This window comes from Rattus norvegicus, chromosome 4 (assembly GCF_021556685.1).
Source record: "Rattus norvegicus strain SHRSP/BbbUtx chromosome 4, alternate assembly SHRSP_T2T, whole genome shotgun sequence".
Classification (NCBI taxonomy): domain Eukaryota; kingdom Metazoa; phylum Chordata; class Mammalia; order Rodentia; family Muridae; genus Rattus; species Rattus norvegicus.
Window position 1 is genome coordinate 131,616,410 of NC_141537.1, and position 288,358 is coordinate 131,904,767.

Consider the following 288,358-nt stretch of genomic DNA (forward strand, 5'->3'; position numbering starts at 1 on the left):
CGAAGCTGCACCGGCATGCAATGTTAGGACAATCTCATTTGAACTCCCAGCCAACTGAGAAATTGAAAGCAGACGGTGGTGAGCTGTTTGGTTACTTGGTGCCTTTTAAAATTAACTGAATCTTTCAAGTGCTGCTTTAGATTAGAGGTGACTAATTGGATAAAAGGAAAGAAGCCTTTCAACGGATGAAGAGTATTCTGGGAGCCCAGAAGGAGTTCCAGAAAAGGAAGGCACAAGAACAACTCCTCCAATAACGCTTTCATTATAAAAGTGAAGTTTCCAACACTCTGTTCCAATTGAGGACAAAATGATGTGTCGCTGCAGCCCAGAAGAGCTCGGGGGCGAATAGAAAGCACTTTTATTTTTAAAATGGGCTTTAACTCTGACCGAAACTTTCTAGCGTCAAAACCCCTTAGTGTTTTATTTTTTTGAATGAACGCTCCGAGTGTCTTCGCAGATATCTAAACCAGGAGGGACAGTAGAAGCCCAGACTGAGTCCGTTCTTATTAATATTAAACAGCCAGGTCTGTATCCTTGAGGCAAACGGGAGAGACACGGAGAGGAGCTGCTGACATTGACAAGGAATCCAAACAGGACTTGCACTATCGGTGTACACCACGTTGCCTCTCCCCGGTTTGGCCTTCTGGGAATTGTAGTTTTGCGGAAGCTGATATCCTGGAGAGCTGGTATGCTGGGCCTGGGCAGAACCACAAATCCCAGAGCGCACCGGGCCCGGCCCCTCCCGCCCTGGTGTGAGAGTAAACTCACCGCGCCGGGGCGGGCAGCGGGCTAGCGGGCTGAGTGGGGCACTGAGCGGGGCGCGCGTCTTGGGGTACCCGAGGCCCTCCCCATCTTTGTCAGGTGCCCGGGTTCTGGTCCAAGTCCCAAGCAGTGGAAGGCGGGCAAGCAGGAGTCATGCAGTCTGAATCGGGAATCGTGGCGGATTTCGAAGTCGGGGAGGAGTTTCACGAAGAACCCAAAACCTATTACGAACTCAAAAGTCAACCTCTGAAGAGCAGGTGAGTGGTGACAGCTGGAGGGAGGCGCGGCAGGAGGCCCAAGGGCCCGGCGCCTGCTACCCTGGGAGGAGAACAGCCAGTCTGGATAGCTCTGGGACAAGGACCCCGTGCCCTTGCTTGGGGTACAGGGCGACCTAGCCCCTGGCATTTAGGGTCCTGCTCACAGATGACTTGCTCGCATCCCAGGTTATCTGACAGTGGCACTCTTGGGACACCGTGAGTCTCTTGGGATGGCTCATCCAGGCTTGGGGACCCTTGACTGCAGATGCCAGCTGCTGAGCTGGATGGGGGCTGGGGCGGTACCCGGCGCGAGGTGGGGTAGGAGGAGCACCGGACAGGGACGGTGATCTGGTGCTACCAGGAGTAATTTTTCTGAAGATCCTAAGCAGGCTGATGGGCTCCGAGAGGGAGAGCCTGGGGTGGATGGAGATCTGATGCTTCAGGGTAGCAATGAACTGGCCTTCCCTTGTAGTCTAGCCCCCCTGGGACATACTACTTAGAGAGACCTCTAAGTGAAGTTCACCTGGCTTTTACCTTCCACCTCCCACAGAACAGCACCCGCGCCCTGGGCGGGAGGTAGTGTGTGTGGGGTGGATGGGGGGTGGGGGGGAGGTTGCGGGTGGGCGTGTCTCCCCATTCTTCCTTGCAAATGCTAAAGGAAGGGAGGGAGCAATTAAGCTATCTTAGAGGCCTGTGGTGGTTGGGAATGATCTCCTTGGCAGCTACACACATTTAATTCTCCAGGTGCTTCAAGAACTTTGGGCTTGGAGTGAAGATGCTCTCTAGTCTGGTGCCTCCTAACAGTCAGTACCTCTGCAGAATTGTTATCCCTCACACCACCCTTCATTGCTACTTGTCTGGCAGAATTGGTTATAACTCTCCTTGGTCACTCTGGACCCTTGAAGCCCTTTTTATTTGTAATGTTTATGGAGGGAGGGGGTAGTCACTGGAATCTGTGACTTTGTTTCTACCCTTTCGGTTGTGAGATGAAGTAAGGCTAACCCAGGAAGCATCATCACCTCGACTGTCTAGGGTCTGGATGAGTGAGGTCTCCACTTCCTACCTGGCAAAGGGGCGGAGGGCCTCCCTTTCAGGAGCCAGGGAGGCAGAAGTGAGGGGCAGAATCCTTGCTTTGGGAGAGAAGGAAGCTGAGTCTTAACTGCTGGAGAGTGGAGCCAGGTTCCTTTCCTTCGGGGCTGGGGCAGGACCTTGAATCCAGTAATGGGAACAAACTCTGGGAAGAGTTTGCTCTTGCTCGAGCAGGCTTTTTGTACATGCTTGTGGCAGAGTGGAAGGAAATGTGTTAGGCATCAAGATGCATAAACTCAGCCTTTCACTAGTGGCTTCTTTTCATAAAGGCTATTTGTATGTGACCGTAGATGGGGTGTATTGGGTGCTCTGAGTGACACTGTGTAAGGCGTATTGTTGGTTATGCTCACTAGAGCTTTATCTGCATGTGGCTGAAGGGACCAGTGTTTTACTGAGCAGTCCCTGCTTTTGCTTCTATAAGCAAATGCTTACAAGGCCAGAATGAGGGGGAGTGTGTGTGTGTGTGTGTGTGTGTGTGTGTGTGTGTGTGTTGCTGAAAGAAATGAATTAACTGTGCTGTTCGAATCATTTGGATGGTGGCTGTTACATTAAATGAGTCTGAGGGAGTGAGGAAAGTACCTTTGGGGAAAACCAACGAGTGCCCTGACACTCACGTAGAAGGATTTGGTTCTATTCTTTCTCACAGTCAGCAAGAATGGCACACAAGAGCACGTGTCCTCTGGAGCTAGCTAGCTAGCACAGAAGGAAAAATGTGGGGATGTGGGCATAAACAGCTTCACACGTTAGTACGAGCAGCAGGTGCCAGGTATGCTCTTTGAAATTGACCCATTAAATAAAATCTGTGAATAATTTTCTGGAGAGGGTGACATATTGTTTTTGACCGTTGTCCTAATGATATTACCATTGACATTTGTTGTGTGACTTTAAATGCAGTTCAGGGCCTTCTCATTGCTTGCAATTGAAGTCTACTGGGGAACCCTTAAAGTCCTGGTTGGAAAAAGGTTGTAATGAAAACTTGCAGATTCTCAAAACAAGGACATCCCACTGTATTGTCTCCATCAGCAATTCTCAACCTGCGGGTCGTGACCCCTGTGGGGGCTGTTGTATGACCCTTTCACAGGGGTCGAATATCAGCTATCCTGCATAATCAGATATTTACATTTATGACTCAAGGCAGTAGCAAAATTACAGTTATGAAGTAGCAACAAAAGTAATTTTATGGTTGGGGGTCACCAGAACATGAGGAACTGTATTAAAGGGTTGCAACATTAGGAAGGTCGAGAACCACTGGTCTAGATTGTTTCAGGATTCACCCATTTCTTGCCTATTTCTCTGCTCTGACTTTGACCAAGTCAGTGTCAGTTTTTGCCTGAGTTATTGCAGCAATCTCTTAGCTCTCTCAACGTTGGCCCGTTTTAGTACCTTTTAAATTTAGCGCCCAGCGTTCTTATTAAACTGATTTTTTTCTTTTTTAAGGCTGAGACCTGACTCAGTAACTTGTGTGCTTGCCACACGACTGTGAGGACCTGAGTTCTTTTCCAGGAGCCCACATGAAGAAGGCAGGCATGGTGCTTGGCAGTTGTAACCCCAGACCTGGGGAGGCGGAGATAAGCTTACTGGCAAGCCACCTATCTGAATTAAAAAGTCACAGATACAAGTGAGAGACCGTGTCAAATTACCAAATGAGGAGTGACTGAGGGAGACACCCGAGGTTGATCTCTAGTCTTCTCATGCATGCACATACACACAGACACACACCCCAGTACACAGTCTACCTGTGCATACATCCGAACATGTATACACACATACATGTACACAAACCCCAAATCAGAGACTCTCAGCCATCACTGTGGGAGGGAGTTGTGGGTAACTGTTAGCAGGTAGATCCCAGGGATGTGCTAGCTTCTTTACATTGCACAGGGCAGCTTCCACAGCAAAGAATCATCTGGCCCTGTGCTAAAACTCAAGTTAGATCATGCTGTCCTCTCCAGTCAAAGCCCTCCACAGCTCTTCTTTATATTTTCAGTCCTTCAAATGGCACAAGGCAGTATAAGTGTCAGGCTGCCCTTCAGCTCTGACCTTATCTCTCGCCACTTATCATTCTCAGAAGAGCCAGGCTTTTCCACCTTTGGACATTCATTCATTGCTCCTGCCTCTGCTTGGACCTTTCTTTGCCCAGACAGCCACAGCTGTAGTACTCACTACTCCATCAACTCCTAACTTTCCTTTTCAATGTGCCCTTAATCGTACAGATAGTGTGGCCTTCTGGGACCATGTGTTATAATTACTCTCCCTCCAAGCTCTCAGTCTTCCTTATCCGGCTGTGTTTCTTTCATAGTGTTAATATTGGAATTTACAGTGTAATTTGTGTGTGTGTGTGTGTGTGTGTGTGTGTGTGTGTGTATGTGGATATATAAATGTGGATATATATGTGGATATGTATGTGGATATATATATACACACACACACACACACACACACACACACACACACACACACACACATATATATATATATATATATATATATATATATATATACATACATAGGCGCATATATATACTTCTGGGCTCCAAGGTGGAAAGGATTTCTCTATGTGTTTTGTTAACTACAGAGTCACCAGAGTCTAGAACACTCAGTCACAGGGCTCTTGTTGTTTGGAGATGGAGGCTTCTTTACTGTAAAGAGCTGTTCACTATATAGGATAATGTTTGGTAGTACTTATTTGTTGGACACACGCTGCTCTCTCCTTCAGTCTGTCACGCTTGCTTTATGTCTTCATAGTCACTATTGTGTTCCTTTGGAGATAAATTCCCAGCAGGGTTTCTTCAAGGATGAATTTCCATATTCTTCCCTGGGGCTCAACCCAGATATTCACGTATTTGGAATATGTTGCTGAACTTAGATTCCTTGAACCTCCTCTTGGGCAGACTGACCAGGTTAAGTGTTGTAGGATGAGACCCAGGAGAACAGGTCCTCATGATGAATGGTGTTTTCCTGGGAATGGTTTCTCCACAGTGGGTCACCGAAGAAACAATCGCAGCAGACCCAGATCCACACACTGTCAAGTCAAGTCACAGGAGGGAAATGCAGGGCTGCTCTTGAGCTCCGGGGCAAGCGGGCTATAACTCTTTTGGACACAGTGGTGTGGCCTGCGGTCTTGATACTTTGTTCTGCAGAAGCCCAAGGCTTTGTAGTTGCTGAAGCCCTTTTCCTGGGCAGACTTAGGAACTGGCTTCATTGGGCCCTGGTTTCCTCCTACAAATTTTACTGCTGTTTCGGACAGTATTAAATTTCCTGCAGATTAGAAATGGGAATGTGAGCGAGTGCTGAGTTAATCACGGCAAGATGGGTTGCTACAGCGGTGCCAAGTGTGGATTCAAAGAGAGATGTGTGGAGTTTGCATAAGCCTGTGGGTTAAACAGAAAGAGAGACTGCTCTGTCCCACACACACCACAAGCACACTGGCTTTCCCAGTAGAGAGTTCCCCTTCAGGTTTTACACTAAAAAGGTCCTTTAATTTGATAAAATAATAATCTGTGCTTAGCAAAACAAAACTGTCAAGTTGATCTCAGTCTCTCCCTCTCCTCTCTTTTCTCTCCCTCCCTCCCTCCCTCCCTCCCTCCCTCCCTCCCTCCCTCCCTCCCTCCCTCCCTCCTTTCATCCCTCCCTCCTGTATCCCTCCATTCCTCTCCTTCTCCTTCCCAACTTTTGTTTGTTTGTGGATATTTTCTGTTTTGTTTTGTTTGTTTGTTTCTGATTTTTCTCTTCTGATCTGTCAGGGCACCGTTGGCTTGAAGACTGAAAGCCTCACTCTGTCATTGCGTTTTCCCCTAACTAGCTGGGTGACCTTGGACAGGCCTGGTGATCTCTAAACTTGGTAGCCTTCTCCCTAGAGAGAGTAAGAAAATTAACAGCAGCATGAGCTTTGGGGTCGTTGCTGTCACACGGTCATCCTTCAGCAAGTGTGCGTAGATAGGACTCTTCTTCCTTCGTGGGCTCTGACACTCTGGAATGTGCGTGTCTTTAGTGCATTGCGGCTCACTTCTCCAAGGCCAGTGCTGTTATGTAATAAAACTTCCTCAATCTTACAAGTTCTGTTTTGCTTTCCTTCTCACAAAGTGTTCAGAAATTTGTTTTTACATTTTACATTTTTGATCCATCTGATAACAGTTTATAGGTGAAAGACTGGCAGAAGGGGCATCAGCACACAGATAAAAATCCCTAATCGGCATGTGTTTCCAAGTCTGAGCATACCCAGGTTAACAGCAGTAATGATGGCTAACAGAGACTTAGTATGTGCCGTGTGCCAGTCTCTGTTCAGAGGGTTTTTACATGAATGAGATATACTTAATCTCAGGCTTCTGAGATGGCTCAGGCTAAGGCTCACAACCAAAAAGATAAGATAGGCTTAATCTTCCCAAAGAGGTGCTTACAACTAAGAACAATGGTGGTACTAATTATGGTGTTAAAATTATCTAGTCCTGACTGTATGCCAGGGCCTCTTCTGAACATAACTTGTGTGGACTCAGTTAATTCTCACGTTAGCCTGAGGCATCTGTATTTTTATTTTCCACCTTTTTTTTTACAGAGGGAAACTGAGGCATACCAAGCAGTAGATAAGGCTCCTATTTAAACAGGGTGGGGGGGTCTAGTTGACCTCCCAGGCTCTTATGAATTAGTGTGCACTGTCCTGTACAAGGGAGTGTGTGTGTGTGTGTGTGTGTGTGTGTGTGTGTGTGTGTGTGATTGTGCAGAATCCAAACCTGCAGCCAGAATGTCCAGTGGGGTGAGGGTTAGAGCACACGTCCCATTCAGTGACCATACAAGGCAGACTGTGACCTGCTGTGGGTATCAGCAATGGGGATTTATTAGAGGAACCTGCGTTGGTGTGGTGTGGGCCAGTGGTTCTGTGAGTGAATGAGGGAATTTGAGTTTGACCTTCAAAGTGAAGCAATACTCAAACAGCTGAGAAGGCGTGAGATGGCATGAAGGGGCTTGCTCCTCAATGCTAGCAAACGGTGGGTGCAGGTGGGCAGGTCTAGGGGATCATGGTAAGCGTTTGGATCGTGGCTTGGCCATTTAGCTAGAGCATCTGGCTTCAAGATACATCATCTCGTGGAATTGCCATTAACCTGGCTTCAAGATGGGACCAGTAGACCATATCTTCTTGAAATTGGTGTAAGTTTTAAAACAGGCAAAGTCTAGCCCGGAGTATAGCCCATAGTATAGCCTTTGATAAATGATAGCAGCTCTTTCTTTCCTGGGAAAATTAGTGTGTAGCATTGTCTCCTCCTCTCACCAATAAGTCAGCTCTTATAGAATCATAAGCAGAATAAACCAGACTGAGGTGCCTCAACCTGGCAGATGTTCCAGCCTCATTATGCAGATGAGGCTTGTGTATGATTAGACAGAACACTTGATTAAAGTGGGATTCTAAGTGTTGGTTTTGCCTGTTACTGGAGATTTCCTCTTCCCCGAGTGCTCCTATTTATAGAGTTTCTTTAAGTGTGTGTACATTTAATTCCCTTTGAGTTCTGCAGTGCAGTTTGCACAAGCTGATGCCTAGCTCTGCTCCAGTTGTGCAAGAAGTGGAAAATATCCTTTTTTAGAACAGGTCACATGTGCTTTACTGTCAGGGATAGGACCTCAGTGTAAAAAAATGTATCTTGGGACAAATCAAAGTTACTAAATTTCTCTCTCCAACTGCTTTGTTTCAGAACTTGTAGTATTAGGATAAATAACAGGACAAAAAAAAATCCTTGGTTACTATTCTTTCTTTGGTCAGCTGTCAAGGACAACAAGAAAGAGTCCCACTTGTTTTTGTGTGTGTGCTTATGTGCGTAGCAAGCATAAAATGTGCTGTACTGTTAGGTTCGTCTAATTGAGGTAAATCATAAAAACATGTTTAGCCACTCTCCAAATGTGGATTATTTGGAGGAAATTGTCAAGAAGGCAAGTCAGAGACAGTTACTGGTAATCACAAGCTTTCAGTATTAGAAGACAGTGAGTGTATGGTTTATTTAGAGAGTTTTCTGAGTCTTAATACTGTGTGGCCTGGGGAGCAAAGTTACACCAAGACACGAAGTCTGCCCTTTCTGTGGCGGTAGGGCCAGATTCTCTGCTATAATTTCCTTTCTTTGCTTCTGGTGTCAGCATTTCCCAAGGCTCACTTTGGCTTCTTACCATCAGTAAGCCCATTTCTCCAGGTTGCTTCATAAACACAGGTCTCTTGTTTCTCTGTTTAGTGTTTTCCTCTGTGTTGGGTCAAGCATGCTGTGGAGGATGAAGGGGTTATCCCTTGCGGTGTTCACATGAGGCCCTTGTCCTGAGATTCCAGTGACTCCTTTCCTTATGACTGCTGGGTACTTTTCAAGTGCTAGATGCTGTGGTCCAGGCACACAGACACGACAGATATGGCATTGTTGGTGCTTTTCTATTAGAGCTGGAAGTTGGGTCCGGGTGGGCTGAACAGCAGGGCTCTGGGGGAGGGGAATAAGGGTACTTGGTAAGAAAAGAGTCACAGGGCTGAATGTCCTACCTCAACTTCATGAGGGCCCTCTCATGGCTCCCTAAGTCCCTGCGCGTCAGTCACTCAGTCACGTTAAGCAGGAGCACAGCTCTGGAGCCAGAAGGAGCTGGTTGTGTTTGTTTCCCTTCTTACGCCCCCATTCCTTTCTCCCCTTTTCATCAGTCATTTATTAAGCATTTCTACTATGTTGGGGCGCTTGCTGGCTGCAGGGAATGAGATGCAAATTAGATAGCCATGGTTTCTCCTAGCACCGTGCTTCTCTCTTGGAGGTAAGGACCTCTAAGTTAATAATGAACCAAAGACTCCAACAAGGTAATTTTTGCGGTGAAAATTAAGTGGAGTGTGTTATTGGTGGAATGTAACTGAGAAAGAAGCAACCATTGTGGGGTCCCACGGGTGGGGAAAGCACCGTGAAAGAAGTGCTTTTGAAGTAAGACCTGACATAATGGAGAATGCCTGACACAAAGGTGCTACCTCTCTGTGACTTTGTCCAAGTTACTCAACCTCTCTGAACTTCAGGTTCTACTCCCTTGAGTAGAACAACTACTTTGCAACGTTTCTACAAAACTAAAAGGTTTTGAAATGTTTAAGAAGTAGCTAACATCAGGCTGGTGGTAAGTAGAATTCCCCCTATACCTACTTAGGACTGATTGAAGGTTAAGACAGAAAAGCAGAGAAGCAATAGAAATGAATCTTCGTAATGAATCTTTGTTGTGAGTATTTATAGCTTGTTTTTGAGTTTTTTTTCTTAGTATTGGATGAGTCAGGTTTCATGCTTATCTTTGTAAAATTAACCCCCGACTATGAGTGGAGATGGGTCTTGCTTTTTATTATTTTTTTATTTCCTTCAGAATGGTCTGGCTCTGTGTGGTTGTCCCCCTGTGTCTGCACTGAAGTCACATTTGACCCTGCCTAGCCTAGGAATGGGCTTCTGGCTTGACCTGGGGTTACATTTTTGGGTGTAAAGGTAAGGTCTGAGAAAATGAGGATTCAACAGCAAATCTCATAAAACCTGCCCATCTTCCTGACTCCCAGCTGGGAGTCTCAGCACTGGATCGTGCCTTCAGACATGAAGCGTTAGTGCTGGTGCAGAAGTGAAAAAAGAAGCTGACTTCCTACGCTCCTCCCAGCTCTTGTTCGCTGACATCCGCAGACGGCAGCTTTTTAAAGCGGCCTCTTTAAAAACAGTCCTTTTTGAAAAATCATTTGGACTTCGATAGCTGTGTTCTTTCATTCACACACACTCGGAATGACAGCTTTTAAAAGGAAAGATCCTACATCGTTAGAAGGCAAATATTTTCAATCTAAATCGGTGAGTTCAGGTCTAGGGGAAGGCAGCGATGGAGTCTGGTTCTTCTATAAGAAGCTGTGTCTCATTGAGCAACTTCAGGAAGATGTGTGTGGGCTTTGCCTTCCCCTACCCTGCCCCTTCCCCAATGTGAGTCACTTGCTGAATCACCCACACAAATTCCCTCACTTTCCATCTGATCAAGGACATCATTGGAAAAAGTGGCTTCCTGCCCTATTGGAAACACGCACAGCTTATATTTGAGGCTGTATACTTTCGTCAGGAAAAGTGTGGCTCGTCTGAAGGAAACTAGAAGGCAGAGAAGATCTATTTGGTGTAATGGCTGGGGTTATCTATGAACTTACAAAATGACAGTCAGACTCACTTCACTTCCTTTTTACACGCGAATCACACACGAGAATCACAAACATGACCTTCTTATTTAACTGAGGCACCGGAACCATCCAGGTAAAGTCTGACAGAGGACCTAGACGTCATGTGGCCTTCACTGTTCTTCAGGCATGACGAAGGACTCTCCCAAACTAGCAGAGATGGCACTCTACAGTTAAGTTGGTGAAGCCACACATGGTTATGTCCGTGGTCAAGTCTAGGCTACCTTTATCTTTCCGTTTTCAGCAGAAGTAGAGTAAGTCACTCCAGGAGCAGCTTTCCCCTGTTGTATTTCTGAGCCTGCAGATTGGCACTGTACAGATTCAGTACATTGGTCAGTAGAGCCCTTTGCAGCCAACCAATCTATACTGCAGTTGGCTGAGAATAACCGAGAATAATTATGATAGTATGACCAGTTAGTTAAGAGCCCTTTACTTGCAAAGGAATGGGGTGACTTCAGCGGTGCCCTCTTGAAGAGTCAGTTGTTAAAGTAAGCATTCACAAGAGCTTAGGTGGACCATGGCCACCAACCATGAGCGGCTGGTGCAGTTCCTTGTGACATGCGTGTCTGCCCATTTGCTGCAAGGAGATACACGTGGAGAGTTAATTCGAGAGGCTGGCCCCTGACGGCAGTGTCCCAGGCAGCCAGACTGCAGACTTTTTGGAACCACACCTTGCATCATTCATCATAGCATGGTAATTTCCCCTTGTCATTCCACTAATAATATTTTGTCTAGGTAAATGCCGGGTGAGCAAACATCGAGTGACAGGAGCTTGGAATGCAGTCCCAGGGATGCAGATTACAGGTAGAAGCTTTGCATTGAGTTGGAAGTGAATGAGAGAGCTGACTGGGTTTGCTTGGACATCACAGCAAAGTCACTGAAATGCACAATTTAACAGGAGCTGAGTGACAAAGTCAGTTAAGGGAGGATTTTTTGCAGCGGGGTGGCAAGGGGAGGTTCAGTGATATTCTGTGGTACTCCATTGACTTTGGAGTCTTTCCCTTGTAACCCCTCTTTGTCTCTCTTGACCACACACACCTGGCATCATTCCAGTTAGTTCTCCTTGGCAGCCAGCCTCCCTTCCCTTACATATTTCTCCTACTGGACAATCTCTTTTCACCTATGAGTTTCTCCTTTTCCCAAGTTCAGTTCCTCTCACATGGTCAGTCAGCCCTTAGAGTTGAATTTCATGATCAATGCCTGGTCGCATGCCCTTAGTTTCTTTCAGGGATGTGCTGAATAGTGAACCCTAAGTGGACCCCAGGATTTCCTTGGGTACTGCATATCACTCATGTAGCTCTGGTAAAGAACTTTCTAGAGAGAACTACCCTTCTTCCTGAAACAAACAAACAGGTGATGGTTTTTTATCAGTGATCATTGATTATCTTGGATCTGACAATACAAAGAACACTCCATAATTTTTCCTGAAGGCATTCTGTATCAGGGAACTTTTCATTTGGAAACAGCAATCCAAGAATAATTTAACGTAGAGGTATGGGATTTATGGGAATGTACGTGAACAGTGATCTTTAGTAAGTGTGTATCATTCAAGTGCATACCACACTCTGGATGGGGGACACCTGGGGTGTCCCATCCCACTTCTGATCTAGTAGCCTAGGATAGGGTCGGAAAAGTCACATTTCTAAACAGGTTGGTAACTGTTGCTCTGGTGAGGGCTTGGGCTGGAGGTCACACTTTGAAAACCATGAATAGGTGGTAGAGGGTAACTTTTCTCAATGAACTTGAAATAGAAAACTTGCAAAGACTTTGGTTATAAATAATGTATAATGACAGGTTCTGTCAGGTGACAGAACATTCAAATTAATTATGTTTAAGTAGAAAAGGAAAATGTTGGTTCCATGACACAAAAGTCCAGGGGTATGGACGACAGGTCTACCTAAGAGTGTGGCTTGAAGTTCATCTATCTTTACTCCCCTAAGGACTGGTTCACATCTCAAAGTGGGGGGAGTTTCTTCCCAGCTCTGCGAGGGTGGAGCTGGAAGCAGTCTGCAGTCACTTGACTGAGAGATTGGGTTGAGAAACAGGGTGATGGTGGTTTGGGGCACGTCCACATGACCGAATTGTTTTCCACAAAACTTCTGCTGAATAAAACGTGAAATACGACTTTCGGCCTGTTTTCCCATCTCTAATGAATTCCAGACAGTTTGTAGAGTGTGGGAGTTTCCAAAACAGAGCGGTGGAGTGACTGGGCCCAGCCAGTGTCCTTTCCATGGCACACAGGCAGCCCCGGCATAGAAGCCGCTTCCTCTTTGTTCTAAACCTCAGCACACTGCTCCTTCCTCTGATTGGGGGGTCGGTGGGGGGTGGGTGGGTCTGTGAAGAAGGAAGGACAGGGCCAATGTTGGGTCAGACAAATTAAGTTCCTAAGAAAGTTCCAGACTCTGGATTTACCAGAAATACAACCTGCGCCTGTGTTTAATCTACTTAGACCCAAATGTTTTGGATTATGTGTTTTTGCTGTTGTTGCCCAATGAACTTCTCCAGAGAAAGAACCATCATCTGCTCTTACCATAAACTGGTTAAGAGTTTTCACCACTAGTTCAGGAAGTCTAAATTTAGGAGAACGTGGACTTGAACTTAAATCTCACTTTTGCCACCCATTAGCTGAGTATCCTGAGCATGGTATCCTGGGTATGGGGGCGGGGGGCTCCAGCATCAGTGCAGGACTGAGAGGAGCTAACAAGCGGGTAACACCATGAAGTTATAGGGTAAATGAGTAAATTAGCAGACTTGAAGGGGCGGGTGACATAGGTCAACCAGTAAATGCTTGCTGCTTGAGCGTGAGGATGAGTTTGGTCCCCAGACCCCTTGTAAGAAATGGGGGCGTGGTGGTGTGCGTTTGTAACTAAGCCTTAGGAGATAGAGAGAGATGGATCTAAGGGATTTGCATGCTAGAGGGCTCAGTCTACTTAGTAAGCTGCAGGCCAGTGAGACCCCACCCACCCACCCCAGAATAAGTGGATAGCACCCGAGGAACCATAGTCTGGCCTCCATTTGCACCTGTACACATGAGCTTACACACGCGCCCCCCCCCACATATGTATCAGTACATACATGAACTTTCTCACATACACATACAGAAATGTGAAGAAACATGTGAGTGAAGCGGTCTACCTGAATCCTGTCAGTCCCTCCTGGTTTCCTTCACTCATATCATCAATTAGGTTTTTACCTTGAAATGAATTTTCAGTTTTGACACCATAATAAGGAAGGGATAACCAAAGGCAGTCAAGAAGAGAACTAAGTCCATAGAAAAGGACTAAACCGAGAGTCGTGTAATCAGCATTGGGATCTCTGAGAGTTGAGCCAGGTCAAATAGTGGGGAATGGTGGGATGCCTCAGAGGGAGATATTTAAGGCTGGCACGAGCTATTTACATACAAGGCGTTGTTACCCCTTTGTCGCCAGTGCAGTCTTTGTCTTTATCAACATGTTTCCTTTCATCATAATTATAGAGCATGGCTGGGTGGAGAACGCACAAGAAGAGGCACTAATTGGAGTTGTGCAATATCATGGAAGCTGACTGCACTGCTGTTGTCTGTACAGCCTCCTGTGATTGCTAACTGTCCCTATCCAGTCTTGTTCATGATGACTTCCTGCTCTCCGGCCACACATGTTAAAACCATCATCTTTTTTACATAGTCATATGTATCCAGTATCAGTCAGAAGACCTCATATGCCCAAACTTTGGGATCCTTTTATCTTCCTGTGTGCCTTGGGAGATTAGACACTGAGTTTTAAATGTCATTGCTCTACACCCGTATGCTTGTGTTTCTTGACCCTCACAATTGTTCTCTCCTGAAAGCGGTGGTTAACCTAGTCTTTAGAGAATAGAAAGGAGTTAACCTTAGTAGTAACTATCTTTCTTAGGTTTCATCACATCCTAGGTATATGTAAAGGCCTTCATCGGTTAGTGACCAGTCATGTTCCTGGGTACCAGGATGCTCATCTCCTTGACTTTGTGAAGTAATGACATGACAAGTAGAGAGAGATTACAGCAGATTCAGGTGTGGCGATGCACACCTACGATCCCAGAACTCCAGAGGTTGAAGCAGGAAAATCTTGAATTCTAGTCTGCATGAGCGACGTAGCAAGACTCTTATTTCAGTTAACCAAACCAAATCAAGCAAAAGCAGAAGAAAGGACTGCGTTGTGTGCCAGATGTAACTGCTGCTCTTACTCTGTGCTGGTTATGGGCCATCCGTGCCCACTACAGCTGTCTGCACTGCCTGTGCTTCCACTGATGTCTTTGCAATGGGAATGGAAGAGCTGGAAAATCATAGAAATGTCCATCTGCAGGAGCTGTTGATAAGTACCAAAGTCCCAACCGGATCTTCTGTGGCTGAAACACACAGACCGTATGGCTGCTCTCCAAATGTGTATGGGCATATGCAGCAGAATTTTGAGCCCATCGTAAGCCTGAATGAATTGAAGAGTCTTTCACACCTCTTCCCTCAACTATCTGCTGTTATTATGTAGGGATGGGAACAGATTTACCAACCATTTAATGTGTGTATGTGTGTAAATAGTGTATGTATGTATGTGTATACATGCATACACGCGCGCACGCACACACACACACACACACACACACACACACACACACACACACACACACAGTTTCTACCTGAACCCTGCTCTACATCCTTAGGACCAGTATTCTTCAGGGTAGTTGCAGCCTTGCTATGGGATTCCAACCAGTGCAGTTTTGTTTCTTAGGGAAGTAATCCCAATCCCAAGTATTCTAAGGATATAAGCAGTGTGAGCTTTCTTTCTTTTCATGCTGTTGAAGCAGAGGTACACAGAGCCAGAGCCAGGCTCTTTGGGGTCAGGTCAATGTGTTTGGAGAAGTCTTTGGCACAGGAGAGGATGGGGCCTGACAAAGGCTGCTTCAACCCACCACGTCTGAACCTGGACCTTCAGCGAGAAGAGTGGGTGACTACGTGGAGAGTTAGGGACACAGTGAGAAGGGAGAAGCAGGCAGCAGTGATGAGAAAGTCGTTCTGGAGATTGTCAGGGTAGACTTCTTTCTTTCTTTGGCATCTGGCTGGGTGGATGTTGAGAGGTATGTCTCCTGCTCCAATTGCTCCGAGTCTTGGCTCGGGAGTTCTTTGTAGCACCCTCGGTGTATTTATTTTGCTCTTCTAGGTGAGGGCGTATCTCCCAACTACTGAACACCCAGCGCATGAGGAAAGGATGGGTGAGCCAGCATGAAAACGGCTGTGCTTGGCCAACGGATGGGTGGCTTGCAGAGGTCTTTCTAGAAGAAATGAGCCTGCTTGGTGGTTACACCACCTACTCTAGAAGTAAAATCACTTTAAATGGTATTCACTGAGGGCATCCTTCTTGTACTGAGGGCAAGCAGTTGTACACAAAAGTCTTATTTTAAAAATTATCAAGCTCCTTACAGTAATACATAGGCCAGTGGTAACATTTTCTTTCCCCCTTTCTCTGTCTGTCTCCGTCTCTCTGTCTCTGTCTCTGTCTCTCTCTGTCTCTCTCTGTCTCTCTCTGTCTCTCTCTCTCTCTCTCTCTCTCTCTCTCTCTCTCTCTCTCTGTGTGTGTGTGTGTGTGTTTATGACTGAGTCCCCAGGAGAACAGAGCATTTGTTTTTGGCCATGTCAAATGCCCAGGACACTGAGTGGTCACCAGATCTTTTTTGAATAAAGAATAACCAAAGTGTGTTGGGAGGATATAGCTTACTTGCTAGAGTGTGTGCGTAATGTGTATCATACACAATGCAGGGTTCAAGTTCCAGCACCAGCTAAAACCAGCGGTGGAGCATACATCTTCAATCCCAATTCTTCAGAGGTGGAGGCTTGAAAGTCAAGGTCATCCTTGGTATAACTTGGAATACATAAGAATCGGTTTCCAAAACTAAAGCTACAAGAAAAGCTGGAATGGGAATTGGATAAAGTCTTTTTGGTGGATTCAAAGCTCTTCTGGGAAATGGGAGGAAATGGTTTCAGACGTTACCCTTACTAGCTATCCTCCTTGTTAGATATTTCTGAGTCGAAGTTTTCTCTCCTGTATAATAAGAATAACAATAGAATTTCCTTCTTGGGCCAGCAATGATAACATGGTATCTTTGGTCCTCAGAGCGGTGAATGAGTAGACAGAGAATTGCTGTTGCTGTTGGTGCTAAGAGGGGCAGTACATTGCAGCCAGCACTCCTTAGTTTTGGTGGTCATGTTCTGTAAAATCACTAAAAAACATCAAATTTGTAAATATTGAATTACTCCTAAAATGAAGTAGTTTCCTGAGAGCACCTGGTCCCAAATTTTTTGTTAACCAGTCAAGGCATAATATGTGTTGAAGACACTGTATTTTATGGATGTTATTGACTTATTAACAATGAACTGACAACAACACTGTACCTCATATCTGAGCTTATTTTGCTACCTGTATTCTTTCCCCACCTGGCAGCTCCTTAGCATGTAACAGCACAGGGAAGGCAGTGGCCCAGCCTTGGCACCCTGCCTGGAGCTGTTTAAGTAGTGGGGTCACCATCCATCACAGAAGCACAGACGCACTGACAGTCTGAGAAAGGATGCTTGTCTACAGAGGGCTATGATGAGCATGGAAAGAGGGAAGCAGGTCCTAACCTCATTGACCTCAGTGGGGAATGTGTACATTGGGCTGCTGGGATTTTTTTGCTATTCTACATTGTCAATAACTAACCACAAGAAAGCTGTAGATGTTGATATTTGTGATTATAGATATTAATCACTGACTGAATTTGAAAACGGGAAACCCATGGATAATGAAAATTGACTTTGCTCGAAATGCTCTTCTTGCTGCTATATTCCTACAGCTCAGATGAAGGAACTCAGTCTTCCATCTTGCCTGTTTGTCTGCTCTAAACATGATCGTCATGATTGCCAAATTGTTCATATTTTCTGTTCGTGTATGGTACTTTTGACTTTGGCACAGTTCCCTTTGCTCTTGGTTTAGGAGGGTGGGATATGAGAGTCAAGTCCTGTGTGTCGAGGGAAGGCAGAGAAGCTACGAGGTCTTTACTGAAGAGTCCAGGAGAAAACAGGTGGAGCCTTCCAAATGCTGGCGAGGACAGGGCCGAGGTGCCCGGGGCCGGCTGGCTCAGGGCTGGAACTTACAGGTGGTGATTTTGAGGGCTGGGGATTTAGCTCAGTGGTAGAGCGCTTACCTAGGAAGCGCAAGGCCCTGGGTTCGGTCCCCATCTCCGAAAAAAAAAAAAAAGATTAGTGCCACAGGTGGTGATTTTGATTTCCTCAAGCGTATTATAGTTATCAGCTGTCACTGTTGTAAATGTCAGCTTGAGTACCTGTTAGTAGCGCTGGGGACTCTTCTAGAAGGAGGCAGAGAGGAACTGGTTTCAGACGTACACTTTACAAACAAGAAAATACAAAAAGCCACCAGTAATAGCAACAGCAGCCTCTTCTAGTATTTGTAAAGCCCCTTTTTATTGCTGGAGTCTTGGGTTGTAGTTTGGCTTGTCTTTTCTTGTGTGTTTGGGTACTATAGTACTATACAAAGTGTGTGTGTGTGTGTGTGTGTGTGTGTGTGTGTGTGTGTGTGTGTTTGTGTGCGTGTGCGCGCGCACACCTTAGTCCTGGAGTGAGAAAGATTGCCTGTGTTATTTTCTTCTACACTATACTGTGTTAGAAACTGAACTATCAGGAGCAAACAATTTGTACCTAGGTGAATTTTGAATGCATCAAGCCATCTGCTCTCCACCAGGTATGGCATTAGATGTGTAAGACACTTCGTATAGTATAATTCTGCCACGAGATTGGCAAGCTCCCATTTTAGAGATGAAGACGTGGAGGCTCGCCTATCTTCTTTTCCTTAGCTATGTTAGGAAAGATGACATCCAGATGTAAGCCTAGGACTGTCTCAACGTGGGTACCCACCTCTTTCTCCATCATGCTTCGGAATGAGTGCTGGAGATGTTGTGGTTTAGAGGGAGTGGCAGGTGTGATCAGGGGTGACAACTCATTGTTTTTGGAATGGAAAGAGGACTAGGTTTCTGATGAAGTAAAGACCAAGGACTCAGGGTGTGGCCGAACATCTGAATCCAAGGTAAATAGATCTATGTATTAAAGGTGCTCTCAGCATTTCAGGATAAAAAGTCCTTTGTTTTCCAAGCTGCTTCTGCAGAAGGAAGGGGAGATAGGGTATGATGGCTCCCAGAAAGGTAGCAGAAGACAGGATGTTGGCTGCTTAATCACTCTCAAGGGCATTGTGGCCAAGTTGTTGGTTTTCCCTATTACTTCTTAAAGCTGTTCTTTGAGTCTTGCTTCCTGATGCCTTCAAAAGCCTTGTAGACACACCCCAGCATCATATCCACCACTGGTCATGTATTCCCTAACATCTTGGTGTTTTTCACTGATTTCTTTCTTCTCCTCACCCCTACCAAACTTGTTAATTGCTTTTCTTGTGTGCCTTCATAAAGTTGTAGCCAGTGTGTTCCCTTTTGGACTGTTTATCTTCGACATGCCAGAGTTCTTGAAACATCGTAATGTTGTGTAATGAGCCTAACTTCTGCCTTGACATGTGGGTGTTAAGCGCATTAGTCATTGCAAAGCATTGAGTTAAATATTTTCAATAAAAGGTTGTAATGATCTAACAGAGAGGAAGAAGCTGTAAACTGGCCGGTTGATGGCTTTAATGGGGAGCCATGTACTTAGTGGGTTCCCCAAGCAAGTCAGGATCCATAGCACAGATACACAAGCCTTCCTCTGTGTAGTGGGAGAGGAGAGAGATGGACAGTTCAAAGGGACTTTATTGTCACACGTGAAGAAAAGCACCAACTGTCCAAGTTTCCAGAGCTCTTGCTCCTGAGTCCTTATCTGTCACGTATCTTTAACTCCCACAGGAAATGTTAGAGCCTTCTGGGAGACATTATCGATAGGGACTCTTGGGCTGTGTCTTAAGCCTCATTAAAGGCCCTTAGCCTTGTAATAATGATCAGTCAGTATTGGAGAGCCGTGAGGGAGTTCTCCACAGCACTGTGGAAAGCCAGAGCTGAATGAAAAAACGCCTGCACCTATCGAGTTGGTTTTATGAAGAGTTTTGGGCAGCATTACTCACTATGAAACTATGTTCCTGTTACCCTGGTTTATCTCCACAGACGTCTCTCCATGGCAGAAGGTTGACTTCTTGTCTCTCCGTGTCTCTGGGCATCTGAAGATGGTTGAGGTACATTGCTTTGGTCCTTTCTGGGGAGTGTATCACAGCCACCGACCTTTCCGAAATATTGTCTAGAGGAGTGTGTCAGTAATTGCTTTGTTAGGATGGTGGGTCTTGTTCCTGGAGTTGGAGGTTTAAATGAGATCGTGGGCTACTACTCCTTTTCCTTGCCAGAGATCTTTAGTTGTTTTGTTAAAACAAAAACAAAACACCCCTCAGATCTGTGTACCTTTTCCTTCCTAGAGAGTTTGCAAACAAGGCGGGCTGTTTTCATGTCTAAGCAGTGTCTGTCCGTGGCTGCTGTTGGCATAGCTCAGCACTGGATGTTTTCAAAGCACATCTGAGTAGAATCATTTCACTTCTGGGAATCCTTTTCTTCTGTACGGTGGCATCTTGTACGTATTGATCACTGTTTTCATGATCTAATAGGCAATTGATGATACTTTTGGAATGGAAGGGTTTGTGGAGCGGAGATCTATTCTCACCTTTGTGTCTTTTCCTTCCGAGTATGAATGATCTCTTGTCCTCCTGTGTAACACACGTCACATTTATTTGTCTTCCCCATCCCCTGAGTCTATAGATGAGGGCACACTTTTGAATGGGAGCCCAGTAACCTGTTGATGTAAAGTACCTTTTACCTTTTAAGATTACCATCGTTAGCACCTCCCTCCGTCCTGGCTGGGCTCCCTGTCATTTTAAGCAGGCAGCAATTACAGGTTTGCTAAAGAAGCTGGCTTCTGCTGCCAAGGCTCCTATTAATTATCACTCTATCTCTAATTTAGCCTTCCCTTGTTGAGAGAAGGCACATGTGAGCCTTCTGCTGAAGGGCTGCATTGAAAATCTCCATAATAACCTTCTTTCTGAGGCGGTTGTGTGGACTCTATGTTCAGCCAAAGGGCCAGGGTGGCCCTGGTGAGTGTTTTCGTCTTTCTTCCATAGGTTGTTTGGTTGTTCATGTTTAGCATGGTTGGTTTTATCCTTCTGATTCTGGCCTGAGTAAGAATCAAATAAGCCTTTACCTTGGGATCTCAGACCTATTTCCCGTCTGTTGTTGAATCTAAGATGAAGGCAACTTGAAAACATATAAGCGATTTTCCCACCAGCTGATTCCTCTGTGGGTGAAGAGTAGAGGACGATGGAATTGACCCTATGCCTCTCTTCCAGAAGGTAATGTACAGATGTTACCCAGAGCATGATAGCACATATGGTGACCAGGGAGTGTATCCTAGTTACTGCTTCTGGTTGCAAGTGTGTGTGTGTGTGTGTGTGTGTGTGTGTGTGTGTGTGTGATATGTCATTCTTTATTTAATATTGGACTTTTTCTCTCACTGCTCAGAAGTGTCTGGATTGCTTTTGTTTGTGTTCAGAAACATTGAGTTCACTTGTCTCAGTGAACACTCTTTTAGAAGTTTCTAGGGCTTATTTGATCAGGTCTGGAGTGCTTACGCTTCCTTTCCCACTTTTTCTCATGTTATTTTTGGCACTGCTGGTGTTGGAAGCTGGGGAAGTGATTCACTGCAAAGTGAATTAATTTTCCACGTTTTTGTGATGCGCTCCCCAGTCGCCCCCTGGTTTCTGTCCCTGCTGAGATGACTCTGCACTTACACTGCTGTCATCCTTGTTGGCTCAGACAGAAGTGCTGATGTCACTTGGATTTCTTAAATTACAGCTGCTAGGAATTAACAGAAATTGTAAAAGTAGACCACTTCCTCATTTTGCTTCTTTCTGGACTAATTATTGTCCTTCTAAGTCCATGGGGAGGTTAGGGACTTGGAAGCAAATTCTGTCTTAGAGTTCAAAAGGCAACTTTCAGGTTTCTTTCTCTATTACTCCAAAGACAGTGTAGCCCTTAGGAAGGAGCTCTGGCCTGCCCTTCAGTAACCCCAGCCTGGCTCTTCAGAATCTTCCAGGTTGGACCATTGGACTTGTCTTTTCTCCTGGGTGAAGAGTTTCTGACAACTTCCCTTAAGTAAGTTTCCTTATATAGAATGTTTTTACTCAAAGTCTTTTGCCAGCTCCAGACTGTTTTTGGTATGAGGTGAAAGTTCTAATTTGTTTGCTGATGTTTTTGGAGCCTTTGCTCCTTGAGTGTTCTCATCTGACCCCTTCACTCTCTCCTTTACTTTACCACCAGCACACATTTGTTCTCTGGTCTCTCCACTCCCACCTCTAATATCTGGTTGCTAGGCTTCGGGCTCTCTTCCCTCTTGTCTGGTGGCTTGAGGGATGGATGGCTCTAAGAACCTGTAGGGGAATTCCCCAGGGTTTGGATGGGGGCTGTGCGGCTGCCACCTGGAGTGAGCATTCAGGATGGCCATGCCCTGTTTGGCTCTATTGATTGAACTGAGCCCCGTGGAAGCAGAAATAGAAGGGTTCAGCATTCGCACTTTCCTGTGTTAAGGTTTTTGCTTATTTTGTGTATTTAGAAAAAGCATCCATTTGCAAACTGCTGACTTACTATTTTCTCTGGAATGGAAACTATTTGGATTATTTCAATGACTTTTAGCTAAGACTTGTTTGTCTACAGAATTAGTTTTGTTTTCTGGTATCCTGTTTAAATTAAGACCAGAATATGTCTTTTTTTTTAATTTATGGAAATAAATGTTTCTTGGTGCTTGAGAATTACCCAAACCAATGTGCATTTGAAATACCGTGTTTACTCCACAGAATCAAAATAGAAACCCTAAAGTGGAAATTACAGATATGTAAATATTTCTATCTTGGGACATTTGCTTTCTTTGAAATTTTTTCTCTTGATTAAAACATCTTCAGATTTTAGAGTACTCCCTTTCACAGTTCATTTTCTCACTAACCCATTTCTCTCTCTTTCTTTAGAGGGGTGGGGTGGGGTGGGAAGTAAGGTTCAATGGCAGACCTGTGGGTGGAAGTCATATGTGTTCTTTGAGTGTTTGCCATGAGCTGGTGATGGGAGCTTTGCTGTTGGCTTTCACTGAATCGCTTTAGTTTAATTTTAAGAGATTTAGTTTAGGACTGTGAAATAGTAGTTGATTATTTAAAGAACTGTTGCGCATCAGTTCAAGATTCTTAAGATGAGGTATCTTTGTTGAGCCTCTGGATGCCTTTTTGCTTTGAGATCTGTATATAGTTAGGTAACATTTCCTCTGATAGTGGCAGTGATGTTTGAACTGAGATTGTGTATGTCAGAAGAGGAGCTATAGATTAAGCATCAAGTGAATTGTTCATTCCACTAGAGTAGTGACCTTGCATACTTTATTTTATCCCCACAAATAGCACCATGGCTTACCTAGTAATTCACAAATCAATGTTGAATGCATGCATGCCTTGGGAAGCCTGGTTGTAGGATTGGCTGTTCAGTAACTAACTGTGGGACCCTGGGCTACTGTTTATGAGAAGTCAGTCTCTTGTCCAGTGAAAGGGAAGGGATGGGATGATTGGGCAAGGCACATGCTGTTCCTTGGTAGGAAACGGGAAACTTTTCTCACCTGCCTGGGGTCCTTTGTGGCTTCCAGCTTCTGCCACTCTACTTCTTGGTGAGATGAAGCCAGGCGCTCTCTCAGAAACCTTCTTTCTGAGGTTTCTTATGCTGGTTCTTTGACTTTGAGGCTTTCTTTGTGTGTTACCAAGTCAGCAACATTCTCTGACACTCATGGGCTAGCAGGTGTTGACTTAAACAACAGCAAGGGCAGCAGCAGGCACCATTGGCCTCTCCTTCAGATTGTTTAGATATATCAGCATGTATATGTACAAGTTAATCAGTAGGCTCAGTCAGTATTTCTCTAGAGTTGATGAGATCCACAGTCTCTCCCTTTTCCTTTGAATCCGTTCTATACATGGAACATGTGATCATCGACACCTGCTGCATTCTGGACTCTCTAGTCCAGGACTAGAATGTCTGCCAGAAGACACGGGATCTGTCTTCTTGTAACTCACCATGGCATACATATGAATCTATAATTGTTGCTTTGGGTCTAAAAGATGGAAAGGCCAGTTCTTCCAGGGGACCATGGCATGTAAAGAAAAGTCCCCTAGCAGGAGTGAGCCTGACTTTATCACTGAAAGGGCATTGCCCCATCGTCTTAGCTAGGGTTCTATTGCTGTGAACAGACACCATGATCAATGCAAGTTAAAAAAGGACAACATTTAATTGGGGCTGGCTTGCAGGTTCAGAGGTTCAGTCCATTATCATCAGGGTGGGAGCATGGCAGCATCCAGGCAAGAATTGTGCAGGAGGAGCTGAGAGTTCTACATCTTCAGTCGAAGGAAGCCTGGAACAGATCGAGCATCCTCAGGCAGCTAGGAGGAGGGTCTCCAAGCCCACCCCACAGTGACACACCCACTCCAACAAGGTCATATCTCGCCACTCCCTGGGCCAAACCTATGCAAACCATCACACCCATGATGGGAGAAAAACATTCCAGGTGGAAGCCTGGCAGTGTGACCAGAGCTTCAGTGAGCGTGCCTGGAGCTTGTAGGTAAGGGACAACACTGGACTTTCTACTTGGAGGGTGATCTGGAGCTACGCATCTCCTGTCATGGTTAGGAGGGTTCTAGACCAGTGGTTCTCAAGCTTCCTACTGCTGCAACCCTTTAATTCAGTTCCTCATGTTGTGGTGACCCCCCAACCATCAAGTTGTTTCATTACTACTTCACAACTGTAATTTTGCTACTGTTATGAATTGTAGTGTAAATATCTGATATGTAGGATATCTGATAAGATATGTGACCCTGTAAAGGGCTCCCTTGACCTCCAAAGGGGTTGTGATCCACAGGTTGAGGACCGCTGTTCTAGATGAACCTTCTGTGTGAGAAATGAGAAGATATGTGCGGTGTGCCACTGTAAAGATGGGTAATGACTGCAGGAGGGTGAGAGCTTCTGTAAAGATGGGTAATGACTGCAGGAGGGTGAGAACTTCTGTAAAGATGGGTAATGACTGCAGGAGGGTGAGAACTTCTGTAAAGATGGGTAATGACTGCAGGAGGGTGAGAACTTCTGTAAAGATGGGTAATGACTGCAGGAGGGTGAGAACTTCTATTACAGATTTGGAGGGCCGTGAGGACACAAGGAAGGCTGGCGTACTGTTTACTGCTGACAGTTAAGCGACCACTCATTCTTTCATCTATTGACTTCTTCATCGCATAGTCAGGAGCCTCTTCTGTACCCAGCATGGGGAATAGCCTGTGAGTAAAGCAGACATGGGTCCTGCTCTCCAGAAGCCTCCGTTCCAAAAGTCATTGAACTCCTGACAGGGTAAATGATCAACATTCTACTTGTCCAGCTTGTCCCACACTCATGTCTTTCCTCCAGATAATTTATAGGCTGGTGACCTGCTTCTATGACAATAGTTGGAAGGTGACATTAGGTAAGCAGATAAGGCCCCTGCCTGGCATTGCATAGGCTTACATGCATGCAGGGCTGCCTACAATAAAGCATTTGGGAATTCCATAGGCAGATCTGCTCCAGGAGGAGTTCTAGATATTTCCCCATACTCTGTATGAAGTGACTCTGGCTTTTCAGTCTTCAGTCTAAGAAGCAAAGTCTCATCTTGTGGACCTTGAAGGAGACTTTGGTGGCTGCTTTTCTGTCTGTGTTCCTTGTTGTTACCATTGCTTGGCATTTGCATTGAGGAGTAAGAACCGGCCTTGAGGCAGTAAGACTGGTAAGCAATCAGAGAAGTGGTGTACTGTAAGAGATGTTTTGGTACAGAAATGGCATTCAGTTTCTCCACAAAATAGAAATATCCCCCAGGTCCCTATCCAGACCAGCATGGTCTATGATACAAAGTCCAGATCCAGCTGACTGAATGCTATGGATTCCTAGCAAGATAAAGAATCATTACAGCTAGAGATCACAGATTTGTCCAGGGAGCCTGCCTCTCCCATTTCACATGATTGGTAAAGGCAAAAGGCAGTGGCCTGTTGCTGTAAGAGGTGTGGAATCAGCTTACTCGAGGTTTGAATCTCAGCTGCACTGGTTAGTGGCTTGGTGAGTCTAGGGGGATGATTAGGGCCCTCTCTTCCTTCACCTGTCAAATGAGGTGGTGGTTAAGCACGTAAGCCCTCTTGTTCAACTTGCCTGCGTTTGTATGCCTGCTCTACTGCCGTGTGACAATGGGCAGTGTGTTCCCTTTGTGTCTTAACTGTCTTATCTGTAGAAGGATAACAATGAAGATGATAATAGTGGATGGGATTATATGCATAGAGGGTTTTTAACACAATACCTGGCACTTAATTCGCTCTCAGTATCCCTTACTCAGCCATCTTCCTTAACCTCATTGTGTTGGGCTTTCTAGAATATCCTGTACTGAATGCTGCCTGACTGGTATTTTTGTTTATCTGAAAATTAGTGTTTTATAAGATACACTTGCTGCTATGTGGTTTTCCCGTGTGTGTGTGTGTGTGTGTGTGTGTGTGTGTGTGTGTGTGTGTGTGTGTTAGGATCTTGTTATATAGCTCTAGCTAGACTATAACTCAGTATGTTGACGGTCCAGCCTTGACCTTTGACAACTTTTGTCTTCACATCTTGAATATATGGGGTTATGCTGTGATCTGTCATGCCTGGCTTTTTTTTTTTTAACTTAAGACAATAGTAGAATTTCTGGGTGAGGGATATGTTTGCTATTCTACATAGTGAATGTCCAATTACATTTTAATTTTTAATAGAGAACCTTTTTCAGTTATGTGCTAAGTATTACAGCATACTTAGATTTTAAAATTGCTTATTTAAATTTAAATGGATACATAACCTGTATTTTTATTCGATAAATCCGAAAACCTACTATGAAACTAAAACTTAACTCTATACTTTCATTTGTGCTGTGTACATATATATATACATATACATATATATGTGTATATATATATCTTACTCTATATGTATATATGGAAATAATATCTGTCACAATAACATTTATTATGAAAAGAGGATGATGATTTAATAATATATATAATACTATCTATACCATATTGCATGAAATTCCGAAATGTCCTAGCATAATTATAACCTAAAGGGGACTGGTAATGCCCTACCATGTAGATGCACATTCCAGAGAATCCTGAAGACCTCATCACCTTTGAAGGAAATTACCTCATTATTCAGAGTCACCTAGCTGGGGAACAGTACCATTCCTTAGGGTTGGCTCAGTTTTCCAAGCAGAAGAATAAACACATCCAGTGGTTAGGTTAATATCTTGGAATGATTTCATTCTGTTTACACCCGAAGCTAATTTTTTGAGTGGCTTTGGCCTTGAAGCTATTAGACTAGTTGGCGACTCTCAGAGAAGTTGCATCCAAGACTGAGATCCTTTGAGTTCAGTGTTCCCGGAGCGTACTGTGCACACTGGAGAGATGAATGTTCCTGCCTTCAAATCCTTTCATGTTTGATGGCTCTAGAGCAAGAAGTGATACTAATAAGAGGCAGAATAAATAAGGTCATGTTCTGTGTCAGCTCAAACCGGGTCCCAGGGGATTGAATGTATACAGTACCTAATTGTGGAAGCCAAGTGGATTAGAAATGGATTAAATTAGAAGTGGCTTCTTGGAGGATACTATTGAGAGCTTAAGAAGAACTTAAGAAGAAACGAGAGTAATTTTATTTCAGAAATGGAATGTTCTAGGTATGAGGTTAGCATTAACAAATACTTGGAAGTGTCCACAGTTTGAGGTAAACATGTTACTTAAATGTTACAAAAATAGATACATATGTCTCAACCTCCCTTTTATGTGTGATTGCTGATGATGTAGGATACCCACACTTGACCTGAGATTCATGGAACTCAATATATTCCATGTTTGGTCCCTAAGTATTTATTGTGCACTAGCTCCTCTCGGCTAGAGAGACACTTACCTGGTCACTTCATTCAACTAAAATGCGTTCAGTGTGATGCCTAGGCTTCTGGATTAATCTGCACAGGAGGATGGGACAAGAGGCCTCTTGTAAGGCATCCTTGACTTTGATTATTTGTCTAAATAACTTTGAAAGCTAGCTTACCTCATTTCCTGTTCGGATGGCAATTGTTTAGCAGACGTGGTCTAAGTCACAGTTAATAGGTTTAATGGTTCTGAGTGGTACCAAGTCACTCTCCATCAGGGTGCCATTTGTAACCAGAAAGGATTCTCCAAATGGAGTACAGCACACAAAGAGCTGGTTGAGAGGGGCTGTCACCAGCTCAGTCTTCACTGCAGAAATCAAGGACCCTGAAAGCAAGAATTAAAGGTGCAGTCAGTGCTAAAACATAGCTAACAACTCTTTTGCTATGTAAAACAACAGCCACACCAAGAACAACAAAGCAAACCATCCCATGTGAAGTTAGTGTCCTTTAAAAGTGGCCTGTCTTTAGAACTTATTGAGAGCAATTCTGTTCCTCTGGCAAAAGAATTAAATAACACGTGGCAGGGTACCTTGGTGGTTAGATGTGTGGAGAACTGGTTAGGTAGCCTGCTCTCTGCGTCAGCGGGGCTTCTGGGATGGCTGGGGAGCAGGCATGGAGAACTGTGCCATTTTCCAAGTTATGTGTGTTTGGTTAGGAAGCTGTACGCTAGAATGGAAATTAGCGAGGCATTTGGAGGTTCAGGTATTTTTTTTTTGTCAATTGGGATTGGCGTGTGTCTCAAGTCCAGGCAGGTTGTTTGTGGTGGATGTCTTGGCTGTGTCAGGTCCTGGTTTGATGAGATGGAGCCTGGATTCAAACCTTTATTGGCTTCTTAAACATGAAAGAACATACCTGCTTATGTAAGTTTGGGTCTGGCTGAATGTTATTATTTTTCCCCCTGGATGGCCAGGCCAAATATTAGGTAGTTTAAATATCTACTCTTGGTTCTTACTGCTTTATTTTTTTGGCCATGCTTAATATCTTCCTTCTAATATCTGTCATTAGGTTGTAATTGAAGCTTCATGTTTTCTATTTACACTGATGCATGGAAGTTGAACTATGCCAGCTATTCAGACTTAATGGCAAATGGTGGCTTGTGCCAGGAAGTTTTTGAAACCTGTTCTCTTTTTCAAGGATGTCCAGCTCAGTCCGGTCTAAGCAGTCCACCTCTCCTCCTTCCCCGTTCAGGCTGTGACTGCACAGGGAAGTTTCTATGTCTGTACCTGGAAGAACATCTCACTTGTGATAACAGTACCTCAGCTCGCTAGCTTCCTCTCCCAGTAGCTTGCTTGACAAGTCTCCTTGTCACTCCACTCCTTAGCTCACTGACTGTCATGCGGGGTTTCACTGACCGTCAGTTTAGGAGTAGCTGTATAATGATAATAGGTGACACCCATGCCACAAGCTGTGTCCCAAAGGCTGTCAGGCACTATCAGACAATTTATAGCACTTGAATTCTCTGGATTTGGGCCAAGTTTTAACTTTATCCATCAATCCGTGGAGCCAGCTGTTGGAGTCTTACATCGAGTCATTTATTTTGGTGTCAAGAATACAACAGGATACCAATGGTGGGATGTCTGAACCAATGAAGCTTTCCTCTGTGTGTGTGTATGTGTGTGTGTGTGTGTGTATGTGTTGGCATGTTAAAGTAAATACACATATAGAAACAAATTTTATATATATATATATGTAAGTGGTCATAAATATCTGGGAGAGAGGGGGCATGGGTAGGTTTACAGTGATTTATCATTTAAAACTGAGTGGACATGGAAAGACTTGATAAGAAAAAGGAAACTGAAGAAAGGCCTCAAGAAGATCAGAATGGTTCATGGAGGCATTGAGTGGGAAAAGTCCAGCAGACAGCAAGGGTAAGAATGTGGTCCCTGAACAGATGTGACTGATTCAGGAGGAACATTGTGACCATGAGACAGATAGTCTGAGCAGAGTGAAAAGGGTTGGGAGGGCAGAAGATGGGCAGCGATGGTTAGAGGAGAAATGTGATATGGCCAGAGGCTGACCCATAGCATCTGCTAAGTCTTAGCATTTTACTTACTGTAAATGGAAAGCTAATGTAAACAGGAAAGCCAGCAGGGCTGTTAGTATAGACAGTGGTCTGTTGTGCTAGGACACAGTGGTATAAGAATTTGGAGATCAGGGCCAACAAGATGGCTCACTGGGTAGTGGTACTTGCCACCACGTTTGTCCACCCTAGAGTGATCTACAGGACCAATGAAAAGTGAGCACCAACTCCCTCAGTTGTCCTCATATGCACACGTACACTGGGACAGGCTCCCTCACCCCCCCCCCCCCCCCCCCGCCAAGAATTTGGAGATCAGCTACGCTCTCCCAGTAGAGGCAATTGTATTCAGCATTCTGAGCTTTGACTTTTCCTTTCTTGCAACCCGGTGCTCATTTTTAACGACCTTCCAGCTATGCTGGATCAGCATCCTCATCCCAGTTTCAGGTTGCTGAATGTTTTACATACATGGCTGATTGCATTTTTACTTTAAGCATGCAGAGCTGGGCGCTAATGTGTAAATTGCACCTTCTTTTTAATTTTTGACAAATATTTCTATAAACATCTTATATCAAAAAACCTTGCAAATTATGAAGAAGCTTGCTTGCAGATGAAATTTGTGGGGAATCACAGATCTTAACCATTATCTTTAACTTAAGGGTGCTTTGTGGGACACAGAGGATAGATTTAAAGTTTTTTGTTTTACCCCGAGCACAGTAATAAAGAAGCAAAGGTTCTCAGGAGTTGAGTAGTAGTAGGAGATTGTCTGGGTTAAGACAGAACCCTATTCGTATCAGGAGAGAGGGAAAGAAGGGCTGGCCAGTTGGAGGCCTGTGAGGTCCTTATTATAGCTGATATTCAGGTACATCTTTCCCCTGGTGTTCATTAATTTGTTTGCAACATCCACTGAGCCACAGTGCCACACAGGGCAAGAGGTGCCAGGACCTGGCTGACTCCCTTCTGTAGCCCTGAGCAGTTTGGCTCCTCCCCAAGCTGGCATCATGCTGTTTAGCACACCAAGGGCCTGTAATTAACCCTCTCTAGAAGGAGTGTAGGGGCCACCTTTTATTACTCTAGAATATCCTTGGGGAATCTTGCTCCTCTCCCTTCTCTCAGAACATCTCTTCTGCTTTCTTTGTTGTTCTACTGTCCCTTCTACATGGTGCCCAGCTGGCATCATGGCTGATCAGTTCATTAGTGCCATGTGGAGAAGTCCTTCCTTCTCTTTGCCATGTCTTCAGGCCTCAGTGTGACCTGTTGGGGGTGGGGAGGCTGTGCAGTCCAGTCATGCCATAGAAGCCTACACTCAACCCATTCCTCCTCTTCTGTGAATCAACTGTTTTCTTGGGAAGCCTAGAATTTCTACAGTTTCTAGGTCAAGGGTTCTGGAACAGATTTCTAAGAGATACGAGAAATGCTCTCCCAGACCGGCCTTTTGGCTGGGTCCTGGTTGATACTGAGGAGTGAGGTGTGGATGAGAAGAGAGATCATGGCAACAGGGCTGCGACTCTCAAAAGGATGAGGCCGGGTCTCTGCCTGGGAGCTGCCCCTGTGGTAGTGCTTAGCAGGCACCTACTTCTGTTTGTCAGCACTGTCACAAGTGGGTGGGAAACCTAGGGCAGGGAAGTGAGGGGCCTTCTGAGCTAGTTGGAAGACACGCAGGAGTCCTTGCCTGCTACCACAAGGCTTCGTTTTATTTCCCCTTTAAACTTCAGGCCTTGACATTCCTCGTCCTGCCATCTCCAACACCTGCCCATCACTCTTCGGTTTACTTCCTGTATCACCCTCAGTGTAAAGGTTGCTTCTTCACTTCCTGGATCCGTCATCCGACTTGGGCTGCCATAATCCTCCTTGATGGATCCTGGAGTTTTTATTTCTCTCTATGTTCCTCTGTATATTCAGGGTCTGGTTTCTACCTCCACGAGGCCAGAACTCATAGCTATTGCATTCGCCACTGTATTTCCAGAGGTTAGACCAGGTGTGAGCACAGATAAGCTTTGTAGAAATCCTTGTGGGCTAAATCAATCATTCTAAAGACAGGGAATCAGGTGATGGAAAGGCAAACTTTATGTTTCTCTTACTTATTTACATGAAATGTCTGTGTCTAGCTAGCTTAGACTAACAACTGTTTCCAGTTTGGGATATTATCCAAGGATATGGGTGATGTGATTTCTGTCCCTTGTATGACTTAGCCTGTGGCTTTGAGGCATTTTTATTAAGATTGTCTCGGCACAAACCAGAACTTAGTGAATCATACAAATCAGCGTTCTTTTATTGGTGTGGGCTTGACATGCAAGGCTATGATTTATCAATTTATTTAACTATAGCTGTGTTTCTGCTCTTTACTTCTGTTTCCAAAAGTGATTTTTTAATGCTGTTTGGGTTGCCATTCTACTTAAACTAAAAAGGAGTAGAGAAAATACCGTTTGTCCTTAATGGGCTTTATAGAGGGCCCCTTTGGCTGGGGGCATGGTTTGTTTTGACTTGTTGATTGAAACATTTAAGAGGGTGGAGATAGAAAACTAAGTGGGTATTTCTCCAGAGTAGGAATAAAACAAACAAAAACAGGGATTTTGACGGTATAAAAAAATAACAGCAGTGGACTTCATTTCTGAAACTTAAGCCGTACATATTGATGGAAACAAGATGGCTTTCCCCTAGCTGAATTGGTGTGGCTGAGGCATAGAGGAAGCTTACATTATTTTACAGTGCATTGAGGTATACTGGATCCCAGAAGATCAGCTCAAAGGGATATACGAATAGTCAGAGCCTAAAGTATATAAACTGAATATGTTTAAAGAACTGGAAAATCTGATGTCTACTGTTTCCTAGACATTCATGCTTTGGGGAAAAAAAAAACCAAAAAAACAAAAAAACGAGGAAGCAAGGGGTCAGAGTGAAACCCAGGTGTTTGCTATTTTATATTTACTTGTGTGACATTTGTTAGCTGGGTGACCCTAGGTCACTCAGTTCACTTCTTTGAGCTGCAGAACTCTCATCCATAAAATGGAATGGAGATAAAAACACCAGCTGACTTCAGAGTTACGATGATGATTCCATGAGTTAACAACTGTGAACAGCACATCCCCTCTCGTTGCTACTATTCTGTGGGGGGATGGTACACTGGATAAGATAGTGGGCGGTTGAGTAATAGACTTTAGAGGGCCTCTGTGGCTTATTGGCTTGGCCACCTTTTGTTAACACTGCCTGTACCATGTAGAACAGTAAGAACATAGCTACATATGCTTTTCCTGCAGATCAATTGAGTTAGAAATTGTCAAGTGGCCACAGCAGCTCCTAGTTCATGCCACATGCTGTGCAAACATTTTCGTTATGACTGAGAGGCCAGAGCATGGCTCCATCACCACACTTTAGCCATGAAGAAGTGGCTTAGCATCTGTGAGTTTCCTTTTAGAATATGGGGTGATTGTGAAAAGCTGCGTGAGAAATCAGTGATACGAGGTGTGTGCTGGGTGTTTAGCCAAGGGTTTGAACATGGAATACTCTGTGTATTTACTCCTCTTCCCCTGTCATGAGAGAGCTGACAAAGAAAGGAGGAGGGTATTTGTGTTCTCAGTTTGTGGGGGTCCAGGTCATCATGGAAAGGAAGCTATGGAAGCAGGAGCCTGAGCATCTGTGGTGAGGAAGCAGAGGGAGATGGATGCTGGTGGTTCACTTGTTCCTGCTTTTATTCGTTCTGGGACCCCAGCATACAGGATAGTGCTGCCCACTTTCAGGGTGGGTCTTTGCTCCTCTGGTAAACCTCTCTGGAATTGCCCTTGCAGACAAGTCAGAGATTTATCTCTTAGATGACTGAATCCCATCAAGTTGACAATGAAGATTCAGTAAGTCATGAGTGGGTCTAAGACTTTTCTTATAATTGTTTCTATTGTTGCTATTTAGTTTCCAGTGTTTTCATTGCTACCACTACCATGTTATGTACAGCATTGCATTTCAAGGTAGAGCTCACCCAAGGTCAAAAGGTCAATGTCAGGTATAGAGCTATCTGTTCATGGAAAATGATATAGGAAACAGTGGGAAGTAAAATCCCCAAGAGGAGCGATACAAAGTGACCTTGTACTGCTCAAGTCAAGTCTGTATCTACTTCCTATGCTCACTGGGGCTCAACTCACAAGGACTAACTCTAATTTCCAATGTTAAATCCCATCTGTGGCTCATAACTGCGCTTCTTCGGAAGTGGGTAACCAGTAATCCCAGTCTTGTTAGAATTTTCCATTCTCGTCATCGCCACTACCATAACCATATCAGACCTTTACATTGTTTTACAATATGTCTTTAAGTTCAACTTCCCCCTTTATTTTTAGAAAGAAGGGGAGAGGGAGAGCAAATAGAATATAGAGTGATGAATTACGACTGAGAAATTTATAGTTTTGACTGTTGCAGTGGTGCTCAACTTGTGGGTCACAACCCCTTTGGGGGTCAAATGACTCTTTCACAGAGATCACCTAATACATATCTGCATGTAAGATATTTATATTACAGTTTATAACAGTAGCAAAACTATGAAGCAGTGATGGAAATAATTTTGTGGTTGGGGGTTACCACGGCATGGTGAACTTAAGGAGTTGCAGCATTAGGAAGGTTGAGAACCACTGGACTAGTGTTTGACTGGGAGCCTCCTCTGCTTTAGTGAAAGGTGGAAGACTTGCATCCAGCCATTGAGTGTGCAAAGGAATGCAAGAGTATGAAGCTCTGCTCACTGATCCTCTAGCTGCAAGGGCCAGTGAAGTTCCTAAATTATGTGATCTTGGGGGACAAGGACATCCACAAATACATAGGAGGGCTGGAGAGACAGCTCAGCGGTTAAGAGCACTGACTGCTCTTCCAGAGGACTAAGGTTCAATTCCCAGCACCACATGGTGCAGCTAACAACTGTCTGTGTAACTCTAGTGCCAGGGGATCCAATACCTTCTTCTGACTCCATGGGCAACAGGCACACATGTAATACACTTATATACATTTGGTCAAAACAAAAACCCATATACATCAAATAAAACAATCATATCCCCCTTTTATTTTAATGAGAGAACTTCCTTTAGGCATATGAAGATATCTTTAGAGACTGACATTGTTTGAAGACTAGAATTTGGAGGAAAGATAAAACAGGTTTATTGGGATTGGAGCCCTAAATTGGAGTACATTAAAGTTGTGGTAGGAGCAATGGGCTTTGTTCCAATGGTAAGAGGGAAACACAGGAAACCTTTAAGTAGGGAAGATGGAGTCCTTCATGTTTCTGAAAAGTCCCTGTGATAGTACCCAGGAGACCAATTGCAGATAGTAGTGACAGAACTAGTCAGGGGCAAGGCAGGCAGGGAACCCCCAGTGGCTGGGGAGATGGAGAACAGTAGGCGTAAGGGGCAGAGGTACCAGGGAGACAGGGTCACAGCTAGGATGATTGGCTGTATGTGCAATGGTAAGACAGGGGGGAAGAAAGGAGGCAGTTAGGTTTCTCACCTGGGCAAGTGGGTGGAACAATGGCACTGTTCATGGTGATGGGTGTTGGGAGAGGCTGGTTGAGGAGGGTGGACATTCTTTGAACATGGAGGTGATGGAACAGTTGTTACGGAGGCAGCCATAAGAGAAGACCTGCCTGGGGCAGATTTTGTATATTAATCTGGTTTTCATCTTTACCTGTGACATGTAATAACAAACTAACAACTGTGTATGCAAAAAAAGGAGCTCAGTTTTCTGTGTTCAAGAAGCCCAGGGCTCCATGATCACTGCAATTTGGTGGCTCTATCATAGCAGAACCAGCACTGATTTTTTTTTTCTTGGATTTTAGCTAATATTTGTCAACTGGTGATGGGAATGTGGCATCCCATCCGCCTTAAAAGGAGGAAAAATATAAGCGACAGCAGTAGCCTAGAAAACCAACTTTTCCAAAACCACCTTCAGAAGACAGATATGTTTGTCAGGGCTCCTACCTCCAAGGTCATCTTGGTATCTTGGGCAAACTCTGTTCTTTAGTAGTGTAGAGCAAGAGAAATGGGGCTGGTGCGTGCAATTAGTAGATTTTTGCCACAGCCAGGTTTTGGTCAAGAGATGGAGGGATGTGTGCAACTTTTGAGAATTTAGAAGAATTTAGTCATCCGGGTGAGCAGTTTCAGTGAACACATTTGTTCTCAACTCTGCTGTACATCCAAGTTACAGCTTTCCCTTCGTATGTAAGTGAAGAAGTTTGTATAAAGTTTGACTGGGCTTTCCTTAGAGCCCTTCAAACATATGCAACTCAGAACTGTCTTTACAAACATTAAATACAGCTTCTTCTCATTCTGATAATAATCTTGACCTACAAAAGACAACTCCTTTTCCTTAAATATATTCTCAAACCTTCCGTATTCTTCAACCTTTGGCAGACCTAAGTCAAGAGCAAATGTGGAAAATTCCACTGTGTGTTCACCAAGCTCTATGCAAGTCAAAGCAGGGGATGCATGATGGGAAATGTCACACCCTTGACTTTTGTCCCTATGAAGAATACAATTATTCTGTGCTTAAAAGTAGAGAAAGTACGTGTTTATTTGTTCTGGACGTAGTATTATTTAATATTATATCAGTATTATAAAATATTTGTTCTCTACTCCACTCTAATTCAAGACAGTCTCATCAGCTAATAGAGCCAGAATTCTGAAAGTGCCTATTTTAGGTAACTGTGGTTCTGAAGATAAATAATGTCCAGTTCCAGCAGAATAGCAGAAAGAGCGGAGGGTTAGAAAGATCCTACCATTTATACTGGGTGACCTTGGAGATGTTCTGCAACATCTCAGATCAGCTCGCTCGCTTTCCCGCACCTTGGCTGAGATAAAGATGGCTGTACAGTAGGCACACCAACGTCACTTCTGTATCCAGCAGCACCTTGGAGACAGGATGTGTGGGATACACTCAGAGTGTAAGTTAAATGAGGGCTGGTTAATGCATGCTGTGAGATGTTGTTGGGGAGGTGATGAAAACTGCCTGTTGTATGCTGGAGGGGAATTCCAGGGCAACTGGAGACACCCCCAGTATGCAGGCGCACAGTGGGTACAGTGTGTGAAGGCTTCAAGGATTTGTTTTCAATAAGGCTTTAATTAGGAAAAGCTTGACAGGATGTCTGTCTGAGTGAGTCAGGACCTTGTTCTCTTGGTGGTGAGGAAAAACTGAGGGCTTTAAGAAGGTTCATATAAATTTAATTTTGAAGAAAAATGGAATTCGTGAGTCTGAGATTGCAGACATTTAACAACTCCATAGATACTTTGGGATAACTAGATTTATGTGCAGTTGCAAGAAATTCTGGAGTGGGGTGTGGTGGCACATACTTTAAACTCCAGTACTCAGGAGGCAGAGACAGGCAGCTTTCTGTGAGTTCAAGGCTATACTGGTCTAAATAGCAAGTTCTAGGTCAGCAAAACCTGTGTCCTACTTAGGGTTATTGTTGCTATGATAAAATTCCATGACCAAAAGCAAGTTGAGGAGGAAAGGATTTATTTTGTCTACACTTCTATAATAGTCTGTTGTCTCTCAACCTTCCTAATGTTGTGACCCTTTAATACAGTTTCTTGTTTGACCACAAATCACCAGATCTACAACTATAAAATTATTTCATTGCTATGTCACTATGTCATAACTGTAATTATGCTACTGTTATTGTAATGTAAATATCTTATATGAAGGATATCTGATATTTGATCACTGTGGGGGTCATGACCCACAGGTTGAGAACCACTGTCATAGTCAGAAGGAAGTCAAGACAGGAATGCAAACAAGGCTGGAACCTGGAGATGAGAAGAGCTGATGCAGAGACCATGGAGGAGTGCTGCTAACAGGCTTGCATTCCACAGCCTGCTCAGCCTGCTTTCTTACAGACCCAGGACTACCATTCCAGGAATGGCACCGTCCACCGTCCACACTGGGCTGGGCTCTTTCCCATCAATCACTAATTAAGAAAATAACTCAGGGCAAGATCTTACGGAGACATTTTCTCAATTGAGGTTCTCTTCTTTTGGGTGACTCTAACTCATGTCAAGTTGACATAAAATGAACCAGCACACCCTGTCTCAAAAATAAAAATGTTGGGACACCCACATGCCCTCCCATGGTAACACTGAGTGTATCACAACCTGGAAACGAGCTGATGACTGTTGAGGGAAGTCTGTGCTCTGTCAGTGTCTGTGCTGATGGCTGTTCTGGGAGCGGAGCCTGGGATGGGATGGAAGCCATAGGATAGCATGGAGGCGGGGATATCCTTCTGAGGCTGCTGCAGTGGTCCAAGATGGGCAGAGAGAGGGGTGGTGGCAGTGTTCGTGGGAGCAGCCACATGACCTTCCAGAACCCTCCACATGCTGAAAGCAGCTGGTTGCCTGTCTCATTGAAGGTTTTCTAAGTTCACGTGGAAACTATCACGGTTTATGTGTGCATCAGCATCCCTAGACGGTGGTTGGTTACCGTATCCAGGTTAACGTAGCACAGGACTCTGGAGGCATGTCAGAGAATGGCGGCCCCTGCCATGTTCAGGGAATAACGTGAGTAGCTGTTCATGAAGGCCCAGACCTGGAAGGTTATCAGTCAGCTGTAATAATCTACAGAAGTGTTTATGGACCTGATTTTTTTTTAAAAAAGAACACACACGAGCCATTCTTAATTACTTCTTTGAGGCCTAGCCTGTAGCATCGACAGCTCTTAATGTTTTAACGTGTTAGTTAATCAGTAGATGCCAAGGCCAAATTACATTCACACCCACACACTTGACCCTTGAACTAGAATAATGGCGGCTGACTTTTATTGAGTGCTTATTATGCCAGGCACCCTGTGTGCATTATCTAGTTTTATCTCCACAACAGCTCCATTAGTGACTGTTATTCTTCCACCAAACATGTGAGAGCACTGAGGTTAACAGGGGCTGTGTACTCAGTGACAAACTATGACTTGAACCCAGGACTTCCTGATTTCTAAGTCTGAGCACACACCGTGAAGTTTTTGGGTATGTTGGCACATCAGAGTATTCACTGTGCAAAGTTTATTTTCTTGTAGGCCAGCCATTCCTTGTTTCTATGTCATTCCTCTATTAAGTTCTCTCAGCCTGCTTATATTTCTCTGACCTTTGACCCTTTGCCAAGGACCCGGGTCCTTTCATGTAGGCTTTGCTTCCTTTCCTTTATTGCCACCAGCCTGAGTGAATGAGGGGATATTTAATTGGAATTACTTAGAATGCTAAACTCTTAGGAAGATTCCATTCTCAGAGGATTTTTCAGGTTCTTAGGAGAACATGGACGTTAACTCATTGCCTCCACACAGAGCCAAACATCACCTGTCTGATACATGCTTTGGGGGAGAGGGAAGAGACTATGGGCCCTTCTTTCCTGAATAACAATGAGACTTTTCCTGACCCATTGGAGTGAAGTCCACTTAAATTCACGAGTGCCTTCCCAGGTGCAAGAAGAATGCTGGCTTGGAAGCAGAGACCCAGCTTCTCATGCATCGTAGGGAAAGTTCAGACACAGAAGGAAGCTGGGGTGTTTTTTTGTCTTTCTTACCTATCCTTCAGTATTTCCCACAGTGTGAAAGAAACAGTGTGCTGATAACCTTGTTACTATTGGCTGGTGGATTTTGTTAGGTGGGTAGAGAACAAAGTAAGGTTCTTTGTTTGGTCTCTTCAGTTGCTTAGTCAAAGATGAACACACACACACACACACACACACACACACAAGACGCATATATCTATATGTATGTACATATCCATATATACATGGGTAATGTGTATATATCCCAACATGCCTATAGGTATGTGTATATGTATTATATATAGATGTACATATACCCGTGTGCATGTGGATATGTGTCACTGTCCTTTATTAAATATGAAGTCCATTTTTACTGTTTTCAGTACCACAAAGAACGGCTGAGGTTCCATCCACTCTACTTGCCTAAGGAATACGAGACGCTTTGTTTTTACTTATAATTTATATAGTTAGTTTTTTGAGACAGGGTGGGTCTCTTGTAGCTTAGGCTAGACCCAAACTTGCCTGGTAGCTGAGGAAGGCCTTGAACTTCTGATCCTCCTGCCTTCAATTCCCAAAATGCCGAGATTGCAGGCCTGTACCCCCATGCCTGTAGGACTACAGGATGCTTTATTACCTTTAGTTACAGAGTTCCAATTTTAACTGACCCATGGAATTCATTTTGTAGATCCAAACGCAGTGTTGTCCAAAGTGTAGTTTGAGGGCCACGTATGTCAAAGCAGCCTGTGGTGTAGAGACTGTTCTGGGGTCCTGGGTGGAGACTCTAGCTCTCCTGACCTGAAGTCTGCAGGAAGCTGCCGTCTCCAGTTTTTCTGTGCCTCTTCTCCAGAGTTAGAGAGCATAGTTTGCTGCACCAGAGTGAGCATTCACATTTGTCTGCTTTTTCCCTTTCTCCCTCCTGGTTTTGCTCGGCTGCCTTCCTTCCTTCTCCCCTCCTTCTCACACACCAGAGAAAATGATGGCGAGGATTTATCCAGAGGCTTCTGTTTGTTGGAGTTGATGAAAGGCTTTTGTTAATTTACTAGAATCACATTTCAATTCCGTCCTTTCCTTTGTGGTCTGTACAAAAGGAGCCATTGGGCAGAAGTTTGTCTCCCCCACCGCCTTTCTCTTCCTCCTCTTTATTCACACCCACTCTTCTTCTTCTCAGATCTGTGGGAAGGAACAACGTGCTGTTTGTCTTTCAGGATGAACCCTGCCTTTCTTGGCTTGTGGGTATTGTCTCTAAGGCCTGGCAGCTTGCTAGTTCTCTCTGCTCTCAGTCAGAGAATTCACTGCAAACATTTCTCTGTCTACAGAGGGAACTTTCAGTCAGGGGCATCAGAGCTCTTTACGAAGTGTTTTGATTCTTTAGTGCCCCAGAGTCACAAAGTGAGACCCCAGAGTTTCTTTCTTTTTTTTTTTTGGTTCTTTTTTTTTTTTTTTTTTTTCCGGAGCTGGGGACCGAACCCAGGGCCTTGCAGGGCCTTGCGCTTCCTAGGCAAGTGCTCTACCACTGAGCTAAATCCCCAACCGCGACCCCAGAGTTTCTAATCCCCAGGTTCTGAGCTGAAAGTGTTCTGGAGAAGAAGTGTGGCACTAACTCAGAGACAGTCCTTGATTCAGGGGACTGCACTAGAAGCTGATCCCCATCTTTCTCCATGGGACTTACTAGTTTGATTCTTAGAGATGAGGGGCTCTAGGTGATTTGGGATTCTAAAGGCATGTGGATCCAGACCAGACTGCGGAGATAGTCTCTTTGTTTTCGGGAAGCCTGCTGTCTGTCTGGGCTGGGCTTGAAGGCTTCTTTACTAGCACAGAGCATGTGTCTTCCTGTCTTGCCTCTTCTGTGAGAGCTTCATGTTGGCTGAGAACCCTGGCTGTGGAGCTGCTAGTAGAGTATATTTCAGGTTGTTTAGCAGCGAAGGCCCGGAACATTCCTCAGGAGGGCTGACCAGGGCAGGCTGAGTGGAGCTGTGAGTCACAGCGTGCTGGGGCAGTCGTGTTCCTGGAATAATAACAGTGACAGCGGCAGTGGCAGCAGCCACAGAAGCCCTTATTGGCAGCAGCCAGCATTTATGGAAGCTTCCAGTGTGCCAGGCCCTGTGCTAACTGCCTCCCCTACATTATCTTATTTGAATCGGGACAGCTCCGTAGACCTGGAGCATCTTTTATGTCAGCCTTGTAGATGAGAATCTCTAAGTCATGTGACTATTAGGAAGAAGGACTGGGGCATGAACTCTGATCTCTAGGATGTTAGAATTCATGCATTTAGCAATAGTATCACATTCTGTTTACCAAAAAGGGTGTGGTAGGGACAGGCCAGCAAGATGGCTCAGTAGGATAGATATGCTTGCCACTAAGCCTGCTAATCTGAGTTCAGTCCCCAAAGACCCACATAGTGGATATAGAGAACTCATTCCCACAAGCTGCCCTCTGACCTCCACACATGTATGTGGCATGTATGCACACCCTCCTATAAATGTAATAAAAGTTATGTTAAAACAGAGATACTTTCTGCTATTGACTTTTTCTTTTTTTCTTAAATTACATCAAAAACAGTTTCTACTTTGTAATTTAAGCTCTAGTGACAGGAAAAACGTTCTCCCCCTACTCTTTATGAGTTAAGGGTTGTAAGTCATAGGGAAAATACATTATGGGAAACCCAGACTTGGGAACTAGACTAAACCTTTGGCTCGATACCATGTCCATCATGACACATGGTCAAAATGGAGACCATCTTTGTTAAGTGAGGCACCAAAGAGATGGCTAGTCAATAAAGTGCTTTCTGACCAAGCATAGAGACCTGAGTTTGACCCATGGTACCCATGTGAAAATGGTAGGCGTGGTGATGTGTATACCCCATAACAACATGGGGGAGGCAAAGATCCTTGCAGGCCCTGGTGACCTTCAAGATCCCCGTGAGAGACCAGTTTCAGTAAAGCAAGTGGACAGACCCTGGAAAACCGCACTCAAGATCGACTGCTACCTTCCTCATGCCTGTGAAACCTGACACTTCACACCAGAAAATGAATTCTGGTTGGGCAAGGGGGAAGAAAAGCGACAGGTCCTCTACTTTCATAAATGAGATAGAGTGTCGAAATACGGGTCAGCGTTCCACTCCATAGTGATTAGTACCATGGAGGTTTGATGAGAACTGAAGTTCTCTAATCACGCAAGTGTGGGAAGCTGAGACCAAGTGTGTACACACCATAGCACCCGGCCCTGTCTGAATGGCTCTTGCGTCTACTTGAAGTGTTTGTATTTACTAACTGGATGAAGTCAGTGTTGTCTCCATTCCCAAGGTTGCATGCCACTGTGGGTGAGCTGGGATGCTAACCAAGGCTGGGATGCTTTGGTTTGCTTTTGTTTTTCAAGATAAGGTTTTGTGTAGCCCTTGGCTGTCCTGGGACTCACTCTGTATAGACCAAGCTGGCTTCTAACTCAGATATTTGCCTGCTCTGCATCCCAAGTGCTGGGATTTAAGACGTGTACTACCACTGCCTAGCCAAAACTGGAATGTTAACCAAAGCTGGGAGGCTAACCAAGGCTGGGAGGCTAACCAAGGCTGGGAGGCTAACCAAGGCTGGGAGGCTAACCAAGGCTGGGAGGTTAACTAAGGCTGTGATGCTAACCATAGTTAACCATGGCATTGGTAGTCCAGAGTCTGGACTCCTTAGCCTACACACACACACACACACACACATACACACACACACACACACACACACACACACACACGCCCTTAACTTGTGTTGGTAGCTTCTCATCCAGCCTTCTATACAATTACAATGTAAAGTTCTGAAATGTCAATGACTAACAAATTTGGGTATCTTTGTGTCTCTGATTTGTATTTGAGTATTGACTCTCAGTGTTTTCCAAAGCGGGAAGAGACTTGATGGAGGAGATCAACTAGTGCACTCTGGGAAATGTGGATAAAAAGGACCGTCTTCTTCTGATGTTGCTCCTTACCAGACATAGGTTTAGAACATGAGTAATTTATTTTCCGAAAAGAAAACAATGGAATAAGGAGGCTCTAGGAACCTGGCTTTGTCAGCATTTGACCATTGTCTGCTGATCTTGGTCAGTGCTTTGTGAGCTGTTGACATTAAGGAGCATAAAGCTCTTTGTGCTCCTTATAAGAAATAAGTTTCTAAAGTCTAAGGTTTTTCTTGTGTCTCATAAAGTGTCTAGAACCCTTCCATAAGTGGTTATGTGTCAAAGTAGGACAGATGGAGATTTAGCTCACACAGGGACGGGGGAGAAACGCTTCTAGGTGCTCCCAGGAGCAAAGTCTTAAATTTCTAGTAAGAGATATTTCTACTACCACAAACTCACTTTGAATGATATTGTTTCTCACATGTATGATCTTATCCTTTTGAAATTCATAATTTGGGGGATAATGGACTCAAGGGCACACATCTGGTACCCCATCTGGAGAAGTATGTGTTATTTACAAGTTTCATTTTAGAGTGGAACTTTGTTCAAAAGCAATCCTGTTCTAAGGGGCATTGCTAGCCTGAAAGAGCACAGCAGGTGTGCTAGCTCACGTATGTGCTAGCTCACGTATGTGCTAGCTCACGTATGTGCTAGCTCACGTATGTGCTTACTCCATCCAGCCCTGGGACCTGATTTTCCACCCACTTTTTGCTGTTGACTTTGCTTCATGTCAAGATGTCTACTAAACACTTTTAGGACTGCTTATTTCTTCAGAGGACTAAAGGAGAGGGAGGGATAGAGAGAACATAGAGAGAGGGAGGGTGATGGAGGCACACACACACACACACACACACACAGACGCAGAGAGAGAGAGAGAGAGAGAGAGAGAGAGAGAGAGAGAGAGAGAGAGAGAGAGAGAGAGAGAGAAGACATATCAGAACAGCAAAGGGGAAGAATGCCAAAGTTCTTAGCAGTCGGATATGTTTTGTTCCCAGTTGTCAGCTGCTTTCTCTGGTGGAAGAAGAGACTTGCGCCTTGGAGTACAGGCCAGGCAGATCCTCTGGTGGAGTGAGCATCATCAAAAGAGGAGGATGTTAGAAGACAGCAGGGTGTTTGTAAAATCAGCAGACGTGTGTGTACAGTTCTACACAGTTAAGGTCAGGGAATGGGTCACCCGATAGGTTTCCCTCATGGCAGTAGTTATTTATGAGTTTGGTCTTTGATGAACAAAAGCCCAGATCAAGATTTGCAGGCTGACAGGTCTGACTGGCTGAAGCATTCTGTTCTCTTCATGTTTGCTTCGTGTAAAGTCGCCACAGTTTGATCTTTGAACTTGTACAGTACTATACTGGGTGTGCGTCTGACCAGTGGCTCTCCCCTCCACGTGCTTTCTGTGCCAGTGAATGCAAGCTTTCATGGAGGCTGCGTAAATTGCTCTAAGTAGCCTCCTTTTGTCTTTCTGAGCTCATGAATGCTTCTGCTACCTGGCATTGGCCTTCCTGACATTACATTTTATTCTTTCAAAATTGCATTACTGATAAAATTGAAGTCCTTACTACTGAAAGACACCAGTAATGGGATGGTGGCCCAAGTTCCCAGCTGCTGACTGTGCTCTAGGCAAGCACTGTACTCAGTGCTCCAGGTAAGTGCTGTGCTCAGTACTCTATATAAGTGCTGTGCTCAGTGCTCCAGGTAAGTGCTGTGCTCAGTGCCCTGGGCAAGCACTGTGCTTATTCCTCCATATAGGAGGAATCACATCACATCTGCCCTTTGAAGACTTGGAGAGTGGGGGATGCAATTGTTTCTATTTAGAAATGAGAAAGCTAATGTTAAACAAGGTGTACAGGCTGTATGCATAGAAACTGGGAGAGCCAAATCTTAAACACAACTTTTGTTATTAAAAAAATACTTGCTTATATATTAACAACAATGATATGTTTATGTGTATGATAAGGATGGGGTACACATAAGTCCCAACAATATGGAAGTCAGAGGATAACTCTGGGGTGCTAGTTCTTTCCTTCCACCCACATGGGGTTCAAGTGACCAAATTCAAGTCTTTAGGCTTGTGGCAAGCTCTTTTAAGCACTGAGCCCTGAATCAAACTTTGTTTGACTCTAGAATCTGCGCCCTTAACCTCAGTTCCCTCACCTTGCAAAGGCGAGACGCTCTGAGTGTCTTCGCCTAACTCTGAGTCAGGAAGAACTCTGTGCTCTGCTGGTGAATTCTGATGTCTTACCTCTTCATTCTAGTTATGTGGAGGATGGAAAGAGGACAGTTACCAGCTTGGACCTGGAGAAACCCTACCCTGAGATAGCATAACCTAAAACTTTATTTTACACAAGACACAAAACACATTTGAGAAATGAAGCACAAAGTCAGAGGCACACACACCTAAGCACATTATAGACCTCAGTTAATCAAAGTTGTGTGGAGCCGATGTAAAGACATAAGCGGACCAAAGACTCTGAAGTGAGAGGTCAGGAGTAAAGTGCTCCTTCACATCAGTGCCCAGAACACTCAGTAAAGAGAGGACCTCTTATTTAGTAAGCAGGGATGGGGAAATGGGTATTCACAAATGGAAAATCCTTACCTTACATCACACACAAGTTATAAGGCCCAGGATGGCAAGACATGAAGAAGATAAAAATTAAGAAGAGCCCCAAATGATGTTGGGGTTGCCAGTGACTTCCTGGAAAATGTATTCCTAAAGGACTCAGTTTACCAAAGGCAAAGGGACCACAGAAAATGACAGAAAAATTATACAAATTATGTACTCGATAAAGAGCTAAGATCAAGACTCTACAAAGAGCCATAGAGGCTGGGAAGACAGCTCACTAGACAGTGTTTGCTGGGTAAGCATGGTAGCCATCCGCAATAGCAGTTCCTTAGAAGCAGACACAGAGGGTCCTAGCATCAAGCTGGCTACTAAGCCTAGCAAAAGTAGTGAGCTCTAGGCTCCAGTGAGAGACCCTGCCTCACTCCAAGATGGAAACCAATTAAGGAAGCAATTAACACCAACCTCCGGGCTCCACAGATGTGTATATACATGAATGCATATCAACATGCATTCACATGTACAAAAAAAAAGGAGAAAAAACACACATAACACATACAACTTGACAACAATACAAGGGAACAAAATAATACTACCGAAATCAGACAAAGGGCTAGATCATCCAGACGTGCTCTAGAAACGGCCACAAGCCAGTAGAGCAATTGAATACCATTAGTCCTTAGAGAGATGCAAGTCAAAGCCATGGTGATATGCCGTCCTGTGTCTGTCAGGATAATGACCATGTTTGCAGAAAGGAGAAGGCCCTGGTGGGGCTTTGGAGAAGTTGGGACCCTGTGCACCGCTAATGGATCATTCGCTGGAGCCACTGCTATAGAAAACAGTATCAGGCTCCCTCAAAGACTAAAACTAGAGCTGCCACATGATCCAGCAACACCAGTTCTAGGCACAAATCCAAGCAAATGGAAGCTGGCAAGTCAGAGAGATTTGACACCCATTTTCCTGATCACAATAGCCAGCAGGCAGAAGCAAGCAACAGATGAGGAAACTATGTTATACCCATTGTGGGCTATTAGTCAGTCTTTAAAAAGATTGGAAAGCCTGATATGTACTTACGGTGTGGATGAATCTCGAGGCCATTAGGCTGGTGAAATAAGCCAGTCCTGAAAGGCAGACACGGTGTGATTCCATTTATTGTTCTGTCTACTGAAGTTGATGATGAGTGGATGCCATTTAATTTTGCAAGACGGAAAGGTTCTAGATCCACTATTGTATTGTGGATCTATTTAATGTTGGTGAGCTGTAGTCTTAAAATGGCCAAGAGTGGGGAAGGCCAGAGATGGCTCATTGGTTAAAAGTACTTGCTTTGAAAGCATGAGGATCTGAGTTCAAATCCACCTCACCACATAAAAAGTCCAACATGGCTATGTGTGCTTGTGACTTCAGTACCATGCTGGATAGGGATAGGAGCCAGCTTTCTGGCCTCTCTCTAGGCTTAGTGAGAAACCCGTCTCAAGAGAATAATGTGGAGGATTAGAGCAGGATGTCTTACTTTCTTTGGCCTTTGTATACTCATGAGTTTATGCACCTGTGTATACACTTGCGTATAGACTGTACACATCACACCCACACCCACACCCACACAGCAAAACAAAGCCAAACATGGCTATGATAGTAAATTTTCCTGTTGCCTGCTTTCTTTAAAATCTCACTTTTAGATAATTCTCTTTGTTTCCCGGTACTAACCTAAGTGTGTTAGTTAGAAATCGGGATATCTTTGGAGTTGTATACCCTGAACCCACATACTGGACATGGTTCACATGTGCCTTCCAGTCTGCTGAACATATGACTGTATGTAGCTTTAAAAGGGGGGGGGGTGGTAAGCAACTCAGCCCCGTTCTTCCAGGCTAGCTTCTTGTCTTAGAATCAATCCTCATGTGCTAGCCTCAGTAAGTTTTAAAATTAATTTTTTTTGTTGACCTACAAAATGAAGGGTCTTGTTATAACATTGGTATATTACTGTGCTTTCCTCATGCTTTGAGTGCCACCCTCCTCCTCCTCCATACCCCCGTTGTTCTTCTTGCTTCCACCCAAACGATACTCCTCCATCGGGGTTTTATGTCATATGCTTATGACACATACATGTTTGAGGAAGCAGCTGGTATTCTTTTATCCCTTCATTCTTGCCTTTTTGTTTCTTCTTGGCCTCAGTATCAAGCTCTTTCATTCCTAATGCCCCCGCTCCCCCGGTTGGTTGGTCCTCTCTCTGCAAGCTCTGCACTGGCCACTGTTTCGAGTGACCCTGTAGAGCCTCTCAAGTGTTCTGTCTTAGGTCTGACTATGTTGTGACCACAGGTCTCTATAGGAACACAACCCGACACTCCCTGTTCCCTTTGCCGTCTGGCAGGCAACAAATTCTGTCCTGTGAGTCACACTCTAAATGTAGACACTTTAACTTTTAGATGTGAATGTTTTTTGGTGGGTCTCAAGCCAGCAGGAATGAAGGGGAAAGGCTGTGATTGGCACCTGCCCTAGCAGTCCCAGGAGAGGACTGTGAAATCCACTTCCACAATAATCATTCAACTTTAGTGTGAAAGAAGGTTCCAGAGCCACGAAAGGGCTCCCCAAGCTGTTCATCTTCTCATAGGGTTGTGGGTGGAGTTCTTTGAGGTTGTAATTCAGGAAAGATAAATATATCATCCTAATTTCTTTCACTGGCACTGGATTAGTAGTATGCTGATATATCGTTATTTTGTAAGCAAGAAAAATATTCGTGCTTGTCAGCCTTTCATGTGCAAACCATCTAAACATATTTCTATACAGTAGAACACCCAGGGACCCAAGGGTGACCTCTTCAGGGAAAGCTGAGAATGGTTATGGAGCAAACTATAAAGTCTTGGCTAGGGAATGGGAAAAGGGTTTAGTACATCCTTCTCAAGCTGTGGGACATGACCCCTTTCACAGGGATCCTGTATCAGAAATTTGCATTATGATTTATAACAGTAGCAAAATTACAGTTGTGAAGTAGCAACAAAATAATTCTATGGTTGGGGTGATCACCACAAGAGAAATTGTATTAAAGTCTTGGGCATCTGAAGACTTGGTCCCTGGTTGGTGGCACTGTTGGGTGAGGTATGAAGCTGTAGCCTTGTTGGAAGAAGCGTGTTTCTTACTTCGAGAGCATAAGGCCTCGACCTACTCCCAGCTTGTTCTCTCTGCTTTGTGCTTGCTGTTTGAGATGTGAGCACTCTTAATCTTGCTCCACCCGCCATACTGGCCTGATGCCCCATCATTATAGACTCTAGCCCTCTGGAACCATAATCCCAAATAAATACTTCACTCCAAAAGTTGTCTTTGTCATGGTGCTTTATCACAGCAACAGTAAAGTAAGTAACGCGTGAGTCAGAACACTTGTTTTGCTGGCCTGAGGACCTGAGTTAAAATCCTCTGTACCAACCTAAATCCCTGACCCACAGTATAACCCGGTGCTAGGAGTGCAGATGGGAGGACCAGCATGGCTTGCTGGCTGCCAGTCTAGTTCCGTATTCAAAGGGAGACCCTTTCTCAAAGAAATAAGTCAGACCATGATAGAACAGAGCACTTGGCATCCTCCTTTGGCCTCCACATGTATGGGTATATAAGCATGTGCACCTCCACACACACACACACACACACACACACACACACACACACAGAGAGAGAGAGAGAGAGAGAGAGAGAGAGAGAGAGAGAGAGAGAAGTGTGCCTTGACTGTTTGAAAGTTCAAGGTGGCCCAAATTCTCAGCCCTTTAATCTTGTGAACCTTAGTGCTCTATTATCCTAAGGTAGGCTTCCTGTCTCCAGAGTATGTAGGAAACATAGCAACTGTGCATTAATCACAGCTCCACCTACCACAGCGTCTATGCATGTGTGCAACTGTGTGTGCATTATCAGACATGCTTGTGTGTTGCATGCTGAGTCTTCATTTGTGCCTTAGGACCTGGGAAGTATGGCCTAATGCTTTGAGCAACAGTCAGCAGACCTGGGGGAGGCCTTCATTTCGTGGGATCAGGGAACAGAGAGAACGTTCTGGAAATGAGCTTTGGCTAAGGAGGACCTTGTGTGCTGAGGGTTGATCTTCAAGAGGAGACAGATGTGGGCTGCGCAGAGTAGACTTTCCATTCAGAGCAGGCAGTGCTTCTGTGTTGGTGTGGCTGTCCTCGATCCCAGCACTGTTCAATGAGCAGTGGAAGGAAATGAACGGCAGCGAGGCCAAAGCAGGCCTGCCCAGCCGTGCTGTTTTGTTGCAGGGCCTGACCACGAGCTGCCGCGCCGGCCAGATGTTTGCAGCGCTGTTTCTGGTTTTATTTCCCTGCTTTCCGGCACTAACTTGACCAACAGCAGCACTGGCTGGTGAAAACAGGAACAACAGAATGCTTTCCTGCACAGCCTCATGCGCTGCCTTCTTCTCTTTCCTGTGACCTCTCTCCCTTTCCTAAGCCCGAGTTTACTCTCTAGAGCCTGTAGAAGTGAGTTATCTTCCTTCCTTCCTTCCTTCCTTCCTTCCTCCCTCCCTCCCTCCCTCTCTCCCTCCCTCCCTCCGTCCCACCCTTCCTTCCTCCCTTCGTTCTCTTCTCAGATCCTGTTCTTTTAAAGAAATCAGCATTGACAGTTTGCTTTGTACCAGCAGCTCCTCCCCATGTGAACACGATGGCCCTAGAGAAGCTCGTGCGTCTCAGCTTCTAGGGGAGTGTGCTCAGGCTTACACAGTGATCTCCGTAGCTTGGAGCCGGCTCCCTGGAGACTTCTCAGTTCTCCGGCTCTTACGAATTTTTCACCCTTTCTTCCATGATATTCCCTTAGGTATAAACATAGGAATAGAAAACAAAGTGGTCAGCCATCAAGTGATATGCACATAAGCAACACAAAATGGAGTCAGTAGGTTGTAGTTATGTTTATACATGTGTGTATATGTATATGTATATGTATATATAATGTATATGTATTAATAATAATTCATATGCCATGCACAGAGATGCTCAGGGCAGCAAGGTAGCCAATGCCCAATGGCAGTGAGTAAAGAGATTAGTGTGTGCGTGTGTGCATGCGTGTGTGTATGTGTATGTGTGTGTGTGTATGTATGTGTGTGTGTGTGTAAAACAAATAAAGTCTTCAATCTGAGAGGGAGTGAGGGGGGCATGGGAGAGGTTGGAGGGAGGAAAGAAAAGGGCAGACATGATGTAATTATGTTTTAATTAATTTTTTTAAAAAAAATCACCATTTTTACTGGCTGCAGCATGTTTCACAGTGTGATTTGATTACAGTTTATTCCTTGAGTTGCCACGATAGACTCAGATGGTTCCATTTTTCCAGTCAGTGAAGTAAATAGCGCTGTATAGTTTAACTCCATTTAAAAGAGTACTAAAAGATTTTCTACGTGTTATTTGCTTTTGTTCTAGTTTCGTTCCCCTCCCCATGCTCACACAAGTCTTGGACATTTCTAAGTTGCTGATGGACCTTCTGCAATCCGTGCATCTTGCCCATCTGTGTTGTCATGTGCGATTTCTTGATCTCAAAACTTCCATCCTTCTCCTTAGGTGCTTCTTTATTGATGATGGCTGTCCTGTGTGTTAGAGGGCACCACAGAACATTCCTGTCTAGTGTGTATCTAAGCTATATGACATTGGGGTAGTCTAGGGTATCTCTCTAGATATGCCAACATAGTCCTTGGGGTTGGCGATGGCCCTGGTTGAGAAGTAACATCATCTGGTGTGATGTGTATCAAGTGTGCTTTACAACAAGACCCAATACACAGCAGAAGTTGCTTTTCCTATACATCCATCTATCTATACATGATATGTGAGCTTCATACCACATAGCACAGCTACATGGCACACAAAGACACTTTGGTCAGTAATGGGCCACGCACATGACAGTGGCCCTGTAAGATTGTATCACTTGGTAACACTGGAGCCATCTTAATTCCAGTGGGTGTAGCAACCAAGCACAGTATTTCTTGCAACGTATTTCTCAAAACAGTTTCCTATCATTAAAAACAAAAACAAAAACAAAAACAAAACCCACTGGAAATACATCTCAGTATTGTGTTCAGAATAATGACCTTCAGTTAGTTTCTCTGTACAGTTGACACTGAAAATATTTACTTTATATTTTGTGTTTAGGTACAGTGTTTTTGTTTATAAAGCTCTCCGTGTCATTATCTGGAACTTTCGAGCATGTAGTTGAGTAACCTATTCAGTTAGCCACAGAAATGGCACAGGAATTTCATCATTTTATCCACAGTGCTTGTACCCAAATGGGGATTCAGGCCATTGACACTGTCCTACCCAGGGCATTGTGGATACAATGGTGGCATGTAGGATGCAGTGACAGCAGACGGCCGTCACCTCTGCTCAAGTGGCTATTTAGGTGATTTGTTTAATTAAAAGAGGGTGTGTGTTATTATATCTAACAAATCTGGCATCAGGCCTATAATTAAAAGTGTGACCTCTTATTAAGGCTTTGTTTGTTTTTACAGTAGGCCAGGTGGCCGGGTGACTTACTGCCTTTGCCAGATAACCTGCTATAAAGAGTACCTGGTGCTCTGTGACTAGTAGGCTTGCCTTTGCGGTGAGAGAAGATGGTGAGGGCTACGAACCATGTCTTCAGCTAGTGTTACAGTTTTGCTAGTTCAGTTCTCAAGGTAACAAACAAACTAGATGCATTCACATATGAAGAAATAGCAAAGTCATGGCCCCGATCAACAGCAACAAGGGTTCCATCACGATAGGCGACTCCATTGTACGCTTCTCAGTCAGGAAGAAGCTGCAGGCTGCCCTCTGTCACTGGGATGTATTTATACCATGTTTTGAACTCCATGGTATTTGTTCTTTGCTCAATGGCTTCCTTGATGTAGCAGAGAGTATGTGAGATTTGTTTGTGCTGCAGTATGTACCAGTTGATTATGACCCCTCTCTCTCTCTCTCTCTCTCTCTCTCTCTCTCTCTCTCTCTCTCTCAAGACAGGGTTTCTCTGTCTAACCCTGACTCTCCTGAAACTCACTCTATAACCCAGGCTGGCCTTGAACTCAGAGATCCATACCTCTGCTTCCTGGGATTAAAGGCATGCACCACCACCGCTCATTTAGATTGTGATTTCTGTTGCTAGGGGTTGCAATGTGGTACACGGGTATGGGCATACCACATTGTACTTAATCTCTTTACTCACTGCCTCGGTATCAGCTTCCTTACCGTTGATCATCTGTGTGCATGGTGTTCATGGAGCATAGGAACTTCTTTTGGGGGAACTGCCCTGGAGATGTCTATTTGGCTCATCTCTTGTTTCCAATTATTTTTAGTGTCTTCAGGCTCTTGGTAGTAGATTTAGCATCTATTAAAATATGCACCTCTTTAAACCAAGCATAATGTAGAACATTCTGATTATTAAAGAAAATAGTATTGTGGTTCTTCATTCTCCGTGTTACAAAAGGCCTCATTTATTTTCCCATATATGGCTAATATTGCAAATCAGCCTTATTTCAAAAGAGGATTTAAAAATATAAATATACAAATATACATTTGAATTTTGAATTTAAAATTTATTTTTATGCATATGGCTGTTTTGCCTGCTTGTTTATCTGTACACCATGTGCCTGCCCGGTTCCTGCAGAGGCTAGAAAAGGCCATCAGATCCCCTGGAGCTGGAGTTACAGATGGTTGTGAGCCACCATGGATGCTGGGACTGGAACCCAGGTCCTCTGCAAGAGCAGCCTGTTCCCCCAGCACTGGGACATCTCTCTAGGCCCACATACCTTTAGAATATCTGTATTTTCCAGTAGTTTTGTTCATGCACATACCGTACCCATTTATTCAGAACAGGAATCGCTTACATTATAAATAAAATGCTTCGTTATGGGAAAAAAAGTCTAAACTTTTGTGTTTGAAGGTTGGCTTTTATTACAGCTCATTTGAGGCTATGGTTTATGGCCTATAGTTCTTGGTCTAAAAGTAGAACCTAATCTGAAGGTCTTATTGCTGCTGCTGTCTATTTGTTTGCTTTTAGTAGGAGTTTCTTGAGATGGCTTTGGTGTTAAAGCCTCTGGCCCACCTGGATACACTGTAGGTTCAAGGCTCCCCACGTCTCTTCAGATCTCTTTTGTTCCTCCGAAACAAAACGCAGAGAGGACTGACTTTTTCTTAGGTCACATCTGTTCCCTAACAGTAAGCTCAGCATCCCACCTCCTCTAGTTGCCCCCGCAAGTGATGTCTAGGAACTGCCCAGTTAAAGTGGAGGGAGGGAGGGAGGGAGGGAGGGAGGGAGGGAGGGACTGGAGCTCTGAGACAGAGGCTGAAGGGGCCACTGGAGAACTCACTTCCTTCCGCTCGATTTCTAATACATGAGATCTGCAGTGGCCGAGAGAGAGCCTTCTGTCTGTGTAAGTTGATGACATTTCTAATAACAGTATGCTGGAATTTGTAGGGTATTTTCATTCGAACAAAGCATACCTAATTGTATCGCTTTCTTCAAGCCAATTTCATGGCACATCTAAGCGTGAAGCTGTACAGTTCACTGTCACTGCAGTATGGGCCCACAGGGAGATCTCCAGTAACAGTCATTTTGTCCAAGTAGTTTTGTCACTGTTTGGTTTTTAAACTTGTACACACTGCATGTTCTTAGAAAAGTTTTTGTTTGTTTGTTTTGCTTGGAAGGCAATATCCACCAACCATACATGATGGTTTATCGAAGCATCTGCCGTTATACTAAAGATACTTCATCAGTCATTTCTGGGGAGCGATTAGATTGCAGGAAAAGAGCAGTCCTTTTGGCCTAACAGAAAAACCTTTCCTCCTTTGGTAGCTTCAGTGGAAAAAGTAAGAAGCCTTTGAGTTTTGTTGCTGCGTGGAGGTTTTGAAGAGGAGGGTCATGGTGGTGCAACTGGGAATTCACGAGTGTAGTTCGCTCACTCCTGTTTCTGCGCATTCTCCCTGTGCTGTTTGTTTGTTTATACTGTTACTTATTTTTATGGTGCTGGGCACTGAACCCCAAGCCTTGCACATGCTAGGAGAGTGCTCTACTCCTGGCTCACATCCCCAGTCCTGTATCCTTGATCTTAGGACAGACCTCTTTGGTTGAAAATAGCATTTGTTTTCAGGTGCTGATGTTTTCCGCTTACATCGTGGGAGCATTTCTGACTCGGTGTGGTCACTTAAGTTGCCATTTCTTCTGCCCATTTTGGTAGAAGCTGTCTGCACTTCTTTCTTGTAGGCGAGGTTATCTGTATCTTTATGAGCTGTCAGTGTGAGGTGACATGGAACGATATTCATCGGGAGCTCCCAGCACTGTGGGGCAGAGATTAGAACGACGATTGCAGAAGCAGCATCAGTTTTGCATTGTTGTTGGTTTTTTTTTTTTCTGAACGCGTCACCCGGACCACAGATAGAATGGTTCTTAATTAATAACATCCGAACTGATGAGGAAGAAACACCTTACAGCTCTGATTCCAGGCCTGTGACTTTCCAAGCCTGGAACTTTTATGTTTATGCTTGCCGTTGGCTTGACTCTGCCTCAGTTTCCCCAGCTGTAAAGAGGAGCTTCATATCACCTCTCTTGAGAAGACTTCAAAACATAGTGGATATAAACATGTCTCACACAGTTCCTGACTCCACACAGCGACTGTTCTTGTTCTTGGTGTGGGCAGGAGACTGCAGCAGAACTAGGGAGATAGATAAGTGAGGGTTATCTAGAGGAATAAACTATATATATATATATATATATATATATATATATATGTATGTATACATATATATACACATACATACACACACATATATATATTTGTATACATATACTTAGTATATATATAAACTTGTAAGCTATATATACATATATACACATATTTGCATATGTATACATATATATATATATATAAATAAATATAAGAGAGAGAGAGACTTCAAACAATTAAAGAAAAAACCCTCACAGGTATACCCAGCCTCTTGAGTTTTAGTTAATTCTAGAGGTAGTCATGTTGTCAATGGAGAATACCCCTCACAACAGGGCATGGAGAGTTTATTTAGCCCCTGCTGTGAAGGAGCTGGGTGACTTAATCTCCTGTGAGTCTCAGTTTCCTACATGGAAAATGAAGACCACACACATGCACACCCGAGGCCGTTGTGAGAAATAGTATCGTATGTGGAAACAGCGCTGTTCCTGGCACCTAATAACCTGTCATTGAATAACTATGCTGACATAGTTATGGTGCTGGTCACTCTGTCATTTTCCTGGTTTGACTGCTTCTCCACGTGTTCATTTTTTCATTCCCAGAGGCCAGCTACTATCCCTCTGGATAACTGAGGCCACCTTCTAACTCCTGGGCCTACATTGCTGAAAGATGCTGGCCACCCACCAGGCCTTACCCTGCTCTCCCCATCCCTGGTGTTGTCTCCTCTCAGCTTTCTCTATTCTTTTGCACAATGTTCTTCATTTGCTCCTTCAAATACACCACGTTCCTTTCCTGCACCCAGCTTTTCATGTCCTGCCTGTTGTTAGTTTGGTTTTGGTTTTGGTTTTGGTTTTGGTTTTGGTGATGTCCTGGTTTTTAAACACTATTTTCCTCAGTAGAGCGGTCCTGACTTCTTCCCATTCACTCTCTAACTTCCCCTCTTTTAGGTTCTTGTGGATCCTTATACTTTACCTTGAATGTGCCTTGTACTGAATCTGTCCATGTGATATTTCATGTCCATTGGTATGACTATCTGATGAGTTCTGGGTGTGATCCTAGCCAGTAGGTTGTCTTAGAGCAAAGATCTCAGATTTGGATTGCCACAGTATCCTCAGCGACTGTCTATCACCCTTTTGATGAGGAGATAAGAGAATCAAAGAATGATCAGTTGTATGGGGAATAGCACCCATCTGGACAACACTGGAGAACAGTGGGCCTGTGGGTGGGTGTGAAGCTTGTCCTGGAGAGCATGTACTTAGAGAAAGCAGATGTGTGCTCTGTTTGGGGCTCATGGGAACCCAGTGGTGTGTTTCTGTAGGAGGTATAGAAGCGAAGGCCTGGAGGCCCGGAAAAGGGAAGATGAGCAGGAGTCGGGGAGTGTTGAAAATAGGAGATGACTGAGAAGTGACTCTGGTCTGAGTCTGTCACTGGGGAGCGCTTGCTTGTTTATGACCCTGCTACACTGTGCTTTCTTCACCCAGGGAAGGCAGAATCCATTTTACTATTGTATTACCATTCCCCGAGGCCTTTCTTTTCCTGGGATGAGTTCTTTCTTCTTTGGTTCGGCTATCTTGTTACTTATTCTATCATAAACCTACTAGATCTTTCTTGTGGTTCTTTGTTCTTCAAGTTGCTTACTCTCCTTGGGTCAGTGGTCTCTCGAGTGGGGTTTCCCTGGTGAGTTTCTCACCTCCTATCCCCTGGCACCTAAGGCAGCAGGAGGATGGTTTTCATAGAAGAAACCTGTGCTGTCTGGAGCTCACTGAGCAAAGAGCCACCTGATGTCTTTGCTGAGTGGTTTCCTGTTTGGTTATTACTATTTTCTCATCCTTTCCTTCCCTCCCTCTCTCCCTCCCTTGCTCTTTCTCCTCCCTTCCCTTTCTCCTCCTAGTTCCCCTTCCCTTTCCTCTTTACATCCCCTCCACCAGGGTCTCATTTAACCAAAGCTGGCCTTGAACTCTTGATCCTCCTGCCATTACATCCCAGATGCTAGGAAGAGAGACATGCACCCCACACCTAAGTTTAGCATCCTTTTATACCAAGATACAATTCACATAACATCAATTTATCATTGTAAGGTGGGTGTCTCTAACATGTCTGCCAAACCATCACCACTGTCTAACTCTAGAAGAACCCCACCCTGGGAAGCAAGTCCTGTCACTCTTCGTATTAGACCTGTTTCCCTCCCTTGTACTTCCTACTTTCTGTGCTCGTGTTCTTGCCTAGTGGATATTCCAGGTAGCTGAAATAATACAATCTACAATCTTACGTGCTTGGTGTCTTTCATGTATCATGTTTCCCATGCTGCGCACTGTGCATATTTCTTGTAGTATTTGCTTTCTCCTTTCCTGGGCAAGTTGTAGCCCCCTTGCTGGGGCAGGGTACACTGGTTATAGTCCTCAGATGACATGTTTAATGCTTCTCTTATTTCAGCTAGCATGCACAGTGCTGCTAGGATAGAAATTCTTACCCAAGTTTTGGTGTGAACCTTTGTACCTGGGTGAAATTGTTTGTTCATATGGTAACTGGCTGTTCATCTCTCTGAGAAGCTTTCCTAAAAGCTGTATCTCTTTCACCCTATAATGACATCTTAGAATTCCAGGTTTTCTATAGCCTTGTCAACACTTGTTATTGTCTGTTTTTTTTTAAATTAATGTATATTTAGTTACTTTTTCAAAACCATTCTAGGGTGTGTGAAATGATCCATATGTCTTTTTTTTTTTATTAACTTGAGTATTTCTTATATACATTTCGAGTGTTATTCCCTTTCCCGGTTTCCGGGCAAACATCCCCCTCCCTCCTCCCCTTCTTTATGGGCGTTCCCCTCCCCATCCTCCCCCCCTTGCCGCCCTCCCCCCAACAATCTAGTTCACTGGGGGTTCAGTCTTAGCAGGACCCAGGGCTTCCCCTTCCACTGGTGCTCTTACTAGGATATTTATTGCTACCTATGAGGTCAGAGTCCAGGGTCAGTCCATGTTTAGTCTTTAGGTAGTGGCTTAGTCCCTGGAAGCTCTGGTTGCTTGGCATTGTTGTACATATGGGGTCTCGAGCCCCCTCAAGCTCTTCCAGTTCTTTCTCTGATTCCTTCAAGGGGGGTCCTATTCTCAGTTCAGTGGTTTGCTGCTGGCATTCGCCTCTGTGTTTGCTGTATTCTGGCTGTGTCTCTCAGGAGCGATCTACATCCGGCTCCTGTCGGTCTGCACTTCTTTGCTTCATCCATCTTGTCTAATTGGATGGCTGTATATGCATGGGCCACATGTGGGGCAGGCTCTGAATGGGTGTTCCTTCTGTGTCTGTTTTAATCTTTGCCTCTCTATTCCCTGCCAAGGGTATTCTTGTTTCCCTTTTAAAGAAGGAGTGAAGCATTCACATTTTGATCATCCGTCTTGAGTTTCATTTGTTCTAGGCATCTAGGGTAGTTCAAGCATTTGGGCTAATAGCCACTTATCAATGAGTGCATACCATGTATGTCTTTCTGTGATTGGGTTACCTCACTCAGGATGATATTTTCCAGTTCCAACCATTTGTCTATGAATTTCATAAAGTCGTTGTTTTTGATAGCTGAGTAATATTCCATTGTGTAGATGTACCACATTTTCTGTATCCATTCCTCTGTTGAAGGGCATCTGGGTTCTTTCCAGCTTCTGGCTATTATAAATAAGGCTGCGATGAACATAGTGGAGCACGTGTCTTTTTTATATGTTGGGGCATCTTTTGGGTATATGCCCAAGAGAGGTATAGCTGGATCCTCAGGCAGTTCAATGTCCAATTTTCTGAGGAACCTCCAGACTGATTTCCAGAATGGTTGTACCAGTCTGCAACCCCACCAACAATGGAGGAGTGTTCCTCTTTCTCCGCATCCTCGCCAGCATCTGCTGTCACCTGAGTTTTTGATCTTAGCCATTCTCACTGGTGTCTTATTTTTTAATGGTGGTTTTAGGTAGCTTTAATTAGTTCCATTCCTCTTTGATTTAAAATTTGCATGATGTTTTGCCATTTTCATTGGAACTGTTTATTGGAAGGGGCCTTCTCAGTATGGCAGCACACACCTGTGCTTCTAGCCTTAAAAATGACAAGGTTGAAGGACCTCAAATTTGAGGCCAGCTTGAGCTGTCAAAGGATACCCAGTTTCAAACAAAAATGGTAAAAAACAACCACAAAGCAAAGAACCAAAATTCTTTAGCATCCTGATTTATTATTGGAAACCAACATCTTCAGAGAAACTAAAGGAACAAGAAAATGGCAGGTATGTCCTAGAAGTCGGGAGGCTACCAAGGGAGGCCTCAGTGTACAGGTGCCTATCGTTGTAGGATAAAGAAACCTACATCATATAAATGTGTAAACCTACATCATATAAAAGCCATATCCCCGTGGCTTTGTCTTTTTCCACACGAAACTGAGTGACTTGTTTTTCTTACCTTGACATGCACATTCCATATACACTGTGCTTGCTACAAGGAGTGTCTGCATTTGGACCAGCCTTGTGAGGTCCTCGGAACCCTGTGGTAACCTCAGCCAGCCTATTCTGTATGTTTGTTTTGAGTGTATGAAGCACCATGGTGGCCAAGGAACCCACATTAAAAAGCTTAAAATACGGGCAGACCTTCTTTCTTTTTAATTCATTAGGTATAAGTTGATATTTAAAAAAGAGCACCTCAATGGCAATTCTGTATTAAGTCCTTTAACGATCAACAGCAAGGTCTTTCTGTTGCATCCTAAGGCTACAATCCTGAGAATAGCTCGGAAGGGGCCTATCACTCATGCTTCTGGTTTCTAGTAACGTATTGCTAAGTGCTGAGGCCACTGAAGTCACTGGGTATCTTGGGATGGGAGCTGTTCTTAGCAGAGCTGGCAGGAGGAAGTCCTTAGAAGACTGAAAAGAAACAGATAGGATGTATTTCAAAGAAGGATTTTAAGAGATCTTTCTAGATTTCGTGTCGCCTAGAAAAGCAGACTAAACTGATCATTCTGAGAGCAGAGCCAGGTGAACAATGTGGGAAGGTTAGGATTATCTGTCGCGGTCTCCTCAGTCACGCACTGTGCTGCCGGTTGATTATGGATAGGGTATATGGTAAATAGGAAGCAAGGGCCTTGAAGTCTTTCAGGTCGAATCTTGGCCATGGCAGTTGGCACTTGCATGATCTTGTGACAGTAGGAGCACCAAACAGTCCCCGTAATTGCGAGGTTGGTGGAAATCAACTTAACTATTCATCTGCCTGGTACATGAATGAGATCGTAGTAAATATTAGGTTTATTGTTGTTAGGATTATAATTTTATAATTTTATCAATACAGCTATTAATTGATGAAAGTGGTCTTACAGGCACTTCTCATACAAAGAGATGAGGCGTACACAGTCAAAGAGAGTTGAGCAGAGTGGTGCATCTCACCTAGGTTTAACTTGAAAGAAAGTCGGCAATATCTGAAGGGATTTAGGTTGTAACAGTGGATGCAGGATGCTGTGGGCATATAGTAAACAGTGGCTAGGATGCTTCTGAACATTGCACAGTGTGTAACATGACCTTCCACAAGAGAGAGTTTCTACATTGAGATGTATTTATCTCTGAGGTTGAGAAACCCTGCCCTAGGGTCACGGGCCCCTGGGGACAACAGTAGGATCAGAACCACCTTTTCTCATTGATATGCTTAGACTCACGGAACCTGCTGCATTTCTTCATGAGACCTCAAGGAGTAAAATAAAGTAAGTTTTTGACTAGTCTCTCCACCGATGTGTCATGACTCACCGTCTATGAAGAGACGCTGTCAGAAAGAGAGTGACAAGCCAAGCAGAGGAAACAGGAGACAACCAAGGAACAGATCATGCACAATCACAGTCACTAACCACCTGTTTTTCTACAGCTTCATTACTGATCAGCTCTGACACTTACTTAAGGAACACTGTTCCACATGGCAGATGTCCCATGTGGTGGATCTCCCACACTAGCCTAGGTTCACTTACCACTTCCGCTTTATCAGCCAAGTGCTCAAGGAACTGTACTGGCCTCTTCCTGTGAGGGTCAGTGTTGGCCTTGATAGTGGTTCCTCTTGTGTGCAGTTGTAGTTCTGTGATTCCCATTGCAGAACTGGAGCTTGCACGGTCTGTTCCTCAGGAGACCAAGGTTGAGGTTTAGGGAAGGAAGAACCTTTGGTGGGCTCTGTCTCAGGTTGATTTTCCAGACGTTCTCTTGGTATGAAATGGTTCGTGGTGCTTGTAGGAAGTATAACATATCAATTTCTCTTCAAACATGGCATAAACTTACCAAGAGATTGGATTTAATAAAATATCTTTAAATGATTTAAAATCATAAAATGATTTAAAAAAATTTAAGGTGCCTATTTTAATAGAAGTTGCCTCAATGACAGAAAGTCAGCCCAGGTGGCTCACACACATCCATACCTCTTAGAATGGTGATTTGAAGGTGTTGCCTTTCAAAAATTTTTCTTTTAAACTATAAAAAAAAAACAAGCTTGGCATCTACAGTTCCTATTTTTTATGAACTCTGTTGAGTTCATAAAATAACTCATCATTTCATTAACCAGAAAATTTCCCACAGTGAGGAAGAGATGAACTGTTTCCTAGGTTACGGGAAGTCCCTGTCTTAGCAGTACACATTCATCATGGATAAGCCACACTGGTGCTTGCACTTTTATTTCTGTTCTTGTCTGAAGAAAAGGCAGCCTGTGAGGCAGATCTTCCTCATGTCCTTTGTGGGCAGGGAAGAACTGACATTCTTCTGGACCACAAACCACTGTTTCTGCAGCCACTCTTGTGTCCTCTGACGAGTTCTAATAATTCAAATGCAATACCTTGGCAGTTAGATTGTTCCACTCATAGGACAGCCAACATCTGGAACTCTGTGGAAACAAGCATGCATTTGTTATGAGGTGCTGTACTGTCTCATGTTGCTCCCTTCCACCTGATAATTCTTCCATGACTGACACATAGTGCATCCTTATGGCTACTTCTCTTTAGAGCAGGCACCAGTATTTGCTACCACTCTTAGATTTGATGTTTGCACCTAGCATTGAGAAGTGCATGTGCAGAGTGCATTGCCATTCATGGTCTGAAGATGAGCAAGACTTCTTCCTTGATCCTAATATCCTAGTTCAGTTCCTGTTTTCCATGGGATTCTACAGACTCTCAAGAGAGGCCTAGAGGGCCAGAGATTGTCCTCCATGGAAGTTCTAGACCAAGGACCTTGTAGACACTGCGATTTGCTGGGTAGAGGGTCGGTATGTTGCAGGCTAGACTCTGCCGAGCCACACCATGTCCCTTGAATTTGCAAAGCTGTGAAGTGTATGCTTTGCTCCTGAAAGCCACAGAAGCAGGCTATTGCAGAGGTAGAGAACTCATCCTTGCCACACAGGGGTGGGCTGCTCCTTCCGAGCCTACGCTCTTAGCACAGGTTGCCACTGGCTGGCTCTTCAGTGGAGACAGAAGATACTCCATTAATAACTCTGTATTCATCCTGTTTAGACTACTGAGAAAAATTGAGTCAATGCTATGACATAACTTTGCCCTGTAACTTTTTAATGGGCATACAATTTACTTTTGCTCTCTTAGCTAAGCAGTTTGAATCAGAAAACAAAATTGTCTATTGCCACATTTTTAAATATTTTCTCCCAGTCTTTCCTATTTCTTTCTTTTTTTTCTTTTTTCTTTTTTCTTTTTTTTTCATTTTGGTTCTTTCTTACATGGTAACTAAAACCTCAAAATAACTAAAATCTTGATCATTCATGATTTTTTTTTTTTTTTTTGGTTCTTTTTTTCGGAGCTGGGGACCGAACCCAGGGCCTTGCGCTTCCTAGGTAAGCGCTCTACCACTGAGCTAAATCCCCAGCCCCGATCATTCATGATTTTAACAAAAATTTTAGTACTAGTTTGATAGCTTCAGCTCATTCCTTATGGTCCCCTCTGATTTGGATTGTTTAAAGATTTGTTTTGGACCAAAAATTGTGACCCGTGTCCTGACTCTCTGAGGTGTTGCCCTGTCGCAGATACCTGCTGGCTCCTCTCCTTTGGCAGTAATTAAGAACATTGTGTGAGCATGTATTTTGATCATCGTTTTCTAGTCACTTATTGTCATTTCTCCTCGTATGCCATCATGGCAGGGAGAACAGTCACATCGTTCACAGCCTTTCACCACTAAAGCGTGAAAGATAATAGTCAGAAAATACTTGGAAAATGAAAGACATGCTTACATGACCAAGTAGAGAGTTCCAGTTTATTCTCCCCATCGTAGACTCATTCCAAGGAGTCCTCGTTTGAAAATTTCACATATCTATATCTGAGTAGCACTAAGCTTAGAGCAAACTATTTTCTCATTCTTTTAATAGCATTTTTCTTTTCAAAAAATATAAATATTTTTGAATGTGTGTATATTTGTGTGGAACTATGTATGTGTGTGTATAGCTGTGAGAATATATGTGTATGTGTGTGTTTATGTGTGTCTGTATGAGAGTATGCCACATGTGTTCAGGTGCCCACAAGGCCAGAAAAGGGTGCTAGATGGAGCTAAAGTTATAGGCAGTTAGGAGCCATCCGATGTGAGTGCTAGTCTCTGGTCTTCTGGAAGAGCAATAAGCACCCTCAGCCATCTCTCCAGTTCCAAGGTTTTATTTGTTTGTTTACTTTCGTTCTTTTTTCTTTCCAGTCAGGACTTTTCTAATGTCTTACCCTCGCCTGTACTAGTCATTGAATCCAGGGCCTCAAACACACCAGTCAACACTCTGCCATGTGGATTCCTCCCACACCAGCCCAAGAATCTAGCTGATGACAAGAAAAAAAAAAAACTTTGAAAATCAGTGCTCCATTTATAATTCGAAGGTTCTTTTTTTCCCCAGAAGCACACATTTAATCCTTTCCAAGTTTGTATATTTGGTTACAGTTTCCCAGGCCTTTATAGGTGGATCCTCAAAGCCATATGCACAAAACCTAGATGCACACACACCCCAGCTACTTTATGGGTCAGATTTGCAGCAGTTGATGATGGGGATGAGTCTTGTCAAAGGCGTGAGACAAAAGCATCAGAGAAGGTCAAGGAAGGCTATCTTGCTCGATGAGGCCTTTCATTCTTGCCTTTATTCTCTAAGAGGCTTTTCTGCAAATTACATGATTTCTAATGGTTTAAAAATGTGGCTCTTTTCCGGGAAACTTCATGAACCTGTGAACTCGAAATCAGAATGGTGACTATTGCTAGTCTGATTCCTTTTATAATAAAGACAGCAAAAATACAAGCCGGTAAAATGAATAACACAGGAAATTCTGATACCCAGCTTCCTTTTGAAGATGGATACACTCATTCTTTCCTGTCTGGTTCTTTGTTGGAGATTCTTATCATGCTGTGGAGATTGCTGTCAGGATTCAACCCCGAGGACAAGTTAAGTGGTCTGCTTCTCTTGGGGAAGTCCTGGGGAGATATTTCTGACTGGGCCAGCTTTTCCTCTAACTGACATGGCTTTAATTGATTGGTGGTAACATTACCTGCCTTCTCTTTGACTGCATTCCCGATATATCACGTGACTCTGAAGCCATGGGAGGGATGAAATGACATGCTTCCTTGTCCTGGTTTCTTAAACACTTTTCACTCAGAACCTTGTTTTACTGAGTGTGTGTATGTGTGTGTGTGTGTGTGTGTGTGTGTGTGTGTGTGTGTGTGTGTTTATTTTATGTGCAATGGTGTGAGGGTGTCAGATCTCTTGGAACTGGAGTTACAGACAGTTGGGAGCTGCCACGTGGGTGCTGGGTATTGAACCTGGGTCCTTTGGAAAAACAGATGGTGCTCTCAACTGTTGAGCCATCTCTCTAGCCATTGACTGATAAAATTTTAACAGACTATTTATGGCATGTAGGCATGACCCATTGTATATGAGCATAGAGCAAAGGCATACAAATCAAATATTTAATCACAATAACCCAACGAAGGACATATTTAACACACATCTAATTTTTTTTACAATTTATTAAAAAAGAAAGCAAATTTGCAAAATAATGCGATGGATGTGCTTGTTTATTTTTTTGTAAAGAATCGAGGGTCTGCAGAGTATTTGGCACCGTGGGACATCTTCAACATTTTGTCAGAATTGATCTGCATTTTGACTTCATAATCGTCAATGCTAATAATGTTGTTTTGCTTCAGTGTGTGAAATAAAATAGCAGAGATTTCTTTAGAGCCATTTCAGAGTTCTTGCTCTCTGAAACCCAAGCAAGGACTCTGCATGGTTCCTGTTTTTATTTTCTGTTGTTGTTGTTTTAAACTCAAGTCATCGACTTGAATAGCAGTTTTAAAAATCAGGCATTCAAACACAATATAATCCAAAAGTGATACTAATTTGATACCGCTGGGGAACCATGGTAGGAAAATATTCCAAGTCTTTGTTTTCTAAATTTGAATCATTGTGTTTCTTGCGTCTCCAAAGAGCAGAACTTTGTCCGTTCAAACAGTTTAAACCATAAAACACTATCCCCTCAACTCTGGTTTTGCAGGCCATGTTTGTTGGTGCGGCCTGTGGCAATGGCAGATGTAAAGTGCACACACTGTTTCAGAAGCAAGGTTGCTGTGCAGTTGCATGATGTAACACTAGAAAGCTCTGCCAGAAACGCCATGGATTCAGAATGAATTTCACTTAGAATTATGTTTTCCCATGGGGCATTCAGAACTCTTTTACTGTTGGCTAATTTTTTGTGAATGCCCTGAACTCTGTAATGTGGCCCAGAGTGGCTTCGGGAACTACTATTTATGAATGCAAGCTGAGGATATTATTGTTCTGGTCTTTGGCAACTTGGGAATCTCTTTTTCGGTCTGATTAATTGGGGATTCATATGTATCATTAAAGAAGAATTCACATGACCTGTTACAGCTTTGATAGAATTGACGATCAAATACTGGCGAATTCCGAAAGAAGATAATTTCATGACCTTTGTTTAATTTTACCCTTCCTTTCTCCAGGACAGTTGGTAAGCAAAGACTTTCTATGTTGATTAAAGTCTATTAATAAATGAAAATCTAATTTCCTTTATTCTACCACCATGGCTCAATTGGATGAAGCTGGCTTGTCTTCAGTGTGCATATGGCGATACCTTCATTTACTAAGTGCAGTAATTAAGGGAGAACACTCCATGCCGAACTTTTGTGGTGGATAAACCACATTGATTCCTTTATTTGGGTCAATGTTCTTTCTACAGCCTTTGAGGCACTGACCTCATCAAAGCAGTTAATCTTTTGGTGACCCACTTTGTAGTGTTATGGGTACCATGTTGCTTCTCTGGAGTCTAACATAATGCTTATTTAGTAGCCAACCCCAGTGGTTCTGTCACCAAATATACTCACAGGAGTTGAGGGAATTGTGCTGGTGCTCTCTGTTGAGTGATCTGGTACATTGGAAAGCAGCCTAGTGTATCTCTTGTTTTTTATTCATACAACAATACATGGTGAACATTAGGGTGGACTAGCCTGGACATGTATCTCAGTTAATAGAGGTCTTACCTAGTGTGCATGAAGGCCTGGATCTTACCTTTAGCACTGTGTGACTCAGATATGGTGGTACTCCCTTGTAGTTCCATAAGGAAGGAAGGAGGGTCAAAAGTTCAAGGACACCTTTGGTTACAAATCAAGTCCTTGACCAACCTGGGTTAAGACCCTGTCTTGAATAAGATTAAAGTATACTTTCCTAAGATATTTATCCTCATTAATAACTCCACCATTACTTTGTAACTACTTGACATAGTGATTGGGCTATGACCCTAGACATGTAATGATGAAATATATCTAAATAATATGTATATTTTAGACCAGTTTGGCATCTCTGTGAGTCAGATGTCCTTACTTTGGGGCATCAGCTACAGGCAGATTTTGTTCCAGGGAAAGTGGTAGGAATAGTCAGTTCTGCTTCAAATGGACAGAGTTTTGTTTTGTGAAGTTGTCAGTCCAGGAAGGGGTCAGAGATATGAACTCAGCAATGGATATTAGCCATCAATAGCATTAAATCCATTACGGGTCATGTAATAAAAGGATTTGGGCTGGTCATGGTCTAACAAAGATCTTCCTAAGAATCAAGAGATTTTATCGTAAGAACAATTAGGGAAAGAGTATTTCAGAAAGAAAGAGCAAGTATAAAGAATAAGTTTTTGGCTGGAAGGGGAAAATGTTTAAAGATCGGCAAGGAGACCAGCGCAACTCAAGCAGGGGGTCCTTGTGGAGCACGCTGTGAGAGGAGGCTAGGAACCAGCAAGAGTCCACACTGCAGGGGTTTGATCGTCCAGGTGGAGATCTAGAGTTTCTCCTTACCTGCTGTGGAGCGTCCTTCCAGAAGTGATGGAGTAACAGGGATTAGGAGGATGTGACTCACACGCCTGCTATGTGACAAGTTCACTTGGACTACAGTCCAGAGGAGAGCTGAGCAGAGACGTGTGAAGTGAAGCAGGGACCGTGACAAACATCTGGGAAGAGTGGGTAAGTGGCTCTGTGAGTCTGACTGAGGGGCTCTGATGACTTTGAGAATACTGAAACCAGGGAGCCACGGGAAGTGGAGAGTTTGAGATGCACTTAGCAGCCGTGCTACCCGGGGTTTGGGAAGTAAAAGTAATAAGGAATGAAAGTGGTGGGGGAATTCTTCAGTGCCCACCACTAATGGCGTAACAGTCCAGTGTGTCCAGTCAGCCTCTTTTGTAAGTGAATTGGAAGCACTGAGCAGAAGTCACAGAACTCTAGGGACTTTGGAGTGAGTCCCCAAGTGACTGAGAAGGTTTCTGAGAAGTCTACATCTCAGAACATAGAAAATTGATCAATTCTCAGGTAGGTGCTCCCCGGATACCATGTACTGTATATCGTGTGGCAGTGTATTTCTGTGACATGTCTGCTGAGGAGAGCCGCAGGTGTTTAAAGTTGTATGGTGGAGCTAGTTCTGCTGTGCCACTGACCTCTTACCTGATCTCTCCTACATTAGTCCATTGGGCAATGTGGCCAAGGTGTCATTTAGGATGCCAGAGCAACAATTTTCTAAACAATAATAGCTTGGTGCATTCGGGACGTAGGGTTGCAACTTCCAGCGGCTTCATCTGTGAACAGGTATATCTTAGACCCTGGGCTAACTAGTTTATCACATGATCCTTTTACAAGGCTGTTGCTTGTATTAAAGTGTGATGTAGTGAGCTAATGCATTGAAAATGAAGCCCCCGACCATCACGTGAGCATATATAAACACCGCCAAAGCAAGCGGCCTTTTTTAAAAACATGGTGCTGTGTGAAGACTTTTGCTGTGGCCCACAGTGGAGCGCCAGGCTAACAGTGGTGTCTGGATACAGTCGTTTGCTCTACTTTGTTCAAGGGCTTGATCCATTCGTTCTACTTCCTTGTTTGTATGGCCTTTTAGCAATAGCTGAACAGGCCTCTCTCAAGCCTCCTGAAGTCTTAGCTCAGCTATAGCCCAAGGAAGTGAAATTCCTATTGACAAGAAAGTTCCACATATTCTTTACAATTAAAACTTAGCTTTGGGGGCTGGAGAAATGGCTCAGTGGTTAAGAGCACTGACTGCTCTTCCAGAGGTCCTGAGTTCAATTCCCAGCAACCACATGGTGGCTCACAACCATCTGTAATGGGATCTGATGCCCTCTTCTGGTGTGCATGAAGACAATTTATAGTGTACTCCTAAAATAAATAAACAAATCTTAAAAAAAAAAAAACAACTTAGCTTTGGTATTCTGAGATTCTTAAGATGATATTTTTCAACATTCTTCCAAAGACACTTACTTTGATTAAATAAGCAGGTACTCTTTGATGGGTTTCTTTTAATTTCTTTTGCTTAGCTCTTGGTTGCTCCAAAAGATGATAGTTCTACCCTAACAACAGACAGAGTTCACTTTCCATTGCTGGCTGTTTTTAATTGAATGGTACTGGGCATGTTAAGAACTATTTCTAGGGGGCTGGGGATTTAGCTCAGTGGTAAAGTGCTTACCTAGGAAGCGCAAGGCCCTGGGTTCGGTCCCCCGCTCCGGGAAAAAAAAAAAAAAAGAACTATTTCTAATGTTCACTGTCTCCCTGCTGCTTTTTTCTTTCATGTGTATTGAGTATTTATTGTAAGTAAGTTTGTCTGCTTTGGGACCTCCATCCTGAATTTAGAACTGACCAGCAAGAAGTAGTAGGTATCATTTTCTAGAGTCTTGTACGGATTTTGAAAATTACCTTGTGGCATGATTTGATATCGAGACTGACATGTCCATGCTCAGGAATAGCTTAGGTGGCAGTGACTTCTGCTGGCCAGCTCATTCCTTTACTAAGTACCAACTTACACTTTATACTAAGTATCGCTAAGTTTCTCCACTCAGTTCTTGACACATTTACATGGAATTACATATGTGACTTACATTCAGACTCTTTACCTTAAGTCGAATCATTTTACCATCGCCTAGGATAAGCTTGGGTAGCCTAAAGATTTATATGACAGCTTGATGCTCAACTTTGACAGTTCAACAACAAAGCTTGTATTAAGAATAGGGTTTTTTTTTTTTGCCTACCAATTTTGATCTCTGGTCAAAAGATGAATCTTCTTTACAAACTCTAGAAAGACATGATTTCAACACTATTTCTAATCAGTCAAGGACACATGTTGCTCTAAGTGTTTTAGCGTCTTTCTTAGCTTAAAAATCCTCATTGGTAGCTGGCCATAATGGCACATGCCTACAAAACCAACTTCTGGAAGCTGAAGCAGAAGGATCAAGAGTTTAAGGCTAGTGCAGACTACAGAGTCAGGAGCATTCTGCTGGAGCAGTAGGGCCAGGCGTTCCCAGAGCCTTTACACAGAAGCTATGTGTGGTGCGGTTCCACATGTGCACAGAGTGAGCAAGAGTCAAAGAGTGCGGGTCTGGAGAATGACTCAGCACCTAACAGCACATGTTGTTCCTGTGGAGGACCTAAGTTCTGTTCCTAGCACCCATGTCCAGTGACTCACAACTGCTTGCAACTCCAGCTCCAGGGGATCTGATGCCTTGACCTCTGTGAGAGGCTGCACTCACGTACAGATATATATGCACATGCATTTAAAAAACTGTCTTTAAAATCCCATGCTTCTGTATATAGATATCTATGTACATATACATAGATATCATATACATATATATTATATATAAGCATATGTGGAATAGGTATTGATATCAAGGTTGATTTCAAGGTTCTATTAGTGTCTACACATTAAAATGAACAAGAGAGCTTTGAAAATACTGCTTATAGGCAGGGGATGAAGCCCAGTCAATAAAGCACAAGGACCTGAATTTAGATTCTCCAGAATGCACACAAAAAGCCAGTCATGATGACCTGTGTCTGTAATCAAAACATTGGAGATGAAGGTCTATCCCTGGAGTTCACTGGCCTTCAGGTCTGGTTTAATTGGTGAGTTCCAGGCTGAGTAAGAGACTACCTATGCACATAAACACAGACACGTGCAGTACACACACAAAAAACAACCAAACCAACCAAACAAAAAGCACCAAACCCCAACGTTACAGTCTGAAATCTGGATTTGAATGGGGTTAAGGTAGGGCACTGATAATCCTATTGAGCAGCTGGCAGTGAGACTTCATGATCTAAAGGTAGGGTGTTCATGAGTGTTTACATAGTGGAGTTGATGGTAGAGTTAGCATGAATGTATCAAGGTAGCATGATACACAAGGAGAGCTATAGCAGCGAAGAAGCTTGATGGTCTGTTTCAAGATGAAATCTTTGGTTCTGAAGCCCTGTGTATAGGGACTGTGGGCCCAAGAGCTGCACCACTTACGTGCCATCTTCTTCAAGTTATCATGTAGTGCCAGTCCTCTCTGCCATGAAACAAGGGCCTTGGTTAAATGTAGTGAGGGTGCCTATATGGTGGTAGCAGTCTTCTGTTTTCTAGAATGTTGATTCAATGGCCCGGCAAATGGGCTATTTGTCATCAGAATGGTTTCTTGCCTTGTAGTCTCGTTGCCACCCTTCCCCCCACAGATAATCAAATTAGTGGTCACTTGTCCGAGCTTGCTGTATCATTGGCTAGTCAATGCAGAAGAACTCATTGCGAGGGAGAATGACAAGATGCATATCTTCATAATCTGTGAAGCAGAGAACTAAGAGGAAGGGCTGCGAGACCTTGATTATCACCTTGGACCCTGTATGAGCCACAAAGAATGTTTATACAGATACGGTACAGTAGCCGTGCAAAGCAAGATGCAGAGTTTATCGTGCTTCAGCTAGATGGCCATGGGGTTCGATGTTGGTGAATATGCCTCTGCCTCTGACCTAATCTCAGTGCTAACCCCCAGGGATGCAGCCATATTCTCTCCTGCCGCTGAACTACTGTGAGATTTCCTGCTGTTTCCTGGCTACTTCTCCTTCCTCACATTCCCCTCAGTGGGTTTCTGTTCCTTGGTAACCTCAGCTGCTTTGAGTAGAACATTAGGTCAAAAGACACTTTTCAGTAACCAATAGGGCAATACTAAAAATAGAAACGGGGCAGGAACAATAAGCTAAATCGTGCAATGTTGTGGAAAGAATGAGGGTAGTAAATTATAGTCTTAGCCTTGTCTCAAAATAGCGTTGTGACCTTATCCAAGGTGCTCGACACTACCAGGGTTGTCTACAATGGGAATGGTGTAATCTCAGAGGGATAGTACCATGAGAAAAATAGACCATGATTGTAGAAATGCTTTGGGAAGGCAAAAGGGCACACTGGAGCAGGGTTCTCCTTGTTAGCAGATGTTTGGAGAATGCTGACTTTTAGATGTTGGTTTGCAGCCAGGTGGAATATATTTGGGAGACCACCTTGATTAAGTGCTCAATGCCTTCTCAGCTGAGATTCCTTTGGTCCTGTCTGCTTTTGATATTCGCAGTCTGATTTTTCTCCCAATGGCTAGTATTCATACTTAGAGTTTCCGATTGTTTAATGCCTAGATTGGCTCCAAGTTTTCAAATATATCTATATTCTGATCTATCAGAATTCTCCTATTTTTACACAATGTACTTGTGAAAATAGAGGGGCTATCTCTGTGTGCCAAGTCATTAGCATTCTTTGGCTTAATTCTTCGAAGATCAATAACCAGGTTGTGCATGGAAATACCTCGGCCAGTTGTTTTTCTTTGCCTCAGATGACACATGTAAAATCACTGTGATGCCTCCCATGCAGTGAGTTGAGGACAATGGGAGAACTAGGTGTCAAATGTTCAGGACGGAAGAACGTTTTCCCTGACCCATCATGTTTAGTATTTCCAGAGAGGAAGCTACAGTTAGACATGGCTGCCTTATTCAGAGATGTTACTGTGGCCCACTAGCAACACAGTGAGGTAGCTAAGGAAAGATGAGGCCAAATAAAAGGGGGTACCCATCGGTACAGTGTGCATGGACTCTGTCCAATCCCTTTCTTCCTTTATGCATTTGCACCAAGTGGAGTGTCCGTCTCCTCCCTTGAAGTGCTGCTGTGTCTGAGTACATTAGGACATGAAAGCAATCCTCTTTCTCATCACCATGTACAAATTAAGCTTTATACAAGGATTTTCAATGATTTCTCCTTAGGGAAGACCCAGGCCAACATTCTTTGTAGCCCAGCTTGCTGTAGTGGGAAAAGTAAGTTCTCTAGTCTTCTACTAGAGTTCACCTGGACCCTTAGCAGCTTTCTGGTTCTCCTCAGATCCAAGACATTTGAGTTTCCTTTAGAAGTAGACTTTATTTCTCTCATGGACATAGGAATGGAGACTATAATAGTGTTTTTGGTAGAGATTGACTGACAGGCAGTTGGAGTTCATAATGTCAGGTTGGGTGGGGCAGTGAGGTTTAGAGCACCTTTCCCCCCCTTTTGGATGGGTGTCATGAAGGAAAAATGAGGAGATGCCAGGGCATTGGCTAATTCATTCTCTTCTGTGTGTCCACTGAGAACCGCAAGCACTGGTGTCTCAATTGGCTGCACAAAGGAACTGTGGTCTACCTTTGTTCCATCCGACCTCATCCATGAAGGAAATGGCAGAAAGTTCAGCTCATGGCAACTAGAAAGAGTGCCATGTCATCAGTCAGACTGCTATGTGTCTGGAGTGCTTCTTGCTTTCCTTGCAGACTTTGGTTGTTTTCCAAATACAGGGAGTTGACAGTGCCTTATGGTGTTAGCTTTGTTGTATACTAAAGAATTGGTTGCTTGGTTCACTTAGCAAGTCTTTTTTAATTGGATATTTAAAAATGTTTTTTTACATTTAATTAAGAGAGCAGGTGCATGTTTGAGTGTGTTGTTCATTTATGTATATGCACAGAGGTCAGAGGATAACCTTTAGGAGTCAGCTCTTCCACCATGTGATCTCAGGGGGTTGAACTCAAGTCACTAGGCTCAGTGTCAGGCACCTTTACCTTCTGAGCCATCTCACCAACCCTCATTCCATATTTTAAACCATTATTTCCGTTTTTGTATAATCTAAATGTTGCTATTATAAGAGATGCACCCGATAGTATTCTAATGCTGTGTGGAACATGGAGCAAGGTTCCAGGCATCCTCTCTCCATCGAGTCACATGGGGGTTACGCAGTTCCCTCAACACCTGTATGTGGTAAGACATGTTAAATGTGGCCAACAAGCAAAGCTCTTCAGAGCTTGATGTCCAGGGCTTTTATTAGAGTTCAAGTAGAATCTCTGTGAGTCGAGTTGTATTAAGTACTCAGATTCTGGAACATCCCGTCAAAGAAGCATTTATTATAAATCATGCTATTAGCATACTGGTTTTGTTAAACTTGTGTAGTACAAGGTTCCACAGTTAAAAAATAGGTATTCACTATAAGTAACATGAAACCAAAACCTCAGGCATATAGAAACACAGAGCAAGCAGCAGATAGAATAGAATAGAATAGAATAGAATAGAATAGAATAGAATAGAATAGAATAGAATAGAATAGAATAGAATAGAATAGAATAGAATAGAATAGAATTAGAGTAGACTAGAAGCCTCTCCTGGCATTCTCTAGGGTTTGATCAACTCTGTCCCTCTGAGCTGATTTCTTTTTTTCATTCTCTTGTATCTTGTAATCTGTCACTGGAAGCTAGTCATTGACAATGCTGACCCTGTTGATTCTGAATTTTTCTCCCCCTTTAAGAAGTGTGGATTTTCTTCCAGTGATTTTCTTCCATTTGCTTGTTGGGTCAGTTTGGTTATTTTCAGGTTTAAATTTAAACATTGAGAATAGATCTAGGGTAGTCTTTATATGCCTAGTTTAACCTTCTCTCCCTCTTATTATCTTCTTTCTTCTTCCTCTCTGCTGCCTGTCTGTCTGTCTGTCTGTCTGTCTGTCTCTGTCTCTCTCTGTGTGTGTTTGTGTGTGAGTGTGTGTGTGCGCGTGCGTGTGTTTGTGCAGGTAGCTGTGTGTGCAGACACATGTAGAAGCCAGAGGACAATTTGGTTTTGTCCTCCGGCTCTCATCCTACCTTGTTTTTTTGAGACAAGATCTCTCACAGGCCTGGAGCTTGTCAAGGAGGAAAGGATGTCTGGGCTGCAAGCCCCAGGCATCTGTATGTCTGCTTCTCAGTAGAGGGATTACAGTGTGTGTCACCACACCAGGCTTCTGGGGGCAGAACTCTTGGGCCTTTGTGCATACAAGGTGAACCCAGCTCTACTTTTCCCTTCGGGAGTCTTACCAACTATTTCAACGTTGATAAGGTCTCTCCTGTGTGGCAGGTTGCAAGCTGAACATCCCCCCTCGTCCCTCTGTGAACTCTGAGAGAGCCTTCCTATTTAGTTGCCCGATCTTCCTCTAACAGGCCTTTGTCCAGCCCTAGAAAGCCTACCTGCTTGCTGTCTAGCTAAAGGCTACAGGGGAGCTCGGGGAAGCTTTCCAGATCTTTTATTGTTACGTTAGTGAGAGTCCATGATTATCTCTACATTACTTCCCTAAAACACAAAGTAGGCAAGGAATTTCTATCTGCCAAGTGAACACAAGTCTGGGTTTTGAGTTACAATTTTCTGTGTTCTGCTTGGAACACACTAGATTTAAGTAAAACTTATGTGGATATGTTAATAACTACTTGATAATTGTTTTTTGGGGGGGTCAAAGATCTATTTTTAAATTAAGGAAGGGGAATAGGTATATCTCAGTGGTAAAATGCTTGCCTAAGAGTGTGTGAAATCCTGGGTTCCCTCTTCAATAGTCAATAAATACTTAAATAATTAGGAGAAAGTGTTTGCTGTTAAGGGAAGTGATATCATTGACATCATTCCATATCAATAGTTATTTAATTTACTAAACTATTTGAAACATGGCAGCAGTAGGCTGGGGAGATGATTAAGTGCTCACTGAGAGGGCACGAGGACCTGAGTTCAGATATCCAGCACCTACTGAAAAGCTAGGCTGGGTGGCTATAATCTCCTTACCCTCAAGGTAGATACAGAAGGATCCCTGAGACTCACTGGTCAGCCAGCCTAGCTGAGTTGGTGTGTTCCTGGTTTAGCGAGAGACCCTGCCTCAAAAAACCAGACAGACCGTGAAAAGGATGACATCACCCAACGCTGGCCTTCACATCTAAATATACGTATGCACATGTCCATGAACACAGAGTATACATGTACACATAAAACAATGCACACAAATACAAAATATGACTGCAAGTTTATATATTTATGAAGAAGTTCAAAGATTGACTTTTTAAAGTAAAAAGCAGTAATTGCTTACCTCTTCTCAATTCTGTTTAGTGGATTAAAATTTCAGTATGGTTTACGTTTGAGAAAAATGAAATATGTGCTTATGGGTATTGACACTATGGTACTCATTAAGGCAACTGCGCTTACTGAGTTGAAGGTCAGACGGTTAAAGCAACTTTTAAAAGTTGCCTATAAAGGACAGAGCCTCCTCAGTATTAGCCGTGCTTCCTTTAACCTTCCTCAAAGGCCCATCCTAAACAAGGCTTGGCCTTGCTTTCTCCTCTCTACAAAGATGCTATATCAAAAGACACACTAATTTAAGCCCTGCTACTGTCCAGATGTAGCAGCTGGAGAGAACCAGGTTCAGAAGGTCACCATTTGGAACTGCTTAAGCCAGGACAAACTTCCTGCTGTGGTTGCATGTCTGCTGGAGAAACTGGTAGTTCTTTTGGGCCAGGCTTGTTCCATTACAACAGATGGAGCTGCAGTGTGGCTGGTCAGAGAGAAGCCAGAGTGTGAGCTCGTCTAAGGAGTAAGACAACACCCAAAATAGCTGCTTCTCTTGACAATAACCATGCCCTTGCAACCAGAACTGTTTGTGTTGGAAGAGAGAAATCCTAAGCCTTACATTGTCTGCTATGGTAGCAGGTGACCACTGAGTCCTTGAAATACAGCTAGCCCTAGTTAGGCCTGTAAGAGTAAGATCCACAGCAGATTCCCTAGGTTTATACTTTTAAAATATGAAGTATTTTGTTAATTTGTCATATTTTCATTCTTTTGACAACTTCACACCTGTATATAGTGTACCTTGATTATACCAGCCACTTGTTAATCTTTATGCTATGGCTCCATGTTGAAGTAGTGTTTGGGGCATGTTGGGTTAAATATATTAATAACAATGATTTTTACCCAGATTTTTTCTTTCTTTTTAATGTATCTGCTGGGAAGTGTTTGTTTCACTTCTCTTTCTGCTGAGTAGAGTGCCTCCCTGTAGGGCCATCCTTACTAGGGATGCGCTCAGACATTGTTCCAAACTACATTTTGATTTTGAGGGTTGATTTTTGGAATCCATCATCAAGTATGGAATTAAGTCCTTGGGCTTTGAAGCTAGTTTCTCAGTAACCCATAGCTCATATGCAATAATGACAGCGAGAATGAAAGTTTTTTTTTTTCCAGTTAGAAAAGCAATTTCTAGAAACCATGAGCTTTGCAGAGCTAAAAATTCGTTCTCATTGTTTTATTTTTAAGCTCTATTTTAAGCTTCTTCCAGGACGAAAATGTTCAGTCCCTTCTGGATTCTGATGTCCTGGTAAATCTTCTTTGTGAACCTGGGGGATGTGATAGAACTGGCACAGGAGAAAATTAATTTGGTTGGGATCCATGAATGGAGCAGGGGTAGTGTCCGAGCCTTGCGGAGGCTGTTGTAATCCATCACTGTACAAGCTTTGCTAGGTTGCTGAACTGTGCGGCACTTTCTGCTCTGGGCAGCATCATGCCAAGATTCAGTCCTGTAGAACCCGCTCCTCTGTACTAGGAGAAAGCATAGTAGAGTGTGACTATAGGACATGTATATTCTCAGTCAATAAAAATGCTTCTATCTGTTCTTCTGTATGTATGGTGTGTGTATCTACTGTGTGCTCCAAAATAAAATTAAATGGGCTTTACCACAATTTTTTTCTTTCATCCTAGGATATTTTTGTATCCTTTATTTTCTACTAACCTGAGTTCCAAACTCACTGTCTCAGGGTATGGTCTTGTTAAAGGTGAAGTGAACAATAGGAGACTCGGTTTATCAATCACATGACACTGGACTTGGTGATATATTAAGAACAAGATGCCCCTTCCCCCGCCTCCCGCCTTCCCACTGTTTCGCTTCTTTCTCGTTGTTGAAGCCCAGAATTCAAAACTGGTTTGGAGGCTCTGTGCAGAAGTGCATTCCAGAGCACGCCACTAAATGGGATATAAATAGCATCTGCCCTGACAGAGCTGGGATTTTCTCAGCTCTGGAGACATTGAAGCCTTTGTTTTGCGGGTTGCTGTCCCCTCCCCCTCAAGCTTGAGTCATGAAGCCCGAAAAACTAATGAGGTTGCTGAAATGTAAAATCTAATTGGTAAGATGTATGGGAAACCATGAGAGTAGAACCCTAAGCCTCAATTCCAGCGACTTCCCTATCTGGCCCCTCCACTTGCATACTTTGTGGTTTGTTGTCCCAAACCCTTCAGTTAGGTTGTTTCTTCCAGTAGGATCAAAGTTGGCTTAGATGGGGATGAGGATATATAACCATGTAGGTTAATAGAATGATCCTGAACTCTCCATTTAGAATAGAGGAAAAGTTCTTGAAAGGAAGAGTATGTTGTATTTTTAAATTTTTTAATTTATGTGTATGTGTATTTAAAATATACATATACTTGATTATTTAAATACAGACATAAACTTAATTATATATTTATACACATATATAAACTTGATTGTATATGTATCCATATATAATTGTATGTATATGTATATAAATATATAGATATGTATATGTGAACATATATTCTAATCATACTATATATAGCACATGTATATACCTATCTAACCTTATTTTATATAGAATATAGTATATTTATATTAAATATTTATATGTGATCAAATATTTTCTATTATATTCTAAATGTATATATAATAGCTTATTTAACCTATATCTGGCTTGGGATAACCCTGAAATAAGAATGGCTTTTATACTTAGCATTTTCCCCAGTCTCGTGAAATTGAAGAATCAAGAAACAAGAACATGTAATGAAGAAAGGCTCACCAAGTCTGAACTGTATTCCTGGTCAGTGGGTTCCTAGCCTTGTATCCAGAAAGCTGCTTGCTGCTTCCTATCGGATATGCTTGCTATTAGATTCATCAACAAACACAGTTCCCCAACAGTCTTTCTTTTTCTGTCCCTGGTTCCATATAGATACAGGGCAAGTAAAGCTTACAAAGTGACATTTCTGCCTTCACAGACCTTTCATTCCTATGGAGGACAAGACCAGACCTACCAAGTGCACAGAAATGAGAAGCTGAGAAACAGCCACAGGGACCAAAGCAGCCTATGAGGCAGTGACAGTCACCGAGGGAGGCCTGTGTAGCCCAGCCTCTGCTTCCCTCTTGGCTGTGTACTATGGAATCATGACTAATGGATTTTCCAGATTTTGAGTTCACCCACTCCCACCCCCACACAGACCACTCGCTTGCTTTTCCTGGTGACTTCCTCATTTTCTGTTTTCCTTCTTCCCCAAAGTCTCCTCCTATCCCCCGTAAAGCCCATCGTCCCCTCACCGACTGAGCGCCATCAGTTGGTGTCTCCGAGGTATACCTGTCAGCATCTTTTTTTCCATTTGTTTTTCTGTGACTTCAAGTTTACTGCTATGTTCAGCATGGAGCTGAGCTTCTAGCCTTGATTTTGTAATGGTGAGCCCAGGCTACCTTGACAAGTACCCCAAGCCAGGTGGAATACATAACAGTTATTTATTTTCCCTGATTATGATGTATGAAGTTCAAGGTCAAGGCGCTGGCAGACCTAGTTCCCAGTGAGAATGTGTTCCTTTTACTGTTATCTACCTTCTGGCTGTGTCCTCACATTGCCTCTCCTGAGTGCAGGCAGACCTGTGTCTTCCAGAGTAGGTACAGGTCCCATCTGAGCCTCAACTCTTGGCCCCATATAAACCAGATAACTCCAAAGCCCCCTTTGCCAAATACTTTAGCATTGTTTAGTTGTATGTGTGACCGGGATCCCATGTGTGAATTTTGGGACCCTGTAAACATCTCATAACAGTTGTTTATGAGTATTTCTTTATTCTGTAAACATGAGTTTTAGTTTTCAAAATTCCTTTTGGCACCAGGGTCTTCCCAGATGTGTGTTTTCTAGAAAGCTTTGCTTGCACGCATTGGACTTGAACATAAATGTTTGACCCTGGCCTTTATTTTGGATCCTTCCTGCTGTTGGAACCCTTTGTAATAGTACGGGATCGCAGATGCTGCTTTCCTAAGCACTCACAGACACTGATTTGTTTTGTGGTTCAGAATATGCCCTCTGGCCTGTGTTTTGGCTAGCGGGATGACCATAGCATAGACAGAAGGCCACGGCTGACACATCCTCAACACAGGCAGGCCTCAAACTGTCCTCTTTCATAACAGTTACAAGAGCCACATAAATGGCTAAGTAAGGGTCAAATATGAGCACATTATTTATGGCTCAGCTAGAGACTTGATACCCGAAGTCTGTCAGCATTTGTCAGAAGACTGGCCCTGCCAGTGACTGTGGCAGCCTGGAAGGCATTGCAGCCAATGGCTATTGGGATGAACTCAGAGCCTGGTAGGAGACCGTGGGGATGGACCCCGGAGCACAGAAGCTCCACACTTACTCCAGTGGTTGCCATATTCTGGCCTGTTTGCATCTCTACAGCTCTCCTCCCTCTGGATGAGTGTCATCACCAGTAATGAGGGCGGCTCTCGAAAGAACATGTAAATGTCTGTGGCATGCATACGTATCTGCGGTGTGATGGGCTCTTAGACTTGAAGGTAACCACCTTGATGCAGGGTATGTACTAGTCTTTTCCCTCTGAGATCCAAGTGGAGGGTTTAGGGAGATGGCCTGTTGGTAGGATGCCCGCATGAGTTTAGTTTTCAAGCATCCATGCAAATGTCCACATGTGGTGGTGTTTCAAACAACTCCAGAGCAGAGGTAATACAGGCAGGCGAATCCCTGGAGCTTTCTGAGAAGCCAACTGAGCCAGTCTGTGAGCTCCAGTTTCAGGGGGAGACCCTACCTCAAAAAACAAAGAAGAAAACAAAAACAACAAACCAAGCCGGTATGGAAAGTGAGTGCAGAAAGCACCTGACTTTGATTTTGACCACTGCTTTCTACATGGGTTAGATATATGCCTGTATACCACTCACATACCACATATACAAACGAATATACCATACGCATACAAAAATGGGAAAAACACAGAAGACCCAAATTCATCCTTGACTGTCTGAGCTATGAAAATAGGTGCAGATCCTTTAGATAGTACAATGTTCAGCTATGTCAGGTAGACCTAGACACATTAGATGGCACGGTGTTCAGTCAGTCCAGGAATGCTGGAGAGACATTGCAGGAGGAAGATGGTCTCCTTCTATCTGGGTGCATGCTCACTTGACGTCTGTGGCATTCCTAGCTTCTCCATGGTTTGTCTCTGGAAGCATGGGAAAGATTGCCAGTGCTTGTCTCCTGTACTGAATGTGACTTTATCCTAGTTCTCACAGTGTGGGAGGCTTTTGTCATCAGAGTTCTCCTGCTGTGCACACTGCCCAAGGTTGTACCTAGTATTAGCAGCTTCCCTTGACAACACTCCTTGGATTGTAATGTATCAGAGTCCCTTGTTTGGGACAAGTTCCCATGACCACCTTTTCCTGACAGCTTAGAGGATGGATTCTAGTAAGATCCACAGAGGACACATCACCTCAGGGATGAGGTTTACAGCTAAGAAGAGAAGGCCTTCTGCACAAATCGTACCTTAGAGCCAGGTAACGGCTGCTCCTTGTGTCTGCCTTTCCTGTAGTCTATACAGCTCTCTTAGCCTCTTCCCAGCAGATCTCTTCTTGTAAACAACATCTTTTGTAAGCCTTTCTATTTCAAACTACTGTGTGCTTCCTCCCTGTGGCTTGAACTTTCATATCATGTCCCATTAGACTTAAGTTCTGTTCTTACACGTGTGTCAGTCAGCTTTTCCCTGCTGAAATGTGCACCTACAATAAATCAGTTATAGAAAGACAAAGTTTACTTTGGCTCTTCATTTCGGAGGCCCAGATCTGTGAGGGATTGGCCCCTTGGCTTGGGCTTCTGCTGGCACGGTAAATCAGAATGTTCACCTTCATGGCTAGGAAGAAAAGAGAGAAAGAAGAAACTGGGCTCCCAAACTCTCCTTAAAAACCATGTGACTGATGACCTGCCACCTTCTAGGAGACCTTAACTCTTACAGTTTCCATCACTTTCTATTGGCACCGCTCTGGGCAACAAGGCTTTAAAGACATGGCCCTTTAGGAGACATTTGAGAAGTAAACCGTGGTATAAGAACAAGTGTATGGGGGATGGCTCTAGTGGATCGGTGCAAAAGAGTCTGTGTGTCATGGTGTATGTGTGTACTATGATATCTGCCGGTATAAATAGAGCATAGGAAAGTCTCTGTCAGTGCAGGAGAGAATGGTGCTTTAAGTCATCCTGAGGAAAAACACAACAAATGGACCATCTTTTCTGTGTTGGGAACTTTTGGGAGCTGTGGACCAGGCTGCTAAGGGGCCCAGTTGGTTTCTGGGGACTGTGAGCATGGCTCTTTATCTACACTGATCATCCTGAGTGGTTAAATGGACAGTCAAGGGTGGACTGCTTCTTCCCTTGCATCCTGAGATAGGGGTAGAGGCAGGCCTCCCTCTGTTCCTCTTTCTGTAGCAGTGCGATAGAACAATGGCCACGCTCAGGAAAATAAAGAAACAGAGATGGCACTAGAATGGGGTTCTTTCAGAGCCATATGGTTTGATGCCTAAATGTTTGAGGTTGAAAGATGATCACAGGTTTGATGGGTGTTTCACCCTCATGAGTATGAACCCCCTGAGAAAGCTCCCCTCAGACTAATCTATTAGTACGTTTTCCTCATCCTCTTATAAGTACATCCTTCCTTCTTGTGTATGCTTTGGTAGCAACTCCTCTCTGTTCTCTCCCCTCCCATCTTCTCTTTCCCTTCCTCCTTATCTTCTTCTTGACATTTACATTACTTGTAGTGCCAAACCAGTAATCGGACAATATATCAAATGTGCAGAAAGCCAAATTTGTAAGCTAGTGTCCCAGGCCCCCAAAGAACTTCTGTTTGTCATTAAATTATGTCTGAGCATCTGTGATGTGACACACAAGGAACGCACAGCATGGAGGTGCTAGGAAGCTTCAAGGTGTTGGTCTTAGATTCTGCTTCTAGGAAATGCATGTGCGAATTCTAATTAAGACCATCTTTGCCTCTATGCGCAGCTGGCCCCAAGCTATGACTCCAAGTAGGCCCCAGCACCAGCTTAATGGGAGCCGATGCCAAATGCAGCTTGCTCCCCTCTGGAATGCACATTGCTTGGTCTTTGGGAAAATCATTAACTCTCCTTGGCTTAAGGAGCTTTGACGAGAGATTGCAGGATTATGTGTGTATAGTTTCAAAGGTTATATTTTAAGATGAATAATTTAAGAAGATTAGGCAGCATCCTTCATTAATCTGCAGCTATTTTAATGATAAAAGGACAGCCCAGAAGAGTACTGCGACAGCTTTGCCTATAGGTTCTGGCTAATTAAAGCTCAGTTGTGGAGGTAGCTCTGAGTAGATGGTGCTAACTCACCTGGAATGGATGCAGGGACGCATCTGACTGAGGTGTACATAAGCTCGGCACTGTCTATAAATTTACCATTCCAGTTTACATAGTAAGTTTGCTGCTGTAGCTCTTCCAACATAAGTGTAGACTAGTCATAAGGAGGCCATATCCCAAATAGATGGATGTAAACATTACTGTGCAGAAGATGAATCTGGTGATAATTATCAATATAAAATGTGGTATGAAATGAACAATAATCTGACTTGATTTCTGTGTCTGCAACCTTTTTGATTTTAATCAGAAGCCTAATCAGATGTTAACTTACCTTTAGAGTCTGACAACACAAGCATCACAGACCCACTAATTCTGTTCCTTGCTGGGTCACAGAAGTGGAGGTTAGGAATTAGGAGGAGGCAGAAAGCTAATGGTTTCATTACTAGCTGGAGAACAAAACGTGGGTAGTGGGTTAAAGGATGGACTCAAGGGGTGTGTGTGTGTGTGTGTGTGTGTGTGTGTGTGTGTCTGTGTGTTCTAAGAGTGTGTTCTCAAAGTAGCACCCACAGACTGGACTGGACTGGTTTATAAACCAGTTCTACAGTAGGAGAAACCAGGAGTTGTCATCAGCATGTAGAGCAAACGAAGAATCGCTTGGGTCTCTTCAGTCTAGAGACATGCATTCAGGGCTGTACTGATTTGATCTATTCTGCTTTCTGTCTCATGCTTCTGAGAATTCACTTTTATTATAATGGACAAATGTATCAATCTGTGATTGCAAATCGGTAAACCATTGCTAGAGATAACTTAGGAAGTCTCTCTCTCTCTCTCTCTCTCTCTCTCTCTCTCTCTCTCTCTCTCTCTCCGTGTGTGTGTGTGTGTGTGTGTGTGTGTGTGTGTGTGTGTGTGTAGTCAGTATTACTGTAACAGGAATGTGGTGTAAGTTTTAAAGCCACACGGAGATGGATTATAAATGCAAAATAGTGTGGCTCACCTGCCAGTAGTGCTTCAAAGTACCTGTCCCTTTATTTTTAGCACAGTTATTCTGTTCACAGTGGTATTTAGATCCACTTATGCCCTAGACAAGGACTTCTCAAGTTTCTTCTAAGTACAATTCCCTTTTTCATGAAAAATTTTTACTTGACTCTGGTATACAGGCATATAAAATATATATGAGAACCAAACATTTACTGATAGTGAATCATAAAGAAGTTTATTTAAAATGATTTTTGGTATACATATAATTCCACTCTCCTTAAAGACTTAAAGAATTCACACACTAGTCAGTAGATCTGGTTGTATATTGTTATATAAAGAATTAAAATGACTAATCCTGGGCACTAGAGATCACAGAGCATCTTCAGCCATTTGTAGAGTTAGTATATACTTTGATTTTATGAGCATTTATGTAGGGAACATAGGTAGTATAAAATGGCAGAACCATTTAAGAAACTGTTGAAAATTCTGTTGTTGTCCCAAGCCAACATTCACTGAATGACTTAAAAAAGAAAAAAGAAAAACAGAAAGAGACTCAAGCCATTGACTCAAGCAACACACTTTAAGAATCAAATATTCTAACATAATACAATTCAAAGGTAATATTAATTGATACCTGCTGACGAAGATCAGTGAAATATATTACAAGTCTTTGTTTTCAATAATTAAACCATATGCTTCTAAAATAGCAGAACATTTTGTATGTACGGGAAAAACCTCACAATTCATAAAGGCAGGAGTCTCAAACATGAGCAGCATTCCTTGGCATCACGTGGCACGACGGCACGTGTAGTGCAAACCGCACTGACTGTGTGCCCAGAACAGAGGCTGCCATGAAGTTCCATGCTCACTGTGGGCGAGCACTGCCAGGAACACCTCTGGCTCTTTATGCATTTGATCCTCAATTCAACTTTGTTATTGTGCATTCAGTAACCTTTTACCGTTGGCAACTTTTTCATGTCCCAAACATTTGTCATGTGACCCTGTTTGGGTGATGATGACCCGCCATCTAAGAATCTGGGTTGTAGACTAATTTCCAAAAGGCACTTTGGATTTTTTTTCACCCATTCGACAACTATTGGTTGAGCATTTAGTTTGTGGTAGAAACTGTGTTGTGCACTGAGACTTTAGTAGTAACAGAATAAACAAATAATTTTATCTAAAATGAAATAAATCCAAGTGTGTAAATATGTATAGACACATGGACATACCCACATAGAACTACAAACTGGTGGGTTCCCTTCCCGGGTTGCTGGATCATGTCCATTTTGTCTGCTATTGCATGCATTCATCTTTACTGGGGGTTTTAAGAATCTTCCCGACACAATCTTGTATCTAAGCACTGTGACAGATGACATATGTCTCAGCTCATAACTGTGGGGTCAGCCCTTAGAGCATCAGTCCTCAAAGATGACCTCCTGGCTTTGATGAGAACATTGAAACAAGGGCTTCCTCAGACACTGGGGAAGCCCCGCCATTCCCCAGGCCACCTTACTGTCCTCACACCGCACAGGGATAGGTAAAGTAAAGGTGTTCTTTGGTGCAGTGGGGACTGTGCTCATCTGCAGGATCAAGTTCTAGCTCTGTCCAGGCGGAATGTCCGGGAGGTGTTAACCTCTAACCCAAAGTGGTATTGGGGAATGTAGTGTTCAGAATGGGGGCCCTTTTGATTGCACCAGATTCTGCAAGCGGTTCTGCCAAAGCTGGAGACTCATGGGTGTACAGTGGCTTAAAGAGCCGTCTACAGTTTGACCCGTTATCCACCCTGGAATGACTTCTTTATTTTTTTCACTCATATGCCTGTGCTGTAGCTGGACTGAACTCCCCACCGCTCAAGCAGTAATGCATCCCATCCAGATAGTCTCTGCTTAGAAGACCTGACTTCTAACCATACCCTGAGCTTATTTGCTTTCTGCCCTTACACCTTTGCTCCATAATTACTCTCCGGGGCTACACTCCCATCCCTTCATCCCTTAGTTGCCTCAGTTTGACCTTGCTGTTGTTCTGAGCCCTTGCTACCCTTACCTTCACGGAGTCTATTATCGGGTTTATTTATATTCTTCTCCCAATCCTATCACTTCATAGCGGTGGAGACCTTACCCTCTCTGTTCATTTCAGTACATTGAGCAGCACAAGAGCTGTGCGGTGCAGCAGATGCTTAGCTTTGTGTGAGCAATGGAAAGTACGACTCTTACCTGTTAGAACATATAACCCGGAACTTAACTAAACGCGCCTCCTTAGCTGGGGTTCCTTACATTTCTCTAAAGCAGGGGTTTCCAGCCTGTGGGCTGCAACCCCTTTAGCAAACCTCTCTCTCTCCAAAAAAAATTTTTTTAGATTAATTCATAACAGTAGCAAAATCACCATTATGAGTAGCAACTCACCATAATACAAGGAGCTGAATTAAAGGGTTGCTACATTAGGAAGGTTGAGAACTACTGCCCTAAAAGGACTTCCATCCCACTGTCTGTGACTCTCTGGTTTTACGTTGCCATAATCTTTGCTGTATCTGTTTCCCTTTATCCTCCCAGCTTTAGCTAGCCCCCTGTGGCATTTCCAACCTGGTATTTTTAACTCTACTTGGTCTTACCTTATCCTAGGACTCAGAAGGAATTGGAGGAGACATGTTAGCTGTCCCCTCTCTGTCTCTCCTCTCTTCTGGACAGTGGGATAGTGCTGCTGAGCTCTGCAGAATTGCTAGAGGGTGAAATGAGGTGATGCGTATGCCATGGCCAGCACAGTGCTTGCTGTAAATATTGACCGGTGATGCGCATGGAGTCACCTAAGGTACAGGTCGGCATGATGCCTGGCAGGAGGTAGGCGAGGGTAAGTGGCAGCTGTCAGCACTTGCATACCCCCACCCCTTATTACCTTGACCAATGAATGATATGCCTGCTCTCAGAGAGTCAGCACAAAGGAGGACACTCGCAGACAATTTCAAAGACACCCAAGAGTTGGCTTGGTTTTTCTTTTCTTGTCTTTCTCTTCCTTGTTTCTTCTCTTTTCCATGCTACATGTGACTAGTTTTTCTTTCCTCGTCATACACAGGAAGGTCTATTAGATCCAAAACCTACCTGTGGCTGTGTGCTATGACACTGGTCGTGAGGGCAGACATTGTAATCCAGTCTTTTTTTTTTTTTTTTGTGAGTGTCTCTCATTAAGTAACTCACCCAGATCCTCAAGATGTATTTGCACGCGTACTCCTTGATGACCTGGGTTTCTAGCTATGATTTCATTTTTATGAGGTGTTTCAGGGAGCTACCCTGCACATTTGGGGATGTCTGAGTTATTTGCCTGCCCTCTTTGCCCCTCTATGCTAGGTTAGTAAAGCTTTCTCAACTTGAACCTGCCAATTACTCAGTCAGCAAATGTTTATTAAGTTTGTCCATGGAGGAATGGCAGAATGACAGAGTAAAAGGCAAGCTTTAGAAAGGTTAATCTTGGGTTGTGGGTGTAACTGGAGGGGGCTTTGCAAAGGCAGCAGGGAGTGGTGAATACAGATGACACTCAGCCAGAGGCAGAGCAAATCAAGGCTCACAGGGTGGTGTCTGCGTGTGTGTGTGTGTGTGTGTGTGTGTGTGTGTGTGTGAATGTCTTTTTATGTATATGTATGTATGAATGAATGTATGAATGTTTTATGTGTGTTTATATGAATGTATATATACATATGTGTATAAATGAATGTATGTATGTATGTATGTATGCGCATGTATGTATGAATGTCCTGACTATATGTATATAGGTATGAATGTCCTGTCTGTATGTATATATGTATGAATGAATGAATGTATGCATGTATGAATGTGTATGTATGTATGTATGTATGTATGTGTGTATATATGTTTGTGTATATGTGTATATGCCCTTAGTCCCAGGGTCCAGCCAGTCCCTCAGAGCAAGTGTCTTAATTTACATTTCATCAGCAGCAATGACCTGGGGTTTTGCTTGGTCCTCGATCTTGCCAATACTTGGTTTTAATTGCTTCAAGATCTAAGCAAGTAAATACAGTATCCATACCCTGACCCCACCCTGTTCTTTCCTAACTCCTGTGGAGCTGGGCTGGGCAGTCCCTGGTTCAGTCTCTTCTGAGGTCATAAACAGATGGTAGTGGCCAGGCGTTCATTGGTGCTGGGTTTGCGTCCCTGCTTATTACATTTTTCCATCTCCAGGTTAGGGCTGGGATGGGGCAAGGCAAAGAATCCTCTTATTCAGGGTCATGCAATTTGGTCCTGCAAAGGAGTGGGCAACTCTTTATCAAGTGGCTAGTGACTAGGTTAAGACGTGCTCCATTTTTATGGGCTGTTTCATTTTCTGTAATCTGGTCTTTCCTTTAGCGTTCATTCTTGGACAGGCTTGTCCTTCGCCCTCCTGTCTTCCAGTGCACTCTATCCTTATTTCCTGTGTCACACCCTGCAGCCCCTTCACAGCCCTTTCCCTGTTCACACCGTGTTCAGTTTTTGGCTGATTCGCTTCTTGTATAGACACCATCCCCAGCCTCTGACACTTAAGCAAAGGTCTGTGATAACCAACCACTCGGGCATCTCTGCTGCTCTGTGGAACACCCAGTAGGAGAGCTCTTGATATCAGTAAAATCTGTGTTATAGACTAAATACCACTTTAGTATAAACATAACCTGAAAGTGGGACTTTAAGCAAAGTGTATTTCAAATCTGGGACAAGCTTATAGTGAGAGTTGCTTATGATTTTTCTGAACCTCAGATTGGACTGGACATATGATAGTATCCTTTGTTAGACCAGCCAGACCCATGAACTTGTATTTGGCTGAGGGTGTCGCAGATCACAGATGCTCAGGGCGTGTCTGAATGAGCAAAGAATGACCACCTCAAAGAATGTATTTCTTTATTCTGAGCAGCTATTTCATAGCTATGAGAGGCGCAGCTAATGCAGTATGTGTGTCCTTGGGCCTGGAGTCAGTTAATGTAACTGGGGAATTGGAGGTTGCAGTCTTTGACTTTCAGGTCATGATCAGATCTCTGCACTATATCACTCTGCCTCACTTCATTAAAAGAACTTTCCTTCTCTGGCCATCAGATTTCCTGGCTATATTTTAAGCTGGACTCTCCCAGTAAGCCCAAAGAGAGTTTAAAGGACTCCCAGAAGCCCTGGAGCCCTGTGAAGCCCAAGAGTAAGGTAGCGATGTGCAGTAAGGAGCAAGGCAGTAGCACGGCACTCCTGGGCCCATGGGGATAATGGATGTTGTCCGTGGACACACAGACTGGCACATACGTTATTGATATCCTTCTAATGCTGCCACACAGCAAAGCCCCGCTGCCAAAGCTTCCCAGCTACACTCTTGTCTTCCCCTACCAGTGAACATGCCACACTGCTGGTTCTAGCTTTCCTGAGTGACCAAGCTTAAGGCCCCTACATGCAGGGCAGTGAGAGGATGGAGACCTCTGACTTCCAATGCCAAAGCTATCTCTGATTCCTTGTAAACTCATGAAAAGAGAGTTTTGTTTTTGTTTTTCTCCTAGGAAATGCCTTAAAGGTGCTGAGGAGACTAAATGAAAACATGTGTCCACATGGCACCAACATAAAATTACTACAGTAGCACCATGCCTTGTAATGTTTTCTTGGACAAACCATTGTTTTTTTAACACTAGAGAGTTATATGTGTATTTGTGTGTGCATATGTGCATACATGTGTGCGCATGCATGCATGTGTATGCATGCATGTATGCATGTGTATGTGTGTGTGTGTGTGTGTGTGTGTGTGTGTGTGTGTTTGCATATGGCCAAGCTGGTACACAAAGGATGTGTTTGATACATTCATGAGTAAAGCTTTTTAGCACTCTGCATGGTGAGGTACAATAGTGGCTTTAATTCTGTCTGAATTGTGGTCAAAATTTCCCTTTATGAATGTATATGATGAAACAGCTGAAGAATTCAAAACTTAGTTCACTAACCGAGTAAAAGTATAGGTCAGACATCCCTATTCACAGTTCTGAAATCAGAAGGTCCCCTAGAATGTTGAAGGATGTTGATTTTTTTTCTGATATGTTTTTTGGCCTAGCCTAAGTTGACAGAAGGTCATTTATAAGCTTTATTATCACACTTAGTTTAATATTCATGTTTTCTAGAAGAAATATTAGTGTGCTTGATTACAGATATTGCTTTGATCTCAATGAAAATATGCTATTGTTTGTGACCCCTGTTACCCTCATAACATCTGGAATATTGTTATGTTCAATACTTGTCAGTCTACAGGGTTTTAGTGCTTTTAAAGAATGTGACTTTGTTTGTCTATGCATTTGTGTGTGTGTGTGTGTGTGTGTGTGTGTGTGTGTGTGTACCTCCAGGAGATATATACATAGAAAATTCTAGAAGGATAGACTACTCAGGTTTTAATGCAAAGATCAAGTGGAGAGACTATGAAAAATTGATCTAAGCCTCAGATTCAGTATTTCTAATAACTATTGTAATCAAACAATATTGACATTTTTAATGCAAGGAGAGAGAAGAGGGTTGAATAGCTATTTAATACGACTTAGGAAAATGGCAGGCATATAAACTTTCAAATCAAAGTTGATTTGTCTGCCAAGCCATGCCTTCATATATTAGTTCAATATTTCTGCCTGCTGACAGAGAGCCAGAAAAAAATTATACACAAAACGGGCAGCTTCCTTCCTCTCGGACAAGGACAGGGAATTGACATCAGCAAAACACCAGTAATTTCACTAAAGAAAATACATAAAAGCACATAAAAATTCAGTGAGTAAATGAAACTGCCCTTCCTAGTGATGGGTTTGGCATCTTTTATGAAGTCGCCGCGATTACTCATCCACCATACATTTGCAGAAGTTCTTTTTCAAAAGCCAGATACACAGGCTGTCATAGGGGTTAGTAGGTGGATGGGAAGATTAAGCCCAGTGAGGTTACATATCTTGTCAACAGGCTGTGCTTCTGTGTCAGCCTATGGGATGGCTTCCCACGGTAAGTCTGATTTTGCTTTCTCTTATGGATAAGTGGCAGAGAACATCTGGGCAGTCGCCTTTTGCATGGGTTGTGTACGTCACTGATTTCTTTAGTGAGAAGGGCGTTTAACGGACCCCAGCATATTCTGGGGTTCCTGTTTCCTTGCTCCATCCTGTTGATTTTTAGAGTCTGGTGCTTGAGTGTTGAAAAGCAAGGGACTCTGCAAGATCGCATGTAAACATGGAGCTGGTGTGGGGAGTGGTAGGGTTGAGCTGCAGAGCCTCGTGTCCCCTACCAGGCATTTTCTTGTTAGTGTGGCACACTGCTTGAGCTTGTTTTTTTAAAAAATGAGTTTAGCCATGGTTTGTTTTCCTGAGTGGTGACCACTGGTGCTTTGTGACACAGAGCAATGGTTCCAACTTTTCTTTCATACTGGAAACATTTCATATGCCTGTCAATGTGAAGTCAGTTTGTTTATTTCTTTTTTGAACTTATAATAATTTTAAGCATGACCTTAAGTCCCTTGGTTCTGACTTCAGAGGACGTTGGCTTTTGGGGTCAGACAAAGTGAGGGTTGGCCACGCCGTTACAAATGAGCTTTGTAGTAATTACTGCTGAGATCATAAAATGCTGCTTTCCCACTGGATGTCAATGCTCCTTTTCATTATATAGTGCTAGGAACAAAATCATGTGATTTTTTTTTAAAGCTGAACTATAACCATGTTTGAAAGGCAGTTTTCATTTTGTGGCTTTTTTTTTCCTTCCCCCTTTCCGGTGTCTAGTACAGCCAAGGATTTTCTCTTCTTGTCTCTTTTTTGACACTCTACTGAGTAATCAATTCTGAGTTACTTCTCAATAGAAGAGCCTGCTTACCTTCTTATCCATGATGGATGTTCTCCTTCCCCACTTCCTCTCCAGCAATGGACCCAAGCCCTGACTTTACCCAATGGCTTATCCAAAAGGCAATGGTAGCTGAATGGAGGCTCAGCAGGGAGGTCAACCTTGATTCTGGTGACTGATATCCAGTATCTCAAAAGAGAACTCAGGTCTGTAAATATAGAACTGTTTCTACAGAGACAGGTTCAAAAGTGTCAGAGAATTTCAGTTGATCGTTTAACAAGTGAAGACATTTCCATGAGGACCTTTACAAAGTAAAATACTGAACTTCTAGTACTGAGTCTCACATAAAATTAGTTGCTTCCTTTGGGCCCTGTGACCCTGTGCCAAGAGTGGTGGGAAGTTGTGTGGCTGGACTCTCTGGAGTATCAGTAGCTCTTAGATGTTTACAGTGACACAAATGTATCTAATTCAGCTGGTCGGTAGTTGAGGAGCTTTCTCAGGCATGGGATGGAAACTGTAAAGAGATTTTTACTAGGCTCAGGGTGACTTCAGAATACCCTGGGTCATGGCCATTACCTGTCCTTGAGAAGAGGGTTCTGTTTTCCCTGTCCTTAGGTGGAAGGTGAGCTTTGGAACAAATTTCTCGAACACAGCCACTCTAGGAAAGTTGTTGTAGGCACAAGGGGGGGAGTGTCCTGTAACATTTTCAAAAGTTACTGACTGGATTCAGCTAAGCAATGCATCCATTCTGTCATATACGGAGATGCTTTGAAAGGGCAGGAATCTTGACAGAAGGCCATACTCACATCCAGATGCTGTTGGGATAAGGAGACATTGTCTTCACTGAGAGAAGCTATAGCATCAAATATGGAGGCAACACTTGAAGGCATAGAATGTAACACTGTAATTTCCTAGAGTTCTTCCTTCACCATTCTTAGACAGTAACAGTGACTGACTGAGCAGCGTTTCTTAAATGAGAGAGAAATCAAGTACAGTTTCAGAGCTGGCAAATACATGAATGGGTTGCCACTCTATTTTAATCCTAATTTTTGTGACAGGCTTTCCTGTAGCCCAGGGTGACTTCAGCTTTACTACCTAAATGAGGGTGATCTTGAACCTCTGACTTCTGAGTCTCCCGCCTCTGCCTCTTGAAGGCTAGAGTTGCAGTCTTGCACTACCACATATAGTTTATAGATGCTGGAATCAAACTTAGGGCTCTGTGCATGCAAGGCCAGCATTCTGGCAGTTGTGCTGTATCCCCAGCCCTTCAGCCTTTTTTGACATCATCTTGCAGTCTTTATTTCTATTTAATTCTTAGTGTCTCGTCTAGAAGCAATATGGGGGGAACCCCACACAGTTTTTCATGCTGAGATGTGTGTGTTATCTATAGAACATATAACTTATTCAGAAGAAGGATATTTAGGCTAAATAAAACATTCCCATATTATATGTAATATATACAAATGCATATATATTAATATAGGTATATATTTCCATAGCTATGTATGTATTGTATGTCTTTCCACACAATTTACTACAGCCTTTAGTCTCTCTCTCTCTCTCTCTCTCTCTCTCTCTCTCTCTCAAAATAACCATACTGAAAGATGAAAAAAGGAAGGAAAATAGTGGTTAGTCAACCTGATGTTTTTAATGTGTGTATTTACTACTTAAAAATATTCAGATGCAGCTGTATTTTATGTAGTTAATTTTGGTGGTACAGTGTTTTCGATGATGGCAGACAGAAGGCCAGGAGGCAATTGTTGAAGCTGTAATTTGCAGAAACTTAACAATACAAGTCCATTTTCTTTTCTGAATGTGCTATTTATATAATTTATATTTTTAACAAATCTTAGAGCTAGAATGAAAATAGTAATTAATCTTAAGAGTAAAAAAAAAGTTACAGCTAGAACAAATTTGGAAACTAAGAAATTCTCTTGGTTAGGCCTACTCCGTGGAACACTCTTGTTTCTCTCACAGAGCCTGAAGCTGAGCAGATATCACATGCTCAGCCAATAATGAGAGGCTGGTCAGGTGGGTGATATAACATGCCTCTTTCCTCTCAGGAAAGCCTACTGCTCTTAGGAGTAGCATTTTGGGTGTAGAGCTGAGTTAAGAGAAACAGGTTAAGTATTTTAAGCCATCATCAAAGAGCAGTGAAGACACATTGTCCATAGCAGGTCACAGAAAAGGGCCAGAGGGAGGGTTGAGAAGATCACATGGGGATGCTGAGTAAGGCAGACTTGGTTCGTATTTCGCTCACTTTTAGTTCCTCTAGTGAGCAAACACACAGTCTGGAGGATGACACTTTTGTGGTACAGAGCACACTTACTTAAAAGCTTATTTAACATGTTCTCTCTAACAGAGTTCATGAGTTCACACACTTGAACTGGTGCCCATTTGTATCTAACAGCTTTTGGTTGAGTTTGCATTCTAGCAAAATTCACATTAAAACATTTTACATAATTTTCTAGTTCCTTCAGTTATGCTCTAGTGCAACACATTTTTAAAAATTAGTTTTGCTCCTCTGTGTTTGCGTGTGTGTGTGCATGCATGTGTGTGTATGCGTGTGTTTGTGCCTTTGTGAGTTTATGTGTACTACATGTATGCAGGTAAGCATGGAGGCTGGAGGGTGTTGGTTCTGGAGTTATTGGCAACCATAATCCTCCTGATGTGAGTTCTGGGAACCAAACCTGACTTCTTTTTTGGTAAGAGCAGTATGGGCCCCTGAGTGATAAGACACCATAACTCTGTAGCCCGATACAGTTTTTTAAAGTCACCATCTGTGCAAAATGATGCAATTGCATAGATGCACATAGATGTTTTTCTATCAAACTAGAAGTACAATATTTAAAATCTTTTCTTTTAAATGAGAAGACAGGAGCCTAATAAGAGTAGTTGCTCTGTTTATGGTTGTTCGTGGGTTAAACAGTGCACCAAACACAATAAACTTGGTACCTGGCCTTGCCTATGACTGAGGGGTTGCCTACTACTGTGGTCCCATTTGAGTTGTTACAGAGCCATACAAGGCAGCTTATCTGAAGTTGGATGTAGTGGGTATAGCACCACCTGTGGTAAACTGAGGCAGCCAGTGTGTGTTTTCAGTGTGCTTTTGTGCTTTCTGTACTGCCGGATGGGTGTACTTTTCTGTGGTCACCACGTGGTTCTGTGGGCAAACCCACACTTGCTGTGGTTCTCCTGCTGTTCTCAGACACTTGTGTGGGGCAGCGCATTTCCCAAACCACACTGTGGCAGAACGGACTGCCTGTGCGTGAGATGAAGCTTAGCTGTGCTTGTTCTAGTTGTGACAAGAGCCCAGTTTGGAAACAGCCTCCCCATCATTACTCATTGCTTCAAGCCTTGCAGGAAGCATCGCTGTGTGGTACTAAACTCCACCATGCTTTAGTTCATGACCTGGAACAGACGCGGAACAACATGACTTTTGTGGAGACCTTCAGCCCTGCCCGTGTATTCTCCCTTGGCATGTAACTGGAGACCTGCCAAGCTCTTCTGCTCCTACATCCAGTTCCCTTACCAGATGGGCTCTCCAGTCAAGCAAGTGGCCTTGGACTTGAAGTGTCATGAAATAACGCACTCCAGGTCCCTGTCTGGAAGTCCAACCTTGGTCTTAGTGCAACTCAATTCTTCTAAACGCTGCCAGGAAAACCTGAAGTTCACATAGTCTCAAAGAAAGAGGTCCCTTGTTCCTCCTGAACACCTTACCACAGATAGGGAGCAAGAGCGTGGCATTTGAAATGTTTAAGGGAAGCTTGGGAGTTTTATATCAAAAAGTAATCACTTAAGGGAAATACACTGCAGAGTCTGTGTCTAAGCCCTCCAGATGAGCAGAGGTTTTGATCATGAGATATGCCTGAGATATCTTCCTACCTGCCCACCACTTACATAGTGTAAACTAAATTACATTTTGCACTATCCCCCACTGTCATTGGAGATCATCACAACGTAGGGATTTATAATGCTGATTTGTGTGGTGCCTGCCTTGTGGGTTTTACGAAGTCCTCTTTATGACTGTTGGGAGAAGTGTCTCTGGCTTCAATACCACAAATGACTGTGTTCCTGCACAGCTTTGGCCTTCTGCTTTATGGGGATAGTTAGTCATGTAACCGATCCTATCTCCTTCCTCTTTATGGTCACAGACATGTTTGCTTTGACCCACACATTGAGTTGGGGGGGGGACTCAAAAGAAAAATCACTTGCCAACACGGGAACATGGGAATGAAATTTCCTACCAGTATATTTAATTGACCAGAATTTATTCAAACACCAGGTCTGCCCACATTGAACTCTTATATTCACGGTGACTCTTGGGTTCAGTCAGGAAGTAGTGCCCTTTCCCTAAAAATAGAGAAGGCTGTCTTCAGTCGCCTTAGCTAACTTCCCCTGCCTTGTCCTGCAAGATGCTGGACTCATAGGTCCTCTGGCTTAGAAAGCAACTTGGGATTCACCTCAGGAAGCCATGCAGGCTCCTCTTGAGATCGTCCCTTTCTTCTCCTGAATTACCTTCCATTCATCCAGTCCTATTACTGTCTGCCCTTGTTCTTTTATCTTGGGACACTACATGTTCTTTCTACAACAAGCATTTAAATCTTTTGAGAAGAGATAAATAAGAGAATAGATAAGCAAAAATAGGAAAGCAACTTTCTTTATGAAGCCATTTTATTTTTACTTTTGCCTGGTAAGTTTGGAAGCATTTCAGTGTTTTTCCTGTGACCTCTTTTTTTAGCATACTTGATTCTAGTACTATTCAAGAGTTGGCAATTTTTTGTGTATGTGTGTTTACTTTTTCAAGTTTTCTCAATTGCAATTGCATGGTTTCCTTCCTTCCTACCATCCCTGCTCCCTTCTGTTCCTTCCCTCCCTCCTTCACCCCTTCTTCCCTTTCTTACTTTTTCTCTAGTCCTTATGGAGACTGATTAAACTTGAGTTTGTTTTCGTCGCATCTACCCTGACATACTACTTTGGTTTTAGGGCTAGAACAGTGAATAAAATGGACAAGAATATATACAGTATCAGAGATCACATACTGTCAGGAATGGGGTTGGAAAGAAACAAAAAAAAAAAGAGGGGGTTTCTGTTTAATTTGAGGTTAATGGGTTAAGCTTCAACACTAGAGTTTCTTCTGAGCAGGGTTTTGAATTAACAATAGAGTGAACTGTGCAGACACTTAGGGAGGGACACCATGGCCCAGAGGGATAGCAGCAAGGGTAAAGCACTCCCCTTTGAGGAGAGAGCATCCTGAGTCTGGCCCGAGGTGTCTCTTTTATTCTGGATGTTGCCTCCATCAAGACTGTCAGGAGAGAGGCCTCTGGTGTCACTATCACACATAATCATGCTTCTACACAGCCTTGGCTTTTTGACCTGGTAGGATGGGCTTGTACCCTCTGGACCATGTCTGTAAACTTATTTCACCCCTTGAAGGCCACACCTTTCCTGCTGCTTTGTATTCTGGGCCAACTCTGGTCACTGGTCCTCGGTAAGAGTTTAGTAAATATTTGTGCAATTAATGACTGGACATCAATAGTTTTAGAAGAATAGCAAGCCTCTCCATAGAGACCACTAAGCTATGTTCTTACAGGTGTGGTAAAGCCTTGTCTTTGATCTATAGTCGGGGCCCTTATCTATTGTGCCACTGGCCTACTCACATGTCCTTGTGGTGATTACAGTTTTTACACTTAGCAAGGCACATCTACAAATAATCTTGGTGATTTGTCATCTAAGAAAGGACCTGAGGGTCTCTGCTTGTCACTAGTGTAATGGATTAGGAGTTCATCCTCCAGGATTAACCACTTATTGGTCATTGTGAGAGCTAGACTGAGGCTGACCATGTCTTTGTTTTCTCTGTTGTTTGTCATTTGCGTATCTCAACTTATAGCAGAGAACTTGTGAGCTGTGGGTAGGAACCTAACACATATCAAAGAATAACTAGTGTTCAAGCATGCTCACATCTTCGTGCTCTTATAGAGCAACATTGTATCCACCTTGGAAAAAAATATACATTCTGTGATAGTCTTCCAAAGATACCACAGAAGGAGGGAATACTGGAAGGTTAAATGAGCATAGAGGCCAGGCCTTTATGACACATATAGCACACCTCCCTTGCCCTAACTCCTTACGGTTTTTTTTTGTTTGTTTGATTGTTTGTTTTTTGTTTTCTGTTTTTCCCCTCTCCATGCAGAGGGAAGCGGGTCAGGGCTGGTAAGGACAGAACATTGTTTAATGGTAACCATTTTGTTCATAAATTGTGGTTACATCAACAGGAGTGTGAAAAGAATTCTCCAGATAAATGGACTCTTGGTGGGGTTAGCAGCCTCCTTTCCTGTCACATGCACGTGTGACTGGTGTCAGAGGGATAGTCAGGCCTGCTTCAGAAAGCAAGCGTCTTTGGTTTGTCTGAATGCACCTTAAGGATTGCTTTGGCACCATGTCTTGAGACCTCACCTGGTTCTCTAAAAACCACGTGGGAATCCCTTCCTCAGAGGGATCCCTGCTTGGCTGTGGTAAGACATTGGCATTTTACAATTATGCCATTGCCATCTCCATGTGGTATGTAGCTCATTCCCTCGCACTCTCGGTCAGGGATGCTAGAAATTTTTATCCCATGGCCACTCCTTCCCTCAGTCCCTATGTCGGGAACAGATTCCTCTTCCTGCCCTAGAAAATTGGATTTTCTGCATTTTTTTTTCTGGTAGATGAAATCAAACTCCTTTGTTTCCCTGATTTTGCAGGAACACAGATCTGAAGAGGGAGGAAGGGAGGTGACTAAATAACAGTAACTTGGTTAGAGGGCGCTGTGGAATCCTTACACTTCCTTCCATGGGTGCTTTGAAGCAAGGAGGCATGGTGACTTTGCAGATCAGGTCCAGGTAGATGAGAGACAGAAGTAGATAGATAGCCTACTACCTTTCTTGGGAAGACGAAATGGCTATGTCTTCACATTACTTCATTTTTCCTCAACTCACTCTGTGACAGTATTACTCTGGCAGACATTGGCTGGCCATGGAACATTTGAAAGAGCAAAGGTCTCATGAATGGTCTATGTGTCACCATGGCTGTAGAGTCAAAACAAATCGTCCTTCATGTGTTCCCTGAAGCACTCCAGAATGGATTCCAGCTTTGGCGTCAGCCCCTTTGATCACATTGTTAACTGAAAACAAACTATTACTGAAAACATAGTGGTAAGGAAACATTGAACAGACATTTGTGTCACTCTGTTTTCTCCGTTCCCGTGGTATCCTCAGATGGTAACACACATTGATAACTGAGTGTGGAAAGTCTTCTAAAAAATTTATCTTCTTGAGTCTTCTTATGAACATGATGTTACTGACATAATCAATGCCGTCTCATTAGCTTTTAATAGTGAAATCCATTCTCACTGAAGAGTGGATCCTGGTGTTAATAAAGAACCTGTCACGGATACCCCAAAGACTCGTAATTCCCCTTTTATGTATCATTCACCTCATGCTTCGGTGCTGATGAGAGTAAGCCATGGGGTGAGTTTACTAGGAGAGTATTTGAGAGTCTCCATTTACCTGGAAACATTCTGGCAAACGATCCTGGTGAAGTGCTCTGAATGTAGAAGGGTGGAGCTAGTTTTGGTGAAGCCATGCCAGCCTCAGTCTCCAGTGATGCGGCTGACGATGGTGATGGTGTTTTTAATGGAGAAGGCTACAGTGTATCGGATTCTTAGGTTCGAATGTTCGTCCCAAGTACATGTGAGACACTGTTCCCTGCGCCATGGCACAGCCTGTGGATGGGACTGTTCTTCTTTCCATTTTGTATATGAGGAAACAGAGGGGTTGAATAGGCTCCCTTTGGGGGCACAGCTCATGAGAGGGGAGGAGCTTGGCCATGAAGTTCCTTTTATCTACTCCTCACCACATCCTTTCCACAGGTCAGAAACTCACGCCTCAGATATGTCTGTGGCCTGAACCAATCCCCGCTCCACTCCGCCTCCTCCCTGGTATCTTTTGCCTGGAGCTTGCTTGCTGGAATGCTCGTCAGAGGTCCAGGCTCCTTCCAGCTTAGCCTCAGTGCATAGCTCAGTTTTCAAAACTTCGCTCCCTTTTGAATTCCTGGCAGTACACTGTCACTATTCAAGTAATGTGGGGAACACTAATGACCACGGCAAATATTCAGTGAGCTCTCCCTGATTATGCATGCATGCGTTTTCTCTGCAAGTGTGGTTTTTCTGTGAGTCTCTGAAAAGCGTTTGATCTAAGAGTTAAAGATACTGTTGCTGATAATTCTCTCACGAATGAGTACCCAGAGGCAAGCAACATGTCTTCTTAGTTCTTTCTGTGGGTGGCTTTAACAATACTGTATTTTCTGAGTGTCTGGAGAGATGGATATATTTACTTGTAGACTGTGATTTAAGGAACAGAGGATGTGGATTCAACTGTGCCTTGGGTTGAAAACTGTTTCATGAGTAATCTCTCAAAACGACATTGTCTTCATTGAGAGAAGGACATCATAATGGTATGAAAGTTAAGGTGTAAACGGAGATTAAAATAAAGCATGCTATGTGTGGTGATCCATCGCGAACCTTCCATAAGCAACTAAGCTCCCTACTGCTGCTTCTGATTAAGTGTCTTTGACAAGGCGGGAAGGAAGAGCTTCTCACAAATTTCCTTTGGATTGTTACAGACTTACTGAAGGTTTCAGAGCATAAAACGTTTTCCTGTCACTCTTGAGTCTTAAAGGCTTTGAGTTACTGTTGATACAGTGGTGAGTACAGGGAGGTATGACCCTGAAATGTCATTCTCTTTTCCTGTGGCTGTGACCCTGGCCCTACCATGGCCCAGGCTTGACAGAAGGACACCCAAAGCACCATCTCCTAGAAACGTTGTGATCTGGGCACTCTGCCCCCGAGGATTCAGACATATGCTTTTTATGTTTAAATCAACAGAAAAAAGTGCAGCTGTAGTCACTGCTCTGCATAATTGTTGAAGCAGCCCTTTTTGTAGGATGCTCACAGGGTCCCCAAGTGTCAGATAGTCCTTCCGGCGTGTCACAGGTGTGTGTATTAGGGCAGATAAAAGTCAGCAGCCACTGGGCAGTGTCATTTGCTGACAAAGGAGTGGTGAATACTCTACATAAACCAGGGCATAAGATTGTGGTAGTTTGGCCACAAGGATCATGTCTGGCAAGAGGGAGCCACGTGAACGCTGCCTCAGTGGATGCTTCTGAACTCTACCCCCGTGATGAGCCACACCCACTCAACATAGAAAATGTCACTGATAGTCTCTCAACAGAATACCTTACAAGCCAAACGTTATTGATCCTGGGTCAGGTGTGCCTTTCCTGTAGTTTCTTTGTCATTACTGTCACTTGCAAACACTCCTACCCCTCTACCCCGCCACCAGTATTCAAGTACCTTTACTATGGCTCCAGACTAGAAACCATCCCGAATGTGCATTCCCTGGTAAATGATCAACCAGTTACAGTTCCAGGGAAATCTAATTAGCAATTAAAAGCAATAGACTCTGGATATCTGCACCCTTGTGGGGAACTCTCAAATCGTTTGTCAAGGCAAGAAAGCCAATTCCAGAGGCTATATATGTTCTGGCTGGAGATGTTGGTAGAGCGCTTGTACAGCAAAGCCCCGGGTTTGATCCCCAGCACCACATAAACCAAGTGTGGGGGCTCACACCTCTAAGTCCACAGCTTAGGAACTGGAGGCATCCTCAGTTCTGTAATGAATGGTTTCTGGGAGATAGTGCTCAGGGGAGACCTGACTACCTCTAGGCAAGCACAAAGGAGTGGCTGTCCTAAACCTTGACTGTGGGGATGATGGTTATTGGACTATACATTTCTACTTTATAGAACCACACACCAAGAAAGGGCAAATGTGAATGACTAGAGATGACAACTGAATAGTACTAATGGCATGATGCTAGCTACTAAAGAAGGTGTTCCGAAAGAAATGCTTTAGAAGTGTAATGCATGTAATTTAAATTCTGTAAATGGTATGTTAGTGCCATAAGATACTTGCTGCCTAGTCACAGTAACGTTTTGCTCCTGGGAACCTTAGAGGAAATCCTCAACTCAGGAACTGCATGGTGTCTCATTGTCCTTTAACAAATAAGCCCAAGATGAAAGGTAACTTCAGGTCGTAATTCTCTGATGAGCATTGGCTATTGGGTGAATACAGAGTAGTTAATACTAGGGAGTTATTGTTGAGAAAGTGAGAAAGGTTTGTCCACCAATAATCTTAAAGAAACATAAAGAAGAAAGAGATCAATTAATATTTGGTTCAGGAAATGAGGAAGGTTTGCCAAGGAATGAAGTTGAGGAATAGATTAATTTTAAAGTATTTTAAGAGGATTTTTGTTGAACTTTTACATTCGATTAAAACATTTTTCAAAGTTTAAATTTTATGGGTATATAAGTGTTTTCTTGCATGTATGCCTATGTATGACACATGAGCCCCTGGAGGCCAGAAGAGGGTATAGGTCCTCTGGAACTGGCATCACAGACAGTTGTAAGCTGCCATGTGGGTTCTGGGAATTTAACTTGTGTCTTCTGAGAGAGCAGCAATTGACCTTGATTACTGAGCCTGATCCTCTATCCTGAACCATAGTATCTTACAAAGTAGTCAAATCTTGTATTCACTTCTTGATACATTTTCAGCGCGTTAGCAGTGCCCAGTGTGAGACCGAGTGGATCAGCACCCTTTTGGAACCCTTCAGTACTCCTTACTCTAAATAACGACACTCTCCTCCCCATTTCTTGTGTTTACATGTTCGTATGGATGGGTATACATACATGTGCAGGTGTATGTGCATGTGAATAGTTGTGGATGGAGACTGGAGGGCAATGCCAGGTGTCTTCCTTAATTGATTCCTGCCTTATTCTTGAGACAGAATCTCTCAGTAAACCTGGAGCTCATTGGTTTGACTTGACTGCCTGGGCAGTGGGCTCCCAGTGTCTGTTTTTGTCTGCCCTGTGCCTCCCATGTGCTATAGTTGAAGGTGCATATTGCCGGTGCCCAGCTTATATGCGTGTGGTAGAGATCTGAACTCCATGTGCTGACTTCTAACAGCACAGATTAATGCTTGTGTGAGTTTTATTTAACTATGTAAATCAAATCATACAGACTGTACTGTCATATCTGAATGATTTTGTTCATCTGTATGTGTGTGAATTCACCTCTTGACACGCCAACTAGAGCAATCTGAAAAGAGGGAATTAAGATTGAGAAAATGCCTCCATAAGATCTAGCTGTAAAGCAGTTATTAGTTAGTGAACAATGGGGGAACATGGGCTCAGCCCATGGTTTGTGCTACTATCTCTGGTTCTGGGTTCTAAAGTAAATCAGGCTGGGCAAGCCAGGGGAGCAAGCCAATATGTAGCTCCCCTCCATGGCCCTTGCATCGGTTCCTGTCTCCAGGTAACTGTCCTGTTTGAGGTTCTGTCCTGACTTCCTTCAGTGATGAACAGCAATGTGGAAGTGTAAGCCAAAGAAACCCTTTCCTGCCCACCTTGCTTTCTGGTCATGGAGTTTCACTGTAGCAACAGAAACCCAAGCTAAGACATGATGGTCATAGTAACCCATGGTATGGCATTGCCATGTGTGGATGCCAGTATCAATGGGTTCTGTACTGTGCTGCGGGACTGGACACCTCTGCTCTTGTCCAGCTTGGGTAGATAACAGGAACCATTTGAAAAAGGCTTTGGATACATTTAGACACTCAACTGGATGGTCCTGCTGCTCTGTTCCCCACTCATACAGGTTAGCACATCTGTCTTACTTTGCTGGACATTGGGACAGAAACAGAGTGTGAGTACATAAAGGGGGTTCCTAGCAATAGAGTGACCTCAGTGAGCATGCACAGCTAGACTTAGAGCATGATGTACAGCCCATGTCGACTGGAGTCAGTAAGTCTAGGGAGGTAGGTTGGCTCTTGATTGGCCGGCAAAACAAAACATTTGAAATTCTTTCACTATTTATTGGTGAGCCATTAATTGCCTGAGTACAGCCATCCCCCACCTAGGAAAGGATCTGTAGGCACAGGCAGGGTAGTGCAGCGGTCCAGGTTAGAGCTGGATCATGTCAGAATAACTGAGGAACCGATGAAACACAAGTTTTGGTTACTGTCAGATAGGTATGATACATGCTGCTCCCTGGGAGATGAGGTGCATTTGACATGTGGCATTTTAGGTAGCTATATGATGTCACTATTGCCCCTTTTAATGTCTTTAGTGACTCTTTATATCTCATTTTCTCCCTATCCTTACTCCCCTTTCTGGATTAAATATATTTTCTCCCTCCCTCTTTTCCTCCCTCCCTCCCTTCGTCCCTCCCTTCTTCCCTTTTCTCACACTGTAGTCCAAGCTGGCCTGGAATTCAGTATGTAATTCTGGAGTTCACTTGTTGGCTGTGAACTCATGGCAATCCTCCTGCTTCAGCCTCTGGACAGATGTGAGCCACCACACCTGTCTTATTATTAAATATATCTTACATGTAGAAAAGCATCCAAAGCCCATTCATTTACTGAAGAATAATGAAATGACTACTTGTGCACATGCCACACTTCTTAATGTAGAACACACTCCCCACAGAGTTAACTCCCTGCTGAGTATTGTCCTGCTCACTCCTTCGCTTCTTATTATAGTCTAAGTCATTGGATCCAATCCTAAACCATGGCTTCATCTTTCAGCTCCGGGAATCACATGACAGTGCTCTATGATTTCTTTTTCTCATTCAGTGTTTGTTTGGACTATACAGAGGACATTCGAGCTGTGGCTCACTAGTGTGTCACTGGTCCACCGTATGGATAATTCTCAGTTTATTGACCCTATCTCTCCTCACCTTTAGTTGCTGACACGCTGACCCACATATTGTGGCATGTGTGATAGACTCGTCCATTCATGCTCTGTGTCCCATAAACCGAAAAGGCTATCCATAAACTCATTCAAACTTTTGGTTAATAATTTAACGTTTACAAAGACTTAAAAGGACTTTGTGTTCTGCATGGCAGACACCTCCATTTCCTCCTCCTCCTTTGCATCCTCCTTTGCTTATGTCTGTGTATGGTATGCATCGTGCGTATGAGCGCTCATATTGTACAGGCACACATGTTATGTGTATGTCTGAGTGCACATGTGTGCATGCACACATCTGCAAGCCTTAGCCTGCTCCTGGGGAGTCTTTCTTGATCACCCTCTGCTTTGTTCATTTAGGCAGCTTCTCACCGAGCTCAGGGCTCACCTTGTCAGCTAGTCTAGAGAACCTGCTTTAGGGACTCCCTATCCTTGCCTCTGGATATCTATATGGGTTTGGATGGTGCAAATCCTGGAGTCATCTCAGCCCTGCCATGTTTTCACGTGTGTTTTCTTTATAGTGGAGTCATCTGTGAGACTGTTTCTGCATTGCAGCACAGCCAGCAGCATCTCTGGCCTGCTCCATTGGTTGGTCCAATTGCACCCCTTCTCCATTTGAAAAACAAAAAAGTGTTGCAAGGCCTTTGTCCCCAGCATCTGTACCTTCTGTACAGGGAGTTTTGAGCTTGTGTCCCTGCTTCATCCCAGCCCCAGGCGGTGACTATGAGCAAGGATATTTCCTTCTGTCTTTGGCAGTGCATTTTTCCTGTCCTGGTGATGGATGGTTACAAGTGCCTGTTGCTATGTTCTCGTGGATCATAGGCCTTCCTTTTTCTGAATAACTTCGATCCTGGTTCACTTTGTGGTTCTGGTGAGACCACATACTCATGTTCATATTTAGAGTGAACAAATATATATTTCTTGGACTGGTCAGTTTAAATGGCAATAATAAATACATGGTAGTAAAATATGTTAAAATGCCCACGTGATGTCCATGTCTGAAATGCACATTTAAAACCTTTACTTTTATGTGTATGGGATTTTACCTGCATGTATATCTGTGCAGCATGTGTGTTGCCAGTGCCTGAAGAGGCCAGAAAAGACATTAGGTTCCCGAGTCTGGACATGTAGACCATTGCGAATCTTATGTAGGTGCTGAGAATCGAATGTAGGTCCTCTGGAGCAGTAGGCAGTGCTCTTACCGACAGAGCCATCTCTATAGCCCCTGAAGCATACATCTTATAGCACTGATTCTTTGCCATCTGTTTGGGTCGCGTTCCAGCATTGTGGCATGTCCATGGTTCACAGGCTACCTGCAGCTAAGGATCACTATGGATTGTAGCCCAACGCAAAACCCCAAAACTTATTTTCAAGATTTTATTTTTTAAGTTATGTGCATATGTATATGTGTGGGCATATGCACATAAATACAGGACTCTGTGGTGCCCAGAGAGACCTTTGGAGTACCTGGAGTTTGAGGAAGCTGTGAACTGCTCTGCATGGGGAGTGGTCTGTGGGGGTCCTAACCAAAGGAGTTTTCTGTAAGAGCAGAATATGTTCTTAATTGCTAAGGTATCTCTCAAGCCTCCAATCATAAACTACTTTTAAAATATTCTGTGGATTTTTAAAAAACTCAATTGTGTGGTTCTTGAGTACAGAATTTGTGCATAACAATATTATATTTCAGAGTTGAAGGCTGCATAAGATATTTTTACCTGAAAAATAGGATGAAACATGTAAATTAAAATGTGTTTAAATATTACCTTGCTTTTCTAAACTCTGTGTGTGAATTCCCCTTACCCTCACCCGCTCAGGTACAACAGGAAGCCTGTCCATGAACCCCAAAGTATTGTAAAATTAGCTCCATGTATTGTATCACTAGCGGGAGGAATCATTTCAGAGGATGCCTTTTAATAATTCATCATGAAATTACAAGGATTTGAACCAAACCCAAACCCAACCATTAACTAAATGCATATCTCAGAAGGAAACATAGACAGTGTCACCAGAGAGATCTTCAAAGACTAAACCATGCTCCCTTGCCTCAGCTAATAGTGTGTCCTCACAAGCTTGGGGTCTTCTCCTCAGGGCAGAGGTCCTGTTGCAGGCTCTGTCAGCGCCACTGCGTGTCACTTCCATTGTGAAACTCTCAGTCCTCCTTGGCAGGACCCCACACTTCTGGCATGGAATTCTATCTTCAAGTCCCTCTCATTTTCCACAGTGAGTGAGAGATTAGGGCTAAGCCCGTCTGCGACCACGTCAGAACCCTGCATGTCTCTCTTTTATCACACTGAAATTCTTCATAGCTGTTGGTGTCCCACTACTGTGCAGAAGGCCACTATTTCTGGGCTGTGTTTAATCTTGCCCCCCCTCCCCCGAAAGATTCTGGCACATTCTTCATTTCTCTGAATTGTTTCTCAGACTCCAGCTATTCCCCTGCTAAGTTCCTTGCTTTTGCTTCTAGAAAAAGTGTAACACTTCAAATACTGAACATAATTTGAGGGAGTGTTATATAGTGGTTAGACACAAGCACAAGTCCATGTAAAGCAAATATAATGAAATTGAAGAAAGTGTTCAGATAAGGTATGTGGTCTGGGACACCCAGAGGCCCGAGCTTTGTGCTTAACAATGGGCAAGTGTTGAGAGGCTGAAACACATTAGCATCGGAAATGTTGCCCGAGATGAAAGAATTCTCAAAGGCCCCTTTCAGTGTGTGACTCCAAGGTTACTTAGTGTGGAGTCAGTGTGTCCGGATTTGAGACTACGTTGAACTGCTCACTTAGGAGCCCTCCCTCAGGACTGACTTTGCAGGGGGAATCTGTTAAGCTTCAAAGACCATGCTTTTCTTCGGAACCCACCTACAATCATTCATTTTCTCACACTTTTCCCCATTAACATGTGTAAACTGTCTCTTAGGTACAAGGACTTCTTTTATTTACATTTAAAACTTATTTATTTCTGCATGTGTTTGTGGCACAGCATGCATGTGGGGGTCAGGAGACAACTTGCAGGAATCTGTTGTCTTTTTTTATTTTTTAACCACATGGGTCCCAGGACTGGATTTTGGTGCTTGAAAGAAGGCTCCTTTACCTACCAAGCAGTCCAGCTCTGCTTTATAAAACACATCATTGCAATTTCACATTTCCCCAGGCCCCCTTTAAAGCAGGTGATTTAAGGGCATCAGTGTTTCCTAGTTCCCTTCTAATAACTACCATTACTTTAACTCTTGGTCACTGTGAATATTCAGGAAAGGCTGCCAAACTCTTCTGTGTTGTTTTACAAAGTCAGATCCTGGCCACGGGTAGCTGAGAAAGCAGCATGCTAATGAATTAATCATTTAACCCACTGCCCAGTGGCTGCTGAGTATCTCCCTGGTGGAACTGGAGTCCATGGGTAGAGAGTGGAGGGGTAAACTGAACAGATATGGTCCATGCCTTCACGGAATGCAGAAATCCAGTCGGGCCTGGGTTAGGGTCAGGAATGAAGGGACTCCAGCCCCAGGTTCTAATTTTAGGACTGCTTCCCTCTTTTGATCCTTGAGTGGCTTTCGTAAACATGAGACAGAGGGCTGTGGGCTGTGGAGCGGCAGAGCCCAGCTCTGTGCTCCATTCATGTGTTCATATTTGGAAAGTCTCCTTATTTCCTGCTTCCTCGCCGCCTTTGTTTAAGTAAAGAGATTGCATCGCCATGAGATATAATCTGCAAATTTGAGGTACAGTATGGCAGTTCCACATCTGTCTCTCCTTCTGCTCAACTTTCAGATAAGCCAAAGATATGATCTTACTTACTGCCCACCCGTCCCCCACTCCCCAGTTTTTCCAATTCCCTAATAACACAGCAAGAAATGATGACTGGACCCAGTATTAGGAAGATGATCTCTTTATTAATAGCAATATCATTGTGAGTAGTGACAATTATAGACTATGCAATTCCCAAGCTATCTCTTTAAACCAGTAAGTGATTAGTGTTAACATTAAACATTGCTGCTAAGACTCTCTGTCTGTGGCACAATTCTGACATATGTCAGGCATGTCACCTAGAACCTGAGCTGTAGCAGGTGCTCAATTATTTGTTGAGCCTATGACCCTATGAGTTTTAATAAGAGTATTTTAATTTTTCTACCTTTTATTCATAATTTTGTTATTATTTAAACACAAATCATCATTTTAGCATTGGAGGCCAGAAAAACTTAGATTAATATAATTATTAGTTCTATATCTTCAGCCTGGTCTGCAGTATCTGTACATTATGAGTATTAAATAACTATTCACAGGAGAGACAAGCAGCCTTGCTGGGCACTAGATAAAGAGCCTGAAGTTTAACATTTATAACGAAGATGTATTTTTTCCTTTCTGACTTTTCACGGCAGTACTGTTTAAAATTATACAGACTGTTAATTTAAAATATTGGTTATTTTAACTTTTACTATCAACATAAATGTATGGCTTGATTATAGCAGGACTCCCTAGAGTGTGAATCAGGTACAGAGAGCTAATATGTATCCAGTTTATTATGAATGATTGGATTTAATCAACAGACAGGAAGGATTTCTGTGCAAATATTATTTTCCCCAATTTAAATCCTGTTTGCTCAGCATAACTGCAGCAGATGTCATCAGTACAGGAATGAGAGTATTTGAGCTGCTTCAAGTAGTTGGGCAATTTGACTACGAACACAGATTTGGGGTAAGGTGATCTACCGAATGCAGACAGTCCAGAGAGGTGTTTTGACCAGTTTTGAATCATACTAGTTTGCTATTTAAGACAAGATTTCCCACTTGACTTCCAGTTTTATGTTTATATAATAAAAATATAAATTATAAGCATAGCTGACACACAGAGCCAGAGAAGAAGGCTTCTGCCAGAATTTAGTCTGCAGCTGAGCCAGCCATGACATACTTAAATGGTAGCAGCAGTTACAGAGGGCTACCACTGTTGTGGGTCTTACTTATCCACTAGGATTATTACATCACACTTCCACTGCGTCCCTTCTTCAGTTCTATTCTACTTTTATGTGTATAAGGGTTTTGCATCCACGTGTGTATTTGCTCTAAATTGTCCTTGGCACCCATGGGACCTGGAAGAGGGCACTGAATCTGCAAAAGCTGAGTTAGGATGATTGTGAGCTTCTGTGTGGTGGTGAGAACCTCACAGTGGTTCCTTTGCAAGAGCATGGGGTGCTTCTCACTACTCAGCTATCTCTCTGGTCTCACTGGCCCTGTCTTGAACTTCCATATATTTTGGCTACATGGAGTCACTTCAAACATCAGGTTTAGCAAACGTCAGAACTTTTGTCTCTGAATAATGATTTTTCTTTGCTCTAGAGTGCAAAGTTCTTACTCAGTGTAACACCAGCTTTGCATTCTGAAATAGAGTTTCTATTCCTTGGGCTACACCGAGTGGATGCTGTTTTCCAGGCACTCTGCTCAGTACTTTTCCTGCCACATCTCCTTTCAGTATGACATTTATCTCTAGGAATTAAATGACTTGCCCAGGGAAGGCCATCCTGGGGGCAGGCATGCTTCTGGGTCCACATTGAGTAAGTTTATAGTGTACTCTTAGTTGGCAAAATGATGCTGAACTTGAGTCCAGCTGAGAGACAGCTACTAATGTTTATGAAACAGCGGGCTGCTAAGAGATTTGTTGCTTATGGTTGAAACCACTGCCTTAGTTCCTGACCACACATCTTGTAGCAACTGGTGCTTTTGCAACGTAGTGGCTTCCAATCATCATCGACTGTAACATCAATATCTGTGAGACTCAGTCCCTCTCTACTGGCCGCTCGGCTCTTGGCACATGGATGTGGACTTGTACAGTGAACAGTGGTGGTTGCATCATTGCCAGAACAGTGTTGGTGATATTTTATAATTTGGATGGCATGGGCCTGGCATTTCACATGGCCTTCTGATTCATTAAGATACCACCAATGTGAGTCTGATGAGGCTGCGGCTAAAATTTCATGGCCCTCTCTCTGCCTTACAGCAAGTGGAAAGAAACACCTAAATCAGGAATAAACTCATCTATGGTACTCCCGTTGGTGTGCGTCAGGCAGTGTGCTTCTATACATCTTACAAGGCTGGTTGGAGATCAGTTTACACACAGCATCACCACAGACCCTGAGGGATGCATTTTACCCTGATGTTTGATGTCCCTGCTGCTGCTCCACCCTGGCCTTACTACACCACCTTCCATATATTGAAGCTTTAGCCAATGGAAAGGCCATTATTTGGCACAGACCAGAAAACCCAGCTGGCCAGGTTACCATCCTTCTTTCTGTCCATCTCTTTCCAGCGCCTCTAGTGGATTATATAGGATCTAGGAGCATTTCTGCTGCTGCTGTCCTGGCATGTCACTGAGAGAAGGGGACAGAGGAAGGTGTGTTCATTCTCTTCAGCAACCAAGACCGCAGCCAAGACAGCTTGTGAAGCCACCTTTGATAGCTGAACATTAGGGTACTTAAAAGTCCGCATGCAGTATTGTGCTCTTGCTGGGAAGGAACGGCTTGCTGTGCTCCATGGTACTGATGGAGGGGCACTTCCCATTTTAGTCCTGCTGCCCTTGAAAGGCAGGCAGAGGGATTCTGTGTTCTTTTTTCTCTCTTTGTTTCCTCTCTTTTCATCGAACCCCACCCCCCACGCCCCCACACGCACACACTTCATCCCTTTCCTCAGTCTCTTCACTGCCTCAAACTCATGATCTCCCTGCCTCAGCCTCCAGTGCTGGGATTATAGGCAGACGTTTTTTTCTTTTAATCATTTTTTTTAAAGCTGCTAAGAGAAGCCCATGGTTAAGAGTTAAGAGTCAGAGGGAAGAACAGGTTCACCAGTAGAAAACTGTACCATAAAGTTACACACTGAATCACCAACCCCTCCACAACAGCTTCCTGCTTCTACTTACCCCATAAGGAAAGCAAATGGCATTTTACCAAACTTCTCAGATAATCAAAGTAGCATAATTACCATGTCAGGTCCCCCAACTTTCTCTTGTGTCACCCTCTTGGCTTACATAGGTTGTGATGTGCTAGTTACAAATACCAATGGCCAACTGTTAATAGCAGATAGCTGGTCGCTGCCTTTGATGCCTGGACAGGTACTTCTTTTGAATTTCTCTAACAGAGATAATGAGATCATTGGAGCTAGGGGATTAATCTGATGTTTTGATTACTAAAGAGCCAAATTAATATTTTAAATATGTATTCCTTCTTTACCTCCTTAAAAACTCCCCACAGATAGATTGTAAGACCCCAGTCTGTTCATTGCCTTTTTTATTCTCAGGACAGAACCTGTTTTAAACATTAAGTTTTTTTTTTCCCTCTAGCTGCTTGCATCCTCTACCCAATTTCCTAAGAATGTTGGGATATCCGTACATCAGATTTACCTGCAGTAACCTGATTCTCCTCTGATCATCTTTTCAGCCTTGAAGGGCTTCTCTGGGTGCCAGGGACAGAGAGCTGTCTTCCAGAGGAGTTGTTATATCATTGAGGTAGCAGCAAGGTCTGCTTGTGGAAGGAGAAAGAAATAGAAACAAGATAGGCAGAGATAAACGTGATGGAGTGCTACTGAGGAGTTATTTCTGCAGAGAGGTAGTCATCAAAAATTTCTTCTAGTCATGCTGTGACACTTTCAATAGAACTGCAGTTCTAGCTCCTGAAACACTGTACTCAAGTCTTTCATCTACAAAAAGAAGCTGTGCTTTGCCCTTTTAAAGTGTCTACATAGCATATACGATTGTGTGTCCTGTTTTTGGCATTGAGTTCCTTTGTAACTAATTAAATGCCTTCATCAGATCATACGCAATGCATCTCTGCTTACTGACTTTCATTTGTGTCAGTCATTTGTCCAGCCTTCGATCCATCTAGAAAATATTTATCCAGCACTTGTTATTTGCCAGGTACTGAGAATAAACATGTGTAAATACATATGAATAAAATAAACATAAAGGGTTCTGCCTGCTAAAACGATTACAAGGTTGACTAAGTATTGTCAGAGGAAGTCAGCACCATTTGCCGATAGAATTCAACCCAGAAGCGGATGTTTCTCCTTAGGAAGAACAGTCAGTGAAGACTTGCCAGAGGGAGGGAGACAGACCTACCAAAACTTTAATCCCAGGGCTCTGGAGGCACAAGTGGGTCGATCTCTGTAAATTCCAGGATAACCAGGGCTATGTAGAGAGACCCGGTCTCAACAAAGAAAACAAGAACAGATTTCATATCCAAGGGAGGAGGAACCAACCTGGGTGGAGTTCTAAGAAGGGGGTGGGAAGTGTAGAGGGCTCTGGGCATTCTGCTTCCGCATGTCCCTTTGATGGAGTGGTTTGTGTCAGCCCTGGAGAACAGAGTGTCTCCAGTCTTCATTTCAGTCTTACACAGTGACATGTTCAAGGTAGAGGGCCCATGGGAAGGATTTCCCGGTAACAAGCTTGATGGTCCTGGGGCATCAGAGATGCTGACAGCTATTGAAGGTGCTTTTTGAGTTTTGTTACCACATTGTTACTCTTCTTGGATGACCTAAGGATTTCATAAATATTCAAAGCATATCATGGAAATTTGTAGTGAATACTTTACAGAGTTGAAAGGTACAAGCAAGTTTTATTCAGCGAGTAAAGAGAGCTTATGTTCTTCTATATTTTCCTGCCTTCTGTAGAGATGACTTATACAGACTTTAATATATAGGGCTATATTTACATCGTCTTTAGTTTTTAAGTTTGGCATGGATAGGCATCTTGCTTGCATGTATGTTCAGGCACCACTTGAATGCCTGGTACCCATGGAAGCCAGAGGAAGGCATCAGACCCCCTGGGGCTGGAGTTACAGATGGATGTGACTCACTGTGTTGGTGCTGAGAATCAAACCTGGGTCCTTTGGAAGAGCAGCCAGTGCTCTTATCTCCTGAGCTACCTCTTCAACCTCTATCTATAGTATATTGTATAGCCATGGTTTCAGTGTTGAACTCTAAAGATGCCCTTCCACAAATAGAGTCTTGAGCCAGACCCTTGAAGAATATCATTGATTTATTTGTTTTGAAAAGGACTCTTAACACTGGTATTTTTAGGACCTGTTCTCTCTCTCTCTCTCTCTCTCTCTCTCTCTCTCTCTCTCTCTCTCTCTCTCCTTCTTCTTCTTCTTCTCCTTCTTCTTCTTCTTCTTCTTCTTCTTCTTCTTCTTCTTCTTCTTCTTCTTCTTCTTCTTCTTCTTCTTCTTCTTCTTCTTCTTCCTCTCTCTCTCTCTCTCTCTCTCTCTCTCTTTCCTCCTATGAAAGGGTATAATGTAAGTTGAAGGGTGAGTGCTTTTGATACACACACTGATTTGAGAGCCACTGACTGGGGTAACAACTAGGTGTTTTTACATGAGCTGGATAAGTCCTACGTTGTGTGCAAAAGGTAGTCATCGGCTGGGTCCCTATAGCTTATGGCACACAGTAAACACTCAGATGCTATTGTCTGGCTGGGGAGTTCATTAAAAAGAGTGATGACTTTCAGGAGAAAAGGGGGTGTGCTTTGGGGATAGTGATCATTTGATCTCTAAATAAAGGAAGAATCCTGAGCTTTGGTAAAGGCACAGCTTTGCTTTTCTTGAGATACAGTTTAGACAGGATAACAAGTGAAGACTCTTATCTCCTCTCTTTAGTGATTGGATTTTTCCTTCCGACTAGATCCCAGTTTAGCTCCCTAGGAAAAGGAAGCTGTCCTTGACTCTTTTAAATTCCATTTTAGCTAAGGCCCTGTTTTGGAAAGGTCACCAAGCTTTCTGATGACTAGTTGATTTACTACAATTTAGGACAAGGAGAAATAATTCTTATTTGAAGTGAATTGGTAGGCAGGTAATAATTTTATTCTGCTTTTTTTTTTTTGTATTTTATCCACCTCACATACAGATTTCAACTCATTTTTTTAAAATATAGTTTTCAAGTAAATATTACATGTGTGCACACACATGCATATACAAATGTGTACAAACTCAAGGTATAAATATAGATTATAGATTATGTAAATATATCAATGAAGTTGCTGACAAGATTTACTTATTTATTTGTGGAGTGGGAAAGATGGCTCAGTAATTAAGAATGCATACTTTTCTGGCTGAAGATTCAAATTTGTCTCCCAGCACTCACATCAAGTGGCTCCCAGCTGCCTGTAAGTCCAGCTCTAGGGGATCCAATACCTTCTTCAGGGCTCTGCAGTCTTCTACATTCATGTGTGTGTGCATATACAAAAACATGCGTACACATAACGTGAATAAAATTCTACTTTTATTTGTGTGTGTATTTGTGTAAGTGTGTATGCCATGTGTGTACATATGTGCAGAAGTCACAAAATGGCAGTGGGTGCCATCCTCTATCGCTGTATATTCCTTTTGAGACAAAGTTGCTCCTTAAATCTGAGGCTTGTGTTTTACCATCAATGCTGAAAGCCAGCAAGGCCCAGAGAGCCCATCTCCATAGTCCTTGGAACTCCAATTACAGGTGTCCAGAAGTCGCTGGGCTTGTTAGGTGGGTGCTGGGACCCAAACTGGTCCACATGACTGCGCAACAAGCACCCTTTAAGAATAATATTAAAGACTGTATTTACCCCCACCCCCATGTATATATCTGTTAATATACATGTTTGCACGCATGCATGTGTATGCAGACACATATGTGTCCCAACACTCATGTGGAAGTAAGAGGACGAATTTGGGGATCCACGAACTCCGGACCACTTCTGTCTATGCGTCCCATCTTCCAATAGTGGTGTTAGAAATACAGGTGCCTGTCATTATATCTGGATTTTCATGTGGCTTCAGGGATTGAACTTAGGTCCTCAAACTTGGGCAGCAAACACTTTTTTTAGTGTCTTACTCTGTAACCCTGGCCAGCCAGGATGGGACTCACTGTGTAGATCAGGCACTTTGACTCACAAGATCCACCTACTTCTGCCTCCTGAGTCCTGGAATCAAAGGTGTGCATCACTCCACCCAGCTTTTCAGGCTTCACTCACTGAGCTATGTCCTCAGCAGAGGGCAAGCACTCCTTCATTACCCAGGCTTTTCCCCAGCCACTAAGACATTATGCTTTCACTTCAAGAAACTATTGACCATCAAACCATGGTCTATTCATCCTAGTGGACATGGTGGGCTCCCCAGAGACATTTACTGAATAATTAATTGGGTGATGACTTGTGAGATGTCTTTGTATTGGGGATATTTGTATAGATGATGACACATGTGCCATTCAGATCAACCTTAGGTCCAGTCCTAAGTCCAAGAAGTTTCTTTGAGAGCATCAAAAATCTTTTTAAGATATCACAAATGAACTGTACACATGTCCTTTAACAGTAATTTTATTTAAACATATATGGAAATAATTAAAGGGAATGAGTCTTTGGGGACAGTGGGTTGACTAAAATGAAAACTCAGAACATGCTGTTGGCTAGACCAACCAGGGAAACATTTGGTGTTGTGTGGTAGTGTCTGGAATTGACCCCATGGCTTTCTTGGTCAATGTTTGAGAGCCAATGGAGGGGACTAGCTTTTTTTGGTGGATAGTCATTAATAAATCACACTTTTAGACCTTAAACAATGAAATAACTTAGTGTAGTTTAAGCTAGTATCCAAGCGGGATAGAGTCTGACTAGATCATCTGAAGGCCAACCCCTCACAGAACTCCACACACTAAGGCTTATCTCTTTTTTCTGTCTTGTGTCTCTTGATATTTTCTCTCACTCTTTTCTGTTCCCTTGGTTCTCTAGGTGGGTCAGCATTGACCCAAAATAGGCACTGCTGACCACAGTCAGAGCTGTACAGGATATTTTCCTATTGATTTTTTTTTATGGGTCAACGACGGTGAACATGTTGGCTGCATTATCTCATTCCTGTCTTAAATCAGCAATGAGACAGCCTATTATCCATTCTCCTTTGGCTGGTGAGGAAACTGGAGTAGAGAAAATTGAGTGCTTTTGCACACATCTCTGAATTAGTAACTGGTGGGATCCTAACATGGATTCTTGAACACCACGAACGAACCCGTGTGGAGCAGCTTCTTAGGAGGAGAGGCACCGGTCGTCCTCTTACAGTACCCAGGGATGCCCCTGCAGGTAGAAAGAACCTAGTGACTTATGTATGAATATAACTGTTCATCAGGGATGTGGTGCAATTTAATTTTCTCCTTCTTTATGTTTACTGACCACTAGCTTTACCAAAAAAATGTGCGCACCATCTTTCTTAACTTCATTGAGTTATTAGAACCTCCTGCTGGAACCGCCATGTAGATTATATTGCCTGTCTTCTCATTGCTTCTCCACATAGCAACCAGATATAAAATCCCACTATGAGCTCATCAGTCCCCTACTGACAACCTCTTGGTGGTTTCTATCCCACCCTGGGACTAAATCAGTGACCTGTCCTGCTGGCTTGACAGATCCAACAAGGTCTGGCCTGGCCACTGCTTGGGTTTCATACACACCATGCTTGTCCCTTATTCTAGGGTCAGCAGCGTTTCCCGCTTACTCTCCCACTTTAGGCTTTTACATGTTCTGTCACAACTAAGCGGAAGACTCTTCTTTGTCCCCGTCCCCGTCCCCGTCCCCAGCCCCAGCCCCGTCCCCAGCCCCGTCCCCAGCCCCAGCCCCAGCCCCAGCCCCAGCCCCAGCCCCAGCCCCAGCCCCAGCCCCAGCCCCAGCCCCGAGATCTTGCCTAAGGAAAACCCCATCTGACCTCATCTAACTGTTTTCATCTCCTTGTAGCAACGTCCATAAGAGTAACCATGAACTAATATGATTATTTAGTATGTGTTTCCCACTGAGCTATAAAATCTTCGGAATCCGTCCGGTACTTGAACTAGTGTAGCCATTCAGTGCGTACTTATCAAGCAGGAGAGTGGTTGACAGAATAAATGAACAGGGAGCACACAGAGTTTCTTTGGCTAAAATCCCTGGCTGGGTATTTTCTATTATTGGAGGCCCATTTACAAAATATAATTTCATTACATTGTAGAATTTCGATGCACGGAGACAGCAAGCCTCTCTATCCATTTAGTTTGAAGATAATCCGTAAGACACGGCAAAGTCCTTTGCCCAGGGGACACAGCTAGTCAGTGTCAGATGTCTTTGTTATGACCTTTGAATTGCTACAGGGAGAACCTTGCTCTTTTCAGAACTCTGTCAGGCAGCTCTGGTGCGCTGAGTCTGTAGCATAAATATTTGATAATATTGATGTTGTCATGTCTGCATTTTAAAGTGTTTTCTCTTTGAGAACACGTATTGCTGTTTTTCTTCCTTCTTGTATACCGATGTATTCGGAATTGATCAGAGGCCAGTCTAAAATACACAGATGTTTGGTCTAAAGATGTTTGTGTGCTGAAGGAGACTGCTACCAGTAGAAGCAGCTTGTGTGTTCCCGCCACCAGGCTGAGGCCAGCACAGCCCTCCTTCACTCCTGGGTAGATGTAAGGGTGAAAAAAGCTGTGTGCATCACACAGCCATTAGTTGCAGGCTGTGCTCTGTGTCCAGCAACCAAAGCTGTGTGTATAGTTTTAAAAGAGACAGAGATTCATGCTAGGCTGTTTGATAGATTCCAGCTGAAACGGCAGTTAGTCTCCTACTTAGCCTTCCTTGCCTGCTTTTATGAGTCTGTTAAGTGTTAAAAATCCACCAGTATGTGACTTCCTTCTTTCAAGTTCTCTGATGACACTTGTCCCCTGCAAGCATGCGTCTCTTGCAAGCCTGAACTGGTGCCCAAGCTGGGGAAGGTCCAGTCAGCATTGCCAGAGCTTGTCTGGCTGCTGCATACATTTCTGGCCTGGCCTGGCTCAAGGAGTGTCCCCCCCTGTGCAGAACAAGGAGCGCTTTGCCCCTCAGGTTCCATAGGTACTGGATTAAGCAGGTCTGCTATTGCAGACAGACACCAGGCTCCATTCTAGCGTGGAGCTGTGTTTGGATTGGAGTTTCCAGGGCCTTATCAGGAGCCACCCCTAGTGACACAGCCGGTGCCAGAAGTAACTTTGACTTTCACTCTTCGCCAAGGGCTTGCAGAACACCTTAAAGGAAAGAAAGATGGAGACGCTTAGATTTGAGATGCTCATTCCCCGCTCCTTTGAAAGCTTGTATCTGTAAGTGAAGTTTTATTCTGGGACCACTTAACAGAAACATATCATTCTCTGATGCAGAAAGGAAGGCTTGGGAATTAGAAATACTGGCTGGCACCGTGCAACTGTGGCTTTAATCAGCTGCAGCTGTAACCTCTTGTGACTGGGTGTGATAAGGGGCAAGAGCTCATTTGGGGAGGAGGGATCGAAACGGAGCCTTCTCATTTAAAATGGAGTTTTGGTCATTAATAATGACAGGAAAAAAAATACTGAGGTTAAAAAGATGGGTGAGGGCAGAGTAGAGCTTGATGCATAGTTATGAAATAGATCACAGCCCAGTTTTGTTATAAATAAAAAAGGCATTTTCTTTAGGAAGATACATGCTCAGTATACATTTCCCCAAACTGCCCTGCTGTAAACGCTGTAGATCTCTCTCTCTCTCTCTCTCTCTCTCTCTCTCTCTCTCTCTCTCTCTCTGTGTGTGTGTGTGGGGGGGGGTGTATGTGTGTGTGGGGTTGTTAGTTTCATGATCATGGAATAGTAGTAGTAGCATTGTAAAAATATGTTCCGACTTGTATTCTTGTAATTTTTTTTTGATTTATTTCTTTTCTTGATGGCAAGAACAAAACATTCAGACATCAGCATAATCTCCTTGTCATAGAAATGCCAAACAAGGTTGGGGATTTAGCTCAGTGGTAGAGCACTTGCCTAGCAAATGCAAGGCCCTGGGTTCGGTCCCCAGCTCCGAAAAAAAAGAAAAGAAAAAAAAAAAAAAGAAATGCCAAACAAGGTTAAGTAGTGGTTTTATAGGAGGACTGAATAGAGACGGACTAAGTAGATAAGACCCCTTCCCCTCCGGCGCCCGCTTTCGATTTTACTCCCTTAGATTAGGAACCAATACTGAAAGCTGGGTCTCCAAGTGAACCAGCTCCCAAGCAGATTAACGTATGCAAAAAGCACTTCTGGAGCTTTGTAATTATTTACTAAGTGTTCCTGGGTCAGGGGAGGGGCTCTGATGAAGTCACAGAAGCTATTCGTTCCATCGCTGGCGAAGGTGGGCTTGAAGACAGGGAGAAGAATGGAAAAATACTAGATGTAGCAGAACTATTTTTAGAATTTGATTCTTAAAAATGAATTTCCCATAAATCGAAGCGTGGGTTAACAGTCCATCATTCGCAGTTGATGGGTCTTTCCGAAGTCCTGTAAAGGGCACTTGTGAAAATCGCTGCTATTCCTGCTGAAGTTTGCTTCCATGGATACCTTGTACATTTTTCATCCCCCGCCCCCCTGTGTCACTAAAACAGCTAATTATTCATCTTTCTAAAATGATAGAGCATTTTATGAACAAAGTACATATACGTATACGTTTGAAATACCGTTATGCTGAAATCTTTAAAAATAAGGCTCTGCCTTGTAAATCAGATCCTAGTTGGGAAGGCAGTGCCTGCTCTCTGTGAGGCATACCTGCAGGAAGGAAGGTACCTACCGCCCGCAATGGTTTTAGTTCTGGTCTTAAGCAAGCAGAGGGATGAAGCCAGATCAAACTTACCTTGCAGATGCAGCATTAGGACAGACCTGAGTTTGTCCCCAAGTTAATCCTTTTTAAGATATTTCTCTAGTCAACTATAATATTTTTAACAGAAATATGCATCCCTCCACACTCTCTGAATTTGGAGGGATGAATTTTCTAGCAAACGTCTTTGACAAAACATGTGTGCTGGGCTGTTTTCCATTAACTTTTTCCCTTGCCTGGGAATTAATTGTGTGTTTCCTTCCAGGAAAGCCAGTGAGCACCAAAGCAGAAAGGAGCATTCTAGACTCTTGTCTGTCTTGAAAATAACCCAGGAGCTTTCACTATTTGGGGGCTATTGAGATGTTCAGCAAATGTGTCTTTCTGGGCTCAAAGTACAGTGTTGGACTGGGGAGATGGCTCAGTGGGTAGAGCACTTGCAGCCAAAGGGTAAGGAATTACGTTAGATCCTCCCACCCATGTAAAGCCAGACTTGGTAGCATGAATCTGTAATCTCAGAGTTCCTGTGGTGACATGGGAAGTGGAGATAGGAGAACCCCTGGAAGCATATGGGTCAGCAAGCCTGGCATGTATGGTAGTGAACAAGAGATCCTGTCTCAAGCCAGATAGGAAGTAAGCACTAATACCCATAGTTGTCCTCTGACCCTGACTCTCATGCCATGACATTCATGTACCTATACTCCAACACAGGAACATGTATAAATCATACACATCCATCACAAACACATATACACACATGCATGCGCATACACACACGATGTAAAATAATTTGCCATGTCTTTTAAGCACTGGCCAGATTGTCTCTGGGCTCTGTTCTTAGCACTTAGCACTTAACTGTCTTAAGGAAATTTTACAGCTACTGCCTGTCACAAAGTCTTCTTCTATTGCCATTTTGCACGTAAAGAAACCAAGCTTTCAGGAGATACAAACCCTGCAGAGGTCTTCCAATGAGCGTGTCACAGAGCTAGGACTAGACTAAGGGGGGCTAGAACCAGAGCTCGTTCTCTTGTCTGTCATCTTGGCTATATTTTCACTGGAAATGACAAGTAACCTGGTTTATTCATCTGGCTTTATGCTGAGTGAGTCACTCCCAGCTTCTTTCTCTGAATTGCCAATAACCAACAGTGATGAGCATTTAATGCATTGTGGTTCTTCTGGATACTGCATTTTTTTTTTGTCAGATGTATTTTTCTTTTAGTCTAATTCATAGTTGACTGTGAGGCACCTGTCCAGGGGAGGAGGGAGTCATTGCATAGATTCATTGATGGTAAAGACCATTCAAAGATGGTAAAGAGGCAGAGTGTTTGTTAGAAGAGAGATATGAAATTTGCTTATTGAGCAAACACTTGTCTGTGTGCTGGAAAGTGTACAGAATGAAAATATGATATAACCATCTCTGCTGTCAATGGAATCAACTCCTCTGGGTCTAAAAGGGACAAACACCACTTGACTCTTAAGTTCCTGCTCATCCTTATGGTTCACAATGATTCCCACTCTATCTCACATCAATATAGTCACATTACAGGAGACACCATGGCAGATGGTTCAAGGACAAGTGTCTGTCAGTTCCTGGAGACATTCCTTCTTAAGCATCACTGACCAGATTTAGGCATGTAGCCATTGTGGTTCATGGAAAGCTGGGCAATGCTGGTAGCAGTGTGACTAGATACAGCCAGCAGAAAGGAGGACAGGTTAAACATCCTCAACCAGAAAATCTGCAGTGCTCTGAAATCCAAAGCTTTTAGAGCACTGTTATGTCATAAGGGAAAATCTACACTTGACCTCTTCTGACAATTTGCCATCAAAAATGGGTTTAGCTAAAACTATTATACAAGATGACCTCTAGTCTATATGTATAAAGAGTACATGAATGGATTTCAAGTGTATAGTTGGTTCTGCCCTCAAGGTTTCTCATTATGTGTGTGTAAATGTAAAATTTACAGAATTGGATGACACCCATGACCCCTTCAAGCACCTTAGATAAGGGATGAATAACCACCACATTATGTGAACTGTCTTGGGCTAAATGTTGATTTTTCATTTTAGAGAGCTGCTAAAATTTCCTATAAAAGTACACCAGACTGTACAGTGTCCACATGTTCATTTCTTTGCATATAAATATCTTATTGGCTAGATTTCATGTCAGAAAGAATATGCAGTTATTCCTGAGATTGTGTGATCGCACGCAATGCACATAAACACAAGAAATAGATACATAGATATACGCTCATAGATACACTTTAAGTCTGTTGATTTTTCCCTCTATAGATGTTTTAACTTCAGGTTTGTAATTTTTTTGTTTTGTTTGTTTGTTTGTTTGAACTGATAATATTTCATATTTTTTCCTATTTCTAATCCTGTCACGAAGTCTTTGATTTTGGTAGTGGACAAGTACATAAAAATATATTCTATACTGAAGCTGTAAAATTTAATGTGAAGATTCACAGCTTCTATTCTGAATGCCTAGTCTAACTGGACAGACGTTCACTGAGTTATTGTATAGATTTGAATCTGGTTATGTTTCGGTATGCGATACTCTTATTTCCCAGTTGTGGAATTCTAAGACACATCAAACAAGCTTAAACTAGAGAAGAAATGGACTGGTCTTTCTGAACCAATGTTTAGGGGGTAGTCCAGAGTCACATGGACTTCAGGGGTGCCTTGATCCCTTTATGTGCCATCTAGACACAGTGCCCTCCCTTTTGTTCTTTGTTTCCTGCAGCCCTTGGTACTGTTTTTACTTCGCATTGTTGGTTCTAGTCTGAGATAGATGCACAAAATTCAAGGTTTGCTCCCAGATTTCTGGTTGTCACGGAGAGTTACCATACTGCCTTAGTTTCAGTCAAAAATGGAACTCACTGTGCCACTGTAGGCCCCTTTCTGACCCTATTGACAGAGGACAGATAGGCTGACTAGCCAGGCCTGCCTTGTGCATTCATGAGCTGAAAGGAAGGGACAATGGCTTTACCAGGTGAAGTTGGTGGTGGCACAGGATGCTGAGTGGGCCACGCTTAATGGGAGGGCACAGTAAGCCTTGATGGCTGGGTGTAAGGTTGCCTTCCTATTGTACTGGGTCCACCCATTTACAAATCTGTATGTGATAATGTGCACTTGCATCTGGGTTTCAATCTGGCATTATGAACTTTGGATCTTGGTGGATATATTCTAAGCATGAGATTGTTGAACTATTGTAACCTGAAGCTTTTAAATATTCTTTAACCTAGTACAATGTTGTCTAGACAGACAACTTACTTTGTTACTGTGGAATTATGTGAGTAGATATAGAGTAACTTTATGCCTTTTTTTTTTTTTTTTCCGGAGCTGGGGACCGAACCCAGGGCCTTGCGCTTCCTAGGCAAGCGCTCTACCACTGAGCTAAATCCCCAACCCCAACTTTATGCCTTTTAAAACAGTCTTTTTTTTGTTGTTGTTCTTTTCTTCAAAACAAGGTCTTTCTGTTAGCCTTGGCTGTCCTTAATCTCACTCTGTAGGCCAAGCTGGCCTCAAACTCACAGAGATCCTCTTGCTTCTGCCTCCTGAGAGCTGAGATTAAAGGAACGTACTATCCCTACCTGACTAAAAAGTTCTTGCTTGTAGCTAGGTGTGAGCGAGAATCCACATTGGACAGAGTGAGCAAGAATTGAAGAGTGGGATTGAGAGGCGACTTCGTGGTTAAGAGTGTTCAGGCAGAAGACCTGAGATTCTAGATTACAAGTCAGGTAGCTCACAGTCATCTCTAACTCTGTCTGGGGATATCTAACACCTTTAGCCTCCACGTAGTAGTGTTGTATAGGAGTTCCATCTCATGGAGTAGGCCTTAAATCCAATTTAAAAGGTGTCTGGTTACTGCGATAACATGTGTCACTGTTGTCCCAGTGGCCTGCTTTATAGGCAGGTCTCTGCTATAGCTCACTGGGTCTGTAGCTGATTGAGAGTGATGATTATTTTTCTTCTCTGTTAGCATATATAACCCTGTCCAGCAGTACTAATTCTATTCAGTAAGAGTAAAGCCTCCAACTGTTCACTAGCTCAACCTCCCCATTCTTGATGTCATGAATATATGCTGTCTTTGGCAATAGGATCTTACTGTCAGGTTGTGAAGTGTAACTGATCAAATTGGCAATAGCCTATGGTGTTGGTGGGAGGAGCATCTGTCAAATCCCTTTGGTCAATGACTAAGAAAACTGTAGCCCAGTCCTGGTACTGTCAAGAAAAATGAAATTATGAATTTCACACATAAGTGGATAGAGCTAGAAACAATCACCCTTAGTGAGGTCAATGAGTACCGGAAAGGCAAATTATGTGCTTTCTCTTATGTGTAGTAGTTAGCATTTAAGCTTTAAATTGTGTTTCAGAGCATCCACAGAGATCAGGTAGATAGTAAGATATTGGGGGTGGGGGAATCTTCCAAAAAGGTGAAATAGAATATAGTGTTAAGAAGGAATGGAGAGTAAATTTGAATAGGAGAATAAGTGGGAAGTGCTTGGGAGGGCAGGTTAGGATGTGAGGTGTCTTGTTAACAAGAGACTGGCAGTTGCATTTAAAGAATATAGTGTATAGTGTAAAACAGTGTAGATCCTAACCTCAACCCAGGCTGGTCTTGACATGCCTGGAAGAGCATCATTTCTGTGTTAATTGTAAAGGTCTCTAAATATTGATTTTTTTAAACAGTTGCTAAAGCTAAAAGAATACAATATTTGTACTTACAAATATGCCCGGTAAGATAGGACCCTGTCCAGTAGCTGTTTATCATCCTAGAGGAGGAAGCTTTGAAAGCTAAAAATGTAAACTTATCAAAAGGGGTAGGAATGGAGGCCACACAAGGGTCTACCTTTGCTCCTATGCTGCATTCCAGATGCTACATTGAATAATTTAACATTTACTCACTCAGTCCTTAGAGTGTCTAGGGGTAGCTTTGGGGAACACTCAGAGAGGCTGAATGGCTCATTAAAGCTCACATTCCTCAGTGGTGGCTGAAGGAGAACTTGAGTTCACTTTGTGGCCCTCTTCCTTGACTAGTATGGAGCAAGTCCCATACTCAGGGAACTTGTTCAGCTACAGGGTCAGGCATGTGTCAGTGCACTCATGGCCATGCCTGTGGGCTTATCTTTCTGAGGGAGAGGGGTATACCTTCCCACGTAGCACTCAATAAGAATCTAGCAGTCCAAATAATTGACACCATGAAGGCATCTGGGAAGAATTAATCTGGCCAGGACTTAACCATGGGGTTGGGAGCTGGGTGTCCACAGCACCTAGCAATAGCCATTTGTTGAATCAATGAACTTCACATAATCAGGTTAAAAGGAATCATACTCACAGAATTAGGATTATCTAGCTAGAGCTCAGGTTCATGGGCCCAAGGATGAGCTCAGTCAGCAATTAAAATTAGACACAGTGGCCATCTCTCCATGTATGTCATTAGTGGCTTGTCAGTAAGTCCTCATTTTCAAAGCAGTCTTTCTAGCCACTTGGAATATTCCTTATATAAACTTGGGTTCCATACTAACTCTTGCACAGTCTTTCACAAACAGGGCTCCCTTGTCTTGCGAAAAGAGTAAAATCTAGTTGTGTTTGTCTTTGTCAATGAGGTGGTAATTATAGATTCAGTTATTTCTAAGAGAAGTGGACACTCAAAAGATGGTGAACCAGGTTGAAAATCCGGTAGTCATTTCTCATAATGCAGAAATATCCTAGAGGGTGTGTGTGTGTGTGTGTGTGTGTGTGTGTGTGTGTGTGTGTGTGTATGTGTGCGCGCGCGCTTTTGTGCACGCATGTCTGTACGTGCACACGTAGTTAAGTAACCCCAATGCTTCTGTTGCACTACCCCTTTAGAATCCTTTGTTAAGCTGTCAATTAGCTGAGCTTTGCTCTGTTTATATAAATATAAAACATGCTTGCTATTGTTTCTTTCATACGTTTTCCCTGTATTTGTACTGTTCAATTGTATGGGTCAGAATTATTTTTTTCCTGATAGACTATTATAGATGACACTTTAAATGATGTTTTTATTGTGGTTAAAGTATGAAGCCTTAGTGGGCTTGCTAACTAGTCATTTTAATTTGTCTCTGGGATGCTAGACTATTAATTGAAAGGATTTTCCCCCTGGTATTGCAGCCAGTGACTCGTCTTGTGCAGTTAATTAGCACGATTAGTCCACAGCTCCCTTTGCTCCTGCACAAAGGTTTGCTCCTGTTTTTATCAAAAGGATCATTCTCTCTGAGAATGCTTGGATCTGACAGGCTCTGAATAGTAAGACCACTTATTTATTTCTAAATAGCTATCTTCAGTCTTTCTTGGCTTAGGAAAGTACATTTGAGCTTTGAAGACATACTCAAAGTGGGAAATACATTTTCTTCAGTTGCTCTTTTTAGATTCTGCACTAGTGAATTGGTGGTTTTAGGTTCACAGAGCAATGGCTAGGGAATGTTTTGATTGTGTGGATGAGTATACAATGTTAAGATAATAAGCAAAGCATAGATGCTGTTTGCCCAGCGTTCCCTGTCTGTCTATAGGGAGTGCCGGGGAAACCAGAAGAAGGAAGTTGTTTCATGTTTAGGGGCTGCAGAAGACACCCAGGAGAGCTGATATCCTGGATTAGGTCACTGTGGTCCCTTCCTATAGTTGAAGTATTGTCTGATAGCTCCAGTCTCCTTTCTTGTAGCCTAGTGGTGAAGTTGATCACCTATCACTGTCTTTAGTTAGAGTCTGTTGTATATATTGCCACTGGAAAAAAAATACTTTGGCGTTATTTTAGCTTAAAGGAGAAAAGTTAAAAGAAAATTCATTTCCCTAAGTTCATCCCCCTTCAGGCAAGTGTGCCTGCCCCATACACTCCCTGCTAGGCGCTTTGTGGATTTACACATGCATGCAGAGCTTCTAAGTCTGAATCAGCCTGTAAATCCACTTTGGAATGTGACTTTATGATTTATACTTACTGCACACGTATGCTACTTTGCTGTTCATTTTGCATTTTCAAGGAAGGTAATATGTTATTAAATTCATATTTTATTAATTAACTGCCATCCTATTTTAAATCTTTAGGATATGTTGAAATCTTTAAAAGCCTTTGTATATGTGAATTCTTTCCACTTTTGAGTTCCTTGGACCATTACATGTTAAGGAACTTTCTGAAACAAAATAAATATGTTATTTTTAGCATTTGGATATAATTTTATTAAAGCATAATAATAATAATACATTTTCATTATGTGTTTCTTGTCATGAATGTCTTTTACACTACATAGACTACTAGTCTTGGACACTACATAGATATTTCCACCTCGATTGAAAAATTATTTTATCCTATAGTTTTATTCATATTGATAGTTTTATTTTTATGGAATTTTAGTAGATACATGGTATGAAATTTTGTGATTTATTGTAATTTACTGAGCCAATTTTTTATATGGAAAATAAATAAACTTCTAGGGCCTTTTGGGGGAATGCCACAGGAGTGTGACACAGACTTTTATCCTGTAGCACATCTGGTCACTTGTGTAGCATTGTTGTCCTCAGGCTGTGCACAGAGATGGCCAGGGGCCTCAGGACTTGTGTCTTTGGTAGGCAGGTAAACAAGGTACTGGGGTTTGCAGTCAAGAGGGAGGGTAAGTTCAGATACCTCCCCGAAGCGTGATGGACTCTAATGTTCATTTTTTCTCTTCCCAGAAGCTGAAATCTTTTATTATAAGCTTGTACAGAAATCTGAATAATTATAATTAAGTTTGCTTCCCATCCTGGATGGTAATAATAGCAAGCATAAACATCGGTTGGGGTGATGATCACTGTACACGGGGATTATAAACATTGCTTTGTGTAAACTTCACAGCATCAGTCCTTAGGAGGGAAAGCTTTTCAATGTGAGTGGTGCGGTAGATATTTAAAGAACGTGCCACCCCTTGTATAAATGGGTAAAAAGCTGTATACATCTCTTCCAGGTATGAAAGGGGTTTATTATTTGTTCATAGCACAGAGTTGGCAAGATAAGCAACCTAAAGCCACACCTAAAGAAAGTAGGCGCTCTTCTGTTCTTACCTACTGACTGTCATTCAAGCCTGTTAGATAACGGTGAACAGAGTGGGTCCCTGGCCTTTAAAGTAGACCTCATGGGGAAAAGACAGAACCCGGATACTCATGCCCAGATGAGGCTCAGGGAAAGATACACAAAGAGCACCAGGAGGAAGAGTTGGGTTGTCACTTCTGCTTCCCTTCTGTCCCCTTGCCTTTGGACAAGGGTAGGGTACAATGTGCACATCTGATCCAGATGCGTTTTTCCTTAATGATTTGTGTGATCTAGTCTTCCAAACCCTTCCAGTAACAGTCTTTCCTTACTAGAAAACATATTAGACACCATCAGGACATTTAGAGAACGCGCAGGAGTCACTGGTTGTTTAGACCGAGCTACTTTTACAAAAGCAAACCAAGTAATTTGGTTTTATCTGTGCCGAGTTGCGTGCCATGGAGACCAATGGCTCCTAGTTGTTGGGTGTATCAGCATTATATTCAGTGGCGATGAACTGTGCGTGGTACAAAATGTCAAAAAGAAATAAGTGATTTGATAAAAAAAAATCCCTAGATGCAATCAGCCTGACTTATTTTAATCCAACTCCTAATGACTCGAATCCTGTCACCTCCTGATTTTCAATTATATGGAGTGCCATGCCATGCCTTGATTATATTTGTGCAGACTCACCTCCTAGTTTGGTGGCATTTAGGATACCCCGCGATGCAGGTGATGGGTCTCCTCAGGATACTAAATGCTGTGTGCCTTCTGGTTTCCCCACAGCAGTTCTGCAGAGCATTCTGGGGCCTCCAAGCCTCCGTTAAGCTCCTCCACTATGACATCACGCATCTTGCTACGCCAGCAACTCATGCGTGAGCAGATGCAGGAGCAGGAGCGCAGGGAGCAGCAGCAGAAGCTGCAGGCAGCCCAGTTCATGCAACAGAGAGTGGCCGTGAGTCAGACACCAGCCATAAACGTCAGCGTGCCCACCACCCTTCCCTCTGCCACCCAGGTGCCGATGGAAGTCCTCAAGGTATGTGAGTGTTGCCCTTGTGTGTGGACCCAGCCTGTCCCTTTTCCACATCCTAGGTGTCACATTCACTGGACTGCATGTTTACTTGCATTGCTGTTAGTCTTATTTCTAAGCATGGCTTCCAGTGGTTCCTATGAGGCTTTGTATTTTAAAAGAAGTATTTGAACTAACTAAATATTATGGCAGCCTGTAAATGGCGGAAACAGTCAACATTTTCATGACCAATCCAAAATGGGATCTGATGTTTGTTATAACAAAGAGCATTTCTCTTTTTCTCTTTCTTTTGGAAATAGTTTCATGCATAAGTTACCTGAAAGAGTCCTCTTGTAGACACTTATGTGTCTTCATAAATGCATTCCGGACCACACTTTAACTTTGCTCTTCAGTTAGCAAATCCTGCTGGCCCTAGAAGCTAATTGTTTTAGAAAGTCTCTTCAGAAAGAGAACTGTGGTCAAGCATTCTGTCTGTGCCTTAATAACCAGACTTCATAATCCTTTTACTGAAGCGAGCTGTCTGCTTTGGGTCTCTTTGATTTCTTGCTAGAGTGGAAACTGCAGGAGCTTGTTAACATCCTTCTAACAGAGACACATAGCTTCCTAATTACTAGAGGAAGTTGTAGCAGGAGCTCTATCTCCTGCATTGTCTCCCATGCCACATGGGGAGTTGCCTTGTTTCATAAACATTTCAATTTGTAAATATGACTGGTTCAAGAAAGACCAGGCATAGGGAAACTTCCATATGTTTTACTTACCTTTTACCCATTCACCTAATTGATTCATTCTGAAGAGCCAAGTTGTTCCTGTTCATTAAGCATTGTGAACTCCACATGCTGCAAATTCATTGTTGGTCTTTGCTTTTACCCTTGTGCTCACAAAAAAAAAAAAAAAAAAAAAAAAAAAAAAAAAAAAAAAAGCCTTCCATCTCCCCTACTTAAAGTTCATTATTAAAGTAAACAGGAGCGGTTATGCTACATTCAGGATCTGTCTGTGATCTTTGCCATGAGGAAAGACTTCTTTAAATCCCAACTTCAAACCAGTACATAGTTATTTACAAAGATTTTAAAACGTAATGGTCCTATTGTAGAACTCTTTGATAGAGAAATCAGTTGAATTTTTGCTAAAGCAAAATAACCCAATTGCTTTTGCATAAGATTTTACTTTAATCTGACCAGAATTCTGGATATTGCCACAACGATGACTCTTTTATTCTTCTGCCATCTCCTGTCAAGTAAAAACAACTTTTGGCTGTAGCATAAACTATACGTGAAATCTCTCTGTTCTGCTTGAGTAGAGCCAATTGTCCCTATTTAAGTTGAAACAGATTTAATTGTTGTTTTCTGTTTGCAAGAGCCATGGTCATTTTGCTTATACTTTATTTAAGCACTGTGACTTTTATAGTAACAAGTTGCAGTGAAGAGTATCTGTTTTATTTGCCATAATAGTAAATTTTTTAAGTAAAACCGCAAATTTTAGAGGCAGTGACATGGATTTGTAAGTGGTTTACCTCAACTTCGAAGGTAGTGCTTAATTGCCTTGAAGTGTGTTTACTTGAAATGGATTTTCCTGTAAGAGTAGTTATATTGGGTGGTGGAGAATGTATCACAAAGTGAGTATGTGGAAACATCATTTCAATATTATACAAAAATGTATATAAATTTCAAATGTTTAGAATGTTAATTTCTAGCCTTATTACAATTAACACCTATATTAAATAATTTGAATAATTTATGTATTTTCCCTTATACTCTGCTTTCCCGGTAACACTGGATTGAACTGTAGTCTCCCCACAAGAACAGAATACCAGTAAAATGCCTAACTTAAAGCAAAGACAAGTTATTGAGGCTAGAAGACATGACCTGGTCAAAAAGGCCACCCGTTGAATTTGTTTCCTGTGCTCTCAACAGTCGTTGCCTCTGTCTAGCTGGCCAGTATTAAACAGAGGTGTCTGCTCGGGCTATGTTAGAGATCACATGTCTCTTGAATGAGAAGGACTTGTTGGCCTAACAGGCTGTACAGAGCTGATAGCTAGTCAGACAGCCTTAGGTACTTTTAAGCCAAAGACCAAGTTAAAACAGGATTTGATTCATCTGAGGTAATACTGTAAGACATTCAAACATAAATATTAAGGCAAGTTTTCTACTAGTGATTCCTTGAGAATGTTTGACCTCAACTTTATAAAAATAGTTTCTTAAGCCCAGAGTATGGGATACTGAATGAAGAAAGGTTTCACGACACACACACACACACACACACACACACACACACACACACACACACACACACATTCTGCTTTCCTTTTCTCTTTTTTGAATTTTAAATCATAGAACACAGTTTCATGAAGTAAATGGCTATAGGGAAGTAGTTGATTTGTTTAATCTTGGACAATTTTATTTATTTCCATAGCAGTAGTAATGGAAACATAGGCTAATCGTATGCATTCTGATGTGATATACTACACCGAACACATTTTTTCTGACAGTACTGCCTTAGTAAATTATTGATTTCTTTGTACAGTTTTGAGTGGCAGAGTCAGTGCATACCCACTTCTCAGAGAAAGAGGCAGCTGTGGAGGTGGAGAATGCCCATTAAGTCTCTCCATTTTCCCGTGTGTTCGTACAAATGCGCTGGAAGAAATGCTAACGTCTAGATTTCATAAATACACAAAACCTTGTCACCAGTAACCCACCAGCAGATTGAACTACTCGTTTTGACAAGTAAAATCAGTGTTTTCAGGTTAATCCCTGTCTTTGGCAGCATCTTACTTAAGCAACGGAGCTCTATGAAGCATGTTTAAAAATTGTTGACATCTGAAAACTTTGGATTCCTTGGAATTTGTATTAGAGAGTGGAAATTCTCATCATTTCTTCCCCAGTCCATGCCATAGTTCATGAGGTGTAGCCTCTGTATTCTATATTGATTTCATTAATTGTGCATTTAATCCTTACGTTGACTTCACATCCGATAGCATGGAGTGTTGAGTCTTATTGTGGTATTTGCACATTAATGGGGTGTTGACTTGGTTTCTTAAGAACATGCTTAGCAGTCTGGCATGGTAACTCAGGGAGTCTTCTTTACCATGAACAGTGATATTAGGCCTGTATAATACTTTTTTCACAGTTGTGAGCACACTCTGTGTTTCAGATTGTGAATTAAAAATTTGCTAAGAACTGTTTATGGGGCATAGGGCACTTTCTTCTCTGGGTAGAATTTGTCAGCAGCTATAAGGACTGAGACTGAACTTGATCTAAACAAGATCAGAGTCACCAGGGACAGAACTTTAGCCATGGTGGGTCTCTTATCTACAGAAGCATCACAGTCAGAATGGGGATGGGGACACACACACACACACACACACACACACACACACACACACACACGGATGGATGGACTTGGTGTTCACACACTAACTGAGCCTCTCCTGTCACTGGTTCATCTATCTGTTATTGATTATTGGAGCAGCTGCTACTGTGATCTGAGACTGTCAAATTCTTTAATTCCCTGTTATCTTCTTCACAGACCCAGGCAGTGTGGAACCTAATAGTAGTTTATAATTGATATTCAGTTCTCTGTTGGGAAACTTGTAAGTTCCTCGTCCCACTCTTTCCCTTAGTTTAAAGATCTGAAAGCTAGCTGCTCTTTCTGCTGTACATTGAATTTTCCTTTCTCTGTTTTGGAGAAAGTGTTGATAGATGAAAAAGAATCCTTTTGAATTATTACTTAGTGTATTACTGAGTTTGAAGGGATTCATTTTAAATATTTCTGTTTTTTTCCAGATCATTTCTGGAGTTGGGCAGATTTCTTACCAATTCATCAAACCCAGACATGTAGTTTTCAGGGCCCTTCATGATGCAGACTGTTAACCTGGGCATTGAGAGGTGGTTCTCTCGTCAATGTTCTGCACATTTGAGCAGTAACTCTTGAGAGTGCTGGTGATAGAGTAGTGCATTGCGCATGGTTCAGAAACCTATTAGCTTTATCTCAAACTCGACATTTAACTTTCGTTCCTGATTTATTCAACTTGTATTGAGAAACCTGAATCTCATTTCAGTGGATGTTCAAAGCAGGAAAGACATGGCCTCTCTCAGGTCAGCTTGTGCTGGTCTCCTGAGTCTGGATCTGTAGCTGTCCCCGGAAGATAAGACTTGCTACATCTGAGTTATCTACCATAGTCATACACTTAAACTGCCAGTCAGTGTGAGATACATGGACTGTAAGCCTTGGTTTCAGAGAGTTTCATAATACTGATTCAGTCCTTGTGATTTTGCATAAAGCTATATGTTTTCAAGACCACATCATTATTTAGAGGGAGAGACTCTGTTTCTTTCCACAAATACCCCGTCCACTCCCCACCGGGCAGGGACTTGATTTCCCTAGAGAATCTTAGACTTCTTCATTGTTACCTATAAGGTGATTTTCCTGATTTTTAAGACCCAGTCAGTGATTTTTGGGAATTGGAGACTGCAGTTGTCTTCCAACAGATTTCCACAGCAGGAGGTAAAATCCACCAGGAAGCCATGGTTTCAAAGGTTTCTTGCTTCCTGTAGGATCAGTGGCTTTTCTGCCATTTTCCCTTTCCAATGCCACCATTGCCTTCCACAGGAGCACAGCTTAACAAGATACAATAGGCAGTGCTGGGCAGGTAGACAGACCCTGGGTATTTCCTCTCCGTTGGTTGTCTCTCCTTTTGAGACTTCACAATCCCCTACTCTTCTCTGGGGACTCTCTGTCTCTACTGTAATTATCAATTCAGTATTTGCTAGACAAGGCCCTCCCTGTTTACATTTGTTATGTAATCATTACACAACAATAGTAATTACATTATTATCCACAACAAAATATCCAACCTCTAGTTGCATTTTTACCTGGTGAGGTCAGCAAAAAAATGGGATCAGATTTTCCTTTTCTTTTTCCTTCTTCTTCTTCTTCTTCTTCTTCTTCTTCTTCTTCTTCTTCTTCTTCTTCTTCTTCTTCTTCTTCTTCTTCTTCTTCTTCTCTCTCTCTCTCTCTCTTTCTCTCTCTCTCTCTCTCTCTCTCTCTCTCGTTATCTGGGGCTTTATGGGGCCAAGGGCTTTGATTGGAATCTTGGGTTTCTCTCTGCTTTCTTCAGATTGGGGCTGGCAGGGGGCAGCTAGCTGTGCCTAGTGGCTATGTTAACCACACAGCAGCTTATCTGAGAGTAGAAGGGTCTTTAGTTTGTCTCCGTGAGCTACCTGGAGTCCTTGCAGGTGTCTTGTTTGAAAGGACATGACAGCTGGCTGTTTCTCATATTATTGTGTCAAAGGAAGATGCAGTCTGCTTCCATCTATGACAATTCCCTACTAGTTGGGGTAAGGGCAGTATTGTAAAAAAAAAAAAATTAAGGTATGGGTCTCAGGGTGAGGGCCAGTACCAAGGAGGAGTTTAGTAAACTCTACAATGTGATTTCCCTTTAATGTGATAAGGCCTGTAGATCATACATCCTCAAAAATGGAAGCACCATACCATTAAGGGAAACAAAATTGTTTCTTAGAAAGAAAAATGTCCAGGGTTGGAAGATGGTTCAGGGGATGAGGGTGCTTGAGGTGCAAGCGTGTGGATCTAAGTTTAAAATCAAAGAAGACACATACAAAGTTGGGAATGAATATATATGACAGTGACTTTCAGACATGGGAGGTCAGAGACAGGGAGATCCTTAGACTTGACAACTGGATGACACTGCACACACACACACACACACACACACACACACACATCATAGATGCCACAGTTGTTTGTTGATCTCCACAGGTTCAGTGTACAGCTAGGAAAGCAGGGTTGGTATGTCTGCTAAACTTCTGGGAAAGTGAGGCGGAAGGAGGGACAGTCAGCAGAACACCTAAAAGGTCTCAGAGGCTCATTAATGAGGAAAGGTTGAACAATGTTGTTGTTGAGCTCTCAGCATCTCCCCCTCCCTGCCCGTTATGCTTCGAGAATATTGGCTAGCGTTCCCATAGATGCAGCTTCTGCACTCTTGTTGGGTCTTGTCTGCCATAGAACCCTCATTACAATCATGCTCACGTTTCACATGGGGACCATGGTAGTGCATACCACAGATATAGGATGCTGCTCCCATCCCTATTCTGTGAGGCTGTTGTTAGCACCCCCTATTTAACAGATACATGGACAGGCATCTTTCTTAGATCGAGTAACCTGATAAGCTTCTAAAGAAGATCAAGATCGTCATGTTCAACCCTTCAAGTGATATGGCTACATATGAGCCTATAACACAAGTCCATTACAGACCTCCTGGCTATGGCTTATGAAGTTGGTAGGAATTGCTTTGATGACATGGAGGGAAGACAAGACGGCTTGCTTCACTGGCTTCTGGAACTGAATGTAGCCATATCTGGTGACAGTTTGAAAACTTGGAAAATTTTAGCTCATTGTTCCCTTAACAGCCCTGTGGATATATAGGATTAACTCAGGTAGGCAGACAGGCATATGGAGATTGCTTCTGCTCTAGTCATATTGTTAGGTCCACACTCTATACTCTCTACTACACCCCCACTCCAAGTCCCAGCATGTCTCAGTGACCACCAGAAACAATGCTTTTAAATAATGTGGGAAGCCAGAAAGAAATATCAGTGGAATCTCTTGGGCTCAACAGAAAGCTACATGATGTTCACTGGGGATTAGTCAGGGCCTTCTCTGTTGAATAATTAAATTTCCTTCTCCAGTCTCTGAGATACTTGAGACCTAGGAACTGACCATGTTCTTCCTATGTAAGAATTCTGCCTCACCACACTGACTGTTGTGGTACTTTTCCATTTACTGACTGAGTTGCCATTATGAGTGAAAAAGCAGCACTGGGGGTTCCTACAGCAACATCTGAGAATCTAAAGCCACGATCTTTATAGAAGGGTCTCAATGGCTCAGCCTATTGAGGTACCTTGTCCCTCTATATTCAACGACACCAGTGTGGTTCTAAAGGGTTTTTATTCACTCCTCATAGGAATTTCCCCCAGGGTCCTGTTTGTGTTGCTGCTGCTGCTGTTGCTTCCCTTCCCTCCTCCCTTCAGTATCAGAACTTCTGGCGTTCAGAGTTTCAGATCTGCTTGTTTTTCTATTTGCTTTTAAGTGGACGTTGGCTGTAATAATGACTTTATTATTGCACAAGGAGGTCACAGTCCCCTTCATAAATGTGGCCCTGCTTCATCTCAGTTAGAGAAAGGATTAGCTGGAGAGACTACTCATGAACGTGAGTGTGCTTAAGAACGGGGAGATTCGGACACATGTAAGCAAAATCTAAATTTAACTTCATCCTACTAAAATAAATGGTTGGAAATTGTGTTAAAATATGTAAATTAGTACAGCAACTTTGCTCAAGGTTATAGCTGCAATCAGTACTAGGATATTGGCTCTTGTCCCGAATGTGTCTCTTTTTATTGCTTTTTTCTTTTTTTTGAGTGTCAGCCTAACTTGAAAACTGTACCCTCATGCACCTCCCAGCTTGTCAGATCTTGTTTATAGTACCGTAAGTATATGAGATGTATAGAAAGCACATAGACCAGGATGCAGTTAACATGAAATGTTCTAGAGAGAGCTGCTTTAATCACTGTTTTTAAAATTGATAACACCTGGAGGGCAGAGGCCACTGGGGCAATGGCTCAGTGGGTAAGAGCACTGGCTGCTCTTCCAGAAATCCTGAGTTCAATTCCCAGCAACCACATGATGGGTCACAACACTCTTATCACAGGATCTGATGTTCTCTTCTGGCATGCAGGCAGGCATATGTACAGTGAACGCATGTACATTTCATTCATATACATGAATTTAAGTTTTTTTAATTGATCATACCAGAAGACGGTCCAGATGAATCAAAGGCAGGTTGTTCCTCTTGGAGATCTTGGGGACGTTGCTACGGTTGGATATCATAGTAGTCCACGACCCTGCTGCTATTTTTCTTTAAACTAGATTTGTGTTTTAGGGGGTTGGAGCTCAGTTGCTGAAGTGCTTGCCTTGCAAACCTTAGAACCTGAACTTGATTCACCACTCCCGGGCCTGCAATCTCAGCTCTGGGGAAGCAGAGATAAGAGGACAGCACCAGGCAGCCCAGCTGAACTGGTGATTCCCGGGTCCAGGAAACCCTGTTTCAAAATATAAGGTGGAGATTGACAGGGAAGACAGCTCATGTCAACCTCTAGCCACCACATGCATGTACACACATACATGAGACACCAGACCTAGGAGACTGGGTTCCTGTAGTCTTTATGTCACTGAAGTGGGTGTCTTTAACATATTGTACCTAAGAGTTTGGTGAATTCCTAATCACCTACTACTCTCTGAGCAGCACACTGCTTTTGATGGGTAGGTCTATTAGATCACGTTCATCACACAATTCTTGAAGTTTGCCTAGAAGCAAGATAAAAAGGTTCAGAGACCCTGCAATTAAAATATGAGCAAAAGGAATCTAATCATCCAGTTGCAAATAATTTTAGTGTTGTATAGAAGCCTAAAATAAAAGGCACAATTCAGATTGCTCCGTCCCTTACCGTGGTATACATAACTTTGCTGTAATCTTCCCGTTGGCCCTGGTTTTTATATAATTAAAATTTAGAGGCTGGAAATTTTGTTGAGACTTAATTAGAAGTGACAAACCAGAGACATTCCTGCCAGTTAGGAAAGGCTTAACAAGTTCTTATTGGCTAACTTACAAATATGTAGCATTTTTCACATCGCCTAAAGGTGACAAGATCAACTCTGTTTTTCTAGTGAACTAGTAAAAATTAGATTAATAAGTACCAGGCAAAGAACCGTTTCTTTTGTCTTTTTTTTTTTTCCCTCCAAAGAAATCTTACCTTTGAGTACTTCTGGCTGTGGAGATTGGCGCCTTAATTAGCCACATGTTCCTTTTACCTCCTGGGAAATAAGTACAGGCTAAAATTGGGGATCAAGACACAGGCGTACATTGACTTAGCACACGCCGCTAAGTAATTCATCAAGGAATGTTGGTAATTAGTCCTGCCTCTTTCAACTCTTGGCTTATTTTATAAAACCGGTTGATTTAAAATAATGCCTGCTGATGTATTGCCCACACGTTTCAAGACGGGGGCTTGGCTCCTCAACAAAAGGGAGATTGTACAGGGAGGGAAGTGTGCCCTCCTGGTTTTGTGTTTTCACAGATTCTGAGAGTCCATCTATGTCACCTATTAACTTGGCGCACTTTCTTTTTACCCCATTCAGCATTTCATGGGGCCTTCTCTTTTTGCCCTGATGGAAAGAATGGATGGGGGAGCAAACTTAAAAAATAAAATAAAATAAAACACAAGCTCCCAGGAGGTGGGGGGGTTGGATGTAAGGAGCTTGTCAAAGTGTGTCACCTCAGTGTGGTTTGATGGAATTTAATTCGAATCCTTCATCTGGAGCAAGTTGCAGTAATGATCTTGTATTGTTAAATGCTTGCTGATATTGATGGCAGACAGACTAATCTCAAAAGACTGAGTTTCTGGGGTGCACAAGACCTTATGATTACAGCCTCATAGCATGTGTAGTTAACTGTTTTAGAAAGTAATAACCTGAATGCCAAATTCCCATGCTAAGTGATGTATTTACCATTAGGCCTTGAGATGCGGCCACAGTCAGAGCTGCTCTTGAAATCAGTGCTAGCCTGAGCCCAGTAACACGCCGAGCGGCATAGCTGTTTCTCCTTACACCATGGTATCCTCCTCTGTAAACTATGGGCAGTAAAGCCTGCTCTGGAGAGGTGAATGAAGGGTCCACCTAGGCAGTATCACCCATCAAGTGAGAGCCACGCTCTGATTTCAGAGCCTTGGGTCCTCATATGAAAGAACAAAAAGAAACAGACAAAATTAATTTCAGTATGTTTTACACTACCCAGTATATCTAGAATGTTATTATTTCAATATGTTACATAAAAATGATCTGCAAACTTTTCAACTTTTTCCACCACATCATCTTTGTAAAGAGCCTCATGCTGTCCTCAAATTTGGGTTTATATTTCATGTCTCCTACATATTGTAGTTTGGAGACTAAGTTTCATCAGAATGACTTGACCTGGGTTTGGATCTCATAAAAATTTCACTCAAAAGAGTACATTCATTTGCCAAAGTTGTTTTAATCCTGTAAAGAAGATTTCCAGTAACTGGACTGGGGAGAGGGTTTAGCGGGCAGTGTTTGTCATGCAAAGGTGCAGAACCAGAGTCAGAATCCACAGAACCTATGAGAAGCCAGACAAAGTAGCATGCATCTCTCTTCCCAGTGTTTTTATCAGGAGATAGGATGGGGATGGGAGAACCCTGAGAAACACATGAGCCAGATAGTCTGGCAGACAACAGCAGGGAAAAGCTTAGAAAGTGAGAAATGTTGAGGTTTTCTTCTGAGCCTGCATGTGTACGGTCACATGCACACATCTAAAGTCCACATCACCTTAACACACATGCACTTAAGTGCACACACGCATGGGGGAGGATCTTAAACAGTTTTGTCCAGTAACTAAGTTGAGTATTTGTTTCAATACAGGTCCACATGAGATATAAAAGTCAGCTCCTTCTTATGACTTGGTTTCAGTCCCTGGGCCCAGTAGTTTTATTTACCCTGTGACCTTTGGATTGAATAGCACAGATCCTGAAGGATTTAGCACAGTGTTGAGTACAAGGAGAGTCATCTGGAATTCTATTTTATTGTTTATAATAAATTTATAACGATCCAGGCAGGGAGACTTCTTACTCAGTAGAGTGATTGCAGGCATGAGGGCCTGTGTTTAGTTCCCAGTGACCTTCTGCAAAGCTGGGCTGGAGCATGGCATATGAAAGGTCAGACAGACATACCCCTAGGGTTTCCTGGCCAGCCAGCCTCGCCCTGTTCGTGAACTCTAGGCTAGTGTCAGACTCTGTCTCAAAGACCAAGGTGGATGACCCCTGAGGAACAAAACCCAAGGTTAATCTCTGGCATCTGCACGCACACACACACACACACACACACACACACACACACACACACACACACACACACACACAGAGGCATGTGCACCTACATATATACATGTACCTGCACACTCACGGACATTTACACACTTAAGAACACACCTGCATACCCGCATGTACATTCACAGTTTCCAGTGACTTACATTTAATCTCTGAACACAGTTAATTATTATCATCACCCCTAAGCTGCAATCTTACACCTGCCCATACAGAAACAATTTTCTTGTTAGTTTATTTCTCTTCCTTTTGACCCGCGGTCACTGTCACATATCATGCTCAGCAGCCATTTCCTGTCTTTTTCTTTTTTAAACACCCCCCTTTAGGGGAGAGCAGTGAAGAGACACCCTCGCCAGAGGTGCCAAGCGCCTTCCATTCAGCCATGAGTGTGGAGGCAGCCCTTGACTTGTTAGTCACACATCTTACTCATGCTCTCAGGCCAGGATCCTTGCCAACCTACACATGTCACACTTTCCTAGCGCTTCCCCAGCCTGTTGAAGATGTCTGACCCACCGGGAATGCATGAGCCTTTTGTCAGTGCGCTTAGTGTCAAAGAGACACTGGAGAGTCAGACAACGGCAAGAGATCTCTGGTCTGTTGTGTAATGGATGTCACTTCACACAAAGGCATTAAAAGACTTTTGCTTTGCACAGAGTTTTATGCATGCTGTTTACTATCTTTTCTCACAGACTCTTGAGAGCGTTTTAAGAACATTTCAGCATGGCCTATAATTCAATCAAGTAGTTCTTTTTTTATTCACCAGGGATCCCAGTTTTTTCCTGTTCTCATGGTAATTCTCAACCATTTTTAAACCAGAAATAACTTACCTAAGGTGATAATTTATTTTGTTAAGTACCTTCTTATTCCTAGTGCAAAGAATGAGACCATTATACTGGGATTAGTGCACGTCCACAGGCCTGCGTTCTTCCTGTTATTCCAAGAGCCTACAAAGTCCCAGTCTACTTACAAGCACAGAAGCCAAGACAGCAAAAATGTTCATGATGCTATGGCTTCAAGAGTGAAAAAGGATGGTTTCCTTCAGATTTCAGAGTTTCCTAAGTTGGGGAATAGTGTGTGTGTGTGTGTGTGTGCGCGTGCACATGTGTGTGTATGTTGTATGTTTATTATTTATTATATAAAGTTTTATTACTTACAATAGTATCTAGTCAACCTTCAGGTCATTGTCAAGTTCATTTCAGCTTCCTAGTAGCTTTTTGGGGTTGCTTTAAAAACTTAGAGCTGTTTTCTTCTTCTCAGTTTATTAATTGACATAATCTTGATAAGGGTACCATGAACATAGGCAAACATGCTCATTTCTTGGGGCCTCTCCTGTTTATAAAGAGAAGATAGACTGACTACTGTGAAAGGACTCTGAATCCTCAATAAAATCCCTCATTCAGTTTGATCAGAAGCTGAGGTGCTCTCGGCTTAAAGGCCAGTCCCATCTTAGTGATTCCCAGAGGCCTGTTCAGGGACCCAAAGGCCTTGCATCACCTGGGGCCTCATTAAATAGCAGATTCCCTCTGCCTACCCCATACCCCCTGGGCTGTCCCAAAGTAGGTTCTAGAACTCTTTCAACAACACTGAAAAGAGAAGGAAGTAGAGTCAACCAGGTCTCTTTCCTGGAGGGCTTCTTGGGTACCTTTAGAAGTAAGGATCCATGGTGAGCCTCCATCAGGGATGTACCAGGTAAAAACCAAGAAGAGAGGGAGGAAGCTATGGCGACCAGCAAAATGGGTGGAACTGATCAGCAGAGGCTGCAGAATTCCCAGCAGCTATTTAGGGTGTTTTGGATAAGTCCATTGCATGCTAAGATGATTAAAAAATAGATTAAACCTTTCAATTTTAGAGTAGATGACGTGAGGATAATAAGAAACTTGAAAATTCACATGTAAAGCTACAGAAACTGCTGGGCATCTGAGAGAGCTGCAAAAGGCAAGTGAATCCCCTTGTTCATACAATTTGTGAATTCTATAGAGCTCTTACACACATACTTCTCCTAAATGGAGACGGTGTATTTAACAAAATATAAATGAACAGAAAAAGAGCATGCGTGGGTCTGTCATCGTACTTCAAGTAGGTACTTCAATCATGGTCACCAGGCATTGTACCTTCTGTGGACTGAGAGGCACATCTAGTGAGTTTATCCATATCCTCCAGGGTATCTTCACTGCCTGGGGAATCTACCTGCTCCTCTGCTGTAAAAAGCTTCTATTCCTTACAGGAAAGAGTCCATTAAAAATAAGTCGTACTTTGGAAATCCATTCAAAATATATATTTAGTTGAATATGACATAAAATCACTTTTTTTTATTCTGGACAGCATCTGGCCGTGGAATTCTGTTCTCTGACATCAAGGGTCTTGCTATGGATGTCTGACTACGATCTAATAGGGTGTTTCCTTGTCACTGGAGTGCCGACATACACAACTTTCTTCCTTCTTTTTTACTTCACTGTGTTAGTTCTCTAGTAGATCCAGGACACACAGCCAACATAGCTTGCTCTCTGGAAAATGATTGCTTAATAACTTGAGAAATGCCCCAGCCACAGTGAGATCAGCTCTTTCTAATGCTGAAGTTCTTTGGCTCTTTATGGAAGAGTGTGCGTGTGTGTGTGTGTGTGTGTGTGTGTGTGTGTGTGTGTGTGTGTGTGTATGTGTGTGTATGTGTGTGTGTGTGCACCCATACATGTACTCTTGTCCATATGGGTATATATACATATGTGTGTATGGAGAAGAAAGCACAACCTGGCGTATTGTTCCTCAGTAACACCATCCATCTTTTTTATGGAGACACGATCTCTTACTGGCCTGGAGCTCATTGAATAGGCTAGGCTGACTAACCTTACCACAAGGATCCTCTTGTCTCTGCTTTCCTGGTACTGAGATCACAAAGGCATACCACTGTGCTTTCTGTGCGGGTACTGGAGATCAAACCAGACTGTCATGCTTGTATAACAAGCACATCACAGGCTGAGCCATCCTCCCACCTAGGCTCTGGAATCACTGATAAAGCTTTAGAAGATGCCCTATCTCAAGTGAGCCATGCTACATACTCTGCTTCCACTGGGAGACACTGCTTGCTTTCTTACCTCCTGTCTTTCTTCCTTACACATACATTATTAAGAAGAATAGGAAGTCAAGGGAGTTGGGGATACGGCTGCTATGCCTAACTCTTTACATATGTGGTAGGGATTTGAACTCAGTATCTCATGTTTTTATAGTAACTACTCAGACCTGCAATCTTCTAGACCCATTAAAAGGTTTTCAGTCAGTTACTTTGAATTGCATTTCAGTAACAAGGACATTTTCATCCTCAAAAAACTCTTGGCTCTTCAGGTTCTCAAAATAGTAGGATTTGCAAAAGGTGAATTCTGAGATGCCTGGCCATGGTTTTCAATCTTCCTCCCCACATAACAGACCCTTTACCTTGAGGTCATCAAAGTTGTTTTGATGATTAACAACAAACAGGATAATACACACAGAAAATTCCGGGGGAGCATAATAAAGATCGGAATTAAATTTTCAAAAAAAAAAAATAGATGTTGGACTATCAAAATGTTCCCAGTTCAGAAATTAAACTTTTGTTATAAGCCCAGAAGCCATTGTCTTGATGCTGGGACTCATGTTAAATATGAATGATCATGCCTGAGCTTGTTAATATTTAACCTTTAAAGCATTATTTTTTTCCTACAAGTAGAGATTCAAAATACATTTAATTACAGCCTCTGGTTAAGCCCTAGGGCCTACAATATAGAACCAGCCAGACAAGGGAGACAAATGGTTTGTGTTCTGCGAGTTTGCAAAGTTATTTCTCATAGAATTTCAACAGTATGTTTCTTACACAGTAATGCACAGCTAAATTCCTCCCTCCCATCTAGACTGTATGTGCTTTGATTCTTGTGTTCTGGATTTGCTTTGCTTCATCCTCACTTTCTTTCTCTGTGTTTTAATCTAATGCTACCCAACCCTGACTGCCATCTCTTTGTACTTTATGGTTTTAACATTTTTGTTTGTAGTTAGCTGCTCATCTTTATCTTACCTTCTAGAAGCATGTCACCCTGAGTGCTCCGTTGTCAGGAGTGCTGACTTGATGGCCTCTCTGTCTGTTCTAGAACCGTTTACCCTACTTTCACCATATAGTCCCCTTGAGATAAGACCAGAGGCCAAAACCTTCTGTGGATCTTGCAAAGGTCACAGCTTTACTACTGTTCTTGCAGCTGTGAAGTCAAACTCGAATTCATGGCACGCCCTGCCTCTGCTAGGACCTCAAGTGTGACCTTGGGGAAGTTCTGGGGCTTTGTCTCCAAGTCTGGCCCACGTTAATGAGACTTCCGTCCCACCATTGACATGGGAAGAACCCACCCCTTTCTCCTTAAAGGGCATCCACCTCCACCTGCTGAAGCTGCATCAGTCATAAGACAAAGGCACCACTGACTTTACAAACTCCACAGAAACATCAGGTTTGCTTTGCGTATTAGCTATACATACCAGTTGTTAAGATAAAGAACGGCTTTGTATATATCGGCTCCCTTGTGGACTAAGTCACCAGTTTCTCCTTGAGAGCGGCTGCAGGTGAGTCAGAAAGTTTCTTTTACTTACATGGAAACATTCTAATTATTATTTTTTTTTACCTAACTGTGCTTTGCTAAGTATAATAAAATTAATACAGACTATCACTTACTGAATTCTTGGGCCTTCCCTGAAGGTCTGTAAATGAGACTGACCAGGAGCATGCAAAGCGCAGGTGACCGTCGTCAACCCAGCTGCCTCTGTTTCCTGGCCAGCGGCTCCTGAAGCCCCATATTGACTATGTAATTCTCAGGTTTACTAATTCCATATAGTACAATCCCCGGTCACAGAACATTCTTCAACTTTTTAAGACAGAAACAAATACAGCCTGGAGTGCTCCTTTATGCCACAAGTCACGTACAGTTTGCTCTTAACCTTCCCTCATATGCTAACATGTTACAGGCACACACCAATTTTTGTTGTGCTGTTAAGTGAGGCTTTATGTTGTGTTGACCACCATTTTCCTTGAAGGGCTCCTTCCTCAGTGATCTTTTCAGCCCACTCTCTTATTTCTTAGCCTTGGAGTATAACTTTATAATTGCTGTCTCTATGTATTCTTTCATTTCTCTCCTCCCTCCCTCTACCCTCTTTCCCACATACCATATACATTTCCATATTCAAAATGTGGAATTGTACTGCCTACCTTAGATTCCTTGTTCTATCCTTAAACATGGAACATACTCTTTAACTATAAACCTCAGTTTCCTCATCTGATAAATGGGCCTGCTGGGCCCTCTTGCATGTGGCCTACCTTACAGTGGTCTTGATCAATAAGAAAATCCTGTTTGCAGCATGACTTGCTAGTGTGGGGAGCAGCCAGGGAGAAGCTTGATCATAAAGAAGAAGTCTTAGCTGGCTGAGTGTCCATAAAATACCTGCACCTCCTGTGGGCCCAGTCAGGCCTGGGTTGCAGGAGCTTTAAGGGCAGAGTAAGCGGCCCTGGGGTGTTCCATTTATGATCATGAAGCAGTCCTGGGGAGGCCGAATACAAGATCAAATTCTGCAAACCATATGCACACTGCAAGCTCTTCTTGGTGTCTGAACTGAGCAAGTGTTGGGTGTAAGGCCCTCTAGGAAGGCAGGCAGATGTTTGGCCAGCTGCTGCTGATTTAGGGGTTACTGATTGCTATCTTCTGTGCTCTGCTTACAAAGCTCCAGGCCATTTTGAGGGACTGCTCCCAATCTCCCTTGTTTCTCTATGCCCTTCTTTCATAGACTAGAACTCTTGCAGAACACTGCAGTATTTTCCAGAATGGTATAGATGGAGTTAGAGCACAAACACCTGAGCCAGGGTCACAGTTGAGGAAATGAATAAATTTACATGTAAAGGAGGAGGTCCCACTCCTGAGCTGGTTGCCTTTAAAACATAGTCTTGGACGTGGAGGAAAGACTAGGTGAGTGGGTTTTATTTCCCCGGCCATGAAGACCCTCATTTTTGGAACGTACAGAGGAGTCACAGTTCAGCTTCACAAGGAGAAGGTCATGCTTATGTTCCCAGAGGGCCTAATGTTGAAGAACACAGAGGGTTTTGCCGCCACAGCCTAGGCTAAGACATGTAGCATGAGGAGATGCGTAGCGAGGAAGTTTGTGTTCTGGATGTAGGTCAGAGCAAGGTGGTGGGACACGAGATCAAGAGGGTATTACACAGATGCTTGCATTGTGCCAGATGCAGTGGGTGTGGAATGTTCACCAACCTTTGGCTTCGCTTCTCCGATGCACATTTATTTTTCTTTAACAGGTAAGGGATATTTAGATAGACTCCTCTAGGAGCTGGTGCCTGTGAACCATTGGTTTTATAGGGATAGAATTGGTAAGGAGGTGATCAAAATTATTTGGCCAATAAAAGTATTGATTCCAGAGTAAATAAGACATTAATAGTTGATTTTTTGAAAGGGGGTATAAAATGAATGGAACCATGCTATATGACAAACGAAAGGGGAGAGGGCCTGCTCTGGTGGGTATTTCTACAGAGAATGATGTTGACTATAGCAGAGGCTATAGAAGGTTTTCTAAGATTGGGCCAGCTATGCCTGTAAGCTAAATTCTGCCTTCCACCTGTTTTTTTGAGAATGCTTTCAGGATACTGTGCCTCCCTGTTCACAAATGGCAGCGGGCTGCTCTTCATGATTAGTCTGTCCTCTGCTGACTGTTCTCTACTGATTCTCATACCTCTGAAGAGTCAACGTGTCAAACAAATCCTCATTGACTGCCAACAGGATAAGGGCAACGTTCTTTTACTGAGGATACAAATAGCAAATAGATTTTGATGTCAGGCTGTGGAACTCAGTGGTAACAGAGGACATAAATGTTAATCAAGAAATCACACAAATGAGCGTGTAGTTGCAGATTATTTGACAGGCAAGTCTCATAGAGCCAGTGATTGGAAGACTTGTGGGCAGAGCATAGAGCTAGTGGCGATGGGGACCCATGTGCAGAGTCAGAGAGGCTTCCCCATGTTCACTTGTCATGGGAAGAGTAGGCAGACTTCAGTTTAGCAAAGAAATATAAGAAGAGAATTTTAAGCCAAAGAAACCATGTGGTCAAAGTCCCACTGGCAAGAAGGAACAGATCGTTGACTACACTTTCCATAGGGTGGTGGCTCTCAACCTGTGGGCCACAACTTCTTTGGGGTCCCCTTTACAAACATCACATAACAGATATCCTACATATCAGATATTTACATTAAAATTTATAGTAGTAGCAAATTTATAATTATGAAGTAGCTACACAATAATTTTCTGGTCAGAGAGTCACCACAACATGAGAAACATTAAAGCATCAGCATCAGGAAGGTTGAAAACCACTGCTACTGGGCAACATTGATGAGAAGAGAGGCAAAATTAGAAAGTGGAGACCTTGAGGATAGGATAGGGAAAGCCATTGACTCTAGAGCCATGTCGAACTCCAGCAACATGTTTTGGCCCAGCAACATAATTAGGGTTTCAGTCTAGGAAGTTTGTTGTGGGTAGTGTTGCAGGAGAGGACATGAGCCCCCGGACTCTAGTACCCACCAGCAGGGCACAGGGCAGAGAATAGAGCTGCTAAAGAAATGTAGAACCCAGGAACAACACGTGGAGAACCTGGGGTGTTGGGCAAATGAGGAGAGCAGAGGATGCATGAGAGCCTGAGGAATAGACAGGACCACTGAGTTGGTCCTTGGCCTGGTCCTTCCACACAATAGGTTGACTAAAGTGCACCTGCAAAATTACTGATGGGGTCAAGGAGAGGAACAAGAAACAAGCATGCATTCATTGTATTCTTCATTCATTCACTCCACAAATCATCATCCTATGAACATTGTCTGTATAGTGAGAATCTAAAGGTGAGGAAAACCACCTGAAGTTCTTGTTATCCTGGGGATCTCTGGTAAGTCAGGAGGTAGTCACTAATTTAGTCCCCCCACCATCATCCAAATTGCTGAGGGGCCAATAAAACTGTGGTAAATGGCAAAAGGCAACAAGATGTGTGGGAATATATGAGAGAGGAGGGGAAGAGTTACAAAGCAGAAGAGATCACCTATGGACTCTAAGTGTGTGAAGTTTGTACAACACTCCTTTCAAGAGACTGAGCAAAGCTGGTGCCTGTGGTGTCAGATGATGCCACACTCTCCAAGGTGGTCTGTAAGCAGCAAATGCAGAGCATTATAAAGCAACTTAATGATAAATGTCTTTGTCCCCACAGCAGTGGGAAACCCTGGAAAGGCAAGGGCAGCCATTGCTAGACTTGGAGGTTCGGTAGAGGATGTTTGTAGAGAGCAGGGACCTGTTGCTCCTTCCTGATGGGATCTGAGCGTGTGGTCCTTGAGAAGGCTCCTCATCTCATCATGAAAGTGTCAGTTCCAATACACCTTTAAAGGCTGTTTTGATAGAACGAGGTTTCTTTTGGAACCTCCTGGGATAAAATTCTCCTGTGAGGGAAATTGTATCCTCTGAAGACTGTGCACATTGTTACTGTAGGAGCCATGACTTTTTGGGCCCACTGGTGTCAGGAAAAAAAAAAAAGAAAGGGAGAGAAAAACAGGAGAGGCCTGATTTTCAGTGAGTTTAATTTTTATTTTTTGTACATGGGTGTTTTGCTTGCATGTATGTCTCAACACCATTTTATGCTTCATGCCTGTGGAAGCCCCGTGCCCGTGGAAGCCTAAGAGGCTGTTAGAGTCCCAGAACCTGCAGCTAGATGGTTGTGGGTTCCTTACTGTGTGGATGCTCACAGTCCAACCTAAGTCCTAGGGAAAGCAGCCAGTGCTGAGGCCTAGCCAACTTTCCAGCCCCAGGGCCACTGACTTTAAGTGAAATTTACATCTGAATGCTGCCTCTGTGCCACAGAGTTTTCTGTGAGCTCCCCACCCAACTCCCTTTGAAAGCCCTTCCCAAATCTCTGTGCTTTCCTTCGCTTCTGTCCAGATTTGAAGACTAAAGTAGATTCAGTGCCACTCATACTTACCAGGTTCCTCCCAAAATTTTTTGCATACAAAAGGACTTGATCCCTGCTGGGTAGAGTCAGAGAGGAGAATGATGGGTTTTCCGGGAAGGTAGGGGACGGACTCTGGCTGGGAATAGGGATGGACTCTGGCTGGGAATGAGGGAGAGAGTGATTTTGCTGCCAGGCCTCAGAGTCAGTAGGAGGATGGGCCTCTCTGCTCTCAGCTAATAATCATATACCCACCCTGCTGTTGCCCCATAGCTCCGCAGTTTGTTTGTTTGTTTGTTTCCTTCTTTCTTTCTCTCTTTCTTTCTTTTACATTGACTATAAGTTTTCTGTGGAAAAATTAGAATTATGACATGTTCCTGTTGCTGATCTTGCCCATATTGTGTTTCTAACTCCCCATTTTGTTTCAAGAGCATCTCATTAATTAGTTTTACAGAAAATGTGTGGCACAATTACTGGAGTTTCTTTGCCTCCCTCCTGGCCCTGTTAACTAAACACCTCCCACATCCTGTTCTCTGCTCTCAACCTGATTGACTCATGAGGTGACACTGGCTGACACTCGGCAAGTCAGTGACCTTCTTTTGGAGCTAGAGTTGACAACGCTGATAGGACAGGAGGCAGTAGATGAATGAACACTTGTGCCCAGCCCTGTCTCCACTGCGGAGGAAGTCTCACCTCATCCTACATACAGTACAGTCTAAAATTCCTGAGTTTGTTCCCTACTAAAAATAGAAGTTAAAAAAAAAAAACCCATTATGTCCAGGGAGAGGATTGGGTTCCAATACTATTTAGCATCAGAAGCAACCCTTTGTAATCTTACAGAAATGTTTTAACTTTAAAAACACCCCACCACCACCACCACCACCAATTTGTGAGGGTGAAATGAGATATGTGTGAGGCTCCTTGAGCTCTCTGGATGGAAGTTGCCTCTGCTTAACTTTAAGATTTATTTTTAATTAAAACAAGTGTGTGTGTGTGTGTGTGTGTGTGTCTGTCTGTGTGTGTGTGTGTGTGTGTGTGTGTGAGAGAGAGAGAGAGAGAGAGAGAGAGAGAGAGAGAGAGACAGACAGACAGACAGACAGACAGACAGGACAGAGACAGGAGAGAGACAGAGACAGAGAGACAGAGAGGGAGGGAGAGAGGAGACAGAGAGGAAAAGAGATGGAGAGATATAGACATACAGAGAGAGAGAGAGAGAGAGAGAGAGAGAGAGAGAGAGAGAGAGAGAGAGAGAGATTAATGTGAGTACTAGGACATAAGGATCCTCAGGTCAAAGGTGTTAGATCCCCTGGAACTGGAATTACAGGTGTTAGTATGTCACACAACATGGATGCTAGGAATAGAACCTGGGTCCCTGGAAGAGTAGCAGAGACTCAATCTCTGAGCCATTTCTCTAGGCCCAGCATAATTTTTTTGTGTGTCTGAGATTCGGGCTTTCGAAGTAAGCTCAACCAGTATCCTTTCATCCAGCTCCATAAAAGAGCTATTGAACGCAGAGATAGGAATTAATTTAGTTTTTGAAACGTCTACAATATTCTTAGACTTTAGTTCTGTACTACAATCTGTAGTACTTACCTTTATTCAGAGCATTTTAAGATGTGAATAATGTTTTATTACTATGCAAATGTTTTCGGTCTTATTTTACCCTGCTCCTTTAAGACAAGGACTCTTGTGGCCCAGGCTTGGGCTTGGGTTTGTTCTATGGGTAGTAGCTGAAGATGCCCTTTGACTTCTGATCTTCCAGCCTTTGCTTCCCAGGGGCTGAGATCAGACTCACCACCACACCCAGCAGAATATAATTTCTTTTTTAATGTGAACTTTTTACTTTTTCTGTTCTCCCAAGGATTCCATGTTTCATAGATTTGGCACAGTCTTTCCCAACTATGGAGGAAGCCTTGATACCATTGTGTTTCACTTGCCTTGAGCCATGATCCGGTCCCCTCTCAGCCCCACAGTTTAGCTTTCTTTAAGACTGTCTCTGTCAGAATACATTTAAAATGAGTAGAGTCTGCACCCGTTTTCTACTCCTTTCCTCCCTGTGGCTCATTGTCTCATTTTATGTTTGAGATGGAATAACTAACTGGTCCCAACCTCACAGTGGCTCCAGATTTTTATGTAAGTTATAACCAGACTAAGAAATCGACTAATGCCGTATTCTGAACACTGGCATTTAAAATAGCCTTGCCTGTATGATTGAGAATTCTTTATAAAAACTTGTCCAGTACTTTAAACTTCACAAATGTTGACTGCTGACTGTGGCCTCCCCTCCCTCCCTGTGTCACTGACGTCTCCATGTCATACGTAGGTGATAACTGACTCTTTCAGTCCACAATACGTGTACCATTTGAGGGGAAGTAGCCCACACTGGGGATTGCCCTCAACTTTGCACACCTGAGTGAGAGTCCAAAGGGAGAAGGAACCCTGTCCAATCAGGCAAGGTGGTAGCAAAGTGTGGTAGTGATGCAGCTTCCCAGATACATGTCTGATGGGCATTAGAAAGTAAGATGCCTGTGGCTCCTGGCAGGAGAAATTGGACCTTATTTCTACAGTATGTCCCCCATGTTGTTTCTCTCCTTCTTTACTTCTTCTTTCCTTCCCCTTCTCTCGCCCTCCCCTGTGTGTGTGTGTGTGTGTGTGTGTGTGTATGTGTGTGTGTGTGTGTGATCTTTTTTCAGCCTCTCAGGCTCACTCAGTTTTACCATTTACATAAACCCACAAAGCCACAGCAGCCAGCACCAAATTTAGTTGCAGTCAGTCTAGTGTGAGCTTCAGGAGAGCATCGCCTGCGTGTGTTTGGTACCCGCTGTATCTAAAACCTCCAAGGAAACAGAAAGTCCCTGTGGACTCAGAAAAGTCTTCCCCTCAAGTTGAATCCATCACTCATTCTTCACCCCTTGGCTTGCTCATGTGAGGAAGGACCTGCCTGTCGTGCCTGGTTAGATGATGGATGTCTTCCTCCTCAGCAAGGGTTACCCTGTCTGTTCATAGGTTATTCGGATCTAAAATAGACCCCTTTGAAAACCAGCCCGAGGCTTTTTTTTTGACTATATGTATACAATGCTCTTTTGATCATCAGACAAAAATACTACTTTTAATTACTGTGCAGTTGGTAGTTACACCCCTAAACTGTGGAATGCTGTCATGGTTCTGTGCACATTCAGGACTTTGTGTTTGACTGGGTTTTATTAACTCTTGTCACTGACAGTTTAAGCTATTTACTTGAAACTGCCTCCGAACCACTTCAATGCATACTTTGTTTTTAGAGAAAATGTGCAAACACCCTCAGATCGGTTCAAATTTGAAAATCAAAATAAGTTGTATTGCTGTATTTTATTTTATTGTCTTTACAAAAAAAATTGAAAGGATGCTATTTTCTGTTGTGTTTCATTGTTTCTAGCTTTATTTGTACAGATTTCAAACTATGTATTTAGCTTTCCAGGAGTATAGAAACTATGGTTTCCTTCTTAGAGTTTCCGCTTCAGCTGCTGGGAAGCCATGTGGTGAGAACCCAGTGCGTGGCTCAGGAGCAGGTTTTCTCTGGTCTGTGGGTTGAGTTTGTAGCTGAGGATGGTGATTTCCACGTTAGCTAATCTCTGGGTACTCAGCTTTTAATCGTAAAGCTCACTAGGCCCATATCTTGAGCTTGAGAATGACTTGCTATTGGAGCTTTGTAAAAATTCCAGATAGGTTCCCTTACTACAGAAACCCCTTTTAGAATATTGACTCGAGGAGATCAGGGTCATCGTGTGAGTGTTCTACTGGATTATTGATGTTCCTCTATGCTGGACCAGCCATCTTGCCAATGGGTCATCATTGATAGAAAATAGATAAGAGTGTGGACAGGGAGATCTTGGTTCACTCAAACTACACTCCATCCATCTCAACTACCACTAAGACAAGACAAGACAAGACAAGACAAGACAAGCCCAGACCAGACCAGACCAGACCAGACCAGACCAGACCAGACCCAGCCTACTTGTAAGGATGAAAATTGAACTTGTTGGGAAAGCATGAGGACTTGAGCTTAGATCCCAGCACTGCTATAGAAAAGCTAGCGAGCATTCCCAGACAGCATAGCACGCACACCTCCAAACATCACAGATGAGGAAACAGCATGAGTTATCACAGCTAAGGGCAGTCGCTCTACTTGGACCAGGTGGCAGCCTTGTCACTGGGAGTTTCTTTTTTCACCTGCCTCATCTGGCCTTTTCAAAATGAGTGGCAGGCTGAAGGGGTGCTGTTTATTTGCTAACTAATTGCAAGTCAGTCATCTTTCCCAGGATCTGCTATGGCTGTAATCAGAAACATACTTCCTTTCTGTTAGGCATGGGTGGCCTTGTACTGCACCTGGTTTGGCAAGTGTTTAGATAGCTTTGCCACAAGTGACACAGGATCAGATGGCTCAGGTTCTTAACCTACTGCTCCCAGGTGCTGGAGTGTAACCTTAGAAACTAAATGACCTAATTGGTAAGAGCCCCCATTTTCCTACCGGGGAGAAAGCAATACTGGTGACCCAAGGCTGCTGGAAGGTAGTATGATACAATGTCCATGTATGTATGGATAAAGTCAAGTCTTAGCAGATGTTACTGCCATTGTCCTCATTCATATCAGTACCAACACTCAATGACACTGGAGGAATAACCTACCATGTTCAGATTAAAGACATTTTGTCACTTTTCATAAACTTCTGTTCCTGTTTAGAGTGTTTGAGAGCTTACTATAAGCCATGAGAGGTCCAGGCACAGGGGCTATGGTTGTACACAAGAAACAAAGCATAAACATTGAGTTTAGAATTAATTACCTCACTGCTTTTTAATGTCTTTTAGTTTTTAAATACTTTATTTTGATTATTTAAATACTTTATTTTAATTATGCCTCTGTGTATGTGCCTGCATGCCAGTGCCTGTGTGTGTGTGTGTGTATGTTTGTGTCTGTGTGCCTGTGTGTCTGTGTGTCTGTGTGTCTGTGTGTGCCTGCCTGTCTTTCTGAATCCTGGTATGGGCACATGAGTGCAGGTGCCTGCAGAAGCCAGAGGTGTTAGATCCCCTGGACCTGGAGTCTATAGGCAGTTTTGTGGCAGTTGTGTCAGATATGGGTACTGGGAATAGAGCTCAGGTTATGGACGAGTACACATGCTCTTAACCACTGAGCCACCTCTAACTCTCCCTTGCCTTTGCATTGCCCCACACTTAACTACCCTGAAGCCAAGCTGACAGAGTTGCTCATTTTTAGATTTATGTATTTGCCCGTCCACCATCAAACCACCTTGAAATCAACCTCAGAAATGCCGTGTGCTCCATGTGTCTCTGTCCTTACTTAATGTTTTAAAATTTAGGTTTATTTATTTAATGAATATAGGTATTTTGTCTACATGTATATATGTTCACCTTATGTATTTAGTATCCATGGAGGCCAGAGGAAAGCACTCCATACCCTTGGAACTGGAGTTACAGATGGTTGTGAGCTGCTTTTTTTGTGCTGAAAAGGAACCTGGGGGCTTTGCAAGAGCACTAGTGCTCTTAACCACCGAGCCACCTCTCTAGTCTCCTACTTGGCCAAACCTTATTCTACCAATAAGACCCAGGCCAACTGCTGCTTCTCTGTGAGGCTTTCCTTGTTTCCCTCTTCTCATACTCTCCTTTCACAGAATAGTGCTTATATGACAATGGTCTTTGACTCTTTGTGCTACTGTGATAAAATCCATTCTGGAAACAAGTTAAGAGCAGATTCATTTGACTCTGTTTCATGGGCTACTCCATCCATTAGGGTAGGGAAGGCAGGACTGCAAGAGTGGGCCAATCCATTGCAGCAGGAATGTTTGAATCAGGAAGCAATAAGACAACTGAAGTATACTATAATTAACCTCAAGTCCCTCCAAGTTCCTAAGCTGGACCCTACTTCTCCAAAAGTCTACAACCTCCCCAAACAGTGCCGCAAGTTCAGGTGTCCAAATTTTCAAACACAAGAAGGGAAAGTTGAAGCCATATCACTGTCACTAGGCATTCACACTTTCCACACTGGCTGCTTCTGTCCTTACAGACAGCGAGGGACATGAGAATACAGTCTATAACCATATTGTTTCTGCTCCTTAGGATTCCACTGTAGTCGGTCATCACAGAACTATTGGGACAGACAGGTAGGTAGGCAGGCAGGCAGGGAGATATGTCTATAAGAGATATTTTCCTCCTTTGTACCCTTTAAAAGGAGAGTGAAACATGTCTACCTCATAGGTAGGCGCCTGTTCATGACACAATGCAAATGGAAGTGCTAGACATTCCTGATAATCACAGCTATTATTATTGTTTTCAAACAGCATAATTGGCATGTAATATGTCAAAAGTGTATAATTTGATACATTTTGATGAACCATTCTCCTGTGAAATAATTATGACCAAGGTGCCTTTTTCTTGCCCATGTTTCCTTCCCAGCTCAACTTTTTCCTTTTGTCTATAGACAACTCCTGATTTGATTTATTTCACTGTAGATTAGGTTATACATACTTTAGAGAGGAGAATCCAAGAATCTTCTCACTTAATTTCATTAACTTGAGATTCAGCTATGTAATGGTACATAGTAATATCTTAATCCCTTGAATTGTTAAATTCTCTGTAGACCATTGGTCCATTCACCTCTTATGGATACTGGGTCCTATTTCTAGTCCCAGAAGAAGATAAATTAAGCTTTGGTCAACAGATACTTGTGAGGCATTTTCATTTCTCTTGGGTAAACACCTGGGAGTGGATAGTCCAGAAATACAACTGAAATCTATTTAACTTTTGAAGGAAGAGCCTTACTTCATTTTATAGTATCCGCAGTCATATACAAGACTCTATACAACGTCCATTTTCTTTACATGTGATAGTCTTCCCAAACTCAGCCATTTCCATCATCTGATATGTTTGTGTATTATTGATAAGGTGGACTATAATTTCACTGGGATTGTACTTAGTATTTAATAACTAGTTATGTAGACCACCTTCTTGAGCTACTATTTCCTCTTTGCAGATCTTATTCTGATGAAGTATTTGTGTAGGTCACTTGCTCATTTTTAAAGTAGGCTGTTGGAATTCCTTGTCTTGAATCTGTCAGGAACACATCTTTTACATATTTCTTTTTCATTCAACTTTCATCTTTAATCATGTATTTGGAAAAGCAGCAGTTGTCAACAAGGATAGAACCCAACTCGTTGATGAATTCTACCATCAATCTTAGTTTTGGTGTGGTGTAAACCTTTGCTTAACTCGAGTTCATAAGGCTCTTCTATGTTTGCTTGTAGAAACTGAACAGTTTTAGTTTTCTTGAGTCAGTTTGAGTTAATTTGCACATGTTATATAATAGACATAAAAAAGTTCCTTGTTTGTGGATTTAGTATTATTTCATCGTTTGTTTCCAAAGACCCTTCCTTCTCCGTGGCATTTTCTTTGTATAACCACGGAATTTTGACTTTGTCTCTGATACTTCCCTCTATATTATCTATTTGCAAATTGCTGATGAAAAGTCTGGTATGTAAAGATTGAACTCAGTGACTCTAAGTGGTTGAAGCTACAGTTTTGAACACTAAATTTAAGTAAGTTTAATGAGCTTGGACCAAAATGGCTATCTTTTTGAAAGGTGGTTTTTCGAGGAAGGAAGGTCAGTCAGTAAAATGTCTGCTCTGTATGAATAAGGATCTGAGTTGGGTTCCCTAGCATCACCACAAAAGCTGGCTGTGGCAGCTCTTGCCTCTGGTCCCAGTGCTGGGGAGGAGGAAGGTATCTGGAAATTCCTGGCTAGACAGCCTAGCACTCTTGTGAGTTTTAGGCCAAGTGAGAGATCTTGTTTCAGGAAACAAGGCAAAAAACAACTGGGAAAGACACTAGATATTGACTTCTGGTCCACACATGCATGTACATAAACATGGACTTGTTCATAAAAAGGTATGCTTGCATGTTCATGCATGTATGTATACACACACACACACACACACACACACACACACACACACACACGGATTTTTCTCCAACAGCATTTATCTACTAACCTTTATAACCCAAAGGATAACTTTCCAGAAACAGTTCTTGATCTTAAGAATAAGCAGATCTCTGTGAATAGGATAAGATGTTTCTAGCTTGGTGTGGTGGCACATACCTTCAATCCCAGAGGAGGCAGAGGCAGAGGCAGAGACAGAGGCAGAGGTAGATCTCAGTGAGTTCGAGGCCAACCTTGTCTAAATAGTGACTTCTAGGTCATCCAAGAAACAATAACAACCAAACCAAATCTAACCAAGCCAAAGAAAACCATCCCATATTTCTGTAAGGTTTAAATGGAGTTTATCAGTACAGACAGGCAGAGGTTCAGTAACAGTAAACATGAGTTCTGAAATGAGGAACAAATAGTTTTTGTCTTATTTTGATGGTGTTATCTTAGGAGCTGGTGAAATAAACCCAACCTCCTGAACTTTTTCCTTATAAAGTCCTTTTTGAGGTCATCTCTTGGTATTTGCTCACACTTTTTGCCTTTTTGGTCTTGCTGTTTAGCCTAGGGTAAACAGGGCTGGAAACATAGTAGAAATGGTCTCAGTGTGGTTGGTTCTGCCATCCCAACAGCTTTGAGGTCATGACCAGATTTTATACCAGGTCACACGGCAAGAAAACGTCCCAAATGAACTCTGAATCCTTGGGCACAGGAAGGGCTTCTTGTTTCCACAGCAGTTGCAAATGACCAAGACATTCCATTTCCTGCTTTCCCTGATGAAACTGGAAATAAAAAAAACCAAAAATCAGTCTTTCATATCACCCCTGTTCTGGTCTGAAGTTTTCAATCTAGTAATTCTGTTTCTACTATCTTCTCACCTGTTTTATTTTAAAAAGTTTCTCTTTAATCAATATAATATAGTCATCACGCTCTTAATAAGTCTTATTAAGATAAAAGAACCAGGGCCGAGGGAGTGGATTGGTGAATCAAGCAGTTTTTGCCTAAGCATGAGAAGTAAAATTCGGTTCTCCAGAGCCCATGTTAAAACCTGGCAGGTGTTCCTGTCTGCCATGATACTAGCACTCAAGGGACAGAGACAGGAAAATCCCTTGTTAGCCAGACTACTCAGCAATAGTGCGTTCATGGTTCAGCAACAGATCCTATTTCAATAAGGGAAGTGTAAAGCCATCAAGAGAGGCATTTCATATCAACATCTGGCCTCCACGTGCATGTATACACATCTACTATCTACTAATGTGTATGCTCATATACATGCAAACACACATACACATCCCACTAGTATGTAAATAAGCAATCAGACAAATATAAAATAACATAATGCGAAAATAAGTAATATAATTTTTTCTTAATTCACATTGATAGTTGTAGTTGTGGTTCACTCATCGCACTGCAGTTTTGTTTCTTAAATTGATACAGGGAAACAAACTGTGGCTTGTCATGTTGTAGTTGGTGTAATTTCCTGGGAATCTGGCAAAGTGACTTCAGTGGCTTTTACATCTTTTTATCTGGTAATTCTCCTTAGGATTTATTTTTCTCCTTGGGGACAAGGAGTAGACGGGAATCAGAGAGTCACATAACTTCTTAAGATCTGTATCACGGTTAGTGCCTTTGTACAAACAGTTCTGCTTTAAATTGAGATTACTTCCTTGATAAAGCTTGTTTAATATGAAGTAAGGCCTTCAGAAAAATACATCTTTGAGTCTGATGGCAGTAGGATGAGGGGCATCTTCTTTACCAGGTGCTAAATTCTGTTCGGTTTTAACTGGTCTCTGGGAGGTCATGTTAAACAATAAGCAGTCTCTAGACAAACAATATATAGCATTGACAATAGACAGGGAATTAGAACACCCGTGCAGCAATAAGAAAGCCGTGGAGTGTGTTTGGGAATGTGTGTAAAGAATATAGATGCTCAGTTTCACCACCTGTTAAAAAAAAAAGACTCAGTCTCATTAGTAATTAGGAAATCTTTCATTAGGCTATGACCAGATACTGTGCAAACAGGCAGAACTTAGAAGGTTTGATACATAATTGGTGAGAACAGGGACATCAAAACAGATCCCTCAGATACTGCCCACAGGATCTTCATTGAAAAACCCCTCAGGGGATTATTTGGCAACACTTGGCAAAGCTTTTGGTGTAGTATTGCAAGAGTTAGCAATTCCACTTCAGAGGCAGGACACTAAGACCACTCGGAAGGAGACACATAGGTTAGGTTTACAACAAATGTCAGCATCCACTAGGACGGGACAGCTTTCATGGAACAGAGAGAACTGCGGAGGGATCATTGTGAGTACACCCCTGCTCATGTTAAATGGCCTCAATATGTTGTTGGTTCAAGCATTCCTATGATCAATACTTACATAGTGTTAAAGGAAAACCACACAAAATCAATATTCTAAGTGCATAAACCTGTAGGGCAGATGGTTGCAAAGCAAATTCTGGATGAGAGCTACTTAGGAGAGGGGTGGATAACCGCATGAAGGAACATGGGTATTCTTGTTACCTCTGATCTTTAAAATAAATAAAACAAACATGGAAAGGCTTAAACTTTTTCACCTCAAAAGACAGTAAGTTATTTCTGTGCACCAATTTTAAGTTTAAACAAAGTTGAAAGCCCTTTAAGGAAAACAATAACAAGATCCACCTCAACAGCAGACACTAGGAGAATGTTGTTCCGGAGCTCATGGTCTATCTGCTTCATGCACTTGCCTCTGTGTTAGCTGAGACAGCTTTGACTTCTCTCTCACTCTTTCCCCTTATCCTATGTTATTGTTTATATTTTTGTGTGTGACATATTTTATTTGTACGTTTTTTGTGTTTGCATGTATGCACATGCACACATGCTTACAAGCCAGAGGTCAATATCTGTCTTCATCTACTTATTTTTGAGAAAGGTTCTCTCGCTGAACCATAATCTCACCAGTTCAGCTCGCCTGGTTGGCCAATGAGTGCAAAGAGCCTCAGATCTCTATTAGGCATTCAGGTGTACACTGGCATTTAATGGGGATGCTGGAGTACAGGGCTTGAACCCTCACGTCTGCATTTTACCAACTGAGCAGTCTTACCAGCTCCTGTGATTTTTTTTTTAATTGTTAGAAAGGGCCATAAACTTGTAGCATCAGATTGTGAAAATGTCACTCAAAGGGGCAGTTGGCACCTCTGTGGGTGACAGCATAAGTCAAATAGTCTTTGTAAATACTTGAGGTCAGAAGACAACTTGTGGGAGGCACATCTCTTCCTTTTACCCGTGGGTCCTGGGGATTGAACTCAGGTCACCAGGCTTGGTGGCAAGTACCTTTGCCTGCCGTGTCGTCTCACAGGCCCAAACAGTAAAATAATCAGTACTAATTATATATTGTACGGCAGCTTTTAAAAAGAGAGATATTCATCAGATTGATTGTGCCATTTCTTACCAACAATCTGAAAGAAAGTCTACATCGTGTGACTGGACACTTTCTTTAAGTGTGTGTATGCCCCATATGTTATTATATTTTATCCAATTATATTTCCATTAGCCCTGAAATAGGTACAGAAGATGCATACAAACTGTAAAGTCAAAGGAGTAAAATTGGAAGGGAAGGGGGCATTTTACTTTGTATGCATCAGCATTTGCCTTTGTAGATGTTTTTTAAAATAAGCTTTCAACATTGTTTCTGAGTAGTTACCAATACTCAAATGACATTTCTGTCTAAATCAATGAAGGAAGCATGTCATGTATTACGTTTTATAGCTTATGCCACAATTTCCTCCAGGAGACAGATTTTCCCTTGAGAGCTCACATCTGCAATTGTAAGTCTTTGCAGACTGTCGAGGTGCAGCTAAGCAATGGAGCAGTGATAATGGTATATAGTTGAGGTGGCATGAAGGTGACTCAGCCCTCAGCCCTCGAGATGCTCTGTCATCAGGTGTAGTGATTGACTGCATCCCATGTGTGACTGTGCCATCAGCTCCATTTAGCTATAGGTAATAGCACAGCTCATTGAATAGAGTGGAGAGCCACTGTTCCATAGGTGTCACCGTGTATAAACTAAGCCAGTGGTTTTACATATCCCTAATGAATGTGTTAATAGTGTAATAAAACAAAACCCCTGACTCGTTGCATGGGGTGTGTATTCAACCTGTCCGTATTCAGGACAACAGAAAGCTGTAACAGCTTTAGGGTATGCAATAGAGATTTGATGCTGAGTTCTACTATCTGTGACCTGGGGATTACAGCACTTTAAACAAGGAGGGGATGTCTCTCTCTTTCTGAAATGGGGCCAAAATGAACATTCTTGGTAAAAGTTTTTATGGCCTTTTTCTTGTTCATCATGGCTACCCTCCTCTCCTAGCCCTTTACTAGATAGACAGGTAGATAGATAGTTGATTCTCCATGTACATGTGAACATACATGTGCACATCCATGGAATCTTGCTGTTAGAATAAAAAGAAAACATTGTTCAATAAACAATGGTTCATGAGAATTCACTTCATTGGTGCGCTCAGTGAAAATTCCCCACTTGACACTCACTGTGTCCGTATTATGTGTCTTTGTAGCACATTCTTACTTTGGACTACATTGCCCATGTAGGCAGTAGGAATTATGAAGCTTTCCTGCTATGCTGAAGTGTTGGCCAATAGCATCTCTGTGTGATATCAATGAACACTAGACTCACTGGGAGAGCTGCCTAGTTGGTAGAGCCCAAGCTCAACTCCTTTTCAGCCCAACACCTTGTTTTTTTCTTGACTTTCCCCTTTAGCTGTCAAGATCAGTTCTACTCTAAGAAGATGACCCAGGGAATGGGAAGGGCTTGTGTTGAAAAGTTAGCTTGTGACACTTAGGAACCCAGCCTTTCAGTAGGTGTATTCATGGAGCATGAGCTGTGGGCAGCTGACCATGCTAGTCATGGTAAGTGCCACTGGCTGCTGAACCTGTGGACGCATGCCTCTTCACACCACAGTGGTCTCTGCTCTGTAGTCAGTATCTGTGCAATATATAGATATAATCCAACATGGTCGATCACAGTCTATAGCAAAGTTATGCAATGATAATTCTGGCCTTCACAACTTACATATTTAGACTCTCTTTTCATTTGCTTTCATTAGAAAGGAATATAAGAGACACCGTTTATTTATTGTTTGTTTGTTTGTTAAAGATTTATTTATTATATAAGCACATTGTAGCTGTCTTCAGACACACCAGAAGAGGGCATCAGATCTCATTGCAGTTGGTTGTGAGCCACCATGTGGTTGCTGGGATTTGAACCCAGGACCTTTGGAAGAGCAGTCAGTGCTCTTAACCACTGGGCTATCTCTCCCATTTCCAAGAGACGCCATTTATTTGAGGTCTTCCAAAAGTGAAGACTTCATTTCTACCTATCTGCTATTCCCCATCACCCCACCTTCACTTAGTTTCAGTAGCTTGGCCAGTTTGAGCCTCTGTATAGTCTGCTGCCATAAGATGCTTCACAGATCAAGGCTGACATAGCACTCATAACACTTATCTATGGAAGATGGGGGAGAACTTGGAAGGCCACATGCAGTTAGTGAATAGTAGAAGTAGTAGGTTTGTCCTCCAGGCCTATGACCTCCTTAGGGCTGTTGATCAGATCACTCCAGAGTGCCATGTTTGGTGGCTTCCTCAATAGGCCTCCACCTAGTTTTTTGAGGTAGAATCTCTCAGTGAATATGGAGCTCACCATTTTGGCTACAACGTGGGAGAGCTACTCAATACTCCAAAAGGCTCAGCAGTAACAAATGTCATATCTGGGTGTGCTTTTAGAGATGTCCCAATTTTATTCTCACTCTGGGTCATTTCAGAGCCTGGCTTAGCATTTTTGTATAGAATTGTTAAACCATTTTATCTGTCTTTCTGTCTGTCCATCCATCCATCCATCCATCCATCCATCCATCCATCCATCCACCTAGCTACCATCTTTCTTCCTTCTTTCCATCCTCTCCCTTTGTTTCTTTCTTTGTTTCTCTCTATCTCTCTCTTTCTCCCTTCCTTCCTCTCTCCCTCCCTCCTCCTTTCTCTCTTTCACTCTCTCTCTCTTTCTTTCTTTCTTTCTTCTTACTTTCATTCCCTCTCTCACACAGACACACACACTTCCTGTTACTATGCAGGACTTGTTGATAGGAAGTCTTTTGTTCATAGAGATAGCATCTCCACAAAAAGTTCTCTCTCTCTCTCTCTCTCTCTCTCTCTCTCTCTCTCTCTCTCTCTCTCTCTCTCTCTCTCTCGTCTGTCAAGATGAAAGATGAGACAGGCCTGACTAACTCAGGCTCAGATCCAGGAAGAAGCTGTATCAGTTAGCCCTGGAGTGTCTATGTCCTCCCTGTGCATTTTCTGAAATCTTGCTCTAAGAAGAGTGAGGTGGTGAACAGGCATTCTGTGTACCAGGATCAGATTCTACACCAGGGTGTTACTGACAGTGGGGCCAGAGAATTCTGCTGCCAGAGGCTGTCTTCTCTTGTGCAATATTTGGCTTCACCCCTGTACTCTCCCACTAGATGCCAGTAGCAACCCATTCATCCCCACTCAGTTTTGATAACCAGATACACCTTCAATCAACACACAGTGTTCCTTCCTTGAAGGGAAAAATTGATGGAAGCTGAGGCTATGGTCTTAACTGTACAATTCTCTGTGGGTTAGCCTCTGCCAAACCCTGGACCTAGTCCTTCAATTGTCAGCCCCTTGAGGACAGAATGACATACTTATTTTCTTTCACGTAACAGTCTCTCTGTGTCTGCCACACATGATATACAATATCATCAGGAAGCTACTAAAACAATAACACCTTCTTCCTCTTCCCCTCCCTCCTCCCTCCCTCCCTCCTTCATTCCCCCACCACTGTGCGTGTGTGTGTGTGTGTGTGTGTGTATGTGTATGTGTGTGTCTGTGTGTGTTTGTGTATGTGTGTGTATCTATGTGTGTATGTGTGTTTATATGTGTGTATGTGTGTGTATGTGTGTGTGTATGTATGTGTGTATATGTGTATGTGTGTGTTTATGTGTGTGTATGTGTGTATGTCTGTATTGTGTCTCTGGGATACACATTGTTTTTGTTGCTGTTGTTTTGGAAAGATTGGTTGTTGTAACAGGAGGGTAACCTGGGCTCTTATTTCTTCTACACTTTTTTTTGATAGGGTTTTTGGTGGGGAATATGGCATCTGGTATTTCAGAGACACAGTGTTCTATTTTTCTTCTTATAAAGGACATCACTATAGTATACAATATTTTAACTTTTACTTAAAACAAAAGAAATCTCATGATACTTAGATGCACTGGGCTAACAAAAATTTCTGTTGAGCTTGTCCAATCCTGCTCCCTGTCGACCTTCTCCCCCACAAGACAGGGAAGAAAAGCCACCATCCTTTAATTACTCCATGTCTGGAGGCAGCTCTCACAGGGCACATGTGCTGGTTTGACCTTCTCCATTGTTAAGTCAGTCTTTGTTGACCCATTCCCAGCTAGGGTGGCTGTTGATCCTCTGGTACAGCTTTGATTTAATGGTAAGGATGGTGTTTGAAAGATAAAGCTTATTCATTTGTTTGTTTGTTTTTAACAAGTAACACTTTTATTCTTTATAATAAATTGAAAATTTTCCACAGAGAGGATCAAGAAATATACAGAGAAAATGTGACTAAATCACAAATAAAGCAGGGCATAATTGCGGAGCCTCCAGAGTGCTCAGAGTTTTGCTGTTGTTTAGTTGATTGGTTGGGTTTGGGGTTTTCAAAACAGGGTTACTCTGTATAGCCCTGGCTATCCTGAAATTCACTCTATTGGCCAAGCTAGCCTTAAACTCCCAGAGATCTTGCCTGCCTCTGCTTCCTGAGTGCTAGGATTAAAGGTGTTTGCTACCACCGCTCAGTGATTACTGAGAGTTTTAAGGATGATGTGATAAGTAACCTTTGCCAGCAAACTCATCAATATTTGCCCTGTACAATGCTAGGAATTGTGGTTAGAGCTTTATAACTGCAGTCAAGCCTCTACCTCTGAGCTGTAGTCCCAACGAAATCATGTTTCTATGAAGTAAAACTAATTAAACATTTTTGAGAATTTTGTACATGGGTACACTATTTACATTATTCCTCCTCCCCTCTTTCCATCTAACCCATGCCATATCTTCCCCACCCCTCTCAAATTCATATATATATATGTATATATATATATGTATACACACACACATATATATATATACATATATATATGAATCTATTTGGTGTAGATCATATGCATATTTGTTAAGGGCTGACTACAGTGAAGAAAACTGATTCTTCCTCCTCTCTCAGAAGCTTGTAGCTTTTCATCAACAGAGATGGTCTCATGGCTTTTCCCTTATTAGCAATGACATATTAACTAATGGTGTAAAGATTGTGGTTTGTGCCACGTCGCTGATATTGTATTGGTGCAGACTTCCTGTTATATGTAGAAGACCCAGCCCCAGAGTGATGTCTGTCCTGGTGTTCTGGCTCCTACAGTCTTTCTGCTTCCTCTTCTCCCCTGTTCTCATGCACTTACCAGGGAAAGCCGGTGAGCGTGGTTCAGACAGCTCATTCATAATGAAGAACTAAAGAAAATAATCAAAGCATGTAATAATCATAAACTCTCTCCAAGCTATTTAAAAACCAGCAAAATTCTACTGCACATATGAATTCTATCAATTGTTATAGCATAGCAGTGTTTGGTCAAGGAACTTGGAGTGATTCTTAGTTTTCTTGTTGTAGAAATGGGGAGAATAAGAGTGGCCATGTGGCAGGGCTATAGAACGATCCAAGAGTCACATCTCCAGAAAGTCCTTAGGATACTGCCTTAGCCTGCAGGACTTGGTACTTCTATGTTTCCCTTGCTTTTGTTTTTTTTGTTTGTTTGTTTTGTTTTGTTTATTTTCTTTCTTTCTTCCTTCCTTCTTTCCTTCCTTCCTTCCTTCCTTCCTTCCTTCCTTCCTTCCTTCCTTTCTTCCTTCCTTTCTTTCTTTCTTTCTTGTATTTTTTGAGACAGGGTTTCTCTGTGTAGTCCTAGCTGTTCTGGATCTTAATCTCTAGACCAGGCTGTCCTCAAACTCACAGAGATCTGTTTGCCTCTGCCTCCTGCTGCTAGGATTAAAGGTGTGCACCACTTTTACTACACACACACACACACACACACACACACACACACACACACACACAGCCAAACCTGTACACTGGTCTTTTGTAGCTGTGTCCTACACGTATACATTTTTATGGATAAAAGACCATCAATCTTTCTGAGATGCCGCTTTGGAGAAGGCAGTGGATTGAGTTTTGTGGTCCTGCTTGTCCATGTGTCTGGTTTTCCTTGTGCTTCGTTTGTAATGAAAGAAAACAAAAGCTGCACCAGTTATAAAGAAGCTCTTAGTTTGGGTATTGCAGCTTTCAGAGGACATAAATGGAGATTGTTGGATTTTTGTTTTTTTTTTTTTTTTGAAAGAGGAAGATCTGATTTCGAACTCTGCTTTGATCTGAAAAGGTCAATATGAATCCAGTTCTGTACTCTCTATGTGTTTGAAGATGCGTCCTTGTGTCCTTTGTGGCTAAGACAAACTCTCCTGATTGATCAGTAAGGTTGTTATAGGCAAATCCCACTGATTTCCTTGTGACATCAGGGAAGACGAGCTCAAGGGATCTCATGAAACCCAGAGCAGTTAGGAGTGCATGGCCATACTCTCTTAGAAGTATGTAAAAACAAACAAACAAACAAAAAAAAAAAAACCCCAGACAAACACAAACCACAGTAGCAAGCTGCATGCAGGTGTTTTTCTGCTTGTAATAGGGTCATGGGTGGGCTGTGTTAACTAAGTACACATGCTGCCATTTTGTGGGTCAAGAAAACAGAAAGTGAATAGAAAGAGATTGCCTAACACAGAGGCATGTGTCCACTGACTGATCATGTAGAAGTCTTAGCAGTCACTTTAGCAGCAGAGAGTGGTGTAGGGACCACTGTGCTGATGTAACCCTGCCTCATCGTTGATCTGACCTGTGCTGTGTCCTGTAAACTCCCTTCCAAAGTTGAAACCCTGCTCATGCTTTCAGCATCCATATGTTAGGCCTCAACTGAGCACAAAAAAAAAAAAAAAATCAAGTCAAAAGTTTACGTGCACTCTTTTTGGTTTTCAGTAATTTCCTTTAAGCCCAGTTCAACCTTTAGTGACTAAGGCAGCTCACTGAAAAATGGAAGCGAGCAATTTCCCAGGAGCCCTCTGTGTTGCAAGGCTTCTGCCTCAGAGCATCATGGGGACTCTTGCTTTTTGCCCCATCTCTCTCGTTCCTCTACCCTCTCTGTGATATTTGAGTTAGATAGAAAGAGAATGATACCTTAAGATACTGCATGAACCCCTGTTCTGTTTGAAGCACTCTCTCCTACAGGGAGTCTTTCTTTCCTTACAGTAGGTTGATGTATGGACTCACCTGGGTAGACTCAGATCTTGTCACAAAGATGATAGAAGTAGCCACCGTACACACCTTTGTCTACCCAGTCACTACCCTGTTCAAGTTGCTCTGCGGGGGGAACAGTGCCCATCAGTAGGAAAGTATGAGTTAGGTGGAGGGGCTCCGGCCTTCATAAGTCTCAGTATAGTGCCTGGCTTCAGATGGTGCTCCTGGGCTGCTGCTGTTTATGAAGTTTTGCCACTATGTAAATGTAAGAAGCTGGTTTTAGGACTTGCGAGAGACAGTGCAGTTCCTCAGAGGCCAAGGCCCCTCTGTCCCATGACACAGCCCCTGAAGCTGCTGTTATTATGAGGCTCCTCTTTGCCAATTTTTAGTTCATGTGGACTTGACCTTCAAACCAGTCGCATTCAGCTCTCGTGTCTGACGGGGGCTTGCTGACTGACCTTTTACTTAGGCCCAAGGCAATGTTTTCCTCTGTGACAAACTTGCCCACTGCCAGTTTTTTAAGAGCTCCGGCCCTTATGTGGCAGAGCTCGGCTGCCTGGTTATAATCGGTCCTAATACCCGATAAACTGTGAACAATGGCCTCGTTTGAAAGGAAATATTAAGACAAAAAGACGTCTGCCATGCAAGGCCATGCTAAACTGGAGCCCACAGAGAAGTTAGGGCACGTGGGATGCTGCCCTAGCTACTCCCATAAGGAGGGGGAGGCTCATTGGCCCTCACAATGGACTATTATAAGGGCACCATTGAACCACGTAATCACAGCCCTTTTCAAAACCAGAAAAATGTGTCAAGTATTAGACAAACGTAAACTGTGCTTGAATGTGAGACTAGAAATTTCATAAATAGCAGAGTCCATTTAATCTGATCAAATATTTCAAGAAAAAAAGGAAACAAGGCAGTTTTTATTGCTGAACAACGGTTTCCTGGCTTGGTTTATCATTTGTAAAAGTTTCAAAAGAAAAGAATTTTGCCTGAATATGCTTTTATTATTTGATCTACAGGCTTTTTTGGTGGGTGGGATTTATAATTTTCTAATAACAAAATTAGTGCTTTACTTATTACAGAAAATAACATACAAATAAAACATTACTTATTTATAATTGTAGCACTGAGATGGACATTTTAAAGCTTTCTCAGGGATTTGTCAATAGATTTTATTTTGCCCATGCACATGTAGAAACATGTTGTAATTGATGTTGTGTTCTCAATTACAGTAAGAACTCCCCTCCCCTCCTTTCACAAGTCTATACAATATGGACCTGGATGGCTACATTGTGCCCACCTCTGTACCCTGTTCTTCAGGGGGACAGCTGTATTCCTTCCCTGGGAGGCCTCTGGCAGTTCCTGGAGACATCACTGTTTATGCCAACTACATTGGGATTAGGGTATGATTCTCTTGGCGTGTAACAGGGAGAGGCCAGAGATTCTGCTAAATACCTAACAATATACCGACAAGCCTTCACAGTGAAGAGTCTGACCCCATTACAGTAGTATCCAAGTTCATGCCTCACCTAGGTACTGCCTCATTATTACTCTAACCCATGTCTCTTTTTAGATATCTATGAGCAACTCCTTGATTATCAGAAACTAATCATTAGCAAGTATTTTCCAAAGGACAATATGATAAGTATGACGGCTTCTGTGGGCCACTAGACACATAACTCTGTTGTCACAAATAGTGATGGATGTTACATTAATGAGTAGATAGTACCTAATAGGGTGGCTACACACTATAGTTTATGTATAGGTATGTACTCATGTGTGCGTGTGTGCATGCGTGTGTGTGTGTGTGTGTGTGTGTGTAAGAGAGACAGAGAGAGAGAGAGAGAGAGACAGAGAGAGAGAGAGAGAGAGAGAGAGAGAGAGAGAGAGAGAGAGAGATTGATTCATAGTTTTTGCTTGAATGGGAACCTTAAACTTAGAATCACTGTTCCTTGAACAGAGTTGTGATTAGGTAGACAAATATGTGTTTTAGTCACATTGATCAACTTAAGAGGAAAGAGTTTGATTTGGGTGCACGTTTCATGGAGAGGAACACATGGCAGCCCAGAGAGCTCTGTGCAGAACAGGCTTGTTACATATGGCCTACCCCAGTAAGGAGTAAGGCTGGCCTCTAACCATCAAGGCCCACTTCCTTCAGTTTCCCAGCCCTTGGAAGTTCCACAACCCCTCACGATGGCATCATCATCTGGGGACTGAGTTTTCAAATCCATGAGGCGGCGGGGACATTTCACATGTAATACTGTGTTTCACGTGTGTCAGTTTATCTTCCTTTCCATTTGAAAGTTCTACCCATTTGGCTTATCCAATGAGATTGGTGATTTAATGTGCATTGAATATGTAATGTACAAGGTCAAAGCCAGAAGCAAGTAGAGCCAAGAGATACATTTACTCATCTGGATGACAAATGGAGGTGGTCGTCCCACTAGAGGGTAAGACTTGGTTAAATTCTGAGTATATCATATCCTCAAGACTGTCAATAACTGCTGGTGATATATATTGATACATGGGAAAGAAAGGAGTCAAAGGTCATCAAGTTGTTTGGAATATGAAAACCTCTGGCCTATGCAAAACAGTAATATCCATAAAACCTTAATGGCACGCACCTGTCTATAACTCCAGCGGCTCAGGAAACTTGAAATAGAGGAGCTGGCTTGGAGGGCAGTTGTGAGCTGTCTGCTGTGTGGACAGCTGTATAGACAGGTAGAAATGAGTCTGGAGTTCAGAGAGGTCTATAATAGGCGCTCTATATCCACAAGATTGGCTTGCATCACGAGAGCTGTGAGTGAAGATAGTTGAAATCAAGCTTGAGCCTTCATAGGTAAGATGTGAAGAAAGAGGAACTAACGAAGCAGGCTCAGAAGTCAGGATGGAAGAGAAGGCAAGTAGGTCGTGGTCAAGTGGGTACCACATGAAGAATGTGGACAGTCTTGCTGCGGCTGCACCATGTGAGTGAGGCAGGTTTGCACATGAGGATTCTGTCCTTGCCTGGGTGGCTCCTCCTGCTAACAGGCCAGTCCTTACCAACTTCAGACCCGCATTTAAACACCAGTCTCTCTGCGTCCCTTTCTTAAACAACCTCTAAAGGTTTCTCCTGTTTCTTAGCTGGGGCCAAAGCAAATTATTTAAGTGAATAGAGAATAGAGAACTTTCTGATGGAAGCAGGTCAGGTGAAAACCTTGAAGTGTTAAGGTCAGGATATATTGTTTTCCCTGCGTGAACTGCATGTGCATCTTTTGGAAGCTTGCAAAAGGACTGGCAGGGGGACAAATGAGTATCTCTCAATGGCAACAGCCTAAACCAAGGTGTTAAAACTGTCAACATCAGATCTCTTTAGGAGTCGTTGGGTATTTGTTCACAAGTTGTCTTTATGTTAACAGCAGCAAAAGACTCAACCTAGTGTTGCCGAGACATTTCCCCTGAATGTCTTCTCTTTAGGGGAGACAAGAACCTTGGCTTTATTCCCCGAAAATGAATTTTGGATTGAGTTGCTATGAAGCAAAGTTGAGGTTTTCAAAGAGGTAGTATTTGCTGTTGATTTAACTGCACCTGGGTGGGGTTCTCATGTATCTTAATAGTTATTTATATGGTTTTATAGATATTGAAATTACATTGTTCAAAGGGTATAATTTTCAACCAGATTCAATGACTATGCAAACTTTTTAAATGAAGTTTCAAACAGGAGCCATGTTACGTGTTCTTCTTAAAGTATCTCTCCTTCCATGAGGAAACTGTTAACGTTTGAGCTTTTGAGCTTTAGGGATGAGAGTGGCGCTGATAAAGACAAACTCAGAAGTCACGTACTGCTTTTTCCTCAGGCGCGGCTCTTGGCTGTTCTCTCTTGCTGGAGAGATCTCTCAGCCTGTCTCTGCAGGGAGTCTTCACAGCAACTCTGAGTCCTACTGAAGCTCTTTCTCCCTCGCTTTGTTTTCTTAGTTTTTAAGAATTTCATATAATGTATTTTGATCATATCCCCAATTCCTCCCAGAGACACCCCCCTTTCCCTACTCCCCAACTTTGTGTCCATCTTTATTTTCTTATTAAATTCATTAGGTCCAATTTGTGGTGCCCGTACTCATGGATATGTAGTCTTCTACTGCCTAACTTCTTAATCCAGCTTGTGAGAAACACAAACCGGTAGCAGAGTGAAAGCCTTCTGTCTCTTCTATGCCCCCTTTATCCTTACAGCCTTTCTAATCTGTCAATCAATTACAAACAGAAGTATGCACAGACACTTTGAAGACTATTTTATTGCATTATCCAAGTGGCTTCATTTTGAGATGTGGTTTGAATTGACTCACTCTAAGATTGATTCTAAGATTGTTGTGTACTGTTGGGCACACAACAGACATTTGCGAATGAATGCATACAAGTTCTGTTCTTTATGGTTCAAAATCTCTTAGTATTTAATAATATGTTCATATTTAACAGCTGAAACAACAGATACAGTAAAATTTTAATATACTAATACTGCAAAAAATTGAACCCTTATTTTCAGTTTATATTTATGAGTGTTTTGCCTCTGTGTGTGTGTGTGTGTGTGTGTGTGTGTGTGTGTGTGTGTGCATGCAGTGCTTAGAAAGGCCAGAAGAGGGCATTGAATCCCCGAGGACTGGAGGTACAAAAAATTGTGGATGCCAGGAATTGAACCCAGGTCCTCTGGAGAGCAGCTAGTACTCTTAACCGCTGAACTATCTCTCTAGTCAGTCCCCAAAATACATTTTTATGAGATCTCTAAATATCATTTATCCTAAAACTAAAGCGTGCATCCCTCTTACTTCATAAATGGGCATTTTTTTTATTATTTATTACCCCAGAAAAACAAGCTTACTAGGAATTTTTCATAGGGCTGGTCTAGTATAACATTAGGATTTTAGGAGAAAAAAAGTCTTCATTCTTTGTTTATCTACTTACACCACAGTGCTCTGAGTCCAGAAGCCCAGAGAGACCATGTGCAACTCTCTAGACCAATGAGTCTGCATGCAGATCCATATTTTTGTTTAAACACATGAAGAAGGCTTGTGGTCACATTGCTGGATTGAAAGCAGTCGATCTTTCCTTCTTTATTCATTTATAGTTCATGATTCAAATAGAAATCATTGAAACATGTCTATCTGGATAGTTAGTGAGACCTGCTCCCAACTTATAACCGTGGCAAGTGTCTGAGTTTCTGATCCTTTATGGGATAATTAAGTATCCCCTGTATTCTTACATGTGCACAGTTAAGACAATATTTGGAGCACATTAACAAACTGAATACACACATACACACAGCCTGAGTAACATAAGAATGCCAGCTAACTAGCTTCCTTGGTCTTAGCATTTTTCAGCGATTGCTATTGCATATTGATTTCTTCATAAATTGTCATTTAAAAGGCAGTAGGGGAAGAATGTAACATGACATCAGTGAACAGCAGCTGATTTGACTTCACACAATTTATTGAACCATTTATACAAATGTGTATATTGCACACACATATACATATATTTGTGTGTATATCCTTTTGCTTTACAATGATCATTCTTTTCCTTCCTTAAAATCTTGCTAAAAGATTTGAAATAGATTGTCTATTCAATAGGTAATCTTTATTCTGTACCTTCTATGAACGGACAAAGTATAAATATTTCAGATATTGGCACCATGCGGACTCCTCATATCCACTCTTCCCTTATCTCTTGCTTAATACTCTGCAGAGGTGGCAGGAAACAAACTCTGGGCAATATGCAAACTAGCTGCAGGAGCGTGATCTGGTACAACTTTATTTGAATTTCATATTAGTATCAGCCGTCATGAAACACTATCATTCTTTTGTTTTCTCATTATTTAAAAATACAAAATCCATCTTCAATAAGAAGATTTTGGGGGTAAAAGCCTATGATGGAGAAAGGCCCTGGGCTTGGTAAACCTGGTCCTTTGTATCTTTCTTTATTCAAGTGCTCTGTTTTCATTGGCTTCTACTCTTCTCCTTTGTATCAGAATTCGTCTCCGAATTCCCTTGTGTTTTTCTTTTTTGTCAAGGACACTTTGGATGGATCATGTAGAAAACATGATTATCTATACCAGACCCGGAGCTCTGGGCTTGTGTTTTCTCTTGTAACATCAGGAGTATGCCTCAAAAAGACACTCAGATACTGATCTGGGGCGCCTCTCTCTGAGGCTTTCCCCAAGTCACTTGAGAAAGCTAACTTTCGCCTTTTGTGATTGCACATTGGCCGCTCTCGGAAACTCCCATTAGAAAGCAGTGTGTGCAGAATGGCCTTAGAGGATGGGATGAAGAAGAATTCTCTCCCAAAACACAAGTAAACAAACCTTAATAATTTTTGTTGCCTTTTTGAATAAAAAATAAAATCAATTATAAACTGAGAGGCTGGTGGGAACTTTTCATGGATTTGTTCAAATTCACAGTAGAGAATGGTGGAGGGAGAGAAAGAGCCTTGTCGGTTCAAATGAGCTGTGTTTGAGGCAGTGATCTGGGAGTCAGCTAGCATTGTGGTATCTGTGACCACCTCTTACACTGACTGCTGATGGGCCGCAGAGGGAAATAGCCTGTCAGTGTCAGAGAGCTATTCTGTGGTAGTCAGGAAGGCATTCACTCCAACTCTGCAATCAGTTCATGATCTTAATGAAGAAGGCAGGAGTGTAGGGATGCCTTCAGAGAGGTACCTGAGAGGCATGTGAAATCCCGTGGACTTTCTTGTGGACAGCTACTGTGAAATGTAAATACTGTGTTGTGGTAAATATACAGAATATTGTAGCCAGGTGATTCGGACGGCAAGTGTCAGACACACTCAATTTTTGCACAACATTTTATTTATTCGGGCTTTTACTTTTATGAGGAGGGTTTTAGAGCCTCCTCATAAGGATAGTGTAAGAGAGTGAGAACAGAGTAGTGTCTCTCTCCAGCATCTTCAGGTTGAGAAAAGCAGGTCACTCAGGGGTTAGACCTGTTCACAGTGGCATGCAACCGAGCCATGATGGTGCTAACATGGTCTACGTCAGTGGTTCAGAGTGCGATCAGAAGACTCAAGACCCTCAGAGTATTTCCAAGCTGAAAACTAACTCTATACTAATACTATACACATACACTCACACTCACACACACTCACACTCACACACACACACACACACACACAGAAGCATGTGATATCTTAGAAAGTCATTATTGCTATGCTAGCGTGTAATCTTCTGTTTTCCAAAGCTTCCCCATTCTCATGCTCAGCTGGTAAAGATTGATAGAATTCACCCGAACAGGAATCTGGAAGAACTTAACAGGCTCCTAAGACAAAACTTTGTGGACTGCTCTTTCTGATATTTGATAAGCCTCTTCTGACACTGAAAACAGGCTCTACCACTCTCTTAGCATGCACATTGGTACATGAGGACTAAAGGCCTGGAGAAGTAATGGCTTATGCGTGTGTACTGTCTGATCCTGAACATGGGTGTGGAGTCCTCAGCTCCTTTTCTGACCCTGCGATCAGGCACCCCGCCCTCAGGGAACTTCCAGGAAACAGTGATCTTCCAGCACGGTCTTCCCAGAAGAGCAACTCCTCAACCCAGCCCATCCTTCAGGAGTGTGTCAGCGAGATCGTGCCCACAGACACCGAGACAGAAAACACACCCTGGTGGTTTGCTCCCTGATTGCACTCCCAGTCTGCTTTGTCCTATGCTACAGGAAAAATAGAACATTGGGTTTTCTTTAATTAAGAGATTTCACTTAAAAACCGTACATTGTCAGCTCCCTTTGAAAATCTGGGTGATTAAGCTGTATAGACTGATGTGCCTGCCCATACAGCGAGTCAGCTGCAGCCTGAATCCATGCTCCTTTTAGGAGAAACGTGCAGCTTCCAGTGTCCTCAAGCCTCCCCTCTCTCCTCATCTCCTTACCCACTGTACCCCTCAGCCATGTTACCTGTGTATGGTGTCTGATTGAAAATACCTGTCAATGCTCTGTCCCCAGCCTAGCATTTCCAGGCTCCCTCTTCCTCTCCCTTAGCCCCTCCTGTCTGTGCATATGGGGCCAAAGGTCAACCTCAGGGTCTTTCTCAGTCTCTATCCACTGCTTTTATTTGAGACAGCCACTCTCACTGAAGCAGGCCCTGGCTGATGTGGATGGTGTGCCAAGCCAGTGATCCCAAGACCTGTCTACCTCCATGACCACAGTGCTGTTGGGATTACAAGTGGTGGCCTGCTCTTTTTAAATGTGTCTTCTGGAGATTGAACGCAGCTCCTCACGCTTGTGAGGCAGATACTTTACTAAACTGAGCCATCTCCCCAGCCCTGCCATCTTATTGGAAAACCCAAGAGAACCGATAGAAATGTTGCAAAGAAAAATTTCCCTCTACTTCCAAACCCAAGTGTAGTAAAGCCCTCGGTGTCAGAGCCGGAGAGAGTGAGTCCCTTACTAAAGCACAGCATTCTGATTCATTAAAGAAAGGGGCTCGCTCTGCCAGTGAATCGGTGTTTATTTTTAAGCATGCAGCCGTGTCTCTCTTTAAGGGGAGTAGTGAAATGAGCACATTCTGCTCCCTGCCCTCATTTCATGTTTATTTCCGTCCCGTCTATTGTCTTCATCATTATCGCGTCTGGACCCTTTCACAAAACTGAAAATGCCCGAGAACCCACAGTGCGCGTCAGGCCAGACAGATTTGAGGTGGTCAGCCCAAAGTACCTCAGTAGCCATAGGATTTTGACAAAATTAATGAGTTGCAAATATTTACGCTTAAAATAGCATCATCCCATTTGAACAGTAAGCAGCATCTATCCTAATTTCTAAATATAGACTTGTCTCTTCTCCACCTTAGCTTCACCCTGGGCGGCAAATTGTTTTATAAAGCTAGAAATCGTCCCTATATTCTGACTGCTTATGGCGAACGGACTGTGATATACATGGTTAGCATGTAGTATCAGTAAACAGTGGGATGGACAGATGGAAAGGGACGTACATGCGACAACTGTGGATCCCTGGATTGTGTCACAGTTTCCAGCAAGAATTTGCATGTTTCCTTATTTGAGGATGAGCTAAGAAAGTTTTTTCTTTTTCCTTTTCTATGTGAGTATGAGTCTCGCTCTGGCTCTGGCTCTGGCTCTCTCTCTGTCCCCCTGTCTGTCTCTGTCTCTCTTTCTCCCTGTGCATGCGTGAGAGAGAGAGAGAGAGAGAGAGAGTGTGTGTGTGTGTGTGTGTGTCTGTGTGTGTGTGTGTGTCTATGTGTGTGTGTGTCTATATGTGTGTGTGTGTGTGTGTCTGTGTGTGTGTGTCTATGTGTGTGTGTGTCTATGTGTGTGTGTCTGTGTGTGTGTGTCTATGTGTGTGTGTGAGTGTGTGTGTATCTATGTGTGTGTGTGTGTCTATGTGTGTGTGTGAGTGTGTGTGTGTCTATGTGTGTGTGTGTATCTATGTGTGTGTGTGTCTGTGTGTGTGTCTGTGTGTGTGTGTGTCTATGTGTGTGTGTGTCTATGTGTGTGTGTGTCTGTGTGTGTGTGTGTCTGTGTGTCTGTGCGTGTGTCTATATGTGTGTGTGTGTGTGTCTGTGTGCACACTCCCTCATTTGCTGACTTAAGGTTAAGAGGCAGGTTCTGGTCTACTTACTTCTGAGGAAGCTGTCCCTTGGGCTGCAAGATGAAGCTGAAGAGTCTGGAGGGTGTCTTCCCCACTAAGTCTATCTCTTTGCAGTCACACATGGCACGGGTATTTGGCCATTAGGGAAGTCTCATGTGTAACAGTAGCTTTTAGGCAACGTCTCCTCTGAAGGGGGCATCCAGCTCCTAACCTATGGCTGAAAGAGAAACACCATTGTCCATTAATACTACTGGAACGAAAGATGAATGAGGACTTGGCCTTGATCTGACAGTGAGCTTGACTTTGATAGCTCATCCCTTAAAAAGGTCCTTTTATATCTATGAAAAAAAGCATGACGTCAAGCCAGCAGGGAAAGAAACTGATATCAATATTTAAGACCAAACTAGTAGGAATTAAAAAAAAAAGTCCCTTGTGAGGACAGCTTTTTTTTTACATGCATAACTAATTAGCTTAGGTTATTATAAGCTGTGCTGCTGTGATAACGTCTCCGGCGGTGCCTCGGTGCCTCGGGATGCCTTGTTTATGGTGCGTTCTTTATGCCGGTCGCTCTCCGGATTGGAATTACAGAGAGTAGAGGGAGAGGAATAAGTGATCTGCAGCGTCTCCTCGGTTCAGGGCTGCCTGAAACGTTGCTATGCTGGAAATGCTAGAATACAGTCACTACCAGGTGAGCGTTCGTTCCCATCCACACCTGCAGCCTGACGCAAGGGAATGTAGATCGGTCTCTTTAATATCATTCGAAATAAGGACAGATCCTCTCCTTTAATGCTATTTATTTTCTGATGCCCTAAGATGTAATTTACTATAGTTTTAGAAATAGTGAATAGCAGTAAGATTTATTTCCCTAGTAGGTAACTGCTTTCTCCCCACCAGCTCTTGTTTAGAGTGTATGAGATAAAATTGTGTTTGTCAGTGAAAAGTAACTTTAAATCGAATGTCATTGATTTTGTTTATTTAAAAAAAAGGCATTTCTAATTCCCTGTTAGTGTTTATGGAAATGGACAGCAAATACCGTGCTGGTTTGTAAATATGTATGCCTTTAAAAACACACATACAAGTGGTACTCACTTGAATGTAACTGCTTTGAGTAGAATTGCTTTCTCCATTGAGTCCATTCATAATTAATATCCTGAATAATCATATTTTTGTATATGAAAGGAAGTATCCATAACTCTTTTTTTAAACATGGCAATATTTCTGATTATTTCTATGTCAATTTTATAGTTATTTCTTAAAGATTTTGCGTGTGCATGTGGATTTTGTGTGTGTGTGTGTGTTTATCTGTGAGTGTGATTCTGAGTGTGTGTGTGCTACTGGGTGTGGAGAATGTGCACAATTGTGTGTCTTTGTGCATATACATATGTTTTAACAGAAAGCTATTCTATTTGCAAAGAAAATGGGATAAACAGAATTGTGCATTTTCAAGTTTGTTATTTTGATTTTGTGTCGGGCAGATTTTTTTCTCATAGATACTTACAAGTATTTAATAACTAGCTGTGAGAAAAAGGGCACCAGGACAGAATAGAATGTATAGCTAATTATCAGGGAGGTCAAACAGACAGTTTGTACTCTGGATCCTAAGAGCAACAAATCCTGCGATTTAAATTCTCAGCTTTAGTACTGTCAATTTTATTTTATATTTTTAGCACAATGGCCAGTACTTTACAGGGGGTTGGTAATCTATTCTGTTGGTCGACTGGCCAGCCTCACAATGTCTGCTACAGGAAGAGGTGCTTGAAACCTCAGAATAACACTGCTATCTTCTCTTCCCTCCGTGGCCATGCTCAGGTGCAGACCCACCTGGAAAACCCCACCAAGTACCACATACAGCAAGCCCAGAGGCACCAGGTAAAGCAGTACCTTTCTACCACTTTAGCAAACAAACATGCCGGCCAAGTCCTGAGCCCGCCATGTCCAAACCAGCCTGGCGACCATGCCATGCCTCCAGTGCCGGGGAGCAGCGCACCCAACAGCCCCATGGCTATGCTCACTCTTAACTCCAACTGTGAAAAAGAGGTAATTCACATCTCCTCTCCTCCTCCGTTTCTTACACTCCGTTAACTGTCTGTGGGATACTCTTCTCGCCCTTAGCGGTGGACTGTCTCTTGTCCACCTGGTCACGTCACCGGCCTGTGTCCTAGATCTACTGGCGTGGCCCTTCACATTTCAGCCTCTGGTCACGAGGACTAGGTCACTGGGTTTATTGCACACGGCAGGAGACCAGACTTGCTGTAAGCAGAATGTGGAGGCAAGGATGCCTCCCGTTGCCCCCATCTCCTTCCTGAGATGAGTGTTCTTTCCCCTTCTATGCCTTCCGGTTGCGAAGCGGCGAACATTCAGACAGGAGAAGGGGAAGGTGGAAAGGGAAAAAGCAAAAATAGAAAAGGTGTGCGGCAGGAGGCTTAGAGGCTCTGCTTGCTGTGAATGTTGGGGATATTATTTTTATGTTTCATGGAGTTGGAGAAAGAAAAAACCATGGACCGTGTATGGGTGGACTGGAATTGGTATTTTAAAGGAATATCGGGACTTATTACCATATCTGGTCAGTCTCATAATGATCGGCTGCTCAGTGAGTCTGCTTCAGTACAGGCTAGATTAGAGACAAGACTCCAAACCTCAAGCTAATTTTTATATCAAAATTTGGAGCATAAAATTGGCGGGGGTTGGGGGGGCACTGCTGTGATTCAGTGCCTGTTATTTCCAAATTATGAGAATGCGAGCCTCATTTTAGTAGAGGCCTACTATGTATGGAAGTGTTAATGTGAGTTCACAAGTGACTGTCATACAACTTTTGGGCTATTTCAGTCACTGAGGGACTAAGTCTTTTCCCCTCTGCCCAGGCAGAGCACTTCTTATCCACCGGTATCTGCCATAAGCCTTCACCCAAGACCCCAGCATTATCGTGTTCCGTGGTTCCCATCTACAAGTGTTTGAGAGCTCCATCCATTGCCTTGCTATGTCACTAACATCCTGTGAATGTGCTGTTGAAAGGCGTTTGCAAATCCAAGTCATGGACTGTCTCTGCTTCTGTTTCTGCAGGCGTTTTATAAGTTTGAGGAGCAGAGCAGGGCAGAGAGTGAGTGCCCAGGTATGAACACGCACTCTCGAGCTTCGTGCATGCAGGTACTGAATGACCCGGCAGGCCGAGGATGTAACACTTGATCATGAGTGAGAATCTATATTTGTGAATGATCAAAGCTCCTGATGACCTGAGGGCTTCCATTCCTCCCATTGATTTGTTTGTTTGTTTGTTTGTTTGTTTTGATAGAAAGATCTATGAACAGGGCCATTTTCTTCATAGTAACTCATGAATGACTAGGTAACAATGAAGAAGATGAAATGTGCCTGCCCCTTAAGTTTCTCACAGTCACAGGAGAGGGAAATATACATAGATTGTCATGGAAGACGCACGATGATCACCACACGTGTTGGGTGGCAGTGTACCAGCCCTCTAATACTTACTTTAGAAGCCAGCTGTGTCAGTCCCTGCATTGTTTTATAAATGGAGCCTCTGCTCTCATATTATGAAGTTTCAGGAAGTTAATAATAGCACACAAGCACTTCCCCGGTGTCTGAAGATCATTAATTAAATATTACTCAGTGAATAAATGGCACCGTTTATTTGTGCATTTATGTACTTAATCAGATGTGCATGATAAAATATAATATAAAAAACAAAATAGGTTTTTTGCTTTTATATATGTGCTAAAATGTATAATATTTTGATGATACATTAAGGACAGTAATTTTGCTCTTGTAAAACTAAAGTCAAAATTTATAAAGAAAAGTGGTCTATATGTTCCCAGCCTATATCCTATCCATCAACTCAGTCAAAAAGCCAAATAAATAGAGTTGGCAGGCCTAGGAATGGAAACTAACGTGAAGTATACTAGTTCTAGTCAGAGCTGACTGCCAGTTACTCTTCAGAGAAATCACTTGTTACTCATTCTTTAGATTAGGCGTTTACTACATTCCAATCCTCTGAGCAACTTGGAAAGTTTCTCCTGAAGTCTCATCCTTCCCCAGTGAGGCAATACACATTATTGTCTCCATTCCATAGATTGGCAGACTGAGATTTCTGAAGACTGGAGGCTTTGCCCTTTATCCAGGAAGAGGGTGAAACTAGATTTGAACACAATCCTCACAGTGCTGGAGCCTCACCTCTTTAATGGGAGGCGCACATGAACTCAAGGGTGCCCTGGGCATTCTTAGAGTTCACTGTGTATCCACGCAGCACTCCTCAGACCCAGGTATAGACACATCGGCTCACGGTGTTTACAAGGAAATGTTTCCAGACGCTGCCACTGCTGCAATGCGTGTGTAATCACCGTTGTTTATGATGCTCGCTGGTGTTTTGGTACTTCAGCAATAAAATTGATCTAGTGGGAACATCAGCTCCACAGCCATAATGATAACCTCGTCCCGCTGTGTTCCCTGGGGAGTGCCCAGCTCACTGGCAGCTGTACAAAGAGGTGTTTTCCCTACAAGTGACTCCAGAGGTCAGGGGACCCCGTGGAATGCAAGGGCCGTGAGCCGGCTGTGTTTCCTTCTAGAAGGCTGTAGGAAAGGAAAAGCGAAGTGGTGGCTTTTGTGCAAGTGGGGTTTCCTGGCTCATCTTTCCAGTGAAAAGGCTCAACAGAATCACAGCCCAGCTCTGCTCCTGGTGTGGCTTTATGCTGCTTTTTATCGCTACACCTGAACAGTGGCTACCCTGCTAGTACCCTTGCCTCCAGTGTACCAGGAGGAAATCCCCCAGCTGAGTTCTTGACGCCTACTTACTACTGGCTGGAATGCTAGCTGTTAAGTGAATTTCTATCACCCACTCCTATTAGTGGGTTTCAGTAATACCTTGATTTTTACTTGGGGAGAAAATAATTACTTCTTAGATTCTGCTGCTTTAGGTAAGAAAGGGCCAAGAAAGTCCTTTTGGGGGTGGCCTTGCACCTGTTTCTCATTGTGGCTCTTTTTATCTACAGATGGATGATGTAATTGATGACATCATCAGCCTGGAATCAAGTTATAATGAAGAAATTTTGGGCTTGATGGATCCGGCCTTGCAAATGGCAAATACGGTACCGATGCCCTTTTTGTTTTGTTTTCTGAGAAAATCTTGAGGTCATTCTCTGTTCATTCCCTTCTTCCTGACCCCTACTCCCACCTGCAAAGCTCAGTTTATTTACAAGGTTTCTTGGAGAAATTTATTAGTAATCAAATGGGAAAGAAGTAAGTAATTTTGACATCAGAAATTAATAAGCTTGCTCAAGTTTATCAGGAACACTGTGATTAAGCTCTGTGTGCAGGAGTGTAACCTCACCTTGCTTTTTTGTTTTGTATTTTTCTACTTCAATGCTGGGAATTGAACCTAGGGCCTCACACGTGCAATGCGAATAATCTGCCACTGATCCATATCCCCAGGCGCTCCCCTGTCTCTGTCTCTGTCTCTGTCTCTGTCTCTCCCTCTCCCTCTCTCTCTCTCTCTCTCTCTCTCTCTCTCTCTCTCTCTTTCTCTCTCTCTCTGTGTGTGTGTGTGTGTGTGTGTGCACGTGTGCAGTGTATTTGTACACAGGTGTATATGCAAAACTGTGCCAATGTATGTGGAAAGCAGATGTCCACCTTGGATGAATGTCCTTGTTCAGATGCTGTCTGCCTTAGAAATTTACCTTGGATAATGTACCAGTACGTTATCACCCTGGACTAACAGGGTAGCCATTGTCCAGAGATGTTCTTTGGCCCACAGCTCCTAGGATCTGCTTGATGCTTCTCCCTCAGCACCAGGATCACTGATTTCTACCAACACGGCTGGGCTTTTACTTGGGGGCTGTGGCTGGGGCTAGGGCAGGGGATTGGACTCACTCAGGCTTTATGCCTGTAGTAGCAAGCACTATAACCCATTGAGCTATCTCCCCAGGTCACTTTCGATAAAGTAATACAACTTTTGATAAACATTTTTAATTTTGTTAAACATTTTCACTTCTGATAAAAAGGTTCCACTTCTGATAAAACAATCGAGATTTTTAGCCAAGTGAGTCACTGTGAATGGCGCTCCTCACAGATGTGTCTGTTTGACCTAAGAAGCATGAATGTGTCTTGTAGGTGGGCTCTATATTCTCGGATGGTAGGGAGGTGCGGAGGCTCTCCTCCCCCAGCAGAGCAGCATACCCCAGCTGGAGTTCATAAACCAGTCCTCCTGAATCCCTAGTTGCTTACAGTGCTGTACAGGCCCCTTTTCCTGTATCACTTGCAGTTTTGTTCATATTGTTTATTCTATTTCAAGCATTATATTCATATTTAAATTCCTGTCTTACCAAAGAGGTTTTTAAAGTCCCATGCGAAGTTGCTTCCGGTCACTGCCTGAGTTGCAATGGACCCACTGCTGCCTGAGATACCGATGGGCTGGGCAGTGAGCACTGTGCACGCAGACCATGGTCTGCTCAGTTTTTCATAAGGGCTGTAAGTTATCATCTTCAGTAACTACTGTCCAAGACTAACCTGTGTTAAGGAGAAAGGAGACAGGGAGTAGTTACTGAGAGAGTACGGAGTTTCATCTTCAAGGAGAAAAGCACCATTTCAAAGAGTATCCAAATACATGTAACAGAGACTGTGCTCAAAAGCGGTAACATCTGCATTGTGTGATTCTTTGAACAGAGTAAACATTTTTTCCAAAAAAAAAAAAAAAAAATACTAACTTCTTGTAGTGAATGCTCTGAGCTAGGACCAAGACAGCCCCTCTTTACTTAGCAACACGAAAGTCCAGTTAATTCCTTTTTTAAAAGTATGTACTGGGGCTGGGGATTTAGCTCAGTGGTAGAGCGCTTACCTAGGAAGCACAAGGCCCTGGGTTCGGTCCCCAGCTCCGAAAAAAAGAACCAAAAAAAAAAAAAATATGTACTGATTTTTTTATCGTGTCCCCCAAAATCTCAAGGCTTCCCCTTAAAGAGCCAGCGTCTCTTTTCAGCATAGCTAAACGCAGTTTGTAGTTACGTGTGTGTGTGTGTGTGTGTGTGTGTGTGTGTGTGTGTGTGTGTGTGTGTGTCCCGGTATACCAGCAGGTGGCTGGTGTGAGAACTTGGAGACCAGAGGCTGCTGTTGGGCAACTCCCTCAGTTTCTCATGACTTTATTTGCTGAGGCAAAGGTTCTCACTAAGCCTCGAGCTCATTGATTGCTTGGATTTGCTAGCCAGCTTACCTTGGAGATCTTTTCTCTCAACCTCTCTGAACAACTGCTGGGATCTCAGCCTGAGATTGCTACTCACGCACGGCTTTTCATGTGGGTGTTGGGAACTCAGATATTCATGCTTGTGTGGCAGGGTTTTATCTCCCCTACCATCTCTCCAGCCCCGCACTGTGATTTTTTTTTCTTTTGAAGAACCAAGTGATCTGTGGGTCTTATTAAAGTGCCCATGCCAAACTCCCCCTATGTGCTTTGGCTCATGTGGATCCCTCAGCTTTCATGCTTTTATACTTTGTCAGTAGCCAGAATCCTGGGATAAACATGAATAAGGCACTGCGTGAAATTCCACTAGGGGATTTAAAAATAGACCCAAAGGCACAGGCTTATTTGAGGTGTGAGCTAGCAGTGGGGTGTGGTCATCTCAAAAAGAGATTTTGCTGAGGAAGTAGGTTGATAAATGCATACCCGGGCACACTCAAAGGTACTGTGAAATGATCTAATTCATTTTATCATTGATTTTAAATTTTGTGGTGATGGGGAACTTTAAAGTTACTAGACCCAAACCAATACTCTGGCCACCAACTTCCTCTTGCATATTGTTCAAATTCATACACAATATCAGATACCCAGCTCTTGAAGGAAGCAGTGAGACATAGTGATTAGGACTTAGAACCATTCCCGGGTTCAAATCCAAAGTGTACTCTTACTCTGCACACTTGCATGCTATCGGAAAGTCCTGTGTTTCCACGTCTGAAAAGGAAAAAGGGCTGCTAATTATTTCTAACTCGTTTATCTTCCTACCTAACAAAGAGTAAATAGCATTTAGCTTTGAAAATAGAAGCTGCATTCAACCTTACTGTCTTAATTATTCCTTGTAATTTGTTCATTGCAAGATCAAATACCTTTACTAGCCTGGGCTTCTTCAGCTGGTAGTCATTAAGGCTCAACAATATGCCACACTCTCTGTCAGAAACCTTTGCTATATAGCCATGGTGTCCCTCGCAGTGATTTGCACATTAGCACCATGGTCCCAGCTCACTCCCAGCTGAACTGTGCTTGCCAGCTCTTCTAAGGAATAGAATGCACACTGTGCACGGAAGTCTAGTTCTGCATTAGCTGACCAGCCCTGAGAAACTTTCCCCCAAGCTTGACAGCATCTGTCTACATCTATCTGGGGGACTGGGGTCTTAGCTCAGTGGTAGAACATTTGCCTAGGATGTATGAGGCCCCGGGATCTATTCTGAGGTCCACAGTAGATGCATCCTGGGCAAGATAATGGAGCTGTAAAGGGAAGCTTTCTAATCTTGAGCTCACAACCTGGAAGGGATAACCATACTACCCCGTTCGTAGAACCGGGCAGTTGAATAGCAGTGTGGCCGTATCAAGGGGATTCCCACAGGCAATCTTCCACAGGAAATGGTGAACTCTTTTTCTTGCATGTCTCAGGCTGGATCAAGCAAACTGTCACTTCACAGGCTTCTTGTCTTGACCTAATTCTGCTGATAACAAGACAGCATTATGTAGAGGTTGGAAGCTCACTCTACATGTAGGTGTTTGTAGTTTTATTTTGTTTTTGCCATGCTGAGTGTAGAACTCCAGACCTCATACCTGCTAGACAAGTGGTCCTACACTGAGCTATAACCCCAGCCCTTATGCATGCACTGTTGAGTGAGGCATTTGATTTCTCTGCCTCAGTTTCCTTGTCTGTAAAGTGTTGTATCAACTGCAATTGACTTGATGGGAGAACTTGAAACTCTTACTCATAAGAAGTAGCCTGGCCCCAATAGGCTCCTGACAAAGCTCTGACCACCACTGGGTGTCGATCATCTTGGGGTTCAGTTGTCTTAAGTTGAACAACTGACCAACTGCAACCCATTCCATTTTAATCATTCCCCACCCCTACACTAAAGTTGAACTTGACTGTTAAATTTGGTTTAGGTATTTTTTTCCCCTGCTTATTTGACTCTTTGAAATCCTTTGTTTCAAGTAAACTACTTCTTGAAAAGTGGAAAGAACGTAGGAAGGAAGCTATCTTAAGGGAATTGAGGTCTAGAGGTAACTGTTCCAAGGGCACAAGGGCCCTCTTGTACTCTCCCAAACAAAGAATAAAAGTCCCTGTTACTTGTGTTAACTGTGCAATTGATATTCAAATGGAGGAAGGGCCCGTCCAGAAAGAAAAACATTTTACAATGATCACTCACTTGGGAAAATGTTCATTTTGGTGGTGAGAGGCACCAGTGTGCTCAGTTCAGACTATGGCTGGGGCAAAGGCAGCAGCACCCTCACCTTGTCTTACCTGAGCTGACCAGACTGTGGCTCTCTGGGTCCACACTGCCCCTGTGTATGGAAGTGAAATCCTGCCCAGAGGTATAAATGCTTTGCATAGAAAGTCTAGCCAAGATGTAGATCAGACAGGTCAACATGTGTCTCTTCCTCTCTTCATCCAGGGTGTGATCTAGCCCCATTATGACTTAACTATAGAAGGGGATTCTTTTCTAACCCAGAAAGAGAACCACAAAATTGTGTTCTTTTTTCCCCTCCTCCTTTCCTTTCCCTTCCCTCCATCCCCCATTTTCTTCTCCCCTCCTTTCTCTTCCCTCTCTCCCTCTCCCCCTTCTCTTCTCTCTCTCCTCTCCCTTTTCTTTAACATACATTCTTCAATGACTGGTTTTGATTTGGGATGTTCGAGATAGTCTCATGTAGTCCCCCTGCTGGTCTTGAACTCCTGATCCTCCTGCTTGTTTTCTTACAGTCTGGGTGGCAGGTATGTGCCACAACGCCTGTTTTTTAACTAGTTGTACCTACATGTGTCTCTCATTTGTCCCTAACACATGAATATCATTACAGAAGTGCACGTTCACATCCAGTTTGCATATGAGGACATAAGTCCCTCACAGTTTCTATTTCTAGAGCCACTGGATTAATCTCATAGCTCACTGTTTGCAAGTTTTAACTTGTATTCTTGGTTTATTAATGTTCAGGCATAAGTCCCCAAAGCTAAAGATCTGAACTGGGAAACTGTGTTTAGACTTCAGCTCCTAGTAGCTTTTGCAAGTTTTGTCTTTCTGGCACCTTCTAGTGCTCTATGTAAACGTGCTAATGCCTGCCCGCCCCCCCCCCCCCCTCTCTCTCTCTCTCTCTCTCTCTCTCTCTCTCTCTCTCTCGTCCCCTTCAGTTGAACAAGAACAAAACACACAGAGAGCAAGGTTCACCCTGAGGTGACCTGTTTCTCAATAGAAGCTCTCAGAGCAATGACTGCTAATAATCAGGCAGGGTTTATCAGAGCCTTAGCTGGGAGACATTGAAACGTGGCCCAAGGACATTTTAAATTAGCACAGTGCATATTCATTGGCATGTGTGCTGTGTGTGTGTGTGTGTGTGTGTGTGTGTGTGTGTGTGTGTGTGTGAGTGTACGTGTGTCTATTATGTTTATGCAGTTTCTATAAGTGCTCATTTCCCTGAGAACTGCCCACCTGCCTGTCCCACCTGTCCCCACAATCTCACTAACACACCTATTAGAAAGCAGCTTCCATTGCGTACAGCGCTCTCCAGCCCCGTCTCTTTAGCCAGGGCTTTAGCTCATGCCTACACCGAGGCCAGAGACCAACACCAGGAGTTTCCCACCAACTTCTTTTTGAGACTGAGTCTCTCACCAAACTCTGACCTTGCCAGTTGGGCTAGACTGGCTGGCTGCTGGTAAGCTTCAGGGATTCTCTGTCCAACAACCTCTTCAGCACTGAGGTATAAAGGGCGTGTGCCCGAATTTTATGTGAGTGTTGGGAATCCAAATCAAGTCTTTATGCTTGAACAACAAGTAGTTTATCCACTGAGCTGTTTCCCATTTCCCGCATCTAAAACCTAAAATTAAAAAAAAAACCCATACAGTTCTACAACCCTCTATCTATCTATCTATCTATCTATCTATCTATCTATCTATCTATCTATCTATCTGTCATTTATCTACCTACCTATCTACATTGTGTGTGTGTGTGTGTGTGTGTGTGTGTGTGTGTGTGTTTGTTTAGATGCAAGTGTGTTACAGTGCATGTGTGGAAGTCAGATGTCAATACAGGGGACCCAGGAACTGAACTCAGGTTGGCAGTCTTGGCAGATGTCTTACCCGCTCAGCCATTTAGCTAACCCCCAAAATCCAAAAAGTGTTTAGTGTCCACCTCGTGCCTTAAGTAGAATTTGATACCTAATTGCATGAGATAGACTACAGTCCAAAAGCCGGTGAGCTAAATATTATATAAAGTTCTCTTTTGGCTATATGTATGTATAAGATGTGAATGAAACATAAATAAATTTCATGTTTGCATCTAGGTATTAGCCCCAAGGTAAATATTTGTATAAACATTACAAAATAATAAAGAAGTAAAAACAAAACACAAACAAACAAAAACCCCCACAAAAAACCCTCAAACCCTTCTGGTCCAAGGTTTGCAAGTAAAGCTAGCGTATCCTGTATATTGAATACCACCTCCCTGTGTACCTCTGGGTCACTCCATGTTACTCAGATGTTTTCTGAAAGGAAGGGCGTGTCTGACACATGATAGCATATGAGAGGCTAATCTGCAAAGCGTTGCGATGAGCTATTAAGGAGTTACTTGAAATCTTCTGGAAGTGATGAGGGTCTGGCATGGAGGGTGTGAAGCTAATGTGGAGAGAGCGTTCCAGGGCAGAAGAGGAGGAACTTGTGACTATGTCTCCAGCTGTCCGCCTGGGACATCATTGTCAAGAAAAAATGAAAATGAATTTGCTACTTTAAAGCAGGCGCTGAGGACACAGCACCACTCTAAGTGCTTAAGCTAGCAAGGCTAAACATTTCTTTCAGCCTCTCTTTACCGCTGTACATTTTTATTAAAGTCTTTGAGCTCCCTCTTGTGGCTCTTTGAATAATTTCAAGCTCAAGGAAACCAGCTTTTTCTTTTGCCATAAGGTCACTGCTTTACAAAGGGAAGTATTTGCCCTTGCTTTTCTTTATGAAAGAAAGAGAGAAAAGTAAGGAGAGAAGGCAGGAGGGAGAGAAATGTCCTCTGAAAGCCACTCGTGGGCTCCTATTTCACAGGAGTAGCTGGCATCCGTGGGACACCTCCCACTTTTGACAGCAGGTAACACCTTGCCTACATACTTGGAACGCGCCCACCAGACAGAAGTGTGCGGGCCACCCCTTTCACTCCCTGTATAAACAGATCATATAATCCTGTGTGAATGCTCACATTTTGCTGTTGTACGGACACGGTTCTTTATAGCAAAGAGTGTCGTTTCCATAAAGCTTGGACTAGCGTATGAGTTTCTTTGGGCAAACTGCAGTCGGTCAACGACTCATTGCTTTTCTTGTCTGTGTCTAGTTACCTGTCTCTGGAAACTTGATCGACCTATACAGCAACCAGGGCCTGCCACCCCCAGGCCTTACCATCAGCAACTCTTGTCCAGCCAACCTTCCCAACATAAAAAGAGAGCTCACAGGTACGTACCTAGCACTATGCTTCTTACTAGGATACTCTGTTCTCGTCCCCACTGGGCAGCATTACCAAGGCAACAGCAATGTTTCCTGTGCAGCTGGTGGATGTGCTTCCAGCATCGGTGGCTCCCAAGACTCTGGCATAATTTAATATGCAGCATTAAGACGTTAACTTGCCAGCTCCTTGCCCATGCGCTCTGGGTTGGGAATTATAGGCAGCCCTCCCTACCCGCTGGATCTCCTGCTTGCCACACCCCTGGTGTGGCAGGGGACCCTGTTTTGAATTTTCCATTTGAGTCCACATTAGGGATCAAGTAAGAATTTATTTCTTACATCATTCGATGCCTTCTCCTCTTTTTACTGTATCATGTGCAAGAGATTTATTATAGAGGGGGAAATAAATCATAAAATGGAGCCATCAGAATGTTTGCTCTTGTGGCAAGTGTGAAATTACCTATTTTGCCACTTTGTTTGATGCTTTAGGGAAGGCGTTTGACCAATAAAACATGACAGAAACTGTATTAGAACTGGCATTCTACCATGGTGAATTTTATGGTCCTTGCCCCAAATCCCTTCTTATTATTTAGTTCTCGCCTCTTGCAGAATTGGGGGCAGGGCGGGAATGTGGGGTATGGATTTGTTGTAAAGATTGCTGTCCTATCCAAAAGCATTACTACAAAACTATTTCAGAAAATTTCAACATGGGAAAAACAGTTTTTCCAGAAAGTACTAATTGGGGCTTAAAAAGTAAGCAAAAACTATCAAGAGCAAACCCATAGAAACCACTAAGGATCAGCGGATAGTAAAACCAAAACCCTCTTATCGTATCTGAGAAACGGAGTGAGAGAATGGTTTGCATCAACCATCTGAATTTGGAAGGTTCTGAATTTAATTCTGTCTGTCTGCATACACATACACACATGCACATAGGGTTAGGAGTTTTGTGATAGCAGGGTACATTCTGGGCAATGTGATTTTACTGTGTTATGAACATCACAATATGGCCTTACATAGACCAAGGAGACTGTAAGGCCATTAAATGATGTAATCTTAGTTATATTTATTAGTTTACATTCTGTGTGAAGCCTCTTTTTTACTATTTCAATGCAGTGTGACATTGGTGTTTACATTTATGATATATATAAATATACCATATATTTTTTTAGAAAGGAAACTAACATGGTACAACAAATCTCAAAATCGATAAATAATAAATACCACAACTTGTTTAATGCTTTTATTTGTTCCTCACATGACAAAAATCTCTTGACACTAAAATATAATACAACTTTTCAAATGGAATTGCCAGCAAGTGTATCTGGACCCTTCATGACTTATATTTCCATAGCTAGAGAAGCAGTGAACTTACAGTGACTCCTGAAAGGACATGATCCTGCTCTTGTAGAGTCTGACAGAACCTGCCTCCACATTCCGAAAAACAAAACAACAACAAAATCATTCTCATGAGTTAGTCAGAGGCCGTGAGAACAGATTCAAGTTTCCATGTCACTGCATCACAGAGGCATAAAACACTGGAAAGTTATTTGTCCTGAAAATAGAGGGCTGGAGAGAGGCTTCAGTGCTTAAGAACACCCACATGGTGGCGCTCCACCATCTCTAACTCAGGGATCTGATGCCCTCTTCTGGCCTCCTTGGGCATTGCACACACATGGTGTATGGACACACAGCACACAAAATTAAAATAAGTAAATCTTTAAAATGATATGACATCAAATAGTTTCTATTTATTTTATTCTTTTCCATACTAGCATGTGGATTTAGCACTGTGCTTGTCATCTGGTTTGTAGAAGATAAGCTTTGCAGAGGTTTGACGCATGTCGCATTAGACGCAGAAGCCTAGAGAAGGTGTACTTTGAAAAGTAGTGTTTTCATTAGCCTGCAGCAAGCTAAGTTTCAAATGTTCAGAAGCAATGCTTTGTAATTTACGTTGTTATGTCCCTCAAAGTTCCAGTTTCTAATGACTTCATTCACGTGCACAGCGTGTATTTTCCCCACAGAGTCTGAAGCAAGAGCATTGGCTAAAGAGAGGCAGAAAAAGGACAATCACAACTTGAGTAAGTTTCCTTAATTTATATCCATGGCATTAGACATTACAGTCAGTGTTCTTCATGCAGCAACAGGGTGATTGCAGTAATTACACAGGAAAGTCAATTTCCTTAGTTTTTAAAGGTGCAAATATATATATATATATATATATTTGTATGTATATACATTTCCAAGAACATACATACATATATTTACATATATATATATTCGCTCTGTACATATATGTGCACAGAGATACCGAGAAAGGAGAGAGTATACATACATATGTGTTCGTATGTGTACAGAGAGAGGACAGAGACAAAGTTTCCTATTTTTGAAGAACTACTTTTGTTTGTGGTAGTAGGTGTGTGTGTGTGTGTATGTGTGTGTGTTTGAGAGAGAGAGACAGAGACAGACAGAGACAGAGAGAGACAGACAGAGAAGCAGAGGCAGAGAGACAGAGAGACAGAGGCAGAGAGACAGGACAGAGGAGTCTTGATCCCCAACTACCCAATTATAAGCAGTACTCCTTGGAGCTTATTAGCAAAAGGGGATTTGGAAATCACCTTTTCCAATGAGATTTCAAGGTTATAAAAAGAAAACAAAAGAAAAGGAGAAAAACACTGAGAAAGTTATCGTGGGTGAAGTAGCCCTCCAAATTTATGATGTTTGTCTGTCACTCTAAAACATTAGAATGTTTTTTTTTTCTTTTTTTTTTTTTATTTATTAACTTGAGTATTTCTTATATACATTTCGAGTGTTATTCCCTTTCCCGGTTTCCGGGCAAACATCCCCCTCCCCCCTCCCCTTCCTTATGGGTGTTCCCCTCCCGACCCTCCCCCCATTGCTGCCCTCCCCCCATAGACTAGTTCACTGGGGGTTCAGTCTTAGCAGGACCCAGGGCTTCCCCTTCCACTGGTGCTCTTACTAGGATATTCATTGCTACCTATAGGGTCAGAGTCCAGGGTCAGTCCATGTATAGTCTTTAGGTAGTGGCTTAGTCCCTGGAAGCTCTGGTTGCTTGGCATTGTTGTACTTTTGGGGTCTCGAGCCCCTTCAAGCTCTTCCAGTTCTTTCTCTGATTCCTTCAATAGGGGACCTATTCTCAGTTCAGTGGTTTGCTGCTGGCATTCGCCTCTATATTTGCTGTATTCTGGCTGTGTCTCTCATGAGCGATCTACATCCGGCTCCTGTCGGTCTGCACTTCTTTGCTTCATCCATCTTGTCTAATTGGGTGGCTGTATATGTATGGGCCACATGTGGGGCAGGCTCTGAATGGGTGTTCCTTAAGTCTCTGTTTTAATCTTTGCCTCTCACTTCCCTGCCAAGGGTATTCTTTTTCCTCACTTAAAGAAGGAGTGAAGCATTCACATTTTGATCATCCGTCTTGAGTTTCGTTTGTTCTAGGGATCTAGGGTAATTCAAGCATTTGGGCTAATAGCCACTTATCAATGAGTGCATACCATGTATGTCTTTCTGTGATTGGGTTAGCTCACTCAGGATGATATTTTCCAGTTCCAACCATTTGCCTACGAATTTCATAAACTCGTTGTTTTTGATAGCTGAGTAATATTCCATTGTGTAGATGTACCACATTTTCTGTATCCATTCCTCTGTTGAAGGGCATCTGGGTTCTTTCCAGTTTCTGGCTATTATAAATAAGGCTGCGATGAACATAGTGGAGCACGTGTCTCTTTTATATGTTGAGGCATCTTTTGGGTATATGCCCAAGAGAGGTATAGCTGGATCCTCAGGCAGTTCAATGTCCAATTTTCTGAGGAACCTCCAGACTGATTTCCAGAATGGTTTTACCAGTCTGCAATCCCACCAACAATGGAGGAGTGTTCCTCTTTCTCCACATCCTCGCCAGCATCTGCTGTCACCTGAGTTTTTGATCTTAGCCAATCGCACTGGTGTGAGGTGAAATCTCAGGGTTGTTTTGATTTGCATTTCCCTTATGACTAAAGATATTGAACATTTCTTTAGGTGTTTCTCAGCCATTCGGCATTCCTCAGCTGTGAGTTCTTTGTTTAGCTCTGAACCCCATTTTTTAATAGGGTTATTTGTCTCCCTGCGGTCTAACTTCTTGAGTTCTTTGTATATTTTGGATATAAGGCCTCTATCTGTTGTAGGATTGGTAAAGATATTTTCCCAATCTGTTGGTTGCCGTTTTGTCCTAACCACAGTGTCCTTTGCCTTACAGAAGCTTTGCAGTTTTATGAGATCCCATTTGTCGATTCTTGATCTTAGAGCATAAGCCATTGGTGTTTTGTTCAGGAAATTTTTTCCAGTGCCCATGTGTTCCAGATGCTTCCCTAGTTTTTCTTCTATTAGTTTGAGTGTGTCTGGTTTGATGTGGAGGTCCTTGATCCACTTGGACTTAAGCTTTGTACAGGGTGATAAGCATGGATCGATCTGCATTCTTCTACATGTTGCCCTCCAGTTGAACCAGCACCATTTGCTGAAAATGCTATCTTTTTTCCATTGGATGGTTTTGGCTCCTTTGTCAAAAATCAAGTGACCATAGGTGTGTGGGTTCATTTCTGGGTCTTCAATTCTATTCCATTGGTCTATCTGTCTGTCTCTGTACCAATACCATGCAGTTTTTATCACTATTGCTCTGTAATACTGCTTGAGTTCAGGGATAGTGATTCCCCCTGAAGTCCTTTTATTGTTGAGGATAGCTTTAGCTATCCTGGGTTTTTTGTTATTCCAGATGAATTTGCAAATTGTTCTGTCTAACTCTTTGAAGAATTGGATTGGTATTTTGATGGGGATTGCATTGAATCTGTAGATTGCTTTTGGTAAAATGGCCATTTTTACTATATTAATCCTGCCAATCCATGAGCATGGGAGATCTTTCCATCTTCTGAGGTCTTCTTCAATTTCTTTCCTCAGTGTCTTGAAGTTCTTATTGTACAGATCTTTTACTTGCTTGGTTAAAGTCACACCGAGGTACTTTATATTATTTGGGTCTATTATGAAGGGTGTCGTTTCCCTAATTTCTTTCTCGGCTTGTTTCTATTTGTATAGAGGAAGGCAACTGATTTATTTGAGTTAATTTTATACCCAGCCACTTTGCTGAAGTTGTTTATCAGCTTTAGTAGTTCTCTGGTGGAACTTTTGGGATCACTTAAATATACTATCATGTCATCTGCAAATAGTGATATTTTGACCTCTTCTTTTCTGATCTGTATCCCTTTGATCTCCTTTTGTTGTCTGATTGCTCTGGCTAGAACTTCAAGAACTATATTGAATAAGTAGGGAGAGAGTGGGCAGCCTTGTCTAGTCCCTGATTTTAGTGGGATTGCTTCAAGTTTCTCTCCATTTAGTTTAATGTTAGCCACTGGTTTGCTGTATATGGCTTTTACTATGTTTAGGTATGGGCCTTGAATTCCTATTCTTTCCAGGACTTTTATCATGAAGGGGTGTTGAATTTTGTCAAATGCTTTCTCAGCATCTAATGAAATGATCATGTGGTTCTGTTCTTTCAGTTTGTTTATATAATGGATCACGTTGATGGTTTTCCGTATATTAAACCATCCCTGCATGCCTGGGATGAAGCCTACTTGATCATGGTGGATGATTGTTTTGATGTGCTCTTGGATTCGGTTTGCCAGAATTTTATTGAGTATTTTTGCGTCGATATTCATAAGGGAAATTGGTCTGAAGTTCTCTTTCTTTGTTGGGTCTTTGTGTGGTTTAGGTATAAGAGTAATTGTGGCTTCGTAGAAGGAATTCGGTAGGGCTCCATCTGTTTCAATTTTGTGGAATAGTTTGGATAATATTGGTATGAGGTCTTCTATGAAGGTTTGATAGAATTCTGCACTAAACCCGTCTGGACCTGGGCTCTTTTTGGTTGGGAGACCTTTAATGACTGCTTCTATTTCCTTAGGAGTTATGGGGTTGTTTAACTGGTTTATCTCTTCCTGATTTAACTTCGATACCTGGTATCTGTCTAGGAAATTGTCCATTTCCTGAAGATTTTCAAATTTTGTTGAATATAGGTTTTTATAGTAAGATCTGATGATTTTTTGAATTTCCTCCGAATCTGTAGTTATGTCTCCCTTTTCATTTCTGATTTTGTTAATTTGGACACACTCTCTGTGTCCTCTCGTTAGTCTGGCTAAGGGTTTATCTATCTTGTTGATTTTCTCAAAGAACCAACTTTTGGTTCTGTTGATTCTTTCTATGGTCCTTTTTGTTTCTACTTGGTTGATTTCAGCTCTGAGTTTGATTATTTCCTGCCTTCTACTCCTCCTGGGTGTATTTGCTTCTTTTTGTTCTAGAGCTTTTAGGTGTGCTGTCAAGCTGCTGACATATGCTCTTTCCTGTTTCTTTCTGCAGGCACTCAGCGCTATGAGTTTTCCTCTTAGCACAGCTTTCATTGTGTCCCATAAGTTTGAGTATGTTGTATCTTCATTTTCATTAAATTCTAAAAAGTTTTTAATTTCTTTCTTTATTTCTTCCTTGACCAGGTTATCATTGAGTAGAGCATTGTTCAATTTCCACGTATATGTGGGCATTCTTCCCTTATTGTTATTGAAGACCAGTTTTAGGCCGTGGTGGTCCGATAGCACGCATGGGATTATTTCTATCTTTCTGTACCTGTTGAGGCCCGTTTTTTGACCAATTATATGGTCAATTTTGGAGAAAGTACCATGAGGAGCTGAGAAGAAGGTATATCCTTTTGCTTTAGGATAGAATGTTCTATAAATATCCGTTAAGTCCATTTGGCTCATGACTTCTCTTAGTCTGTCTACATCACTGTTTAATTTCTGTTTCCATGATCTGTCCATTGATGAGAGTGGGGTGTTGAAATCTCCCACTATTATTGTGTGAGGTGCAATGTGTGTTTTGAGCTTTAGTAAGGTTTCTTTTATATATGTAGGTGCCCTTGTATTTGGGGCATAGATATTTAGGATTGAGAGTTCATCTTGGTTGATTTTTCCTTTGATGAATATGAAGTGTCCTTCCTTATCTTTTTTGATGACTTTTAGTTGGAAATTGATTTTATTTGATATTAGAATGGCTACTCCAGCTTGCTTCTTCTGACCATTTGCTTGGAAAGTTGTTTTCCAGCCTTTCACTCTGAGGTAGTGTCTGTCTTTGTCTCTGAGGTGTGTTTCCTGTAGGCAGCAGAATGCAGGGTCCTCGTTGCGTATCCAGTTTGTTAATCTATGTCTTTTTATTGGGGAGTTGAGGCCATTGATATTGAGAGATATTAAGGAATAGTGATTATTGCTTCCCGTTATATTCATATTTGGATGTGAGGTTATGTTTGTGTGCTTTCATTCTCTTTGTTTTGTTGCCAAGACGATTAGTTTCTTGCTTCTTCTAGGGTATAGCTTGCCTCCTTATGTTGGGCTTTACCATTTATTATCCTTTGTAGTGCTGGATTTGTAGAAAGATATTGTGTAAATTTGGTTTTGTCATGGAATATCTTGGTTTCTCCATCAATGTTAATGAGAGTTTTGCTGGATACAGTAACCTGGGCTGGCATTTGTGTTCTCTTAGGGTCTGTATGACATCAGTCCAGGATCTTCTGGCCTTCATAGTTTCTGGTGAGAAGTCTGGTGTGATTCTGATAGGTCTCCCTTTATATGTTACTTGACCTTTTTCCCTTACTGCTTTTAATATTCTTTCTTTATTTTGTGCGTTTGGTGTTTTGACAATTATGTGACGGGAGGTGTTTCTTTTCTGGTCCAATCTATTTGGAGTTCTGTAGGCTTCTTGTATGTCTATGGGTATCTCTTTTTTTAGGTTAGGGAAGTTTTCTTCTATGATTTTGTTGAAGATATTTACTGGTCCTTTGAGCTGGGAGTCTTCACTCTCTTCTATACCTATTATCCTTAGGTTTGATCTTCTCATTGAGTCCTGGATTTCCTGTATGTTTTGGACCAGTAGCTTTTTCCGCTTTACATTATCTTTGACAGTTGAGTCAATGATTTCTATGGAATCTTCTGCTCCTGAGATTCTCTCTTCCATCTCTTGTATTCTGTTGGTGAAGCTTGTATCTACAGCTCCTTGTCTCTTCTTTTGGTTTTCTATATCCATGGTTGTTTCCATGTGTTCTTTCTTGATTGCTTCTATTTCCATTTTTAATTCCTTCAACTGTTTGATTGTGTTTTCCTGGAATTCTTTCAGGGATTTTTGCGATTCCTCTCTGTAGGCTTTTACTTGTTTATTAATGTTTTCCTGTGCTTCCCTAAGTGTGTTAATGTCTTTCTTGAAGTCCTCCAGCATCATGATCAAATATGATTTTGAAACTAGATCTTGCTTTTCTGGTGTGTTTGGATATTCCATGTTTGTTTTGGTGGGAGAATTGGGCTCCGATGATGGCATGTAGTCTTGGTTTCTGTTGCTTGGGTTCCTGCGCTTGCCTCTCGCCATCAGATTATCTCTAGTGTTACTTTGTTCTGCTATTTCTGACAGTGGCTAGACTGTCCTATAAGCCTGTGTGTCAGGAGTGTTGTAGACCTGTTTTCCTCTCTTTCAGTCAGTTCTGGGGACAGAGTGTTCTGCTTTCGGGCGTGTAGTTTTTCCTCTCTACAGGTCTTCAGCTGTTCCTGTGGGCCTGTGTCTTGAGTTCACCAGGCAGCTTTCTTGCAGCAGAAAATTTGGTCTTACCTGTGGTCCCGAGGCTCAAGTTCGCTCGTGGCGTGCTGCCCAGGGGCTCTCTGCAGCGGCAGCAACCAGGAAGACCTGTGCTGCCGTTTCCGGGAGCTTCAGTGCACCAGGGTTCCAGATGGTCTTTGGCTTTTTCCTCTGGCGTCTGAGATGTGTGCGCAGAGAGCAGTCTCTTCTGGTTTCCCAGGCTTGTCTGCCTCTCTGAAGGTTTAGCTCTCCCTCCCCGGGGATTTGGGTGCAGAGAACTGTTTATCCGGTCTGTTTCCTTCAGGTTCTGGCGGTGTCTCAGGCAGGGGTCCTGCCGCTCCTGGGCCCTCCCCCACGGGAGGCCAGAGGCCTCATACAGTTTCCTCTTGGGCCAGGGATGTGGGCAGGGGTGGGCAGTGTTGGTGGTCTCTTCCGCTCTGCAGCCTCAGGAGTGCCCACCTGATCAGGTGGTGAGGCCTCTTTCCCAAGTGGTCTGGGAGCAGAGAGCTGCTGCGGGCCGGGATCCGCGGGCATGGGACCTCCGGCAAACACAGGACGTGCCCGGTCCTAGATGTACTCTGCCTCTGTGTGTCCCGATCTCACCAGGCAGCTCTCTTGCAGCAGACAAGTTGGTCTTACCTGTGGTCCCGAGGCTCAAGTTTGCTCGCGGGGTGCTGCCCAGGGGCTCTCTGCAGCGGCAGCAACCAGGAACATTAGAATGTTTTTATCTGTGGAATTTACTCTTCACAAACCCTTGAAACTTTTTCCTGGGAAAACTGTATGTTTAAGATACACATTTAAGGTTGGGGATTTAGCTCTGTGGTAGAGCGCTTGCCTAGCAAGCGCAAGGCCCTGGGTTCGGTCCCCAGTTCAAAAAAAAAAAAACAAAAAAAAACAAAAAAAAACAAAAAAAAAAAAAAACCAAACAAACAAAAAAAAAAGATAGACATTTAAGAGGGACTGACTACCCAGTTACCCAGTGAAAATAGAGATTGGCTTCAGAGGCAGGGAGTAGCATGGGCATCCTTCTCTTACGCTGTTTCTTACATTGGAATTTGAGAATGAGAGTCCTGTGTGGAATCCGTGCTCTGGATTTAAGAGAGAGGAGAAGAGCCTGGCTCTGTTCTAACAGCCAGATACAAGCATTGCTAGTTTTCAGTAAGTGTTGTTTTCCCGGCCTTTCCTAGGAAGCGAGGTGCACAGAGAGAGTGAAAAGTGTCGCTTTGTGTGCTTTAACACCTGTGTCATGGTGTCCATATTCTGCCCCTGATCGCCCTTTCTTTATCTATTTTTACTTGGGCAGTGTGTGCTAAGCACTTGATGTTAATTTCTTAAATACTGTCGCATAGTTTTTATTCTACGTTGTAACTCAGGCACTTCAGCACTGTGTTTTTGTATTGTTGCCAGTTTTCTCAGATCCATTGTCTTGGGAACATTATACTGAGAAATGTTGGTGAGGGCCGCAGGCCCTAGGCACTCACATCAGCACCGCCTCTCCACCTTCCCTCCCCATGTGAGAAGCTTTCCTCAGTTTTAAACTAAAGATCTGAGCTTACAGCCTAAAATTTTCCCAGGTCCCAAATAATTTTACTTAAAGACAGTCTTTCTTTTAAAACTCCCTAGAAATAAAATAATAATGTAGTATCAAAGCGTCACCTAACTGAGACATCTGAAATGAAGTTGGATCCTGGCATCCATGATCCTGTGCTCAGGTTCCCAGCAGAGCCCTCATTCAAGGTTGTCAGTAAACTGCAGATGGGCTCAGCTCTCAGTTGGAGAGCTGTAAATATAGTCAAGTCCAGCTCCTGGGACACAATACTCAGGGTCCTGTTGACCTTGACTCAGCCCTCCCTTCTTCCTAGGACTTAGCTTGTGAAAATGCTTGTTGAGATGTGCAAGCGAACGCCTTAGTGTATTTAGTTACTCTCTCTGCCATTACAAGTTGTCAAGTTCCAGCATAATAAGAGCAAACTGGGCAAATGGGTTTCCTCCTGGTAGGCATGTTCAAGTCAGCTGTCAGATGCCTCACACTAGCTACTGAGAGGACCAAGAAGGATAACTATAATAATCCCCTTACGAAAGGGAAAACACTAGAGGGATTTGTGAGTTCACTGGCCAAGATCTAGAAACCAGCTTGTCTGTGACAATCGCCCCAGACATGTAGATGCTGGTAATGCTAAGAGTTCTTTTGATCTTTAGCTTTAGACACTTTCGGGTGTGGTTTTTTTTAAAGTTTTATAAAGTCATATCACTTTTATAATAAATGTTTGAAGAGGCAAATCCTATCCAATAGGTAGCTGTGGCATCTCTCAATGTTGAGAGCGAGAGAACCCGGAGGCGAGCAGGTGAGCGAGAGGAAGTGGGTGCAGAATGTTTTAGCAGAGGCTCTCATTACGCTAACTGTGCTGGGTCATTTGGTTGCCTGGGATGCGAGGCGGAATAATACGTGTTAGATTCGGAGGAGAAGTGGAGCCCAGGGGATATGGTAACATTACAGGCATGGGGGTCATGGGTCATTTTGAATAGGATGACCTGGGAACTCATATAGGAAACAAGAGGGGATGGCTCCTTAGGGGTCTGGAAAAGGAGTGTTCTAGGCAGAGGGGATAATAGAAGATGGCCTTGGCTGTGGGACTAACAGCCTCAGGGGGGACAAAGCAGAAAAGCACAGGTCCATTGCCAGAGAAGACGCTGTCACACTGGAAGGGGAGTAAAGGGTGATATGGGCAGGGCAGGGCCACCAGGTCCTTCTTGTAGGACACCTCAAGGACTTGACTTTGCCTCAGATAAAATGGAGGGTTCAGGTTGACATGACCTCACTTGGGACTTAGCAGAGTGCCTCCCCTGGTCAAATGGTAGAGGTGCAGTGGTCTTGTGGGACTCAGAGGGACCAGTTACACGACCCAGACAGGGGTGGTGTTCCACTGCAGGAAACAGGAGACTTGCTAGAGTACAGAGTCAGGAAATATTTTAACGAAGGATGTATTAGATGACAGACGAGGAAGATGGGAGGAAGAATGGTCTGGAGCCGATTTCAGGGTTCTGTCCTAGACATTTGAAAGGATGTCGATACTAACGAGGTAAGTTACCATTTAGCCTGAGGTACGGCGAAGCTGAGCTGAAAATTATGAGATCTAAAATTCCCTTCATCAGCACCATTGACTGTTATGTAGCATCTCTGTGTACGTTTCTTATATTTCTAGAATTCTAATAATAGGAATTAGCATTATATAGATATATATTTGTGTATATATATGTGTGTGTATAAATATGTATATATGTAAATATATTTATAGTTAATCATTGGAATCATTACTCAGGTAAGACAAGTAGTAAGTAACTTGTGTTGGAAAAATTCTGAAGAAAACTAGTTATCTACACATGCAAAATATTAGGCAGATATAAATAAAATATTAGGGCCCTTAACATAAACCCATTTTATTAGACCTTACCTTATTTGGGGTTTATTTGTTAAATTAGGTAAATTGAAAACACTTACTATCTTATTAGGTCGTCATCCCCTGAGAGTGATAGACTACAGGATGAGGATGCTTGCAGGATGCATGGTCTAGATGTGTGTTGTCCAGCATGGTAACTACATGCCATTTAATGCCTAGAGCATCCGAATTGTGGTTGGTTCAGATTAGGCTGTGCTGACCTGGGAGCTGGGCCAGGGAAACACTTGCCTAGCATGTGCAAAGCCCTGGGACCGATCCCTGGCCTTACACACAAAAATATGCTGAGCTGTAAAATATTTTGATTTTGAAAGCTTAGTGTGAAGAAAAGAATGTGCACCTTCTAATTTAATTTTTTTATATTCATTACCCGTTAAAATGATAATGGCTTATAGAAAATGGATTCAATGGAATATTAAAGTTAATTTAATACCTTTTCTTTTACTAGTTTAACGTGGCCACTAAGGAATCTAAAGTTACATGTGTAACTTGTATATTTATTTTTGTCAGTCCTGGGCCAGGAGAGGTTTTAACATATCTTTAAGTGGTAAAGAAAAACTAAACAAGAGTGATATCTCGTGACTGGAAAAATGGTGTAAAATTCAGATTTCAACATCAAAAGCACTTCTGCTGCCGTGCACGAGCAGGCGTGCGCTGTCCAAGTTCTGTTAAATTGTTGTTGCTATTTTTTTTAATTGTGTCATTACAGATCTGTGCAGATTTTGTGAGCACAAGTTTGTTTTCTCTTTAGTAAAACAAGCACAATACAGACAGTTTCGATGTGTAGCTGAGGACCCTGCCCCAGTTTCAGGGCTGTTACGGAATTTAGTGGGAAATTGCATACCTAAGAGCTTTATAAATGAGGGTACTCCAAAGGCAGATCCTCCCTTCTTAAAGTTCATTACCCTCCAGGAGCAAAAGGGAAGAGAAATGGAGGGTGAAGCCGGCTCAAGTTTACATTGTCCCGGCTGGCGAAGTCAGTGTGCACATGCCTTTAATGAGATGTGCTGAACTTGTGTGCGCCGTGGTCACTAATGGCCCTTTCCCATGCTCTTTTCTTGAAGTTGAACGGAGAAGAAGATTTAACATAAATGACCGCATTAAGGAACTAGGTACTTTGATTCCCAAGTCAAACGATCCGTGAGTACGATTGCATGTTAATCTGCATCATATATTTTCACACCTTTCCGTTTTCTCATATGTTGCAAAATATGCTCTTAGAGAAATTAAAGAACTCTCTCTCCCCCTCACCCTTTGCCTCCTTTTTCTAAGCATTTCCTCTGCTTAATTTCACCGAACTAAAAATTTCAAGAGAAATGTACTGAATTGTACGAGCTGAGATAGTGAGCTTTGAATGTGAGGAGTAGGGTTTATGGGAATCTGAGAACTTGGCAGAAAATTTTGAGCTTGGGGCTTGAGGCAGGCTTTCGTGGTCACACATACAAGACCCCAATAGCTGCCAAGGCAAGATGTGTGGCGTGTATGAACCTCACCTGTGTAACATCTCTAGACAGGCATTGATGAGCAGATGCTGGAAATGTCGAGTCCAATGATACTGGAAAGGCAGGAGGTCAATACTTTTTATGAAAACTTGCATATTCTTTGTGTGTTTTACCAATCTAGGGGGGTGGAAAGCAATGGTTAATCCTCTTATAAACTACAAGTCAGCTGATCTCTGTTTCAATTTTTGGTCTTCTCTGCCTCCTGTCTTGGAGATAACAGCTAACAGATAATTTTCAAGTCTTTCCTACCACGAGTTATCTGCCACGTCAGCAAGCTGGTCAACAAATACACAATTTTTATCCATTAGAAATTGGCCCATTTGAGGTAAAGAGCTGGAGGATGTATATATTTTAATGGCCCCCACAGGCATTCTATGAAATTAGCCTTTGAATATGACCTTTTAGCTATCTAATAAAAAGTAAAGACGCAATCAAGCATTATTCATTCAAGGCTTATTAAATTCACGACTCACATTATTGTCGGGGAATTTGTAGCAAAATAAAATAAAACCGTTACCTATTGTGAGGTGGTTTTGATGAATGTGCAGCCGTTTCTGTCTCTAACACTTCTGGCTTCCCAGGCTTCAAGGAGAGGCATTTTCAAGCTGGAGACATCCGGGTTCTCCATTGTGCTGCACAGATTTATCCTCCTAAAGGCGGTGACCTTCATTTCCTACAGTCAGTCTTGCATGAGAGTTGAAATTGAATTCCCAATTCCTCTTCTTTATCAGCTTTCCCCGTTTTTAGCATATCCTTTTTAAACCGCAGCGTGCAGATCTCTTCAGTAACAGATTATGAAATTATGGGGCTCTAGTGTAAGCTTGCATTTACGTGTCTCCTTAATTGTAGTGGAATGCTTCCGTGTTTACAGCAGGAGCTGACAGGGAGTTTGCATGGTGGACATTGTCTTAAGATAATGCACTAGGGGTTTTCCATACTAGGTATTTGGAGTGTGCCTTGGAACTGAAAGAGAGGTGCACTTTACCTGATTAGTGTCCCAGCTCCTTCCCTAGAGTGAGTGTACTTTAGTTGACTTTTATATTTGAGGAACATATATATTCATTGTCCATGAAAAAAGATTCCTCTAAATTATCCAAAACACATTTTATCAAGAAACATAATTTATCGCATCTCAAGTAGGCATATCCTTAGATACCTGAGAGAAATATGTTTTGAGAATTGAGTGGCCAACAGCTCGCCTTGAGAAGCCCAGCTCTGGCTTCTCTCTTTGGTGGCCTATATGAGGCATGGTCCATTACAGTTGTGTTTCTGGCTGGCTGCTTCAGCTTTTGTTACTTTTAGTTTTTAGCCTTGAGAATTGGTCCCAGTGCTCACTCTGAGTGTCTTGGGACACCTCCCTGGGCTGCCATTTTTGGTACTTAGACACTGGGGACCCACCTCAGGACCTTCTCTGGGGTCTATAGCTAGTTTTCTCCTGGGAGAATGTCTGTTTTGCTCTTAAGCCAACCCATATGAGGATCAGTGACCAGGTGGCTCATTTAAATGGCCTGCCCCTTACCATATGACATTTCTGATCAGCTCTTAGTCGCTGTAGGTGGTGGAGTTGATGGTTCTATTTATATCAGAGAGATTTTTATTTTACCACCATAGTTGTCATCACTGTTAACAATCGTCTGCTAAAGAGACCGGAAAGATTACTTCCATAAAATATAGTTCATTCTCCATTATTTGTTCTGGGGTACTCAAGATTTTTAGTGTAACTTTGCCCTTGTTTTCTTTTCATTGCTGTGATTAAAATATTGACAGAAATCATCTTGGGAAGGAAGGGTTTTACTTGGCTTTCATGCTCCAATCACAGTCCATCACTGAAAGCCCACAAGGCAGGAACCTGAAAGCAGGAACTGAAGCAGAGGCATACAGAAATGCGGACTTGCTCACACAAAGCTTGCTCAGCCTACTGTCTTATATATCCCAGGACCAACTTCCTAGGGGTGTCATAGGCCATCTAATCGGGGCCAACCAACCACCATCATTAATCAAGAAAATGTCCCCACAGATGTGTTTACAGACCAGTCTGAGGGAGGCATTTTCTGAATTGATGTTTCCTCTTCGCAGATGATGCTAGCTTATGTTAGACCAGCTTTTATCCACACTTGGTACATTGGGGCCACAATGATAAGGCTGTCACATCGTTGGCAGTTGTTGAGATTGGAAATCTAGGGCAGAATCTCGCTAGGTTTCCAAGCATGTCTGTTGTAGTTACTGTGTTAAAAGCTTAACATAGTATTTGCTCCAGTATTGAATGGTATTCTCAAGTTCATATAAAGCATCTCCTTTGATGCAATTACTCATTTACAAGGCTGCTCAAGAGCACATAGTGACATCATTTCACAGTTGAGGAAATGGATACAGAGAGAGGTTAGATGATGCCCATGATTCTTCATGACGGAAATCCAAGATGATGTTTTCACACCATAGACAAGTGGTGGGGTCTCACAAGACTTTGGTTCTTCGACTAAGTCTTTATGGTCCCAGGTATATACATACCACTCTTTAAGACAGTTTATAAATGAGATGTGGTAATCTGCACACATAAGTTAAATAATTGATTTCACCTAATGAGTGGTCTGTGATCTAGACTGAGTTGTACGGTACTGGCTTCAACATCTGTACAATGTCTCCACCTTATGAAAGGTGTTTATCCGGGGAAAGTAAAATGGTATATACCAAGTCAGTGGGCAGTGGCCAGTGTAGGGTGAGCACTTAGTGGGGTGAGCCATTACTTATTTGCAATCGCCTTCCCAACTGGACACCAAGTACGGCATTTTCTTTGAACTCCCAGTTGCTGAAAGGGTCCATTGTCTTGTCTCACCACAGGGACATGCGTTGGAACAAGGGGACCATCCTCAAGGCCTCCGTGGACTACATCCGAAAGTTGCAACGGGAACAGCAGCGAGCTAAGGACCTTGAAAACCGGCAGAAGAAGCTGGAGCATGCTAACCGCCATCTGCTGCTCAGAGTGCAGGTATCTGCCCTGTGCCATGTGAACCGATTTTAGGACAAGAGGAAGAGCAATGGAGGAAGCCCTAAGGGAGCTGGAGAGGGCCTTCCTGTTTGTCGGACCCTAATTATGAATTTACCTACTGGTAAAACATTACTGGCAATTTCATAATAATTTCATCAATTATGTTGATGGCATACTGGCAGCCACACTTGGGCGTGTGCAGATTGGTAAATCTGAGTTACCCCTGGGCCCTTTGCCTGGAGGCCGAGACCCAGGTCACTGGCTTTTTGTAGCAGCCCTCTGAGTGATAGCCTGTCGGGTGTCACCTCCCCTACAGTGTCGTCACTTTCGTTGGGTACTTTTCATCTTGCCCTGACCCCCCAGTCATCATAAGAGGCTTCCTGTGGCTAAGAAGGTCCCAAAGTGCTGTGTGGGTATCACAGAAGTTCGTACTCCTGGCCGGGTGCTCAGGGTGAATGAATCCACACTTGCGTTCTGCTTGAGGGTGTGCATCATCGTCATTGAACACCCGTCTTCCCAGTGCTGCTTAGTACTTCACATCCCCAAAAGTCAAACAACACACTTGCTGTGGCTGTACTGGTCTTCAGCCATGGGGTCAGGAGGCAGAAGGTGGTCCTCCTCTAGGCCTGGGTTTTAGAACCCAGGAGGTTAAACAGAGGGTAGATGTAAATTAAACCTCTTCCTTTCGCCTCCTACTCCCCTCTCCTTTGATCTGTTATTTGTCTTATGTTACATTTCTTCTATAAAATGGCCCTAGGTATTTAATACCTGGGACTTAGTGTATCCATTTGTAAGGTATCTTATGTTATTCCCTTATTAAATTATTAAAATATAGCTAGTTTTTCTAAGGAGAAGCTAAGTTGTGTCTTATTGTTGAGGTTCCAAACTCACAGATTCATTTTAAATATGAATGTTGTGGAATATGGGCTTTGAGGATTCCAAGACAATGCCCGCCTTGGCTTTCTTCTGTTGACTGTGAGACTGGCTGTACCACTTTTCTGTGTTATAGGAAAAAAGTCATTAATTAGGCAAGCTCTACAGTGCCATAAAGCCTTGTAGCTCTCCACGAGGTTTAACAGTTCATTTAGAAACCGAAGTAACTATTTTAATTTGTTGATAAACACTTCTAGTTAGACAACAAAGGAGTTCAGTAAGATGTTTGCATCTCCCCTAGTTAATTTATTTGCTTATTTTGTTTTGAAAAGACACACTGCACTGCTACCCTTCATGTTGGTGGAGTTACAAGAACCTGTGTTTTCAGCCAAGGCCTGGGGCTTTTCCTTCATTTCAGTCTCAGTGGTGCATGCAGAAATCTTCATGGAAGAAAGAACAGGAAGCCTTATTATCAGAGGAATTGTTTTATTAAATGGCCCAGGGCTTCAGCGAGATGCCTGGAGAGGATTGTTTCTGGAACTGTCTGAAGAGCAGGCAGACACACATATGGCATCTTATGCTGCTGTGTCTCTGACTCATACTGCTTCCCTAGTAGGAACTCACAGATCCAACCGCTGGAACACAGACCAGCCATGATTTTCCCTATGCTTATTGGCCAGGTTGAGAGGTTATGTCATGTACAAAGTGCTTTTCTTATCTGATGAATCCAAAGGATATACTCCTTGTCTATATTTTATTTTAATATGTTGTTTTATCACAAACATTGTTGAGCTTTAACATACAGAAGGAGAACTGGATATCAGTAGAGAATCCCTGAGGTTCACGCTAGGAATATGAGGGATTCATCAGAAGTGCGTGTGGGGGAGGGGGGGATGACACAGTTATTAAGGAATCTTGAAATGAGGATACCTGAGAAGTCACAGACTTACAGGGTGTGTCAGTCAGCTAACGCCACTGTGACAGAAGGCCACTGAGCAGCTGAGTTTAGATAGCAGAAATCTGCTTTCTCACTGGTTTGATGGCTGTCAGTTTAAGATCAGCTCTGTCAGCGGGATTGGCTTCATCTTGACCCTCACTGAATCTCCAAAGATCCTGTCGGCCGCTGCTTTACTCCCTGCTCAGTTACTGGAGATGGACTTCGGTCCATGGATCTAGGAGCACAGTTTAGCCAGTAGTAAGAAAGCACACGTGGTGAGAAAGTGTCCATGTTCTAGATGAGAACTTCCTTGCTGAATTAAAAGGTGACAGTCTCCCTTTGTCAGGGAGAGGTGAGTCCCCGAACTCCAACTGTGTGTGTGGAACCTGGAGAACTATGACTTCCACCCCCTAAACTTTACTCCCTGGCACCATTGGTGTCTTAGTAACTTTTTCATCCCATCCAGAACCCAGAAGAAATACCTAATGTGTTGGACAAACTCAAACAGCATATTGAGTATTTATGTCTTAACAGCTTCCGAACGCTTTAAAGAAAATGTACACCCCTGGAAAATAAGCATTTTGTCTGATTTTTAGGACCCCAACCCTTATAAGGTAGTTACTAATGTACAGTGCTGTTAGACACTGCACAGTTTATAGAAACCTTGGTATTAGATTAGATGAACCTCCCTTACCTGCCATTCCATGCCAGCGCTCATGAGGGCCTCGCCACTATAGTGTCTGCAGAAACCCATTTTGTAGTGCTGTGAGGCAACCAAAAAGTGTGCCTGGACATGATCACCGTGAAAGTGGGGGCTAAAAAGTGTGTAGCACACTCATGCAGAAACTGGGGGCAGAACTGTGTGTAACACACTTGCCCTGAACCTGGGGACTGAAAACCATGTAGCACAGCCTCACTGGAAATGGGGATGGAAATGTGTGTGGCCTACTCATTCTAAGTCAGGGGACTGTCTGGGGCTTGACAGCTGTTGAGAGATCACCATTTCCCTTGAAATCTTAAAGTATCTCCTGAGCGGGTTATATGCCATCGCATTACATGTTTCTCAGCATTGTATTTCTGTTAGCTCCCACTTTATATTTTTAATCGCACACATGCCTTGTACAAAAAGATAGGCTTCCCTGCGACATTTTCACACACATGTATCCTGCCTTTGCTCACATATCTACCATCCCCCACTACTGTCTTTTCTCACCCAGTTCCCTCCATTGGCCCTCTTTATCCTTCCCTGTGGTGTCCCCATCCACTTTCATGTCTTACACATACATACAAGCTTTTTAAAAATCCAGATTCCGTATGTGAGCGAGAACAGTAGTTGCCAGGGTCAGGTTTATTTTATTTCACTCGGTGACCTCCAGTTGCACTTATTTTCCTGCAAATGATTTCAGTGTTTCTTTGGCCCTGAATACAGCTCTTTTGTGTAGGTATATCACGGTTTCCTTATTCGCTCAGCTGTCCACCGGCATCCAGGTCGACTGTATCCTGGCCATTGTGAACAGCACAACCACACAGATATGGACAAGCAAGCATCTGTGTGTTTGCTGACATAGGGCCCTTCAAGAAAGTACCCAGGGGTAGATGGGGGAGCCATGGGATAATTCCATTTCTAATCCTTTGAAGAACCGCCACACTGGCTGCTTATGGTAGCTGCACCAGTTCACCCTCCCCCAGCAGTGTGGTGAGGGTCCCTGTCTCCCCACAGCGCCTTTGCCAGCGTGTGCTGCAGGCGGTTTTTGTCTTGTTTTGTTTTTTGATGATGGCCAGTCTGACCAGGGTGCTTATCCTTGTCTTAATCATTAATATCTGTAAGAGTGTTTCCATTTATAATTTATAATAAAACACATACCATCTAAAGGGATATTTCCTATACGACTAATGCCACCTGCTTTTGGGAAATGCAGAATTTATTTTTCAAAAGTAGCAAGCTTTGCTTTGACAATTTATAGTTGTCCCCAGGTCTGGCGTTTTAAACTAGAAAGTAGACTTCAGTCATTAAAGCAGTCTCAGATTCACAGTAAGGTAGAATACAAGCACTAGAGAGCTCCACTTGTCCCCTTACATGCAGCTTCCCCACCCCCACCCCCATCATCAAAGTGGGCACTGCCATGGCCCCGTTGTTAGACCCGGCTTCTCCTTATCCTCCAGAACCTTAGGTAGAAACACTCACGGAGATATATATTCCATGGATTTGGGTAACCGCACCTAACACTGGTTAATGGTGGCAGTCACACAGCTTACTTATCTGTCTGACTTTGACTTTATCCTAGGAGCTCGAGATGCAGGCTAGAGCACATGGGCTTTCTCTTATCCCATCCACGGGTCTCTGCTCGCCTGATTTGGTGAATCGGATCATCAAGCAAGAACCAGTTCTTGAGAACTGCAGCCAGGAACTTGTACAGCACCAGGCAGACCTGACATGCACAACGACTCTGGATCTCACGGACGGTACCATCTCCTTTACCAACAACCTCGGCACAATGCCTGAGAGCAGCCCGGCCTACAGCATCCCCAGGAAGATGGCCTCCAACTTGGAAGACATCCTGATGGACGATGCCCTCTCACCTGTCGGCGTCACCGACCCACTGCTGTCATCAGTGTCCCCAGGAGCTTCGAAAACAAGCAGCCGGAGGAGCAGTATGAGCGCAGAAGAAACGGAGCATGCGTGTTAGCGAGCTTGCCTTGTTCTGCCTCAACACGGACTGCTCCCTCTCTTCTTCTTCAGTAGACTTCACAATGTACCTGAAGAGGTTTTCTTGATAATTTTCCTTTAATATGAATTTTTCGTGCTTTACCAGTAGCCCAGGATATATTTTATTTTTAGAATTTTGTGAGCCAGACTTGTATATTCTATTTTACAACTACAAAGGCCTCCTAAGTATTGTACCTTCAGCGTGCAGTATCTGTGAACTGATTTCTCGAAGCGTGAGCTTTCTGAGCAAGGGGATTTTTGCTTCAGAGAAGTAAGTGTCTGTCCGTTTTCATTCAGGGGAAAACTTCGTGTGAGCTCTGTCTGTCTGTGACCTCCTTTGAAATTAACATGTAAAGTTTAATTACATGAATGTAAAGCAACCAAAAGAAGAAAACAAAGAAGATGATGATGATTATAGAAGAAGAAGAAGAAGAAGAAGAAGAAGAAGAAGAAGAAGAAGAAGAAGAAGAAGAAGAAGAAGAAGAAGAAGAAGAAGAAGAAGAAAAGAAGCCTTTCTCACTTTATAAATGTGTCGATTCCCTGGTACTGCCTTAAAGACACAGTGCTCTCTCAGCATTACCGCGTCTTTGTACTGAAAACTGCTTAAAAGCAGAATATATTACATACAGACAAATCTAGCAGTCATTTTCATGAGGATTGTCTAACTAGAAATTGTAACTTATGCTAACCCAAACTGAAAGAAGTTATTAGACCAAGGCATGAAGCGTAGGACCTGACCTGCTGGCTTTTATTGGGCACAGTTATAGTTTTCCTCATAATAAGTGTGATTCAATTTTTCATAAGATTTTTTCGAAACGGAAATGAATGTCCTCTCTGAATAAAAAACATCGAGGAGCATCGGAAGTTTGTTTCACTTTTTTTGTTTTTTCCATTTTTGCTTTTGATAAAGACAACCGAACTGGGCGCCTTTCTAATTGGCTTTACTATTTTTATTTTTAAATTATGTTTTAGCCTTTTTAATTGTATAGAGTCTTTATTATCGTCATTTTTTTCAGTGTTTGTATTAATTTATAAGAATGTGCATCTTAAAATGGCGAGTTTTCCATACTTTTACAGCTCACCGATGATTCTCTGCATTCTTTGTACACCCAAGAAAGACTACTTTTACCCAAGGTCTTGTGTTCAAAGAGAGCTTTGCAAATATTTTGTATATTCCACTATCACTTGAAACTGTTTTTCAACACATTTAAGGTGTAGTATTAGGTTAATAACCAGGCTTTCTAGAAAAAAAATACTTACATATGCATTTCTAGGGTATGAAAATAACTATATTCTTGAAGCTTGATAGCCATTGCATTTACCATGCCCGTGATGGTCATTTGAATTGGGATTTATTTCAACAAAACTGGCTGGATTCTTTTTTAAAGAGAGAAACACTGTATTGGCAGATTACTTGATAACAGCATTTTGTCAACGTGGCAACATTGTAAAGTTAGTTTCTGTGCATTACCTACTCGCATAGCCCTATGCAATAACTGTAGTTACATGTATCAAGTCTAGCTGTTTTGTGCAGGTGATATATACTGTTCCAAGCCAGGCTGTCTCATGGAATTTCTCAGCAGCAGCCCGTGGTTGAATAGCGAGCGGCATAAAACTTATCCTTTCAGAATGAAGTGCCTTAAAAATCTCAGCAGTCTTTTTTGGACCAGCACTGACTGAACTGTAAAATGGGAGAAAGTTTCGAGATGGAATCTGGAGTGAAGAAGGACGACGTAGCATGGTGCCTCTGTAGACATTCTAAGAGCTTCCAATTTCCCTTCAGATATTTTTAATATGAAATATATATTACTGACAGTGCCAAATTCTTTCATCAGGAAACCTTTTTCAGGAGGGTTTTTTTTTAAGTGTTTAAATGTCAAATGTGAATTGGTGATGGGTGATGGAGAGATCCAAGAGCAGATGATTGTCAGATGTATGAATGGATGGCCTTGGTGAGATTCGTCAAATGAGCGGTTCCCATGCATGTTGGGTAATGCAAATCCTTGGAAACACTGATGATGCTATCCAGTCTTGTAGCTTTATTACTTAAGGGGGTAGGGAAAATAAGTTCCCATTCTTTCAACTCCCTTAAGTGTGTGACTCTTTTCCTAGAATAGAAATGCAAATGTGCATGAAAAGATAATTGTACCATAGTGTTCACCAATACAATCATAGCATTGTCTGTTTTTCTCTTCATATTTATGTGGGGGGGAGGAGGGCTGATGCAGAAGTTGAAGATTGCAATGCTATGATGCTAGGCTTTCTTAGCTGACTCTGACGGTTCTTTTTTTTCCTTTTTAAATAATTGAACAAGGTTTCACAAAGTTGACTAACCCACGGCTAAGCGACTCTGGTCGAGGCAGAACAACTTTCTAGGAAGCTTTGTTGAGAGAAAGTATGGCATATTGCACCACTACCCTGGCTTGTAGCCCCTGGGCCTGCCATCGCTGGCTCCCCTGGTATCTTCCTCATAAGGTACAGCTGCTGGGAGAGGCAGGCGAGCAATCCAGAGGCGGGCAGCATGGGGGTGGTTTTATTTATTTCTTTTGTGCCAGCGAGAATGTGGATCCTTTCAGGGACCGGTTAAGCCAAGAGGAAGTGTTTTTGCTCACTGTTTTTAAGGAGAGAATGTTTCTAGCCACTCCCCGACCCCTGGGTGCAGAATTGTGTCTCAGGGTTGGACCTCCGTTTCGAGTGCTCAAAATACCAAAATTCTCCACCAGCCTCTGGGTAAGGCAATGGAAATACCAAACCTTCTGACTTTGCCAAAAACTATACAAGCAATCTGGTCATACCCAGAGCATGACACAGTTCAGTCTGGTTGTTTGTAAACAATAAAGCAATAAGAACAAACACAATGCACAGGACATTAAAAGATACAAACACAAAGCACAAAGGAATGTAACTTGTTAATATTTTTGGAAAAAAATGCACTGGGAAGAAGTTGTTGTTGATAATAGTATAAACAAATACCCAACTTCTTGACAAAGATGACAGATGACTGTCTCTTGCGGACACTTGCTACTGTAATGTCAGTAACAGCCCCTGCTGTTGGGTACAGCAATACATTCTGTATGGTCCACAGCACTGTATATTATGATTGATATTAATGTATCCAATGAAATAATTGAACTGTTGTTCTTCATAGCCTCATTAAAGCATTTGGTTTTTCACATTGTGTCGGCCAGTTGTGTCCAGTTACTGCCCATTTTGACTGATGTAGACATTCTCAAAGCAATGGCAGTACACCCCTTCCTCTCGTCTCATGAATACGAAATTGCAAGGAAAGTGTGATTGCCAGCAGCTCTTTGTTTAGCTTAAATGTCACTCGAAGATGGTACTTTTTTGGTTCGAAACATTTTTTTTTTGATTACTTTATGACTTACTCTCAAATGAGCTATAATTATGTAGCATTTCCCCTGTTCTGAATTTGGGGAGACTTTGAACTCCCAGACGCCAGAAATCCACTTTAGATATAAGGGGTTTATGTAAAATATTTCAGCGAGAAGAGGCTTTATTAAAAAGGAGAGAAATTGTCAGAGAAACCTTTGCATATTTACTGAAAAGATCTTGGGTTTTTAAAATACAAATTTATAATAATGAATGCTTAATATACCCAGCCCGCCAGCTCCTTTAAAAAAAAAAAACACAGTACTTATGAATCATTTGATAAATGTTAGATTTGAATTGGGAAGTGTCAGACAGAACAGGTCTTTATTCCCCAGCCAGACCTTAAACTTCTGCCCTTACGGGGGGGGGGGGGGACCTGTTTGAACCTCTGGAGAACTAGAGAAGACATCAGAAACTTGCTGTAATTCTTATGATCCGACTGTCAGCTCTTTCTTAAGTTTAATTTTTTTCTCACACTCTAATATACTATAATTGAGGCCTTTTTCAGTATTACTTGAATTATTTATATTTCCATAGAAATATGACTATATGATATCTAAAAAATGTATGTGCAAAAATAGGAAGAGCTCATCCGATCAAGACAATTTTCTGAGCAAAATGGAAAGCAGGTAAGTTGAAAGTCGGGGCTCTTCATCTCCGGAGAGCGACAGCTGGACTCCGCCTCAGTTCCTGCCCCTTGCTGGTCTATTGACTGTCACCTTGAGAGTCTTGACCCTTAGTCTCTAGTTATACACACAGAACCTCACACATTCACGTTCTACTTGAGTGGCTTTTTGTTACTATTTTATTTTATATTTTTTGAGATGGAACGTGAAGTCTAGGCTCACACTTGATATGTAGCCGACCATGACCTTGAACTTCTTCTCTTCCTGTCTTTTCTGTCTGCTTGCTAAGACTTCAGGTGGACTTCGCTGCTCTCAGGTAATATGGTGTTGGAGATTAGACCTTGGGCTTTTTGCAAAAAAAAAAAAAAAGTAAGCACCCTACCAACTGAGCTATATCCCTAGCCATTGGCTGATTTTATTTTATATCCACAGACATGTTTTCTTAAACTTTTACTTGGGCAATTCAGTTAGAAATGTTGTCCCTCTGAGCACCGTAATACAGGCCTGGTGTCCAGCTAGGCAGAAAGCTGAGCCGAGCGGTCTTTCAAGTTCAAAGCCAGCCTGTGCATTCTAGACCCACAGTAGGACAAAGTGGGGCTTCCCATTCAACTTCCTGTCACTGGACTCTTTTGGCCCCTTTTAACGATGTGATTTGAGCAAGTTAATTGTCTTTCCGGTGTCTCCACTGGAGAGAATAAAAGTGGCATATGGTAGTCTTGAGAAGACCAATCAAGTATATCTGAATTCTTGCTTGACAGCACAAGATACTCAGTAAATAGTAATTGTTTCTATTAATCACTTTCTTTGCCAACATGGGAAAAGTACCCAGGTTATTCAAAGTCACCCTGTGTGTAAACAGTGACTGTGCAGAGTGCACAGTAACATTAAGTTTAAGATTTGTGTGAAACTGGGAGTATTGCCACACATAGCAAACACAGCAAAGTTCATCTCTAGGATTAAGAATTCTATGAATGGACGAGGCAAAAGGAGACAGACCTGAGGGGGAGACCTTGCTCCCTCTAGAAGCTGATGTCAGAATATTCTAGAAAATTACTAAGAAACCTAAGACCCTCTGGATGAACACGAGCAAAGCTCATATAAACTCACAGAGACTGAGGCAGTGAGCATGGGGCCTGCACGGGTCTGCACCAGGTCCTCTGTGTATACATTATGGATTCCAGTTTAATGTTTTTATGGAATTCCTGTGTATATGAATGAGTGGGGTCCTGATTCTTGTGCCCTCTCTTGGACTCATTCCCTTCTGTTGGTTTTTCCTGTCCAACTTCAATATAACAGTTTTGGTTTTATCTGATTATGTTTAGTTTTGTTATATTTTATTATTACTTTCTCTTAGAAGCCTGTTCTTTTCTAATGAGAGATGAAAGAAACAGAAAGGGAGTTCATCTGGGTGGGAAGGGTACAACTGGGAGGGGCAGAGAGAGGGGAAACTGTAATTAGGATGTATTTTTACATGAGTAAAGGATCTATTTAATAAAAGAACAGAAAAGGGAAAGAAACTCAACTCATCCCATTTAAAAATGTCCTCAGTACCTATAACCTAAATTTGGAATTGCATCAAACCTGTGTATTCTGTAGGCACACCTTTGCCAGGAGAATAATTATATCGTTTTTGGATGATAAGCCTTGCTCAGAGCTGGATTCTCACATTCCTTAGAGAACTAAATGCGGTAATCCCTTGTGATGTGGGCTGACGGTATGCAGCAGAAAGTGGTATCTTGTCTACATCCTGTCTGCTCCGTTTCCTGTTGATATTGAAATGGATTGGGGGGCGTTTAATTTTTGATTATGCTTACATTCAATGACTTCCTTGAACATTAGCTAAGAAGCTAATCTTCATAATCCAGCCAGCAGAGATAGACCTCAAAAATTGCCCTGTTTTTATTGTTCTGTGTATGCCAAGATTTAATGCATAGCCAAGTAGCTAAGTAGAAATGCTCGTTTAAGACAAGTGGTGGGAAGTTGGCTTCTGTTTGAAGATTCTCCGCTGCCATATCTGAGGCAGAGTTGAAAGGGTTTCGTGTCTTCCCTCATAGCCACACAGGTGTACAATATACATCTTGTACAGAGGAGAAATGAAGAGACCTCCATTATCTCAATTGTTTCAAGAGGCATATACCAAAATATACATAGATAAACAAACTGAAGTATGTAGTCGTCATATTAAGATTGTCAGGGATCCCTGCGTAGATAACCTGAAGCATAACTAATCACTTGTGTTCAATATTTATCAGTCTTTTGATCCCATAACCTATAGTGGATACGGTGGCAAGTGATAAGAGCCTATACAAAATCAAATACATTTCAGCAACATGTCTAAATGGGAAAGACAGTTTGCTTTCTGAAAATTTGCATTTTAAACTTCTAATTTTGGAGTCGGTTGAAGATATATTCAAATGGGTGCAATTGTCACTCAAAACTCCTTATATATTATTCAGACAGCAAAATCTGTGGAGATAGAAACCACTAAAGCAGAGTCCCCAAACTTTGCTTTATGGAGCTAGTTCTGCAAGCTGTTCCCAATGTTGCTTTGAGGATTGGGGGTCTGGAGGTGGGGTTGTATGGAGGGGTGTGAAACGCTATAGTTAATCTTGAGAAAGTTAACTTTGGGAAATGCTGGGCTAAGCAAATTTGAGCAGATTATCTCTAACTGCAAGACTTCTCACATTCTAAAATATGTTAGCGTGCCTTGAGAGTTTCAAGACCCAGAATAGTATTCGATGTCTCCTAGTTAGCCAGTGGGGAAAGGGAGTCTAGAGACAGAGACAGACAGATAGACAGACAGACAGAAATACCTGCTAATGGCTCCAAAGAGTACTATGACAAGTTGGGTAAACTGCATAGAAAATATATGGTGGTAATGAAGATGATTTCTTCCATTTGCTTAAGAAAAGTGTGCTTATAGTTGAGTGTGAGCCTCTCAGTACCACTATCATTAGCAATTGATTGCTTCTAAAAGAACAAATTCACCTTGACCTTCACCTCCAAAGAAATAAAACGACGTGGTTAAACAACTTTTGCTTTTTAAAATAATTAAAAAATAATGTTTTCATTTCTGTGAAATTAGCAGTCCGAGCACACGTCCAAGGTACCACTTTTCTAGGAGCAACAACAACAACAAAACAACAACAACTCCATCAGTTCTAGTGTATTGTAAACATGGACAAATTCTAGTAGAGACATAAAGTAGACATTTTCACTACAGGGTAATTGGTTTGTTACTTCAGTTAGTTGTTAGTGGAAGACGTTACAAAGAACTTGATTTTTTTTAAAAATAACTTTTAATGATAACCCTTTTTAAAGAACACCAATAGGACAATCATAGACTAGGTTATACCTCCAAAGTTCACTTGCTTATGAGATGTAGGCCAGTTCACAAAGCTGCATTCATACTGTACTATGTACTAAATCTGTTTGAGGATTTTTTAAAAACCAAGGCATCTGGCTTTGATGGGCCATGCCCTTAATAATTCCAGCTTTCTGGAGGCAGGGGCAGGCAGATCACTGTGAGTTTGAGACCATGCTGGTTTACATAGCAAGTTCCTTGATAGCCAGGGCAGAATCTTCAACAAAAACATCAAAATAGCTTTTCCACTCCTTTATTAGGACTGTTTAGATATTTCTTTCATTCTGTGTCTTTAAAATATATTTTCCGAGTCCCTACTCCCTAATACATTAACAGAGGATGGAAGAACTTGATTTAAGTGACAGAATGGAGTTTTACAATGAAGTCACATGATGTCTTAGTTTGGTTTTCTATTGCCATAATAAAGACCACAACCAAAAGTAACTAGAGGAAAGGATTTATTTTATTTCACAGATTACAGTGCATCCCTGAGGGAAGTCAGGGCAGGAACTTAAGGCAGGAACTGAAGGAGACATCATAGAGGAAATCTGCTTATTGGCTTGTTACCCATGTCTTGCTCAGTATGCTCTTATACATCACCAAAAATCACCCACCCAGGGGTGGCACCATCCACACTGGTCTGAGTCCTTTCACATCAGTCATCAATCAAAAAAATAACCCCAAAAACTTGCCTACAGGTCCATCTGATGGAGGCATTTTCTCCTTTGATAATCCTCTTTGCAGATGACACCAAAGGTGTCTACTGGACCAAAAAATCCCCAACCCATGTGAATTATAAAGGGAACTTCACAGATGCCTGGACTCAAAGGCTCAAGGAAGCCCTTGATCTGCTGTCTTGACTCTGCCCCTCTCTAGAGATGGGTCATCTCTCTGAAGCCACCATTGGCAGTCGAGGGCAGAGCCAGCATTCCCTCTTCAGTTTGTATGCCCAAGTCTGCGTCAGTAAAGTCTCTGTGCTAGTTCTGATCATATCTCCTTGGATGTGTTCATCAGTGCCCAAAGATGATCACACAAACTGTCTAGATCTGAGTCATGTGTCCAACCTACTAGGTTCACTCAGCAGTATCTAAGTGATAAGGGATTGTTGTCCCAGATGGAGAACACAATAATGCTTCAAGAAGGAAAGAAGAAGATTCTGGGAAGGTATGACAACAGATACCCATACTATCCATTCCAAGAGAATTGGACTTGACCAATATAATGCCCTTCCCAGATGTTTCTATTTGGGTGCTTTGCCTTTGTCTGCCTTCAACTTCAAGGCATTGGAAATGCAGACGTAGAAAGTATTGAATCTCCTTGACTATATCTCTCTCTTCCTCGTTACAGCTGGTTTTCAATAAACAGTTCTCTATCTTTTACACACACACACACACACACACACACACACACGCATGCACGCACACACACACACACACACACACACAGAGAGAGAGAGAGAGAGAGAGAGAGAGAGAGAGAGAGAGAGAGAGAGAGAGAGAGAGGTGGGGGGACAGAGGCTTCAATAGAGACCCTATGAATAAGGCTGAGGAGCAAGGCACTCAGACTCCACAAGCACAAGCCTCTGAATGCATAAGGACCTTGCCCTAAGTCATTTCCAGTGCCCACCAGCTCCACAGAATGCATTCAGTTGCATGGAGCAGAAATTAGACTCCATTGCCTTACATGAGGAACAACGATATGTCTGACAACAGCCCCAACAGTGAGACTCTGAGGTGAGCTGAGTGACGTCATGCAGCTGGTTGAGATTCTTGCTCTCTTCTCTGCTGCATTCTGTTCTATGAAGTGACTTAGTGGCTAGTGGCCCCAAACACACCTTTGCAGTTATCAACGGGAGTGGGGGATTCTCATCTCTTGGTGTCACTGGTGCAAATTGACAAGTATGCTTAACCCTGGGCCACTCATTCTTGCCAGGGGATAGGATACAGAAAGGCTCTTTATATGTGTACGTTGAACTGGGGTGGGTCCTGTCCCCCAGGAGGGGTGTGACAGTTAATCCTGATTGTCAGTTTGATTGAGAAATGCATAGTAGAGTAGGAAAGCACATCTCTGGGTGTCTATAACAGTGTCTCCAGAGACTAATAGACCATGAGTGATCTGACTTCATGAATGATTTAATCCAAAATCTGAATAGACTTTTGGGAGTTGTGGGAGCTATGGAAATCAGGGCTGGTTGGAGGAAGGTCACTGGAACAAAATCCTTTGGGGGGTTGAATCTTCTCATGGTCCCCTCCTTTTACTAATATCCCGCTTCCTATATCTCTCAAAAGAGAGTTATGCCTGCACATCCTCCCCACATGGTTTGTTAGAGCGAAACCTCAGAGACTGTGAGCTAATGGTAGAGCCTCCTGCACTTAACTTGTTCTCTTGGTATTTGATGCAGAAACTCCGAGCACAAGGAGAAAACAAAGCCATTTCCCCTGGAGCTTGTCCTCCCAGACACTGCTTTACCCACTCAGAGAAGTGGTCTTTCCACCTCCTGGAGGAAGCTCTCCATTTGCATTTCCCTCACATGCCATTGTTTCTCTTTCCATCCATGCATTTTCTTTCTTTGTTTTGTTCCCTAAGCCAAGTTCAAATGGCTTCTTGTCATTTGGGTATAAAATATTCATATGCGTGATCAGGGGACAAGGGCTGACAAGTTTTCCCACAATATTGTCAATAGGAGCGTAGTCTTATTTTTTAAAAATAGATGAAAGTATGAGGGCAGGAGAATCTGTTTGCTAGGGCTGTGCAGATAGCTGTTTACATGCAGCCTGTCATCATGGCTCATTTCCATGAGTACTGGGGAGAATGAATGTTCCATTCAAATTAGCTTACAGACCCTTGAGTTTATCTTCAAGTGGACACATTTGTCTTCAGTGTTTTTGATGGTGTTCTCTCTCTCTCTCTCTCTCTCTCTCTCTCTCTCTGTGTGTGTGTGTGTGTGTGTGTGTGTGTGTGTGTGTGTGTAAGATGTGTGCATGTGTTAAGTATATTTTCATGTGGGTGTACACATGTGTAGGTACATGTGTGGTGATCTGAGGTTAACTTTGGATGCCTTTCTTAATGGCTCTCCACTTTTCTTTTACTGAAGGATGGTCTCTCTCTGAACCCAGAGCTCCCTGGTTGTGGTTATTCTAGCTAGCCAGCTTGCCCAGAGGATTTCCTGTTTCTGCCTCCTGAGTGCATGGACTGCATGCAAAACACCACACCTACTTGCCTTTTCTGTGCATGCTAAGGCTCTGAACTCTAATCCTCACCTTTGTGCAGCAAGTACTCCATCCCCTGGAGCAGCTCCCAGCCTCGATGCATCTCTCTTAAGTTCCTTTCTCTTTACTTCGGAGAGGGAATGTGATGCATTCGCCTTTGCCTGTAGTTGATGGTTCAGTGTCATGTTTAAAGTCATTATTATACATCACTGTGATATAATGATGTCCTTGGAACCCCAGAGATTTCATGAAGATCCTATGCTAAGAGGTCATGGACAGTATCAGTCTTCATCGCCTTCAGGTTCTTTCAAACTTCCTGCTACTATAGTGTTGTGCATTAGATCAACCAGGCCATTGCTAGTTATTAGAACTATGTCTTAGACAAGGCAATGTGCCACATGAAATTACCTCAATACTCACTTTTACTATGCACTATACAGTATGTAGTGCTCTGGTTTCAGCTAAACAGAAATACTTTTCTCCTCTAGTTTCCCACCCATCTAGTAGACTTGGCTAACAGGAGCTACTAGATGTGTACTAATTGAAAACACAGGGCTGATGAGATGGGCCCCCAGTTAGAGGTGCTTGAGGCCAGGACTGAAATCCAAAGTTAGTCCCTAGATCCCATACCATGAAGGGAGAGAATTGACACTTCTAAGTTGTCCAATGATCACTACTGGAGCTCTGTATCATGTACACACATAAACACACACACACACACAGAGTCAATAGACCAATTAATCAACACACACACACACACACACACACACACACACACACACAGAGTCAATAGACCAATTAATCAATTAATGAGTAAATGGCAACACAGGACAAACCTTATTAAGTTGATGGGATGCCAGGTGCTGATTGACACGTGAGCCATTCTTTATTTACTGTTTGCTCCTTTCTATTACTGTGGCAAAATACCTGGAAAAGAAGAGGGAAGATTTATTCAGGCTCCAAGTTCAGAGTTTTCCCATCTAAGGTTGGCTAGCTCCTTGTTGTGGCCCAACAAGAAGGAAGTCACAGCATAGTGGCGGAGATGGTAGGGTGGGACCAGAGCTCAGGGCAGTTGAGGTGCAAAGAACACAGTTGAGGCAAGGGCCTCCAGTGGCCCACTTCCTGCAGCCAACCCTACCTCCTTCTTATTCACTGTCTAACCAACTTAGAGCCGCAAGATCAAGCCATCAGACCATTAAACCTTGTGCCCATGGTGGCCATTTTTACACTTGATCTGTAATAGATACTTTGTACAGATTCCATTAGGTTGGTCCATTTCAGATGATGACCATAGTTAACTGTTTTTGTAAAAAGACTTTGGAAGATGCAAAATCAAGGTTACATGTTGGTACTTAAGCAATAATAGAGCAAACAGATTTCCGTAGACTGTTTTGTTGGTGAAAAATCCATTCATAGTACTACTAAAAATAATCAGATATAATTTGGGGAACACATCTATAGATGAAAAAAATGGGTTTCCATTTCGAATGACATAGTGTTTTACATTATAGGAAACCCAGAGAGTCAACTAGGTCACAAATGATCTCTCATACTCATGGCCTGTTCACAGGTGAGGTGGGTTTGGTGGCTGGGCCATAGTTTTAAGAGCTTTGGACCGCAGAATAGGTTAATAATGGTCCCTGACTATGACACTCTTTCCCCATTGAGTACAGAACTGCCCTGGACTCGAACTGAGCATAAAGCAACTCTGCTGGGTTCCATGCTCCCTACCTCTTTGCAACTTGTGTGCCCTTTCCATTAAATTCTGCACAGTGGGATCTGAGTAGCTCCCCACCTCTTTCTACCCTAGTATGTTCAAAGCAACAATAGCCTCCTTAGATGGAGAAAAAATGTTCTCAGTTGAATATTGTTGAAGTGTCACACTGGTCACCTCTGGGATGTGTGTAAGTGCCCAAGACAGAAATGGTTCTGAATAAGATGTGGCCTTGAGATATTTTGTTATGACAGTTTACCCACATTATACAAACAAATTATTCTCTTTACACTTAAAAATAAGGTTTTTCTCTTCCTTGTCCTTTTTCTTTTTTCTGCTCTACTTCTTTATCCTTTTTGTCAATGATATTAATTCATAATTTGCTCTATTTTCTACTACCCCTATGAGTCAGTAATCTAAATTAATGAGTTTTTTTCTGCTTGAGCAAAAAATAAATTAAATTTTCCTTTGTAGCTCAGATAAGAATAGTTGAATTAGAATTTAAAAGCTGTCTATGGACTGGATATGTTTCCTAAACAAAGCTTGTGAGATGTAGCTGTTCCTTTGTAATAGCAAGGAACAAAAATCATGGGACACGTAGCTTCCTGTGATGGCTGAAGACGGCCGGCAGATGCTATCTGTTTATTTGGATTATTATAAAAGACTGATGATAGCATTTAATATTTATTTCCTTTGTTGAATGCTGAAGGTTTTCTTTAATCACACCTAGGTTGGGACAAGAGACACTTGGCAAGAGAGCATTATATGTCTATACGTTGTACAAAATAGAAATTATACACGAAGGACTGAAATCAGAGCTAGTTGCTACTATTGCCAGAGATGAGATTTGCTGCGGTAAATGAGGAACATGCTGGCTTTTTCCCTTTCCAGTTTGGGTGTCTGCAATATATGAGCTCTTGCAAAAACCAGAGCCTTCTCCCCCAAGAAGTTGCCTGTCTGTGCAGAAGAATGATGTGCAGGAGGAGTGCCCTGAGAATGTGGAGTGTTTCAGGATGCCTTCGCAGCGTTTCCTCTCTGTCCAGTTTCTCCAGGTCTTCCTGAGGTCTTTCCAACTTAAAAATACCTCAAGGTGGCGGGAATGTCATCCCTACTTCATCCCCTCCTAAAGCCACTGTCCTCGGTGGCCCTATTGCTACTTCTGTAGCGTGTCTTCCTTTGAGTCAGGATATCACCATTTCCCAAAGAAAGTTCCTAAGTTTAGGGTGATTTAGTGGTAGAGGCTTTGCTTAGCACACAGAGGATCTGCTTCTGACAGCAGGCAGTACAGGGGGAGAGACGGGGAGCAGAGAGAGTCCAGAGACATAGAGAGAGCCAGCCAGCCAGCCAGTCCTTGGTGGCCATAGCTTATAGCCAGTGTAGTTTCTGAAAATGACACTCATTTTGTAGCTTCTGTCTCCTCAGTGCAAACGCAAACAGCACCCATTGTAGGTCATGCCCCTTTGTGCTTAAGCTTTCCTATTGGGTGAGTTGCTACAGGTGTGTCATTTAGCCCAGTGCCAGAATTACAGGTAGGTGGCTTTTCTGTCTTCCAGCTTCAATGAGGACCTCACTTTAATAATTTACTCTCCCCCCTAAATAAGACATTCCTACAGGAAGCTTATGAACATGGGAGGGTACGGCTACTTCCCAGTGCTCACCCGGGATGAGCCAGTTCTACCCACTCATTTCCTCTCATCTCTTTGTCCCTGATTTAATCAAGAATCTCTCACATAATAAGTTCTCACTGCCTCAGTCAATGATCGATGTAATGTGAGGTGATTTATGTAATATGAATTGGATGCCTGTTGTATTCTTAGTAGATTCCCAAAACATTTGGGGGGAGATTAGAAATAACAATTCCAGTGATTTACAACAGAGTGCATACCGTTCTATACAAGCTGAAGTAAATAGTAAAAATATTTTGTATCAAAAAAATGAACCAGAATTGGTGAGGTAGGCCTGTAATCTCCAGTATTCAAGAAGATAACAAGTTCAGGTCAGCCTGGACAATTTGCTGTGACCCCTTGCAAGAGGGCCGGGATAGCAAAATTATCTTATGTATGAGGCCCTGAGTTGAAAACTCTCCAACCCTCCCAAAGTCCGAAGAAAGCAGCTGCACTTGCGCTTGAGTGATGTCGGCGGGGCAGAACTTGCTAAGGGAAGTGAGTCCGAGTCACTCCAGCCCCACCAACAACTATTTAAGATTATTTGTAAAAATGAGGCGTGTGTTAAAAATGTCAAGGACTCTTATGCACTTTAGAGTTTAAATAAGAGAATTTAATTACCATCCCTAAGGTCACACAGAATGTCCCTGCACAGCCTAGACTGCTTGATATTTCACAGTAATAGTTCCTGATTTTTTGTTAATTGAATCCGTGTGGGGTCCAGCACAGTGTTTTATGTCTTGCTAGGTCATTATTTGTTGGTTTGTTCGTTTGAACTAGATCTTGTTATGCAACTCAGGTTCAGCCATGAATGACTATGTAAGGCATGCTGGACTCAAACTCGTCACTCCCCTTTCAGTGACTTCCCTTTCAGTACTGAGATTACAGACTACTATACTCAGCTTGTGTGTATGTGTGTGTGTGTGTGTGTGTGTGTGTGTGTGTATGTGTCTGTGTCTGTATGTGTGTGTATGTGTGTGTGTATGTATGTGTCTGTGTGTATATGTGTGTGTATGTGTCTCTGTGTGTGTATGTATGTGTCTGTGTGTGTATGTGTGTGTATGTGTGTGTGTATGTATGTGTCTGTGTGTGTATATGTGTGTATGTGTGTGTATGTATGTGTCTGTGTGTGTATATGTGTGTGTGTATATATATGTGTCTGTGTGTGTATATGTGTGTGTATGTGTCTGTGTGTGTGTATGTATGTGTCTGTGTGTGTGTATGTATGTGTCTGTGTGTGTATATGTGTGTGTATGTGTCTCTGTGTGTGTATATGTATGTGTCTGTGTGTGTGTATGTATGTGTCTGTGTGTGTATATGTGTGTGTATGTGTCTCTCTGTGTGTGTATGTATGTGTCTGTGTGTGTATATGTGTGTGTATGTGTGTGTGTATGTATGTGTCTGTGTGTGTATATGTGTGTATGTGTGTGTGTGTGTGTGTGTGTGTGTGTGTGTGTAGTACCAGGGATTGAACCCAAGACCTTGCAAATGCTCAGTAACTGTTCTACTCCCGGGCTTAAATCCAAGCCTAGAATGCTTCAAAGTACAGACTATTAGAAAACTCGCAACATTGTTAGGCATGAGTGGATAATTGAAAGCATAGTTTATTGTTATGGTCTCGGGGAAGTATACTCACTTCTATAGGAACCATGTGGCAACCACCGTGATCACTTGTTAAGCAGAATTGGTGCTAAGAACCCGTAACCATGGCTTTTCAAGATAAATAGAAGAAACAAACTAATATAGGCTTAGGGCTGTCTAGTTCGTGGAGTCTATTTGGGATCAGCATCCAGGGTTCAGCCCTCCTTGACCGGTGCCTGGCTTTGAGACGATTAGGGCAGTGGAAAGTTACCAGGAACATCTGGAGGTGTGAACTCTGGATTGCTTGGTTTGTGTCTGCAGAATGTAGTCATGAGAGGATGCAGTCATTTCCCAAAGAGGGGCAAAGGTGGTAATGTTATTTGGGGCCAAAACAGGGGTGACACACACATATAGGTTATATAGAACAGGTGCACAGGACAGATTGCTGAAGATTCGTGTTTATAGATACAATAAATGTGGTTAGGATACAGCAAGTCCCATTTCAGAGTATACAAGATTTGAGTTGAGACAGGAAGTAGGAAGAGAGAGTATTTGCATAATCGACGCTAGACGATAAGAATGTTTTGGAACTAGATTACTAGGATTATAGGACATTGTGGATCTATAACATCTGCTGAAATGTACATTCCAGATCATGAATTTCATGTTTTATAAGTTGAATCTTAATTTTTAAGATGGGCCAGGAAAGTACAGAAAAACAATATAGAGGCTGTTCTAAGATAGAAGGCAGACATTTTAAGGTTTAGAGAAGAGCTCCCCTAGACTTCAAGCTGGACACGGACTTTACAGGATGCAGCCAAGGAGGAAGCTGAGTTAAAAACAAGTCTTTAGGGATGCGTAAATAGTTCAGTGGGTAAAGTACTTGCTATGCAAGCATCAGGACCTAAGTTCAGATCCCTAGGACTCACACGAAAGCTAGGCTATCACATGCTTCTGTAGTCCCCATGTAGGGGAAGCAGAGAGAGACCTATTTAATAGTTCAATGGCCATTACATCAGTCTCAAATTGTCCATCTTTGCCTCAGAAATTAAGATTGTTTGAGGCAGTCAACTGACATCAGTTTCTGGTCTCCACATGGGGAAGAAAACATGCAAAAAGAAAGGGAAGGAAGGAAGAAAATTGTTGAAGCCATGTCTGGTGGTCCAAAGCTGTTGTCTCTACTTCACAGGAGACTGCAATAAAGAGAATGTCAAGTTGAAGGCTAGACAGAAATATAGAACGAGTTCAAGGCTCTCCCAGTCATGTGATGTTTAGATCATGGCACATAGCTGTGAACATTAGACCTACTTTAGTTGGGTATCATCAATAATGATATTGGACAAGCCATTGATTTGTGTATAAGTCATCAGTTAGCCTTGTTCTTTTCTGAATACACACTTGTCTGCTTACTCATGCACAAACACACGCATAGACATTCATACTCACACATCCACCTAAAGTGAGCAGACAGCATTTGTGGAAGGCAACTAAGCCACCGACTCTGGAATTCTACATGATGATGATGGCCTAGAGAATGGCATTCATGTATTTATTATAAAACGAGAAATAGAAGAGAAGTTTCCTCAGCTTTTCAAAATGCTAACCATGCTGAGTTTAACAGACTGTGTGTTATATTGAGACAATATACCTATTTTTCCTAATTAAGAAAATATTCATCCCTTTATTAACTTTCAGACAAGGACCCTGCTGCTTTTTATGAAGATGTTGGCAGATTATTAGTTTATAAGACCCTCAAACTGGTTAGTACCAACCCTTAAAAAATGTGAAATTCTATTTGGAGTCTATGGATTCTTACCCACAGGAAGAAACTACTACAAATTTGGTTGTTTTTTGCCTTTGCTATTTGTTCCCAAGCATAGAGAAGCATAGAGCTTGGGGTAAAAGGTATTACTCCCTGCAGAACCTGGAGAAAATAATCTTTCTGAGTCTCAGCTTCATGTAAAAAACATTAAGTTACAGGATAGAGGGAGATCTCTGTCTGTAATATGCTTGCCACATAAGAAAAAGTTCCAGAGAATACATGTTTAAAAATGGGTATGATAGCATACATGTGTAATATCAGTGCTGGAAGAGCAGAGACAGGCGGTTCCTGGGGCTCCCAGGTCAGGTCAGGCTCACCTAATCAGGTAACTACAGGCTAAGGGGAGACTCCATTTCAGAAAACTAGATAAATGACTCTCAAGGAACAAACCCAAACTGACTTACCGTTTCCACATGGATGTGCATATGTGTACATGTGTACCCCATACAAATATTCACCCACTGAACATGCACAAGGGGAAATACACCATAGGGTAATAAAGAGACAAGTAGGATATTAAAATAGGAAGATTAAATGGGAAGAAGAATAAGAGGGGACAGGCTTAAAGAGGAAATATTAGCAATAAAAGTCTTTGGAAAAGTTCTAAGAAAACCTACTACTGTACAGGCTTGCTAAAAGATATAAATATATAAAAGGATTTAAATGGAATACCATATAACAGGGGAATACTATTCCAACTAGATATCATATATTATAAAATAAGACTCCCAGTACCAGGTATCGGTTGCACCTTTTTGAGTCTGTGGCCAAAGGGCTCCCATAAGCACCCCCAAAGATCACATGCTATCGCTAATAATATTATTGATTACCTCTATAACATCTTGGTAAGACCCTATTGCTGAAGACAGCACATGTCAGCACTTGGGAGGCAGAGACAGGTGGATCTCTGTGAATTTAAGGACAGCATAGTCTATAAAGTCAATTCCAGGATAGCCATGGTTATGTAGAGAGACCCTGTCTCAAAACACACACACACACACACACACACACACACACACACACACACACACACACACACACACAGTACAAACCGAAAGAAGTGGGCTTAGAGCCATTTCAGAAATCATTCTGATCATTTTTCATTGAAAGCCAAATTTCACGAACTATTTGTTTTAAAACTTGTCAGCATCTCAGCAATTTTTCAAACCAAACATTCTAATATAATTCAAAACAAAGGTATGCTAACTTGATGGGATACAATGGTAGGAAAATATTAAGTGTTTGTTTTCAATAATAAAAGTGCTATGATTCAATAAGAACAGATAATTTATATCTACAGTAAAACCACTGTAGATCATGAAACAGAAACTCTCAAATCTGAGCTAAGAGGTTCCCAGTATCAATTGTTATTTTATGTTCAGAACCAAGGTGGTGGTGACGTTGTTCAGTGCAGCACAGGCACGTCCTGCTAGAAGGACCTTGGACTCATGGGGAGACAGAGAACCCAGAGAAAAGAATATATTTGATAGGCGGGACAGAGCTTTAAACAGTCTAACCACCCATTTAGAAATATCTGGAATTAAACAACAAAAGAAACAACCAACCAAGCAAAGACCTTGCAGAGGAGAAAGACAAACTTTAATCTCTTACATGGGATATAGCAAAGATGAGAGAGGCTGACACTGAGGACTGTCCCCCATTATCTATTCTCTGCAGACTCCCCCGCAACATAAACATATCCCCTAGGAAAGAGATAAGAACCCTGAGTTAAAAAGTTAGGCTTTTAACTTTCTTCCTACATATTGCTATTCCTGATTTGGAAAAAGAAAATGAATAATGTTATTTTTGCACATTTTATATGTGTGTATTGCAATCCATACTGACCACATATATTTAGTGTTTGTGACAGTTTTCAGGAGGAAGCAGGGCATTTCCAATAAAGCACTATATGGCATTGTTATCTCTATAAGTCTGATTTGTGTTGTCTTTAATATTTTATTATATATCAGGCTTTTGCTCGAATCCATTGAGAAAGACTTCAGGAGCAACTTAGTAGGCAGAACTTATTGCAAACAACAGTTTCATTCATTTACATTAAATCTCAATATTTATAATATATAATATAGTACGCATATGCCAAATATTATGTTAGGTATTTAGTGTTTCAGAGATAAAAAGGACATGGTGTGTGCCCTTGAAATTGATCTTCATATTCCAGTTCTTCTGAACAGACCTGAGTTATTGGGTGCCACAGACTGGGTCTCGGGCTCGTAGCTCAATACATGCAAAATTGTGGGAAATCTGGTTAATTCAGAGAAGGCATGTATGCACTTGGACTTTCTCCTTCCAGATGTACAATAAGGAGTGATCTCCATGTCAATCTCTTGTCTTCTGTGATCAGGGGACTCAAGGCAAAGCTGGGAAATGCTTTTGTTCTGATGGCCAACCACACTGCCTTGTCTTCAGCAGTAGCGGGTGCTTCCGTGGTATGATATGTTTAGACAAAACCGTGCACTTCGGTGATCTTTGTTCCCAGGAAATTTGCAGAAATAAACAGTATTACCGATCCCTCCCTCTGTTTGATGTCAGTGTAAGATATTCATTAAGAAAATGCTCTGGATATAATGTCACCTTAATTACTGGATGAGAGGGTTTAATGAAGGCAAATTCCCCTTTAGAGCATTAGGCTCAATGCCACTCGGCTCTTCTGTTTATTCCAATGAATTACATTCTGGCACCCATGAAAATCGTATAACAAATGCATAACTAATGTGACAGTCACACAAAACATCACATTAGTTCCATACGGTCAGCTCTGTTCTAGTGAACACCAAACCAAATCACGTTATTGTAATGTGGGTTGTGATTTAATACCCTAATTTGTAAGTGCTTTTGTTTGAACCTGGTATGTTATTTATACCACGCACGCTGGTTCACAGAGACATTTAGTTGTTTGGCTACCTTTCCCTCTCCATAAACCCTACAGGTATCTGTACACCTAAATAAAATGTCAGACACCAAGTCACTACCGAATATGCTCTCCAACATTTCCCCACATGCTCAAAAGAAGATGACAGTCATTGAGGGTATTTGTTTTGGTAACTCAAATGGCCATGATATAATGTGCTTTGAGGATTGGATAATAAAAAAAATAATAGGAAGAGAAGAGATCATCAGCCCAGACTGAACTTTATAGTAACATATAATATTATAGCAAAGGGAAGATACACTTACACTGTGAGCACATAGTTTGCAGTAAGTACCCATTCTGCTTCTAGTCCTCTTTCCCCACTCCATAGAAAAAGCTCCTTTGCATTCTTTTGTGTGTATATGCATGTACATGTGCGTGCACATGTGTGCACCTGTGTAGTGCATTTGCATGCCTATGCCCCCATGCAGAGCTGGAAGAGGTGTCTAGGTGAAGCCTATCTCTCTAATTGTATTCCCTTGAGACAGATCTCCCATTAATCCAGAAGTTTGTATTGATTTTCATTTTAGGCTAGCAGCCACCAAGTCTGAACAACCCTCTGCCTCTCTGTCCTCCTTCCTCCAGCACTGGGGGTCACAGACACACATAGTCGTACCTGTTTTTTTGTTGTTTACTTGTTTTGTTTTTACCGTAGATCATGGGGATCTAAACAAGTGCTCATGATTATGTACCAAGTTCTCTTAGGACTTAAGTGTCTCCCCAGTTTCTTTCTTGCATTCTCAATGGATGATAACCTCCTGAGAAATATGCTGACTCTCCCTCTACCAGTTACACTGCCACATTACCCTGGGTGGCACTATGTATGACTGCTGGCCTTTAATAACTCACTGCCTTTTCCTTAGTGACACAATTCTACTGTTTTTCCAGGTGTGGGTATGGCTACCCAGAGTGAAGGCTACCCAGGTCAGCTTCCCTTAGAGCCTCGGAGTGAATTTCATGGCTATGCAAACGTATGACCTTTGTCTTTTTGTGCAAATGAAGCCCAAACTGTCATCTGGGACCACCAGGTGAAGACTCATCTACTGGGAAAAGTGAACAATATAGATGTGACAGTGGCCATTTTACTCAGCCGCCTTGTGTATTCCAAAGAGACTGGATCTAACTCTCTGTCATACGAAAGTCCGAAACATGCTTTTAAAATCAAAATCAATATTCAACATAACTAGCAGTGGTCAAGCACAAAAGCTTGATTTCACCAAATAGAACAGGGCTTTGATTAATCAAAAGATATGTCAATGTGAAAGAAATGCCTCTAATGTGATAGGTTAGCTCCGACTTAAACCAAGTAATTCTAAATGGTTTATCATTTCAGCGACCCTAATCTTGTGTGATATACTCCATGTTTCTCACAGTCCTGGTTTATTATTGCTTGATTGCTTTTCCTTGCCCTTAACATATATTCTCAATGAGGACAGAGGTCTCCTCTGGAATTCGCTCCCAGAATGCATCTCTGCTGAGCACTGGAAGAATGAATGAACTAATGCTTTAAATTTTTTTTATTACAAGATATAATATTTTAGAAATTGCAAATTTGATGGAATAAAAAAGCATTCTATCCAGAGGGAAGAGGTTGGCGGTGGAATTGACAAAAGTTTTCTTTTCATTCCTGCAGACTTTAAAAAAAAATAAAATAAGAACTGATGAAATTAGTAATGGATAAAAATTCATTTCTAGCTTCTAGCAAGCACTCACAAACAATGGAGGACGTATAAATAGAGTTGCAGCCTTGTTAATAATACTTTCCCACTCTGTTCCTGATCCTTTGATGACAACCCTACTGGAGACACTCTTTATCAGGCACTAAAGCAGTTGCAATGCTGTCACATGTCTTTCTTGATGTATACGTATTAGACATAAGGCGGCTTTCTGTTCCTTAGCTTATGTTAGCGTATAATTAAAACTCTGACTGTCTGCTACTTAGCAACGGAGCACGGCAGAGGTTGATCACATCCCATCACAGAGATAGAAAGGGGGAAAATAATAAAAATAATCGCACACATTCCTGTAATCAGCCTTCAGATCTTAATTATGTTTTAACTCCTTTTGTTATGCCAAAGGCAATGCCTACTAGCATTTAAAGGACACTTTCATTCTCCTGCCTCAGTTCAATCTAGTTCTTTGAATTCACGGCTTAGTCCATTTGTGGGGACTCTGTAAGGGACATTTAAGGTCACAGGGCTGAGGGAAGGCAGACAGGACTCAGGAGGTGGTGAGTTCATTGAGGCCTCTAAGTAGCAAGATGTATGCAGGATCGCTTCTAATCTAAGAAATCTGGAAAACTGAACAGGAGATTTACCAAGGGTGGGGGAACCTAGAGGAAGATGACAGCGGGTTTTGTGTCTTTGGCGAGCCAGCACGTGACCATGATTGCTACATGGTTCCTACCTTTCACCTGCATGACCTGAGCTTCAATAGAGTATTTTGCTCTGCTTCCAAAGACGTCTTATGTTATAGCCTTTGCTTTTGTATTAGCTGTATTTCTTTAACGTGTCATACCCAGAAGAAAAAGATCATGCTTCTGTTCTGGACCCTTTCTCTCTATTGTAATCCGAAGATCACAATGAATCTCACTCATTGGCAGAGCCACTCATTCACAAATAATTCTGAGCATCTACTTTGTACTAGGGGTCATTCCTTGTTCTAAGGCCATCAGAGGGAGCAGAACAAGCAGTCCCCCAGTGGAGCTGCCACCCAATAGAGGGACAGCCAGTGCTGTGGTTTGCCTTTGAGATGACCTCCAAAGGCTCATGTGCTTAAGGCTTGTTGTCCATATTGTGATGCTATTGATAACCAGGCCTCTGCCTTTATCAGTAGATTAATGCATTGGTGCAGTCCTGGCATGGCCGCATCACTGAGAGATACAGGACATAGGGAGTGGGACCTGTGTGAAGCAACTGGCCACTGTGGTTGTACTCTAGTGATGATGGATCTTGTTCATGCCTCTTCCGCCTGAACTTCTCTCCACTTCAGGAAAGCTCTTTGAAGAGCATCTTAGCTCTTCCAAGACCTTCTGCCATGGTGTTCTGCTCTACCATAGCTTAGAAACATGGAGCAAGCAAACTGTGGACCTAAATCACTAAGTCATGAGCAAAAACAAGTCGTCCCCCCTTTCTCCTTCAGAGAAACTGTTTCTCTGAAGTGTTTGCAACAGTGATTAAAAGTCTGGCTAATAGAGCCTGTAAATAAGAGGCACATTTGGGGGCTGGGAGGGGAGGAGCAGCTAGTTACCTTGTACAGTCCTGAGCTCTCTACCATTAATTCTTCCCTCCGACCCACGAGAGAGTTCCATAATGTACAGGGTACTGCTAGGTTATGCAATTTCATCAGTTTGTGGCTTCCACACCACGGACTAGCCCAGTTTCACAGGTAAGGAAATGGCAGGCACTAGGTCAACTTGTCTCCATCCATTCAGCCATCTAAAAGTGGGAATCAGGGACTGAAGAGGCAGCACAAAGGCAGCTGACACATGAGCCTGCTGACCCTGAGTTTGAACTCCAGAACCTGTGTGGAGACATATCTGTGATCCCAGAATTCCTGTGGGGAGATGGGGAGACACATCTGTAATCCCAGCATTCCTGTGGGGAGATGGAAGGTGGGTACAAGAGAATAATAGCACAGAAACTCGTGGACTTTGTCTTGTGGGGTGCGCAACATGAATGCCAAGGCCCTATGTGAGCAAGGTAGAATGCAAGGACCGAGTCTCTGACTTCCACATACACATTATGGCACATGTAAGCCTACACACACACACACACACACACATATTTATGCAAGCACACACACATGCATGTACCAACACACATACCTGTGCACATACACACATGCACAACACCCAAGCATGCACGCACACACACTTAAAATTTAAGCATACTAGAATCAAAGTTTCACCCTAAGCCTCTGCTTCTTTGGTGTGCATATTCAACTGCCATTGTAGAAAGATGATCTTGGATGCTCACACATCATCCAACTAGTTTGGATTTTTGTAGTCCGGACACAATACTCCAAACTGCCTCCCTCTGGGTCTGTTATAAGGTTCAGTGGAGACAAGGTAAGATATTAGTGTTCTTTGAGAACCGTGAAGTGTCTGGTAAGACATGACTCATTAGTACATTGACTTTAGATTTTCTGTTCACCACCTTAATTTGCTGTGAGGACTTATATATACCTATTTATCCACTAATGTTTCATACTTTGTCACCGAGCTGTGGATCAGCCTGGATTCTCCATGGAACTTCCTGGTAGGCCTTTGTTAGTTTACTGTCTGAAGGTGATGCCTGAAGGCATTTGTTTGAGCAGAAGGTAAAAATAGTGAAGAAAAATCATGCAGACAGGACTCTGGGGTGAGTCTGATAAAAATGGAGTTTATGGAGATGAGAGTAGGGAGATCTCAGCAAATCTGGAGAGGTTGCCCAAGAGCATATACCGAAGAAGCAGCAAGGGTCTCAGAACCCTGTCTCCTTGCAAGTAAGAGTGACTTGTAGATTTCAGAGAACCTGTAAAGAGATGACTGGCTCTACCTTATTATTTGGAATATATTTCTCCCTAGACAAGTCTTATGAATCCACAGAAGTGAAACATGTGACTTCTCTCCCTCAGCTCAAGGCATTGCATTTTGACCTAGATTTATAAAACCCAAGGTAATGCCTCATCCGTTTCTACAGCACAGGGGTTAGGGGTTTACTTCATGTCCTGTTTCCAGGGCTACGTATTCTGACATCCATGCTCCATACTACCCAGTTACTTCTGACTGTGTTCGTTTCAGGAGCCTGGACTTACACAAGCCTTTTTGAGGAAATGGTTGGAAGAATGATGGTTGCTCGCTGTTAAGATCCTATAAAGACATAGAAAAATCTAAATTAGAGAAGACAGGCAGAGATGTCTGAAACCAATTAGTCACATCAGGAAAGCCAGAAAGAGCTTGTATGTGCGATGTCTCTGCACGTAAACGATATGAATCCCTAGCGGAGGGGTTGGGGGAGGGGGAATTTTATCATTGCTGCTAAGGATCTTTGCGCAAATTTGTGTGTGTGTGTGTGTGTGTGTGTGTGTGTGTTTCTGTGTGTGTGTTCATGCTTGCATATGTTGGGTGCATGTGTGTATGTAGGTCTGAAGTTGACTTCCAATGCCTTTCTGGATAGTTGTTCAATGTATATGCTTTTCTGAGGAGAGGGTGGTATTGGAAAATGAGTACGTTTCCAATTTGAAAGGAAGATGCAAAGAAAGCAAGGGAGGGAGGGAGAGGAGGAGGAAGACAGGAGTTTGGGGGGAAGGATAAGACCTCTTGTCTCTCACTCACGGAGCACCTGTTTCTTTGCTGTTCTACACAACCTGACTGACATTTGTGTTTGCTCATCTACAGTGCACAGGCTCCATGGGTACCTCAGAAAGACATTGCATTGCACAGAACTCGAGCCCTAGGGCACAAGGGGCAAGAAGATATCATTGATTACCAGCTACTGGTGAACTGGCTCAATTAGAGCCAAGAAGCTGGCCTCCCTGTGATCAGTTGCAATGAGGACGCTTTCTATGCCTGACTGAAAACACACTTCCTGAAAAGTTGGCTGTGCTTTCTGACACTTCTCTACTTCTTGGTAGTTTCTAGACTTTATTTTCTACTTATTATGTCTTTCACCTGTACACTGCAGTTAACGGAATATTAGTTATGTCACCATATACACTTATATAAAGGCCATCTTAAAGGTAGCAGTGTACAGATTAATTTTCAAGGTAGTGGTTATTAGCTTCTTTATGAAAGCTACCCCTCAAGTCCAGGGTTTTCCTCAAGGAAGAGGTAGCCAGGAGCATAAAAACCTCAGGCTCATACCCAATTAAATGGGTTTTCACCTAGACCTGTGGCTTGATGCTTTTAGCCTACCTTGTAGCCCTGCCATTCCGATAAGGAGCCGTATCACCCCTGCCCTTACAGAGCTTTAATCAAAAGTGGATAGTGACATCAGTTATTATGGATTTTAACCTTTTCTCTAAGGCCTACTGGAAAGGGATTAACTAAATTAGTGCCTGAGAAGAACAGCTTTCCTGGGCCCCGAGATAGAGCTTGGCTTTAAGAATGCACACTGGTCTCGCTCAGACCTGAGTTCAGTTCTTAGCACCCATGGCCCTTGGCTCACAACCTCTTGTGACTCCAGCTTCAGGGATCTAGTGCCTCTGGCCTCCTCTGGTACCCACACCACCATACATATGCCTTTCTGCTATGCATACACAATGTTAAAAATAAATCTTAAAGGGAAAAAAAAAGATTTCCTTTCTAGCATCTTTTATTTCTATTGCACGAGAAAGTTTTAAACAACACTTTCAAACTTTCGCTCTAGAGAGGCTGTGCCTGGAGCTGGCTACCACTCAGGAAAGCATTAGGAGCGGAGCCCCAGCTCAGCCAAAGGGCCATGTTTTTGCTGCAGGGTAAACTTGTTAATATTAGGAGCGTAGCCAGGGTCATCCAGCTAAGAACACTGGGATGACATCTTTGGATTGTTCACGGAGCTACGGTCTAATTAATTTTCAAACGGACAAAATAGCTTCTTGGGCCACGTAACAAGCATCTCCATTCATTTCAGGGAGACGGGATTTGGCTCCGAGCAGAGTCACGAGAAATTCTAATGGCTCCCTCTCTTCTTTGTGTGTCCTCAGGAGAGCTCGGTTGATGTCAACAAAGCAAGATTTGTGCTCCAGGCAATTGGAGTCGATTCAGTTTCGAGGGAGCCAAGTTCTCTGCCTTCCCCTGGAAGGAAAGGCTATGGGATGGAGCATATGGGAAGCCTCTCTGGGCCCTTTTACATTATTGAATTTAGCTGCGTTCACATAATGAAATTGTTGAGATTGTTTAAGCCTTCTGCAGGGACTTCTGTTAGCTGAGAAGAAACTTGTACTACAGCCATAAGAAGATTGGATTATAGATAGAATGGAATCGTTTTTATCTCTTGTCTGTTTTTCTGTATAAGGACTGACATTTCCCCCCACCCCCAACCCCCGTGGGCATGAAGCCAAAGTTCTATTTAATTTCTACTTAAAATGTCCCATGGTCACTTGCTCTGCTCAGAGAGAGGTCTCATACATTAGTCAATAAGAACGGAGTTGAGAGTAAAATTGTGAATTTTTGGAAGGATTTTTTTTGCAAGGTAAATATGTATATATATCATGGGCTGGAATCTTCGTGGTGATGTCTCTCAACCAAATCACCTATGTTTCTGTAGGAATTACAAGATCTTTGTCTCTAGAATATGCCTATTATTTAATAAGGCCAGAATAGAAACATGCATATTTATTTGCCTTAAATGAATTTGTGTTTTGTTTTTATTCCATTTAGAATTTTGGGGTGGTAGTATAATTTTGATTTGAAATTTTATTTTGCCTATTTATTTGACATTTCCTAAGGGGTTGTTTAGTCACTTACAAGTCGGGAGAAAGAGAATGTGCTTGTATTCGAACATCAATAATTGCCCATATGCGTCCCCGAAAGGACTATCGGGACACTTTGGCTGTACAAAGTATAGCTCGGGTAGATGCCACAAGTTGGTGGAAATGATCAGACGCTGAAAATCCGTGTCCAAAGCCACAAATCCTTGAAGAAGGCCCAGATGGCTTGCCTGTCCTCTTGCAACCTGCCAATCGCAATCACACATACACGCTGGCTTCTAGAAATCCCACCTTTGTGGGCTGCTTGCCCATGTGAGGCTGACTCAGCTTTTACTTTCCACTCCCCTTTCCAACACAGGGTCCTGCAGAGATGGAGGCAGCAGCAGATGCTTGTGACGTCGTGTGACGTCTCTGTGAAGAAATGGCTGTGCCTCATTTTATCTCAGGCACTTTATCTTCAGGACTTCTTTTTGTCCTGGCAAATGTAGCTAGGAGTTAGAAGGAGACCTTACCTGTAGAAGAATTTAATGTGGTCTCTAAAACACGCACGCACGCAGCACACAGGCACACGCACATGCACATGCACACACACGTACTCATTACCTGCTATGGGAAGACACTATTCCCAGCGGTGACATCCGTGATGTGGAAGGTATATCCTTTGCCCTCTGCCCCAGTGTAGAAGGTGAATCCGAGAAGCCTATAAATAAGTCATCTATCCCTGGCCTGGCCATGCTCACTAACCTCCTTTTATACTTCGGGGAGAAGTGGGTACTTTTTAATCATGTTCCCGACAGCCAGTGCTTTGTCACAGCATCCCAGAAGGCTGGCGAGAGAGAAGCAATCTGAACGGAGTGGTTTAGCATCATGGTTTCACATGGCCACAGAGCCTATGATGAAAGTGGCGTCGAGATTTGAAAGACGAGAGTAAATTCACTGCCACTTTTGCAGAGGCTTTTCCTGGCTGCCAAAACGCAGTCTTTTGTGAACTTCTGGAACTCTAACCATAGCTGTTTACAGATACATATGCCCAGTATTCCACTCTTCCGTCTTCTATCTGTGCTAAGGATTAAAGAAAGAAGGCCATTGTCAAGATGCTAGCAAAAACAAAGGCGAGGCTTCCTGCCAAATATAAACATATTTCTGTTTAGCAAATAGCAGGAGCATTGAAAACATTCTCATTCCTTCTCATACAACAGACTGTTCTCTGCTTACTGTATTAGTTAACAAATTCAAGTCTGTTTATTTTGTTTGAAATTCCATTTCATCCATAAATTACAGCATTACACAATAACAGCAGGACAATATCCCTTTTGTTTGCTTTTACAATCGTCTCAGCCCACAAAATTCTGTTCCATTGTCAGCGGGCTGTCATCAAGCCATCGAAGCTCTCCACTTACCGGAGCCTCCCTCCTAATATCATTCAAATTATTTAGACACTCAACAATGTTTTTGCTGTCAGTGCAAACTTCTAAAGAGTTGGAGCCCCAGTGTGATGGCCAAATAACCCTGCACTATTTATCTTTCCACAAGTCATTATTTCCCCAGGCCCTGGAGAAGCAGAGCTGCTGCGTGTGCAGGCTGGGGAGGGGGTTCTCCACTGAAGCCAGTCTGTTCCATTGGACAATGAGGTTTTTCTGCCTGGCTGTCTCTGTGGACACACGCACAATGGGATGGGTCAGGGCAGGGCAGGATGAGGCAGAGCCCTTCTAACAATGATACCACAAAATCCTTAAGTAAGCACTTTTATGGGCTTAAATAACTCATTGTAATGATTAATTTTTTTTATCCCTTCTATAATTACAAAGAGACTGCAGGTACTTGAAAGCTCTCTCTCTCTCTCTCTCTCTCTCTCTCTCTCTCTCTCTCTCTCTCTTAAATTACATTTTAAAAATTTCCCCTTGCACTCTGACCCCATAGGTAGCAATGAATATCCTAGTAAGAGCACCAGTGGAAGGGGAAGCCCTGGGTCCTGCTAAGACTGAACCCCCAGTAAACTAGTCTATGGGGGGAGGGCGGCAATGGGGGGAGGGTTGGGAGGGGAACACCCATAAGGAAGGGGAGGGGGGAGGGGGATGTTTGCCCGGAAACCGGGAAAGGGAATAACACTCGAAATGTATATAAGAAATACTCAAGTTAATAAAAAAAAAAAAAAAAAAAAAAAAAAAAAAAAACGGAGACTTCTGAGGTAAAAAAAAAAAAAAAAAAAAAAAAATTTCCCCTTGCCACTATTTATCATATAGCTCATGGGTGTTACGATATTCTTATTAGGGGCTGGAAATATAGAAATGAAAGAGAGACTGGGCTGGGACTGTAGCTCTGTGGGTAGAGTGCTTGCCTAGCATGCTGAAAGCCCTGGATTCAATCCTTAGTACTACCTAACCCCAGGCATGCTAATACAGGCCTATAATCCAGGAAAGAAGGATCAGAAGTTCAAGGTCAATCAACTTTAAAGGACTGCAGAGTGCGGTTGAGGCCTATGTGAGAGGGACCCAGGTGAGGGGAGAGAAGGAGGAGGAGGAGAAGGAGGGGGAGGAGGAGGAGGAATAGGAGGAGGAGAGGGAGAGAGAGAGAGAGAGAGAGAGAGAGAGAGAGAGAGAGAGAGAGAGAGAGAGAGAGAGAGAGAGAGAGAGAATACAATGATTGCCTTCATGGAACTAAAGGTCTAAGAGAATATGAGAGGGAAGTTTCTTGTGTTATAAAGATTCTACAGATCTGATTGTGTGTATGGAACCTAAATTTTTGCACCCAGAAGAAAACCCACAAAGCAGTAGCCCAGCAACATGCTTCCTGCCTGCTAGAGAGCATCTTGATTTTATTTTGTGAATACACTGCTGTCTTCCTGTAGACACCTCTTGAGATTGTGATTCAAGTCTGGTCTCCTTGGAGAGTCAAGGATTGGGTATGCAGCCCGTATTCTTCACTTCTTTCTCTTTAGAGCAACTTGTAGCTGGAGATCCTGAAATATAGGATCACATATAAAAGAAATTGCCAGCATTCAGGCCAGATGAACAAGCATGGTCTTATGCTAAAGGGTCCAGGCTTCCTAACTCATGATGCTGCCTCTAGCCTCCTGTCCATCCTGTAGACCAGCCAACATAGGTCCAACTCATTTGATTTATATTTAAGCAAGAATTATTTATAATAACTAGCTATGGTTACATAATTTAGAAAGAGTAAATATGTTAAAGTTCAAAGATCTATCTCAGCTTTACATATTACATATCTTGTAGCCAAAGATCTTTACCCAAAAATGTGTAGTAAATTTATATACCTGGACTGCCAAAGGTCTTTACCCAAAAACATAGAGTAAAGCTGCATATCTGGACTGACTTCATTTTTGATTTCTATCAAAATGTTACTCTAGAAATTTATCTAACCAGCATCCAATATGCAGATAAATAGGTCACTACTAGTCTTGTGTCAATAAATATTTTTAAATATAAATATGTATATATCTATAGACACACACTTGAACAGATATGTTGATAGATTTAGGGAGTATCAGTTGTCATAAAAAGAAAGTACTTGATTAAAGGATTTGCACCTTTTTATGAAAACCAAACTAAGACCCTAATGTAAGAACAGAAATTATTGATGAGGATATTTAAAAAAGCAAGAAAGAAAAAGTTCATGAGAGTTTGCTCATATAATTTTACGGTCTTCGAATAAGAAGGCAATCAATCTTATCGAATGTGGAAAAAATAAGAAATACTAAATTAAAAAACAAAACAAAACTTTTTTTTAAGCAGAGGAGAATCAGCCATCAAATCACGTACACTTCATTCACATATACTGTTAGAATGTTCTTTTATTGATATCAATTTTTATCTAACCTTTTACTTAAATTTTTTTCTTCTTCCCTTCATCTGTGAATTTGTCCTCAGGCATCACCTTCTACCTTTTTGAGATAGATCTCTTGTTCACTGTTATGTACCCCAGGCTAGCTGGCCCATGGGCTTCAAGGGGTTCTCCCATGTCTACCTCCCATCTTGCCACAGGGTGTTGGGATTATAGGTAGATGCTCCTGCGTTCAGCTTTATGTGGGTTCCACATGCTTGCCTGGCAGGTTTTTTGATTCCTGTTCCCACCTTCAAGCTTTTAAAGTTGGTTTCAAAGAGGACCGAAGTCATGCATAGATGTAGACATAGCTAAATACATTCCGTGAATAATGACTATATGGGGCTCTTTGTTTATACTTATTTTCCAAATGCTATTGTTGTTAGTCAGGGGGCAGATTCTTCTCTATGCTTCTTACCTTTAGGATTCACAGGCATTTTCTTCTTATGGGTCAGTACTCATTGTGATCATCTTACCCAACCATCCGTCCGTCCATCCATCCATCCATCCATCCATCCATCCATCCATCCATCCATCCATCCATCTATCTATCTATCTATCTATCTATCTATCTATCTATCTATCTATCTATCCATCCATCCATGCATCTATCTATATATTTGGTTTGTCAAGATAGGGTTTCCTTCCCTATATGTAGTTGGCTGTCCTGGAACTTGCTCTTGCTCTGTAGACCAGACCAGCCTCTAACTCTCTGACTGCTGGGGTTAAAAGTGTGTGTCACCACTGCCCAACCATGGTTATTTTTTTAAGTCTGTGTGTGTACAAAGAATGTATGTGTGCTCTCTAGTTTGAGAAAGCATTCTCCATACTGATTTAACTTGGCTTTTTTTCAGTATTTTTACTGATTTTGTTCATTTGCTCTGTTGGAAACAGAAAAATTCACCAGCTTTCCCAACAATCATTGCAGGGTTTTCAGGCTTTCTTTAAAATTTAAAAATCTTACTTCATGTATTTTAACAGACAGTTATTGGGTCTGTAAAAATTTAAAACCATTAAATTTTCATAATGGGATAACCATTTCCTATTTAAATTTGTGTCTTCAATCCCAGTGATGTTTTGGAGTTTAAATGCATTTAGTTATTTTACCGCTTCCATATCCTTTATGCACTTTTCCTCTTTGTGAAATAGTATATCTTCAGCATGTCGTTCTTGTTTCTACGCATCAGCATGAACTAATATAGGAGTTTGTTTTTCTTTTTCTTTAGATACAGTTGTCTAATCTTTGTCATTTAAAATGAAGCATAGAGGGCACTTACAGCTGTTGCAATTTTGATATTCTATGTATCCTCTTTCCATCCTGCTTCCTTTGTTTTCCTTTTATTATTATTATTATTAATTATTATTATTATTATTATTATTATTATCATTATTTTACTTTGGGGTACCAATTTGGAAGGTTAAAGAGAGTGTGAAACTTTTCTTCTATTGTTTGGCATTCACATGGTTACGGATCTGTCTCCAACTTATGGAAGTCTAATCTTTTTAACCTCTTTATGAACTTCCTCGCTAGCCATTTTAAGGCTGTTTACTCCCTAATGATGAATACTGTGCATGGATTTCAACCTCATGTTTTACAAAAGCCACAGCCAGCAAGACAATAGCATTATTGTCTTGTACATTTCATATCCACTCTGACACATCCACATATTTACCTTTCCTTGTTCTTCCCGCCTTTGTTGCATCTGTGTTCTTTCATCTGGAATCCTCTTCCTCCTTGTTAAAGAATACTCCTTAATATATTCTTTAGTAAGTATCTGCTGGTGACAAATTCTTTTAGTCTTGTAGAATGAAAGTGTCTTTATTTTGCCTTCATTGGGAATTAATTTTTTTTAATTTGCCAGTTTGACAGATGATAATGGTGTCATACTGATTTAATTTGCATAGATTTTATATATTTACTACCATTTTTCTTTCTTCTCTTGGGTACTGAATTTCTTACAGTGCTAAAAGCATCTCTTTTTTTCTCCTTTTCCTTTCTTTTACAGAAGAGGAGGAAAGGCTGTTATCCATACAACTGAGAGTAAGTGCTGTTTGTATTTTCCTGTATTTTGTATGTGTTTTCTGTGTCCATGCAGAAAACAAAGATGATAAACATGGGTCTAAAAGTTGCCTTTGACTTCTAAGTTAGTTCTTCGTGTGGCCAAACTTATCAATTCCTCCAAGGTCACTAAGTTATACTGACAGTTACTCTCATTTCCCACTACAGACTTAATAGTTTATATCCCTTGATGAGCCTCAATAGTTCAGAAGAACGTCTTGAATTCTCAAAAAGATGAAAACCCGATAGAAAAGCTACAAATTACACTTAATAAAAGTATTATTATACATGCATTATAGTAACCTAGGTGCCATCAACTTTTATAGTTTACTGTGATTTTTTAAGATTTTTGTTGTTTCTTTGTCTTTTTTCTTTCTGGTAATGCTGGGGATGGGCCAAGTGTCTTCTGCATAGAGGCTACTACTGAATTTGATCGCCAGGCCTTGGCATTCACTTTGGGTGGAAATGTGACTCTTTCATATCAGAAGGTAGCTCATTTACTCTCCACAGGGTCTCCAGCTCTGTACTACCCTGGCATGGATCGAGCCTGCATCCAGAGACTAAAACCTACAGGCATCCCTTGTCACAGAATCCTTTAGATATTTCTCTCCATGCTGAAGCGGCCTCTGCCCTATCCATTTCCCTTAGTACTCTACTCACCTAGCACTCTTCCTCTGGCTACACTCCTCAGCCCCAGATTTCTATCCCAGCCTCCCTTGACTCAGGGACAGAGGGTTTCTCTCTAAGCCACCCGACAAGGATCTTGGAACTTGCTTCATGTCGAAGTGCTGCCCAGAATGTTCACTTCCATGTAAAGAATCAGGGCCTCCTCCAGGTGTGGGGCGCGGAAAGCATCAGTTCCAATGCCAGGATGATGTTGTAACAGCTATAGCAAAACCCGGGGTCTGACAAAAGCCTCAAAAGCTGTGTCACCGTAATGCCAGGGTCCCTTCTGTTGTCGGTTGAACAACTAGACATCAGGTGATTCACCAGGCAAGTATCCCGTGAAGGGGAAACGGGAAGGGTCCACAGCTAGGTCCTCCTCGCACCCTCATGGAGCACGATTGCTAATCTGTTAGGTACCAGAAGTCCCAACTTAATTGGAGGTCTGAACAAAGCTAGAGACAGTACCCAGGATTACTTTGAGAAGAAAAAAAAAAACCCTTTAAGTTAAGTCCCATCTACTATGATTTGCAATACAGTACAAGCACGGAAATGTCAAAAGGGCCTGGAGAAATGGCTCAGTGGTTGTGAGCACTTGAGACTCTTGTGCAGGACTCAGGTTTAGTTCCTGGCATCTACATTAGGCAGGTCACAACCTTCTCTCTCTTCAGTTCCAGGAGATCTGACACCTTTTTTTGGCTTCTACTTGCAGTGCATTCACATGTTGAACGTACAGACACTCAGGCACACACATACATACAAATGCAAATGAATGCAAATTTTAAACACTTAATGCTAAAATTGGTGGCAAAATTACATTTTTTATCCTCTTACATTTTCAAATTAAAATGACTAGTAAACATACATAGTACGGTATTATCATTTAAAAATCAAAATTAATATTACATAAGAGTCAAGGAATGTGCTCAGTTAATGAAACAGAATTTAAATATGCATAAAATATAATATATTTTACATTCTCAAGTATTGTTCTCTGATTACACATGAAATTATACACAGACCTCATATTTTAGCATCTGTGCATAGGGCTCTTTGAGCCTATAAATAAATACAACCCCAATGATCTTATTAACTTCCTTCTACTACTGTTTCTATCACCAGCCTCTCTCACTGTACTAGTGACACAGTAGAATCCCAGAAGATGGACCCCATTCCCAACGTCTTCTCATACTGAGGGGCAGAGCTAGTTCAGAATTCTTACTTCTAAACTCATGTCTTCAGAGCTATGCAGCCCTGCATGTTACTCCTCCCTTGAAGGATTTCAGAAGAGACCTTTCTTTGGAAATGTCTTTGAAGGAGAACACCAATGATGAGCTGATGGACATTCATTTTGTCAGTTCAGCTTGGCATCTTTTCTGTTGTTGTAATTTCTAAAATTTAAAATATAAGTACACCATTATCCCCTCTTTCTCCTTCAATATTCTTTTCACTTCCTCTCAAATTTATTGCCTTTTTAAAATTTAAGTGTGTGTGTGTGTGTGTGTGTGTGTGTGTGTGTGTGTGTGTGTGTGTGTGTGTGTGGTGCTTGCAACCTACTGAACTCTTTTAGTGTTGCTTGTGTGTCTATGCGTTGGGGGTTGAGCACTTGGTATTGGATAACCCACCAGGAGACACCCTCAGGAGACTAATTCTCCTTTCTGCAGTCACCTGCAGGCAACCATTGATCCCTGTCTAGCAGTAGTTCTTTGCCTAGTGATGGGACTCTCTGAGATGACCCCCTTCCTCCTTAGCATGACCACTGGTGCTGTCATCGTTCAGAGCTTGCTTAGGCAGCCATGTCATCTAGGTAGCATGGGTGAAGCTTCCTTGCCACAACCTCAGAGCAGACTTCCTGGTCCCCTGGGTTTTTTAGTCCTTCCTTTCCCTCTTAGATGATGCTCCCGGATTCTTCTGTGTGGGAGTTGGGTTGTAAATAGATCAGTTGAGGGTTGGGTTTGGTGAGGGGTGAGAACTAGCTTTTTTCAGCCAGGTATTTCTTATTTTGAGCACTGTTCTGAGAAATCTGGGTTCATGCACTTATCTCTTCTCTCCCTTTAGGCTACCTGTTGTTGAGTAAAGAATAGCTCTAAATGTGACTGAAGACTGTGTTGACTTGCTTTTTGTTCAATGGTATACATCCAGAATGCCGATTGTTTTGTTGGGCGGTTCAGTCACTCCTAGGTTGGTCTGGGGTAGGAGCTACTAGAAGATGTTACTTGACAACCATTGCAGCTCTCTGCTTCTCTGTGTGGTTTTCTCTCTGCATAGGGTGTCTCATCGTTTTGTATTCTGGCCTAAGCCTTTTCAAGAGCTGGGCATCTGGCTCACTGTGAGTACAGAGCCCACACAGTCCTTCCATATGATGACTTAGGGGCCAGAGAGGCTGACCTCTTATCACCCCACCATAGTCCACTGGCCACAGAAGGTTACACCAGTCCCATGTTTGGAGATGGGAATAGAGAATCCTCTTCTTGGTGGTTGGAATCCCATGCATATACCAAGTAGGAAGGGGTTAATAGGAACCAGCCACTACTCTCCTTTAGGAAGTATTTGGTATTTCCTTTCTGGAGACCAGAATGCATTGCTTCTTTCAAACGTGTGTGTGTGTGTTTATTTTAAAGCATAAATCAGAACACGACCTGCACATATGCCGATGTGCTTGGCCCTTTTCCTTATTGTCCAAAGATAGAACAGACTTGTTGCGAACAGGCTTGAGTTACTGCGGAGTATGTAGGCCACTCCTGTCGGAACTTGCTGCATAATCAAGGAGTCACGTGTGGTTTTCCGGCTTTTCATTTATTTCAGCCCTCCTGGTGTTCGCCAATAAAGGAATTATAGTTTTAATAACTAGTTGACGCAGCTGATTTTATCGATTTTAATAAATAATCAAACATGCCTAAAAGCAAAAACATCAAACAAATGATTTAAATCCCTAAAACCTTGCCTGGGATAATCATGAAGCTCAGTTAAATGACTAAGATAAAAACAGATTAGTGTCATTAGGCAAAAATGGGAACATGTGCTGATTACGGGATATGTCTTATCATTTTGCTTAATAAAAAGAGCTGAATGAGCAGCTATGCGCTGACGCCTGTGAAGGGCTAGAGCCCTTTCTGCTTTCAAATTGTCATCTCAGGGAACCCAGTCAACACAGCTTATGGAAAAGCCAAAAAACAGAGGAAAAAAAAAGTTGTGTTAGATTCCTATCTGTGTTATTAGCTTTCCATCACTGTAACAAAATACTCGAGGCTTATCAACTTATAAAGAATAAAGGTTCTTTTTGACTCACAAGTTTAAAGGGTTCAATCCATGCTTAATTGTTCATTGGCCTCATTATTTTGGGGCCTGCAGCTTGGCAGCACACCTTGACAGAAGCACATAGATGCCAGGGCTAGGCAACGGAAGAGAGTGAGAAGGGGTGGGCTTTTATATGGTTCTGTAAGGGCATAGCCTATTATCCTAATGGCACGCATCTCCAAAATTCCACCACCTTCTAAGAAGAGCATCCTACATCCCAATCCTTTAACACACAGCAGGTCTTTGAGGAACATTTGAAAGCCACTCTGCAGCACTGCTCCTCCTGGTCTGTGTTTTCTCATGAGTGCTATGACGTTCCATAAGAGTGGAAATCTAGACTTAAAGAGAGGACACAAATAGGAGAGGTGGGAGGAGGATTTGAACTCAAGACCATGGTTAACAGAGTGATTTCCAGCTCTCCCAGGTTACTTCTCAAAGAGAAAATGTCTCAGTATTAGCCCCAAGGTTTTATCCCACGCTCCTGTCAATTTATCACCACACACAGAGAAAGGATGTCTGTAGGGTAAGAGTATCTGTTGCTCATTGTCACTGGTCTCATGGATTACAGCTCTGTTGCCCCCTCATTTCCTTTAATACCAGATTGTTGACAGCCTATGCAATCTGTTGGCAGTAATGGTCTCTGAAGATGTGCACGTGAGGTGCAGAAATGAATTTTGCAATTTGCTTTTCTTCCCCCTTGATTGTGCTTCCAACCCTCTGGCTTAGCGGCGAAGATGCCATGAACTGATGTTCCCAAATCCACAGAATAAAACACAAGGGGAATGTCTTCTTTGAGACATTATTCAGGAGCTTAAGCAGAATAAAACAGCATCGTGGCCGTGGGGAGTTTATTGGTCTACAGGCTTAGACGTTAGGCCTAGGACCAAGTCTTACTGTCACTTGTTTCTGTGAAGTGTACTGAAGCAGGTTACTTTCGTTCATTTGCATTTTTTCTATGACTCCTTCTAAGGACAACCATCTCCTGGCTTCCTATGTAGAGCAGTGCAGTTCTTCCTAGCCCTCTCTCCATACCCCATCCTGGGACTTCTTTGAATCCTAAGGATTGGGCCATAACATTGAAAGGACATGTTAGGTTCTGACAAATGAGATTCTTAAATTTAGGGCTCTTCTCTGAAGCTCCAATATGGGATGCTGGATGTAAGACTTAAATGAACAGATGTAAAGATGTTATTTAAAAATATTTATGTGAATGATCGAACGGGCACCTGTGCTCTATGCACATGGAGGTAAGAGTTCAGCGTTAGGTGTCTCCTTCAATTACTTTCCCCCTTAGTTTCTGGGTCAGGGTCTTGTCTGAACCTGGAGCTCACTGGTTAGGTTAGACTGGCTAGCAGACGCCGGGGATCTGCTTGTCTCCTCTCCATCCAGGGCTCGGGTAACAGATGTACACTACAATACCTGGCTTTTTCCTGGATGCTGGAGATTAGAAATTAGGTTCTCTTGCTTGTTTGGTAGTCCCTGAGCTGTCTCCCAGGCCCACTTTAAAGCCCTGTTTAAATTTCAGAAGTGATGTGAACTGGCTCTGAAGTGTCTGGATACCGTGTTTTAGTTCTATGAGGCAAAGGAAACGAAGACAGGAAAATCTGAGGAGGGCTGGAACAGAACCTGAGAACCCAGACTACAAAACAAACCTCGTCCTCTCGGAAGCATGGAAAGCAATGATCTCAGCCCTAAAGAAGGAACTAACCTCGACTCCAAAGATGACTGAAGTACGATTATTAAGGCAAGACCTGTGGAAACCTATTCTGGAATGTACGCATGGAGTGGATTCGGGCGGCAGTCGGGAGGTGCAGTGGTGGGTTACAGGGTCAGAGAATTTGGACAGAAGGACAGAGATCCTTGCAGGAGCAATCACCCCTTGGCCCAAGCTCTGTCCTAAACAGACCACAAGAGACATCGTTTCAATCCTGGGATCCTGAACTGGAGGACAGAGACCCACTCCAAAACTAAAACCATGATGCTGAAAATTGCCTTTAAGCAGTTATCTATTGGCCTCTCGTCAGTCTCCTTTGTGTCTGAAGAATAATGGCTCCCCAAAGATATCCACATTATAACCTTGCTTAAGATCATTCTTACTTCACAGCAGGTAACGGAAAACTGGGCTCCCCAACCGTGAGCGCTCGGCACTGAAGAAGGTGAGAAGACACTGCATACCCATGGCACGTCTTCCCTGGAAAGTCGACTCTGCTCAAAGGTAAATAATTTAACGTATTTTTTCTTTTAAAACAAACATGGCTATATTATGAAGGAGAAATGCAAATTTTACATGAATTTTTAAGACTAGGAGTGGATTATTCAACTACTTCTTTATTGTAGCGTAGGAGTAGCTCTCCCCCCCCCCACCCCCCCACCCTCACTGGCTTCAGGAGAGAACACTTGACTCTCCTGGGAGGTGAGCTTCGGAGAGCCGTGTTTCAGACTGTTGGCTGCGTGCAAGGGCTCTAGCCTTGCCGTTGGGGACCTCTATTTTGTCTTGTCCCCTTCCCCCCAAGTATGCTTCTCCAGTGTACTGGCTCCATTGATAGGAAGGGCATCTCCTGCCCAGTGGCCACAACAGGCTTGGCTCCAGTTCACAGGCCTTCAGCGGTCACTGTTTGCAAAGGGAAGAAACCACCCCTCTCCCCTAGGCCTCATGTTGATGTTGGACACTGCACTTATCCATGGGACAGAAAGAGAATAATCAGCAGCTACTAGCCACCTTCTGGTGGAGCTGAAAGTCTCCATCCTTACCTCAACATACTGCCAGCATATGGGGGCATCTTCAAGGCTAATAAGGCCTGATAAACTGGCGGGATTATAGATACAACCAACGCTTGTTTGCTTCAGAGAAGCCAATACCTTGTGGAAGTTCATCTCCCTTCCTTGTGTTTACCTCCAGAGAAGTCAAAATCACTGCCCTTTTGTTTCCTCTGGGCATGTGCAGAGATAAACTCAAGAGAGAAATCTGCCACAGAATCTGAGAAGGTACTGTTTGTGGGCCATGTGTTGAGGGGCAGGAGAAATCACTCTAGGTTCCCTTAAATATGCATTATAATTCCACAATTAATCCTCAGGTGCACACAGGAGTTTAGGAAAACATTGTTTCCCTAGAAGTCAATTCATGTTCATCTTCCTATGTCCCTCAAAATCTGTGGCTTTAAAGATTCAGAGCCCTGCATTTTAGATAAATATTCTCTCAGCTTTACTAAGAATAGCTACGAGAATTCTAAAGTCCTTAAAAAAAAAGACAAATACGGACTTTGGTTACAGAATCAAAAAGGAAAAAAGGTGAGAAACTGAACAAGATTTCAGATCCCCACCCCGACCCCCCACTCCACCCCCCCCCACCTCCCCAAGCCTTGCTGAAGTCCTTCACAGGTACAGGCACTGAGCACTCACTCAGCCCAAGGAATGTTTTGTGAGAATAGCATCAGAAGGGAGGGAAAGTGGGATTCCCTCCCCTCCCGGTGTGTGTTAGCACATTGAAGGGGCTGAGAAGTCTTGCATAAGGGATTTTATTCATCTTCCTCTGGAGTGATCTGTCTCACCTTTGGGACAGTTTGTGTGCCAGCTCTGATGGTTAGTTAGCATTGATTTGTCAGCAGGATGTGAAATCTCTGCTTAGAGAAGCCACTGGGCATGCCTGGAAAGGTGCTGTTAGATTGGTGCTATTAACTGAGGTGAGAAGACGGCACTAAACCGTGGTGGTGCCATTCTGTAGGCTGGAGTTCTGACCTGCGAGGAAGGCAGACAATGAGTAGCCTGCCAGAATGTATCTGCGAGCTGAGTACTTCCACAGCTGAACCAGCTGCTACCGTGTCCTCCCCCACCCCATGACGTATAGTAACACCCAAAGTATGTCAGGATTGACCCTCCTTCCTCAACTTCCTTCTGTCAGGATATTGTTACAACAGTGAGAAGATTGACAAAGGGAAAAATTCATGTCAAACTCTAAAAGAAGTTTGGGAAAGTCCTTCTTGGCTCTGCTTGTTTTAAACAGAAGAATCAATTATAACCCGTCTCTCTATGACTGGACAAATGGCAGTGCTCCTCTGAAGCAGCAGCCACCCACAGTACACAATGAGCCCACTCCTCTGGTGGCACCTATAGGAATGTATGCCGAGTGTAACTTTGGGTTCTAAAGCCGCCTCTATTCCCTTCCCTCAGGTAAGATCACTCTGCTTCCTTGTGTTTTGTTCTCACAAAAGACTTGAAGAAAGGGAGGCTGTTGGTGAAGTACTTATCTCACAAGCATGAGGAATGATCAGAGTTTGAATCCCAGAGCCCAAGAGAAGAGTAAAGCTGTGCTTGTAATCTTAGCACGGGCGAGTTGGAGACAGGCGGATCCCTGGGTCTTGCTAGTTGGCCATCTTTATCTACTTGGTGAGTTGCAGATGTGAGAGACCCTGTTTCAGAAAAAATAGGTAAGGACCAGGGAGCCACCTCAGAGGGTACTTGATGTATCAGCATAAAAATCTGTTTAATCCCTATATAGTGGCCAGGTGTGGCAGTGTACCTCTCTCAACCCGAGGTAGAGGGAGACAGGAGGATCCCAGGGCCTTGCTTCCCTGCCAGTCTCACCAATCGGTAAGCTCCAAGCTCAGTGGGAGGATAAGGTGGACATCAACAGAGGCGGGTACCAACTAACCCATGGGCTTCAATATATACAAAGCACAGACATACCCGTATTCACACACAGGTACACGCGCACACACACGTGCACACGTATGCGTGCATGCACACACATACTTACGAATGTCCATGGACATAGACATATACAAACATGCAAAACCGTGAAAGGAATGGGGCTTTTAGGCACCTCAGATGAAGGAGTGGAATTTTAACACCCCGTGGGAAATGGTCAAGGACTTTATTCACACATCCTTTCTTGGCGGATTCTCCAACAGACTGTTCGCCTGTCTACAGCTGTGGCAGTAGTGGGTAAACCTGAAGTGCCATGCCTGGCTGCCAGCAAAAGGGCCAGGGAGCCATTCTTGTAGCCTTACTTGTTCCTGGGCGACCAGGCACTAGAAACATCAAAATGCCCCCCCACCTCCATCTTCTCTCCATTTTCCACCTCTCTGGCTGGGACAACATGGATCTCATTCCTTTTCCATTAGCTAATGGGACTAGTAATAATATTAATTTATAATAATAATGATCATCACAGTCGCAGCTACTGTTGATTGAGTGCCTTCTATAATTTACCAGGCATGCCACGAGTCCCCTCCCCTTCACAGCCACCCTATGAAATGTCCATTGTTAAATGAACACGCGTTGCTGTGCTGCTATTTACCAAGAGAGGATGCGAATTTTAAAATGTGTAAAAGAAGGTTCCTCGGTGCCGTAGAGAGAAAATGCCAGCTACTTTTGGCAGGGCTGGCCCTGGTGAATGATGTGTTTGAACTACCTAGTTATAATATTTGTATTTTAGTACAAGAAGCCTGGAGATTCTGACACGATAACTTTAAGAAGAGCGCCAGAAGTGGGAGTTTCATTTCCAGGAAACATGATTTTTAGAATGTGCTTTCTTTTCACCACATTAGTGAGTCATGAAAGTGTGTGTGTGTGTGTGTGTGTGTGTGTGTGTGTGTGTGTGTGTGTGTGTTTGGTGTGGAGAAAATGAGAGGTCAGGAGGGAATTCTTCTGCAAGAATTAACTGAAGCCCCTCCATGAGGTAATTAGTGTGGTGAGCTTTTGTTTTCAGTAAAACTGAATGCTTTTTAAAACGTCTGATTTCTTTTCTTTCTGTTCGCTATGTTTACTTTGGAAGGAAAGAGCTAACACGGGGGCTGTCGAGAAGGCTCGGTGGTTAGGAGCACTTGCTGCTCTTGTAGAAGACCCAGGTTTGGTTCTTAGCACAAGCTCACAAATGTCTGCTGCTCCAGTTCCGGGGACATCACATACCCTCTCTCTGGGCTCTGCAGGCACTTGATGTACATGGTGCACATACAGACAAGGAGGTGCTTGCATATGAACACGCATGCGCGTGCCCACACACCCCCCACCTCCCCCCCCACATGCACACACACATGCACACACACACACACAACTATTTATATATAAAAGAAGCCAACATGTAACCACTTATTCTATTTTTTAAAAAATTAGTTGATAGGATAACCGAGTTCATCATATATAGTATTTATAATGAAAAATTAGCAAATAATAAGAAAACAACAGATTAAACAAATTTATCTGAATAATTCCACCTATGTGCTTGCTAGGCACTATTATTATTATTATTACACTTTTCAAAAAAAAAAACCCTCTCTAGTTCTCTAATTAATGGTCATTAACAAACGAGCCACATAATTTTCAGTTCAGTAGCTGAAAGTATTTCTCATAAATGATATTAGAAAGAAGAAGAAGAAGAAGAAGAAGAAACAAAACCAACCTCCTTACTACATAGCTCTCGATTCTGGGATTGTTTTCAAGTCACAAAAGTAATTGGGACATCCTCTCCCTCTGTTTGCAAGACCTGAAACGCACTAGTATAAATTAATGGTTTTTGGTAGCACCAGTCCTGACTTTAAAAATCTTGCTCCCAGTGGAGACTTATCTCTATGCATGCTTAAAGCTAGAATCGTTTCTGTTTTTAATATTATTTTCAAAGAAGCCTATGAAATCTCTATCAGTGGTTTCACAAAGGCGGTCCTTATCAAGAGGAAGAAAGACTAAAGCTGCTCAGGCACCAGATGCAGAGGTGGGAGGTGACAGAGCTTTGTAGCATCTGCTGGGAAGAAGTGTCTGCTCGCAGGCAGCATGGGAGCAAGAGGGGCCCTTTGTTTTTAACTGGGCCTGAAGATTTTATCCCTGGATATTCAGTTGTCCTTGAGTTGGGACTGAGATGCACAGGGATTTCTGTAAGCCCATCTCCAGTGTTAACCAGAGAACTCAGATGGCAGCAGGTTATCCCCCAACAAGGCCCCCAGTATGCACAGCCTGACCTCATTAAGGGCTGTGCTATGAGGCTGATGGGACAGAAGACACCTGGCTATTTATAAGCGTCTCTGTGGTTTTCTGGGACTGTGGTCTTTAGATTGCGAACATTGGTGGAGTTAATTTCATTTCTTAACTGCAAAATTCTACATAGGACTCTTGACTTGCGTTGTAAACTCCAGAGGCAATTCTAATTGACTGGATGAAGTCAAGTCCCTTTGGACTTGGTATCTTATCATTTCACTGTGTCTTCTTGGGCTGCTTCTCAAAAATATCATTAAAGAATTCGCTGATTCTGATCAGGTTTGGTGCACATCTGAAGGGCGTGCCAGGCTCAAGTGTGATTTGGCTTAACGTTCTCATCCTGGAATGGTCCCTGCTGCCATTTTTAAATGAGACAGCCTCTGTCATTTTTAAGAAAAGTGCTTTTGATTATTGCTTTTATTCTTGGATGGAAGAAAAGAACAAACGTATTCATTTCTCATGGCAAAACAAAAAACAAAAAGCCCCCAAAAACCCCCAAAACAAAACAAAAAAAAACCTTGGTGTCTTTCTATATATTTGTTTTGAATTGGGAAAATAGAGAAGCAGATGGCAGCCTCTATGGCTCTCCACTAGATTTTAAGATGTTTCCCATGACCTCAGAGTTGCCAAAACCTGAGCTCATCTCACCATCCGCCCCCTGATGTCGGCTCCTTAAACATATTAATCAAATCTCCCAAATAATTCCCCTTCTTCAAGTATAGAAATCATATAACATTTCTCCTTATTTTTTCACTGTTTACAGAGTTTTTTCATACTATAACTATGCCTCCTTACTGCTGTTTCATATTCACATTTGCAGGACAGTATTCACAGGAAATAAAGCTCTCGACTAACGAGTCTACTGGCACCTGCTTCTCTATGAATTTTTTGTACTATGGAGGGCTTCACTTTGTCAACTCTTTAAAACACACCTGCATGTCCCTGCCTTTGTAATCGCTCTTTTGTTATTTTTGGTGGAGCAAGTTCTTGCTACAAAGGACCATTTTGAACTTGAACACTCTATATTTCCCAGGATACTCTTGTTCTCAAAATCCTAGTGCCTCAGCCTCCCCAAGAGCTGATATGAATTTAAGTCACCATGGCCCACTGCTCACCTGCTTATCTTTGGAAACAAGAAACATTTCCTATCTTTTATTCTCTTATAAGGTCCACTCTGTCCACATCCCTGTGTTCCTCTTAGCCTTCCTAGAACACCCTACTTCTGTACTTCTCCTATAATATGAACCTTATGTCTGTATCCAGACTTCGGCAGCCTCTTCTTTTCTCCTTCTCAACTGTTACCACCCATATTGGTCTGCGCTCACTTCAGGTCTGTGTTCTGCATGGGACTCACACCCCATTATCTGCATGTCTATTTCACGTCCTCAGCTATGCCGAGAAACTTTTGGACCCCAAATACAATATCTCAAAGCTTCTTTGTATTTCCCAGTGACTGATACACGTCTAGACATAAAATGGGTGATTGATGTTCATTAGTGTAACGAATACATGGTTTTCCTGGGTTTTCCTGTTGGATTCTGTCAAAACCACATCAGCTTGATGTTAGTTTTCGTAGTGCATGGCTTCTCATAGTGCATGCTCTTCCATTTGCTACAAATTAAAAACGAGGTGGACATCACACTTCCCTTCGAAGATTGTGTGTACGTGAGGGGGTGGGGAGAGAGAGGGAGAGAGAGAGAGAGAGAGAAAGAGAGAGAGAGAGAGGAGAGAGAGGAAACAGAAAAAAAACAGTGAAATAGAGAAATAGAAACACACAGAGAGACAGAAGGTAAGAATGCCAGCCTTGTGTTGGTCATATTTTGGAGGAATAATATAATAATTCTGTGACATTTATCAACAGTTTATATACCTACAGGTGATATGCTGGCTGGAAGGAAGGAAACTTTCTGTCAAAGGTCAGGACTGGTAGTTTCTGTGGATCACACTGAGTCATGATGCCTGGCCTCCATCTTCTGCCTGGTTTGTCTTGCTCACATCTCCATGGTTCTCCACAAGAGCTCCTCAAGATGCGTATGCAGAGGAAGCAGAGGGAAGTAGCAAGGGATTTTGTCATTGTAGACTAAGGGTTTGACTTCACACTGCACTTCTGAGCTGGCTGGCCACAGTGGGCCACTTGGCTTTCTTTTCAAGAGATGAGAACCTAGTGAAGATAGTCAAATTCCCTGCTCCCATCCTATCAAATCTAGAATTTTCACCATGATGACCAGATAAAAAAAGACGTAAAGGAAAAGGAGAGGTGGAAAGTTCTAGAACATTTAGCTCCTCTGGTCTGATTACTCAGTTGAGTGGAGAAGTGAGAGAGGAGCTGCAGGCTGACTTTGAACTTGTCCTGCAGATGCCATTATGGGGTGGGTCTGTCCTGGGTACAACAGTTACATTATCATTCTGTGAACTTAGCTAAACTACAATGTTTAAAGGATGGGAAGTGGAACAAGGTTTTGAGATACATTGTTGCTTAAAAGCATCCAGAGAGTCTTTTAAGGTCATGACTGGTGGTTCCATGAACCACACCGAGTCCTGATACACTGCTCCCATCTCCTGTCTGGTTTGTCTTGCTCACATTTTTGTGGTTCTCGAGCCCTTCAGTTGTTTTTTGTATTTAATTAAATAGTCATTTACACTAGAATGGTCAGACATTGTTTTGTCTTGTTTTTGTTTGTTTTTTTGAGACAAGGTCTTACTTGCTGTGTGTACGGGGCTGACCTCAAATTCAAAGTAATCCTCCTGCTTCAGCCCCCAAAGTACTGAGATTACAGTCATGAGCCACTGTGCTAGCAGAAGTCCTGTTTTCTAGCTTAAAAGAGACAATAAGAAAGTGGGGAGAATAATTTACTGGAGTAGAAGTGACAAGCAATGTCAATTTGGTCATTTATAAAAGTGAAGGGGGTGGGGAGAATTTTGAAAGGTTATGCAATTCCATATGTCCTTTAATTTGTTATTCTATTTTTGCTAGTTTTGCAGACTTGAGTTCCTGATAGGAAATGATGACGTTGGAAGGTGGAACCTGCTCTGTGTTAGCACAGGAACAGGCTTGGTGACGCTAGCAACCAGTGTTCTGTGTCCAAGCAGTCAGCTCACAGAATAGCGAACAACTGGAAGCACAGAAATTCCTCTCTCCTGCTTTTCCATGTCTATAGCCATTCTGACCCGTGTGTCTTCCTTTCTGTTTATTTCTGGCCCACTGAAACCAAGATTCCCTTGTGATGGTTGAGGTTTTTACAAATAGCATGTGGTATCGTCCTGTCAGTCTAAAAAGGTGACAGACTGAAAGACATCAAGACCACACCCAGGATCCTAGACAAATGGTGTGGACTAGGGTTTTCTCTCATGACATCCTGGAATTGTTAGGGTCATAGAATATGACCACTTGTGAGTGACTCCAGGACAAAAGAAGTTCACACTGGTGAGCATGGAGTGAAAGGATGTGACATTCTCCCAGTTCACTGTATTAAGATTTCAGACAGCTCAGCACATCAACAAACGCACATGATAGCTCTGCAGTTCTGAATGAGGTTTTATCCCCGAAGGCTTTTCTTTTAGCATCAAGGATATTGATCAACTCCGACTAAAGAAGCATCCTCGGATAACGGCTCTAGGCTGTGAACTGGATTGAGGCCTCTCTTCAGTGTTGAGCTTTGCTGGCGCTGTGCGTAAAATGACCAAGTAGGATCAGTTCCCTAGGCGCCCTTGGAGTTTGTAAAATGGGCGCTCTGAACCCATTTTAACCCAGACGTCTGTGACCCTGCACATGGCTCTCCTGTGCATGAATCAGGCCAGAGAGGCATTTTTATTTGCTATAGCTTTCTTTGAGGTTAAACGTTCCTAATGATTTATTTCGGTAGTTAGCTAAAATATTTGTCTGCTACTTAGACAAAGTAATGGAGAGAGCAGCATTCCAGACTTTGAAGAATGGAGATGGGAGAATCAAGCTTCTGAAAAAAAATGTATCATCAGCCATGTAGAAAGCCAGATTTTGGTCGAGACTAATTAATTGTGGCTCAATTTTTGTTCTAATACCCTTGAAGACATCAGGCGTTAATCTCTTTCTTCTCGTTTGGAGAATCTCCTGAAAAATTTAAGTGAGCAAGAGGTGGATTAAATTAGAGTTTTCTTGAAAGCAATGATTGAAATTTATCATCAAGTGCGTGCCGTGTTATCCCTCAATGTACCAGCACACTAATTTTAGAAACCGTCCTTCTTTGTCATCAGACATCAATTTAGTGACATAAAAAGTTTTTTAAAGAATCAAAGTATCCTGAAAGACTGTTATAAGTGGAGGGCTTGACTGAGAGCAACAAATTCTGGCCTATTTCAGAACAACACTGCAAAGGTGGTCTACGCTTTCATTCCCTTACACCGTCTATTCCGAGACCCATTTGTCCCCAGATGTGGCCGTCTTTGGAGCGATCCATCATCAGAGTGAGGTGTTCTTATAATGTATTGCGCTAATACATTGTGCGAAGGACAGCACTGATGATAAATTTCTTAAATGATAGTGCTGTCGAAGGCTAATGACTCTAAGAGCAAATGCAAGGGAATGTAGCCATTTCTTTTTCAGACCTGAGCAAAGAACACAGAAGACATCTCAAAGCCACTTAGGGTAACGCTGAAATAGACAGCAGTCCAAGCCCTTTGTAGCATACACTTAGGCATATAGGGACAGATGTGAACAGTTTTGCTTTTCAATTAAACATCATTGCCGATCTCCTGTCTTCTTCTTCTTCTTCTTCTTCTTCTTCTTCTTCTTCTTCTTCTTCTTCTTCTTCTTCTTCTTCTTCTTCTTCTTCTTCTTCTTCTTCTTCCTCCTCTTCCTCCTCTTCCTCTTCCTCCTCCTCCTCCTCTTCCCCCTCCTCCTCTTCCTCTTCCTCCTCCTCCTCCTCTTCTCTTCCTCTCTTCTTCTTCCTTCTCCTTCCCTTCTTATTTTTTTTGGAATGGGGTTTGCTTTGTTTTAGACATCTAAATTTACCCAGGAGTCTTGTTTGACAGGAAGGAGATACGAAGTTGAAGTCATGCCATCTCTTGTGGGAGGGAAGGTGGGAATGATGGGCTTTCTGCTTCTTTGAACGTGTACAATTTGTTCAAAACTCTTTACACTGAGTAGAAGATATAGTCCTAAGACTGATGGTCACACAGTCATCATCAGGGTGAGTGATCTGACAGCAACTGCTGTGAGAGAAACTCCGATTACAGCATTACCCACAAGGATAGATGGAATATGTGCATAGGTATATTCACCCATGCCCAGGAAGTGTCCAGTATTTTATGTGTTGGGAAAGAAGAAACTGGGCCACTGAGAAACTGGGAGACAGATTAATAATGTGGGTAATGGAATACTTTGGTGAAAGTCGTTTCTTTATGCTATGTGGTGTTGTCAGTTTGTGTTAAAACTAGGATATAATTTCTTTGTGTGTGTTTGTGTAGAGGTGCATGCATATGTGTATCCGTATAGCCTGTGAAACCCAAAAGACACCTTGGTTTCTTGGTTAGTGTTTCTCCGGTCCCATCTGCCCTGGTTTTTAAGACAGGGTTTTTCTTTCTTTGGTCTGGGACTCACAAACCATATTGGCTCTGCTGGACGGCTTGTGAGTCTCCGAGACCTACCTTTCTACAGCTCCCCAGCACTGGGATTGCAAACATGCCTCCACATTTGTATTCTTATTAAAAAACCATACAGGTTCACCAAAACTAACTGAATCATCACTATAGGCCTAGAGTAACTTCTTGATGCTTGCAGATAGAATGTCTGCGGTTGGCGTCATTCACATTCTTTAGACATATTCAAAAGAAAAAATGTTTTCCCTGGGTCGAAAACTTTTAAGTCTAAATCTCGCCTGGATATAGAATTTTATCACTGCTGATAATTGCTGCCATATAAATAATTTTGATTGGGTTTAATTTCTTTGCCAGTTAAAGACTTAAAAGGTGGGGACAGTCTTGAGAGCAACAGATAAAGGCAGAGAAATGTTGAACTCAAGCATATAGGAACAGACAGAGTCAGCTGGTGAAGAAAGGCTTTTATTAGGAGTCAGGGAGCACACACAGGCAAGAGGCACACAGAGAAAGTGCAGGGAATGTTCCTGAAAGTCAAGCCCAGCTTTTTCTTCATGGCTGGAGCTTTTAAGCATCTTTGAAGGGTCTTTCTTCACTGGCTTAGGGTTGGTCAGTGTTTGAAACACAGACAGGATGGCTGACTTCCCAACAGCTGTTTAATAAACATGTACTGATCTGCCCTTGAATTTGTTGAGTGAGTGAGTCTATCATCAGAGATCCCACTGGCAGGAGAAAACATTTGCCCAGAAAACAAAATGCCCAAAAATTTGGGCTAAGCTATCAAATATTTGTCACATGTCAGGAGGGGAGCAAGAAACCACCATCTTGAAATTTCACTATCTTTATTACCTAGTTATGGCCCCCTTCCCTATCCAATTGTCTACCAGGGAATCTGTCTAACTCTTACTCCATTGGAATGACAGTAGTAAGAGCAAGATGTCTGGGCATTACCAGCCACTGTTTCCAGTGTTTCTGTAGATTGTGCTCTGAGAAAAGACATGTACAGATTTTAGATCCATTGGGCAGATGAATTATGGGCTTAGAGAGAATGTTACTTGTTCCAGGTGACATTATCGATCCAACATTTAAACCCCCTGACTCCTGAGGAAAGTTATATCATACTGCATCACACACGTTTTGGAATTAATCTTAGGTCTCATTTCATATCACAAGATCAGAAGATAAGCATCAGATAAGGCTCAGTCTTAAATAGTTCCATTCCTAGTTTATTGTTTCTCAACAGGTTATATGCTTAATTCATCCTGTACATTTAATCAGAACATATGCAATTATGATACTTTTACAAAAATTGTGTGTGTGTATGTGTGTGTATTATGCATGTGTGTGCATGTGTGTATATGTGTATGTGTGCATGTGTGTGTATATGTGTGTGTATGTGTGTGCATGTGTGTATGTGTGCATGTGTGTGTATATGTGCATGTGTGCATGTGTATGTATGTGTGTGCATGTGTGTGTATGTGTGCATGTGTGTGTATATGTGTATGTGTGCATGCGTATGTATGGGTGTGTATGTGTGTGTGTGTGTGTATGTGTGAATGTGCGTATATGTGTGTATATGTGTGCATGTGTGTGTATATGTGTGTGTATGTGTGTGTATGTGTGTGTATGTGTGTGTATGTGTGTATGTGTGAATGTGTGTGTATATGTGTGTGTATGTGTGCATGTGTGTATATGTGTGTACGTGTGTGTATGTGTGTGTATGTGTGCATGTGTGTATATGTGTGCATGTATGCATGTGTGTGTGTATATGCGTACATGTGTTCTAATGTATGAATGTAGGTATAAAGATGTCTTGGCACAGGTGTGGAGGTCGGAGGAAAACATTGGGTGTTGGTCCTTACCTTGCTTGAGACAGGCTCTCTTTTTTTTTTTTTTTTCTGCTGACTATGTCAGGTTATCTGGCCTGAAAGCTTCCAGATGTTTTCTTGTCACTATCTCCTAAGTGTTGGCACTATAGATGTGCACTTGTGTTTCTAGCTTTTGGTGGGTTTTGAAGATGCTTGTGGAATGAATGTTTTACCCCATGAATCATCTCCTCGGCCCAATGTTGTAGTCTTTTAAGAATCCATTCGGTTGGGGATTTAGCTCAGTGGTAGAGCACTTGCCTAGCAAACGCAAGGCCTTGGGTTCCGTCCCCAGCTCCGAAAAAAAAAAAAAAAAAAGAATCCATTCCTCTGGCTTTAGAATGAGTATGTTGTATTAAAAATTTGCTTTCAATAAAAACATTAAAGTGGGTGAATGGGCTGGGGGTATAACCCAGAGGTAGAGCGCTTGCCATGCATGGGTGAGACCCTGGGTCTGCTGGATTGAATAGCTACATTTTCACAAAGGATATGCGGATACTCAGAGAGCAGCTGAAAAGCTACTAAAATGATCAGACATTAGGCAACAGTGCCTCACATCAGCAACATGACGAGATAACACCTCACAGCCATCATTTAAAAAATAATGAAATAGGAGTGATTACCAAGGATACGCAGAAATTAGAACCCATGCATTGCTGATAGGAACAGAAGCTTGCACAGCTGCCATGGAAACAGCTTGTCAGTCCCTCAGAAAGTAAACAATGAATCAGAATGTGGTCCATCAGGTCCACCACTAAGTGTGTATCCAACTTAATGAAAAGTGGTTCTCAGAGAGATGCTCGTGTGGTATTCTCAGCACCAGTATTCACAAGAGCCTGAAGAAGAAACAACGCAAGTGTCCTTCAGAAGACGCATGGCTAAAACTGTCTAGTAAGTACAGTGGAAGGAGAGTATTAGTCAGCCATACAAAGCAGCACAACTTGGAGGCATAGCAACATATAGAGGAAATAAATGTCCTATGCTAAAGTGAAATGAGCAAGACAGAAAGAACAAAGATACTACTTTATCAGGGTGCTAGATAAGACTGTGGAGATCACAAAAGAGGGGTTACTGAGGGGCAGAGAAGGGGGAAGCTGGAGAGTTACTGATTTATGAGTTTGGTGATTCTTTGAAGAATGATGGAAAATTCTAGAAAGGCAGTGATAGTTATTAGCATGTATAGTACCACGAAGCTGTATGTTTACAGATCATATATTTCATGTCATATATATGATATGCACATCCAAGTGGGAGAAGATACTTTTGGCCAGAGAAAAGACTGAGTAGGCACAGGAGTGAAAAGCTGAGTTTAGACAGTGCTACAATGACAGGGACTATCACTGTTGGCAGAGGGCAAACATCTTCTCAGGAGAATAGAGAATTCTTGCTTTAGGTGTATATATAGTTAGTGAGAGATGGATTGTCTTGGCAAGTAGAACCAATTCAGTATTTTTTTGAGAGAGTTTGACTCTAAACCATTTGACAGAGGAGCTGATGAAATCTGAAATAGCAAGATGATTCCTCATTGCTAACAAACGTGGCCAACAGCACAGTGCCAGGCACAGGGTCTTGGCTGAGAACAGAGCTGTGTGTTGGACACCATTCCAACCCAGCAGATGCATACCAACTTCAAGTGGACTCTAAGTATTACGTAGGAGTTGAGTTTTACACGTTTTTGTGGGCAGTGCACTTTTTTATAAAAAAAATCAATCATGCTTTTACAAAATGAGAAAATAATGCAAACTGCCCCATTCAGTCAGGGGCACCAAGATTCCACTTTAAATTTATCGGACTTTCGAAACATGATTCTTTTAGGGATGGGAGGCCATGATTTTGATCAGCCAATTAACATTGCCGAGCTGCCTCTCTGAACAGCCAGTCCTATTTGTATTGAATTTATGTCAGAGTACATCAGGCAAACAGGAGGAGAAGGGCACAGGAAAAAAATCTTTCAAACTAATTTGAAGAAGTCTAGAGTGGAGAAAATATATGTCACTTGCTTAAATTATTTAAAGGTAAATTTTATCAGTTGACTCTATAACGACAAAATTTTAAAAAGCAAAACAAAATAAAATACATGTCAAAACACAGCACTGAGTTATAATCTATACATACAGAGAGACACACATGTGCATTTTAAAAGACTTTAGAGTGATATGTCTCCTTCCTGTGTTTTCTTTAATTATCCTTTATAAATTTCAAAAGACAGGAAGAAAACAATTTTTTCATAACTGAACTGAAGCAAAAGTTCTTGGTCATATTTTGACAGTGAGGGTTGCAGACCTTAAACTTATTATTATGGAGTTATTATCTTACCTTCTTAGGTATGTTCAAGAGACATTGGTTTTGATGAGGAGTGCCATTGGGAAGGGTCAGGAAAGGCTTTATGGAGGAGATATCTAAGAAATGACTGAGGAACACACAGCACATGCTCTAGGAGATTAGAGCTCAGGGCAAAGAGAGGGGGCAATAAAGATAGAATTACAGTATACACTAGCAAGATCTACAGCCTGGCCATGCAGACAGGACTGTGTCATGCTCCTCTGACCATATGTCTAAATAAAGCTTTGTAAAGAAGTTATACCACTTATTCTGGGGTCTGCAATCTACCTTGCTCTTTATAGTCTGTGTACAGGCTACTTAGGAGGATTGTGCCTCTTATCTTTTCTTCGAGGACTATCTCTGAAGGGTCATGACTTGGAAGTACAAAATAAAAGTGCCCAGAAATCAGACTCTTCAAGGAGAAGCCTCCCCATGGATTTCAGATAAAAGCTAGTGGCCTCTTGGTGGACACTCTAAGAAGCATTTTGGGTGATTCGCAAAGGTCCTGGTGGTTCCTGCTTGTTGACAGCAGCGAAACTTATTTCTCTTTTCCCATTCTCTCACCTGAATGGGGAGAGCCTTTCGCAAGGAACCACTAGGAAACAACAAGCTGATTTTTGACTCCCTTGTTAGGGACCTTAGGTCTGGGGAGCAGGGTTGCCTTAGATTTTCATGTGACCCTGCTCATCCTTACTCCAGAACCAGTGTATAGTTCCTGTGGTAATTCATCTCTCTCTGATTGCCCTTCAGTCCTTCCCATCCTCTCCCTTCCTTTCCCCTTCTCTCTTCCCTTTCCCCCTTTCCCTTTCCCCTCCCTCTCCCCTTCTCCTCACTCTCCTCCTTTCCCCTCCCTTCCTCTCCCTCTCCTCCTTTGCCCTCCCTCTCTTTCCCCTTCCTTCCTCCCCTGCTTCCCTCCTCTCTCTTTCCCTCCTCCTCCTTCCAAGCTCTAACACATCCAATATTCCGTTTCCTCCTCCATCAACTGGAGAAAAAATTCTTTCCCTTTCTCCTTTTCCTCTACTCCTTCCTTCCCTCTTTACTTTGTTGCTGGGGATGGAACCCAAGGCTCTGTATATACCAGGCAAACTTCCTACAACGTGGCTATCTCCCCAGCTGTGTAGGGGCTCTTTACATTTTTAGCAGTTGTTAGTTTGCTATGTGAATGAGAAGGGGGAAACCACTTCTGCAAACTACAGCCTTTTTTTGTTTCTTGGTGTGTGTGTGTGTGTGTGTGTGTGTGTGTGTGTGTGTGTGTGTTTAACTTGGAGGGTATTTGGGGATGAAGTTTACATTTAAAGTGGTGTGACTAATACACCACCTGGTCATTTCCATCTCTGAGAAGTATCTCTCATCAGACCAGGATGAAGCTACAAGGATTAACAGATGCAAGGTTTTATCCATGGACCTCCCAAGGCCTGGGTACCATCAGGGGAAGAGTCTTAGGAGGACAGATCTGATTCAAGAACATGTATTTGAACATCCCTTTTATGGAGTGCTTGAAGGATGCCTCAGGAATAAGCAATAGAACATTTAATTTATATTAGTTGTAAGTTAAGTTTATGGTCTTACACAAATCCCTCCTCGATACATTGTCGGTTCTAGCAAAGCTCCCTTTACCAGCCGTTTATTAACATAGTAGTGCAACACAGTGATTTAAACATTTTGAGCTTTGAAGACAGAGAGATACATGATAAATTCTAGCTTCCCACTTACCAACTAAGCACGATTTACACATAGAAATTAATTTCTAAGTCTCGACTCAACATCTGTATGGAAACTCTTGTGGCAGCTGCCTCAGTGATATATTATAAATAATAAAGTTGAAATTGAAATTCTACAAGGGAAAACAGATGAATGTCACTTGTAAATACTGAGCCAGGGTGTTGGTTAAAATTAGTGTCAGGGTGATCCTCACAGGAGATCACTAAAGGGGGTATTATCTTGCTCATGTCTTCATGGGGAAACCAAGGTTCAAGATTAACATGCGTGTGCATGATCACTAGAATAGAAAGCAAAAGAGCTTAGGGGTTTTTGGGGGGTTGTTTTTGTTTCTGTTATCAGTGCATTGTGCACATACATGCTCATGTGAAGAGTGTTGTATGTGCACATATTATATGTGGAGGTCAGAGGATGACCCTAGGTGTTTTTGCTCTTTGTCCTCTGTCTTTCTTCTTCTTCTTCTTCTTCTTCTTCTTCTTCTTCTTCTTCTTCTTCTTCTTCTTCTTCTTCTTCTTCTTCTTCTTCTTCTTCTTCTTCCTCCTCCTCCTCCTCTTCCTCTTCCTCTTCCTCTTCTTCTTCTTCTTCTTCTTCTTCTTCTTCTTCTTCTTCTTCTTCTTCTTCTTCCTCCTCCTCCTCCTCCTCCTCCTCCTCCTCCTCCTCCTTCTTCTCCTTCTCCTTCTCCTTCTCCTTCTCCTTCTCCTTCTCCTTCTCCTTCTCCTTCTCCTTCTCCTTCTCCTTCTTCTTCTTCTTCTTCTTCTTCTTCTTCTTCTTCTTCTTCTTCTTCTTCTTCTTCTTCATCTCCTCCTCCTCCTCCTCCACCACCTCCTCCTCCTCCTCCTCTTCCTCCTCCTCTTCCTCTTCTTCTTCTTCTTCTTCTTCTTCTTCTTCTTCTTCTTCTTCTTCTTCTTCTTCTTCTTCATCTCCTCCTTCTCCTCCTCCACCACCTCCTCCTCCTCCTCCTCCTCCTCCTCCTCTTCCTCTTCCTCTTCCTCTTCCTCTTCCTCTTCCTCTTCCTCTTCCTCTTCCTCTTCTTCTTCTTCTTCTTCTTCTTCTTCTTCTTCTTCTTCTTCTTCTTCTTCTTCTTCTTCTTCTTCTTCTTCGACAGGGCTTCTTACTGCTCTGCGGTTTGCCTGCTTAACTAGACTGGCTGACCAAGAGTCCCACAGAGCTGCATGTCACTCTCTGCCCTGCCTCCCCCAGTGCTGGCTTCTAGTAAAGCCCCTGCCACCAAGCCTAGCGCTTTTATGTGGGACCTGGCTGTTGGAATCCAACTTGGGGCCTCATGCTTGCATCGCTATCACTTGACTGACTCAGCGATGACCCATCCCTGACTAAGTCCATTCCACAATTTTAGCCTCCAGAGAGAGCAGCTGAGTGTGATACTAAGTCTCAGTTCCAGATACTTAGAATTCCGAGCATTGAGACTCTGGTGCTACTCTGTAGTGAAGTCCTGAAGTCCTGTCTCAGGATCTGAAATTCTAGGCCAGTGCCGTGTACTTTCACAGATGTGGGGGGTACCCAAGCACGGGAGATACAGGAGAAGATGCTTAGCTACTGCATCTCAGTCCACCGCCTCTGTTTCTGTCACAACTTGCACTGTTCCTACCACCTGCCAATCACTCCTGTCATAGGTGCTTAGGGAATGTGGGTAGAGGGGCTTTTTTCCCCCTACTTCATTTTGTCATAATTGTCATAATTAGGATGCAAATGCGAGTCTCTGAGGCTGCAAAGGTCATAAGTGGGAAACTTGCTACATCTTTGGGTTTCTACAGATTTCAATGATTTGGTCCAAATCCAGAAACTGTCTGGAGACAATAAAAGACTGTCAAATGGTAACTGGGCAGGAGTGCTCAACTCTCAGTGAGACACTTTGCTGGTACCAGAGGCATTTAATTTTCACAGTCTTGCAGTAAATTTAAAGGCAAATTATAAAAGTGAGGCTCAGTTTTGATAAGGCTCAAATTTATGTGCATCATGGCTTCTCCTAACTAGACTGCGGGGGCGGCTAGCTAAGAAAGTTTCAATTGAAAACCTCATGCCAAAGCGTCCTGAGTGGAAACTCCAGCATTTGTAGAATTTCCAGTGACACCTCTCTGGATACTCTTGGGCCTTGTAAGTGTCATAGAACGGAAAGCAGCATGTGTCTACTGCTGGGAAAAGAATGTTTTATGGAATAGGGCAAAAGTAAAGGACAGAATCACTTCGCTTAATGTATTTAAGGAACTATCTTAATGTCTGTTTCCGAATTTAAAGGGAATTACTGCTTAATTTTGTAACCTGTCTTTCACAGAACATGGAGTCTCATAAGCTTGGGGATAGTATGGTAATTAGCGTGGTTGAGCCTTAGTTTCTTCTTTTGCAGCGTGCGGTGCCAACAGTGCCACCGTAGTGATGCTACAGGGGATTCAACTCAGTCATGTTCGCAAAGCTCTGACCACGGTCACCGTGAACAAAGTCCTCATGACAGAGAACTATCATTAAAAGGGAGACGTCCCTGTATTACAGGAGGAACAAAAATTATTTATAATTCTGGAGACTGAGAAACAACAGCAGTGGTTCTCAACCTTCCTAATGCTGTGACCCTTTGATAGAGTTTCTCATGTTGTGGTGACCCCCCCACCCTCCCACCCATACACACAACATAAAATTATTTTGCTGCTAATTCACAACTGTAGTTTTGGTACTGCTGTGAATCATAATGTGAGTACCTGAGATGCAAGACATACGATGTATGACCCTCAAAGGGGTCACAACTGACAGGTTGAGAACCTATAGGCCTTGTATTCTGATGCTAGCTGCATCTCAGTGCCCAGATTCAATGGCTTGGAAAGAAATTGCCTTTTAAGGTGGCAGAAATACGTTCCTGTCTACTCCAGGCTTCCTCTCACATTGCTAAGAGCACAGATCTTTACACAGCGAGCCTGGGTCCCATTTCCACACACAGCTGCTCCTGTCTTTCATTTGAGATTTTAGAGGAGCAGTGGAAGAGGAGCAAACGGACGTCTATATTCTTGAAGACTAACTCGGGAGAACAGATTGAGCTATGGAGACCCCATTAGAGAATCTGTGTTATTTAAATTCCTAAAAGGAGCTGCTCTAATGTATCCTCAAGCTGATGTCTGCATCTGCTTGAATAAAAGCTTCCAGTAATTTCTTCCAACCACACGTATGAAACCCCCTAGTATAAAATACTGTTTATCCGCCAATTGTGAACTTGTCATAGGTATCAAATTGCAGCAGACTTTGGTAGGTGAAATAGAATTCAAGGCATTGTTTTGGATTAAAAATCCTCCCACCAGACTAAGAGCGAGGTATTGTGTGCTTGCTTGAGGTTCCACGGCCGACGGCACCCTGTACCAGAATCTTACCTTTCCTCTGCTCTTTCGCCACCCCCCTCCCGTCACCTCTCACCAGACAGAACAGGTGAAGAGGCTGACTCGTAGATCTCATTTCTTCTGTTTTGCTGCTTGTGAAGTCTGCCAACAGAATCCACCTTGACAAAGTCAAGGACTGTGCGTTTAATGTTGAACTGAGTGAATAAATTATGCATGAAATTGTGCCGGAGTCTCTAGTGTGCAGAATTGCTCCTTTTGATATGAAAGGTTAATTCAGAAAGGAGTCCAAAATAGCTGGAAATTGTGAGGATAAGTGGAGAGTATTCACTGTTGTGAGCTGTTATTACTAGAAATTGCATTCCCTCTCCGGCTTCCCCGGAGATTTTGCTTTGCCAGTGAATATAAACTGTACTCAATAGAATAGCATTTAAGAGTAACAAGAGTGTATGTCCACACACAATAAAATATTCTAATGGTGTTTTAAAAAGAAGTTGTACTTTTTCATGTATATCATGCACCCCAAGGAAGACTTTCTATTGCATTTAGGTCCAGAACAAGGCATATCAAAAGTAATGAGTTTTGAGCATGTATGCATTACCAGAGGCTGCTTGGGATTCCCTTTCCCGAGCCGGGTCTGGTCCTGCCTCTGATCTGTTATGCAAACCTGATTTCCGATAAAGCCCAAAGCATCCTTGCTTAGAGGAGGAGCTACCCCCAAAACTGTTCTCTCGTTCCATCGTACACATCCAGCTCTAATTTAATCTCCAGTAAATTTATGGGGTTCTTCAACCTTCTTCACTTAAATGTCCCTTTTACGCATATCCTTATATCATTTTTATGTTAGTTCATTATTTTCGGCAGGCAAAAAAAAAAAAGTGTAGTTGGCTAGAAAGCTAAATTTCACTTAAAATACACATACACATATTTTTGGAGCTTGTTAGAGACTCCCTTTTTTTGTGTTGCTATCACAGGGGAGCCGAATTATCCACCAGACTGTAGTGTTGTTTATTTTTGTCGCTCCTGTGTATGTTCTCGGAAACCAGCTCCTTAGTGTCCACTGGGCACCAGTAGGTTTTACCCACTCTGGTTACAGAGTGGAACATTGTTGACCTGGGGGGAGTTTTCCTTTTAATTCCGTCCTTGTGTTTATAGCTGCCTGAGACTACGTTATCCACTCACGCACTTCCGTGTTCCATGCCGATTGTTTGTTTTTAACAATTCGATCATGTGATGTATTAAAATGTGTTTGGGGCCGGCAGAGAAGCATGTTTAGTGTGGCATCCTTATCTTTTTTTTTTTTGTATTTCACTCATTTGTATATTTTACATGGAAGGAAACTTTTGCAAACTCTGGATTCGTGAAGATGAATTGCTGTGGCATTTTAAAAATTGCATAAAATGTTGGTGGGTTAAAATTGATCTGATTTCTCGTTTAGACCTTTGTGCATGCGTGCGTGCGTGCGTGCGTGCGTGTGCATGTATACATAATTATATTAACTATGTATTTTGGCACAGGGAAGATCTCCACACATATGGCCATGTGCCGTATTAAAGTAAAAATGTTCCCTCACACACCAACCTACCTGTGGTGCTTCCTGGTGTTACTAGGGAGCACTTGGTGACTAATCCCAAACTTGCTCATTAATTCAAAGAGTCTTAAGTTTCTTCATTCTGCCGCCTGTGACTCATTAATCTGAATCCTGGGTGGCAAAGTAGCTGTCCATGGAACCACTCCCAGTATACAGGGAAGAAGAGTATGCCATACTGGCAGGGGTGGGTACCCAAGAATTTGTAGAATGGACCCAGATTGTCAAAATCGCTAAGACTTCAGTCTTAAGTCCTTGGGCGATGCACAACTGGGCTTGACATGCTGATGACTGCAGTGATGTATGCCATGGTCATGTTATAGCCTATGTCAAGAACTATGGGAAATTGAGGTCTGTGGAGAGTGGGAGAGCTATCCTTCCTCCATGGTGGAGCTCCCTACCTGGTTGTCCAGTTCCAGGTGGTCTACTTTGAAGTCATGAATATGCAGCAAGAGGTGTGTGCGTATCTGTAGATGTAATTATAATAATTTTAAAAAGTGGAAGCCAGGATTTTGAGAGAGGTTGGGGGGGTGCATAGGAAGAGTTGTAGAAAGTAAAGAAATGAAGAAAACGATGTAGTTAATTTTAATAAAAATTAAAGTATTACAATGTAAGCCAGAAGGGAATTATATCATATATGAAGTTATATGTCTTCTATGAATATTCCATTTTCATATTGTAGACTATGTAAGGGAAGGATCTACAGTATGAGGAAAGGGAGAGTACTGAGGGGAAAAGAAAGAGAAGTAAGTGTGTTTCTCTCGTATGTACACATATGTATACACACATTTGAGTGTGGAAAGAGTAGGGAGCCACTGAGGTTGAGGAAGCAAAGAGAGATGAGAAAGGATATTGGCAATGGATGGGGAAAGTTTCCTTACACACGCGTGCGCACACACACACACACACACACACACACACACACACACACACACACGGACAGGTCATGGTGAAAGCCATTGTTCTGCCTGCCAAGTGAACATTTCAAAAATAATGTTAAAATATTGTGAAAAATACATTTTTGAAATACAGATTCAGATGTCCTGAGCAGCTTAGACTGGAAACCACTGATACCCACTGATGCTCAAGTCTATAGCATTTGGGAAAGGCTCTGGAGGCAAGAGAGAGGCTATTTCTTATCATTTGTACTGTGGGCAAGAGAAATTAGCAACATGTCAGACTCCTAGGCACACAGGCATAAGCGCACAGGGAAACAGAAAGTCTTTTACAGGACATTCAGCCTTGCATTTGCATATACAGATATTAACTATATAGAGCTATTTTGGGTACAAAGCATATCATTTTACGTATAAACATTTTTAAATGGTTGATAGTTTTAACCATTTGCTATGGCTATATTTAAATCCATTTTCTTTAATGTTAAATAACATTTAAAAATACAACATTGTATTATAGTTTAAGTAGTAAATTTAAGCATACTATTTAAGGCATGTTATTTAAATTTATAGTGACAGAATGCTCACTTTTAACCCAGTCATTTTTGCAGGCAAAGAGTCACGCAAAGAAACAATTTAGAAGCAAATGGAGACTCTTTTTCTGCAAGTAATTAATACCTTTAAAAGCATGTTTAAAATAATTAGTTAAGCAAGAGAATCAATCTCCTTTAAAAGCTCCCAATCCCCCAGAGGCCCATTCACCAGCACACACCTGCTCACCAACCACCAACCACCCTGGTACTGTTCTTTTTTTTTCTGTCCCTTTTTCTCTTTGGGGAGAGGAAATAGATGCATATATTCTTAAAAATTTATATACTCCCCCTGTCCTGTAACATTCAATGAGGCATCCATTTCTCATTGTGATGTAGCTAGTGTGTATTTAGAAGTATGGTTTTGCCCACAGTTCTAGGACGTGCATATAAATTGAATATATTGTTTGTGAAATATTAAATGCTAAGACTTCTTTTTCTTCAGTTGTTAAACACTGATATGGGCATTTATTGCTCGTGTGTTACCTTGGGAGCATCTGAGGCTTTATTAGCTCTTCTTAAAACTATGCAATTCATTCCTTTTAACTGTTAATGATCTTGTCTTCCAGCAAGTTTTCCTGACTAAAGATAACATCATAAAAGCATACATAAGTGAGCCAGGGAAAAGGAAGGAAATGGTCACTTCTTGTTCTTCAGTTGTTGGTCATTGTGTACCTAACGTAGAGACACTAGACAAGGCGAGTTTGGACATAGAATGGAGTGCTGAACATCACAGAGGCTCTTCCTTGGTGTTCCGTGTGCCGTGCTGGCATCTGTATCTTGAAAGGAATTCCATTACAATAAAAATCTCTCTCTTGTGAAAAGTATTTTTTCCTCCTCTCTGGCAAAAGTTCAAATTCTCTTTCACTTTCCAGTGGATGGGTTGACCTGGGAGGAAAAATGTGTACTTTTGAGCAGACAGATTTAGAGGTGACGATGGCCCATGAAAATATTTAAAGTTAAAAAAAAAAAAGAAGAAGAAAAATCAAATGATTGATGCAGATCTTCTAGGTGAAACGCTTGGAGTTATGGTGACTGGTCCTCAGGAATGGCCATCTTCCCCAACTGTTCAGGAGTTCATTTTAATCCACTCCTCTTGTGTATTGATGTTGGACGGTCTGCACAGCGATATGTGTAATGGGTATTTTTGCAGCTGGTACCAAGTGTATCCAATGGTAATATTTATTTTACAACTCATTATGTTCTTGTGCTTTCTTATTTCAAGGCATTAAAATTAATATTTATAACAGACAATCTTTAAAAAAAAATCAGCCGCACTGTTTTGAAAGCTGAGAGTCCGGCTTCTTTCACCTTTGTACAACGCATTATTTTTCTACTGGCAACATGATCGGTCACCGCAAACTTGGCAGCTGAAACAATACACATCTATTAGTATGTGGTTCTGCTCTCACTGGGAAAAATGGAGGTGTGAGTGAGCTGTACTTCTAACCCAAGGCTGGGGGTACTGTATTTATTTATTTGCTTGCTCTTTCACTGTTTAAATCTCAACCTGTGGGTCTTGACCCCTTAGGGGGTTCAATGACCCTTTCACAGGAGCCACCTAAGACCATCAGAAAACACAGATATTTACATTATGATTCATGACAGCAGCAAAATTATAGTTATAAAGTAGCAACAAAAATAATTGTATGGTTGGGTCACCACAACACGAGGAAATGTATTAAAGGATTGGAGCCTTAGGAAGGTGGAGACCCACTGGTCTACAGGCTGTGAATACCCCTTGGCTTCTGGTACCTGCATCCATTGTCAAAGGCAGTGGTGCTGTATTCTTCCACTCCCCAGTCCACGCCTAATATTTCTGTCCTCTGATCTGTGAGAAGGCTCTCTTAAGGGCTCACATGGATAGGTGGGGGTCCTCTGATTAGCTAATATAATTCCTTACTTCAAGATCCTTAACCCTAACTGCATCTGTGAAGTTCCTTTGGGCCCATAAGGTCACATAGTCACAGTTTTACAAACTCTGGTACAGATATCATTAAGGTTGTATCATTTTGCCTGTGGTACACAGAAAGTTGGAAGGAGTAAACAGCAGTTACTGTCATTCATTTTATCTGGTTCTTTTTTTTCCCAATGCCCTTTATAGAAGGAAGCCTGCAGGAGTCTAGGAGGCACCCTTTCAATATTTGTTCAGGTAAACACATCAAGGATGAAATGATTGCTCTGAAGAAATGACTACAGCAGGTACTCAGTAATAGTGAATATTAATATTACAGGCTCTGAGCTGACTTTCCACTTTGCCATTGACATTAGAATTGTTCCTTTGTGCAACTATGACTGAATGCCCGAGACTGGGTAGTTTATAAAGAAGAGAACTTCATTCTCTTGCAGTTCTAGAGAAGCTCAAGATTGCAGGACTTAAACGCCTGTTAGGCTCTCAACAGATGAATTTGGAGAGGCACATGGACATCGCAGCAGTATGTTATCAAAAAATAACATTTATCAAATATGATTAGTAGACATAGTTAAAGATTTATTCATTTATTTTACGTGTATGATCTTTTTGCCTGTATGCGTGTGTATGCTTATACCCTGCACGTGCCTGGTTCCCAGAGAGACCAGGAGAAATTGCTGGCTTTCCTGGAATTGGAGATGGTTCTGTACCACCAAGGGAGTGCTGTGAACTGAATATGGATTCCCTCAAAAACCAGTCAGTACTCTTAGCCTCTGAGCTTTCCAGTTTCAGGAGACATACTGTAGTTAAGGACTTAGACTCCGAATTTATTCATTCATTCAGTTTCCTTTTGCTGGTTGCACATACTGATGTGCAGGACCAAGGCGCCCTTTTGTTTTTGATGTTCTTGGTGTAGAGGAGCAGTTTTCAACCCCCTTAATGCTGTGACCCATTAATACAGCTCCTCATGTTGTGGTGACCCCCAACCATGAAATTACTTGTTGCTACTTCATAACTGTACTTTTGTTACTGTTATGAACGGTAATGTAAATATCTGTGTCTTCCAGCGATTCTTAGGCAGCCAGGTCATGACCTAGAGTTTGAGAACCACTGGTTAGGATACTGGCAAGTCTGCTAAATAAGCGATGTCAGTCACATGACTCTGTAATGTTCCATCTATATGATGGATGATGGGAGCTCCGTGAAAGTGTGTTTCCTCAGACAACAACTGAAGTTATGCACTAACTGTTTAGTATAGTCTTTGGCATGTAAGAATTCCAGTTTTCCAATCGCCTGAAGAAAACTTGGATTCGGTTGGATGAAGAAACTAGGCAATGTGCAAGAGTGGGAAAGCCAGCAGCATAAGCTACGAGAAAGGATGACCCCATCCCAACCTTTCTTCTATGGTTCCGAGATTTGTTTATTTGTGTATCTGTGCTTTGTCTGAATGTGTGTAAAAGCAGTGCATGCAGAGGCCAGAAGGGGGTGCTGAACCTCCTGGAACTGGAGTTAAGGATGGTGGTAAACTGCCATGTGGGTGCTGAGAACTGTACTAGGGCTCCTCTGTAAGGCTAGACGGCGCTCTTAGCTGCCGCACCCTCCCCCCCCCCCAGCTGCCCCTCGCTCTCCACGCTCAGAACTTCAGAAAGTGCTTCCATTATCAACAAGCTTCCCCCCTCGTATTGAACATAGATCGTTTTCTCATAGAATGAAATCTGAGTATAGATTCTCCTCCTCCTACTCCCAGTTCCTCCTCACTTCCTCTCCCATCTGGATCGATGCCCACTTGGTCTCTCTGTAGAAGAGAACATACTCCTAGGAGATAACAACAAATCCTAATGAAATAAATTATAGTGACAAAACGAAAACCATCACATTGGCGTTGGCAAGCCACGCCAGTGGAAAACAAAATGAGTCCCAAGAGAAGGCAAGAATCAAGGACTCATCCTTTACACATTTTGGAGTCCTGTAAAAGTCCTAAACTGAAGGCTGTACTATACCTTCAGAGGCTCCAGTGCCAACCCCCATGGGATCCATGCCTGTGGCTTCAGACTCGGAGTCCACATGAGCTTCGTGGTCAGTGCTATTTTAACTAAGTCTAGGACCATTCATACGTTCAGCATGACTAAACCACCGGATCAGTTACTTTTCTGTTTCGGTGATAAAATACTATCCCAGATGGCACTTCGAGGAGGAAGGATTTATTTTACCCTATAGTTCTAGACAGAGAGGGTCCATTATGGTAGGGAAGCCGCGGGGGCAGGAGGAGGAAGCCAGCTGACCATATTTCCTTCACCCACAGGAAGCAGACTAAGAGAACAGGAAGTGGGGTCAGGCTATAAAACCTCGAAGCCTTCATACGGTGACAGACTTCCTTCAGCAAGTCTCGACCCCTTCAAGGTTCCATAACCTTCCCAAACAATGCTACCAACCGGGAGCAATGTGTTCAAATTCATGGACCTATGGGAAACATTTCTTGTTCGATATAACACAACCACCTTTACCAACTTTTTTTCTATCATCAGGTTCAATGCTTCATTATCACCAATGTGGTGGTTTGAATGAAAGTGGTTCTCATGGATTCATATTTCTAAATATTTGGTCCCCAGGTGGTAGGACTCTTGGGGGTGTGGCCTTGTTGGAGCAGCTGTGTCACTGGGGGCAGCCCACTCTATTTCCAGTTAGCACTCACTGCTTTATGCTCATGGATTAGGAGATCACTCTCAGCTACTGCCCAGTGCCATGCCCGCTTGCCTACCTAACCGTGGCTATTTCCTTCCCATGATGTGACTTCACTCTGAAATTGAAAGCAAGTCCCCCCCACCCCAGTTAATTCTTTCTTCTGCAGTTGCTCTGGTCATGGTATGTTAACAGACCAGTGGAAAAGTAACGAAGGCAATGGGCATTTCTTTATTTCACCCATGTCCTAGATCTTTGGTATAGATTAGGTACCACCAGCAAACCCATTATACAGGTAAGAAAACAGAGGAAATTGGGCTAAGCCTTACATGTACTCCAGTTGAATGGCAGCAAAGTCTCTAACTTGGGCAGTCTGACTTGTAGTGTCCACTGTTCATTGGAGGGAGATAGGACTCGGGTAATTTTTTCAGCGGTGCTCTTTTAAGAAGTTCTAGAACCTTAAACCTAGTTGGCAGAAGTGGACAGTGTGGAGGGGGGAGTCAGATCTTGAAAGTTATATCTATCTCTAGTTGAGGCCACAGGAAGTGTGCTTCTGGATTGGCTCCCATTTGGTGACTCCTGTCCACATGGTTCCTGCCATTTGCCTTCCTGGTCAAGAAGGGTGGCCATTTCTTGAAACCCTAAATTGAAACAAATCTTTCTCCCTTCAATATCTAATCAATAAGACTGAAAGTAGAAACTCTGACTAACCTGGACTTTGTCCTCTAGACTCCGGCTTCAGTGATCCTCCTGCCTCAGGCCATGCTGGATTTACCGGTGTGTCCTACCATGCATAGAATTTCAAAGAAAGCGACATAAGTCATTTGCTTATGCTCATTTTAAAAAGTTTTATTTTATGTGCTTGGGTATTTTGCCTGCATGTATATCTGGGCACCACTTGTGTGGCCGGTACCCAGGGAGGCTAAAAGAGGGTGCTAGATCCCCTGAATCCCCTGGAATTAGAGAAGGCTGTGAGTTGTCCTATGAGGGTTGGGGATCAAATATGGATCCTTTGGAAAAGTAACCAGTGCTCTTAACTGCTGGGTACCTATCTCTCCACCCCATCATTCTTTAATTAAGTAGTGGGTACTTAACAAGAGTTGCTGCTGTTGAAGTTACTACAGTGTGTGTGTGTGTGTGTGTGTGTATGTGTGTGTGTGCATGTGTGTGTGGGGTGCTTGTGTGTGCATGTGTCTCTCTGTGTGTATGCTTTAAGGTGCGTGTCTGTGTGTGTGTATGTGTGTGGGTGCTTGGGTGTGCATGTGTCTGTGTGTGTCTGTCTCTCTCTGTGTGTGTGTATGTGTGTGTGTGCTTTCATGTGTGTGTGTATGGGGTGTGTGTGTGTGTGTGTGTCTGTGTGTAGTTGGGCTTGTCTGGGATATGGTCATTAGTTGAACAACATCAGCATTTATTATCATCACTGTTTGCATTGTCTTCATTTTAACGTTCCAGTGTTTTAGAACTAAGTCTCAAACAGCACAGCAGGTCATTCCGGGAACTGTTCGTTGCTGCTGTTGTATTGCTAAGCAACAGAACATTGCTCTTAATTTTTAAAACTGGAAAATTTTCAGACACTTTACAAGTCCCTGTGACCTCACAGAAAATGCACGTTCCAGGGAGCGATGTGTGAAGTGAGCAGTTTGTTTTTACCTCGACTGAAAACGTGCAATGACATCATGTAACCCTTAAAGATAACAGAAGCCAGCTGCTCCATTCATATTTAAATATGAGTCACCTCCAGGGAGACTTGCAAGATTCTATATGCCGAACTGGAAAAGTAAAAATTGTCAGCAAGGAGGGAAAGAATAAATTCACACTTGGAAAGATGTTATAGCCTAGAGTCAGCACTTAGCTAATTCTCCATCAGAGCTGAAATGATGCCCTAGTGGCCAGACATGAGAACTGCGGGACCCTGGCATCATAGGTAGAGTTATTAAATCACAGAGACCTCTTCATACTTGGTTAGTACCTTCACTTAATTATCTTGAGTTTTGTACAAATGACGCATTTCCAGGCATGAGGCGCTCTACTGCAGTTATTTTTAAAGAATAAAATATAGTTATTTCTGACCATCTGCCACCCCTAAGAATACAGGGAATGACTGGCCATCTATTTCCATTGTCTTTTGTGTAGTAATAGAACAGCGCTAAGAAGAAAAATGACAGCCCCGATTTGGTTTTTAGGGACAGAAGAATGAAACTTGAGACTCCACATGATGCCCATGCTTGTGAATATTTGCTGTGAGTCAGAAAGAAAAGACACATTTTAGGTCCTTGAAAACATCAACACTGTCATTATCATCACTGTCACTGTCACCGTCTCAGTCACCATCACCATCATCATCATTGTCGTCATCATCATCACCACCACCACCACCACCACCACCACCATCATCATCATCATCATCATCATCGTCGTCGTCGTCGTCATCGTCATCGTCGTCGTCGTTTGATAGCACTCAGGGCATCATTCATGTGAGGCAGATGCTCTACCACTAAGCTACATTCCTAGCCCAAGAATAATATGTTAAAAAAATGATCACAGATGTTGACTGAATTACCACAGAAACAAGGAGATGCAGTTTAAGCTGTGTATCAGGAGTGACGAATGCTCATTAGGGACTTCTTTATACCCAAGCCAGATTACTGTGGTCTGTCTTTCCAAACTTCAAGCCAAATGGTGGTTCAGGGATCTGGGATCAAAACCAAGAAGTCAGGCAGGTGAGGCACTTTGACACAGGCTATGGCATGGGGCAGATTTTTCTCACCAGGAACCACAGAGGAACATTTTGAAGGAACAGAGGCAAGTATTAGACAACATTAAACTGCAAGAATTCACGGTGAATTTAATTTCTTCCCCAGTAAAGTCTATTGGGGAACACCATGGCCGTATGACTCTTTATCTTGACTTTCTAATTTGATTTCTCACAACCTTCCAACTAATTAAAAACATATTTAAGCATTTAGTGGTAAAGATTATCAGAACACATTGTTTACCTTAATAAAAGATTATCAGCAATAAAAGATTTATGATAGAAGATTCACAGCATACATAAAAGAAGATACTTTTGTGCTCTTAAAAGGCTTGCTTAGAGTTATATTTATGGGTACATAAATATACAATATATTCACACATACCTTATATATTACTAAATGAAAATAAGATAGCAGACCCGATTATGACTACTATAATTCTATTTAATGGGAATCTTTTTGTACAGTGTTCTTTGGGTTAAAAATTGTTGAATTCTTTCCCTGTTTGACCTCATTCCACTTCAATTAATTTAACTATTATATTCCTTTTGGTGGAGTTTAAATTTCTTAGCTTTATAAAAAGGCAGTATTTAATTTTATTTAAGAGAAGCCAAGTATATGGCTAATTTTCCTAATCCTACTTATTCATACAAAAAAAGCACGAAGAAATTTTTACTCAAAATAATATTTGTACTTTAACAAGGACTTAGTGTGTTGCATACTCTAGATGGCCAGTCTTACATCCATATGACCCTCTGCAATATCAAGCTATATATTTCATAGGAATAAATGCAAGAATCGTGAGTCTGTTGAAGCAAAGCCTTCCAACCTCCCATTTTCCTCCCCTACCTTGTTTCCAGCTTTCTGAAGTTATAAAAGAAATTGTTATTAACATTTACCCCGCTAAATATACATAAGAAATGCTTTATAATTTCATTATAAAACTTTATTTGTACATTTTATATAGGTTATTATTACATCACTGGCTATTGGTGTAAACGTGAGATTGGAGAAACCTTATCTCACTTAGTATAATTGGATGGGGGATGTTTTAGGACAGAATCCTGGAAGCAGTGCTATGTTGATGTTACATGAACACACATGCTATATTTGAAGGGGGGAGCATTAGTCTTGCCACATTTCGGGCTGGATTCTTTATTGGTGGGTGGGAAGAGGTATCCTACAATACCTCTGGCCTCCATTCACTAATGCCAGCAGGATTTCTACCCCAACCTCTGAACTGAAAGACATAGCTTTAAAAAAAAGTCTTCAGAGCTTTCCAAGTATCACCCAGGATGGGATGGCACCGTTACCGCAGTTGGAGGATCTCGGTCTTAATCTGTTATTCATGCCATGCAATGTCAATGGACGCTGTTTTGAGGAAGCGAGAGCACATGCCGCCCCCACTCTGCTTTATGTTTAGTGTGTTATAGTTTATATATTCAGACATGTATCTCGTATTAGAAAAGCAGAATATGACGTCATATAGTCCTTGTAGCTGTAGTTCTCCACTGACCCTTTAGGGGGAGCCCACGGCCTTTCGCGGATCTTCCTGTCTGGGTCATCAGGGTTGCTTTTGACCTGGGGCTGGTGTGCTGGCCTCTGTGGTAACAACTTCTTTAGGACACTAGAATGAACTCAGGGAATTCACAGAAAGACAAGGCATCTCCAAGCTATAGAGTTAACCATGGTGGGTTTTCAGGGAGAAAACCCTTGGTTGAGGTTGTTAATGTAGAGTGCCATGGGTTTACAATGTATATGGGGACTGACTGACGTGTGGCCGTTTCCTAAGTCATTTTCTATTTGATCATTTGCACAGTCAAATCTTCTACGTCTTGGTTGCACAATATATTGCAATTAAAAATTAATTATACAGCATATACAAGTACATCATATATATATACATCATAAACACATATGTGTATGTGCCTGTGTGTGTGCATGCATGCATGCGTGTGTGGGCCATACAGTATTGTAAATATAAGGTGTTGTAGATGTTAGAGGTCAACGTAAAGGAGTCCTTGTTTCCTTCTACATTGTGGTCCTGGGTAGGATTGATGTCCAGTTGTCAGGTGTGGTTTTTTTTTAACCAGCTGAGCCATCTCCCAACTTTATTTTGCAAACTTTTAATGAAATCAGTTCCCTTCTCTGCAGGACTACGAACCCTTCTCCATTTCTCCTTATGCCATATTTCGAGATGTCTCTGCTGCTGTCCTTGTGCCTTTCCTCAGGAATGAGTACTGCTAATGGGAGACATGTATACCTCCCTACCAAGGCACGTTCCCTTGAGGAGTCAAACTTCTCACTCTAGGTGTGTGTAGGATATGGTACACTACTCAGTATTATCCAGTAATACCAGAAAGCACAAAATTACTAGGTGAAGTAAATGTTTAACATGTTATACCCACCGCCTTCAGTTTTTAATTTACCGTGTATGTAACAAATTGTACAGTTCTTTAATTATTTTTCTCCAGCCTTAAAATTCAGCTCATTTTGTTTTCAATAGGACCTCGTTGTGAAACACTCACCACGTTTTCCTTCCACTGAATTCGAAACATTCCCATAGTGTCTGCAAGGACACGGACTGATAGTAGGTAGTGGTGCTATAAGAAACCCTGGTTCCAGTTTTAATTTTAGTTTTAATTTTAAGCGTATTAACCCCCTCTCCCCAGTCCCTGAACTTTTAATTTAACCTACTGTGCTCACATTCTCGTGTTTCAAGAGTGACAAGGGAGCTGGGAGGAGGGGAGGCTTTCTGTAGTGTTGAACTTGGCTTTCTCTCCTTGAAAAGCAACATTACCCATCTCTGGATCTTGGAATGGCGTACAGCAAAGAAAAGAGTCCAGCACATAACTTGGTTTTCCAAATAATTCTTGAATTAATCAAATAAACCCACGCCTTGCAACACCTCCGTCCCTCCACCTTTTGGCTCTTGTGTTTGTTGATTTTGCAGCCTCTCTTGTTCTGTCCTTGGGTTGACCTTCGGGTTCGACCATTTTTGTCTTTGGGGCTGTAGCTTTCTGCTCCGTCTGCGACTTACTCAGCTTGCAGGTTTGCATCATGAGTCCTATTTGTTGTTTATGACATGGACCCCCCAAAGCTAACGGATGGCTCCTGGTCCTTCAAAACTCGTGTTAGCTCAATTCTGTCCTGAAATCAGGAAGGTAATGTAGCCAGATGGGCTGTGCACTGAGCAGGACAACAGGAAGTGGGGAATCAGAGAATGTGTGACCGACCAACCATCTAGCCCCAGGAACAGACCCTTCCTGCTCAATCTTATGCCATAGGGATGTGTTCCTAGAGTTTGTAGATTATTCGGATTTTCCACAGCAGTTTAGAAATACTGGATTTAAGTTGAAATATCTCCCATTGCCAACACAACCCTAAATTCTTAATTCCCAAACCACTCTCTGTCACCTGCCAGGAAGATTTGACATTGAAATATCGGTGTTTGATGTTTTTCAAGAGTTATGATTAGTGTTTATGAGCTATTGATACTGTGGTTATATTTTCGAAAAATACCGTTATGTTTGAAGAAGCCATGGAAATCTTTACAAGACAAATGGCTCAGAATTTGAAGTCTGCTTCCGAATGATCCTGGGGCTGGGGTGAGAAAAGGTGTTAGAAGAGAAGTAAGGAATCTAAATAAAACAATATTGGCTATTGGTTGATAAGTACGATGGATGGATACATACATATTTAAGTTTGCACAAGTTCCAGGCTTCTATAATAAATACTTAAAAAGACAAGGGTTGTTTTTACTTCGGGCTGCTGGTGTTCTCTCTAATGAATGTTCTCTGTGTTTCCCAATCTTCTTATAGTTGCTGTTTCTGCTCTATTTGCTCATAGCCTTTTAAAATGTTTGCCCTAAGTATATTACCAGAAAGCCAAGACCTGCCTCTCATCCTACAGTTCTGGAATTTTCTCGAACAAGTTCATCCATGTTTATCTATTTATTCTGTAACGTTTAAAGTACCTAGTCCTCTATCCACTGAACTTTCCACCTTCCAAAGCAATTATTCTCTCTTCCTATACAGTTCCCACAGACTTCAGGACAGATTCCAGAGACTTTTCGCAGACGTGATCTCCTGTAACCCACTGTTGTCTTTCTTAAGGCAGGTGGAGTTTTGCTTAAATCCTTTACCTGTCAGGAATTGGAAGTGGGGGCGGCTGCCTTCCATGTGGTTGATGATCCTAACAGTTTTCTTTTTCTTTTTCTTTTAGGATCTGAGCCAGCCTTGCCATTGCCTTCTCTGAACTGTGAGGTCTGTAGGGACAGTGGGTGTTGCTATCTCAGAGTCCAGTGAATATGCAGGAAACCTTGCTGGAGATGCTCCCTGAGCTTTCCCCAGCTGGCGAGGTTTCCCCTCTGGTTTCTTTACTCCACTCCTTTCTTGCTAAAAACAATGTTTTGCTTTGGGGAAAGGAAGAAGTATTCTCCCAGTGAGCCTTTTGGAGTCTTCAGGGTCTGTGCCGACTGAGCCAGGGTCCCATTTACTCCTGTCCTTGTTAAACCTCCAAGGAATGAAGGAAGAGGCTCTTGGAATCGCCTTTGCTTTTGAAATCACAGATTCTGGATGTGTCAAGGTGTGAGCCCAGCCACCCTGTCTGTGCTCCTTTTTCAGTGAAGTTTTATTGACCTCATAGTACAAAAGATGCGGTCTACCCCCAGGACCTGGTAATACACAAAAGAGACAAAACCCTGTCCTTCTAGTTAATGAGGAGCAATTAAGACTGAGACTTTTAACAATGGAGGCAAAGATTTAAGGCTTCCTTAATACCTGCGTTTCCTACCTGCTTAATACGGTAGCTCATGGGCTGTTTCTGCTCCGTTTTTGCACATGTCTCTTTAAAGAATGCCGTACTCCTTTTCTGCTTTATAGGATCCATTTGGTATTTCACCCGTGCTTTCTCTCTTTCTGTCTCTTCATTAAAAATGTTAATGGAAATATACTGTCTAGGTGGAAAATGATTTAACAAAGTAAAGTTAAATAACATTAAAATTCATAGTGTCCCCATAAAATGTTTATATTTCACATCTAACACTTTTATTAGGAGTTAAGATACAGTGCGATTTAAATTAACAAAAGACTCTCATTTGCGCTACGTAATAAACAGCCCTCGCACACATTTCCTGCCCCCTGTAGTACTAGCCCAGTACTGTGCAGTCAGTCCTGTCAACAGCATAGACTTTTCCCTTTGGCAGAAGGCTGGATTTTGATGCCAAATTTAACTGGCACTATTCTGGAATAAAAGCCCAATGTACATAAATAAACTACTTTAAAGCTACTATGGAATTTAGTCAACTAATCAGCTATGAAAATAGCTGTATCCAGAGTAGGCATTCATCTCTAAGTCATATGTCATTTGTGCCACGAGGGAAGCAGGCCGGGCTGTGTATGTGACAGCCATGGCAACCTGACCATTTCTTGAGCCAATCAGTCTTGAAGTGGCTTTGTCACACAGGGACATCTGACCTGATGTTAGCCAAGTCAGAATGTGTTTTCTAGATGTTTTAAAAAATCTTTTGGAATCTCCCTCTGTGTAGGTATAGTGTGTGTGTGTGTGTGTGTGTGTGTGTGTGTAATAACTCAGAGGGCAACCTTGGCCATTAGTCCATGTCATCATCCTTGTATGAAGCAGGGTCTTTCATTGTACTATGTTCGGTACTATAAAGTAGCCAGCATGTGAGCTTATCTCATGCTAACTCTCCTAACTCTCCTTAGGAGAGCCAGGCTTATGCACATGTACACTACTGCTACTGTGTGACCACTGTGTGGTCATAGTGCTATGGACCTGGGTCCTCATGCTTAGACAGGCAGTATTTTACCCACAAACCCTGAACAGAAAGCCTGGACAGCGAAGCTAAAGGACTCAAGTGCTTTAAATACACCTGTTCCATACGTTTATCCCATCCTTCTCTCTTTTCGAGGGATTATCTTCTTTCTAAAATTATCTAATCCGAGGAGGGCGAGGCATTTTTCTTTTATGTAAAAGGAATGTTCCCATACACACTAAAACACTGCTGGCTTGTTCTCCAGGGTTTCTCACACAACGCCGAGAAGCTGTCTCCGGCAAACGCAATTCAATGAAGCATTGTCTTTGCAGCGCTGGAGGACATTCGGGTTTGAAAGAACAGCATCAGAGCCTTTTGAAAATAACTGAACATGAATACAAAATTATTTCCCTTGGGGGGGAGCTTCAGCTAATTTTTACTCTGGCTGATTTGCTCCTGAAATCACACATTCGTGTAAATGCCAAGCCATACATATGCATATACATATGTATACGGCTGGGAGTGTGTGTGTGTGTGTGTGTGTGTGTGTGTGTGTGTGTGTGTGCGCGCGCGTGCGTGCGTGCGCACACAACTCCGGTATTCAATAAATTGGGGAATTTGTCATTTTAAATCAATACTCATTCATACCCAGGTCAGGCAGAAATGTAGAATGCTGTTGTATGGCTACTATGTTTCTTCGAAAATTTCAATTAATTTTTACAATTCCCTCATGCAGTGGGCGAGCGCTGTCATTATCTCAGCTTTATGGATGGGCAAGTTGAGAGTAAAATCTGTTCAAGGTTAAAAAGAAAAAAAAAAAAGCCTAGTCCTAAGAATGAAAGGGGAATCTAAGACACTTATTTAGAATTTTTTTGTCGAAGAAAAATATTTGTTGAATGAATAAAATATGCATGTTTTGAAAGGGATCTTGGGTCTGAAATAGTCAAAATGTCTCTTCACTTCCCCTCCATTTGAGGAGGATACCCTCTATGGGTGAATTTAAATTGTATCTCATTGAGCCTCTAGAAAGTCAAGGAAGGGTGAGGTGCATCCCGATGACGAGATCCTGGCAGCCTACTCTGTACACGGGTGTCTTTGAGGGAAACAGGTGTGAACAGCTTCATCCTTCCAACTCCATTTTCTGAAGCAAAAAGAAGCCTCCCACCATGATGACTGAACGTGCTTGCTGACCTTAGCCCCACAGCCAGGGTGAAGGTCTCTTCCAGCCTCTGTGCCCTGTTGAACTTACAGTCCACTTTGCCTTCGTTTTAGTGTAGTAAGAGTTCAATTAATGCGGAACAGATTGGGATATTCCCAACAAGCCCTCTAGATTTAATAGAGGGCTCCTAAAAACCAAAGAGGTTTCATGAAGCTGTGGGGGAAAATTCCAGGTTTATACCTTGAAATATTATAATGCATGCCATGGGCCCGATCCTGGTTTTGGTCCATAAAAATCCCATGCTGACTTTGTGGCCTTGAATCTGGAGGGAAGAAAGAACGCTGTTTAAATGGAGGTCAGGCAGTCTGTTGCTGTTCTCAGTCAAATTTCCAAGGGCAAGTAGGGTTGTGAAACAGATCATCTCTCAGACACAACTTTTATCCATTTCATAATTGCAAGCTCCTTGTTTCTCTGTGGAGTGTCCTATGTTCATTGGACACTTGCAATTTGCTGGTGACTACATACATGTTAAGTCTCAAAGAAAAGAAGTCTTTACTTTTCTTTCTATTTTACAATCAAAGACACCAAGGCAAAGAGATGACATGATGATGAAAATGTCTAAGGGCACATAGCTGTCAGGCCATGGGCTATGAGGTTTAAATCTCATTTTGAAGACTCCAACCTCACCCTCTGTGGAAACCATCACCACTCCATCCCAGATACCTATTGTATAAACTGGAGAGATTAAGGAAGCTACTGGGATTGTCTCAGTTCACAGGAAGTGATTCCTCAGGCTTCGGTCATAAAAGCACAAGTCTAGGCATACTCATGAAGAGTTTTGCA

The 288,358-nt window shown here is 42.6% G+C and overlaps 1 protein-coding gene across 30 annotated transcripts; it reads left to right on the forward strand.

The window, feature by feature from the left end:
• The first annotated feature begins 783 nt into the window (after nucleotides 1-783).
• On the forward strand, nucleotides 784-214,015 carry Mitf (melanocyte inducing transcription factor). Of its 30 annotated transcripts, none has more exons than XM_087656052.1 (11): nucleotides 787-1,019; nucleotides 19,414-19,481; nucleotides 128,943-129,192; nucleotides 178,888-179,115; nucleotides 180,139-180,222; nucleotides 182,076-182,171; nucleotides 189,622-189,739; nucleotides 191,735-191,809; nucleotides 202,897-202,972; nucleotides 206,173-206,320; nucleotides 210,416-214,015. In XM_087656052.1, the coding sequence occupies exons 3-11, from the start codon at nucleotides 128,995-128,997 to the stop codon at nucleotides 210,815-210,817; spliced, it is 1,425 nt and encodes a 474-aa protein (XP_087512178.1). In that variant the 5' UTR covers nucleotides 787-1,019; nucleotides 19,414-19,481; nucleotides 128,943-128,994; the 3' UTR covers nucleotides 210,818-214,015.
• Nucleotides 214,016-288,358: the final 74,343 nt, after the last annotated feature.

Bases quoted from the DNA above. Each gene is read 5' to 3' on its own strand.
- Mitf (XM_087656044.1), top strand. From the start codon at position 916: ATGCAGTCTGAATCGGGAATCGTGGCGGATTTCGAAGTCGGGGAGGAG. The intron at 182,172-189,621 runs GTACCGATGCCC...GTCTGTGTCTAG, and splicing joins CCTTGCAAATGGCAAATACG to TTACCTGTCTCTGGAAACTT. The intron at 189,740-191,734 runs GTACGTACCTAG...TCACGTGCACAG, and splicing joins CATAAAAAGAGAGCTCACAG to CGTGTATTTTCCCCACAGAG.